Source organism: Macaca mulatta, chromosome 17 (genome assembly GCF_049350105.2).
Source record: "Macaca mulatta isolate MMU2019108-1 chromosome 17, T2T-MMU8v2.0, whole genome shotgun sequence".
NCBI lineage: Eukaryota > Metazoa > Chordata > Mammalia > Primates > Cercopithecidae > Macaca > Macaca mulatta.
In genome coordinates this window covers 1,897,615-2,141,407 of record NC_133422.1, presented here as the reverse complement: position 1 = coordinate 2,141,407, position 243,793 = coordinate 1,897,615, and the positions used below count along the sequence as shown (strand labels likewise).

The window sequence follows — 243,793 nt, the reverse complement described above, 5'->3', positions numbered from 1 at the left end:
GTGCGCAATCACACCACGAAGAGTTTGGAGTAGAGTAGCAAAAAGGAAGGGTTTGACTCTGTGGATTACGGTATAATGGGACTTGAGGCGAGGATGTTGCTTGAGAGGAGCTGGTAGAGTCGGTGGTGATATTGAAGGCGGTTGGTAGCGGGACTGCCACTAAGGGAGCTTTTCCGAGCGCAGCGCAAAGGAAGCAGTGGGAGAGGGTCCTTACTCCAGCAGCCTGGGTTAAGTTAAGTCCCTGGTGAAGAAGTGTTAGCCATGAGAATGGGTCCTCATTGTTAGGGGGGCTTGGGGGCTTAACAGCTTCTGTATTTTCTGTTCATGAGATTTTACAACTGAGGTTAAATTTTGTAAGGCCTGTACACTCTTAGGAAGATGTACTCGTTTACTCTTAGGGAGGGGTACTTGTTGCACGTATACTCTCTTTATTTGGAGGGTTGCGGTGGAATATGAGGACCAAGATGTTGCATATAGTCCACCTTTAACTCCCTGAGCCCACCGGGGGTCCCAGGGATCCTTAATATTAAGAATATATCCTCCTAATGTTCTATTTCTTACAAAAGGTCGATCATTGGGGGTGCAAATGCCATTTGCACACATTAAACCTATCTCATGCATGTTGCAATAGTTGTATGGACACCCCAGGTTGGTTTCTTGCCAGTAGTTCTTACAATTATATTCCGTTTGGTCGTACAAGAAACATATGACTGGGCGGTCGTAGTTGCCGACAGAACTCAGGTGAAAGTTGAGGAGGAGGGCAGCTTGACAGCCCTGGGGGGAGCAATCTGCAGTACCTTGCGTTTGTGAGTAAGCCTGGTTGTCAGTAGACCAGGTTTCAGTTATAGAAAATCTCCATACAAATTTAGGATTAGTGAGGCTAGCAGGAATAATTAGAGTGAACCATAACAGTGGTAACAAAGGTGTAGAGGGTAAGTTCAACATTGCTGAAATCACAAAGGGCACGCTGCCAAGCTATGTCCTCTATGAGAGTAAAAAGTCGGGAAACCTACTGGTCGGGGGAAGGGTCGGGAAGGAAGGTTTCTAGAGGGTCTATGAGGGGAAATTCAGTTAAGTTGAGATGGAGAATAGTGAGAAAGCGGGAGAATTTGAGGAGGGTGTTGATCCTTGAGTAGAACCTGGTCACCTGGAGAAAGGGAGGGGAATAGATGTTTTGAGTTAGGTTAAGATGTCTCGTCCCAAGAGGGGGGTGGGACAAGAGGGCATGATAGGAAAGAGTGGGCAAAGCATGCATAGTCCAGGTAGTAATTTAACACTGGGGTCTGGCGAGGGTTAGACGGTTTACCATCTACCCCAACTACTGAGATAGTGGATGGCTGGCTAGGACCTCCATAGGTTGACAAAACAGAATAGGTAGCCTCCGTACTGATGAGAAAAGAAATTGGCTTACCTGCTATCTGTAGAGTTACCCTAGGCTCGGCGAGGGTGACCGGGGTCTCCGACTGTGGGCACCGTCAGTCGTCGTCCAGGTGTAGGAGCTGGAAGGAGCCTTCCGGCCTTTGAGGAGAGGCACCACATTGAGGAGCAATGCCTGCCCTGCTGGCGGGGCAATCAGACTTCCAGTGTCCTTCCTGTTGGCAGGTTGGGCACGGCGTGGTAGGCGGGCAAGGATTTAGACACCTTTTTGCCCAATGCCCAGTTGTGCCACACTTAAAGCATGGACCAGACAGAGTGGCCGGCTTGGCCTGGGGACACTGGTTTGCCCAGCGTCCTGGGTCTCCACATTTATAGCAGGAGCCCTTAAGAGACTTATCTTTGGTTTTCCCTGCCGGCAAAGTGGGCAACGCGGGTTGGAGGGCAGCCACTAAAGCTCGTGCCTGAAGGGCGGCCTTCTGTTCTACTCTGGCTTCTCGAAGAGCCTCAACTCTTTCCTCTCTAGAGTTAAAAACTTTGAAAGCTAGCGTGACTAAGTCCTGAATGGGGGTTTGAGGTCCGTCCTCTGCCTTTCTTAATTTTTTCGGATTTCGGGGGCCAACTGGGAAATAAAATAAGTGGCAAGGACAGTAGCTCCTGCCGGAGAGGTGGGATCCAGTCGGGTGAATTGGACAAGTGCCTCTGTAAGGCGATTTAAAAAGGAGGCAGGATTTTCCTGAGTATTGAATAACCTCCTGTAACTTATTAAAATTTATCATTTTGTTAGAGGCTGCCTGCATGCCAGCTAAGAGGCATTGTATCATTAGGTCTCTTCTGCGATGCCTGGGTTGTTGAGGTTGGTAGTCCCACTCAGGATCTGTAGATGGGCCAGCTTGTTCGCCTACTGGGCTGGCCAGGTCAGTTAAGTGTAACTGGTCTGCATGCTGCCTGGCGGCTGCAAGAATGCGCTCTCTTTCCTCTGGGTGAAGAGTGGAAGTGGCCGGGCGCGGTGGCTCAAGCCTGTAATCCCAGCACTTTGGGAGGCCGAGGTGGGTGGATCACGAGGTCAGGAGATCGAGACCATCCTGGCTAACACGTGAAACCCCGTCTCTACTAAAAAAAATACAAAAATTAGCCAGGAGCGGTGGCGGGCGCCTGTAGTCCCAGCTACTCGGGAGGCTGAGGCAGGAGAATGGCGTGAACCCGGGAGGTGGAGCTTGCAGTGAGCTGAGATCCGGCCACTGCACTCCAGCCTGGGGGACAGAGCGAGACTCCGTCTCAAAAAAAAAAAAAAAAAAAAAAGAGCGGAAGTAAGAATGACATGTAAGTCATGCCAGGTAAGGTCATATGCCTGGCCTAGGTATCGAAACTCTTTGGAATATTGGGTGGGATTGGCTGAGAAGTCGCCGAGTCGTTCTACAATTTTGGAAAGGTCAGCCAGGGAAAAGGGGACGTGGACTCTAACCATGCCCTCAGCTCCAGCAACTTCTCGGAGGGGGGCCAACAAACTAACAGGGGAGGTTGAAACAGACTCACCAGTCGGGTAGGTTGAGACCGGCTGAATGGTAGAGGGGGTTGGGGCAGGCTGACTGGTAGAGGGCTGACTAGTGGGGGCTGCTACTGTGGTCTTGGAGCGAGTGTGGGCGGAAATGGGAGAGGTAAGAGGAGTGGCTGAGCGAGGGGCGGTGGGAGGAGCATAGGGACGGGGGTTGGAAGGTCGGGAGGGAGGTGCCCCACCGTAGGCCTCGTCTGAGATGGAAGTAGAATCTTCCTCTGCTTGTGGTGTGGGGGCCGAGGGCTGGGTTTTAGCTAACAAGACCTGGGCCATTGAACACTGGGCGCACAGGTCTGGGCGAGAGCGCAAGTCCGAAAAGCCTTGGACATAGATAATCTCTGACCACTTTCCAAGCCTTTGGCAGAAATTAGAGAGATCTAATAGAATGTTATAGTCAAGTGTGCCGTCTGGTGGCCATTGAGACTGGTTGTCTAATTTATACTGCGGCCATGCCACAGTGGAGAGGAAAATTAGCCGCTTTCGTTTTAAATCTTGAGCTAAATGTAAGGCTTCCAAGTTTTGGAGGAGACACCCTAAGGGGGTGTTCCTAGGGATTTTGGATTGTGAGGTTCCCATTGTTTAACCACCAGAAATGGAAACCGACCTCACGCAGTGGCAAAGCGTCCTTTGCCGCTGCTAGAGACCGGGGGCTCCTGGAGCCACTAACGGAGAATTGAGGAACTTCAAGACGGACGTCTCCGGGTTGAAGACCTCACTGCGCCACAGGGTGGCTACATCCTTGGGCGTACGTACGACTCTAGGCCAAGGACATGGAAACGGACGGAGATGGTTAACAAAGGGAGTACTCACCGAAGAAGAAATTCTCAGAGAGGCACGAGTGGAAAGCTGGAACACTTGTTCGGTGTTGGTGGCTGGTTGGGTTGGGAGCCGGTTCGCTGGGGAGGAGGTTCCTCAGACCCCTAGGGGGTGTTGAGGAAGGGTCTCCTCCCGGGTCGGGTTTTGGCACCAACTGTTTTGTTTAATTTAATTTAGGAGAGCTAAATAATTAAACGTGAGGCCAAAGTACAAAAGTGGCAGTCTTTTATTGCAAATATGTGCACACTCTTGGGTGAGGTTCTCTGGTCCTCAGGTGTGGGGGGCCAGGGAAGTCGCGCCAGCGCTCTCGAGTGAGGTTCCCCGGTCCACGAATGCGGGGGCTGAGGAAGTCACGCCGGCGCTTGCCGGCGGCGGACTTTTATGCCTGGGAGCTGGAAGGGGAGGAGTTTGGGGCGTGTGTGTAGGAGTGGCTTCTTGAATTTCGGTGTCCCCGGCTTGACGTCACTCTGCACATGCTCAGTTGATTTGGTTCTTCCCGGGCGCGGGAAAATCTGTGATGAAGAACCCGGAAACAACAGGGACTGCTCCATCTTGTTCACCTTCCTCCATCTTGTCCCTTCTCCCTCACCCAAACACCAGCTACTTGGGAGGCTGAGGCAGGAGAATGGCGTGAACCCGGGAGGCGGAGCTTGCAGTGAACAGACATCATGCCACTGTACTGCAGCCTGGGCAGCAGAGCAAGACTCTGTCTTTAAAAAAAAAAAAAACTCAAAACAAATATACCTCATTCACCAGTCTTTTGATGTAGGATCAAAGCCCCTTCTTTGAACATAGGCCCACCGATAGCAGTTCTAGGACACATCTTTTATATATATCACACCCATCCTCCAATATTTTCAATTTTGGTTTAAGTGGAAAAGTGGAGCAAGAATGTAAAAAAGCTTACAAAGCAATCTAAGCGTATGATCCTCCTGCATATGTATTTTTGCCTCACTCATGCCTAATTGGAAAGAAAAATTTTAAATGACCATTACTGACTCTTTCCAAAGCATTCAACTCACTTTACCATTTATGTAATAGTTAATTAAATTATAATTATAATAAAGAGCATTATGAGTCATAAACAGATCTAGGGGCTTTAAAAATTCCATTCTTGATAAGTATTTATATATGTTTGTATTATTTATTTCCATATATTGATATATAACCGTTTTGTTTCTAAAAGCAGGAGGAGGAGGAAGTACCTATTATGGGTACTGATTATCTGAATTAGCTTACTTTACCACCCGATCATACTTTCTAGAGGTATTTTTGATATAATGTAGAAACCAAGAAGTTCCATTCAACTGAGTAACTTTTTGTAGAGACAGGGTTTCACCATGTTGCCCAGGCTGGTCTCAAACTCCTAGGCTCAAGAGATCCACCCACCTCCCAAAGTGCTGGGATTATAGGCAAGAGCCACCATACCTGGCCCATAGAAATTATCTATGCTCCTTGCTAAGACACAGATTATTTCCCACCAAAGAATTCTGATTCAGCAGCTTTGTCCAGGAGACACTCGAGAATTTGCATTTCTAATAAACTCCCAGGAGATGCTAATGCTGCTGGTCAGAGGACCACATTACAGTAGCTATGTACATTACTTAATCCTGGCCGGGTGCAGTGGCTCACGCCTGTAATCCCAGCACTTTGGGAGGCCAAGGCGGGTGGATCACGAGGTCAGAAGATCGAGACCAGCCTGACTAACACGTGAAACCCCATCTCTACTAAAAATACACAAAAAAATTAGCCGGGGGTGGTGGCACATACCTGTAGTCCCAGCTACTCGGGAGGCTGAGACAAGAGAATGGTGTGGACCCGGGAGGCGGAGCTTGCAGTGAGCCGAGATGGCACCACTGCACTCCAGCCTGGGTGACAGAGCGAGACTCCATCTCAAAAAAAAAAAAAAAAAAAAAAAAGGCAACTTCGTAGATTAGGTATTAAAAATCTGAGCAAAATTCCGATTGTTTCTTTTAGAACAAATTGAGGCTGATGCTTGCACAGGGGAAGCATGGAGTGGAGAAATGTGGAAGGCTTGGGAGTGATGAGAGTTTGGAACAGCCCTTGTGAGGATAGGAGAGGAAGGGGCTCAAGGAAGACAAGACAAAGCATTAGGCCTGGGGCCAATGGCTCGAGGAGAGTACCAGGCGCCCTGCATGGTGGATTGTTCCCACGGGTTGATGGAGCACAGGGGGTTCAAAGGAACCGGTGCATGCTGTGGCTGGAGTTTACAAAAGGCTGATTCACTAAAGGTCACAGAGGGACATTTACACAAACATCCTGGCCCCAAGTCCAGTGCTCTTTCTAATCTATAACAGGGTCCTTCCTTTTTTTAAAATTATTTTATTTATTATTTATTTTTTTGAGACAGGGTCTTGCTCAGTCGCCCAGGCTGGACTGCAGTTGTTTGAACACGGCTCACTTCAGTTTCAAACTCCCAAGCTCAAGCGATCCTCCTGCCACAGTCTCCCCAGTAGGTGGGACTACAGCCGTGTGCCACCACACCAGGTTTAAAAAAAAAATTTTTTTTTTTTAATTTTCAGTAGAGACAGGCTCACTGAAACTGCCTTTGCAAAAATTATAACCGAGAAGACTATGATGGTGAAAGAGATCTGACCTAACTGACTCCATCTTGCTTCTAACCTCCAAACTGTACCTGTTCTGGGTGTAGGCGGAGCTTGGAGAGGAGCTTATAGTTTAGTTTTGAAACAAAGACGATAACAACCCTTTCCCAGAAGAAACCCCCTTCCTGCCTGGGGACTACACTGCCTTGGTAGGACTAACAAATGAGCCACAAGATTACACATTATGGTTCAGGGGTCATGCAGCTGGAGGCTGCAAGATTCCAAACCTCCCCAAATTGCTTCTTGGGATGACATCACTGTTGTGAAACCTAAGATCAGTGCTTGAGATATTTTGCAGACCCTGGACTCGATGGATTCATCAGCTGGCACTACTCAGATTCATAAATTGGCTCATCTGGTTTTGTGGCCCCTGCCGAGGAACCGGCTCAGCACAAGAGAACAGTTTAGACTCCCTGTGATTTCACTTCCAACCTGACCAATTAACACTCTTACTGGCCCCCTACCCACCAAATTATCCCTAAAAACTCCAATCCCCGAATTCTTGGGGAGATTGATTTGAGTAATAATAAAACCCTGGTCTACTGTATAGCTGGCTCTGCGTGAATTAAACTCTTTCTCTGTTGCAGTTCCACAATCTCGATAAATTGGCTCAGTCAAGGCAGCAGGCAAGAAGAACCCATTGGGCAGTTACATTACTATGTTGCCCAGGTTGAACTCGAACTCTGGGCTCAAGCAGTCCTCCTGCCTCAGCCTCCCAACATGTTGGGATTACAGGCGTGAGCCACTGCACCCAGCCAAGTCTGTCCTTAATCTGGGTTCTTTTGGATCTCATTTTTTTTTTTTTTGAGACGGAGTCTCGCTCTGTCGCCCAGGCTGGAGTGCAGTGGCCAGATCTCAGCTCACTGCAAGCACCGCCTCCCGGGTTCACGCCATTCTCCTTCCTCAGCCTCCAGAGTAGCTGGGACTACAGGCGCCTGCCACCTCGCCCGGCTAGTTTTTTGTATTTTTAGTAGAGACGGGGTTTCACCGGGTTCGCCAGGATGGTCTCGATCTCCTGACCTTGTGATCTGCCCGTCTCGGCCTCCCAAAGTGCTGGGATTACAGGCGTGAGCCACCGCGCCCGGCCCTCATTTTCTTAAAGCTGCAAAAGCCGCTGGACCAAGCGATACTGCCAGCCCCTCTAGGCTGCTGTAACTAGTTACGGCTCCTGGATCTGTTTCCAGTTCGTTATGTTCCCCATCACTTTGGACAAGTCATCCCAACTCCCTGGCTTGCTTCTGTACTCACTTATGGTCCAGAAGCTCGAGTTCTACAGTGCTGATTCTGATGAGTGCCCATTTACATGGCACTCTGATCCCGGCAAAACATCTCCTACAGCCTGGGAGGTCTATTCAGGTGTGCATTCCTGTTAAACACTAACACCAGTCAAATCACTTAAATAACATAGGTAATAATCCAACAGCGTGGCCGGGTGCAGTGGCTCACACCTGTAATCCCAGCACTTTGGGAGGCCAAGGCAGGTGGATCATCTGAGGTCAGAAGTTCAAGACCAGCCTGGCCAACATGGTGAAACCCCGTCCCTACTATAAAATACAAAATTAGCCGGGCTTGGTGGCGCATGCCTGTAATCCCAGCTACTCGGAAGGCTAAGGCAGGAGAATTGCTTGAACCCAGGAGGCAGAGGTTGCAGTGAGCTGAGGCCACACAATTTCACTCCAGCCCAGGTGACAAGAGTGAAACTCTGTCTCAAAAAAAGAAACAAGCAAAAAAAAAAAAAAAAAAGAAAAAGAAAAAAAAAAAGAATCCAACAGCACATCCAAACAAGGCTGAAAGTTATAAAAGAAAACTACACTGTGTGGACAGTTTGTGTGTGTGTGTGTTTTAGAGATGAGGTCCCTCTGTCTCCCAGGCTGGAGTGCAACGGTGCCATCATAGCTCACTGCGGCCTCCAATTCCTGGCCTCAAGCGATCCTCCCGCCTTGGCTTCCCAAGTAGCTGAGAGTAGAGGCATGTGTCGCCATACCCTGTTTTTTTTTCGTTTTTGTTCTTTTTCAGATGGAGTCTCCCTCTGTCGTCCAGGCTGGAGTGCAGTGGTGTAATCTCAGCTCATTGCAACCTCCAACTCCCGGGTTCAAGTGATTCTCCTGCCTCAGCCTCCCGAGTAGCTGGGGTTACAGGCACACGCCACCACGCTGGGCTAATTTTTGTAATTTTAGTAGAGACGAGTTTTCGCCATGTTGGCCAGGCTGACCTCAAACTCCAGACCTCAGGTGATCCGCCCACCTCAGCCTCCCACAGTGCTGGGATTACAGGCGTGAGCCACCGCGCCTGGTCCACACCCTGTTTAAGGAAGAAAATAGTGTTGAAAATGAAAATCAATACACAAAGGCTGAACCAAAGCTGTTTGTTGAGTGGCTGTCTCAAATAGACCAAGACCCTTCTGACCCTTTGCCTTAGGGCATTAAAGAAAATTACTCTGGGCAAACAACAGCTTCCTTGAATGCTTTCACTTGTTTAACAAAATGCCAGAGAACCACAGATATAACCTACAAGATCCGAGCCGACAGTGTTACAGTTTTCATCAGTGCACTTGCAGAAATCGCATCATATGGATTTCCTTGGGAGAGGGGGATTGGGAAATGGCTTTTTTTTTTTTTTCGAGATGGAGTCCCACTTTTTTGCCCAGGCTGGAGTGCAATGGTGCAATCTTGGCTCACTGCAACCTCCACCTCTCGGGTTCAAGTGATTCTCCTGCCTCAGCCTCCCAAGCAGCAGGGATTACAGGTGCCCACGACTATGCCCGGCTAATTTTCGTATTTTTAGTAGAGAAGGGGTTTCACCATGTTGGTCAGGCTCGTCTCCAATCTCTGACCTCAGGTGATCCGCCCACATCTGCCTCCCAAAGTGCTGGGATCACAGGCGTGAGCTAGCCCGCCCGGCCTGGCTTAAAAACAAAAAAAAACCGCCCCCCCCCCCAAAAAAAAACTGGTAATAAGGGAATTTACTTTCCATCACTGCAATTCCAGTTTTTTTGTTTTTTGTGGGTTTTTTTTGTTTTGTTTTTTTTTTTTTTTGAGACAGAGTCTTGCTCTGTCTCCCAGGCTGGAGTGCAGTGGTGCGACCTCAGCTCACTGCAACCTCTGCTTCCCGGGTTCCAGCAGTTCCCCTGCCTCAGCTTCCCGGGTAGCTGGGATTACAGGCGCCCACCACCACGCCCGGCTAATTTTTATATTTTTAGTAGAGACGCAGGTTCACCATGCTGGCCAGGCTGGTCCCGAACTCCTGACCTCAAGTGATCGGCCCGCCTCGGCCTCCCAAAGTGCTGGGATTACAGGCGTGAGCCACCGCGCCCGGCTAATTCCTGTATTTTCATACTCAACTGTATTTTATATTAGGGCCTTGAATCCCGAGTATAATTTTGTACTCAAATATAATTTATAAATAACGCCTTAGCCTCCCAACAAGGTCAAACTAGCTGGCAACTTAAGTCCTCCCAACCACTGACATTCCCAGCCCCCAGCCCTCATCCTCAGCCCAGGTCCGAGCTCAGAGATGATCCTGCGGAGCCCAGAGGCGGGCAAGTCCCCAGGCGCGCAGGCCCTGCCCTCCAGCTTTGCCAGGGTCGGCGGCAGCGCCACGCCAGCTCGCGGGCTGGGTTGGGCTGGGTTGGGTGGGCGCGCCGCGGCTCAGCGCCCACTTCCGCTTCCCGTGCGGGTGGCGGCGGCTCCAGGTCCAAGCCCGGGCGCGGCACTGTGCAGCCCGCTCCCCGGTCGCAGGGGCGCCCCTGAGCTTCCCGGGGCCGCCGCCAGGGCTGCCTGCGCGGAGGGCCGGCCGCGGCCGACGTGGGTGTTAACAGTGGCCGCCCCGGCCGGCGACCCGGAGCCGAGAGCAGGCGGCGGAGCCCGAGCGGGACGTGGCCACGCTGGCGCTGCAGAGAGCGCAGACCCGCCGGGCGCCTCCAGCTGTGGGGAGCGCGCGGGGCGGAGGGAGCGGGGCGCGGGGCGGGCCTCGGCGTCCGGGCGGCGTGACCTTCCCGGACCGCGGGGGAAGCGGCCGGCGCCGCCGCGCACTTGCGTCGGGACCCCTCACCGCCCCGGGGTGGCCCGCTGGGGTCGCCGGAGAATCTCGGGGTCGTCGGCCTCCTTCCCGCAGTGCCCACCTGGTGGGAACTTTGTCCTCCTTTGCCCTCAAGTCCTGTCATTTGGCCGCGGGGCTTCGCGGGGCGCCAGCGCTAGCAGCACGGAGCCGCTTCTGCGTGGAGACTTGCAGAGGCCGCCAGACAGCGGGCGGCTGGGCAGGGGCGGCAGGCGTTTGGGGCCGGGCAGAGAAAGCTGGAAGTCGTCTTGCTAACCTGTTCCTTGCGAGGCCCGGGAGGAGACGCACCTGGCCGGGTTCTTGGCGGCAAAACTGGTTTGCGGCTCTACGCTTTGCCTAAAGCCGGGGCTCTGGGGACTGGACGGCGAGCTGGTCGGCGGCTCCTACCGCTGCAGCTTTAGCCGGAAGCTGGGATCTTCCCGCAGCAGTTCGTGTTCCCTGATGGAAAATGAAGCCTCGTCTACTGACTCTCCCATCCAAAAAGTTAAATTTCCCCAAGGATCCAGAAGGATGGGTGGTCGGCGCTGTTGTTCCTCAGTCGCACCCTGGTGTAATTTGAGAGAGGGGTCACAGGCGCTGAAAAGATTATTTTTTTCTATTCCAAGTGCTACAGTAAGCTCATAAATCAATTTTAAATCATGCTGAACAGTCTTACTTCCTCCAAGCCCTGTGTCTTCTCCGAGCCAGCTACACATATGTGAATTAATTTTAGCCCGCTCCTTCTGAGTGAATCTGTTAGTACCCATCATGGTTTTCTATGTTAATAATTCTACTAGTGGCTATTTGTAGAACGAATGAATGAATGAATGTATTGAGACGGAGTTTCACTCTTGTTGTCCAGGCTGGAGTGCAATGGCATGATCTTGGCTCACCGCAACCTCCGCCTCCTGGGTTCAAACGATTCTCTTGCCTCAGCCTGCCGAGGAGGCTGGGATTACAGGCATGTGCCACCACGCCCGGCTAATTTTGTATTTTTAGTTGAGATGGGGTTTCTCCATGTTGGTCAGGCTGGTCTCGAACTCCCGACCTCAGGTGATCTGCCCGCCTTGGCCTCCCAAAGTCCTGGGATTACAGGTGTTAGCCACTGTGCCGGGCCTATTTGTAGAATTTAATGCTTTTAAGTTTGGTTCACCCACGGGGTTGAATTCACATGGACAGAGTGCAATGTGATGTGACTTCCCTACAAAGTTCAGAAGGAAGTGTCTGTGCCAAAAGAAGTAAGTGCATTGAGGTTTATCTGGGAGGCCACATTGGACTTGCCCCTGTCTGTCCAGTTGCCTCTGTTTTTTTCTTCCCCTAAAATGCTTGTTTGGGTGTTTTGTGTTGCTTTTGGCCAGGTTGAAATAGTCAGATTGAAGTGTTGGTTTGTAGGCACAGACCTGAAAGGACAGGACTTTGAAATGAATCCTCTGTCAGTGACTAGTTGTGTGGCCTTGGAGAAGACCTTGTCTTGTTCCAGGCCTTAGTTCGCCTTCTGGAAAAGGATGAGGACCCTGATAAACTTTCTTAGGAAGATACCAGATGACCACCACCTTTTCAGCCTAATAAATAGTCCTGCCTCTCCAAATCTAGCAACAGCATATAAATCAGTGTCTTGTACTTCTAACTTAGTTGCTTTATTAAGTACTGTGCCTTTGCTGCCACTGGTTTTAAATTTTTTGTACATAAAGGAAGATTATTGAAGTCTGCTCATGGGCAAAATGCTTCAAGAGGTTTAAAAAACTTCTCCGCGGCCAGTGTTTTCTGTTGACATTCAGGATGACATTGGTGTTGGGGAGGCACTTGGTGTTTGTCTCTGATCCAGGACAATGGGTCACATGGCTTCTTACTGTGATGAGGAATAAATTGTTCCTTATTCACAAACAAGTTACCGTAGGGGGTTGGTCAGGGTGGTGGGAGAAATTACAAAAATAAACTTATAGGAAATAGACACAAACCTTCTTGGCAGGCTGGGAGGTTTGCGTAGCTTCAGTGAAAGATTCAGCTTAAGGCAACTGAATTCTCTTAAAAGCTTAGGGCATAGATACATAGCAATGTAGAGGAGTTTATCTAAATGACTTGTTTACTCACGTGGTCCTAAGACCAACCTTTGGTCCTCTGTGGGTGCAGGACTGCTCTTAGCAATGTTAATTACCCTCTAGTGGTGTTTACTTGAGACCTTTGTCATTATATCTGTACTGAATAAATGCACAGGGTGCCAGCTTGTCAGGGCCCCTGGCTGCTACAGCTCTTTCTGTGAAGCTGCCTGGACCTCTAGTCTGCTCTTTCATGGGATACCTGTGCCTGAGTGCATTTCTTCGTCTGTTGCGTGGCCAGGGTCTGCAGGTCAGACCCAGTGGTCTTTGACTGATGTCAGCATTACTAGCTATGCCGTTTCCAGGGCCTGGCTACCCAGACTGTGGCCCTCAGTGTGCAAAATGTGCAGATCCCTTGATCCATTTCTTCTTACTTAGGGAAATTAGGTGTCTCAAGCAATTCTTTCATGAATCTTGCTTTTGGTGTTGCATACAAAAGCTCATAGCCGGCCGGGCGCGGTGGCTCAAGCCTGTAATCCCAGCACTTTGGGAGGCCGAGGCGGGCGGATCACGAGGTCAGGAGATCGAGACCATCCTGGCTGACACGGTGAAACCCCGTCTCTACTAAAAAATACAAAAAAAACTAGCCGGGCGAGGTGGCGGGCACCTGTAGTCCCAGCTACTGGGGAGGCTGAGGCAGGAGAATTGCGTGAACCCGGGAGGCGGAGCCTGCAGTGAGCTGAGATCCGGCCACTGCACTCCAGCCTGGGCGGCAGAGCGAGACTCCGTCTCAAAAAAAAAAAAAACAAACAAACAAAAAAAAGCTTATAGCCAAATCTAAGTTCATCTAGATTTTCTGCTGTGTTATCTTCTAGAATTTTTCTAGTTTGGCACTTTTATTTTTTTTCCAGAGACAGAGCCTCCCTCTGCCTAGGCTGGAGTGCAGTGGTACAGTCATGGCTCACCACAGTCTCAAACTCCTGGGCTCAAGTAATCCTCCTGCCTCAGCCTCCCAAGTAGAAGGGACGAGAGGCGCATGCCACCACACCCAGCTAGTTTTGCAGTTTTTACATTTCAATCTGTGATCGTTTTGATTTGTAAAAGGTGTAAGGTCACTGTGCACCTTCCTCCACACAACCACTTGCAAGCCATTCCCCCTCTACCTTGTGTAAAATCCGGTTTCTTTGACATTCCCTACCTGTTCTCATCACCGCCATTCACCAGCCACCAAGACCTCCCTCATTCCTGTGGTTCCTGCCTTCTTCTTCAGTGACTTCCAGCATCCTGAGCTATGGCCTGGCCTAATGCTCTGGCCAGTCACTACTAACATTTTTAGAAGTTCTGTTTGTAGTGATCTACATATGAGCACTGAAATTGAAAGAAAAAGTGAAGAATTTTTGCCTATATTTGGAAACTTTCCTTTCAATAGGTAATAAGCAGAAAGACAAAGCAAGAGAACTCTGCCTGGGTATTATGAAAAATAAATGCACTGAAGGAGAAGATCTTCCTATTTTAGATTAGTCATAAGGAAGAAGAAATCCAGGAAAACCTCTTCTGCCATGCTAGCTAGGGAGGAGTGGCATGACAGTTAAGGTGTCTCACGACACTTGCATCCAGACATGGCCAGGTAGACAGAGGGTGGCCCAATCAAAAGGGACACCAGCAGCCAGGTGCAGTGGCTCATGCCTGTAATCCCAGCACTTTGGGAGGCAGAGGCAGGTGGATCGCCTGAGCTTAGGAGTTCAAGACAAGCCCGGGCAACACGGCAGAAACCCCGTCTCTACAAAAATATATACAGAAATTGGCCAGGTGTGGTGGTATGTGCCTGTAATGCCAGCTACTAGGGAGTCTAAGGCATGACAATCACTTGAACCCAGGAAGCGGATGCTGCAGTGAGCCCAGACTGCACTACTGCACTCCAGCCTGGATGACAGAGCAAGATCGTCTCAGAAGAAAGGGATGCCAGCTCTAAGCAGCTGACTTGCTTATACCAGGTATCTACCAAATATCTGCCCTACAGGCTGGAACAGTATGAGAGGTCTCAGTTCTGGAAAGATATTGCTGGAGTTGGCATTGGAAGCAGAGAAGGCTAAGTGTCCTCCTGTGTCAATTCCCAGGATTGGATTCTGGCCAGCCACCCAGCTGGAGTGCACACCCTTGCATCTGGGCGTGGCCATGACACTCATTCTTAGCCAATGGGATGTGAGTAGACTTGATGATTGCAACTTCCAGGTCAGGTCCTCAAAAAGGGAAACTACTTACGGCATCCGCCCATTTTCCTTACCCATGGGCTCTGAGTCACCTCTACCCTGCAGCAGATGGCACACCCTGGCATGGCTGCAGGCCCCGAGACAAAAGGGTGTCCCTGGATGAAATGGAACAAAAACACCTACTCACCTTGAACCACCTGTCCACTTTCAGGCTGCTAAGTGAGACAGAAATATGCTTTATCTTGTTTGAGCTACTGCATATTTGGAGCATTTTTGTGACAGCAACTTAGCCAGTATTTTAGCCAGGCTAAATAAACAGTAAAGAAACAGCATTGTAACTGTCTTAAGAGAATGACACCCTAGTGGCACCAACACTACTTCTCCATTCCTCTCCAGGACTACAGGGAGATAAAGACCACACTGCAAACCCCATCAGGCCTGAGAATTAGACCTGAGGCTGGGTGAGGGAATAGGCAACTGAGCAATTGGTATCATTTCCCATCTTAAACAAATTAAAGAAAAAAAGTCATCTCTCACTCTCACTTTGTCACCTGCCCTTCAGCTGTCACTGGGTTCATTCCTAACCTTTACAAATTTGTCCAGGGTGGCTTATCTTCCTATCTCGTCCTGCAATCTACTCTCTCACTAGTATTATGCTTCCTTCTGTCTAGCACTATTCCAAAATTCTCATCCAAAGACCTTTTTTTTTTTTGTTTTGTTTTGTTTAGAGAGAGACTGGGTCTTGCTTTGTTGCCCAGGCTAGTCTTGAACCCCTGGCTTTGAGTGATCTTCCTGCCTCAGCCTCTGAAAGTGTTGGGATTACAGGTGTGAGCCACCACACCTGCCCCAAAGACCACTTTTTAGTCCTTATCTTTCTATACCTCTCAATAGCTTTTTTTTTTTTTTTTTTTTTTACTTTTAGAAACAGGTCTTGCCCTGTCACCCATGCTAGAGTGCAGCAGCATGATCATAGCTCACTGCTGAGCTCAAGTGATCCTCCCACCTCAGCCTCTCAAAGCACTGTGATTACAGGTGCACCACCATACCCGGCTATTTTTTTTTTTTTTTTATAAAGAGGGGGTCTTGCTATGTTGTCCGGGCTGGTCTTGTACTGCTAGAAATGGAAGTAGAGCCCTGGTAATTCTCTCCTGCCCAGTCTTCTGGTACCCTTTTTGTGGGTGAGCTGGGGTTAAGGGGCACTGTTGGGCTGTGCCTCCAGGTGGACTGAAGAATGCATGTGACCACAGGGCATGCTTGTGAAGCACAGCAAGAACATCTACAAAGCAGTAGGACACTACAACGTGGCTATCTCCTCTGATATCTCCCACTTCCAGTTCCACTTCTTTTTTAGCAACCCCCTGCAGATCCTCAACATCCTCCTGCTGCTGGAGGGAGCTGTCATTGTCTATCAGCTGTACTCCCTAATGTCCTCTGAAAAGTGGCACCAGACCATCTCACTGGCCCTAAACCTCTTCAGCAACTACTATGCCTTCTTCTAGCTGCTGGACCCCCTGGTATTGGGCAAGGCTTACTCATACTCGCTAGCCCCCAGAGAGACCTGGACCACCGTTTCTACTGAGCCCCGGGGTGATCTTAGGGATAGCATCCAGGCATCAGCCGGGGACTCCCTGGCAAGGGGCTGTTGGGTAGGAGTGGGATGGGGGGAGAAAAAAGACAAAAAAAAAAATCCAACGGAGCTTTGTATTTTTGTTATGTACTGTTTCTTTGATAACTGATGTGATAATGAGGAAAAAAGTCATATTTTTATACCCCCCCCCAAAAAAAATGTGTTAAGACTTGTTTTGTGGCATAGCCTATGGTCTATGCTGAAGAATATTTCTTATGTGCTTGAGAAGGTCTTTTCTGCTATTGTTGAGTGTTCTGCTTATGTTTGTTAGATCCAGTTGGTTTATAGTGGTTGTTCAAGTCCTGTTTCTTTCTGGATCTTCTGTGTGGGTGTTCTATCCATAACTGAAAGTGGAGATTTGAAGTATCCTAATATTGTGTTGGTGTCTAATTCTATTGTCAATTATCTCAATGTTTGCTTCACATATATGGGAGCTCTGATGTTAGGTTCACATACAATTGTTATATTTTCTTGGTGAGTTGACCCTTTTATCAGTGTATGATACCCTTCGTCTCTTGTGAGCATTTCTCTCTTCAGTCTATTTTGTGTAAGTATTGCTGTCTCTGCTCTTTTTTGGTTACGATTTGCATTGGAATATCTTTTTCCATTCTTTCACTTTCAACCTACATAAGTCTTTAGGTCAAAAGTGAGTCTCTTGTAGACAACATAATTGGATCTTGATTTTTTAAAAACCCATTCAGCCAATCCTGTGTCTTTGGATTGAAGTCTTTAATCCATTTTCATTGAAAGTAATTATCATAGGGAAGGCCTTACTATTGCCATCTTGTTAACTGTTTACTGTGGGTCTTATAGGTATTTTGTCCCTTTTCCTCCCTTGCTGCCTTCCTTTGTGTTTCATGAATTGGTTTCTTTTTGTGTTGACATGCTTTGATTCACTCTTTATTTCCTTTTGTGTATCTTCTTTTTTTTTTTTTTTTTGAGACGGAGTCTCGCTCTGTCGCCCAGGCTGGAGTGCAGTGGCCAGATCTCAGCTCACTACAAGCTCCGCCTCCCGGGTTTACGCCATTCTCCTGCCTCAGCCTCCCGAGTAGCTGGGACTACAGGCGCCCGCCACCTCGCCTGGCTGGTTTTTTGTACTTTTTTTTTTTTTTTTTTTTTTTTTTTTTTTTTTGAGACGGAGTCTCGCTCTGTAGCCCAGGCTGGAGTGCAGTGGCCGGATCTCAGCTCACTGCAAGCTCCGCCTCCCGGGTTCACGCCATTCTCCGGCCTCAGCCTCCCGAGTAGCTGGGACTACAGGCGCTGCCACCTCGCCCGGCTATTTTTTGTATTTCTTAGTAGAGACGGGGTTTCACCGTGTTAGCCAGGATGGTCTCGATCTCCTGACCTCGTGATCCGCCCGTCTCGGCCTCCCAAAGTGCTGGGATTACAGGCTTGAGCCACCGCGCCCGGCCGGTTTTTTGTACTTTTTAGTAGAGACGGGGTTTCACCGTGTTAGCCAGGATGGTCTCGATCTCCTGACCTCGTGATCCGCCCGTCTCGGCCTCCCAAAGTGCTGGGATTACAGGCTTGAGCCACCGCGCCCGGCCTTTTTGTGTATCTTCTATAGGTAGTTCTGTTGTTGTTACCATGGAGATTATATAAAACATTAAAATTAGAAAAATCTATTTTAAACTGATAAGAATGTAATTTTGGCCAGGCATGGTGGTTCCTGCATGTAATCCCAGTACTTTGGGAGGCCCAGACGGGTGGATCACCTGAGTTCAGGAGTTCGAGACCAGCCTGACGAAACCCCGTCTCTACTAAGAATACAAAATTAACCAGGCGTGGTGGTGCATGTCTGTAATCCCAGCTACTTGGGAGGCTGAGGCAGGAGAATTGCTTGAACCCGGGAGGCAGAGGTTGCAGTGAGCCAAGATCACACCATTGCACTCCAGCCTGGGCAACAAGAGCTAAACTCCATCTCGAAAAAATGAAAAAGAATGTAACTTTAATCAGATATAAAAATTACTCCTTTTTATATCTCCTGCTGCCACTTTATTATTGATGTCACAAATTACGTCTTTTGAAATTGTGTATTAACGTAGATTTATAGTTATATTATGCTTTTATCTTTTAAATACTATATTAGAATTAAAATTGATTTACACATAAACATTACAATACTCTGTGGTTCTAAAATTGTCTATATGTTTACCTTTACCAGGAAGCTTTATATTTTCCTATGTTCTTACATTGCTTTCTAGAATGCTTTCATTTCAACTTGAAGGACACTTCAGTATTCTTTGTAGAGTGGGTCTACTGGTAATGAGCTCCCTCAGCTTTTGTTTATCTGGGAAAGACAATTTCTCCTTCATTTTTGAATGACAGTTTTGTTCAGGTATTTTTTTGGCTGGCAAAGGGTTTTTTTTCTTTCTTTTTAAAATTACTTTGAATAGATAATCTTGCTCCCTTCTGGCCATTAAGGTTCCTGCTGAGGTATCTGCTGATCATCTTATAGGAGCTCCATTGCATATGTTCAGTCACTTTTCTTTTGTTGCTTTCAGGATGCTCTTCGCAATTTTGACAATACGTGATTATAGCATGACTCTATGTAGGGCTCGCTGGGATTATTTTTGTTGGAGTTTGTTGAGCTGCTTGAATTTGTATGGCAATTTCTTTCCTCAAATTTGGGAAATTTGGGGTCTGATATGGTTTGGCTGTGTCCTCACCCAAATCTCATCTTGAATTGTAACTTCCACAATTCCCATGTGTTGTGGGAGGAACCTGGTGGAGGTGATTGAATTATAAGGGTGAGTCTTTCCTGTGCTGTTCTCGTGATAGTGAATGAGTCTCATGAGATCTGATGATTTAAAAAAAAAAAAAAAAAAAAAGATAGTTTTCCTGCACTAGCTCCCTTCTCTTGTCTGCTACAGTGTGAGATGTGCCTTTCACCTTTTGCCATGATTGTGAGATCTCCCCAGCCCCGTGGAATTGTGAGTCCAATAAACCTCTTTCTTTTGTAAACTGCCCAGCCTCAGGTATGTCTTTATCAGCAGCATGAAAACGGACAAATACAGGCTCATTATTTCTTCAGGCAGGATCTCAACCCTTTCTCTCTTCTATGTTTGGGATTTCCATAATCCATATGTTGTTTCATTTGATGGTGTCCCATAAGCTCCTTAAGTTCCCTTCATTTTTCTTCATTTATTTTCCCTCAGACTCAATAATTTCAAATGAACTGTTTTCAAAGTTACTGACTCTTCTCTTTGGTCAAGTATGAACCCTCCAGTGAATTCTTCCATTCAGTTATTATATTCTTCAGCTCCAGAATTTGCATTTGGTTCTTTTCTATAGTTTCTGTCTCTTTGTTGATATCCTCATTTTGTACATGCATTGTTTTCCTGATTTTGTTTTGTGGGGTATGGTCTCTTTTAGCTCATTGAGCATCTTTAAGATGATTATTTTGGATTATTTGTCAGGTAATTAACAGATCTCCGTATCTTTAGGGTTGGTTTCTAGAGATTTATTTTGTTTCTTTGAGCCATGTTTCTCTGCTTTGTATGCCTTGCAATCTTTTTGTAAGCTTTGGGCATTTCAGTCTGGCTTTATACAGGGTAAGACCTTCACCAGTCAACCAGCTAGAGATTCTAGGGCTTTTTCCAACATTTTTTTGGCAATAGGTCTTCTCTGGGCTGTGTATATAATTCCTCAATTAAAGGTTTACTTGCCTCTTTTCTGCAGCCCATAATCTCTTGCTCCCCTTGGTGTCTGTCTGTGGTACTATAGTCTTATTGTTGCCGTAAGAAGCTGTGGCGCTCACCTTTGATCTCAGTGATCCCAGCCTGGCATTTAACCCGCTGTTCCCATCAGCACTGCAAGTCAGGAGAGAGAGAAATCTGCTCCTTAGGCAGACTGTCAAAAGGCCTGCGCATTGGACTCATGGTTGGTTCCTTTCTCCTTTTCTCTCTTGAGGGAGAAGAGGATTGGAAATTTTCTCCCAATTATACCACAATGTGCTAGGGATAGGGAATAGCTAGGGTGACAAATAATCTCTCCTTGACCTCACTTTAGTCAGATTCCTCTGAACCCTCTACTTAACCAGGACTTGACCTTTGAGCTCCTGTATTCATCTTTGCATCACAAAACTGTTTCTTGCAGTCTTAGCAAGAATCCTCCACTCTTGACATCTAATCAAATTCATCATCCTCCACCATCCTCCAGATGACATTCGATCACCCTGGCCTGCCTTCAGCAAGAATCCTGTCACATCAGTTTTACCAGAATGTCACCCTTCCCTTGACGTTGCCTCTTAGTAATTTTCCATCCAATGCCCGCCTCCACCCCACCCCACCACCGCCCTGCACTCTGCTCTTTGACTGTAAATCCTCGCTTGTCTTGCTGTAACTATGACAATTGTCCTTGCTTATCTTTACCAATGGCAAGTAAAATGCCACACAGTTTCCTACCTGTTGCATCTCTTGGCTTTGTGCACCTTTGGGTGCTGCAAACTCTCGACTGGTTTTTGGAGTTCTCAGAAAGGCAGTTTTGTCCATATGATGTTGTTAAGCTGATGTTTCTGTGGGAGGATGAGGGTCTGGGGTTTCCTATTCTCCATCTTGCTTATATTGCTTAGCAAACTGTTACTTCGTACGTACCTCAAAACTGGACTTTTTTGTTTTCTTTTTTGGAGATGGAGTCTCACTCTGTTGCCCAGGCTGGAGTGGAGTGGTGCGATCTCAGTTCAAGCTATTCTCCCGCCTTTGCCTCCCCAGTAGCTGGGATTACAGGTGTGCACCACCATGCCTGGGTAATTTTTGTATTTTTAGTAGAAACGGGGTTTCACCATGTTAACCAGGCTGATCTCAAACTCCTGACCTCAGGTGATCCACCTACCTGGGACCTCCCAAAGTGCTGGGATTACAGGCGTGAGCCATCACACCTGGCCCATAACTGGACTTTTTTGATCTTCCTCTCCAAAACCTGCTTTACCACCGTGTTCCTTAAACAACAAAAAGATAACACCTGCTGCCATACAGTACTTAAACTAGAAACTTAGGAATCATCCTTACCTCTGCTCTCTCCTGCCATGTCAAATTATTAACCAAGTATTCTTGATTTTGCTTCATAAATAGCTCCCGGACTGAGCTGGTCTCGGCATTTCCTGAGGCCTCCCCAGCCAAGCCGAACTGTGAGTGAATTAAACCTGTTTCCTTTTTTTTTTTTTTTTTTTTGAGACAGAGTGTCGCTCTGTAGCCCAGGCTGGAGTGCAGTGGCCGGATCTCAGCTCACTGCAAGCTCCGCCTCCCGGGTTCACGCCATTCTCCGGCCTCAGCCTCCCGAGTAGCTGGGACTACAGGCGCTGCCACCTCGCCCGGCTATTTTTTGTATTTCTTAGTAGAGACGGGGTTTCACCGTGTTAGCCAGGATGGTCTCGATCTCCTGACCTCGTGATCCGCCCATCTCGGCCTCCCAAAGTGCTGGGATTACAGGCTTGAGCCACCGCGCCCGGCCAAACCTGTTTCCTTTATAAGTTACCCAGTCTCTGGCAGTTCTTTATAGCAGTATGAAGAAGGACTAATACAGGATCTTACTCTGTGTCATCGAGGCTGGAGTGCAGTGGTGCTCAGGCAAGCCACAATCCTCCTGCCTCAGCCTCCAAATAGCTGGGACTACAGGTGCGTGCCACCACGCCCAGCTAGTTTTTTTGTTTTGTTTTTTTTATCTTTGTAGAGATGGGGTCTCACTATATTGCCCAGGCTGGTCTTGAACCCCTGGCCTCAAGGTCTCAGGTGATCCTCCACCTCAGCCTCCCAAATCACTCACTGGGATTGGGATTACAGGTATGAGTCACTGTGCCTGACAGACAGATATATATATATATATATATTTTTTTTTTTTTTTTGAGACAAGGTCACACTCTGTCCCCCAGGTTGGAGTGCAGTGCAGTGGTGCAATCTCAGGTCACTGCAACCTCTGCCTCCCAGACTCAATGGATCCTCCTACCTCAACCTCACGAGTAGCTGGGGCCACTGGCATGCACCACCACAAAAAATTGGCATGCCCAATTTTTTGTATTTTTGGTAGAGACAGTTTTGCCACATTGCTCAGCCTGGTCACGTACTCCTGAGCACAGATGATCCTCCCACCTCAGCCTCCCAAAGTTCTGGGATTACAGGTATGAGCCACCAGGCCTGGCCTTATGTATTTTTTAATTGAAAATTTTATCATGAATATATGTACTTAAATTTTATTTAAAAACACATAAAAGCAGAGAATAGTATAATAAACCCATTAAGATTTAAAATATTTTAAATGTTGCCATGTTTTTCATCTCAAATTGTTATAAATCTAGAACAATCTTCTCCTCCCTCTTTTACCTTTAATTGGAAGAAACAGTCAGTTGTCCAATAGGATATCCCACATTCTGGATTTGTCTGATTTGTTTCCTTTTCTTCTTTCCCTTTTCTTCTTTCCTGTAACTGGAAATTACACTTAAAGGCCTGAGCATATTAAGGATCAACATTTCTGTCAACAGAAAGCATACAGTCTGGTTGTTCCACTTTTAGTAATGCTAACATTGATCAGTGGACTTTCAAATGTGAAGCTAGATTTCCCCTACAACCAACAAGTAATCTGTGGATCAATAGTGCCTTGTGAATATCCAGTTCCTCATCACCCTTTCCTATAATGCTTTGTTCCCTAGATCTTGTGCACACATTATTGTGATTTTTCTAATTCCAACTTTTCTTCTATATTTATCTGGAATTCTGTAAAAATGAGCTGTCTCCCATCAACTAATTATATGGGTAATATTTTTACAGTTTTAAAATACCTAATTGTTAGTATTGGTGTGTGTCTTCCTGGGACTCCTTCCTGTGGGTCCTAGGAAGGCATACTCCGCTCTGCTGATCTTTGTATTTGTTACTAATGCCTTCTGTAGTGATGGTACATAGGATGCATTTAATAAGCTCAACAGTATATCATCAAGTACTATCCTATTAAAGCTGAGTGAAACAAAATATATCATTGAGTCAACTCGAAGATCTGGTGATTCTCTGCGAAAGGATTTGCCGGACTATAGATTATGCTTCAGTTAAAGCTCAGAGACTTGACAATGAGGCTTATCTTACAAATTAAGTCCAGTGTTCAAAGAAACAAAAACAGAGAGTTTGATGCCATAAAGATTTCAGTTGCATATCCGAAATTCAAAGTGAGAAAAACACATTATCCTTAAGTGTATCTTCCTAGCAGTTTTTCGCTAACTTTGGGTGGCGTAATTTTTGTCAACTCTTCGCAACGTGAACAAATACTTTTCATCACGTCCTTCTCCGATATTTTCAACGAAAACGCAAAGGGCGCTAGAACTTGAAAAACGGATGCTTTTTGGGCCGCTACGTTTCCTTGTCTTTAAACAACACTTATTAAAATACACGAACACTGTGAGTTATGTTTGATTGGATCATCCACACGTGCTAAACCTACCAAAATCCTATATGACTTCTGGGAGGCCGGTCCGCTCGGCTGGGGTTTCCGCAGCAGCGGGGTTCCCGTTCCTAGAAAGTCCGCGGCTCCGGCCCTCCCGGCGCCCGCACCTGAGGCTTCCTCGCCGGGGGATCAGGCACTGTCAGCTCCTCCGGGCCGCCCTCCGCCCTGGGAGCCCTCCGCCCGCACGACCCTCCTCCTCCCCAGCGTCGCCCGCCTCGCCCGCTCCCCTCCCATCCTCGACCTTTTCCGCCACAGCTACCCGCCGTCTCGACGCTCTTCCGCCCGGGGCGCCCTCCCTGCCCCGCCCACCTGCTTCCCGCGGGCTCCGCGTAGCTGCGCCGCGCCCGCCTTTCCACGACTGGCTTCTGTTCCTGTCACTCTAGGGTCCGAGCCCGCCATTGGTCGGCTTCCGTTACGCCGCCGATGTGGAGTAGGGCCGAGCGCGGAACGCGAGGGGCTGCTGGGGTGTGTGTGTCGCAGCGGGTTTTCCACGGCGGTTTGCGGAGCTGCCGGGATGGAGCCGGTTGCGGAGGGAGCGAGTGTGACCGCAGTCCCTATGACAGCTGCCGACAGCACTGAGGAGTTGGCCGAAGTCGAAGGAGTTGGAGTCGTGGGCGAGGATAATGACGCAGCCGCGAGAGGAGCGGAGGCCTTTGGCGACAGCGAGGAGGACGGCGAGGATGTGTTCGAGGTGGAGAAGATCCTGGACATGAAGACCGAGGGGGTACGTGGGGGGGCCCCGGCGCGGGATGGGCGGGGAGCTGCGGGCCCGACGGGGAGGACGCGAGCTGGAAACAGCGCGGGCGGACCCAAAACAGGGGCAGGGGAGGAATGTGAGAGTTGAGTGCAAGCACGCGAAATCGTGGGAAAAGCGAAGTGACGTTTCCGAGTGCACGCTTAGGACCGAGTCTGGGAGGGAAGCTTCAGCGAATTTTGCAGGATCGCTTTGGCCTAAGAGACGAAGCAGTCTGGGATGTGGTGTGTGGTGATCACAAGGCTGCAGGCAGCTGGTGAAGGACTTCTGTAGTCGCCAGTATTGGGGCATGTGGTTGGAGCTGCTGCCCTTTGGAGTGATGAGATAGTGAAGTAATGCTTCTCGTCATGGTCCACTGTCCTCGCCATCGCTGCAGTGGTTTCCAAAACCTTAACTGACTCCCTGGTTTAAAATCTTCCGGAATTTTCATTTGCCCTCGGAGTAAAATCTCAATCTTACCCAGAGGGTGGCATTGAAAGGCCTTCATAAGCTGATCAGCATCATCCCTCCCTCCCCTATGCGTTGTATAGATCGCAGCCACACAGACATACTTGAAATTCATCACACCATGCCTTGGTGTTTCCTGTTCTCCTGGCCTGGACAGTTCTCTGCCCTCTTCTTCTGGTGAAATCTCACTCCATCTTCCAAGGCCTCGGGGTGTAGTTCTCTGGGAAAGCGTTTTCTGACCCTAACCTCTGCAGAGGGAGGAGCTTCTCATCTCTGCCCTTTTTACTTTTTGTATTGACCTCTGTGAAGGCATGTAAGCCATTCTCGTTCTTTCTCTGTCTCTCCTGCTTTATGTGGGCTCCTTTAATCCAAGGGGAAACATGGACAATAAGAAAATAATCTGTTTCAGTAGATGGATGTGAGGTACCCAAAGGGCCCCACAGTGGTCATTCTCTATGTTGTGTTCTTTTCATTGTCTCTTATTTCCCATTGGTCATATGCTGCCTTGTGTCATTTTTTTGCCTATTCATTCAGCAGTTTTTAAATCAACTACTGTATGCCAGGTGCTGTGTTAGGTCCGGACAATATTGAGATTAATTGAAGCATACACAGTTGCTAACGGGGGAAACTTTTCCTGTCTGTGGGGAGTTATGTAATTAAGATCTGATGTCATTAATATTGTTAATTGCAATAAAGATGGAAATGTTTTATGTATAATTTCTCCAAATATATTGTAAGCACCTTGAGGTGAAAGGAGGAGCCACTGTTAGACTATTTTGTATCACTTGCATTTAACACAATACTAGGCATGCAGGAGGTATTTGAAAAACATTTGGCTAGGGCCGGGCGCAGTGGCTCATGCCTGTAATCCTAGCACTTTGGGAGGCTGAGGCGGGCAGATCACGAGGTCAGGGGTTCGAAACCAGCCTGGCCAACATGGTGAAACCCTGTCTCTACTAAAATACAAAAAAATACAAAAATTAGCTGGGCGAGGTAGCGAGCGCCAGTAATCCCAGCTACTCAGGAGGCTGAGGCAGGAGAATTGCTTGAACCCCAGAGGCGGAGGTTGCAGTAAAACGAGATTGTGCCACTGCCCTCCAGCCTGGGCGATGCCCTCCAGCCTGGGCGACAGAGGGAGACTCCATCTCAAAAAAAAAAAAAAAAAAAATTGGCTACAAGGATAAAAATCTTTAGAATTAAGATGATTCTCATTCATACAGTGTTTAATTTTGCCAGCCTCAAAGATTGTAAGCATTGTGTACCTAAAGCCTCACCAGTCTAAAGAGGGTGAAACTAAGAAACTTATATGTGTAAGGCAATTAGGCTTTAGTGCTGTGAGTTAAAATTCAAGTTCTTGCATTTTTAGGTGCTCTTGTGAAGGAGTGATTTATAAGATTAAAGGTGGTCGGGCGCGGTGGCTCAAGCCTGTAATCCCAGTACTTTGGGAGGCCGAGACGGGCGGATCACGAGGTCAGGAGATCGAGACCATCCTGGCTAACACGGTGAAACCCCGTCTCTACTAAAAAATACAAAAAAACTAGCCGGGCGAGATGGCGGGCGCCTGTAGTCCCAGCTGCTCGAGAGGCTGAGGCAGGAGAATGGCGGGAACCCGGGAGGCGGAGCTTGCAGTGAGCTGAGATCCGGCCACTGCACTCCAGCCCGGGCAACAGAGCGAGACTCCGTCTCAAAAAAAAAAAAAAAAAAAAAAAGATTGAAGGTGATATGGCTTGGCTGTGTCCCCACCCAGAGTCTCATCTTGTTGTATTCCCCATAATCCCCACGTGTCAAGGGCGGGACCAGGTGGAGGTAGGATCATGGGAATGGTTTCTCCCATGCTGTTCTTGTGATAGTGAGTCTCAATCTGGTGGTTTTATAAGCGTCTGGCATTTCCCCTGCTTGCACTCACTCGATCCTGCCACCCTGTGAAGAAGGTGCCTGCTTCTCCTTTGCCTTCCACCATGATTATAAGTTTCCTGAGGCCTCCCCGGCCATGCTGAACTGAGTCAATTAAGCCTCTTTCCTCTATAAATTACCCAGTCTCGGGTATTTCTTCGTAGCAGTATGAAAATGGACTAATACAAAAGGTGTTTAGCGGAACAGGACTATGGCAGTTTTCTCTTCACTGCTGAGTGAACCAGCCGGTTAGTTAGCCACGTAGCCATTGACAAACTTAAGGGCCCTGCTAGCGGTTTGTTAGGCCTCCTTATAGTCTAGTCTATAGTCTATAATCAGAAACACTTAGAATTGATTCACTTTTTACTAGTTCGTAATATTTCTTGATTCTAACTATATGTGTGAATAATTAACATAAGAACTGTGGAAATGCATGCATACACCACTATTCCAAATTATTATAATTTATTTGGGGTAATAGAGTAAGCAGAAAATTAAATTCTAATACTGTATATTGCTTAATTTCCTTTTTTTTTTTTTTTTTTTTTTTTTGAGACAAGTTCTCTGTTGCCCAGGCTGGAGTGCATTGGCATAATCATGGTTCTCTGCAGCCTTGACCTCCCAGGCTCAAACAGTCCTGCCACCTCAGCCTCTCAAGTAGATGGGACTATAGGTGTGCTCTACTGCGACTAATATTTTAATTTTTTGTAGAGATGGGGTCTCCCTACGTTGCCCATACTGGCCTTGAACTCCTGGGCTCAAGTGATCCTCCACCCTTGGCCTCCCAAAGTGCTGGGATTTACAGGTGTGAGCCACTGTGCCAGACCAGTTTTTTTATATTTTTAACAAACATTTTAAACTGTTGCTCTAGTGTATATGATCTGGTAGAACAGGGGCCTGCCTTTTGGTTTGGCTCACTGATTAAAGGAAACTTTGGCCACCAAGAAATAGACTACTTCTGGAATTTTGAAGTCAAATTTATAAATCCTAGGGCCATCATGCAATTTCCTAATACATAGCAAAACCCTGGACAATTTTTTGGATTTACATGACTCCATACAAGGACGTGGAATTCAGGGATTTCATCTGTATTTGTATACTGCCATGCTCCTAAAACTCAAAAGGTTCCTGAAACATAGTGGCTACGTTCAATAACTATTTGTTGAATGAGTGAATGAATGAAGCACACCAGTTGAAGTAAAGGGTAACAATTATCAGTAAATTAAATCTGGAGCTATTGAAAATTGTTCTTAATATCCTCCTTCTCATCAATTAGCTCAAATTTCATTGATAACTAGCATTAGATTAATAACTATGTTAATGTAAAAGGTAGTTTTCTAGTCTCCACTGCTTTTTAAAAATTATCAGAAATGTTGTAAGAATTAGATAGACTCTCGTGTACCTTCACCCCGATTCTCCAGTTGTTAATCATTTATCTATTTGTCTTTTTTTTCAGGTTTTTTTTTTTTTTTTTTTTTTTTTTGAGACGGAGTCTTGCTCTGTAGCCCGGGCTGGAGTGCAGTGGCCGGATCTCAGCTCACTGCAAGCTCCACCTCCCGGGTTTAGGCCATTCTCCTGCCTCAGCCTCCGGAGTAGCTGGGACTACAGGCACCCGCCACCTCGCCCTGCTAGTTTTTTGTATTTTTAGTAGAGACGGGGTTTCACGGTGTTAGCCAGGATGGTCTCGATCTCCTGACCTCGTGATCCGCCCGTCTCGGCCTCCCAAAGTGCTGGGATTACAGGCTTGAGCCACCGCGCCCGGCCTTTTTTTTCAGTTTATATACATTTTTGTCTGGCCCATTTGAAAGTGGTGTTTTTAAGGGCTATGTTGAATAATGCATTTACCACCATTTTTATGCACACACACAAATAAGGATCATTTTTGTTCCCATGACCCGTTAGCATATTCATTTGCAGTTTATAATAACTCTTCATATGATGCTTATTCTTTTTTTTTTTTTTTGAGACGGAGTTTCACTCTCTCGCCCAGGCTGGAGTGCAGTGGTGTGATCCCAGTTCATTGCAGCCTCTGCCTCCCGGGTTCAAGCAATTCTCCTACCTCAGCCTCCTGAGTAGCTGGGACTACAGGTGCGCACCCCAATGCCTGGCTAATTTTTTGTATTTTTAGTAGAGATAGGCTTTCACTGTGTTGACCAGGATGGTCTTGATCTCCTGACCTCGTCATCCACACACCTTGGCCTCCCAAAGTGCTGGGATTACAGGCGTGAGCCACCGCTCCTGGCCCTGATGTTTATTCTAAAACCAAATATATTGTTTTCTTCTAGGCAGTTCTGCGTGCTGTTGACTAAGATTTCTTTTCTTTCCCCCCATTCATGCAAGCTTAGCTGTGCTGTCTCATCTTTAATTTCTTCAGTTTTAATTATGCTTTTACAGAAGACAGAAGCTCTTACAAAGTTGTATACAATAGTTTTCCTTTTGTATATTATTTTGCCCGAAAGAATATGCATATATTCTCAATGGATAAAATCACCATCTTCCCACCCATTTAATGTAGCTGAACAATAAGACTGCATTGATGTACTCTTAACTATTATTTTAAGATTTTAAGACTTTTCAGGCTTATCTTTAAAAGTTAAGATTTTGAGGCCAGGAGTGGTGGCTCACGCCTGTAATTCCAGCACTTTGGGAGGCCAAGGCGGACAGATCATGAGGTCAGGATATCGAGACCATCCTGGCCAACATGGTGAAACCCCGTCTCTACTAAAATACAAAAAATTAGCCGGGCATGGTGGTGTGCGTCTGTAGTCCCAGCTACTCGGGAGGCTGAGGCAGGGGAATCACTTGAACCCAGGAGGCGGAGGTTGCAGTGAGCCAAGATCGCGCCACTGCACTCCAGCCTGACAGAGCAAGACTCCGTCTCAAAAAAAAAAAGTTAAGATTTTCAATCTGTTCTTTTTCTGATATTTCTTGAGTTCAGATTCTACTCAGTGCTCGTACTTGATCTTTTTACACAGATAACTGAATGATTGAAGGGCAGTATGGGTACGATTGAAGGGTAAAATGGGTGGGAGCAGTTCTTGGCACTTCGCTTGGAAAGTTTATTGCCTTGGTGGTGGTGTGAAGAAAATCGGGCAAGTGTTAAGTGTGTAGCTAGAATGGTGCTGTGCAGTTCATGTTGACAGTCAGGTTTTATATTCCTGATTCTCAGTGAGATTGGGTATTGAGCAGAAAAGATAAACCAGACATCTGAAGAAGCAAAACTTTGCAATATATATTACAAAGATTTAATTGCCTTTAAAAGTATTAGAGAGATTCTTATAGATGAGCAAGAAAATGGGTAAAAGACACAACAGGTAATTAATGTTTTATTGTGGTTATGTATATATATCGTAAAATTAGCCATTTCAGCCATTTCTTTTTTTTTGAGACGGAGTCTCAGTCTGTCGCCCAGGCTGGAGTGCAGTGGCCGGATCTCAGCTCACTGCAAGCTCCGCCTCCCGGATTCACGCCATTCTCCTGCCTCAGCCTCCCGAGTAGCTGGGAATACAGGCGCCCGCCGCCTCGCTCGGCTAGTTTTTTGTATTTTTTAGTAGAGACGGGGTTTCACTGGGTTAGCCAGGATGGTCTCGATCTCCTGACCTCGTGATCCGCCCGTCTCGGCCTCCCAAAGTGCTGGGATTACAGGCTTGAGCCACCGCGCCCGGCCTCAGCCATTTCTTAGTATGCAGTGCAGCAGCATTCACTGCATTCACCAAGTTGTGCAAGCAACACTACTATTTCTAAAACCTTTTCGTCTTTCCAGAGACTCTGTAGCCATTAAGCAGTACTGGTACTTGGTCTTTTTACACAGATGGCTGAATGACTGAAGGGCAGTGTGAGTATGATTGAAGAGTACCCATCCTGCCTACCTCAAGTCCCTGGTAGCCTCTAATGTACTTTCTGTCTCAATGAATTTGCCTATTCTAAGTACCTCATGTAAGTGGAATCATAAATATCCTTTTGTGTTTTGTAGCATAATATTTTCAAGATTCATCTGTGTTGTAGCATGTGTTGGGATCTCCATCGTTTTTGGGGCTGAATAATTTTCCACTGTGTGGGGAGACCCCGCTTTATGTGTCCGTCAGTGGACACTCGGGTCGCTTCCACCTCTTGGCTGTTGTGAACAATGCTGCAGTGAACACTGGTGTACAAATATTTGTTTCAATCCTTTTGGAATTGAAAAATAGGGACTACTTTTGGAATTGCTGTGTCACAGGATGATTCAATGTTTAATTGTTTTAGAAACTGCCTGATGATTTTTCATAGCAGCTATACCATTTTACGTTCCAAACACTAATGTAAGAAGGTTCCGATATCTCTACATCCTTACTAATGCCTGCTATTTTCTGTTTTGTTTTTTTTTTTTTGCCATCTAAAGGTGTGAAGTAGTGTCTCATTTTGTAGTTTTGACTTGCATTTCCCTAAGGACAAATGATGTTGATCATCTTTTCATGTGTTGTGTTTATATATTCTGGATATTAATTCCTTATCAGGTATATGATATGCAAATATTTTTCCCATTCTGCGTGCTATCTTTTCACCTGTTGGTAATGTCCTTTGATGCCCAACAGTTTTTAATTTTGATAAAATATAGTTTACCTATTTTTTCTTTTTGTTTGGGCTTTTGATGGCGTATCAGAGAATCTGTAGCCGAACCCAGGGTTGGCTGCTTGCCACTTGAAAACCAGACATGAGACGAGGGTTGATGAGAGAAAAGCGGATTTATCCAGAAAGCCAGCAAAACTGAGAAGATGGTGGACTGTTATCACAAAGAACATCTTAAATTTTAAAATTTGCCATAGGGGGCTGGGTGCGGTGGTTCGCACCTGTAATCCCAGCACTTTGGGAGGCCAAGGCAGGCCGATCGCTTGAGGTCAGGAGTTCAAGACCAGCCTGGCCAACATGGTGAAATCCCATCTCTACTGAAAATACAAAAATTACCCAGGCGTGGTGGTGCATGCCTGTAATCCCAGCTACTTGGGAGGCAGAGGCAGAAGAATTGCTTGAACCCAGGAGGCAGAGGTTGCCGTGAGCCGAGATTGCGCCACTGTACTCCAGCCTGGGCAACACAGCAAGACTCTGTCTCAAAAAAAAAAAAAAAAAAAGAAATTACCATAGGGTTTTTAAAGGGCAGCTTGGTATGGGAGACATGGGGGAGTGGTGCAGGGTCTGCGTGTGTGTGTTTGGATGGCTCTTTTGGGTAGTCACCCATCTGGAGGTCTGGTTGGCGCTAGTGGTAGCCTAGTTGCTTGCCACTCCTCCTGAGCAGGAGGATTCTACAGTGCCTGGTTTGTTTGAGATTAGGCTCTGGAATTTCTTCTTCTTTTTCTTTTTTTTTTTTTTTTTGAGATGGAATCTTGCTGTCGCCCAGGCTGGAATGCAGTGGTGCGATCTCGGCTCACTGCAACCTCCGCCTCCTGGGTTCAAGTGATTCTCCTGCCTCAGCCTCCTGAGGAGCCAGGATTACAAGCACCTGCCACCACACCCGGCTAATTTTTGTGTTTTTAGTAGAGACGGGGTTTCACCATGTTGGTCGTGCTGGTCTTAAACTCCTGACCTCGTGATGCACCTGCCTCGGCCTCCCAGAGTGCTAGGATTACAGACATGAGCCACTGTGCCTGGCCTAACCTCTGGAATTACTTAAGCAAGAGCATAATTAGATAAGCATGCATCGCTGGAAGAGAGTGTCTAGAGAGGGAAGGAATTAAGGGGTAAGAGAGGAGGGAAGGAAGAAAAATAAGGTGATTAAAACATATTTTAAAAACTGAGGTCCCGAGTTACGGACACATTGCCAAATCCAAAGTCATGAAAACTTATTCCTGTGTTAAGAATTTTATGGGCCGGGTGTAGAGGCTCATGCCTGTAATCTCAGCATTTTGGGAGGCCAAGGTGGACAGATCTCTGGAGCCCAGGAGTTTGAAACCAGCCTGAACATGCCGAAACCCGTCTCTACTAAAAAATACAAAACTCAGCGGAGCATGGTGGTGCCCACCTGTAATCTCAGTTACTTGGGAAGCTGAGCAATGAGAATCACTTGAACCCGGGAGGCAGAGGTTGCAGTGAGCCGAGATCGTGCCACTGCTCTCCAGCCTGGGCGACCCTGTCTCAACAAACAAACAAACAAAAGCAGGCTCTAGGGTAAGACTCTGGGTTTGAATTTCAGCTGAACTACCCATTAGCTGTGTGCTCTTTGACTACTTTATCTAGAAGCTTTAGTTTTCTCATCTGTAAAATGAGTAATACTACCTAGTTCATGGGGATGTTGTAAATATTAATGATGAACTAATAAATGTAAAGATTTAGACAGTGCATGACACATTGTGAAGCACTTGATGAATGTAATTCTCTTGATTTCCCTTTAATATTTAAAAATACAGAACGATTCTTAAGATCACAAGATGGGCAAAAACAGGAGGCAGGACCTGCTGTGGTTTGCTGACCCCTGATGTAGAGAGATGGACTCTTGTATCTGGTGTAGTGTAAATTTGAGCATTTCTTCTGGAAGGCATTTGGCAGTGCGTTTTAATCTTTACATGGCTTGCCTTTTTTTTTTTTTTTTTCTTGAGATGGGATTTCACTGTGTTGCCCAGGCTGACTTCGAACTCCTGAGCTTAAGCAATCCTCTCACTTCAGCCTGTCAAGTATCTGGGACTCTAGGTGCCTACCACCACGCCTGGCTGCCACCAACCCTGGAAATGGCTGGTTTTTTTTTTACCCCATTGATCTCCTTTCTGGGAATTTATTCTAACTACTTAATGAGAGATACACAGGGATATTACAGCTTTATTTATAAGTACAGAAAAAAAAAAAAAATGGAAATGATCTAAACCACCATGGTAACAAAGGGAGCATTTTTGTAGTATTTTTTGTTGTATTTGTATGATGGAATAATCTTAAGTCACTAAAAATCGTTTGAAAAGTTATAACAAAAAGTGCTTGATACATAAGTGAAAAAGCAATATTAAAAATTATAGTATTGGCCGGGCGCGGTGGCTCAAGCCTGTAATCCCAGCACTTTGGGAGGCCGAGGCGGGCGGATCACAAGGTCAGGAGATCGAGACCACAGCGAAACCCCGTCTCTACTAAAAATACAAAAAACTAGCCGGGCGCGGTGGTGGGCGCCTGTAGTCCCAGCTACTCAGGAGGCTGAGGCAGGAGAATGGCGGGAACCCGGGAGGCGGAGCTTGCAGTGAGCCGAGATCGCGCCACTGCACTCCAGCCTGGGCAACAGCGTGAGACTCCGTCTCAAAAAAAAAAAAAAAAAAAAAATTATAGTATTATCCTAATGTTTTAAAAACATTCTAAATATGTATTAATGTAACAGGTGAAGGAAGTAGATCAAATTATTACCAGTATCTATTTATTATTTGGTTCTTCCTATCTATTTTTCATTGCTTTTCGAGAATTACATACCGCTTTATGGAATCAGAATAGGACTTCAGTCTTTGGTTTATGAAAAACAGAACAATGACACACGGTTTTTTCTTTTCATTTCTCTCTCTTTTGTTTTCTACACCAGCCTGTTGCCCAGGCTGGAGTGCAATGGCACCATCTTGGCTCACTGCAGTCTCCATCTCCTGGGCCTAAGTAATCTGCCCACCTCTGCCTCCCAAGTAACTTGGACCACAGTTGCATGCCACCGTGCCCAGCTAATTTTTTTTTTTTTTTTTTTTTGAGATGGTATCTCGCTCTTTTGCCCAAGCGGGAGTGCAGTGGCCCAATCCCTGCTCACTGCAACCTCTGGCTCCTGGATTCAAGTGATTCTCCTGCCTCAGCCTACCAAGTAGCTGGGACTACAGGTGCGCACCACCATCATTTTTTTTTTTTTTTTTTTGAGACAGAGTTTTGCTCTTGTTGCTCAAGCTGGAGTGCAATGGCGTGATCTTGGCTCACTGCAACCTCTGCCTCCTGGGTTCAAGCGATTCTCCTGCCTCAGCTTCCCAAGTAGCTGGGATTACAGGCGCCCGCCACCACACTCAGCTAATTTTTTTGTATTTTTTAATAGAGACAAGGTTTCATCACGTTGGCCAGGCTGGTCTTCAGCTCCTGACCTCAGGTGATGCGCCTGCCTCGGCCTCCCAAAGTGCTGGGATTACAGGCGTCAGCCATTGCGCCTGGCCCATAATTTTTGTATTTTTAGTAGAGACGAGGTTTCACCATGTTGGTCAGGCTGTTCTCAAACTCCTGGGCTCAAGCAATCTGCCCACCTTGACCTCCCAGAGTGCTGGGATTACAGGCCTGAGCCACTGCGCCTGGTCGATACTTTGTTTCTTAAGCCATTTTTCTCAGGAGATGGATGTACTTTATAATGTGATAATTTCCATTTAGAAGCAATTTTCAAGTTCGTTCATGTCTTCTCAGTTTTGTTTTTTTTTTGAAATTTAATCAAGTTAGTGATCTGCTTTATTTGCCTCCTTTTATTTTCTATAACAGGGTAAAGTTCTTTACAAAGTTCGCTGGAAAGGCTATACGTCGGATGACGATACCTGGGAGCCCGAGATTCACCTGGAGGACTGTAAAGAAGTGCTTCTTGAGTTTAGGAAGAAAATTGCAGAGAACAAAGCCAAAGCAGTCAGGAAGGATATTCAGGTACTATGTTTTGTCTCATACTTGTTTTTATGTACATAAATCTATTGTAAATTTTAACTCTTTTAAGTATGTGTAGTAAGTGATTTACAAATAATGAAGTGTACAGTATTCCTTAGTGTAAATTCCATGTAGCCAATTCTCACAGACTGCTTTCAGTGATTTTTGCTGGGTTCTTCTTTCTGTATCCAACCTACAGTTGCAGTTGACAAACAAGAATAGTTTGGAGATGAATATTGATACTTTCCTTTAAGTTAAGAGTAAGGTAAAAGTGGAGAAAAAAGAGACATGCCAAACTGTCATTTGTTCGTCCATGATATGAACAACTAGATTTTGTATATTTTATTATATTTATTTTGCATTATCAACCTATGTCTTATGCCTGCTTTTTCTGCTAGTTAAAACAAATTATCTGGTGAGGACCTGGTTTAAAAAAAGAAACAAAAAAAACTTAGAACTATATAGTGAAGGCTGGGCACGGTGGCTCACGCCTGTAATCCCAGCACTTTGGGAGGCTGAGGCGAGTGGATCATGAGGTCAGGAAATTGAGACCATCCTGGCTAACACAATGAAACCCCGTCTCTACTAAAAAATACAAAAAATTAGCAAGGTGTGGTGGTGGGCGCCTATAGTCGCAGCTACTCGGGAGGCTGAGGCAGGAGAATGGCGTGAACCCGGGAGGTGGAGTTTGCAGTGAGCCGAGATGGTGCCACTGCACTCCAGCCTGGGCGACAGAGCGAGACTCCATCTCAAAAAAAAAAAGAAAAAAAAAGAACTATATATAGTGAAGATATCTCACATTAAGAGAACGATTCTCGTTATTTTATAGGCTGAACGTTGATCTTTCTCCCTACAATTTAAGTTTCACCTATGTTTTTTAAAATACATAGTCTTTTTTTAAATGACCAAAACAATATTAGTTTTAGTTTTGACTGTGTGCATTCGTTGTTAATAATAATAATAATAGCAGTAGCAGAAGTGCCTGGCATTTACTGAGCATGTGTGTTTGCTGCATGACTACCATACACTGGGCCCGCACTGGGTTAGTAAGTGGAGCAATCACTTAGTAAAGCAGGTGTCTTCATAAGGTGGCCACTGGTCTGCTGTGAGCTTTGAGTGATGTTGTGTAACACTAATGGACTTCTGCGGAACTCTTCTGTCGACATTGTAGTATTTGTAGCTTTTTTTCTTTTTTGAGTAAACATGGAATGTCTCATAGGGGTCAGACCCCTAAACAGTTCCAATTAGAGAAAGATAGGTAAAATCTGTTTTCTGTGCTTGATCTGCCTTCGGGTTATACATAGATATATTATTTTTTCTTTTCTTCTCACTTATTTATTTTTAAATACAGAGTCTTGCCTCTGTCACCCAGGCCGGAGTACAGTGGCACAATCATGACCTACTGCAGCCTCAGCCTCCTGGGCTCAAGTGACGATCCTCCCACCTCAGCCTCCCAAGCAGCTGGGACTATAGATACACGCCACTAGGCCGGCTAATTTCTTTTCTTTTTTCCAGAGACAGGGTCTCTCTCTGTTGACAGGCTGGTAGGAACTCCTGGCCTCAAGTAATCCTTGCACCTTGGCCTCCCAAAGTGTTGGTTGGGATTGCAGGTGTGAGCCACTGTGCCCGACCTGATTTTTCTTTTTTTTTTTTTTTTTTTTTTTTTTTTTTTTTTTTTGAGACGGAGTCTCGCTCTGTGGCCCAGGCTGGAGTGCAGTGGCCGGGTCTCAGCTCACTGCAAGCTCCGCCTCCCGGGTTCACGCCATTCTCCTGCCTCAGCCTCCCGAGTAGCTGGGACTACAGGCGCCCGCCACCTCGCCCGGCTAGTTTTTTTTGTATTTTTTAGTAGAGACGGGGTTTCACCGTGTTAGCCAGGATGGTCTCGATCTCCTGACCTCGTGATCCGCCCGTCTCGGCCTCCCAAAGTGCTGGGATTACAGGCTTGAGCCACCGCGCCCGGCCCTGATTTTTCTTTTAAAGATGGTACCATATACTGATAATTTTGCCTTTTGCCCTAACTTTAAAATAATCTTTTATTAATACATATTTTATTCAGAAAACAAATATGGGCATTTTTTTGGCACCAGTACATTCTTAGAGATGCTTTTATTCAACATGTTACTATTGGTGCTAAAACTGTTGCACATTTAGCTGGGAACTCCTTCATACCAGTCCCTGTGTCCTGGCGCTCCCTCTCAGGGTAGCACTGCTCTCTTTTCTGGCACAGTGGCACATCCCAGCCTCAGCAGATCCCTGCTGACCTCTGTAACTCGACCTGTCACCACACCGTCACCACAGAGACCTGTGTGTTCTCCCTTTTCCTACCAGGAGAACTCTGGTCACAACAGTATTGCATGTCCTTATTTACTAAATCTTACAATACAGAGAAATTAACCTCAGATTTGCTGTGCCCTTTCTACTATGAACGACAAACAGTATTTGTTTATCAACCTATTTGATAAAGTTCCACATTTATTTGCAGTTCTTTTTGTTCTTAGAATATATGCAGTGTTTAATGTTCAGAAGTTACTTGAATTTTTTTTTCTGTGTGGTTATCAATTTTATAAACAGGTTCATTTGTCTTTCTGTATTCAGTTTTAGGGTTCCCCCATCCTTGCCGATGCAATTTTGTTGAGTATGTAAAATACTTAACGTGGTTTGAAGGATAAAACTAGAAATTAACTGGGACCTATCTTCTCCCTGCCGTCTCTCTCCCTCTATATCTAATTTGAAATACTGTCCTTTACTCCCATTTAATAACTATAATCAGCAAGCATAATATTCCTTCAGTACGTTCTCACCACGTCTCCCTGTTATTTTCTAGATACACTGTACCTTGTTAGAACATTTAGTCACGCATACTACAGCCTCCCTTGCAACCCTCATTCAGTCTTAGTCCTAGAAGCAAATACATAATTAATGTTTTCCACCAGTCCTTATGGTGATGTTTGTCCAGTCATTTTTGGTTATCTGAAGCTCATGCTTTAGTACAGGGCTTCTCAAAGTATGGACTCTGGCAGGAGCATCAGTCCCCAGCAGGGGTGCATGCGAGAGTTTGCGACCCCCCTCTGTGGTAGGAAGGCTCTGAAGAACAGTTCACCGACTTCTTTTGTTTCCTAACAGTTTGTTGGCAGCGTTTCTATCTGAACGCCAGCTGCAGATTCCTTAGTGCACATTTTCTTTTCTCAGGTGTCTTACTGTGTTAATCCATTATCATCTGGCACAAAACATTGTTCTTGATGACCAGTTGAGTTTGTCTTGTAAGTGACTTGGGTCTTTTTGCCTGATGCTCCGAAGTTTTTGTTTGTTTTCTCTTCCATTTTATAGACATGTCTTTTTGGTATGCTTCTGTTGTTTTTAGGATAGTCAGCCTGGCTAATTAAAACAATTTTTTTTGATCTTTTGTTTCTGTCTTCTCGGCCTACTTGGTTTGGAATCTAATCCTAGCAGTTTTTCCTCCTTGTGTGGCTTGGTCCTGGAAGTCCTGAGGAGAGCTTCACTGGTCCCTTTTGCAGGGCCTGGGAGGGGCCAGCCACCTCTCCCCTTCTCCCCTGCCTTGCCCAGTGCGCATGAGGCCCCACCCCGCAGCTGCTCTCTCAGGCAGGACCCGCCTGGGCTTTTCCAGATTGTTGCCTTCGCTTCCCCTGCGTGACCATCCACACCACATGGGCCTTACCACTGTTTTAGTTTTGGTAAGGCTTGCGTGGTATGGACTTCGGACTTACCGAAACCAAAAGCTGTCTGCGGGGAGTTTTGTTTTGCTATCCTACTTGTCTTGTTTTTTATGAGGTGATTCAGGGAGATTGGAAAGGTTAAGTCAGTGCCACCATATTCCCACTCGTTAATGGTGGCATCCATTTCTTAGGCAGTGTAGGGAAGACATTTTTAAAGTATATCTGGTCAGATGCTGTGGCTCACCCCTGTAATCCCAGCACTTTGGGAGGCCAAGACAGGATCATTTGAGGTCAGGGGTTCAAGACCAGCCTGGCCAACATGGTGAAACCCTGTCTCTACTAAAAATACAAAAATTATCAGGCCATGGTGGCGCATGCCTGTAATCCCAGCTACTCATGAAGCTGAGGCAGGAGAATTGCTTGAACCCAGGACCCAGGAGGCAGGGGTTGCAGTAAGTCACTGCACTCCAGCCTGGGCGACAGAATGAGACTCTGTCTTGTAAAACAAACAAACAAACAAAAGCTATCGTTTCCATCCCTTCTCTCTACCCCCAAGTCATTTAGGATACGGTGGTTTTGGGAAATGGGAACTGAAAATACTTTGCATAGTGTTTTTGTGTCTATACAAGTACTTTATTCTTAAGTTTCTTTTTTTCAATTTTAATATAGGAAAATATTTTTTCATAAGCAATATTTCAGATAACACATGAATTTGGGAAGTAAGATTTGTGTGCAGTCTTGCTTGTTCTGTACATAACTGTCAAATGTAGGAGCAAGTTTAAGGACATTCCGGGATCCAGGGTCTTAGAAAACGTTTCGTATTTGCATTGGTAACTACTTTATTGGCAGCCAAGAAAGTCTGTAAAAATTACTTTCTTGGTGGTTTTGGAAATGTTGAAGTTCAGATCATTTACAGCCCACCATACCTGCGTCCACTCACTCCTGCTTTGGGCTGGGCACTCAGCAGCACTGTGTTTCTGTGCGCTCCTGCCTTCTAAACTCACACTTGCCCTCACTGCCAAGACCTGTTTGCTAAGTCAGAGATAGAGGCAGCGTACGATTTCAGCTTACGTAAGCGGGTTTAAGAAGTTGAGATTCTGCTTGGAACAAAATATATTCTTACCAAATTTCATTAGTACTACTTTTCAAAACCTTTAAAATCAATATGTTTATGAATATTTTAATCTTTTTTGTATTTTCTAGAGACTGTCCTTAAATAACGACATATTTGAGGCGAACTCTGATAGCGATCAGCAAAGTGAGACAAAAGAAGATACTTCACCAAAGAAGAAAAAGAAAAAATTAAGGCAGAGAGAAGAGAAGAGCCCAGATGATCTGAAAAAGAAAAAAGCAAAGGCCGGGAAGCTAAAAGACAAGTCCAAATCAGACCTGGAGAGCTCCTTGGAAAGTTTAGTTTTTGATTTAAGGACAAAGAAAAGAATTTCTGAAGCCAAAGAAGAACTAAAGGAGTCCAAAAAGCCTAAAAAAGATGAAGTAAAAGAAACAAAGGAATTAAAGAAAGTTAAAAAGGGTGAAATAAGAGATTTAAAGACGAAAACAAGAGAAGATCCCAAAGAAAATAGAAAAACAAAAAAAGAAAAATGTGTCGAATCCCAGGTGGAATCTGAATCAAGTGTACTTAATGATTCTGCCTTTCCAGAGGATGACAGTGAAGGGCTACATTCCGACAGCAGAGAAGAGAAACAAAACACTAAAACTGCAAGAGAGAGAGCAGGGCAGGACATAGGGCTGGAGCACGGCTTTGAGAAGCCGCTAGACAGCGCCATGAGTGCTGAGGAGGATACCGATGTCAGAGGCAGGAGGAAGAAGAAGACCCCGAGAAAGGCTGAGGACACTAGAGAGAGCAGGAAGCCAGAGAACAAGAACGCTTTCTTAGAGAAGAAAACTGTGCCTAAAAAGCAGAGGAATCAAGACAGAGGCAAAAGTGCTGCAGAGTCAGAGAAGCTGATGCCTGTGTCTGCCCAAACGCCAAAGGGCTGGAGGTTGAGCGGGGAAGAGAGAGGCTTCTGGTCCACTGACTCAGCCGAGGAGGTAAGGGCCACGGAAGGCAGCAGAAAACCCATGTTGAGTGGTCAAGACATTTCACAAGCAAAGAAAGGGAAACAGCCAAGCTGTAAGAAAGTGTTTATGACTGTGGGCGGTCATAAATGAAGATCCTCCAGCTTTTGGACACCGCAGCTTATCTCTTAGTCTCTGGTTTGTTTCTCTTAGAATGATTATGACTAGAAAATTAAAGGCTAATTTGTGAACAAGTAAGGATGGTTTTTAGAGGTACTCAGATGATATATGGAGCATTGTATACTCAGGTTTATAGCTTCATCAGCTTATTTTATTGGTTTTTCACATCCTACTTGGTCATTTCCCCTGTTGTCTTGAGTATACCACTATTAAATAATAGGACACAAAGTACATCAACAAGTATTTTAATTAAATTTAATTAATTAAATACGCTTATAAAAACGTATTTAATAGAGAATTTGTCCCATTATAAAAATTATTTTTATATGGCTTTGCAAAATGGATGTATTTTCCAAATTATGAGAGTATTTATATATGCAGTATTTATCAAGGGCTATAAAGAACATCATTTTTTTCATTCATTATTTCCAGTTTTGGGAATTTATTTTAAGGAAATCATTTTAAAGAAGGAAAAACTGTGCATACATAGTTATTCATGGCAGAATTATCTTCATTAGTGAAAAATGGATAGCAATCTGACTTTCTAGCCATAGGGGAAATGGTTAAGGAAACATTGATATGTCAACTTGGGGACCATTAGAACTACTGAAATATTATGAGGTCAGTGTAGCGAAATAGAACAACTTAGATAATGCAGTGGAGAAGAGGAGCCTACATAAATGTGAACACAGTCATAAAAATATGTGTGTAATGTAAACAAAAATGAATTTTAAAAAAGATTATCCATGTAAAAGTACAAGGACCAGAAGGGGGAACATGGAGAAGTAAAATAGTCATGGTTGGTTAAGACTATGGGTGGAAAACTTTCTTAGAATTTCCTTTTTTTTTTTTAAATAAAATTCCTAAAAGAGGGTGGGAAAACTGGTGTTGGGCTTTGAATTTGGTATTTTGTGAATTATCATATAGTTGACTGAGGAAGCAAAATTCTTTTGTGTGAAGAGGATTTAATGATCAGTGATCATGTACCACAGTACACAAGGGTGGTTCCCTGAAGCCACAAACCTGTATTTTCCGGTTCTCAAATAAATACACAGCGTCAACTCTTTATCCATTCTTGTTTGGATATCATGTCATTTTCAGGACAAAGAGACCAAAAAAACTGAATCCAAAGAAAAATATCAGAAAAGGCACGATTCTGACAAGGAAGAAAAAGGCAGAAAAGAGCCAAAAGGATTAAAGAGTGAGTGTAAATGTTAACGTTTTACCATTTACATTGCTGTCTGATATACAAATAATTAACCAGTTACATTTATTACATTTATTATGTAAAAATTCATGTAATTTTTTTCCGTTATTTTCACCTTGTTTTTCCTTTTTAATATGATGAGGGATCAGATTAGAATTACTGAGACAGGAAATCAGTTATGGCAGAAAAATAAATGTGTTTTTTATAGCAGATGCTAAATTTTAAAACACACCTTTTTTTTTTTTTTTTTTTTTTTTTTTTTTTTTGAGACGGAGTCTTGCTCTGTCACCCAGGCTGGAGTGAAGTGGCCGGATCTCAGCTCACTGCAAGCTCCGCCTCCCGGGTTTACGCCATTCTCCTGCCTCAGCCTCCCGAGTAGCTGGGACTACAGGCGCCCGCCACCGCGCCCGGCTAGTTTTTTGTATTTTTAGTAGAGACGGGGTTTCACCGTGTTAGCCAGGATGGTCTCGATCTCCTGACCTCGTGATCCGCCCGCCTCGGCCTCCCAAAGTGCTGGGATTACAGGCTTGAGCCACCGCGCCCGGCCTAAAACACACCTTTTAATATATTCATTATAAGTAAGTCTGTGTCATTTGTGTAAAATATAATATTGAATATGCATTTTGGATCACTTCAAGATAGACCATAATAGAAAATATATATCATAATATATATCAATATTGGAACAAATACTTTATATTTCTTAAAAACAAACAAAAAAACACCATTACAGTGTTTGAATAAACCCTAGCAGACAAATATTTAGTTTCTGTAGCAAAAGTACTTGGAACACATGTTTTGTGGCAAACAGTGGTTCTAAGAGATGAATGATTTTCCTTGGGTTTTCTTACTGAAAGCTGAATGTAACTGAAGTAATATTAAAAGTAAGTTTTTCCTAAGCCTAGGCTGGTTTTGGCAGTGGAAGCAGGTGAATGAAGTGGCAGGAGCAGTGGCTTTGTTTCAGTGGGTCACACGTAAAGTGGCTGTAAGATTGCTGTTCAAAGCAAAACAAAAATCTTAAATGCCTTCTGTTTGTCAATAACTAGAGGTTCAAAATGCTGTAAAACTGGACCTGGCCTTCTTAACCTTTTTTCCTCCTAGTATCTTGTATGTCAGTTTTAGATACATTTTTACTGTGAACATATAGCCTTAAATGGAACGACTGTTTGTCCCATTCATAAGGGTACTCACTAGAGTCCAGTTTTCAATATTCCCTGATAACAAAACCTGTCTGCTGTGTACCTAGAGTTTATAATAGAATTCATCCTAATTCTCTTCTTCTTGGGGTTATTTCTAATGTCAGGTTTAGTGTCTGCCCGTTTTCTTCCCACTTTCTTTAGTTAAAAGCTGGTAGCATCAGGTACAGTTTTACCAGGTACACGGGCAGTGCTCTGGCACCCTGCTGTTTCCCTCACTTGCCACCAGAAACCATTTTGGTGCAAGCCTCAGGATCCAGCTATAGACAGTCTGATGTCTTTAGCTGTGGGAAAGGTGCTGGTGTGACTTGGATCACTGAGACTCACCGCCTTCAGTAGGCCTTTGTCACAACTGCAGGTGAGTAGTTCAGAACATCTGCTTAACAGCCATTCACACTGCACATCCTTTCTGAATATTGAGCAGCCAGTAGAAAGACCAGCTGAAACGATTTTTTGGCTTTGACAGTAAATCAGACCAGGCTTTATAAGCTAGGTGGATGTTAGTAAAAAGAAAATATCTTGTTGCTTTAACACTAACTTAGATTTTCTTTTGAATGTAACAAATTTGTGACTCATACTTAACTATCTTTTAATTTTTTCATTAGCACTTAAGGAAATCAGAAATGCATTTGATTTATTTAAATTAACTCCAGAAGAAAAAAATGATGTTTCTGAGAATAATCGGAAAAGGGAAGAAATACCACTGGATTTTAAAACCATAGACGATCACAAAACCAAGGAAAACAAACAGTCACTTAAAGAGAGGAGGAACACCCGAGACGAAACGGACACTTGGGCATACATTGCTGCAGAAGGTGATCAAGAGGGTTCAGACAGCGTGTGCCAAGCAGATGAGAATTCAGGTGAGTCTGGAATCATTTTGCAGAATTTTTCAAGATAGTGCACCGTATTATTTTACTGTACTCTTCTCTGTCTATATTTCTGATCTCAAGATAAAAAAATAATGGAGTAAAGAGTTTATTTGGATCTCCTGAATAACATTTTATATTGAAGACGGGTCATTCTGTGACTTCTCAATGGATCAAACAATTTTTCTGAGTTCCTATAATGTTCTCAGCACGTATGGAATTAAAAGATTTCTGATTTTCTACCTTACCTACTCCTACCTGGCAGCCCCATTTTATATCTTACTATTTAATAGATTTCTTTCAGGAAATTATCAAATATAAACTTATTTGTATTTTATCCTTTTAATGTTGTAGCAAATAACACTAAATAAGATTATACTGTAAATGCTGTCCTGAGGACATTGGAACTGGTCGAGAAGAAGAATAAAGACTACAATAGTGGTGGGGAGGAGTACTAAAAAGTGTACATACATGTTTATAACTAGGATCTAATAAACCAGAGAGGTTAGTCTAATAAAACTAGATATTTTATTCTCTTTGAAGCTATTGTGAATGGGAGTTCATTCATGATTTGGCTCTCTGTCTGTTACTGGTGTATAAGAATGCTTGTGATTTTTGCACATTGATTTTGTATCCTGAGACTTTGCTGAAGTTGCTTATCAGCTTAAGGAGATTTTGGGCTGAGATGATGGGGTTTTCCTAAATATACAATCATGTCATCTGCAAACAGGGACAATTTGACTTCTTTTCCTAACTGAATACCCTTGATTTCTTTCTCTTGCCTGATTACCCTAGCCAGAACTTCCAATACTATGTTGAATAGGAGTAGTGAGAGAGGGCATCCCTGTCTTGTGCCAGATTTCAAAGGGAATGTTTCCAGTTTTTGCCCATTCAGTATGATATTGGCTGTCGGTTTGTCATAAATAGCTCTTATTATTTGGAGATACATTCCATCAATACTGAATTTATTGAGAGTTTTTAGCATGAAGGGCTGTTGAATTTTGTCAAAGGCCTTTTCTGCATCTATTGAGATAATCATGTGGATTTTGTCTTTGGTTCTGTTTATATGCCGGATTACGTTTATTGATTTGCGTATGTTGAACCAGCCTTGCATCCCAGGGATGAAGCCCACTTGATCACGCTGGTGGCTGGAGGCTGGAGCTGTTCCTATTCGGCCATCTTGGGTGCGCCCCCAGAAGTGTTAGTTTGAGTTGAGGGCTTTGGAAAAGTTCTTCTTTATTGCATATGTTTTACAGACTTTATTTCTGTGGCAAGGCCATCTGCTTAATGTCATCTATATAGTTTGAGGAATTGGTTTCAGGTGAAAATCCTTTAACTCTTACCATCAGGTATTTCTGTTTTTCACTTGTAAAACAACCATTGTGAATTACTCCCAGACGAGCTGCACTGAAGTCTGTGATTGCTGTGGTGATAAAGGCTGAACACAACGTCCTCGATGTTCCCGTGCCTGTGGGTCCTGTCGGAGAAGACTCTAGCAGTACCTCACAGGGAGTTGGGTGTGGGCCAGGGCACTGTGGGAGCAGAAGGCTTCCAGATGTAGGGGCCCGAGTGAATCTGGAAGGATCCATAAGCAGTGCCTTTGACTCACATGCTGGGGTAGCTCACACACGAGAACAGCTTTATCTGTACATGATGGGAAGCAGCGTATGTCCAAGAAGAATGGTGTAAGGGAGAAAAGTCACATTAGGATTGTATTTCCTCTTACCAGATCCCTGATCCCTCCTTCCTTTGAGCTACTTAGTCTTAAAATTCCTCCTTCGCTATTTTACAATGACAGGTTACCTATTTATCTTCATGCCTTCGGAGTACCATGGCTTCTCAGTGTGAATCGTTCACATTACTTCCCAAAGAAAGTCGGGGATTTTATCAATTAAAAGACCCCATTATACAGTGACTTGTGTGAAAAGTATACATAGAGCTTTGATTAAGACACCACAAATTTCATAACATTGTGGGTTTTTTATACTTAAGACAAATGTATGTTAACAAGGCCATTGTGTGTTCCAGATGGCAGGCAGCAGATTCTGAGTCTGGGCATGGACCTGCAGTTGGAATGGATGAAGTTAGAAGATTTCCAAAAGCACCTTGATGGGAAAGATGAGAATTTTGCTGCAGCAGATGCAATTCCAAGTAGTGAGTGGTTTTGGAAATATTGAAATCCCTTTCACAAATCTAGATTTATAAAATCTAACTTATCTTTCCTTTCATTTTAGATGTGTTAAGGGATGCTGTAAAAAATGGGGATTATATTACTGTAAAAGTTGCACTTAATTCAAATGAAGAATATAACCTGGACCAAGAGGTAATATGTCTTTGAAAAATCTCATGAAAGGAAAATGGAAAGTAACTCTTGAAAGAATTCAAATTAATTTTTCATTTACTTTAATTACAAAAGACTGGGTGTGGTGGCACACACCTATAATCCCAGCACTTTGGGAGGCCGAGGCAGGAGGATTGCTTGAGCCCAGGAATTGGAGACCAGCCTGGGCTCCATGGTGAAACCCCAACTCTACAAAAAAATGCAAAAATTAGCTGGACATGGTGGTATATGCCTTTGGTCCCAGTTACTTGGGCGGCTGAGGTGGGAGGATCACCTGAGCCTGGGAGGTCATGGCTGTGGTAAGTTGAGATCGTACCACTGCACCCCAGCCTGGGCAACAGAGCAAGACTCTGTCTCAAAAAAAAAAAAAAAAAGTAATGCACGTTCACTTTGTAAAATTAAAAAATTACAGAACCCTATAAATGTACAATTATAGTCCCTTTAATTCCAACCCCCTTACCCCCCCAAAAGTGATGGTTTGGTTTGGTTTGGTTATGGCTACCTGTTTTGTATGTGGTTTTACCCTCTGCCATTCTGAGAGCATAGAGTGAGACCATTTTCCTATGGCCATTTGTGTTTCTTTGATGGTTGCCCCATTTCCAACAACTGTCCATCTCTCTGTTGTAGCTGGCGTGTTTCATACTGATACGTATGGATTTTTTAATGGAAGTATATTGACCCTTTCTCCCTAGATTTTAGGTTTTGTGTTTTGAGTCTTGTATTGCTTGAAGATTTTTATTTTTAGGCAATTGTATCTGTCGATCTTTTACATTTATGGCTTTTGGGTATCTTGTCTTGCTTAGAAAATATTTTCATATTTTCTTCTTTAGTTTTTTAGCTCCGCTGTGGATTTTTTAGGTTTAATCCTTTGGGATTACAATTCACAAAATTATTGGGATTTTGATTAAAATTGCATGAAATAATATAGATTGAGAATTGGCATTTTTATTTACATTTTGCATCTTCTGTCCAGGAACGTGGTAATTCTAATCACTCAGCTCTTCATTTATACCCTTAAGCAAAGTTCTATGGGTTTTTCATTCATATAGACATTGCACATTTCTTCTAGATGTATGCCTGTATGTTTTATGTTTTATTATGGTCATTAGTCTTTTTTCATTTACATTTTGTTTTCTAACTGGTTGCTTGTCAATGGTAAAGCTATGGATGTCTTTGTACACATATGTATGTGTGACTCCAGTCGTTTAATGAAATTCTCTTCTAGTTTTTAAGTTACTTGTTTTGGATTTTCTTTTTTTTTTTTTGAGACGGAGTCTCGCTTTGTCGCCCAGGCTGGAGTGCAGTGGCCGGATCTCAGCTCACTGCAAGCTCCGCCTCCCGGGTTTACGCCATTCTCCTGCCTCAGCCTCCCGAGTAGCTGGGACTACAGGCGCCCACCACCTCGCCCGGCTAGTTTTTTGTATTTTTAGTAGAGACGGGGTTTCACCATATTAGCCAGGATGGTCTCGATCTCCTGACCTCGTGATCCGCCGGTCTCGGCCTCCCAAAGTGCTGGGATTACAGGCTTGAGCCACCGCGCCCGGCCTTGTTTTGGATTTTCTAGGTAGAAAATTTGATCATATGCCCCCCAGAAAGTCACTGTTCATTTTATATGGTACAAACTTTTCATGTACCTTTAGGATTTCATACACAAAACAAAATCAAAGAAGATACAAAAATGAGAGCTGGGCGTGGTGGCGTGCACCTGTAATCTCAGCTACTCGAGGCTGAGGCAGGCGCCCAGGAGTTTGAGACCAGCCTGGGCTGACATAACAACACCCTGTCTCAATAAAAAAGAAAGAAAGAAAACCACCACCAACAAAAAAAAATTCAAGCATTCCTTGGAGGTATTGTGGGTTTGGTTCCAGACTGTTGGAATAAAGCGAGTCACACAAATTTGTTGGTTTCCTCGTGCATATAAAAGTTAGGTTTCCTGTAGTAAACTACAGTAGTAGTTTACTGTAGTCTGTGAATAGCATTACATCTTTTAAAAAAACTATATATCTTAATTTACAACACTTTATTGCTAAAAATGGCTGACACAACACCACAAAATGGGCACATGCTGTGGGGGTACTGGTGTGAATAAACGTGCCTGTGGCAGGGTTGCCACAGACCTTCAATTTGTAAAAAACACAGTCCCTGTGAAGCTCGGTAAAGCAAAGCTCAGTGAAACGAGGTAGGCCTATAGAGGAAAGCGTAAAATTTTATGCAAACATTTATATGTGAAAAAATATTCTAAAAGCTACTAGTTTATGATGGTTGGGATATGTGAAAAAATATTCTAAAAGCTACTAGTTTATAATGGTTGGGATATTTTAGCGAAAATCCTAAGTAGATGCCTAAATCAATGCCCGTTAGTGATATCACATTGAAACATCTCAAGTGAGAAGACTTGGTTCTGAAATTGTTCTAAAGATTAACACGTTTTTTATTTAACAAAACCAACACAGGATTCCAGTGGAATGACACTGGTGATGCTTGCCGCCGCGGGAGGGCAGGACGACCTCCTGCGACTCCTCATAACAAAAGGCGCGAAAGTGAACGGTCGGCAGAAAAACGGGACCACCGCCCTCATTCATGCCGCAGAGAAGGTTTGTGGCTTCTCGTGCATCCGTTTCAGAGCTTTCATTCCTGCCGATGGACTGAGAGGACCTCTTTGGTAGTGAAATACAGCAATCACACGGCCACATAGCTTTTTTTTTTTTTTTAAAGACAGAGTCTTGCTCTGTCCCCCAGGCTGGAGTGCAGTGGCACGATCTCAGCTCACTACAACCTCTGCCCCCCGGGTTCCAGCAGTTCTCCTGCTTCAGCCTCCCTAGTGGCTGGGATTATAGGTGCCCACCACCACGCCCAGCTAATATTTGTATTTTTAGTAGAGACAGTGTTGCCATATTGGCCAGGCTGGTTTCGAACTCCTGACCTCAAGTGACCCACCCGCCTTGGCCTCCCAAAGTGCTAGTATTACAGGAGTGAGCCTCTGCGCCTCGTCTGCTCTAGTTCTACTTTCTAATAGTATTTTATTATTGTCATATTATATTATGAAATAACACTTTCCTTTTTTTGAGACGGAGTCTCACTCTGTGGCCCAGGCCGCGGGAGTGAGTGGCGGGATCTCGGCTCACTGCAAGCTCCGCCTCCCGGGTTCACGCCATTCTCCTGCCTCAGCCTCCTGAGTAGCTGGGACTACAGGCGCCGCCACCACACCCGGCTAATTTTTTGTATTTTTAGTAGAGACAGGGTTTCTCCATGTTAGCCAGGATAGTCTTGATTTCCTGCCCTCGCGATCCTCCTGCCTTGGCCTCCCTAAGTGCTGGGATTATAGGTGTGAGCCACCGTGCTCAGCCATCACATGGTCCCATAGCTTTTTAAAAAATTCGTTTTAGAAATAAGGTCTCCATCTGTGGCACAGAGGGGAGTGCAATGGCACCATCATAACTCACTGTGGCTGGGAACTCCTGGTCTCAAGCAGTCCTCCTGCCTCAGCCTCCCGAGTCGCTGGGCCCGTGTGTACCACCACACCTGGCTAGTTTTAGAAATGTTTGTAGAGACATGGTCTCACTGTGTTGCCCAGCCTGGGCTCAAGGAATCCTCCCGCCTCGGTTGAAGTGCTGGGATTACAGGCATGAGCCGCCGCCCCCAGCTGGAGGAACTTTTTAACTTCATGTTTCAGTTGATCTGTGACATGTAATGAATGGATTTATCATCAGTAGTGCATTGTAATCACATTTCAAAATGTGATTTATCTCGTTAGAAGTAATTTATATTAAAATACTTGATTAAAGTACTAATATTAATTTTCATCTTAAATAATTTAAAATTTTTTCGAATGGTATTAGTATTCCTTTTGGTTAATAATTTAATTGAAATGTTCCCATATATTATCTTTTTAAAGGATTTATATGTAGAGGTTCTTAGGTTGGAGCTAGCGGTTCCGTTTAGGTAGCAGTTGCTGGCAGCACAGTGAGTGGCGAAATCTGGACCTCTGTGGGGCAGGGCTCACCCCCGCGGCCCCACAGCAAGGCTGTGTGTGACCCACAACCACTTGTGATAGAACCTGCTGGGTATTTTTCCTGATGACTTAAGAATTTCAAAATATCTGAAAACTGTCTTTTAAATAATTTGGGGAATTAAATTTGCTTGTTTTTCTTTTCATAGAACTTTTTAACAACAGTGGCTATTCTTCTGGAAGCGGGAGCTTTTGTCAATGTCCAGCAGAGCAATGGTGAGACCGCACTGATGAAGGTAAATCCCTCCTGTGGGTTGTTCCTTCTTCAGTACCTTGGCAGGTGCTTGTGTTAGCATCTGCCACTGCCCGGCGCTGTGCTGGGGCCTGATAACAGAGTGGGTACCAAGACAGTCCTGGAGTCCAGCCACTTGCAGGGGAGGAGGAGAAGCGGGCTGGCAGGGCAGCAGTGAGCTCAGAGCGGGCAGTGGTGTGATCAGAACAGCACAGAGAGCCATGAGGTCACAGGGAAGTGCTCCGAGCTGGGCCTTGGGGACCCTGGCAATCTGTAGGGTGGATGAGGCAGGTGCCACACTGTATCCTAAATGGCAGTCAAGTCAGCAGGGAGGGAGCACTCTGGCTGCAGCTGGAGCAGCAGGGAGGCTGCCGGCCTGGAAGGAGCAGGCTTGGGCGTGGGACGGAGCTCCTCGTGCACTCTGTGTTCCTCATTTGATGTTGGTGAATTTGTCACCTCGGGCTTGTTCCTGTGTTCCGGAACGTGGTTTGCAGACAGGTTTTGAAAGAAAGGTCGACCGTTTGGCATTTGTCTTAGGGGACACTGCACGGTCTGGTTGGTTCCTCTGCAGCAATTGTGGGTTCCTGGCCCAGGATGCTATTAGGATATAGCAGGTCCAGACACCCAGCCAGCAGTGGCCAGCTCAGCTCCCTGTGGGCACCTGTCCTCTTTCCTCCCTGGGATGCTTGGCTCCATGTAAGCCGTTGAGCCCTGCAGGAGCCTGCCCACAGTGCCCATTCCAGCCTCTGTCCCCAGTAAGCAAAAGAGCACAGCCAGGCCCTGGGTCTGCAGGGCACCTGGCATCCAGTCTCACCGTGAACCGTCTTCTGATGGCCCGGACCACCTGTCTTTTGTCCTCCTGCCGCACGAGGCCCATAAAACAGTCTCCTCCTGTTGCCCAGGCTGGAGTACAGTGGCGCCATCATGACTCACTGCAGCCTCGGCTTCCCGAGCTCAAGTGCCTCTCACCTCAGCCTCCCGAGTAGCTAGGACTGTGGTTGTCTCATGTGGAGCAGTGGTGGCCTCTCAAAGCATCATCTTGGTGACAGATGACCCGGTGCACCCTGAACTGCAGCCATGCAGATGCATCTAGAGCATGAGAGAGGTGGGCGGGCACAGAAGCCTGCTCATGCGAAGCCTTAGGGAGTTCGTCCAGAGGGCCCTGGGGAGCCACAGCAAGGTTGAAGCTGAAGAAGGGTAGAATCAGATTAGAGGGTTTTCATTTGTGTGTTTTAATGCTTCGTAGTACAGAAGGGGCATAGATTGGGAGGAGGATAGTTTGCAGACTTGTTGTGTCTCCAGGTTATGTGAAATAACAGAAGTCTGTACCTGGGTCATGGCAGGAGGGATGGAGTGGGTGAGCTGGCCACTTGGTAAGAGGTACAATTCACAGAGCTTGGTAACTGGAGGGGACGCCTGGTCACCCCATTTCCTAAGTTGGGGGCCCAGGTGGCAAAGATGGAGGGAGTTGGGTATTGGGTCGTGTAGATGTCACCTCTGCACATTTCACTGGGGAATCTAGGCTCAGGAGAGGGTGTGGGCTGGAGATTCAGGTTTGCTGCTGTCCAGCTCTGCGACAGTGACTGTGGCCATAGGTTGAGAGTAGGGTCATCCATGGGGAAGTGGAAAGGAGAAAAGGGCCGTAGAAGGAAAGAAGCTGCGTGGGGAGAAGCAGAGGAGGAAGTGGTCCTCAGGCTGGCAGCGCCTCCCCCAGCACCAGGCAGAAGGCAAGTGGGAGCCCTGGGTCAGCACCTCAGGGCTGAAGCCGTGCTGAGGTGTCTGTGTTGAGCTGGGAGTGGGGTGCAGAGGGGAGAGGGCTCTGGAGTGGGTCGGGGAGGACGTGGCGTTTCTTCCCTGAGAGGACACGTGGCACTTACTTCACTGGGTCTGAATTCAATAGACTGCCTTTATCTGCCATGAGGTTTATTTAAGTATTTGTTCCTGAAAAGCTGTATTTTAATTGCTTTCAGGATTTAGCATGTTGAAGTTTTTTTGAGTTTTAGAATGAGAAGATATAAACATAGTGATTTTCAGAAATTAAAACCCTTTCATCGGAGGAGAAAGTGTAGAACATGGGTCCTTTACCAGAGTGGGCAGGTGCAGGGGGACTGCCCTCACCTGTCGCTGCAGGCTCTGTCGGTCCCAGCAGGGCCTCACCCTCCCCGTGGCTGCAGTGTGGGCCACTCGGTCTGTCCCGAGCCTGTCCTGGATGGTGTCCCTCACCTCTGCAGTGGACACCCGGCGTGACCCGAAAGGTCTCAGGCATTGCCCAGGCTCCGCTGATCTGACGGCAGAGCCGCCCCTGCTGGAAGCGCTGGCTGACACCGTTGTCCGGGTAGTGTGGCGGGCGGGCAGCGTGGTGGGCGGGTAGACAGGTAGCGTGGCGGACGGGCAGTGTGGTGGACGGGTAGCGTGGCGGATGGGCAGAGGGTGGACGGGCATCGTGGTGGACGGGTAGTGTGGTGGAGCGCCGCTGCTCCTGGAGGCCACTCTGTACAGTGACGCTGCTGCCCCAGCATCTGCCTCACAGGGTAGGGGGCGGCACAGGGACCCCATCCGCTTTTCACAAATGGAAACGAGAGACTCAGAATAATTACGGGACTTATCTGCAGTCACGTGGCTAGTGAGTGACAGACAAGGAAACGGTCTGTGCCACAGCTGCACCGTAGGTTTGCAAATTCAGATTCCTATCTGTGCTTGGGTCATCTCCTTTAAAGCAGCAGCTGGGGACATTTTGAGGTTATTTTGTGGTCCTGAGAGGTGTTTTTGAGATTCCCGAGACAAAGCTGTCTATAGTGAGGGCCAGGCTTGTGTATCTCGGTGCCTCTGCCGAGGGGCTGGCTCGCAGAGACAGCATAGCATGGACAGAGGGCAGCAGAGGCAGGGCCTGGTGTCTGTTCTGTCTTGGGACTGAAGCATCCTTTTTGAAGTTGCCCATTTCCTGAAAACTCACTGAAGAAATTAACCTGAACGTAGCACACAGATTTCTGTGTTGGCCCCTGAGTCAAAGATACTCCCCACTTGCATTTAAGCAACGTGGCCTGTGCCCTCTTCACAGAGCCCAGGCATGTATGGAGAAGGGACCAGCACCCATGGGGAGTTACCACAGGTTACAGCTGAGTAATTGTTCCTCCTTTTCACCTGACGCAGGCCTGTAAAAGAGGAAATTCAGACATTGTACGACTTGTGATTGAATGTGGAGCTGACTGCAACATTTTGTCAAAGCACCAGAACAGTGCCCTGCACTTCGCGAAGCAGTCTAACAACGTGCTTGTGTATGACTTGCTGAAGAGCCATTTAGAGACGTAAGTGGCAAGCGACTGTGCCGTGTTGAGTCCCATATCATACGCTGTTCGTGTGGACACATTATCATTGGAGCGGCCTCTGCGTAACTGCTCAGAAAAACATCCAGCACAAGTCCTGATGGTTTTGTTTCCAGTAAATCACAGATTTAATAAATGGCATATGAATTATTTTTCTGCAAGTTATTTAACTCAGAAAATTTCAAACTTAACACTGGCCTATCTGGGAGTATTTTCCTTAAATATTAAGTATGCTCTTAATTTGGTTAGCAAAGGTTTTCTTAAAAACATTTAAACTTGGCCGGACACAGTGGCTCACGCTTGTAATCCTAGTACTTTGGAAGGCCGAGGCGGGTGGATCACCTGAGGTCAGGAGTTTGAGACCAGCCTGGCCAACATGGTGAAACCCTGTCTCTACTAAAAAAAAAAAATTAGCCAGGCGTGGTGGCGGGCACCTGTAATCCCAGCTACTCAGGAGGCTGAGGCAGGAGAATTGCTTGAACCCGGGAGGCAGAGGTTGCAGTGAACCAAGATCACACCATTGTACTGCAGCCCGGGTGACAGAGCAAGACTCTGTACCCCCACCAAAAAAAAGAAACTTTAAACGTTCGTCTTTCTTTTTAATAGACCTTATTTTTTGCAACACTTTTAAGCACAGCAAAGTTGAGTGGAAGGTACAGATTTCCAAGCCTCCCCACCGCCATCCTCCCCAACTGTCGAGATCCCAGTCGCCCACCATGGCACATTACTACAGCCGAGGAACCTACAGGGACATCGCGTAATCCCCGGAGCGCAGCACTGACATCAGGGCTCACTCGTAGTGTGACACATTCTGTGGATCTGGACAGAGACATCATGCATCCGTCCCTCATCACAGTGTCACACAGAATAGTTTCACTGCCAGAATAAGCCTGTTTTCCACCTCTTCATCCCTCCCTCCCCCAGCCCCCGACAACCAGCAGTAATTTTACTGCCTTCATATTTTGCCCTTTCCAGAACAGTTGGAATCACACATTATTTGGCCTTTTCAGGTTGGCCTCTTTCGTTTAGCAGTAGGCATCCCAGATTCCTTCCATGTCTTGATATGGCGTTTCTGTTTAGCACTGACTAATATTCTGTTGTTGCTTGTCAATATTTACCAGTTTATTCAAGTTCATTCTTTTTCAAATAAATTCTAAATCATATTTTATTTTATTGCAAGTTCATACTTACAACACAATTTAGTATTTCTATCACTTCAGAACTCTTTTGGCAACACACATCACAAACTCGCACATACCAGACAGTAGCGAACTCAAGGCGGCGTTTATGTCACAGGTCTCGGGTGGGCCTCTGGGACTGCGCCTGTTGCACGCGGTGCTGCTGATGGCTGCAGTCCCGACTCCTCTGGTCACACGGGGTGTCTGCATAGATCCAGGAAGTAGAGTGACCCACTTTCCTGATTTGCCCAGGACTGAGGGCTTCCCCTTTCTGATTTTCCACTGATTCATTAGACAACTATGTATCAAGCATAGACTTTGTGCCAGGCACTGTTCTAAAGACTGGGGAGATGGAAACGGCAGTGGGGGAAGAGACTTGCCCTCTTAGAACTTCAGTTCCACTGAGATGGACCAGACAGACACACAGGTTGTCGGGTGCCGCCGGGTGGAAGTCGAGCTGGGAAGGAGGCAGGCAGAGCTGCAGCTCTTTTTTGGAAGGTTGGCCTGGGAAGGCCTCACTGGTTTTCGACAGGCTTGTGGTTCTTTTCTACATTAATGTTAACAACATGTACTACTCTTTTTTCTTAGACTTTCAAGAGTAGCAGAAGAGACAATAAAGGATTACTTCGAAGCTCGCCTTGCTCTGCTGGAACCAGTGTTTCCAATCGCATGTCATCGACTCTGTGAGGGGCCAGATTTTTCAACAGATTTCAATTACAAACCCCCACAGAACATACCAGAAGGTAAGCCTGTGCCTCCCTTCACACTTTCCTGTGTGAAACGTGACACGATAGTAACAGATTGTTAGACAGAATCCGTTCTTTGAACAAACTTTAAGGAAATTCCGTTATGTGTAATAATTCTGCAAACCAGTTAACAGCAGAGCTACTCTGAAGAGACACCGGCTGACACCCCATCCCTGTTTTAACCCCCGTTTAGAGCACGGAAGTTAGGGCTTCCTAATCACACTGGTGCTCAGTGAGTTTTACTAAAATTCAGTGTCTGAGTTATGAAGATTCTGAGCCTGGAATGTTTTTTCCCTGAATTGTGTTATTTGTAGTCTTTGCCCTTCTTGAAAAAGAAAAAATAGTCTTGCCCTGTAGTAAAGCCGGGTGGAAGAGATGGAGAAGCCACTTCCCTCTCTAGCCTCTGCTCCAGCCCCTCTCCAGGCAGGACTGCGGCTGGCCCTCTCTACACGCGGTGCCAGGCAAATGTGCAGGCAGCACGTCTGCCGAGGGGAGGCAGCTGGGCTCTGGCTTTTTTTGCTTAGAAACCCGTTCCCCGTTTTGTTAAGTGGCCTCTTTCATTTAGCAGTAGGCATCCCAGATTCCTTCCATGTCTTTTTTTATTTATTTATTTATTTTTTTTTTTATTCCTTTTTTTTTTTTTTTTTTTGAGACGGAGTCTCGCTGTGTCGCCCAGGCTGGAGTGCAGTGGCGTGATCTCGGCTCACTGCAAGCTCCGCCTCCCGGGTTCACGCCATTCTCCCGCCTCAGCCTCCGAGTAGCTGGGACTACAGGCGCCCGCCACCACGCCCGGCTAGTTTTTTGTATTTTTAGTAGAGACGGGGTTTCACCATGTTAGCCAGGATGGTCTCGATCTCCTGACCTCGTGATCCACCCGCCTCGGCCTCCCAAAGTGCTGGGATTACAGGCTTGAGCCACCGCGCCCGGCCTTTTATTTATTATTATTGTACTTTAAGTTGTAGGGTACATGTGTATAACGTGCAGGTTTGTTACATATGTATACTTGTGCCATGTTGGTGTGCTGCACCCATCAACTCATCATTTACATCAGGTATAACTCCCAATGCAATCCCTCCCCCCTCCCCCCTCCCCATGATAGGCCCCTGTGTGTGATGTCCCCTTCCTGAGTCCAAGTGATCTCATTGTTCAGTTCCCACCTATGAGTGAGAACCTTTCCATGTCTTGATAGTGCGTTTCTGTTTAGCACTGACTAATACTCTGTTGTTGGTTGTCGATATTTACCAGTTTATTCCAGTTCATTCTTTTTCAAATAAATTCTAAATCATACTTTATTTTATTGCAAGTTCATACTTATAACACAATTTAGTATTCATTCCTGGAAAACATATTTAAGAACATATAGCCCTGCCCCTGAAAGAGCCATTTGTAGTATCTTAGTGTTGAGAGAACTTGACATTGTGGAATCATAATTTATCAGGTTTTGTTGTTGCTGCTGTTTTGAGAGGGAGTCACCCTGTGTCACCCAGGCTGCAGTGCAGTGGCATCATCTTGGCTCATTGCAACCTCTGCCTTCTGGGTTCAAGTGATTCTTCTGCCTCAGCCTCTGGAGTAGCTGGAACTACATTCGCCCACTGCCACGCCCAGCCAATTTTTGTATTTTTAGTAGAGATGGGGTCATGTTGGCCAGGCTGGACTCAAATTCCTGACCTCAAGTGATCTGCCTGCCTCAGCCTCCCAAAGTGCTGGGATTACAGGCGTGAGCCACCGTGCCTGTTCAATAATTTATAGTTTTGATTATTTAGGTGGGCCATCTGCATTGCCAGGTGTGAGCGCCAGCGAGCGATGCCCTGAGCTGGCCCTGGTGAACCTGAGCACCCACTGACAGCTACAACTGCTGGACTTGCAGTTTTCTCAGCATTTGTATAATGTCTGCATCCACCAGCTTTTTTTTTTTTTTTGAGAAGGAATCTCACACTGTTCCCCAGGCTGGAGTGCAGTGGTGCGATCTCGGCTCACTGCAACCTCCACCTCCCGGGTTCAAGCAATTTTCCTGCCTCAACCTCTTGAGTAGATGGAATTACAGGTGCCCGCCACCACACCCAACTAATTTTTGTATTCTTAGTAGAGACGGGGGTTTCACTATGTTGGCCAGGCTGGTCTTGAACTCCTGGCCTCAAGTGATCTGCCCGCCTCTGCCTCGCAAAGTGCTGGGATTACAGACATGAGCCACCATGCCTGGCCAATTTTGGGTATGTATTAATCAGAAAAATTGGAAGGGGCAAAAGGGTATGTGGAAGAAAATGGAAAACCACTCAGACCCACACCCAAAGGAGCCCACCACAGGAATGTCCCTGGGACATGTGCACATTCAGCAGTCATGTTTAAAATACCAGTTTAATAACTTCAGTGTAGAAAATCATACTTAAGTCTTTTCCAGGAACTGTCAGTAGAGATTACTTGGGCAAAAGGTAAAAAGAGTTCTGTGGGTTGAAAAATGCCAGGTGACACAAGCTTTGAGAGGGCCAACCTCCTCTGAGCCTCCAGGCGGAGTGGGTGATGCCTGTCTGACCAGGTCCAGCTCAGGGGCCTGCTTCCATCTGGCGTTGAGTGTTCCTCTCTCTGGGGGCTGAAGGTTGCATTTGAAGTAATTCACACACATCTCCCATTTTCAGGCTCTGGCATCCTGCTGTTTATCTTCCATGCAAACTTTTTGGGTAAAGAAGTTATTGCTCGGCTCTGTGGACCATGTAGTGTACAAGCTGTAGTTCTGAATGATAAATTTCAACTTCCTGTTTTTCTGGTAAGATACTCTGTATTTCACTATTGAAAAGTAAATTCTTCTAATCAAAAGCATAGGTGACTTCATTTTAAATTCCTGTGTCTTAATATAATCATTCAGAAAATAATCCAATAATAGTGGTTGGGAATGAGGCAATATCCGTAATTATCCTAAATTTTGTCAGTAGGAATTTTTCCTGTTTGTTTTTTTGCCTTAAATTGTGCTTACCATACTGTCTTAGGGCTAGCATTGTTCTGAATGTAAATTCTTAATGATCTCAAAGATTCTTTGTATATACTTTGCCACTTTTAGAATTCTTTCCTTGGACTGAATTAAGCAAAATTCCCTAGATGTAGCCATTTTAACACTTGTACTGTATATTGCTGGGTGCATTCTAATCCAGTTTCCTGGACTGATTTTGTCATTTGTATATTTTTAATAAATCAAGGGAAAAGTAAGTCACCTTTTTTTTTGAGACAGGGTCTCACTCTGTTGACCAGGCTGGAGTGCAGTGGCGCGGATCACAGCTCACTGGGGCCTTGACTTCCCAGGCACAAGCAATCCTCCCGCCTCAGCCTCCTAACTACCTGGGACTACAGATGCACGTGCCACCACGTCTGGCTAATTTTTTGTATTTTTTGTAGAGATGGGGTTTCACCGTGTTGGTCAGGCTAGTCTCAAACTTATGGGCTCAAGCGATTGGCCTCCTCCACAGCATCTTGACTTATGAAATAAAAAACAAAACTTATTTATGATTATTTTACATCATTGCTGTTTTAATAGTTTCTGGTGTAAGTTTGAAAAAGCACTGATTTTTTTTTCTCTTTCCATTGTAGGACAGTCATTTTGTTTACTCATTCAGCCCTATTGCAGGTCCCAATAAACTCTTCATAAGGTTGACAGAAGCACCCTCTGCCAAGGTGACAATCCTTTCTTCATATGTAGTGTCAGTACTCAAGTTGTTACTCCAGATTACTTTATCAGCATTAGAAAAAAATTCCAAGAATCCTGGTGTACCTGTCCTAGAGAGACGCACTCCCTAGGGTGGTGATGCTAGGTGCACCCTCTCTCAATCTAGTGTGTTAGACATAATAATGCGGCAGGAAAAGGACTTGGTTGCAGCTGAGAAGAACGCCTCTCTAGAGGAGGGAACCATCTGAATCATGTTCTAGGCCTTGGTATGGAATTGCCAAATATATGTCTTTAGGCCGGTCCCTAACCTCTTGTATGAAAGGAAGCTGGACAAAATAGTCTCTCTAATAAAACAGTAATATAAAATTAATAGCACTTGGAATTATTTCTTGAATTAAAATGGCAATGATCTAACAATGTAAATTGATAAGCAACTTGAAAATACTGCCAAATAATAGAAGCAGATCTTGGCCATGTGTGGTTTTTTTCTTGTAAGAAAGGGGAAATCTGGGTCTGTACTGACAGCTGCATTCTTTCCTTTCAACAGGTTAAGTTGCTAATAGGTGCATACAGAGTGCAGCTGCAGTGACCGAACAGCAGGGATTGGGTGGAGTTCTCTTCAGACCCATTCCTACACTCTCTCTGACAGCAGTTTGGAATTCTCCTAGCACATCTATGTCAAGTTTTGTCTGTAAACCTCTTGCAGTTAAGCCTGTTGTCTGTTGTAGTCTGTAAGACGCGACATAGCTGTGTCTGTGCCAGTATGCTGGAATCTCAGTGCAGTGTCCAGACTGCGTATTTCAGTTTTTCCACAATGTGGATAGTACATATGAGGATTATTTAAGAAAATTAAAGACTTACTTTCTTTTTTCTGGAGACGGAGTTTTGCTCTTGTTGCCCAGGCTGGAGTGCAATGGCACGATATCAGCTCACTGCAACCTCCGCCTCCTGGGTTCAAGTGATTCTCCTTGAAATTTCTACTAGCCCTGGTGAACTTCTGTGCTTTAAAAAAAAAGAAAAAGAAAAAGTTCAGCTCTAAAGCATTTGCTTACAGCAAGGGGAGCCGTGTTATATTCAAGTTACCCAAGCACCAAATAAAGTGTGGGTTTGCTGCACCTGAAAGGGTTGGGGGGCCTGATCTTTTTCTAGTAGACAGTGGCCACACATTCTGGAGATGGCAGTCACTTGTAAATGTGCTGTAGTCACTTGTACACTATGAGGCCTAAAGAATATTACAGGCTCACACCTATAATCCCAGTGCTTTGGAGGCTGAGGCTGGAGGATTGCTTAGGCCCAGGAGTTCGAGACCAGCCTGGGTAACACGGGGTGGAACACGCCTGTGGTCCCAGATACTCAGAGACTGAGGTGAAAGGATTGCTTAAGCCGGGGAGGTCAAGGCTGCAGGGAGCCATCAAAGGCCACTGCACTCCAGCCTGGGTGACAGAATGAGACCTTGTCTCAAAAAAAAAAAAAAAAAGTTTCTTGGGAGTCTCTACGTTTTTTTTGAAAAGCCAGATCTTGTGCCCTAGTTTTGAACACCAACTGGGAAGATGGAGCTTAGGTAACAGCGAAGCCTGTCTGCTGTGTGGGAGCCGTCGTCTTGTCTGGGAAGAGTTCTGCTGCTCAAGGCAAGCATCAGTCGAGCTCAGGCTGGGTTATGGAGAAGGTGACAATTGTTTTGTTCCTCATTAGTTTATAATTGTATGAAATACGATTTTAATGAAAACTTTTCAGCATTCACGTTTGTGTAGATATTTCAGAGAACCATTTTTACTTTACCTCCTAAAACTGCATTTTCCTATGGTTTTGTCAATAAAACTCTATGATGTTGGTCTGTTTCCTTTTATGTCTCAAGTCTCAAAACTTTAAAAGACAGTAGATATTTGTGGTTTTCTAGCTAAGTGAGGGCCGAGATTGGACTTTTTCAACTAAATTGAATCATACAGTATATCTGATTTCATAGCTTTCCGGGGGAACAGGGAGATCTGAGTTCGCAGTGCAGGTCAGGAGCAGTAAAGGAGACAACAGGACTCCAGCTACAGATGTGAACAGTGTCAGGAACACGTGAGAAGGTGACCGACTGTTCATCAGGAAGGCAGGGCTGTCTAAGATACAAACCAAACAGGAATTGCCAAATAGTTCAAGTTATTGGGGAAAAAAGCCTGAGCAATGATCCCTCTGAAAAACAAAGCAGTTCTCAGGCAGCACCTTACCAAAAGGTTTATAGATGACGTTTAGAACTATAGGTCAAGGCCCAGGGCAACTTCGTGTAGGGTAAAGTGTGTGCAGCACAGCTTATGTGACCTAGTCATGTCACAGATCTCCTAGTCTTTTCCCCTGGAAAGCTATGAAGTCGGATACAGCACTAGGACATGATTCAGTTCACGGCCGAGGACAGGTGATCTCAGCACTGAGATCGCCATACATGGGATGCACGGCTGTGGCCAGACTCGCATCATGTCCTCTGCCATTGTTCCTTTCCACTGTCTACTTGGGTAAGGACAACATAATCTGGCTATTTACTAGCAACAGCACTCAGATCTAGTTTGCTGTAATGGCTGTAGTAGAAAGTACACTACACATTCTTTTGTCTGTTCTGCCAAAAATAGGGATTCTGGTAACATTGAATAACTACAATTAGACATGAGGAGTTTGGTTTCAGTCCAAAAATACACTATCCTCACAAGTCAATCCTATCTTGATTCTTAAATGTGGAGACTCTTACTCAGTAGAATGATCAGGAAAGTCTATTTGAAGCTCAGGTGCTACTTCCTGAGTTCTGCTTTGTGCTGCACTGTACATGTCGTACTGGGTAGCTTTGGAAGTGAAGCACCCTCCCAAACGAAGCAGACTGTTGGTGAGCATACACTAGTGCGGCGAGGCTTACAGGGCACTCGGCATGTGAACCAGGGGCCTGAGGAAGCACACACCGTGAAAGGCTGGATTGGATGCCCAGAATAAAAACAGTGGAAAAGCTCAAGGAGGATGATTAGCAAAACAAGGAAAAGCAGGAAACATACAACAGAGTGAAAAACCTGGGTCGCGAACTGACAAAGGCTAAAGAAGTTCAAAATGTTCAATATTTTATGCAGTTAACGTGTCAAAGCTTTAAGTCTGAAGTTTTAGACTTGTCCCAAATCCTTGCTAAGTCAAGACCACTATGGAATTCACACTGCTTTCTATAGACTTCCACCGACTTGCAGCTAATGGTCCTTACATAGCAAAGCTGGGATTTCTAGACGTCTCCTTCTAGGTTCAGAAAAGCCTCATTAGGTAAGTGGCAAGACTGTGAAGACAGTGAAGTGGTTCACAATTCAGTCAAATGGGAACAAGATCAAGGACGCATCGGTCCTCCTGGCACCACTTTAGTTTTGAAGGTGACGCCTCCACGCATCCCCACAGCACGCTCGCCTTCCTGTGCCAACTCCCGCTATTTGCTTGCCTGAGCCAGTTCATGCTTCAGTAAAAACGATTTTTCTCCCAACAATGCCAGTTTGCTTATTCCCAACTTTGAGAGTTAACCCAAAATTGTGGGCTATGAGGGATGGTTTTTAAAAACCCTCTAATGGTTCCCAGTCAGAGCACTGAAAGGAGGGATTTGCTGGCTATTCTGAATTTGAGCATTGCTGCCATACTACCTTCCAGCGTGAGCCCCAGCGTGAGCTGGCAAGACCACCACACCAAGGAGTTGGTAACATCTTGATTTAATTTACAAATAAAAAGCCAAAACCCTCGATAAAAAGGAAAACTGCAGTTTACAATTATTCCAGAGATCATTTTTAACCACAGAAAATGTGCCCCTGTAGCATGTTTTTAAATGGAAAGTGCTATGATTGCCCAGACATCCATGAACTGCTTGTATGGAGTAAGAAATTCGTAAGTGAGGTAAGATTTGTTTTCTGTCTTGTTTCTTCCAGGTCACGAACAGGATATTTCCCACAAAATGTTTTGACCTGGAAAAGAGACAGAGTCTTCACTAGTAAACAGGATCTAATCTCCATAGTATATTTTTCTAAAGAAACAAGAGCTTTCAGTCCTAAAGTAATTTGCTAGACTAGAATCACTGACCGGCAGACCTAAATAAATTCAAGGTTCAATATTAAGATTGTTGAAGGAAGAAACTGTCATGGAAATGGCAATTTCTTAACTCTTTATAATAAAAGTAGATTCACTGTCACAAGAATTAAATATTTGGCATTTTAATAATTTTACTTTCTTTACATGTTTCTGGAGTGAACCGGTTTCTTTTCACTCACTTTGTTAGAAAGTAAAATCTATAAAAGGAGTTCTTTAATTGAAGTAACAGTATTCACATTTTTTAACCAAAATTTAAAAATCCTAAAGTTCCAATGACAAATCTACTTGATAAGCTTAAAATCTCTCTCCCCTTCTCTCTCAAGGCCACAGAATGCCACAGGCTTGATCTATGCCACAGACAGCTTATGTACACATTTTTCCTTTCCCATGTATTTCCTTACCCATATATGAGATTGGTTCTTTGGATTTTCAGAGACCTACTTATACAGCAACTTGAAAGTTTAATTTCAATAAAATCTCCATAGACGATATAAAATTATTCTCTAGTTTCCATCCTCAAAATTTCTGTTGCATAGGCTGAGGGTGTGATTCAGAATGTACATTCTGAGGCTCCCAGATGACGATGCTGCTGGTCTAGGGCCCAGGCTTGAGAACCAAAGCCTGAGATTAACTTTCTAGAGCTGGGTATAGTATGCAAACAGCTGTCACATTTTTGTGCTGCATGAGGTGTCAGATACTTTGAAAAGGTAAAATTTCTCAAAACTATGGAATACATCATCTCAAACCAAGTGCGCGCAAATCCTAGAAAAGAAACATCTTCATTAGTACACATGACCTAATCTTCACAGTTAAAACGGACTTTTCGACTTGCAGGAGTCTGTGTCCTGTGTGGGAGATCCTTCATTTCCAAGAAGCTCTCAGGCAACAGTCACTCCTGTCCCCAGAACCACTTGTAGCAGCAGCAAGAATAAGACAGAATAATGTTTAGTATCACCAGACAAAAGCTAGAAAAGAAATACACTTAATACTTTCTGGATCTATTAGAATGACAATGTACCCATGGGAATTTTGTTATAAAGACTGCATTAATGTTTCAATAATATTTTATGTGTGACGTAACAAAAGAACAGAAAAATTGTGACCCTTCTCCGAAAAAGTAGAAAGCAGAGGAGGAGGAATGCATCTGATTTTCTGATGCCATTTTTAAGATTACATACTTTCCAAAGGAACACAAGTTTAAAATTCTAAATTTGGAGGTCATTAAAAATCAATAGGAAATTTTTTTACAAAGACCTTTTTTTTCTCTCTCCTCACTCCAAGACATCTGTGATATGTCATTTCCCCTCTTAGTCCAGTTTTACCTGAAGACAAATCAATATACGCATTACACCAGTAAGGAAAGAGGAGGGCAAGGCAAAGCTTCAAGTCCCCTCTCGACTTGCTGAGAAACCAGCTGTGATGCCAGGGTTTCCTACCAAGACAGGCCACGCTGGAGAGGATTCAGCTTCAGCTATTAACTGTTCATAAATATTCTACTGACTCAAAACACTGGGACCATGACTTATGTTCATTACAGTCCACAGAATCAGGAAGAACTGACTAGAAAAAAACAGGAAGAAATGAATACTCGAGGCTCTGTTAGGAAACAATGAGCAGATACGGACTGACCTGAAAGGAGGTAGGATTCCAGTACTTCTGGTCTTAACTCCTGAATTACACTGCTAGCTGCACTTCATGTAACTTCAGCCACGTTTTCTTTTATCACCCTAGAAATACAATGAAATCAGATTTAGCCTTTTTAAAAACTGATTTCAATAAACAATGAGAGAAATCAGAGTTAACTCATTTCATAAAGTTTGTAACAGTAATTGAGATTTCGATGCCATTTAGTGCTGCGTGCTCTGATTATTTCCATTCAGTAAGGATTTTTTTAAATTCAAAGTACTTTCCATTTCCTCAAAGAACATCAACTGACTTAAAATTCAGCTTCATTTTATCTTCTACAGTAAACAGTATTAAGTCCCAAATACCAAATAATTTTTTTAACCAAATAATTTTCAGATCTGCTAATAATTTATTAAGAATTTATTTTGCTAAGTCCTTCCTTATTTCCACAAGCCCTCTTGTACAGATTGTTGATACTTCAGCACAACACAGCTTGAAACCTTGTAATGCAAAATCCCACAGAGGACCCTCACTCTAGGGTATTCTAGGGAATACAAATGTGTGTGTTGTGCTCAATCAGAAAAAGACTCTTACCCTAGTAAGACCTTGATCAACGTTCTTCAAAGAGCGTGTACCCAAAATATTTCAATAGAGGACAGGTTTATGTGTACTGTTATCCTTATATATGTTTTATAATATGCCTGAACTATTCATACAGTCACACACAATTGCATTTTGGGATACACAAACATACAGCTGTGTGCTCAATTTTCAACTGTTGGGGGTCCATGATCCAAAAATATTGTAAATCATTACCCTAGATCAGTGTTGTTAAAACCCACTTGGGTCTCAATTTGCCTGAGAATTGGATGAAGCCCGAAACTGTCCCCGCAAAAAGTGTATGTGAAACACGTATGCAGAAACTGTCAAAACTGTGCCTGCAAGTAAAGGGGACCCACAGACACCCCAGTGCACTCCAGGAACCCAAGAGGACCCATGGGGTCCCTGTAATCAAATCTTTGGAGTTTTTGTTTTTGTTTTGAGAGAGGGTCTTGCTTTGTCACCCAGGCTAGAGTACCAGTGGCATGAACATGGCTCGCTGCAGCCTCATCTTCCCAGGCTCAAGCAATCCTCCTGCCTCAGCCTCCCAGGTAGCTGAGACTACAGGTGCACAACACCACACCCAGCTAGTAGTTGTATTTTTTTGTAGAGATGTGATTCTACCATGTTGTCTAGGCTCATATGGAACTCCTAAGCGCAGGCAATCCTCCAGCCTTGGCTTTCCAAAGTGCTAGGAATACAGGTGTGAGCCAACATGCCTGGCCTGTAAGAATTTTTTAAAACAAGGTATGGCATAAATGAACAAAAAATTATTTTTTATATATTTCCACCAGCACTTGGCATACTATCTACTCTTGTATGCAAGCTCTGAATTTATAGACTCTGTATTCTTATACTCAACCGTGGATTGAAAATGCAGTTAGAAGCCAGGCATGGTGGCTCACGCCTGTAATCCCAGCACTTTGGGAGGCTGAGGTGGGCAGATCACTTGAGTCCAGGAATTTGAGAACAGCCTGGACAACATGGCAAAGTCCCGTCTCTACAAAAAATACAAAAATTGGCCACACGTGGTGGTACATGCCTGTTGTCCCACATAATTGGCAGCTGAAGCAGGAGGATCGTTTGAGCCCACGATGTGGAGGTTGAAGTGAGCTGAGACCACACCACTGCACTCCAGCGTGGGCTACAGAGCAAGACCCTTTCTCGAAAAAAAAAAAAAGGAGAGAGAGAGAGAGAGAGAGAGAGAAAGAAAATGTAGTTAGGCCTCCAGTGGTTGTGTCTATACTGAACATGTATAGACTTTGTTCCTTGTCGTTATTCCCTAAACAATATAACTGCATGGCATTGACGCTGTATGGGGTATTATAAGTAACATGTAATTTAAAGCATATAGGAGGATGTGCACAGGATATGTGAAATACTACAGTATTTTATGTCAGAAACTTCAGGATCTGCAGATTTTGATATTCAGGGGGGCAGAAGCAACCTCCTAGGAAATGGAGGAACAACTGTTTATGCCTTTGGTACAGTAAAGGCTGAGAAGAAAAATAAACAGAACCATAAACCAAACCGGACAACAGGATCACTTAATCCTTCTCAGTAACATCAGGATTACTCAAAACTTCAAGCATTCTCAGCTTCTCAAATATGTGAACACTCAATTTATAAACCATTACTAAAACCTAGAAAAGTAATTTCCAGAATTTAGCCAAGTTTTTTTTTTTTTTTTTAATGAGACAGAGTCTTGCTCTATTGCCCAGGCTGGAGTGAAGTGGCGCGAGCTCGGCTCACTGCAAGCTCCGCCTCCCGGGTTCAGGCCATTCTCCTGCCTCAGCCTCCTGAGGAGCTGGGACCACAGGTGCCACCATGCCCGGCTAATTTTTTGTATTTTTAGTAGAGACGGGGTTTCACCGTGTTAACCAGGATGGTCTCGATCTCCTGACCTTCGTGATCCGCCCGCCTCAGCCTCCCAAAGAGCTGGGATTACAGGCATGAGCCACCACGCCCGGCCAGAATTTAGCCAAGTTTTAGTTGTCAATATTTAATTTCAATTTTTAAAATTTTTCCTTTTTCTTTTTTTTTTTTTGAGACGGAGTCTCGCTCCATCGCCCAGGCTGGAGTGCAGTGGCACGATCTCTGCTTACGGCAAACTCCGCCTCCCGGGTTCCCGCCATTCTCTTGCCTCAGCCTCCCGAGTAGCTGGGACTACAGGCGCCGCCACCACGCCCGGCTAGTTTTTTTGTATTTTTAGTAGAGATGGGGTTTCACCATGTTAGCCAGGATGGTCTCGATCTCCTGACCTTGTGATCCGCCTGCCTCGGCCTCCCAAAGTGCTGGGATTACAGGCGTGAGCCACCATGCCCGGCCAATTTTTAAATTTTTATTGATTTATTTATTGAAATGGAGTCTCACTCTGTCACCCAGGCTGGAGTACAGTGGGGTGTTCTCAGCTCACTGCAACTTTCACCTCCCGGGTTCAAATGATCCTCCTGCCTCAGCTGCCCACGTAGCTGGGACTATAGGTGCATGCTACTACGCTCGGCTAATTTTTGTATTTTTAGTAGAGATGGGGTTTCACCATGTTGGCTAGGCTGGTCTGGAACTCCTGACCTCAGATGATCCACCAGCCTCAGCCTCCCAAAGTGCCGGGATTATAGGTGTGAGTCACCACGCCCGGCCCAATATTTAATTTTTAAAAGGGTAATTTTTTCTTATTACTTGTATTCAAAATTTGACAAGTTATTAGAGTTCTGTTTAGTCTTACAAAAAAAGTGACAAGGCTGATGGTACACTGCATTGTAATCAACCCTAATAAAACCATCATAATGAGCTACCACACAAGTACATCTATTCAATGATACTCATGGATTTCAAAATATGTGAAGTCCTAGAAAGCTAAGACAAAGACAGCACTTAATATTTCCTCATTCTGAAGAACAGCATCTCCATCAAAGTGATACTGCCAAATAAGAAAAAAAACAACAACCAATAATCAAATTAAAAGAAAAGGTCTCCTTTAAGTGAAATCCTAAAAGTATAACTGTAACAACCATACGACGCCACCTTGAACACAGGCCTGTCTTTAATTTCAGAGTAAAATTGGGTCACTAAGAACTGCACACACATTAACGGCAGATTTTATCCTCATGCCAAAACATCTGAACAAGAGCGAGTGAAAAAAGACCCCTCTAACCACCCCGTAAGATTGAATAGACATTTTTCATATGGTCGGAAATGTAAACAGTCAATACCACACATACTTTTCTGTGACTTAAAGAATAAAACATTAAAATACAAGGCTGTGCACGGTGGCTCACGCCTGTAATCCCAGCACTTTGGGAAGTCGACACAGGAGGCCTGCTTGAGGCCAGGAGTTTGAGACCAGTGTGGGCAACACAGGGAGATGACTCTACAAAAAATGTAAAAATTAGCTGAGTGTGGTGGCACACACAGGTCGTCCTGGCTACTTGGGAGACTGAGATGGGAGAATCACTTGAGCCCAGGAGCTCAAGGCTCCAGTGAGCTATGATCATGCCACTGCACTCCAGCCTGGGTGACAGAGTGAGAATCTATCTCTAACAAAGAATAAAACAAAATGTAAAGATATTTTTAAATACAGAAGCCCCATTCTTTTGAGAATGGTAAACTATGTAATAATGGATGTAACATTCTCCCAGCCTTTGAGTAAAAGAAGATACTCTTTTCCCTGAAGACACAAGGTCTACTATTATTCATGTATTACATGTTATATGTTACGTAATATATAAATTATATATAATAGAAGTCCTAAGGAATGAATGTATAAAATACAGATAATAGATGACCTAATGAGCATCAAGGCTGAGTTGTTCAAATTACAACATATATGAATTGTAAAACTTGAAGAAACAGGATTTTAACAATGGCATGTTGAAAGATGCCCTAAAAGGCAAGTATTTCCTGTGAGGCAGACACCTGTTGTGCTGAGCCACAGGGACCAGCATTCTTTTAACCAGCATGTTCACTGTTCAAAAGCAGGGTTTCCCTTTGGAGAAAGGTATGCTCTGAAGTCTGCAGATTTTGGAGGGGTAGGGATTTCCATGTTATCTAACATAACCACCAGAGAAATCTTATACAGAGGAGTGTTTACAACTGAATATGATCCTTTGCCTTCATGACAAAGGCACAGATCACAACACTGGCTGCTAAAGCAATAAATAAACTAAATGCTATTACAAGCAATTCATAGCTGTCAAAATATACAGTGTTACCTTTCACCAAAGCTGTTCTATTCTAGTGTTAACTGGAAGATTCTCTTTAAGCAACAAAGAATGTATTTTCAACAGAGTATAAAGAAATAGAGAAGACTCAGTGAATGATATAGCAAAAGAATAAGGCAAAAAATTCAAAAGCCAACATTTTCCAAGAAAACTTGAGAAAACGCCTATGAAAGCAACAAACATGAAAGAACTTGACAACAGATCCACAAGGACATACTACTTTTTGATGTAATATAACTTCAATAGATGAACAAATTATTTAACATATTAAAATATAATTTCAGTTAATTGGACAACTAACTGGATGATGTTTTAATACAAAAGTTCCATCTTTCAGCTGATATTTTGTAAGAAGCAAAAATCTGTAATATGAACATTCAATTCTGGATTCCCAATATCATCTGGCTTCTCAGAATTCTAATAAAGCTATCTATGCTTAAACTCATATTCACATTCACAGATTACACATAGGTCAATGAGTTTTAACAGCAAACGGCAATGAAACCACAAAAGCCAGTTAAATAGCAATATGGGTGTACGGTGATCAAAGAAAAAGCAGGAATACTTTACAAAGCGGGTGGCTGAATGGCCAAAAAAAAAAAAAAAAGTAAAGTATACAAAGGGTACTCAACATCTTAAGTTATTGGAAAATGTTCACAATGTCAGGCTCACTAAAACAAGTTATGAGGAAAAGCAAATGAAAACCACAAGGAGACATATTCACCGAAATGGCTAAAATTAACATGACTGACAGTATGAAGTGTTGTCAAGGATGCAGAGGAACAGAAATCTTATACATTGCTCACGGGAAAAGAAAACAGGACAGGCCCTTTAGAAAATTACTTGGCAGTTTCTAAGAAACATATTAATAGAACCTGCCCTAGACTGACAGCGTGGCTCACAAGTGTAATCCCAGCACTCTGGGAGGCCGAGGTGGGAGAATCACTTGAGCCCAGGAGTTCAAGACCAACCTGGGTAACATAGCAAGAGACCTTGTCTCTCACTGAAAAAAAAAATTAGCCAGATGCAGTGGCACACGCCTGTATTCCCAGTTACTTGGGAGGCTGAGGCTGGAGGATGGTTTATGTCCAGAAGCTCAGGGCTGCAGTGAGCTATGATCGCACGACTGTACTCCAGCCTGGGTGACAGAGTGAGATCCTGTCTCAAAAGAGAAAGAAAGAAAGAAAGAAACTGCCCTATACTAAGAAACATAAGCTCCTCTCTACTCAGCGATACCGAACCTAGGAATTTTCCCCAAGAGAAATGAATGCATGATGACCTGTACCAGAGTGTTCACAGTAGCTTTATTCACAACAGCCCCAAAATGAAAACTGCCCCAAGAGCGTATCAACAGAAAACTAGAAAAACAAAATGTGACATATTCATTGAATGACACGTCATTGAGCAGAATGAGAACCAAGTACTGATAGATGCAGCAACACAGATGAATTTCCAAAACATTATGTGAAGTGGAAGAAGCTGGAGAGAAAAAAAGAGTGCATACTGTACCACTCCATTTCTATGAAATTCTAAAACGGATTTATCATTGGTGATCAATACACGACAGTGACATCCTCTGACATAGGACGGATTGACTACAAAGGAGCTCATAAGACCTTACGTTTCTGAAAACTGAGTCACACTGAACAAAATTCAAAAAGTCTGAATAACTGACAGGCTAACCCTAAATTTTAAAAAGCAAAATTTTACATTTTCTTAAAGAGAAAATTATTTGTAAGTTCATGTAGCAACTCAACGTTGAGAAATAAATACCTAAAATAAGGCCACGTTCAAACACAGGAATCATTTATAAATATTAAAAATAACACTGACGTTTAGATAAATATTAAAGAAAAATTAAACATTGCAGTTAGAATGTTAACCTTTTCAGGAAAAAAAAATATATGTATATATGCCATCTTTTCCTCTTAAGATTATATGGTAACGTTTCCTGTAAGTTATCAAAGAAATGTGAAGTTCAGCAAAGACTCATAGTTGAATAAAGCACAATTTGATGATTTTATCAAACATAGTTAATGACCTCAAAGGAAAAATTAACTCCATTTCAAGTGTCCAGACTTGCAAAATACCAAATTCTAGAGAAAAGATTGAAATGGATCTTAAAATACCTGTCTGCTTTATCTGCAAGGCAACTGTAGTGAGGCAAGTGCTAGTTAGGAAGTGAAACATGTCACTGAAAATTTTCAACCTTAATTTTGTCCCCAAATCCCTACAAAGGCATCTCAAAAACAAAATCCAGAATTATCTTCTTGTGATCACACGAATTTCTCAAGCATAATAGAAAAAACAAAACAAAAACAGTCAAGAGAAAAACTACCATTGATCACTGCATAATCAAGGTAAGTTTTTAAAACCATGCTGGACTATAGTAACAATAAATTGCATTTTTTAATTCAAGAAATTATTATGAACTTACCTGAACAGCCTCCACTATTTTCTTTAAAAGTTCAATATTTCAAGTAAATTACTGCCACAGCCAAGAATCCCAATGTTACTTATTTAATGTATCAATCATGTTCATATATCATGAAAAGCCGCTGGAAACAAATTGTCAAATAATATTCAATAGTTTATTTTACACCACATACGTAAAACCATTTAAAAACAGCACCTCACTGTTACTTATTTTGAAGATAACATGTATATCAAATTAGGAAAAATATTTCTTGCAGAATCCATTACATACTCATGTGCATTAAATAATGCCAAAATGTTGTGTTGGGGGTAATTACTCCAATATCACTGCAGTGTTATGTGCTGATCATCTGTTTAAATGCAGGGGAAACAGGTGCTAACCCAAATCCGTGACGAGGTCTGACGACCAGCCTCAGTCAGGATCCTTTCTTCTGCTGCCCCATCTGGCATGAACCCTCACTGGGGACCACCTGAACTCTCACTGGGGACCACTTGAACCCTCACTGGGGACCACTTGAACCCTCACTGGGGACCACTTGAACCCTCACTGGGGACCACTTGAACTCTCACTGGGGACCACTTGAACCCTCACTGGGGACCACTTGAACTCTCACTGGGGACCACTTGAACCCTCACTGGGGACCACTTGAACCCTCACTGGGGACCACTTGAACTCTCACTGGGGACCACTTGAACCCTCACTGGGGACCACTTGAACTCTCACTGGGGACCACTTGAACCCTCACTGGGGACCACTTGAACTCTCACTGGGGACCACTTGAACTCTCACTGGGGAACACTACTTGTGAATTACAAGTGTATCCAATAACTGTATTTACATGAAAATACATTAGGATCATTACATGTTTTAATGGTTTGCTTTAACATAGAATGACAATACATCTTCTAAAAAGAGACTAAAGTCTAAAAACAGAAGGCAAGTTTAAAAAGTATCTTTCACATTTTATAAATGTACAAAATTTCATTTATTGGCTGCCACAAAGTTTGAGCAATTTAGACTCTATAGACCAGATTAATAGGTAACAGAAAAACAAAGTATAAGAAAAGCCGTAACATGTAGTTGTAAATCTACCATGTCAAATTTTTCCTGCCTTCACATCATTGTAAATGCAGGCGCTTCCCCTCAGCAAAGCTGCATGGCACTGCGCCTCATCACAGCCCAGCACAGCCCTTGGCCCTTGGCAAGGCATTATTAACAGCACATCTGTAAGCGCCATGTGAACCTCAGAATTTCCTGCAGTCCCTTTGTTAGAACACAGACTATTTCCCATTTTCAGTCATAATCAGGGCTCATTAAAAGCACTCCCAATAATTTTGCAGTGATCATTTCAGGAAAAACTATGTGGTATAAAGAAATCCTATTTTGATTCTGCTAATAACTTGTTCATCTTAGACAAATGGCCTGTTCACTAATTCAACAAAAGCACAGAAAGCACCTCTAGGAGAGTATTCACACCTTAAGGAGGTCTCCCTGAACATCTCAGAAGGCCTGAAGATTGTGTATTAGATAACAGTAATTCAATCTAACAGAAAGAGCACTGGAATTTAACTCCAGATAATGTAACATAAAAATGCACAATCGCCACTAGTGTAGCAGCAAGAGCAGAGGAAGCAGGCAATAAGCAGGTTCTCCAGTCAAGAGGAGACTGGAATAAGAGGGTGAGATAAATAGGGAATTTTGACCATTTTAGTTTCCTTCTGTGGTCATCTATTTATACACCCAAATCCCTAACAAAAAAACTTACAATGACCTCAAGGTTAAAACTCAGACTTGAGTTTCTCATTTCCCAGTTTCCTTTCCTACAGCTGTGGGTTCCATAGACAACCACCCTTGACATGTCTTCGGAGGCATCGTATCCAGCAGTTTTTGTCATTAATATACACAGACATGCTTTATTTTAGGCCATTACCGCTATATGCATTTTATTCTCTCTCCCCTTACATATTTATCTGCCAACAGGGATCTTTGCAGACAAAGCCACCATCACCTCTTTCAACTCTCCTAACTGATCTAAGTGCTTTGATTCTCGCTCTCCTCCAGTCAATTATCCATTAAATAGCTAACCTAATTCCTTTCTAAAAAAATAAGCTGGCCGGGCGTGGTGGCTCACGCCTGTAATCCCAGCACTTTGGCAGGACGAGGTGGGTGGATCACCTGAGGTCAGGAGTTTGAGACCATCCTGACCAACATGGAGAAACCCCATCTCTACTAAAAACACAAAATTAGCTGGTTGTGGTGGCGCATGCCTGTAATCCCAGCTACTCGGGAGGCTGAGGCAGGAGAATCGCTTGAACCCGGGAGGCAGAGGTTGAGGTGAGCCGAGACTGCGCCACTGCACTCCAGCCTGGTGACAAAAGTGAGACTCCGTCTCGGCGCGCTACATCGTATCATAACCCGGGCCAAGTCTCTCTGCTGAATTCCCATTTTATTCAGGGAAAAAAACTCCCAGCTACTTACCATGGCATTGCTCCACATCTTGCATTTTCAACAGAGCAACCCCTCTCCCAAGGGGGAGAAAATTACTTAGGGGAGGGAGAGGACAAAACTCGTACTTTTTATGTACGCAGCACCGATTTCACAGACAGACTCATAATCATCCAGTTATCCAGGTTGTCAACATCTCAGTGGAGGGGGGTCAATTAGAAAAAAAATGTCTAAAAGGCCTTCTGTGGAGGAAGTGATCATGAAAAAAAGTTGAGACATGTGGATGTATTAAGAATATATACAAATATATCTATGACTACAGAAACTTCTGGAAGGATACGACAGAAATTAGTAACAGTGGTTGCTCCTGGATAGAGAAGTTGGATGGCTGTTAGATGATACTGAGAAATTTACTATCATTCTGCATCACTTTGTATCTTGATTTCTGTGTGCCAGGTGCACATTACTATTCAAAAAATTCAAAAATATAGTTTATGTATAAACAGTATTTGAAGGCTGTTGTTTTTTATTAGGTATTCTTCTAACGTGCGATAATGTAATAAAAATTATTTCTAGATCTCAAAGGAGGATCTGAATGATGGCTATAATGAAGGGCCTATTTAGGTAACTTTTAAGTTTGAGGAATAAGAGAATGGGGTTAGTCCACTTAGCGTTTCTGTATTTTCTCATGTTGGCCACTGACCAAGCATGAATAAACCCATCTTTAGGGCTGGGCACGGTGGCTCATGCCTGTAATCCCTGCACTTTGGGAGGCGGAGGTGGATGGATCATCTGAGGTCGGGAGTTCGAGACCAGCCTGGCCAACATCGTGAAACCCCCTCTCTACTAAAAATAGAAAAAAAAATACCTGGGCATAGTGGTGCACGCCTGTAATCCCAACTACTCGAGAAATCGAGATGGGAGAATCGTTTCAACCCGGGAGGCAGAGGTTGTGGTGAGCCGAAATCGTGCCACTGCACACCAGCCTGGGCAACAGAGTAAAACTCCAACTCAAAAAATTTAAATTAATATTAAAAAATAATGCCATCTTTAGTATATGTTACATGTACACTTCTTTGGGATGTGCGTTTCTGTAACTCATCAATGCAACTGCAGTGTTCTATGGAGCTTCAACAGTTTCCATGTATTCCAGTACAAGACTCAAAGTCACCAAGTCCTGCAGGGGACACTGAAATCACTCTCTGTGGATGTACAGAGGGCATCTCAGCCCCCTAACCTATATACATTTGACACTGGCAAATGTTTTGTGTCTCATATTTTCGTTTATCAATTGCTGCTTACTTTACTGACAATTCTCTAGCCAAGATCTTTTCCCCGAGCATCAGGATTTCCTGTGCTGAACCCACTTTCTAGATGGCACAGGGCCCCAACCTTTCCATCTGCCCTTTCTCCTCTTCTCAGCAGCACCAAAAAAACTGTCATTTGGTTGTTTCAAACTGTCATCCTTGCCTTCTTTCTTCCACATAAATCCCCTATATTAAGTTGACCACCCAGTTGTGACTATATCATAATCAACCCACGTCTTGATTTCTGCCCTTCTTCTCCATTCCACTATCCCACATCTCAACTGCTCTCGCTTCCTGCAGTTAAGGCCATTCAATGCATCCTGCTGCCAATCACTAGGTATCTGAAATAGCAATCTGACTACTGTCGTTCTCTTGCCAAAAATCTCCTGATTTTTTTAATGGGTCTTTATCACAGAGTAAAGATTCCGGATTTGTTTTACAGCCTCATTTTGGGTTCCTACCAGCTCTCTGCACATTTATAAAACTGTCAGCCTTTGCTCACAGTGGCCCACTCTGATCATATCTACTCCCCAAAACAGATAGAGCTCATTTGAAGTTGATACCTAGGTATTTCTACCTCCCCAAATCTCTGGACACACTCACCAAGATAGACACTAGTTCCCCTTTTGTTCTGAATGGTTATCTAATCCTCTCACCTCCAAACAAGAGCATTTTATGAAAATCCTTCCCAATTATTGTATCTTACATGCATTTCTCTTTGTCAAACTCCCCGTAACACATTGACATTGGGCAACAGGTTTCATGTGTAATCCGTCAAGGTACCAAAGTGTACCTAGCACTACTACTGAACTGTACACACAGCAGGTGATTCCTACAGATAATGGGATACTAGATAACCTCCTGTCACACGATGCTCTAAAAGCTGATGAAAACAAGATGAGTGCTTTATTGAGAACAAGATTCCAACACTTATTTTGTACTGTGTATTCTTGAATTTCTCCTTCCGCCTGCCTCTCAATTCATGCACATGTAAGACAAGTCTCAAGCTGACTATTAAAAGTGCTAATACCATTATTGATGTTGATCATCCTTTTCTTTCCCCCTTAGATCTTTTCTGCATTGCTTCATAATTAATGTGCTGTCTTCTAACGTTTAGCACTTGTTTGGAGTTGCTGGAAGACAGGAGCACCTCATATCTACCCGACACTGGCTGCGTTTATCTTCCATGGAGCAAATCCTTGCTGGATGGAGCTTATATTCCATGCCACCCAGACCTACTGTAGAATCAGTTATTCCTAATCTATGACTTGAGCGTCTAATAACTCAGCTCAAGCAATCCAGGCCCTTCACAAATATAACAATGACATAATCTCTTGCAATTCATTTATGGACCCTATGGATTGTTTAGAAACCATTCATTTTGTTGACCAAATACACTGTTTGCTTATTAGTTTATATGGCATCAAAGAAAGATTCACATTAAATTAGCATTTTAAAATATGTTACTTTTAATGATGCGACAGACTCTTAAAAAAAAAAAAAGAAAAAAAGAAACTCATTGTAGTATTTCCACACTAGCACCCAGGCTATTTTATGTGTCAGCGTGTGCACTAGCCAAAGGAAAATAACTATTAAAGCACAAACAGAAAACTTATAGTCAACTGTCAACATCAGCTGTCAAGTGTTCATTTAATGATAATCCAGCCAAGAGCACATTCAACCCAGAGAAGCACTGAGGTCTGAAGGGCACAGTTCTGCTCCGGCTGCTCTAGACAGCACCAGTTCAGACTGGGGCAGGAGAAGGCAGGCCTCCAGAGGGAAGCCTAGGGGGAAGACAAAAACAAAATAAACACAGGATGATAATGAGCAGGCAAAATTAAGGAACTGGGAAAGACACTGAACACGGGGAAAACACACATGAAAACTGTATGTGATCAAATGTATATTTCATACTAGATTAGCTATATAGAAAAAAAATGAGTTTGGGGAAACTAGAGTTGATTCCATTTATTTATGCTCCAAAAGTACTTAAGACTATATATACTACCACAATGTGAGTATTAACCAAAACTGTAAAATAATGTCAACTGGAACATTTAAAAACCCTTTGCATATGCTGAATTACACATAATCCCAAGTTTTCATCATCTCTTGTCAAGAAGAGAAGAAAAAACAATGCTTCTTGCAGAGGTCAGGTCCCCAGACTTGGTGGCATTCCCATTCTTCCTAACTTGTACTTACTATAAAATAGAGAGCCCAGGATGCTGAAAAGAATATAACTGACATATTTCACAAGCAGAGACTAAAATCAAAATGCAGGAACTGAGTAATGTCTACCATATAACTAAGAAAAATGTTAATCTGGTCTGGTCTTAGAAAACATTTGAAATCACCATATGTAAAAGCAATCCAAAAAAGCAATGTCGATTTTACAGGTAGTGTTTTAAATTCCTGTAACTCATCCAACTGAACATAATAAATATGAGGGCAAAGACCATGATAAAGGAAACAAGCAACTGAAAAAAGGACGGGGCAGAGGGAAACCGGTAACTCTTAAGAACTCCTCACAGTACCTGAGTAACTATCCACTCATAAACAGGAACCATTAACGTGAAATACCAAGTCTCAAACCATTAATTACATGCTTTTTCTCCTCCCAGTATTTGTAGAAGAGTTTCTCAATCTATGTTGGTACAATATATTCAATGCATCAAAACCTGAGAGGATTAGGTGTCCTCTTCATCACATACAATTCTTACTGAATTATTTCTTCTGCAAATCTTAGCCACACTGTCATCTTAAAGTTCAATTACTGGAAGAATTAACTAGACCATCAATGTCTGAAGAAGTATATATAATGATCACCTATAGAAACTATATATGGATAATCACATCAACAATGAGTTCTAGTTGTTACATTTTGCTAGAAGACCCTTCTGATCATTTCCTGATGAGCTGCTCGTAGCAGTGAACCTCTCCCATTTGTGTTGGTTGTTTTTTTCTTCAATGTATAACAAAGGAAGAAAAGGCGTGAGAGAAAAAATACAGAAACTTATAAAACCAGTAGCCTTCATTTAAACCTCAATTAGAAAAAGTCTACTTTCCTGGAGAAACCTCAGGTAGGCGTTTTAAACTTACTTCCAGGTCCTTTGGTCTTCTTACCGCTTGGGTTCCACCAAGACCAAACGCCATTGTATTTGGTATAGCCAATCAATACAAAGAACATACACCGTGATTTTAGTTCTAAATTTTATATTGATCGTTGAAAACAAGTCTTCTCCCATTCCGCCAACCTATTCCACTCTCTGGTCCCACAGTAGGATATCTTAACTCCTATCTATCCATCCCAACTTTCTTCTCTTTCCTCTCTAGGCAGGGTACATATTCTACCAATGTCTATTAAGAGCTGGACTATTTACTCGTCCTCCCTGCTGGCTATTCTTGCTCTGACCCTTTAGTATAATGGAGTTATCTAAGAATTTCTTTATGCACTTTCTTCTCCCAGTTTTTCTTTTGCCACCTGCTAGACTTCAACCTCAAAGAAGGTAGGGACAGTGTCTGTTTTCTTCACTATTATATGCACAGACTGAGACAAAAATGTTCAATAAAAATTTATTGAATGAATAAACAATCTGTGATACTCATCCAAACACTTCAATTGGTACTAAAACCTCTACTCCTAAATCCACACCATGACTCCATTTTTCCTCCTGAAAATTTTCTGAGATCAGTTCAATATCAAATGTCAAACACTGTGTGAACACTGATAAAGATGGGGGAAAAAGTAGGCATTCCCGGGCACAGTGGCTAACACGTGTAATCCCAGCACTTTGGGAGGCCAAGGCGGGAGGATTGTCTGAGGCAAGGAGTTTGAGACCCGCCTGGGCAACACAGTGAGACCCTGTCTCTATAACATTTTTTTAAAAGTAGCTAGACATGGTGGCACGCACCTGTGGGCCCTACTACTGAGGTCGGATGATCACTTGGGCCTAGGAGTTTGAGGCTGCGGTGAACTATGATTACACCACTACACTCCAGTCTGAGTGACAGAGCGAGACCTTGTCTTGAAAAAAGGCAGGGCGCGGTGGCTCAAGCCTGTAATCCCAGCACTTTGGGAGGCCGAGACGGGCGGATCACGAGGTCAGGAGATCGAGACCATCCTGGCTAACATGGTGAAACCCCGTTTCTACCAAAAAAATACAAAAAACTAGCCTGAGAAGGTGGCGGGCGCCTGTAGTCCCAGCTACTCGGGAGGCTGAGGCAGGAGAATGGCCTGAATCCGGAAGGCGGAGCTTGCAGTGAGCTGAGATGGCGCCACTGCACTCCAGCCTGGGCGACAGAGCGAGACTCCGTCTCAAAAAAAAAAAAAAAAGAAAAGAAAAAAGACAAAAGACAAAGTAGGTACAACAAGCAAATAAATATATTGATAAAACAACATGAATGCAAAGAGTTGATGTGAAACTGTTCTGAGAAAGGCACTTACAAGAGATTTACAAAGGCCAGGTGTGGTGGATCATTGCCTGTAATCCCAGCACTTTCGGAGGCCGAGGTGGGCGAATCACTTGAGGTTAGAAGTTCAAGACCAGCCTGGCCAACATGGTGAAACCTTGTCCCTACAAAAATACAAATATTAGCCAGGCATAGTGGCAGGTGCCTGTAGTCCCAGCTACTCAGGAGGCTGAGGCAGGAGAATCACTTGAACCTGGGAGGCGGATGTTGCAGTGAGCCAAGATGGCACCACTGCACCCTAGACTGAGTGACAGAGCAACACTCCATCTCAAAAAAGAAAGAGAGACCTACAAAAATATCTGCGAGACAGAGTAACCACCTTAGAGTTTACTGAGCAAGCGGGGAGGGATGGAGGTAGATGAGGTTGCAAAGGCGGACCAAATCAGATAAAGTCCTGTGATCTACCGTGCAGTTGTGATTTAATTCAGATGGGAAACTACTGTTTGGAAAAGAAAAGGAAGCAGAATCTGAGTCATGTTTTGTTTATTTATTTACTTTTGAGACAAGGTCTGACTATTGCCCAGGCTGGAGTGCAGTGGTGCGATCTCAGCTCGCTGCAATTTCCGCCTCCCAGGTTCAAGTCATTCTCCTGCCTCAGCCTCCCGAGTAGCTGGAACCACAGGCTTGCATCACCTCGCTCAGCTACCCTTTTAGTAGAGATGGGGTTTCGCCATCTTGCCCAGGCTAGTCTCAACTTGTGAGTTCAAGCAATCCACCCACCTTGACCTCCCAAAGTGCTCGGATTACAGCATGTCACTGCGCCCGCCCAGCCAAGTCTTGTTTTAGAATGATGCATTTTGTGGAGAATAAGCTGCAAGAGCAAAAGTAAAAACAGGATGAGTTAGGAAGGTATCATAGTCATCTTTTGTGACAGATGATAGGTCCTTGAGAGATAATATATTTACCAGGCAGATTTTCCACGGTTTTAAAAATCCCAACTACCTAAAAGCACTCAAAACCAAAACATTCAAAAATCAAATAGATTATGCCCTCCTCTCCCTCTAGCAGCTACATGAATCACCTCACCATCGACCCTGAACACACTTACCTTTGGCGTCTCGGTTCATAGTATCCTCAACCCATCATTCAAACCAGAAACCCTTAGGACACTTCGCATCTCCTTCCCCCGCGCTCCCAATACACTGGAAACAGCTAAATTCACTATACCTCTGAATTACTCTTATCTGGAATCTGAACCATCCTGACACCAAAGATCCTTTCAAATTCGATGTAGGGAGGCTGGGGCTGGATCCATGATCTATGTGGTCTGTTCCAGAACACTGTTTGCAGTCCAGTCACTCTTACACTTAACATAATTATTTTAAGTTGTAATAATGGGGCTTATCCTTACTCGCAGTCACCTAAAAGGTAAATAAAGGTCTAAACTCCTTAACTGTGATCAACCATAATCTTATCTCAACTTTACTTCTCTGCTACCAGTCTTAGCTCCCTCCCCTTAGACGGCTTAGTGCCTCACCAGCCTGTGACCACATCATGTTGCCACCCCACAATGCTCCAGCCTACGACTGTCAAGTATCTACTCACCTTCAGGACCTGCTCAAACGCTATCACCTCAGTGAAATCTTCCCAGGCTCCCCAAAGTGAGTGAACTATTTGTGTCTGGGTTTTCAAAGAACTTTCTATGCCCTTTATTACGACAACTTGGTCAGTTTCCTTACAACTCTATCTATACCCATTAAACTTCAAATCTTAAAGAGAAAAGGACCATATTTTGTTCATTTTGGTATCCTCATTTGTAAATACTGTGTCTGTTCTACAGTTGGTGTCATTCATTCACCAAGCAAATATCTAACAAGGACTTGCTAGGAAATTAAGATGAATTACTAAATGACAGATGGATATTCTACAAGGAATAAAATAAATATATAAACAAGATAACCTCACACAAATGTTTTAAGAGAAATCTTGTATGACCAAACTTTTTCAGGACTTAAAACATTTGCTTAAAAATGTTATGGATAGTACCAAGGTCATAGCAAACGCAAAAGGAAAGTAACAGTGAAAGGGGTGTAAAACTTAATGTGTACGATTTCTTTCCTGAGAACTTGGTGCTCAAACTCCTTCCCTGCAGGACAGCAAACACCAAGTAATTATACTCAGGAAACTAATCTCACACTGACACTTAACTATAAATATACACTTAAACTTTCAATTTCAACCTTACATTATTCATTTTAAAAGGTAACAATAAATTACATAATTATAGCCTATGTAATGGGATTCAGAGATTACAATCATTGAAAGGAAAAAATTAAAATGTGACTAAATTACTCTTCTAAGATCAAAGCCAAGAAAAATATTTCAAGCCACATATGAAGTATTAAACTTCCTAGAAGCCACATTAAAGGAGGGAAAAAAGCAACAGGTGAAATTAGCTTAATTATCTATTTTATTGAACCCAATGTAGCCAAAATATTATCACTTCGGCATATGCCACATTTAAAAGTTGAGAAATTTTACATTCTTTTCTTCGTAAGTCTGCAAATCTAATTCAGATGCAAAATTTTCCTCAAAAATACTTATCTGTATTTAGATTACATAAAATCAAAGATATAAAAGTAGATTAATATAATCAAGTCGTTCCAAGTATATTCTATCAATAACTGAATTTAAGTCAATTACAATAAAAACTTTAGTTCCTCATCTCACTAGTCCCATTCCAAGGACTCAACAGCCAAATGCCACTACTACTAGGACGGTTCAGCTTCAGGCAGAACTGTGGCCGCTTACTTCAGCACAACTCAATTCAAGGAGCACAAACTAAATCAAAATCTTTTCCCCTTTGTCTCCTAAGATAGCTATTTTCTAGGCCCTTAACTAAAAGAGTAGCTGTCATTTTCTCTACTGCCTTTATTGCTACATGGTAAGATATTATCTGTCACTCTATTACACAAATGCTATTGGGGCAAAGGACTGGTTCACTGTGTTCATGGCTGGATTCCCAGTGTTCAAACTGCAAGAAATTACAGTCTACACAGCAAACTGTAGGAAGTCAGTATGTAATTAAGAGGGTTTCAAGCACTGATAAATGATTTAACATGTGTATCTATGCTGTGTTTATGACCTACAGAAAATAAATAGAAACTGGCTGTGATAGGGTAGTCTTCTATATTATTCAAGTAATTCCAAAATAATTCAAACTATGAGATCCATATTTTCAACCAACCTACAGAATATTTCATTTATATGTCAAACAGTTCATGACATGAACCCCTATACTTCAGTTGACTTTAATACCTGTAGCACAAACAGCAGAACATAAGTTAAGCACATTATATTGCAAAGCAGAAACTAAGAATGTAAACACACCTTTTCTACATTGTACTTCCCAGCCCTAAAACTTTGAGCATGTTATTTTCCACAAACTTCCCATCTTCCATTAATTTTTTTTTTTTAATTTAATAGCTCCAGATAAAGGGCAAAGTAGCACAATACACAGCCAAGAAACAAAAAAAGTAGTTATCTTATTTTCCCAGTTAATCATCATGCATAAATGTACATATTAGCAACAGATCAAATATCATCTAAAGTTCTATGGCTGCCCAGTAAGGAAATGCTAGAGCTGTTATATATGCATGCAGGTGGGGAGGCAACCACATTCCAATCAGAAGACTTCAGTAACGTAGAAGATGACACAAAGCAAAAACTCAAAGCAGGTCCCTTTCTACATTTTTATCATTTTTTTTCTGTCTTCATGTACCACGAATAAAAGTTAAACACTGATTTTTGTAGAGATATAACTCATTTTGGTGTCACAGGAGTTAAAAATAATCATTTCTTGACTGAAGACAATTAGTAATACATAACAGGAAAAACTGTGTGAAAAAAATCTAGTATCGACATAATTTTTTTTAGAAGGGATTAAAAAAAAGTTTTACTCTCGTTAGGCTGCCTGAGAATTCCTCAGTTGGAAAATAGGTTAATAAGCCACCCTAGGGTAGAGGCAGCCTAATGTCACAGACCTGGGCCTCCATGCAGCAAGGAATCTGACTCTCAACACAAAAAATGGGGGAGGGATGGGGTTGGTGCAATGTTAAAAAATAACACTGATTGCACCTTCTCAGAGCCAAACCCATTTATGTTTACAAAAATCTCAAAATGGTTGATTAATGTGGAAAACTGAGAACATACCAAATTCTATTTTAGGGTGGTTTTTGGGAAGCAGCGTAAAAGTCCCCAGGTGATATCCAGATTACAATTAGAAACAAATCTCTATACTTAAGTATTTCCTACTTGTAGATATTCTTAACAAACACACATCAAAGTCAATGCTATAGAATCTACTTTCTGGGATATTAAAGGCTTGAAATCAGATGACTGTTTCTTTGCACTGGTACAGTCACAATTTTTTGGAACAAACAACTGTCAATACAGCAAATATATGCTCTCATTATGAACCACTTTAATTTTTTATTGCGCTGCATAATTTTGAGAGGGCCTTGATCACACACACACATCTGAAGCTACAAAGAAAATGTTTTAATATATATACTGATGGTCTTAGGAAATACACTTATCAAATCTTTTATCTTCAAGCTAGAAAAGCAAAACAAGCTTACACCAAAGAGAAAGTAAGGCCATCATCTTAATCCACCAAACTGTATCATTCTATTCATATTCACCAGGAGGGTAAGCAAAGACAGGACAGTTTTCTAGCACCTTCATCCAGCAGCCAGAAGCATGTCCAAACATACTGATACAAAAACAATTACATTATTTCATCTCATACTGGTATGCTGAGAATCTGTTAAGAGGAAACTTGTTTCACAAAATCTTCAGAGTACACGTCTCCATATATCCTCTTCATTTGAATTAACTAGGTTTTGAAATCCTAGTTTAAAAATGTATGATAAATGAATTTATGCATTAAATAACACTCACTAGCTACTATGTTTCCTAGTCAGAAATAATGGACTTTTGTAGTGCTTATCAACTGGCAATAGCTGTAAATGTCTGAGGATGTTTTGACTGTCAGGGATCTTATCCAATCTACAATGTACTGGGACAGTCAACTATAGCAACAACAAAAATCACGACCAAAAAAGCCTCTTTTGAGGCACAGTATCTGAAAACAGATGCTCAAAAGGGTTCCTACAAACATCAGCAGCGTCATCATGTAGGAATTTACTAGAAATGCACGTTCTTTGGCTCCACCAGAGACCTTCAGACCACTCTGGAATAAAGTCCAGAGATCTGTGTTGAGCCTCCCAGGTGATTCTAATGCATGCTGAAGTGTGAGAACTACTAACTTCAGAAGGATGTCTGTGGCTGCTGCCCCTTAATTTAGAGGACGAATTTGTTTCCACTGTTATATCTTAAGCCCTAGAAAACTGACCAATACACAGTAGGTCCCCTTGATACATGTTGTTACAATGAATTAATGGATATAGTGAAATTCTGAATGACATGGCACCTTATAAAATCTTGTATGACTCAGAAAAGTTTTCTAGACAATTACTCCCATTACCATTTTCAGTTACCTGGACTTTTCACTCCAAAGTTACCCTAATGTGTAAAAGCATTCAAATCTGGGAACATTATTTTCTAATCAACTCAAAGAATTAACATACACTGAGTAACCACTAAGCAAGTTCTATTATTGCCTCTAACACTAAAAAGGTCAGAAATTACTAAAAGTCATACAGAATGACTATGTAGAATTTAGTGTACTTTTTCTCAATACATAAAAACACCAGGCAACATGTTGTCTGAAACTTAATACTGATTTACATTATCTAATAATGTAAAAATATCCTGAGGAAAAATTAACCTCGAAATGTACACTAAGATGTTTTCTCAATTTTCATGTAAGAAATAATACAAATAATGTGCAAAAGTAAATTATTTAAATAAGCAAAAAGATAATAATGTAAATAATTTGTATTCCAAACATGGCAAAAGGGAATAGGCACAGGATTATATATTTACATAATTCTTCTTAACATTCACATAAGCCTGGTGGATTGACAAACATGTAACGCCCTTTTGCATAAAAGCAGCTAGAACAGGAAAGAATGTATCAGAGATCCAGTCAGAGAGAAAACACAAAACATAATGAATGAATGTGACACTAGCTTATATATGCGTAATTCGTTACATGAGATGTACAATATATAAATAAAAATGTCAAGTTGTCTTAGTGTAATAAAGAGCTAGAAAAAATTTTAGATAAAAATTTAGACAGTGAAATAGATAAAAATAAAAAGATAAAATTTAGATTAAGGTATCTATTTCAAAGTCTTCAACACCATCAACAAAACACTTATACAGAGCATTTAACAAATACAAGGTCCACTTATATTACTATCAACACAATGTACGACCTCATATTTAATGAATACTTTGTCTTATTGACTAAATTTATATTAAAATATGAAGAAAATCTAAAACGAAATGTGTTCAAAGTACACTTCCACTTAATCCTACTTAATTCTGATTCTATTCTTGAGACTGAACGTGAAATTTGAGTGATTTATATTCCACAAGACAGAACTGAAATTTTATTTATGTGTACAAGCAGAACACCATCTCTTTTAAAGTTCATCTGATTAAATGAGAAAGACAAATTTAAAAAGAACAATTCTGACAAAATTCTTTTTAAAATACAGTATCTTTTGCAGAGGAGGGAACTGATAGTGACAATGGTAACTGAAGCCATAAAATTTTCTTGAAAAAGATTTTGTTTAATGTGTATGTATAAACTCTGGCTATATATAACATTAAGAATTTCACTATCCTCAATCTGGAAATTTAATAGACTTCTGTTATTCAAAAAGAAAACAAAATGTCATAAAATAGAAAAAACACATACACTGTTATTTCATCAGGTAAAAAAAAAAAAGTGTAATCAAATAGTAAGTTTCAACAAAGAGGAACCCTTAGAGATATTTATAATCTAAACAGCTTTACAGAAAAAAAGGTCAAATAAACTCAGAAAACAACAGTTTTGGGTAAGCCTTTAAACATTGTCTTACAAGCTTCAAATTTCAATCATTAATATTGCTATTCCATAATCAAGGAAACAAAAACAAATTCAAAATGCTTTCACAACATATAGAAGACACTACTTTTGATATATATTTTTTTAATTTTTTTATTTTTTGTAGAGACAAAGTCTCACTACAACTGCCCAGGTTCATCTCAGCTTTTGATATTTAGAAAAATCCAGATTTTAAACATGAGACACTATAACTTTTTCCCGCATTTTTTGCATTATTTCCCCAGAGTAACAGTCCATAAATTAACTGATGGATACTCACTTAGGAAACGGTCGACATACTTCATTTTACACCACTAGAAAAACATGTAAAGCGAATAGAGAAAAATGATTTTAATTTTTAAAATTCAGTAATGAAAGCTGCTGGAAACAAAATGCTCTTGTAAAGTATAAGACTACTCCCTATTCATTGAATCATATGATTTGCTTAGAATGAAATATTTCCATACTGGGCTACATAACTTAAGAGGTGGACTCTTTGATTTCAGGAAATGAATCTTCATCAGTATGAAATTCACCTAAAAATGTTGTTTTTAGGAGGTATGTGTTGAAACATTTAGGGGAGAAATAACATCAAGCCTGCTACTTACTTTGAAGTAGTTTGCCATCCCCCCAAAAAGTCCATGCCTACAAATATCTACCAACACAGGAAAACACGAACAATTGTTGAATTAGAAGATACGTATATGGGTGTTTACTGTCTTATTCTTGAAAATAAGAAGTCTGACTTTTTGTATCACTGCTATCCTCTTGACACCTCAGGAATATATTTTAACACATTAGATGTTGTAACAAAACTCTGAACACCTAGAGAAAACACTTAAATACTACCTTACTCCCCAGGAAACTTCCTCCATTTTTTTCAAAATGATGTGGCCCATTTATTTTTGACTAGTACCATCTGACACTAAATCTCAACCCTTTTTTTAAAGCTTTTAACATAATGTGATCACATCCTTTCACAAAACTTACTTGATTTCAATCATGTATATGTCCTTTTTCTCATTCAGAATCTATGTTGTAATTATCAACCTAACCCCCCTTTACTAATTATTGGCTACTAATCATTCACATTGCTATTTAACAATTATTAGAGACTCTACATATAAGCACCAAGTTACTGAAATATTCTACAAGCATGTTTCTGAACAAACTGTAAAAGTATTATTTCAACTAGTGTTTGAAAAACAAGAGCCAAAGTTTCAGTAACTATCCTTGTTGATAATTCCTATTTTATTAAATGGCAATTCCAGCTAAAGCAGATATTCTTCCCCTAATATTACTGATATTTCAGGGATAAAAATATTCAATCTCTTTCACTGAGTGCTCAGCACTGATTTTACACAGAAAAATTAAAAAAAAAAAAACCTTTAGGAAAAATAGCAAATTTAATTTTGCAAAAACACAAGTGAATCAGTTTTTTAAAATCTACATCTGTCAAGAAAAAAATGCTTTTATTTACAAAATAAACAAAAATGGGGGAAATTCCAACAACATATAGTACTAGAATAAAACTATTGGGAAAACAAGTGTTCCTTTATTTTATACATACTAATTACAAGTAGCACATGAAACATTAAGTCCTGAAGACTTTAAACTCAGTACTTCAAATCATGACACAAACTACCATAACATTGTTATATATTAAAATTGTTTCATATTACTTCTTTGAAAAAAATATGATAGCATATATGACAACTTCACACTTACTTAGAAAGCTAACACTACTGAATTTCCTCTTTATTTTTGTATCTACCACTTTTAAGCAGATGATATTAAAAAATCTTCCTTGGTATACTAATTCACAAGAAAAAAAAAATTTACTGAACCAGCCACAAAGTTGAACTATACAAAAACACTAAAAGCACGGAATAACTAGGAGTTCAGAGACGCTCCACTTGACTGTCACTCAGAAGCTGACTGCTCCCAGGGTAAACTTGGTAAAGCCGGAACAAGGATTTTCTTGATGCCGGGAAAAAGTTGTGTAGGACTCTGTTCTTGGTGCCAGAGTTGAGCCTGGACACTAGGATGTTCAGGAGATTAAGACATCTTTTTGTGCACTGGCCTTCAAATGTTCTTGAATGAATCATACAGAATTTCACAGCCTTGGCCAAAGGTAGCTTGGTATAACATCAAAGGATCAAGTTTCTCCCAATCATATTTCAGCTTTGAAGTGAAATACAATGCTAAAAATTACCTGAGAATTATATGGATAAAATATAGATGACGGGAAATGTAGATTTAAGTGCAACAGATATCACTGAAAAACTGTAATCAATGTTAAAACTCCCCATATCCCAATTAATGTCACAAATTAAAGCAAATCCCATTCTCCATCACCTCATACTTATGAGAAACATGAGAATAGTCTTTGACTATTATTTTACAATCAGCATATCATGTTTTTAAAGAACTGTCAAAAACAAAAGCCTGTGAATACCGTAAATTTTAGAAAACAGTTCTAATAATAGAACATGAAAATAATAGAACATGAAAGAGTACCTACGAAAATTTTAATTAGTATAAAAGAATGCATCAATTACGCTTTACAACCAACTGCTTTTATGCAAAATTTAAATGGTTTCTTTCCAAACTATACCTTCCAGCAAAACAGACACCACTATTTACATACTGTTTATTTTAAAATAGCATACTATGTTTCAGAAAGGTGCTGAAAGCATGATATAGCAAACCATTGTGATGTTTTATGAGAAACAGCTATGCTATGATCAGTGTCTGATGAATTAGATTTGTGGTATGAGTCATATATTATTCCTTAAATGTAATTTTAAATAAACATGACCAACATACAAATTTTTAAATACAGTTACGACTTTGTTTTGCAATAAACATTATAATGTGATAAAATCAGTTTTTCCCTAGTACTGAAAATCAAATAGGTATTTGATAGTAAAGGGAGCTATTCAGATTCCAATGACTCTAGCCATTCTCAAGTAATTATCTGCTTTTTAAAATCACCTCTTGAACTGTACTCCTTTGATGTCTCAGCATTATCTTGAAAAACATGAACAAACAATTTAAAAAACAAAACAAAACACTGCCGCTCCTTGGAGACAAACGGTTCGAACCCACCAGACAAGTTTGACTGGAGAAATGTCCAAACTTTAGGGAAATATTTACAACACTGCAGAGTCAAGCCATCTTTTAATACTTCTAGAAACCTACATTCTCAAGAAATGCCTAATTCACCACAAATCACACAGCAAATCCTCACTTAACAGCCAACCCAACAGTATTGTTTTATTTTAAAGAATGTTTAACACTAACTGTATGATAATAATTGAGGTAAGGTCTAGATATTGAAACCAAATAAATAATGGCAGATATGTTTAAAACTAGATAGTATTTTTTATAAGCAAAAGAGATTTGCCTTCAAACAGTTTTTTTCAAGATGAAAAGATTTATTTGGAAAAATCAGCACAGGACAAAGATATCCTTAATAATCTGTCTCAGAATACCTGAATATTCAGAATATATATGAAATGTAGGTGGAAATTCCGATTTCACAGAACATCAGTGTTTATACAAATTAAACTCCCATACCCTCCCACCCCCACATATACTACTCTATCTACCCCTTATTAACATTAGCTTTCATTAATTAAGCTTCTATCTTCAGTGCTACTTGCACAAATTAAAAAGCAAAATCATTTTCATTTTTAACGACTAGGATTAGTTAAAGCAACCAAAGCATTACTGTTACAGCAAAGTTTAGTAAGACCATAAGAGAATACCACTAATAACAGTTTTAAATTATCCAAAATGATTTCTTTATTGAGATTAAGTAACTACATAGATTTCACAGTACTATGGAATACTTATATTTAGCTAAAGTCACAAACACATTTCAACATTCAAAATGATGAGCATCATTACCATTCTAATCTACAAAGCTCATGAATAAAGAAAATTACAAAACCTCAAGTGTTACAAAAAAAAAAAAAACTTTTAAGTCTACATACATTAACAATAAAACCATTTCTTCCAGGTAACAGGTAAAAGTATAAAGGCATACCACTGACTTTTTTTTCTAGATAGCCAGGAATGAACGAATGTTTAATATCTACGACGCTTATTAGGGCCTTCAAAGTTGCCCCCTTGACTTCCTCTACCAAAGCCACCAGGACCACCACTCACAGGACCTACACCACTCATTGGTGCTTGAGGGGTTTCAGAACCTGTTCTACTCCCCATAGGTGAACCCATCTGAGATGGCGGTCCTTGAGGAAATCTGTCATTGTGCTATGATACCACACAATAAGGAACAGAATATGAAGTCCATTTGGAACACGCCAAATATAAGTGACAAGAAAAATTGGCAAAATCCCAAGTGGTGGTGTCATGAAGTTCGGCAGAAAGTCCAGCAGAATCAGGATCACACATAGAAGGAAGAAAGGAGCAATTTAATTAGTTACTATGTTTTTTTTAAAAAAATGCAGCATCTGAAGATTTACATATTGCTAATGCTATGCCCCAATTTCAAGAACAAAGAACTGATTTCGTGACAGAAGCAAATGTAATCTTAACCCTAAACAATATTATAATACAGCTCTTATTCCTTTTTTCAAAAGTTTATCTTGCATGAAACTATGCCATGTAAGAAAAATACTTTTTCAAAAAAAAGTCAGAGAAATAAAACTGGGGAGCAGCATCACGTTGTTTTTTAAAAGTAAACATTCTAAAAAAATCTTTACATCAATTCCTTGAAGATAGAAAGCACTAATACAAACATACACAAAGAATTATGATTTCAGTATAGAAACTTCTGAGAGTGTTTTCCTTGAAATATTATCATTGGGAAAATAGTTTTAAAAATTAATGTAATAACATGCACTAATAAGCACAACTAAACATATGAATTAAGCATTTTGAAAAACTTCACAATAATCATACATATTAATCTCAAAGGTTGGACAGAACTCCCTAAAGTGTAGCAGTAAAATGTCAGTGCAAAAAACACCAAGGGTGATATTTAAATAAAATTTACAATTTCAGGGAGACAATAAAAAAATGGGACAGTTAATGTTACTTCTATGTTTCTATTGATTATATGCCACACAAAAACTTAACCAAAGTAGTGTAAGTTTTTACTAGCTTTCAAACATATTACTACAAAATAAAGCCTCTACTGAAGGAAATAAATGCAATCACTGTGTTAAGCGCCATCTGTTCATAGTAGCCGTGCACTGCCTCTTTATCTCCCTGTATAAACTATCATTTTAAAAATCCAACTGCCAGCACGTCCTATTTCTCCACATTCTTAAAAGACTACATTTGAAGCAAATAGAATAATGATAAACGCTGCATTCAAATCTAAGACATACAATGCATTGCTTTTAACATCTCTCATCACGATGGATTTACAATTGGTGACCGGTCTGAGTCTAAATGGCAGTGCTTTTTCTTTCTTAGCAGCATGGGCGCCTCAAGATTTCATATAGTAGTTTCAAAACTAAACTGTCTTTTCAAAATAGATAACCAAACAACTTCCCTTTAAAAACGTTATTCAGAACAAGCATTAACAAAACACTAACTGAGAAAACAGTTTGCCTGTATAAAGTCCCATTTATATAGTGATAGACTTTAATGGAAATGATAAAAGGTATCATTCCTGCTATCAATATATTTAAATATAATAAAAATTACAACAGAAAAACCTTGTTTTCATAGTATTTAATCCACACAAAGATATCTTCACACTCTCAGATCAAGACAAAAAACTGTCTACTTTAAATTTATTAAATGTAATTTAAAATTCTGTGAAAAGAATGCCACAATAGTGGTTTAGAAATACAGAAAAACTTTAATGTTATTTTATAACTAAATTCCTTGCAATAAATCATGACAGGTAATATTTTTAACAAAAATATTTACTGAAAACTGTGTGTTCATACATATTGGACTTTTGTCCCCATCAAACATAAAGAGTCCACACAGGAAAAGAACACCATCATAAAATACTTGAACATTAGAATGCTGGTAAATGATGGATACAAATTAAAAGCACAGAAAAAAACTGTAATTAACATATGCATTTGCTATATACTGAGGTACCACAGCATGCCACAGACAGTAATCCTAATTCTTGGACTACTTAAAAACTATCTCAGCCGGATGCGGTGCCTCACGCCTGTAATCCCAGCACGTTGGGAGGCCGAGGTGGGTGGATCACGAGGTCAAGAGTTTGAGACCAGCCTGGCCAACATAGGGAGACCCTGTCTCTACTAAAAATACAAAAATTAGCCAGGCGTGGTGGCGCATGCCTGTAGCGTCCACTACTTGGGAGGCTGAGGCAGGAGAATTGTTTGTGGGAGGCGGAGGTTGCAGCAAGCCAAGATCGTGCCACTGCACACCAGCCTGGGCAACAGTGCGAGACTCTGTCTCAAAAAAAAAGAAAAAAAAAAAAACTATCTGTAATAAATCAACATATGATGTCACAAAATTTTCTTTTTCAATGGCTGCCAAAAGAAATGATACCAAATTATATTAAGTGTGAAGCTATCCTTGATGCAGAAGTGTACATTACTGAATATAATCAAAATAATGTTTATGATACATTACCACTGATCCATTATCTGGCATCATTGGAGTTCCCATATTTGCGGCTCCTTCTGGTCCCATGGCAGGACCAGGACCCATTGGTGGGCCAGGTATAGTTGCTCTGTTGTTCATATTCATACCCATCATTGGAGGAGGACCTTGGTTACCAGCAGGTGCTGGGCTAAACGCATCTATGTAAAACAATCTATACTTAGAGCTGTCCTATCTTAGTTTAGTAAACATTAAAAATTTAACAATATTTATGCAATCTATATACCAAGACTGTTATCAAAATTATTTTCACTCCTTGAGAATGGGGTATGCATTATCTACTCTGTAATACAGCATTACCTACACTCTAGAATTAGAATTTTCATCCCCAAGCCAAATGTACATAAAATCAAGAAGGAAACTATCAATCATTTTAGGGCATTTGAGACTCTTAACAGTTTGCAAGCTTTGAGACATCAGTATTATTTGTTATAGTAGGCTTTTAAACCAAATAATCCCTAACAAAGGGGACTATATTTTACCAGTTTAAATGAGTAACAAAGGATTAGCACTTACAAAACCACTTAATTTTTTTTAACCCATGGCTAAAAATATTAGCATGTAAATTATGCTAAGTTGCTAGAGAGGAAATCATTTTCTGCAATATATAAATAAAGATCATTATAACTAGCCTCTCATCTTAGTTTTTTTTTTTCCTCCCTGAGTTGATGGAATACCTTGCTAAATTACAGGAGGTACTCTTTTTTTAATTTTTTATTTTGAAATATGGAATCTAAAGAAAAAAACTGAAATGACTTATAACAAAACGTATTTTTAAAAGCAACCGCAACCAAATACAGATAAAATATTAATATAGCTATCTGGATCTTTCTGACAAGCTTAAATTCCACAAATGGGGACAATCTGATAAAAAAAATCCACCTATCTCATATTAATTTAAACAGTGTTTGCACTCTAATACTACATATATGATGACCTCAGATACAACATATTTTTAGGCATTTTCCTTGAAAAATTTTTTCCCTTTTAAGTGTTATTGCTTGCTTATCATTAAAAATTTATAACAAAGCCATTCTAATTCGGGGTTTTCTTTAGTATTTCATTACACAGGTCAATTTTCTGACAATAAAAACTCAATTTCTCAAATATACACTATAATGAAGCTGAAATCTCCACATGGCTGAGTCCCTACCAGCCCCTGGCATCGTACTTCTGCCTTCAAATCCAATCCCCAGAAACCTAGCAAATTCATAGGAAGGAATTATTTCTTTCATCCCCAAATGCTCTTGCCAATAAACAGACTTTATCCAAGAGTATTTCCACTCCCTCACTATAGCCCTAAATAGCTATTTTTAATAATTTCTACAACTAGAAATGAAGAGAGTATAAGAACAGTATCTAAGAGGCATCTTACCTCAATTATCCCCCAGAAAACAAATTTAGTTTCTTTTTCCTCTCTTTCTCTTTAATAGAATGTAATTTTACAATGGTGGGTTCAAAAATAACTACACAACTATGGGTATAAAAAAATCAAAAATAATATTTCCAACTCACAGTAGTTAACTTAGAGTTTTACTTTTAGTACTCACATCTTCCACCACATAGCTATAAATAAATTTAAAGATCTAAGAAATGGTAGCATTATCTGGTTACTAGAAAGGTAGCATTCTAATGTATGTTTCACTTGGTTATACACACTAGTGATACACCAGAAAATCTGCTGCCACTTTCCATCAATGTAACTTGATGAGTTATGACAGTTTTAACTTCTCAACAACCCAACTGGATGATAATGATTAATAGCTCTAGAAAACCATTATGATGAAGTCTCACACTGAATGAAGACTGAAGAGAAAATTAGATAAACTGGACTTTAGGAGAGTAAGTGCTAAAATGTAAATAGGTCCTCTGGTGAATAAAATGTCACAAAAATTTTAAGTTATCTTCAATTCCTAACTAAATAAGGACTCTAAAGGCATATTCTTATATTTCTTCTGATAAAATTGCAGAGTATCTCTGTGCCATCAGAAATGGTTTTAAGTTTTATACTATTTTAAAGTTTAGCTCTGATGTTAATGTCACTCTAATAAGAACAGCCTTTTAAACTGCCATGTATAATATATAATAATCTTATTCCTAAAATCCTTAAAATTACATGGATTGTATTATATACCATCCCAGCATTTACTCTAAAAAAAAGATATGAATATTGGACCACTTGGACATCACTATACTCAATTATGCTTCTTATTTTAGAATGCAGATGCTCTCGGTTCATTAATTATTTCACGTATCCACTGCAGTAATTTCACAATTAAGTTCTTTATGGGCAAGGGCCATGTTTCTTGCTTCCTGCATATACCAGAGATATTTACTAACTACTCATTGGTAAAAAGTGACCAAGTAAACAGCAATATATGACTCTACATTATCTGATTAGTAGTACTGAAACACTGGCAATAGAAGTTTAAGAAAAAAAGCTTATCATGGAAAATGTTCATTTCACACATGACTTAAGTTTCATTTGATAGACTATATATGCTAAGAACATACTTGATTTTGTAAATGGGTGTGCATGTTAAGTATATTGTTTGCCATAGTAGTGTAATCTTTAAAACAATATGTACATTTAAGTTATATAAAGATTTTTAGTTTCATAACAGCTTTTGTGGGACAATTAAATGAGGGACAGCTTTTGCGGGACAATTCATTTCATAAAATTTAATTCCTTACCCAACTTTTAAATGTATGACATTTCAAATTTCAAATTTAGTAAGGCCTATGAAATTTAGTAAGGCACGCTTTTGTTTGTCCTTTAAGTTATTTACTTGGCATTATTTCCCTTGCAACTTGGCTATACGAGCAAATCCATACTAAAGTTGCTAATATACTTTCTTAAAAACTTGGTTAACTCTAAAACATGCATTGGCGACACACGTAATTCCCCTGATGAGTCATAGTCTACAAAGACTGAGTGCACTTCTGTGCACAACACTGTAGGTTAAAAGAAAAAACTTCAATATTCATTAGAGTGAAGGAAAACAGGTTTAAAGTTACACAAAAAGCTAGTTTAAGATAGAAATGTATATAAAACGCTCTCTAAAAGCCTAAAAACACACTCAGGACCTATCAATTTCCTGCTCAGAAACTATCCATTTCCAGTGTCCAATTAGGACAGGCCAGGTGGCTCATGCCTGTAATATCAGCACTTTGGGAAACTAACGTGGGTAAACTGCTTGAGCCCCGGAGTTCAAGACCAGCCTGGGCAACATGGTGAAATCCTGTCTCTACTAAAAACACAAAAAATAAGCCAGGCATGGTGGCGCGTGCCTGTAGTCCCAGCGACTTGGTAAGATGGAAGGACCACCTGAGCCCAGGAGGTAGAGGTTTCAGCGAGCTGAGATTGCACCACTATACTCCAGCCTGGGCAACACAGTGAGGTCCTGCCTCAAAAAACAAAACAAACAAACAAAAAGCCAATTAGAAGGAATATAATTTGATTTTAAAACTGCAAAGACAGAGCTGTATTACACAATGTAATGACTAAACTACTTTCAGGCTGTATTACAACCTGGTTTATATGTTTCTTTCATTAAGCCTATGAATGTATAACACATCTTTTAGCCTTCAAACAAAAACAAAATGAGAATTTTCTTCCCAAGCATATATTTTTAATATAATTGTATGGTATTCCAGTTTAATGGATGTAAGAGATTTCACCTTTAGAAATGTTGGTTCCGTATTTTAGTTTCTTACTGATATAAGAATATACCACAAACAGCATAAACAGTCCCCCCAAAAATGATAAGTTACAAAAGCCTTTTGCTTCAAATCCCTACCTCCCATGTTTATTGCTCCACGGGGACCCATATCACCCATTCTCATTTCCTGTTCTCTCTGTAAGTAAACATAGTTGTCACAGTCAACCTATCGATCTTATGACTTTACATTTCCCATCTAAAATCAAAAAGAAAAGAGTGAATTGGGACATCATTTTTCATTAAAAATTTTGAAAAATTTCCATCATCATATACTTAATAAGAATGCTGAAAAGAAACTTCAGTCTCCCAGGCTTAATATACTACAAACACTTAATGCACCCAGTTTATATTGCAAGATTAGATTACTAATGAATCAGATTATATAAAACATACCACAGATTAATGTTTTTATTCCAACAGATGAAAGATACATGCCTACATTCCAAGCAAAGGAAAATCTAGTAATAATAACCACCAAAGCCAATTATTTTCTCCTCCCAGGTCACTGAAGTCTTAAAATAGAAATGACTGTTACCAAGTTCATATTGAAATGTATTCAAATATATAACACAAACAGCTTTAGGGAATTATGCTAAAAATAAGGTTACAATCTTCATTGCCTAAATTATAATTCATTCATGTATTTTTACTTATCTACTCAAGCATTATTCCATCTAGGGACTACAGAAAGCCCACACAAGCAATTACTGAAAGCTCAACATATCACTGCTTTCCTTTAACTGTGCAGTAATTTTATTTGAAAACCTGAATGAAAGTATTACACAGTTAACTATAAAACAGAAATATTCAAAACATTTGAAATTTCACTACAGAAACTGCTTCCTAAAAGCTCTTCATTTACCAACAATAGTGACATAGAATTAACTTCAATGAAATCTCTAAGTGAAATTACTCAAGATAACATACGAAAATTGCAATTTTCACTTTGACTTGATGACCATTTCCAATCACAGAAAACTTTGTTAAATGTAGCAATCATGAAAAACATTCCATTATGAGACAATTGCAGAAATGTTTAAAGAAAGCATAATTACTGTACTTTCGAAAAAGCAATCTTATTAAAATCTAAATGCTCATTTAAAGTTCCATTTGATAATACAAAATACTGTTGAAAAGCACCTATAAAGCTGGAAATAAAATAAAAGCCTATGATGGAAACATAATTGCCATTAAGCCACAAGTGGCTCCTTAAAAAAACTGCCCAACTTAAACAGAGATGTCCAAAGGCAATCTTAATGAATGAAGCTACGGTACAACAAAAACACCATCATGAAGAGATAAAAATGCTTTTTCACATTATTTAGAACATTTAAATGCCAGCCTTTCTAAAACCTTCTTTTTTAATTTTTTTTTTCAGAGACCCTCGCTCTGTTGCCCTGGCTGCAATGCAGTGGCGTCATCATAGCTCACTGCAGTCTCGAACTCCTGGGCTCAAGGGATCCTCCTGCCTCGGTTTCCCTAATAGATGGGACGACAAGCATGCACCATCATGCCTGGCGAATTTTTTGATTATTTTTTTATAGAGATAGGGTCTCACTATGTCGACCAGGCTGGTATCTAACTCCTGGGCTCAAGCAATCCTCCTGCCTCACGCTCGCAACGCGCTGGGATTACAAGCGTGAATCACTACGCCCAACCCTAAAAGCCATGTTTTAACTTTCCTAAAAATAAATTTCTCATTGTAACAGTTGTGACCATTAATGGATACTATTACTGACCTGCAAAAAAAGCTAGACTGAGGTGGGGTGCAGTGGCTCACGCCTGTAATCCCAACACTCTAGGAGGCTGAGGCAGGCAGATCACCTGAGGTCAGGAGTTCAAGACCAGCCTGGTAAACATGGTGAAACCCCGTTTCTACTAAAAATACAAAAAAATTAGTCAGGCGTGGTGGCGGGTGCCTGTAGTCCCAACTATTCGGGAGGCTGAGGCAGGAGAATGGCATGAACCCAGGAGGCAGAGGTTGCAGTGAGCCGAGATCGCACCACTGCACTCCAGCCTAGGCAACAAGGTGAGACTCCGTCTCAAAAAAAAGAAAAACAGAAACCCTGTCTCTACTAATAAAACAAAAAAATTAGCTGGGCAGTAGTGGCACATGCCTATAATCCTACCTCCTCAAGAGGCTGCGGCAGAAGAATCGCTTGAACCCAGGAGGCAGGGGTTGCAGTGAACCAAACTTGCACTATTGCACTCCAGCCTGGGCAACAAGAGCAAAACTCTGTCTCAAAAAAAAAAAAAAAAAAGCTAGACTGTGATATAAAATTGGCTACTGATCAAGCATTACATTTAGAAAACTATTTTAAAATAAAGATTATGTTTATCACTACTTTCAGTAGACCAAATCAAACTGCCATTTCCTTATCACTACTTAGAAACTACTGATAGGTTCTCAGAACCTACTGATAAAGGTGAAGAATGCTTCAACACACCCAAAATCTTCTAGCTATAAAAATAGTACCTATAGGCCGGGCGCGGTGGCTCAAGCCTGTAATCCCAGCACTTTGGGAGGCCGAGACGGGCGGATCACGAGGTCAGGAGATCGAGACCATCCTGGCGAACACGGTGAAACCCCGTCTCTACTAAAAAAATACAAAAAACTAGCCGGGCGAGGTGGCGGGCGCCTGTAGTCCCAGCTACACAGGAGGCTGAGGCAGGAGAATGGCTTAAACCCGGGAGGCGGAGCTTGCAGTGAGCTGAGATCCGGGCACTGCACTCCAGCCCCGGCGACAGAGCGAGACTCCGTCTCAAAAAAAAAAAAAAAAAAAGTATCTATAGTATCTAGATACGTATCTGTAACAAGCAAATATAGTAGATCTTCTGTTGTTGAGAAGCTGGTTACACACCTGCACCATCGAGTAAAATATATGGATTTCATAATCATGACTTTCGGGGAGGACAGGACAGGAGTTCAATTTATATTTTTACTTTTGAATTTGTCTTCACTATAAAAGGTTAGGAATTCAATATCTAACCACTAATATAGGGAAATTATTTACAGTCTCACTGCTTGAGATTTCAATTACCCCTTATATACCCTAATAGCTTAACTATTGGCCTGTGATTCACTGGCAGGAAAAAAGGGCATAAACAATCTTTTTTACTGTCTCTTTATATTCTCAGCTTTATGTATCACTTTCTAGAATAACTTTCTAGAATAGTGTGAGCTTTATTATTCACAAAGTACCTTCTTTTACTATTATTGTTTGTTTGTTTGTTTTGAGACGGAGTCTTGCTCTGTCGCCCAGACTGGAGCGCAGTGGCTCAATCTCGGCTCACTGGAAACTCTGCCTCCCGGGTTCACGCCATTCTCCTGCCTCAGCCTCCTGAGTAGCTGGGACTACAGGCGCAGCCGGGCGTGGGCCCAGCTAATTTTTTTGTATTTTTAGTAGAGACGGGGTTTCACCGTGTTAGCCAGGATGGTCTCGATCTCCTGACCTCGTGATCCGCCCGTCTCAGCCTCCCAAAGTGCTGGGATTACAGGCGTGAGTCACTACGCCCGGCCCCTTCTTTTATTATTAAATCCATTGTCACTAAAAAAATTTCATGGGAAATGTATCAATGTACCGAAAATAACTATGGTTTTAAGTCAACTATTAAACACGAACATTCCCCTTCTGGTGGTATATTATAAATCGGTACAAGTTCTAAAACACTTTTCTCTAAATGAGATAATCAGAATATCTTAGAATACTCCAGGCTACTACAGCATATTACTGTATTAAAATACCAATTAAAAAATAAATAAATAAAATACCAATTCATGAGGCACATTACAGCATTTTTCACTAAATATATATATACACACTTGTATTTAGTAATGTTGACAATATCTTAAAGATGATTACTGAATACTATTTTACACAGCTTTGCTCTTTAAAAAAAAGAGTGTAATTTGATGACATCATTTTGTAACTATTTTAGAAGGGGCAAAAGAAATTTTCAGTTTCCCAGTCATGTCTTCAGGCTGTTACTTTCTAGAAACCCACCGCTACAAACTTCTAGTAAAATACAAAAGAGGTAGAGATTATATTAAGATGATTTTGTAAAATAAAATACAGCATTCTTCACTATCACTAAATCTATCAAATATTAATAAGAATCACTTGAAGAAATTCCCAAATGTGTGCCCATCCAACAAGCAATACACAAGACCCTTCCTTCCATGAATGACTTTTAATAACACTTCAAATTAGAATTTAAGTTAGAACCAGTGCGTATATGTGATATTTTTACAAATTTAAATAATGTTTTATTACATTACAAAAAGTTAAGAGTTGTGGTTTAAGCCAAAACAAATTATTTGTAACCAACATCTCAAAAGACTGCAGTGTGCTAAAATAAAGCTATGATGAAAACTCAGTTTTACATTATTGATTCAACTCTATGAAGTAGGCCTACTGTTACCTCATTTTAGACATAATGAAACTGAGGCACCAAGTTGAATAACTTAGTCAAGGTAATACGGATACTAAGTGGCTGAGCTAGCCTATACGATTCTACTAAAAAAGAGTTACAAAATTTTTGACGTTCACAAGATACTTTCATTCTTCAAAAATTCCAACATATCTCCATGTCCCAGACAGCCAAAAAAAAAATAATAATAATTCCAACAGGCGAAGCCTAGTAAAAGGCGAGATTTTAACTTATCTTTGCAGTATTTATAAGACTGTATGCCTTTCCATGAAAAAGAATTATACATATGTATTCCTGAAAGCTTGGAATGCAAGTGTACTTAAATTAACAGATGACCAAAAAGGAGGCAAAGTATGACTAATTCCCAGAACCACATGTCAAAAGAGCATTCCATCATCGCAGCGTTCTTAACGTGTAGGTCATGGAGTTCTAAGAGTCCCCAAGACTCAGGAAGTGCAGTCATAAGTATTTCATGTTTTCCTAGCACTAAGATATAGTTAGTTATAATATATCATCAGACTTTTCTCTGTGTCAACATTTACTACATTCAATGGTGCAAAAGTAATGACTGGGAAAAGTCCCAGCACTTTAGCACAAGCCAAGAGACCTGGGCCCAATTTTTACTAATAACCACTGCATTTGACACATAGATAAAATTGTATTTTCAATTTTTAAACTATGAATACCTGGAGGAAGCAGTAAAAGTTAATTTTATTAAATCTCTATCCATGGGTACATGCTTTTTTCATGTTCTTCACAATAAAACAGGATTTGTCCACAAAGTACATCTGCTGCATTCTGAAGCAGGATGGTTATTTTAAGAAAAAGCATTCATGATTGGGTTACATGCTGAATGAAATACTTTTTTCATGGAACGAGATTTTTATATGAGACACCTATAATTACTGGCTTGAGTATTTGGCCAGCATTTTCTATGAGATCAATATGAAGACATGTAACTTCTTTTTAATTTTGTAAAATAAACACATTAGCATTTGGATAATCTGCTTAGGTCAATGCATCAGTATTTTTCTTCTGATTGGTACATGACACTACAAAATCATGCATGGGTAAAAGAGCCATTCAAAATTCAAAGCAGCCCAATGGATTCCTTTTTCTTTTTTTTTTTCTTTTGAGACAGAGTCTCACTCTGCTGCCCAGGCTGGGGTGCAATGGCGTGATCTCAACTCATGCAGCCTCTGCCTCCGATTCAAGCGATCCTCCTGCTTCAGCCTCCAGAGTGCAGAACTATAGGCACATACCATCACACCCAGATAATTTTTGTGTTTTTTGTAGAAATGGGGTTTTACCATGTTGCTCAGGATGGTCTTGAACTCCTGAGCTCAACTGATCCACCTGCCTCAACCTCCCAAAGTGCTAGGATTACAGGTGTGAGCCACCATGCCCAGCCAGTCCAATTAATTTCAATGTTAAGAGTACTTTTAAGTTTTACAGTAGTATCAAAAAAATCCACAATTATCTTTAAAGGTTATTAACATACTCCTCCCTTATCACTTCTCCGTATAAAGTCAGGTCTTCTTTGACGCATTTTAATTAAAAAGCTTTCTGCAATAGATGGAATGCAAAAGCAAATGTGGGAAGCCGACCATTTCTCATAGAGCAAAACAATTTACAAAACATAAAACAATACCATTCTTCCCACTACACTGAAGGGAACATTAAAGGCATTTGCAAAAATGTACAAGAAAGTGACTCTTAATTCTGTAACATTTTCTTTAAAACGCGCTTTGGCTTATAACATGGTAAATATTGATATATTACTTCAGCAGCACTTTGGAGGCCTCAATAGTTTTTCCTAGTGATATGGAAAATTAAAGAAATATGGAAGCCAAAATGTTTGAGAAGCACTATTTTTAAAGTCCCAGTCAGTCTTCTTTCATGAAAATATAAAACAGAAAGATTGCACTGAGTAAGGTAAATTAACCTAACAAATATTTTCCAAAATGTGGTAAACATGCCACTACTGGCACATGACACTTTTTGTGCAGAACATGGATATTTTTCCTTTAATATTTAATACTTGGGCTATCAAGACACAAGGTGAGCATAACCATCCAAAACCCCAAATGCTCCAAAATCCAAAATGTTTTCAACACCAACACAATGCCCAAAGTGGAAGATTCCATACTTGACCTCATGTGATGGGTTTAAGTCAAAATGTAGGCAAAACTTTCATGCACAAAATTACTTAAAATATTCTACTGAGCCAGGTATAGTGGTTCATGCCTATAACCCCAGCACTCAGGAAGGCTGAGATGCAAGAATTGCTCGAGCCCAGGAATTCAAGACCAGCCTGTGGAACACAGTGAGACACTGTCTCTTAAAAAAAATTTTTGGGCGGACGCATAATCCCAGCACTTTGGGAGGCCGAGGCGGGCGGATCATGAGGTCAAAAGATCAAGACCATCCTGGCTAACACGGTGAAACCCCGCCTCTACTAAAAATGCAAAAAACTAGCCGGGCGTGGTGGAAGGCACCTGTGGTCCCAGCTACTCGGGAGGCTGAGGCAGGAGAATGGCGGGAACCCGGGGGGCGGAGCTTGCAGCGAGCTGAGATCGTGCCTCTGCGCTCCAGCCTGGGTGACAGGGCGAGACTCTGCTTCAAAAAAAAAAAAAAAAAAAAAATTTAAATTCTATGAAGTAACCTTCAGGCTATGTATATAAGACATATATGAAACATAAGTGAATTTCGTATTTGGATCTGGGTCTAATCCCCAAGATATCTCATTATGTAATATACAAACGTTTCAAAATCCAAAAAAATCCAAATTCCAATACACTTCTAGTCCCAAACATTTTAGATAAGGGATACTCAACATGTATATTTTGTGTGTGTATGTATATTACCAATAACCTAATTTAAAGGAATGACTTAACACAGTACTCAGGTAAAGCTAAAGTGTAGTATGACCACCTAAACCTGGGAGATACACTCACTGAACTAAATAAAAACTGCTTTAACTGCGTCAACTGGAATAACATTGATTGATCAATGACAAGAAGGTATTCATCTAACACTTTATCAATATAAACTCTTGTTTGAGAGAATGCAATCTTAATGGGCACAGTCAATATTCTGTTTTAGGTCACAGTCAAAATTCTTTATTGATAAAGACCTCTCATGTTTATCTCAAAAGAAGCTTTAAGAATGGTCTAGGAATCACCACATGCTATTTAGGTTCTATGCCTCAAAAAAAGAAAATGCTAAAATAATGTAGAACATTTAAATCCACTAAAAAATATATAATTCTAGAGAAAAATATAGTAAGTTCTGACAAGTAACAGGATTCAGCCTTTTTAATCAATTAGGAATATCTAAATATTCCTAAAAACAAATTCTCTAAAAAAAAATTATATTCAGCAATTGAAAGTATTTTAGTGTGAGCAAACTATATACTATTACCTTTTCCTTCACTAGAGAAGGTTACATAAAAGAGTAAAGTTATAACCAGTTAAATTTTCATGAGAAAGACTAAATAAGAACTGTTGGCCAAGCGCGGTGGCTCACTTCTGTAACCCCGGCACTTTCGGAGGCTGAGGCAGGCAGATCACCTGAGGTCAGGGGTTCGAGATCGGCCTGGCCAAGATGGTGAAACCCCATCTCTATGAAAAGCCTGGCGACAGAGCGAGACTCCATCTCAAAAAAAAAAAAAAAAAGTTAGGAGCCAGAAATATTACAAATTGTAGACACAAAGAATGAAGCAAAAATCACTTACATGAAATATTCATGGGTATTTTTAAAAACCTCAAGAGATTAGGCCTCTCTGCCAAGAAAGTATTAACTCATGAAAAAAGTATTAAGATATTGAAAGACGTACATCGGCAAATTAATATTTTCTAATAAAAGTAAACTGGGCCGGATGTGGTGGCTCACACCTGTAATCCCAGCACTTTCGAAGGCTGAGGCGGGCAGATCACTTGAGGTCAGGAGATCAGCCTGGCCAACATGGTGAAACCCCGCAAATACTAAAATTACAAAAACTTAAGGCCAAGCATGGTGGCTCATGACTGTAATCCCAGCACTTTGGGAGGCTGAGGCAGGCAGATTACCTGAGGTCAGCAGTTCAAGACCAGCCTGATCAACATGGTGAAATCCCATCTCTATTAAAAACACAAAAAATTAGCCAGGTGTTGTGGCGGGTGCCTGTAGTCCCAGCTCCTCAGGAGCCTCAGGCAGGAGAATCGCTTGAACCCAGAAGGTGCAGACTGCAGTGAGCCAAGATCGTGCCACTGCACTCCAGCGTGGGCGACAGAGTAAGACTCCATCTCAAAAAAAAAAAAAAATCAGTCGGGTGTGGTGGTGCACCCCTGTAGTCCCAGCTACTTGTAAGGCTGAGGCAGGAGAATCACTTGAACTCAGGAGATGGAGTCTCTGAGTTCCGCCACTGCACTCCAGCGTGTGCAACAGAGGGAGACGCCGCTTAAAAAAAAAAAAAAAAGTAAATAAGGGTCAGGCATGGTGTCCAGTGCCTATAATCTCAGGGTTTTGGGTGACCAAGGCAGGAGGATCCCCTGAGGTCAGGAATTAGAGGTACGGTGACCTATGATTGCATCACTGCACTCCAGTCTGGGTGACAGAATGAGACCTCACTCAAAAAACTTTTTAAATGTTTTAAAATGAAAAGGAAAAAATATACATTTCTATTGATACAACTCAATAGCATGTAAACTTTCCAACTTAATCAATAGTGAATGCTTGGAAAACTTAACATTTTAAATTCAGGCAATTAAACACATTAATTTCCAATACACTGAATTATTCACTGCTAGTTAGTGAGAGGTAGTTTAAAAAATATAAGACAATCTCTTTATATATATATATACCCAAAGGTGGGTTTTCTCCCCTCAATACATGCATTCCTAAATACCTTCACACATGAATATTTGGGAAAATATTCCTCAGTTATATGATTGTTTAAATGAAACTTTACATCGTATGTTACTGACAGAATTGCAAATTACATTGATGGAACTGCAAATTAAAATGAGATAGTACTACAAAACCTACTAGAATGGTGACGATCCGAAACACTGACAAAACAAATGCTGGCAAAGATGTGACACAACCAGAACTTTAACGTACTGCTGAAGGCAATACAAACAGGTGTAACCATTTTGCAAGACAGGCTGGCAGTTTCTGATAAAATTAAATATACTCTTACCATCTGATACAGCAATATCACTCTTTGCTTTTTACCCAAAGGATGTGTAAACTTATGTCTACATAAAAACCTACAAAGGAATGTTTATAGCAGCTTGATTCATAATTGCTAAAACCTGGAAGCAACCAAGATGTCTGTCCGTAGGTGAATGGGTGAACTGTGGTACAACCACAATATTATTCAGCGCTAAAAAGAAATGAGCTATCGACCCATGAAAAGACATAGAGGAAACTGAAATGCATATTGCCAGGTGACTGGAAGCCAATCTGAAGAGGCTATATACTGGATGATTCCAACTATATGACGTTCTGGAAAAAAACTAAACTATGGAGATAGAAGGATCAATGGTTGCCAAGGGGTAGGTGGAAGGGATAAAGAAGAACACAGAAGATTTTTAAGGAGGTGAAAATACTCTGTATGATACTAGAATGATAGGTTCATGTCATAGATTTGTCAAAACCCTCAGAATGGACACCCAGAGCAAATCTAAAGGTAAACTATAGACTTCGGCTGGTAAGAACGTGTCAATGTAGCTTCAGCAATTTTTATAGATATATCATTCCAGTAAAACATTTTGATAGCAGGAGATGATGTATGTGGCATGGGGTAGACAGGCAATCTCTGTACCTTCCACTCAATCTTGCTGTGGACCTAAAGCTCTTTTGAAAAAGACTACTAAAATATTGAAACTTTAAAATGAATCCTTTTGAATAATCAATTACATTAAAAATAAATAATAAATAAAGATGAGTCTCACTATGTTGCCCAGGCTGGACTTATACTCACTGGGCTCAACTGATCCTCCTGCCTCAGGCTCTCAAGTAGCTGGGACTACAATCATGCCACTGCACCCACGTAATTACATCTTAATTTATACTGCAAGGTTTAGTCACGAAACAAAAAGTAGTTGTTACTTGTTAAATACTAAATCAGAAATAGAGGCGACAAATAGAAGTAGGGAAACTTACTGTGTTCATTAACTTGACATGTGCCTCTTAAACCAAATACATTCAACAATGTATTTTGAAAGCCTCGTTCAGGTAATTGAGTGAATAGATTGCTCTGATATTACTGTCAAATTCAACTGAATGTGTAGAAAAATTAATGGCTGCTTTTTAATACATAGGGTGGCATTATAACCGAAGATCAATTAAATGTAAACACAATCTAGCATACATCAAGGGACAGAAGGAAATAAGTATTTTACATAAATTAATTGTTAAAGAAGCTTCTATTCGGCTGAGATTTTAAGAGACGGGCCTCTCACTATGTTGCCCAAGCTGGCCTCGAATTCCTAAGCTCAATTGATCCTCCCACCTCAGCCTCCCAAGTAGCTGGTGCACAACATTGCTCCTAAGAATTTTATTTATAATACATTATAATGCATTTATAATGCAAACACCTGAGAGTATTTTCAAGATTACCAGTTTCAACTGTCATTGTAAACTCTCTCTGAAGAGGCGCTTTTACAACTTAAAATTGATTAATAATATTTATTCTTCAAATTTAGTTATTTTACCCAGAACTCCTAAAAAAAAAAAAAAAAAGAGCAAGGATATCAGCTGTAAGACAAACAATACTAGAAATAAAATCTTACCAAAGCTCACTTAATGCTGGTGACTGGTTTGCATTTCTTGATCCAAAACCTCTTTCTTATCCAGTGCATTTCCTTACCAAAGTAAAACTATCATAACTGGCCAGGTCAAGGTATGAAAGGTGAAAGAAAAAAACAAATATAAACTGCGCAAGCAGCAATTCCAAACTGGTCCCATCAACAGAAAAAAGCAGAACAGAGGAAGACAAGGCACAGAAGGCCAACGTATGAGCTCAGTACACATTTTATACAGGAGAGTATCCGCTTCTGTTTGTGGTATTAGGCATTAGATAAATCATCTTAGTAATTTACCAGAGGCCTTGAAATCGTGATAAGTTAATACATATTTTCTTCTAAGTAGGTAACTCAAAGCTACAGATTCAAATACATAGTCATTTTTTACACATTTAAGTGGTACCAAAACAAAAATCAAAGTTATTTAAAATTTGCCATTATAAAATAAACTACTGTAACAATCAAATCAATTGGTTAAAACCAAATATAGAAAAAACAATAATAAACCAAATGAAGAAGTTATCTTAAGAAAACCATGGTAAACTTACAACCAGAAAAGCCAGGGTTTGACATAGTGCACAATGTAGTGTAAGATACCATTCAGAAAAGAAGTAAACTTACCCATAAACTTTCAGTTACCTTAAATTGTAAAAGTCTTTGAAAGTTTGTAATTATAATAATTATCAATCTAACTCAAATAAGCAAAACCCTTTGAAAGTTTGTAATTACAATAATTACCAATCTAACTCATATAACTGTATCTCATCAGTAGAAGATGCTTACAAACCAGAGTTCCTACAGCCTACTTCTCACTAGTTGGTACCTTAATACTGAACATAAATAGACATTATAATTTTTTAGTTTTAGTATACAGTTCTAACATTTTACATGATACTACAGATACTATCCTCAATATGAAGTACAGAAGATCTTAGATACTGACTAGCCTAAAACATAATTTATTGTCACTATATAGAACAAGCACTGTAAGGTGGCTCCAAATACATTAAACAAGTCACAAAGCAGAAGCAAAAAGTTAAATTTTTATGCCTTCCGAGGATCTTCTGTCACTAATTCAAACTAGTAATTAAAATTATCATTAGTTGTATTATATAGTAGACAATGCACAAGATATGTTTACATTAGTTAACCACATCTATTTGCCGGTCTTGACTCTCCTCTTCTCTGATTGCTCAAACAAGAGTTAACATTAGCTAAGAAATCTTACCGTTCTGAACCAAAAATTATTAGAAGAACTTACCATTTCAAATGAAAAGATATGAGGTATTCCTACAACACAGCAGGAATAATAAATAAATCACATCATTTTATAAACACACACACACACACACACACACACACAAAAGTACCACAATAGTGCCTAGACTATTTAATGACAAGCTAGACACCCTCAGTAAAGAATTTCATTTTGTAAACTCTCAGAACGTTTGAGCTGTTTCTTTTAACATTACTCCGTATAAGTAATCAGCACCTAAAATCCTCTAACATCCTTTGTATCCTCTACAGTGCTCAGCACTATGTTCTAAATACAGGAAACAGTGACCAAATTTTTCTTCCAAAATGGTAACATCCCAGTCGTCCTGTAAGTCTAATACTCTGAAGTAAAAAGTTAGGTGTGTTGAAAACCAAGCACAAAAAAAACGGTTTCTTTGGCTGCTTTTAAAAATTACTCTTCATTACTTAATCACGTATGAAGTCTATAAAAATGTTATCAGCAGTTGTACCTCAGTGCCACCTATGTTTTCCAAAGTACCAACTGTGTAATATCTGAGGCATTAATATTCAATAAATGCCATTGTCTGGTGATCCATACAAACCGAAAACCATAACTGAGCTGCACTGGCATTGGAAAAACAAGACTTCAAACAGCTCCTTAATTCTCTCAGTTTACATCTCAGTAACTATAACATGACAAACATAGAATTTGTGACCTCGAAAAATTCAGAGAACACAAAGTCAGAACAAAATTAGAATACAACTTGGGAAGTATTAAGAATAAACTATATTAAACATAAAAAGGACCGGGGTAGTGGCTCACACCTGTAATCCCAGCACTTTGGGAGGCCAAGGCAGGTGGATCACTTGAGGTAAGGAGTTCAAGATCAGCCTGGCCAACATGGTGCAACCCCGTCTCTACAAAAATACAAATATTAGCCGGATGTAGTGGCACTCACCTGTAATCTCAGCTACTTGGAAGGCTGAGGCACAAGAATCACTTGAACCCAGGAGGCAGAGGTTGGAGTGAGTCGAGATCACACCATTGCACTCCAGCCTGGGCAACAGAGCGAGACTCCGTCCTTAAAAAAAATTTTTCTTTTAAATTATTTTAATGAAAAGAATCACAGCTAGGGTGAGGAATCAGAAGAAATACATGACCTGAGTCTGAACAGATATTCTCCAAAGGGAAAAAAGAAAAACATGGTAATTTTTCTGGATTATGAACCTCTCTGAAACTCTAACGGAAGGTAAGACCAAAAAAAAGTTAATCAATACAATGAAGGGTCCTCTGACGAAGTGTGTACACAGAATAAGAGATTCAGTCACCATTTCCAAGTAGTCATTCAAAAAAGATTAACAAATATGATGATAAAACACAGAAAACCAATACTAATAATCATAGCATATGATTAGGCTAACCATACCTCCTGGTTCACCTAAGAAAGCCCATTTCATGCCTATTGTAGCAAGTATTTTAATAGTATCCATGTTCATTTGTCCCATTTTATATGAAACATTCTATGGTTTCCCACGCATCATTAGATATTATTAAAACTATTAAATAACCTTTGGAGGAGTGATCAAATAACTCAACACCTGGTTAAAATTGACACATACCTTCAACCCAAATATCCCAAATCAGCAAAATCCTACAAATCAATTCCAAGAATATGTGTAAACATTACAAACTTACATATCTTTTTGTTTTTATTTGATCACAAAAGTCTAAGTCAAGTTACAACTATGTACCATGCCAAATATTGAGAAAATTCCTTGGCTTGTAATAAATTATTTTAATGAATATGTAAAAACATCAACAACCGAAACTAGTCACAACTAGAACATTACATATGAGACCATTGCAATGTCTGTTATTATCCATTTTGATTTTCACCAACATGTCCAAACCACTGGGACTAGGCCATCATTATACCAGAAATAAACCTACCAGCCCAGCAGGTCACACTTAAATCTGACATCAAATCCTTCAGCAAACAATTCTTTAGTTATTTCCGTAAGTTAATGAAGAGGCCATCAAAATCCCTTGTAAAACGTGTCTTTTGTTTGAATGCTTCAGGAGTTTAGACTTCAAAAAACAAATCTTCTTAAGCAACATAAATAACTCATTAGAGCTTTAAAAACTGTAGAAAAAGAGGGACGGCCATGTGGAAACCACAAAACTGTAACTTCTGCTCTGGAATCTTCACAAACCATTTCAGAAAATAAAATTGTACCTATTCATTAGTAAATAACAATGGGATCACTCTTCTCTGACAGCATACATTAATGGAATTTTTTTTTTTTAACTGGATAGTTTCTGTTTTTCAGTTTTACACATGACACATCAGGGAAAGTTAGGTTCCAATTAAATCAAGAGATGATAGATAAACAAACAACAAAAATCCCATGCAGGAGGCAAGAAGAGGCTGACTGGTTAAAGAAACAGGCCAAATTCAACAATACTGATCAAGAGGGGTTAACATTTGAAAGAAGAGTGCTTTATACCTCTACTGACTAGAACTAAAGGGATTTTGGCTGGGTGTGGTGGCTCACACCTTTAATCCCAACACTCTGGGAGGCTGAGGCGGTCAGGTCACGAGGTCAGGAGTTCGAGACCAGCCCGACCAACATGGTGAAACCCCGTCTCTACTAAAAATATAAAACTTTGCCGGGCATGGGCCTGGTGTGGTGGCTCACGCATGTAATCCCAGCACTTTGGGAGGCCAAGCGGGCAAATCACCTGAGGTCAAGAGATCGAGACCATTCTGGCCAACATGGTGAAACCTCATCTCTAGGAAATATACAAAAATTACCCGGGTGTGGCAGCACGCGCCTGTAGTCCCAGCTATTTGGGAGGCTGAGGCAGGAGTATCACTTGAATCCCAGAGGCAGGGGTTGGACTGGGCCGAGATCGTGTCACTGCACTCCAGCCTAGCGAGATTCAGTCTTAAAAATAAAAAGTAAGGCCAGGCACGGTGGCTCACATCTGTAATCCCAGCACTTTGAGAGGCCGAGGTGGGTGGATCACCTGAGGTCGGGAGTTCGAGACCAGCCTGACCAACATGGAGAAACCCCGACTCTACTAAAAATACAAAATTAGCTGGGCGTGGTGGCACATGCCTATAATCCCAGCTACTAGGGAGGCTGAGGCAGGAGAATTGCTTGAACCTGAGAGGCGGAGGTTGCGGTGAGCCGAGATCATGCCATTGCACTCCAGCCTGGGCAACAAGAGTGAAACTCCACCTCAAAAAAATAAATAAATAATAATAAAAAAAAAATTAGCCAGTCGTGGTGGCGCACGCCTCTAATCCCAGATACCTGGGAGGCTGAGGCAGGAGAAACACTTGACCCTGGGAGGCAGAGGTTGCAAGTGAGCCGAGATCGCACCGCTGAAGTCCAGCCTGGGAGACAGAGCAAGACTCCGTCTCAAAAAGGAAAACAAGATTTTAAAATCCCAGGTATCAGCTGCAAGGCTGTGACTCTTTACCATTTCTTCCCATAACTTTTGCTCTGGTTTATAACCATGACTACCAATGAACCTTCTGAATATTAATTTGGATTCCTCAGGAATCCTTGGATCTGGAATATGAGGTGCTGTGCTTAGTGAGCCTTCTAAAAACACTGGAAAAGAATATATAAATGAATAGATTTGCATTATTCTTCACAAGTTCTATGAGTTTGGTTAACATGAGCCACTTTTTATAGATTCCCTTCAACTCTCAGACTGGCTCTAAATCAGAGGTCAGCAAACATTTCAGGTAAAGGGCCAGATGTAAATATTTTTTAGGCCTGGCAGGCCATGTAGTCTCAATACAGTCTCATATAGTTGAGTCACAACTACTCAAATCAGTTTTTGTAGGGCAAAGAACTCATAAACAAAACAAACAAAAACAAGTATTACAAAAATAGGCAGCATGTGAACTGAGCCTGGTCTATTCTAGGCTGTCAACTTCTGGTCTGGATGAGACAATTAAAAGTATTACAACTATGCACGAAAAATTAATGCATAGTTTGAGATAATATGTCCTGCACATACAGTCCGAAAGCCCAAATCAAGGTTGCCACACCCAAATTCTGCAGGGAACTATTCACGTAGAATGTCATATTGTTTAAACCGTGTTCTAAAGACGGATATATAACCATATGCAGTGGTAGGCAACTATTGTCTCACTATTCAGGAGGCTGAGACAGGAGGATAGCTCAAGGATGTCAAGACCAGCCTGGGTAACATAGGGAGACACAATCAAAAGAGAAAAAAACAAAGAAAGATGGGCACAGCAGCATGCCTACTCTCCCAGCTACTTGGGAGGCTGAGGCAGGAAGATTCACTTAAGCCTAGGAGTTTGAGGCTGTAGTGTGCTATAATCACGCTTGTCAATAGCCACTGCACTCCAGCCTGGGCAACACAGCAAGATATCATCAATAAATAAACAAATTTCGTCCTATATAAATCTTACGCCATGTTGAACTACATCAAGCATGCCTTCCACTAACACTCCCAGGACCCACAAAAAATTCAACTATTTTCATTTCAATACGTCTCATTTCAATACAAGGCCAGTAGTTTTGAATCTCTGCTAACAGAAAGAAATAAGCAAGGTGTAGAGTTTTCTTTAACATGTAGATCTCCTGGTACCAACCTAGACATACTGAATCAAAATACTTGGTGGACTGAATCTCAGGCATTTTTCCTTAAGTTCCACAAATATATTGCAAGGTTGAAAACTACTGGAATTAGCAAAAAAAGGTGATCAAAGATCAATGTATTACAATCTACCTGGATCAAAAAACAAATCAATTATTAGTAGTATGATCTAGGAACCCACATTTTTAAAAAGCTCCTTGAGTGTTTATTATGGACATTGCAAAAACACCGTTCTGCTGGGCACAGTGGCGTATGCTTGTTGTATCAGCCACTCAGGAAGATGAGGAAGGAGGACTGCTTGAGCCAAGCCTGGGCAACATATCAAGACCCCATCTCTAAAAGAAAAAAGAAAACATTTTTTGCCTGTCCTTGGACGAAGCACTACACTGTTAGCCTCTGCCAACATTCTCTTAATCCTTCTGGCCTCACAGTCCCTCGGGTGCTACGATGGAATGCCTCTGACAAGCAAAGAAATACAACTGAGTCCAACTGTTGCCTTAGCATATAACATACCTTTATTTTCAAGTTTATTATGTGTGTTGAATAAACTGTGTTGAAATACTTAGGGCTATTCCCAACTAGTCAAATGGGACTAATAAGCTTTAATAGCAAGTCAGGTATATATTTAGTTGAATGTAGGAAAACTGAAAAGGGTATGAGGAATTACTCTTTTCTTTATTGAAGAGGCAAGCATTAATATGTACCATACAAGAAAAAGAAACTTCTCAGCCAGGCGTGGTGGCTGATGCCTGTAATCCCAGCACTTTGGGAGGCCAAGGCAGGCGGACCACCTGAGGTCAGGAGTTCAAGACTAGCCTGGTCAACATGGTGAAAACCCATCTCTACCAAAAATACAAAAATTAGCTGGGCAAGGTGGCAGGCACCTGTAATCCCAGCTACTCGGGAGGCTGAAGCAGGAGAGTCGCTTGAACCCAGGAGGCAGGGGTTGCAGTGAGCTGAGATCATCCCATTGCACTCCAGCCTGAACAATAAGAGCGAAACTCTGTCTCAACAAATAAATTAAAAAAAAAAAAAAAAAAAAAAAAGGCCGGGCGCGGTGGCTCAAGCCTGTAATCCCAGCACTTTGGGAGGCCGAGACGGGTGGATCACGAGGTCAGGAGATCGAGACCATCCTGGCTAACACAGTGAAACCCCGCGTCTCTACTAAAAAATACAAAAAACTAGCCGGGCGAGGTGGCGGGCGCCTGTAGTCCCAGCTACTCGGGAGGCTGAGGCAGGAGAATGGCGTAAACCCGGGAGGCGGAGCTTGCAGTGAGCCGAGATCCTGCCACTGCACTCCAGCCTGGGTGACAGAGCGAGACTCCGTCTCAAAAAAAAAAAAAAAAAAAAAAAAAAAAGAAAGAAAGAAACTTCTCAGGTTTTAAAACCAAGTAACATAAAATTTAAACATCACCCCAATATTCCTAACTCAAATATTTCATAACTACATGATACAACAACTAAAGCTAAAATAAGATGGACATTTGGATATTTTCATGACATTAACATTTTCCCAAGAAGCAATGTTTACTCCAAGAAACTGCATCAACAAAATGCTAGAACTAAAATCTGTCATTTACTCCAATGCAAATTTTTCCCATAAATAAAGACTGGTAAGTACTGAAGTGTTTAAACTACTTAATCTACAGGTGGTGGAGTAACCTAATATGAAAACAATCACAAGACAATTATAAAAACCAATCTTATAAAATTTTCATTGCTTCCAGAATAATCGCTTTTAATGTGTCCAAAAATTGTGATAAGTAGAAAATTTCCACTTAGTAAATACTGCCTGGAAAAAAAATCAAATACACTCTATATTATGGTAAAGACAAACCTAAATGCAATTAAGACATATTATAAAAATGTATTAATTCTTAAGGCAGTTGAATGCTATCCTAAATGAGTAAAAAATGTCGTTTAATTTATAGTTTCAACAGCAATTATCAAAAAGTTTGTCTTCTAAGGAAAAATAAAGTATTAAATAAAAACGACAACTGATATTGATGAAGTACTGGCTTATATGCTTGAAATTCTTAAAAATATATTCCCATGTGTCATAAAATTATGGTCAAGTTGAAGGCTGACAAAGAAAAAGATGACCAGATATGACAAGTGTTTTCCCTCATTCTTTGTTACATGAAATTATTATTTCAAACATGAAATATGTAAATCAGTATTTATTTTATACTTGAAAGTCCTGTAAATCTTAGTTGTGTTGGACTATTTCTATTAGGAAGACAAGAAGAGAGAGGTGGCATCTTAAAATTAACGAAGAAAATCAACTTTACTCATTACTTGGACAAGTTGAACACTTACCATTTGATTCCTCCCTTTAAACTGAACAGTGAAATAAGAGAAAGCACATAAGAGGGCCTAATTTCAAAGCTTAAAAAAAAAAAAAAAAAAAAAAAACACACACACACACACAGCATTAAAATTGTTTAACAATTTCCTCCAAAGACAGTTTTCAAAGTAAATGAAGAACAACTGACAGAATGGCCTCAATGCATTCTTAATACAATGTTTTCCTATTAATATATTACCATTAACACAAAACATTTGAGATAGGTAGAGCTTTCACTCATATTGCTTTTAGTACTTAACTTTATAGTAATAAGAAGCATTGTGAAGCTTGGAACCAAATAAAACTGACACCAAAATAATGAAAAACTTGTGCAGATTCGTATCATTTCTAATCACAAAAAAACTAACAGAACACTAGTCAGTGTTATCCAATTATCATACCTCATTTACATACTATTTGAAACATGGATACTCCAAAAAGTTAAGAGCATAGTGACTTTGAGGTCTATCTACCATAAATACTAATTTTAAAACGAAAAAATTAATAAATAAAGATTCCAGCCCAGGTTTCCACAGATATTATAAAAAGGTCAGAAAGCAAATATTTTAAGTTACTGTGGGTCACAAGTCATTTCTAATCTTCTTTCTTTTGCAATAACCCTTTAAAAACATAAACACCATCAATATCTCTGTGGTAGAGTAATAAAAACCAGGCCGTGGTCCCAGGCTATAGCTTGCCAACTTACACTCTAGGCAAATTAATTTTATCATGATGCTTCAAGTATGCGATATACACTTTAAGAAGCTACTAGAAAAGAAGGTATATTGTCACCTAATGCTTTTCTGTGAGCATAATCTTATGAAACAACAGATGATCTATTTTAGAAATGTCAGCCAGGCGTAGCGGTTTACACCTGTAATCCCAGCACTTTTGGAGGCTGAGGTGGGTAGATCACTTGAGGTCAAGAGTTCGAGACCAGCCTGGCCAACAGAGTGAAACCCCATCTCTACTAAAAATACAAAAATTAGCCAGGTGTGGTGGCACACACCTGTAATCCCAGCTACTTGGGAGACTGAGGCAGGAGAACTACTTGAACCTGGGAGGCAGAGGTTGCAGTGAGCTGATACTGCACCACTGCACTCCAGCCTGGTTGACAGAGCAAGGTTCCAGCTCAAAAAAAAAAAAGGTAACTAAAATATTAAAGACAGAAAGAGAAAACCTAGACTAAAAGAGGCTGGATATATCAGCCAATTCAAAGAAATCAAATGTTTAAAAAAAAAAATAATTTAAGACCTGTGCAAATCTGGGCTTTAATTAGTTAAAATGAAAGAACTGACCATTTTTAAAACATGATAAAGGTTTTTTTAAAAAGTCTTCATCTTTTAGACATACTGAAAATAATAAAATTATATGAAGTCAGGTATTTCAAATAAAATAAATTGGGAAATAAAGTGGTTATACTTAAAGATGTAAAAGATCGGCCATAAGTTTATAAGTGTTATGGCTGATGATGAGTATACACTAGAATCCTTTTGTACATGTCTGAAATCTTCCAAAATAAAGATGTTTCAATATTACTATATGGTGAAAATCAGTCAAGTGGAAATGATGTATATATCAAGATTTCTAATTTAATAGCATATGTTTTTTAAAGATCAACTAAAATAATAGGAAAAAATACGACATCCACTTCATAAAACATAAACATTACCTTCAGAAACTAATTTTACTTTACCACCCATGAGAGGTTAAGAAAATCACTAATTTATCAAACATCATAAATTTAGAAAGATGAGAAAAGACCACTGTATAAACCAAAATCTAAAGAATTCTAAATATACATCATAAACCTGAAAATGTAAAATCATTTTAGTAACTAGTAGTTTACTTACATTTTCCATGTAGTTTGGCTTAAAGCCCTCTTGCTGTCGCCTCAGTTCCTCCTGTTCTCTGTGTCGGATCATTTCTTCCTCACGCCGCCGATGCTCCTCCTCATGTCTGAAAATGTTTTAAATAAAAATATCAGCATCATGACATGCAAGCTGTCATTGGACATTTTATTGCATGTAAAATAAAATCATTTATGCAATCATATTATGCCACACCTGTAATCACGACTGGTCACAGCATCCTAAACTTACCTTCCTTCTATGTCGCTCCAAGCCTTTAATAAATCAAATAAGCCAAAGACATAAAGTAACTTAGCTAAGGTAAACCAGAAAAACAAAGTAAAATCATAACTAGGATAGTTAATTGTGTATATTCAAGAAATTGAGAGTAAAAAAAAAAAGCTGAAACATGTACTCTCTTACTATAAAAAGGAAAAAATCTCAGCCAGCCATGGTGGCTCACACCTGTAATCCCGGCACTTTGAGAGGTTGGGGCGAGTAGATCACCTGAGGTCGGGAATTCAAAACCTGCCTGGCCAACATGGTGAAACCCCATCTCTATGAAAAATACAAAACTTAGCCAGGTGTGTTATAATCCCAGCTACCCAAGAGGCTGAGGCACCAGAATAGGTTAAACTCAGGAGGCAGAGGTTGCAGTGAGCGGAGATTGCCCCACTGCACTCCAGACTGGGCAACAGTGAGACCCTGTCTCAAAAAAAAAAAAGGGAAAAAGTGAGATCTACTGATCTATCACTGACATTGCACAGTTCTTAAAGGCACTCAGAACATATCCAGAGATAAGCCACCTCAAAAAACCTCAATGCCTAGACAAAAGTCCTATTTCCAAAAGGAAGCCTTACCAACTCCTCTCTCCCCATTTTCATCAACCCACTAAAAGAAATCCCCTGAAGCAGGTGTCAGCCCATAATCTGTTTTTAGAAATGAAGTGTTATAGCATAAACATTTACATTACTGTCTATAGTTACTTTGGGGCTAAAGCAGTGAGTAGCTGAGACAGAGGCAATGTAACCTACAAAGCCTGAAATAGTTAATATATAGTTTCAGAAGTTTGCTGATCCCTGCACTACAGGTGTCTTCAAAGGAAAATCACTATCTACATATAGCAGGATTACGATTAAATCAGTAATGAAGTTATAAATGATTAAGAGGAAAAACCTATATAGTAATACTGAAGTAACAGACTCACATTATATTGGCATTTAAACCAATGCAAATTCAAATATACACAGGTAGAGTTTCCCTAATCCAAAAATCTGAAAGCATTTCTGAATTTTCTAAATATGAAATGCTCCAAAATCTGGATTTTTGGCGTTTTTCTGAGACAGGGTCTTATTCTGTCACCCATGCTGGAGTGTAGTGTCCCAATCTCAGCTCGGCTCACTGCAGCCTTGACCTCCCAGGCTCAAGCAATCCTCCAACCTTAGCTTCCCAAGTAGCTGGGACTACAGGCACGCGCCACTATGCCCAGATAATTTTTTGTACTTTTCTAGAGACAGGGTCTTGCCATGTTGCCCAGACTGGTCTTAAACTCCTGGGCTCAAGTGGTCTGCCTGCCTCAACCTCCCAAAGTGCTGGGATTACAGGCGTGAACCCCCACGCCCCGGCTGGAACTTCTTTATAGCCAATATGATGTTTAACAAAATGCTCACTGGAGCATTTCAGATTTAGGATGCTCACCTGGTAAACACAATGCAAATACTGAAAATGTGAAAAAATCCAAAATACTTCTTCTGGTGTTAAACATTTCCCATAATGGATGCTCAACGTGTATGCCCACCCACCAATAAAACTGTAACAGTAATTTAAATGGTGAAGGCTGTATAAAGCTGATACCCCGTTATTAGGTCTCGTTTTCCAGTACGTTTCTCTTATAACATACTTTTCCTACATTTAGAATTGCCACTTCTCAAATTTCAAAATACCTTGTTCTTGTTTGTTGCACAACACTCCTGCTAAATCTGAGTCCACTAATTAAAAGATATGGCGATGGCCGAGCGTGGTGGCTCACGCCTGTAATCCCAGCACTTTAGGAGGCCGAGGTAGGCGGATCACGAGGTCAGGAGATCGAGACCATCCTGGCTAATACGGTGAAACCCCGTCTGTACCGAAAATACAAAAAAATTAGCCGGGCGTGGTAGTGGGCGCCTGTAGTCCCAGCTACTCCAGAGGCTGAGGCAGGAGAATGGCGTGAGCCCGGGAGGCGGAGCTTGCAGTGAGCCGAGTTCACGCCACTGAACTCCAGCCTGGGCGACAGAGCAAGACTCCGTATAAAAAAAGAAGAAAAAAAAAAAAGATACGGTGATTTCTTCTACTGCCAGACAAAAAAAGTCAGAACTTCACGTCAGGCCACATGAACAAAAATGTTCCTAAGGGATTTCAAGCAAAATCTGGACTATTTTAAGATTGTTGTCTTGCCTCTAAAATATAACTCTTAGTATAATCCTTAAAAATAATCTTTAAGTAAATTGGTGAATCCTTTTCCTGGATATTAACACATTTCATACATTTTACTGTGAAGAAAATACTTCACATTCATGGGTATGTGTGGGGATGGGAAGATCCAGTAAGGCCAAATGTGCTGAAATTCAGTTTTACTCATTTTAAAAAGGGTCAATATACTCATACTAATGCTACTTACAAAAAGGGTCACTATACTAATAATATACTAATACTACTTATATGCTTAGTGGGATGTGGGGCAGCATCCCACAATCATCCACGTTAATATTTCTGCAGTAAGATAAAACATTCACACTCTGGAGATAATAAAGGTTTTACGTAACAGGAGTTCAGATCAACCTTTGCCAACAAATGGATTCACATCAGACTGCCACTTGAATGAATAAGAATACATAGAAAAATGTTTGGTCCGGTGCGGTGGCTCACACCCGTAATCCCAGCACTTTGGGAGGCTGAGGCAGGCGGATCACCTGAGGTTAGGAGTTCAAGACTAGCCTGGCAACATGGTGAAACCCTGTTTCTACTTAAAATACAAAAATTTGCTGGGCACGGCGGCGCATGCCTGTAATCCCAGCTACTCGGGAGGCTGAGGCAGGAGAATCGCTTGAGCCCAGGAGGCGGAGGTTGCAGACAGCTGAGACTGCGCCACTGCACTCCAGCTTGCGCAACACAGCGAGACTCCATCTCAAAAAAAAGAAAAAGAAAAAGAAAAAAAAAAAAAAAACACCAAAACTTTTTAGTCTCAAAGCTTCCAAATTACAAAGACAATTACAGTAGACACAGTGACCTTGTTGGGGGCCAACTTCTACCACATAATTTTAAATGAACAAACCTATTTCCAGTAAATAGAAATGTATGCACAAATGTGCAGGGACATATGTATACAGAGATATATTCTGTGGCATTATTTATAAAAGCAAAAGGTCAAGGACACATTAATCAGTTATAAATGGGAAACAAGATTCACTGACACCTTGGGAGACAAGAAACACATCTGTTACAGAGGTAGATTACTATCTACTGGCAAGACAGAATGTCTGCGATGCAAATGTCAGGAAAAAGGGCAACGAAAAGAATGGGATTCCTATTACCGCTTTTAACAATCATTTTTATGGCTGAACTTGGTGGCTCACACCTGTAATCCCAGCACTTTCAGAGGCAGAGGCAGAAGTGAAGGTGGGAGGATCACTTGAGTGACAGCCTCTCTCCAAAAACAATAGAAAATAGTAGCCAGGGCCATGCACAGTGGCTCATGTCTGTAATCCTAGCACTCTGGGAGGCCGAGGTGGGCAGATCACTTGAGGTCAGGAGTTCAAGACCAGCCTAGCCCATGTGGTGAAACCCCATCTCTACTAAAAATACAAAAAAATTACCCAGGCGTGTTGGCACACGCCTGTAATCCCAGCTACTCAGGAGGCTGAGGTAGGAGAATCACCAGAACCTGGGAGGCGGAGGTTCCAGTGAGCTGAGATCATGCCACTGCACTCCAGCCTGGGTGACAGAGCAAGGCTCCGTTTCAAAAAAAAAAAAGTGTGTGTGTGTATATATATATATATATGACAGGCATGGTGGCACCGGTTTGTAGTCCCTGCTACTAGGGAGGCTAGGGTGGGAAGATCACTTGAGGTCCAGAAGTTGAGACTGTGGGAGCCGTGATCACACCACTGCACTCCATTCTGGGTGACAGAGTGAGATTCTGTCTAAAAAATAAGAATAATTTTTATAATCATAGAAGAGGGTATGAAAAAGATTATACCACATTGGAAATGATTGGAGGAACAGGAGCATTGACCTTGTGATTATACCACACAGATGATCTATAATCTAAATTTAATGACAGCAGATGGAAGCAATCCTGTTGTCCATATATGTTTGCTTTCAATTATTTCTACTCCACAAATGCTTTAATGACCACCTTTATAATTATATGAACTACCTCTTCAGGTCAAGGATTACTTCCTAGGTTATATTCACAAATGGAACTACTAAGGAGAGAAGAACTAATAATTATGACAAATTTTAACATCCTTCACGTTACATTTAATTGAAAACTAAAAAAAATTTCAATTTTAAAATTTGTTTTATTTTGAGGTCCATTAATTATTTACAGGTCTCAAATATTTTTGCAGGATTCTGAAAGATTCCTACTGGATAAAACCTCCTTGCTGTTATTATTTGGCACTATGGCTCCACATCCAACACAGAGCCTAAGACATAAGAAGGGCTTTATAATAATTTGCTATATGACTTAAGAAAGGAAGTAGGGGCCAGGCACGCTGGCTCACGCCTGTAATCCCAGCACTTTGGGAGGCCAAGGCAGGCGGATCACCTGAGGTGAGGAGTTCGAGACGAGCCTGGCAAACATGGTGAAACTCCGTCTCTACTAAAAATACAAAAATTAGCCTGGTGTGGTGGCAGGCACCTATAATCCCAGCTACTTGGGAGGCTAAGTCAGGAGAATCTCTTGAACCTGGGAGGCCGAGGTTACAATGAGCCAAGATTGTGCCACTGCACTCCAGCCTGGGCAACAGAGCAAGATTCCTTCTCAAAAAAAAAAATAAAATAAAATAATAATAATAATAATAATATAAAAATTAGCCAGGCGTGGTAATGTGCGCCTGTAATTCCAGCTACTCAGGAGGCTGAGGAAGGAGAATCGCTTGAACCTGGGAAGCGGAGGCTGCCGTGAGCTGAGATCGCACCACTGCACTCCAGCCTGAGCCACAGAGCGAGACTCCACCTCGAAAAAAAAAAAAAGAAAAGGAAGGAAGGAAGTGGGGCCAGATGCAGTGGCTCACGCTTGTAATCCCAGCACTTCGGGAGGACAAGGCGGGCTGATCATCATAGGTCAAGGGTTTGAGACTAGCTTGGTCAACATGGTAAAACCACGTCTCTACTAAAAATACAAAAATTAGCCAGGCGTGGTGGTGGGCGCCTGTAATCCCAGCTACTCGGGAGGCTGAGGCAGGAGAATCACTTGAACCCAAGAGACAGAGGTTGCAGTGAGCCGAGATCGCGCCAATGCACTCCAGCCTAGGCGACAAGAACAGAACTCTTGTCTCAAAAAAAAAAAAAAAGGAAGTGGGTAGGTGAGTAAATGGGTGGAGAGAGAAGGAATGAAGGAATAAGTGAATGAACAAACCAAAGGAATAACTACTAAGTGGTCAAGTCACAGGCTGAACCAGTTCATGTAAGTCCTTCATCCTGGTCTTCCTTCAGTACCTGCTACAACCTCTGAAGAATTAAGTTACCTATAAAAAACTAAATAATTTATTTATAGCATTGAAAGTAAAACCAGAAACTTGTGAACTCCAAATAAATTTCTCTCAAAATGTACTGTCTTAGGCCAATTTTTCTATCTTCCAACTAAGGTAAAACACAAAGGCAGAGCTCAGATTATTTGGCTTCTTAACAAATAAAGCTATCTTGCTTGGTAGCAGCCTCAGCCAGATAAATCTCTCCAGTTTGTGACAATTTTCTTGATTTGCTCCACCTTGCAAATATATATGAGTTCCTAGACATAATCTTTTTTTCTTTGCTTTATACATACTGCAAAACTACTCAAAAAAATTTTTTTTATTTTTGAGACGGAGTCTTCTCTGTCACCCAGGCTGGAGTGCAGTGGCGCGATCTCAGCTCACTGCAAGCTCTGCCTCCCAGGTTCATGCCATTCTCCTGCCTCAGCCTCCCGAGCAGCTGGGACTACAGGCGCCGCCACCACGTCCAGCTAATTTTTTGTATTTTTAGTAGAGACGGGGTTTCACTGTGTTAGCCAGGATGGTCTCAATCTCCTGACCTTGTGATCCGCCCGTCTCGGCCTCCCATAGTGCTGGGATTACAGGCATGAGCCACTGTACCCGGCCAAAAACTACTCAATTTTAAGGCAAGTTGTTCACACTTCTTAAATGAAGATTCTTATAGCTAATTTCAAAAGAGACTCCCCAGCCACCAGGCAAAACTAAGACTGTAACAGATTTATCACTGCCTGTATTTACTAGAATTTAGCCAAACATAAAGGTTACTCATCAAATGATCACCTCATATTATTTTCAGTTAATTGAATTTTAAATTGAATCTGATGCCCTTGTATACTGAGATAACATAACAAAAAAAACTCATGCAATAAAAAATTACCACATCTGCAACAAGCATTCCATATCTCGGCCTATGATTAAATCAGCAACCTATCCTCTATGTGCCTCACGAGCTTCCCTAATATTAACCCCTTGTATAACCACAATAAAAAATTATGAAAACCAGGAATGAATATTGGCACAATATCATAATTAACTACAGACATTATTAAAATTTCACCACTTTCCCCACTATTCTTTTTTTTTTTTTTTTTTTTTTTTTTTTTAAAGAAACAGGGCCTTACCATGTTTTTTCTTTGTTTGTGTTTATTTGTTTTACGAGACAGGGTCTTGCTATGTTTCCCAGGCTGGAGTATAGTGGCTATTCACACGCACTACCCCACTACTAATCAGCACGGGAGTTTTTACCTACTCCATTTCTGACCTGGGCCGGTTCACCCCTCCTGAGGTAACCTGGAAGTCCCCTGCTCCCAGAAGGTCACCAAATTGGTGCCAAAAGTAATACAGACATCCAATCGACACAGTGCATTGCAGCTCAGAACTCCTGGGTTCAAGCAATCCGCCCACCTCAGCCTCCTAAGGAGCTGGGACTACAGGCCCACTAACACCTTTCTTCTGTTCCAAGAACTTATCCAGAATCCCACATTGCATTTAGTTGTTATTTCTCCTTAGTCTCCACCAGTCTGTAACAGTTCAGTCTTTCTATCTTTCATGAACCTGACACTATTAAAAGAGAACTGATGATTATTTTGTAGAATGTCCTTAAATTTGGGTTTGTCTGGTATTTTCTCATGACTGGAATGATTATACATATCTGGCAAGAATATCACAGAAATAATGTTATATCCCCTTCAGTGAATCGTATCAAGGGGCTCCTGATGTCAACTGTCTTATTACAGGTGATACGAAATTTAGTGTTTGGTTATGGTGGTGTCTACTGGGTTTCTCCACTTTAATATTTTTTCCATTTGTACGTAATACAAATTTGAGGCTATGCAAAAACGCTGTTTCTCAAGTTTCCGCCCACCAACTTTGGCGTCCATCAAAAAAGTTTGTCTGTAACAATTATTATTAAAGATCAAGGCACCAGCTATGTTCATTGTTACTGAAGCTTCTAGGGCCTCTCGGTAGAAAAAGTCACAAAACACAGCACAAGGTGCAGGCATGGTGGCACATGCCTGTAGTATCAGTGCTGAGGCGGGAAGGATCACTTGAGGCCAGGAGTTTGATACCAGCCTAAGCAACACAGCATAATCCCATCTCTACAAAAAAATAAAAATTAAAAAATTAGCTGGGTGTGGTGGCGCACACCTAAAGTCCCAGCTACTTGGGAGGCTGAAGCAGGATTGTTTGAGGTCAGGAGTTTGAGGTTACAGTCAGCTATGACTGAGACACTGCACTTCAGCCTGAGTAACAGGACAAGACCTTGTCTCTTAAATAATTTTTTTTAATTAAAAATAAAATACAGTATATGTATACATATTAACCCATACATAAACACACGTCTACATTTCTGCATGTATTTGTCAATATTAAACACCACAGAGTTTATACGTCTGATTCAAATCACACTCACACAAGATTTTAATGTTAGCCGTTCATCTTTCTCTAATAATGAGAAACCTGAGTCTCATTATCCACAATATACAGCCATACCTTGGTATGTGCAGGGGATTGGTTCCAGAACCACTCCCAGATACCAGAATCCACTGATGCTTAAGTCCCTGACATACGGTGTAGTATTCACATATAACCTATGCATATCCTCCTACACACTTAAAAGCATCTCTACTTATAATACCTAATACAATGTAAAGACTATGTAAACTTTACACTGCAGCGCTATACTGCACTGTTTACAGAGAATAACAAGTAAAAAAAGTCCTCCTACACACTGAAAAGCATCTCTAGATTACTTATAATACACAATACAATGTAAAGGCTATGTAAATAGTTGTTATACTGCACTGTTTAGAGAATGATAAGTTAGCTGGGCGCAGTGGCTCACGCCTGTAATCCCAGCACTTTGGGAGGCTGAGGCGGGAGGACCATGAGGTCAGGAGTTCAAGATCATCATGGCTAAAATAGTGAAACCCCATCTCTACTAAAAATACAAAAAATTAGCCGGGTGTGGTGGCAGGCACCTATAGTCCCAGCTACTTGGGAGGCTGAGGCAGAAGAATGGTGTGAACCGGGGAGCTGGAGCTTGCAGTGAGCCGAGATTGCGCCACTGCACTCCAGCCTGGGCGACAGAGCAAGACTCCATCTCAAAAAAAAAAAAAAAAAAGAGAGAGAATGACAACTTAAAAAAGTCTGTTCATGTTAGTATATACACAATTTTTTCCCCAGATATTATCAATCCACAGTTGGCTGAATCCATAGATGTAGAACCCACAGATACAAAAGGCTGTGTGTACTAATCTGTTCATGTAAAAAGTATACACACGAAGAAGTTTCACAACTACTAGCCTATACGCCTAACTAGCTTACAGAATTTATGTATGGTTCTTATCATTAGTATTATGATATCCAGTCAAGATACTATTTTCCAGTTATTTAGGTTCCTTGTTTTCTTCCCTATCCCCTTTCCATGTGATGATGTTATTCATTTGTAAGACAATTAGGTTAATTTGTTGTATTTTTGTATTCTATTTTGGAATCCACCCCTCATATTCTGTTTGGTTTTAATGATTTATTTTTTGCTTACATGAGGGGTAGGTATAATTTCAAAAAGCTTAGCTGTCATCTCTAAGTTTTAAGAGGAAAAAGCTGGATTCAGGTGAGACTTTATGTTAGGGGAGAGGAGGTTTCCTCGTCTTTGTTAAAAGTAGAAAAGATCTGGCAAGGAGTAGCGGCTCATGCCTGTAATCCCAGCACTTTGGGAGGCCGAGGCAGGTATATCACCCGAGGTCAGGAGTTCAAGACCAGCCTGGCCAATATGGTGAAGCCCTGTCTCTACTAAAATACAAAATTAGGTGGGCATGGTGGCGCAAGCCTGTAATCTCAGCCAGGAGGCTGAGGCAGGAGAATCACTTGAACCTGGGAGGCAGAGGTTACAGTGAGCCAAGATCACGCCATTGCATTCCAGCCTGGGCAACAAGAACGAAACTCCATCTCCAAAAACAAAACAAAACAAAACAAGAAAAACGGTAGAAGAGATTTGAACATGTCTGTATAAAAAGGAGAAAAGAAGTTTTTAAAAAGATTCCTGAGGAAGGCACATTCATGATGTTGAGAGTTGTAAAAAAAAAAAAAAAAAAAAGTGGTTCTCAAGCTTTCAGATATATCTGAATACTGGAGGATTCCGGGTGGCTGGGCCTCACCACTATTGTTCCTCATTCAGCAGTTCTGCAGGGAGGCTTGAGACTACATTCCAACAGTTCCCTAGGTGAAATGTTAATGCTGTCTGTCCAGGGAAGACAATTTAAGAATGAATTGGGTAGAGTGAAAGAAATCATATAGAAATATTTATAAATTGATAAACTCAGGTACAAAGCTTGAAAAAATACATCAAAATATACAGAACATCACCTATCTGCTGACCAGAGAAACTTTAAATTTGTTCATGGTTTTTCACTTTTTTCTTTACTTTTACTTCCCCATGAACACCCTGTTTTCTTTTTTTTTGAAACGGAGTCTCGCTCTGTCACCCAGGCTGGAGTGCCATGGCATGATCTCGGCTCACTGCAAGCTCCACCTCCCGGGTTCATGCCATTCTCCTGCCTCAGCCTCCCGAGTAGCTGGGACTACAGGCGCCCACCACAATGTCCGGCTAATTTTTTGTATTTTTAGTAGAGACGGTGTTTCACTGCGTTAGCCAGGATGGTCTCAACTTCCTGACCTCGTGATCCGCCCGTCTTGGCCTCCCAAAGTGCTGGGATTACAGGCGTGAGCCACCATGCCCAGCTGAACACCTTATTTTCTTACCACAAGCAGTTTATATTTTTAAAACAAACACTATTTTCAAAAACAGATTTCTACATTTGCTTTAACTATCATAGCTTTGTTCACAGTATTTCCTAACTAGTATGATTTTTGAACCTTTGAAGAGTAATGTTTATACCATTATATTTTGCAATTAAATACCACAGGCACAAGGTGAGCTATCAATGTGGGTTTATACGTCTTGAATTAACCACTCTCCCAAACATCCTTACTTAAACCTAAAAGATTTCAAGCTAACCATCACATTTGTCTATTTTGTACTGAGATTTTAAATTCCCATAACCCTTTTTAACACAGAGTCAACTTCCGGAAATCTTTTTTTTTTTTTGAGATGGAGTCTCGCTCTGTAGCCCAGGCTGGAGTGCAATGGCAAGATCTCAGAACACCGCAACCTCCGCCTCCCGGGTTCATGCGATTCTCCTGCCTCAACCTCCCACGTAGCTGGGATTATAGGCGCGTGCCACCACAGCCAGCTAATTTTTTAGTTTTAGTAGAGACAGGGTTTCACCATGTTGGCCAGGCTGGTCTCGAACTCCTGACTTCATGTGATCTGCCCAACTCAGCCTCCCAAAGTGCTGGAATTACAAGCATAAGCTACTGCCCCTAGTCTCAGAAATCTTGTTTAAACATTATCAGAAGCACAAAGTTACATAAAGATATTCATAGTAGAGTTATACACATAACAAAATAAGAGCAATGCAAATATATCCATCTCTGGAAAAATCGATATTCACGGCATATTCTTACAAGAAATTACATATAATAATACCTAAAACCCTTGTTTAACTTCAAAGTGTTGCATTCAAAGTGCCCTTAGCCAGCTAAAAAACACAAACAATAGCAAATAATTATGCTGCATTGCAAAGTAACTCACTGTATGTGGTTAAAATGGACAATTTTTCTATTTTTCCCATGATACTCAACTTATACAACTTGTAACAGGTGGTGGGGAGTTTTTATTAGTAAGACATACAATTCATGTTTCTTACAATGATCTTCTTTTACCTTAGTTGTATTTGCTTCCGTTTTTGCAACTCTTGGTTTCTGAGTTCTTCCAAGCGTCTGAGTTCTTCTTGACGCCTCATTAGATCTACAAAATAATGACTGCACATTAATATTTTTAGTTTCCCTTTCCATATTTTTATACAAATAAGCATAGAAGTTCTCTACCACTGGCAATATATTGGTATATTACTCATTTTATAATAAATTATAAGCTGGGTAATTAATCAAATAAATATCCTTTCTGAGCACGTTTCTTCATGTATATAAAAGAGTATTTAAGTTCATTCTTGGCCAGGTGCAGTGGCCCACGTCTATAATCCCAGTACTTTGGGAGGCCAAGGCAGGTGGATTACTCGAGGCCAGGAGTTCGAGACCAGCCTGGCCAACAAAGCAAAACCCCAACTCTACCAAAACTATAAAAATTAGCTGGGCATGGTGGCACGCACCTGTAGTCCCAGCTACTCAGAAGGCTGAGGCAGGAGAATCACTTGAACCCGGGAGGTAGAGGATGTAATGAGTCGAGATTGTGCCACTGCACTCCAGCCTGAATGACAGGGGAAGACTCCATCTCAAAAACAAGTTTATTCTTGTTGGGGGAAAAAAGCTTAATAAACTCATCGTGGCTGGGCGCAGTGGCTCACACCTTTTAATCCCAACACTTTGGGAAGCCCAGGTGGGCAACAGAGTAAGATGACTCCACCTCAAAAAAAAAAAAAAAAAAAAAAAAACAAATAAAAATTCATCTTTGGCCGGGCGCGGCAATTCAAGCCTGTAATCCCAGCACTTTGGGAGGCCGAGACGGGCGGATCACAAGGTTAGGAGATCAACACCATCCTGGCTAACACGGTGAAACCCTGTCTCTACTAAAAAATACGAAAAAACTAGCTGGGCGAGGTGGCGGGCGCCTGTAGCCCCAGCTACTTGAGAGGCTGAGGCAGGAGAATGGTGTAAACCCGGGAGGCGGAGCTTGCAGTGAGCCGAGATCCGGCCACTACACTACAGCCTGGGCAACAGAGCCAGACTCCGTCTCAAAAAAAAAAAAAAAAAAAAAAAACATCTTTATGTCAATAAATTAAAATAGGTAGGCTGGCTTGTGCCTGTAATTTCAGCACTTTGGAAGGCCGAGGCAGGCGGATCACTTCGGCCAAGGAGTTCGAGACCAGCCTGAGTAACACGGTGAAACTCTGTCTACAAAAAATACAAAAATTAGGGCCAAGTGTGGTGCCTCACGACTGTAATCTCAACATTTTGGGAGGCCAAGGCAGGCGGATCACCTGAGGTTGGGAGTTCGAGACCAGCCTGGCCAACATGGCAAAACCCCATCTCTACTAAAAATACAAAAATCAGCTGGGTATGGAGGTGCACGCCTGTAAGTCCAGCTACATAGGAAGTTGAGACACAAGAATCACTTGAATATGGGAGGCGGAGGTTGCAGTGAGCCAAGATTGCGCCACTGCACTCCAGCCTGGGTTGCATAGTAGAACTGTCTCTAAAATAAAATAAAAGAACAAATTGTAATTGTTTTCAGCAGTAAATGCAAAGCCCAAACACATGCCTTCACAGACACCAGCAGAGAGCACTTAAGAACCAGACCAGAAAAACATGAATCATGACATAAAACCCAAGGAACCTCCCTCGCAACACAATTAGCATGAAATTCCTCCCTCACTAAACCAATGTCTTATGAAGAGGAGGAGTGAGGAAAGAATTCTTCAAAGAAGAAAGCAAAGATAAATGCTGATATAAACAAGACTTTTCAACAACAAAAAAGCATTTCCAACATCACCAATCCCTGCCTTATCAAGAATAGGGGGGTTCCAGAGTAAGATAATGAGAAGTACATTTGTATTGCACATCTGAGAAGCAGTGTATAAACTTTCCACGTTAAAAATCTCCAAAGCTAAAAATCTTTGCCTGTCATTTTGTACAAAATTATGTATGTATCCATGCATATATTTTAAAATAATAAAATGTTAAAATACTCTGGATGGCACAATTACTGGCTGCTTTTATTTTCCTTTTCTCTTTATATCTGAAATGTCTAAAGTGAACAAATTACCTCAATTGAATGTTTCTTAACAAATCCCTATACTCAAGAGTTGACACATAATACTACAGCTAAAGTTAATCTAAGGTACCAATAACCCAAACTTCATAACAACAGCAAGACACGCATCATAACCATAACAAGGTAAATACTGTTATCCCCATTTTACAGATTAAAAACAAACATTTATAAATTACGAAAAAAAAAAAAAAAAGGGTTCAGATAGATTACAAAGTTGCCCCAGCTATTACATGATTCGACTGGGATGCCAGGCCAAACCTCTCCTTATTCCAAAGCTCTTTCAAACAAGTCTGCCAAACCTAGTTGATCAGACTCAATTGGAAAACTTAAAAACATGCATTTGGGGATGTTGCTAAGAAAAGTCTGTTTTGGTATATGAGACAGGGCCCAGGTAGTTCTCATAATAGGCCCATAGAGAAAACACTTAATTTTTATCTTAAAAAATGTTAAACATGACTGCAATTATTTCGAATCTTTATAACGTAAGTTCTTAACTTTAAATGCTCATTAGAATTACTTAAATATCTGACGGGGTGCAGTGGCTCACACCTGTAATTCCAGCACTTTGGAAGGCTGAGGCAGGCGGATCACCTGAGGTCGGGAGTTCGAGGCCAGCCTGACCAACATGGAGAAATCCCGTCTCTACTAAAAACACAAAAATAGGCTGCGCGTGGTGGCGCACGCCTGTAATCAGAGCTACTCAGGAGGCTTAGGTGGGAGAGTCGCTTGAACCCGGAAGATGGAGGTTATAGTGAGTCAAGATCATGCCATTGCACTCCAGCCTAGGCAATAAGAGCGAAACAACTCCATCTCAAAAAAAAAATTACTTAAATACCTTTTTTTTCTCTCTCTCAGAGACAGGGTCTCACTCTGGCACCCAGGCTGGAGTAGAGTGGCATGATGGTAGCTCACTACAGCCTCAAACTCCTGGGCTCAAGCCATCTTCCCACCTCAGTCTCCCAAATAGCCAGGACTGACAGGCTATGCAATTTAACAAAGCTGCTTTTAACCTCTCAGACCTTATTACCTTAACCATTAACACTGGTATAGTTAGCTCAAAGGCTCCAACAATCAAATTCTCAAATAAGCACAATCACCTAATACTTAAAAGAACTATAAACTTAAAACTAGCATTTTATGCTTACTAAATTATATATTTTTTAAAGCTCCTAATACCCAAAGTTCCTAAATTTTCACTAAAGCTTATACATCTGTACATTGCCATGATCATATCTTTCTAGTGGAAAAAACTGTAAAAAGTACATAACTAGAGATATCTTTTTTTTTTTTTCTGAGACGGAGTCTCGCTTTGTTGCCCGGGCTGAAGTGCAATGGCGAGGTCTCAGCTCACTGCAACCTCTGCCTACCGGGTTCATGCAATTCTCCTGCCTCAGCCTCCCGAGTAGCTGGGACTACAGGCGTCCGCCACGGCACCCAGCTAATTTTTGTATTTTTAGTAGAGACGGGGTTTCACCATCTTGGCCAGGCTGGTCTTAAACTCGTAACCTTGTGATCCACCCGCCTCGGCCTCCCAAAGTGGGATTACAGGCGTGAGTCACAGTGCCTGGCCCAACTAGAGATGTCTTTATCTTTTGATCCAGGGAATTACACTCAGGAATTTTTCTTAATAAAATAAAACAAAGCCATCCACAGACATGAAGGCATCATCTACAGTATTACTTATTACTTACTAAACCCAATAACACTTTGAAATGCTTTCCTGGCTGGGCATGGTGGCTTACCAAAGTGGGAGGCTGCCTCGGCCTCTAAAAGTAATGCCAGCACTTTGGGAGGCCGGGGTGGGTAGATCACTTGAGGTCAGGAGTTTGAGACTAGCCTGGCCAACATGGAAAACACTGTCTCCACTAAAACTACAAAAATAAGCCGGGCATGGTGGCACACGCCTGTAGTCCCAGCTACTCAAGGAGGCTGAGGCAGAAGAGTCGCTTGAACCTGGGAGGCACAGGTTGCAGTGAGCAGAGATTGCACCAACGCAATCCAGCCTGGTTGACAGAGCAAAACTGTCTCAAATTAATTAATTAATTAATTAAAATGCTGTCCTAACAAATTTAATGATAAAACTACATGAAATTATATACTGTAATTTCAACGTATCATAAATACAGGTACAGAACAAAGAAATATAAACAAACTAAAATTTTGATTTGCTAGACTGTGAGAATGTTTTCTCAATTTAAAATTGCACAAGTCATGAAAACTGAATGTATAACTTCTGCTCTAACAATTCTATTTTCTAAAAATACCAGTCTCCTCTTTTTTTCTTTCAGTTTTTATTTTACCTCTGATCTGTCTGGATTTATGACACTGAATTAATTTTTTGTTTTTTTTGAGACAGAGTCTCTCTCTGTCACCCTGGCTGGAGTGCAGTGGCGTGATCTTGGCTCACTGCAAGCTCCACCTCCTGGGTTTAAGCAAGTCTCCTGCCTCAGCCTCCAGAGTAGCTCAGACTGCAGGCGCGTGCCACCAGGCCCAGCTAATTTTTTGTATTTTTAATACAGATGGGGTTTCACCGTGTTAGCCGGGATGGTCTCGATCTCCTGACTGCATTAATATTCTTTAATCATAAACCTCATGTGTATTTAAATCTTAATATCTCAAGTAGGTTCAGGCATGACTGTTCTATTCTTCGCTTATCTAAAGTTTATTCTCTCTTGATTTCTTTAAGAAGGGCTCACATAAACATATTTGCTTTATTTTGTTTGTTTTGTTTTTATGGGTTTTTTTTGAGACGGAGTCTCATTCTGTCGCCAGGATGGATGCAGTGGTGCGATCTCTGCTCACTGCAACCTCTGACTCCCTGGTTCAAGCGATTATCCCGCCTCAGCTACCCAAGTAGCTCACACCTGTAATCCTAGCACTTTGGGAGGCTCAGGCGGGTGGATCATGAGGTCAGGAGTTCAAGATCAGCCTGACCAACATGGTGAAACACCGCCTCTACTACTAATACAAAAATTGGCCGAGTGTGGTGGAACACGGCTGTAATCCCAGTTACTCAAGAGGTTGAGGGAGGAGAATCACTTGAAACACGGAGACAGAGGTTGCAGTAAGCAGACACTGCGCCACTGCACTCCAGCCTGGGCAACAGAGTGAGACTCTGTCTCTAAGCCTGGGCAACAGCGCGAGACTCCGTCTCTAAATAAATAAATAAACAAACAAATAAATAAAGTTAAAAAAAAAAAGTAATGGAGCCAGGCGCAGTGGCTCATGCCTATAATCTTGACACTTTGGGAGGCTGAGACAGGCGGATCACTTGAGGCCAAGAGTTTGAGACCAGCCTGGCCAACATGGTGAACCCCGCCTCTACTAAAAATACAAAAATTAGCCGGGTATGGTGGCTCCATGCCTGAGGGAGGAGAATCATTTGAACCTGGGAGCCGGAGGTTGTAGTGAGCTTACACTGTGCCACTGAACACCAGCCTGGGAAACAGAGTGAGACTCCATCTCAAAGAAAAAAATTTTTTAATGTAATGGGAGTTGAATCTAGAAAGGACTAAATAATTATCAGTAAAGTATAAATGGTACAACTATTATTATAAGGTACCGATGTGTTCAATAAGAATCAACATTTATAGCTCGGTGTGGTGGCTCACGCCTGTAATCCCAACACTTTGGGAGGCTGAGGAGGGTGGATCACTTGAGGTCGGGAGTTCGAGACCAGCCTGATCAACATGGAGAAACCCTGTCTCTACTAAAAATACAAAATTAGTCAGGCATGTGCCAACATGCCTATAATCCCAGCTACTCAGGAGGCTAAGGCAGGAGAATCACTTGAACTTGGGAGGTGGAGGATGCAGTGAGCTGAGATCACGCCACTGCACTCCAGCCTGGGCAACAAGAGTGAAACACCATCTCAAAAAAAAAAAAAAAAAAAAAAAACCAACATTTGCAAAAATTTTCTGATACATGCGTATATATTCTTTGCAGCACTGCTTTTAAAAACAAACTGAAAAGAGAAATTGTTACCAAAAGAGGATGAACCAAACTGTACCCATATAAAAGAATATCATACGGCCATTAAAAATATAAGGCAGGTATTTACATATATATTCATGTAGAAAGTAAAAAAGGTACAGAAAAGGTAAACAGTTTTTTCTTTTTTTTTTGAGACAAGGTCTCATTCTATCACCCAGGCTGGAGTACGGTGGCATAATTATAGCTCACTACAGCCTCAAGCTCCCAGGCTCAAGTGATTCTCCCACCTAAGCCTTCCCAGGTAGCTGTAACTACAGACACATGCCACCAGGCCCGGCTAATTTTTGTACTTTTGGTAGAGATGGGGTCTCACTATGTTGCTGAGGTTAGTCTTGAACTGCTGGACTCAAGCAATCCTCCCACCTCAGCTTCCCAAAGTGCTAGAATTACAGGCATGAGACACTGCGCCCAGCCAGTTTGTTTTGTTGTTATGATTTTTGGGTTTTTTGCTTACAAATACACAGAAACATCTAATGACATATACAGAATTTTTTCATTAAAGGACACAAAAGAGACTTAAATACAGAAGAGTGATTCCTACAAAAAAGCAGAAGGTAGTGAACAAGGGGACAGTTTTTTGTATTGTGTGAGATTTCTCCTTCCATGATATGTCATGATACATGTTTCGGCAGAACCACACAACTTAAGATTAATTACAGTCTCTCCTCAACCTGAATGCATCCTTAGAAATGCTGGATGAAATATAAAATTGTAGGCCGGGTACTGTGCCTCACGCCTGTAATCCCAGCACTGTGGGAGGCTGAAGTGGGTAGATCACTTGAGGTCGGGAGTTCGAAACCAGCTTGACCAACATGGTGAAACCCCATCTCTACTAAAAATACAAAATTAGCCGGGCGTGGTGGCATGCACCTGTAATCCTAGCTACTTGGGACGCTGAGGAAGGAGAATCGCTTAAACCCAGAAGGCAAGAGGTAGGTTACAGTGAGCTGAGGTTGCACCACTGCACTCCAGCTTGGGCAACAGAGCAAGAGTCTGTCTCAAAAAAAGGAAAAAAAAAAAAAAAGAAATACAAAATTGTAGAACAAATGGCAGGAAGTTGTAACTTTTTAAATTTTAAACAAACTAAAACTGAAATTTACCAACTGCAGACTTTTGATGAAATAAGTACAAGTACTTTGGCACAAGTGAACCCAGACGCAGGGACTAGGATGCAACAGGCAATGTGATTTTCTAATATTATAAACTAAGATATTGTTAACAGGGGCTTTAAATGAACACACAATAAACAACAAAACTTAAACTCATGGGAAATAACTGCAAAATTACTCTACTTCAAACATCAAAATACCTTCAGGCAAAGTTTTCTAAGAGCTCAAGAAAACACTGAAGTCTAAGGAAATGTTCTTTGCCATCAATATATCCTCCGTGCCTTAGACGTGTCTCCCGTAACTGACATTAAAGATGTGCTAAATTAGTGAATGTTATACCACTGTTTGTCTGTAGCATCAACACAAATCTTTAGTATAGATGCTTCCATATCTAATCAACATTATTTCCCAACTAGGGCACGACTGTAGATAGGTGGGAAACAGAATGGGAGAGAAGTGCCTAGCAGGCTAAGAGAAAACAATTCACATTGAACAGAACGGCTAGGGCAATCACAGAGCCCAGGAAATTTCCATATGATTCTAATGTGTAATAAAATTTCTAAACCACTGGACTGGACAAACTTTAAGATCTCTTGGCCAGGCATGGTGGCTCATATCTGTAATCCCAGCACTATGGGAGGCCAAGGTGGGTAGATCACTTGAGGCTAGGATTTCAAGACCGGCTTGGTCAACATGGAGAAATCCCATCTCTACCAAAAATACAAAAAAAACTGGCCAGGCACGGTGGCTCATGCCTGCAATCTCAGCACTTTGGGAGGCTGAGGCGGCAGATCACCTGAGGTCACGAGTTCAAGAGCAGCCTTGAACTCGTGGACAACATGGTAAAACCCCATCTCTACTAAAAATACAAAAAATTAGCTGAGTGTGGAAGCACACACTTGTAATCCCAGCCACTTAGGAGGCTGAGGCAGGAGGATTGCTTGAACCCAGGAAGTGGAGGTTGCAGTGAGCTAAGATCACACCAATGCATTCCAGCCTGGGCGACAAAAGTGAGACTCCATCTCAAATTCAAAAAAAGCAAAAAAAATTAGCCGGGCTTGGTGGCACGTGCCTGTAGTCCCAGATACTAGAGAGGGTGAGGCACAAGAATTGCTTCAACACGGGAGGCGGAGGTTGCAGTGTGCCAAGATCATGCCACTGCACTCCAGGCTGGGCAACAGAGTGAGATTCTGTATCCAAAAAAAAAAAAAAATCTCTCTACCAGCTCTAACAGCTAATGAATGATTCAGTACCTTTATCGCAAATAACAACTTGCAAATTTTCCACAAAATAAAAGACAGTTTATCTTGGAGTCAGTTATCCTGGAGTCTCGCTCTGTCGCCCAGGCCGGAGTAGTGGCATGATCTCGGCTCATTGCAACCTCCACCTCCTGGGTTCAAGTAATTCTCTGCCTCCCATGTAGCTTATATCACAGGCACCCATCACCACATCCGGCTAATGACAGTTTACCTTTAAATCTACTATAAGATATAAATGAACTCAATTTTGTTAGAAGAGTGAACATACAGAACTACCAAGCTTAGGGTCCAAATTAAATCAAACCACCTGACTAGTTTCTATTGTTTGCTGGGCTCGATTTTGTTTTAACATATGTGGCATCAGCACAGTTACTCAATGACTTGATCATAACTGCTCAATAAACACTTACTGAATTGTGATGTATGAAATACTAGAACACACGTGCCAGGAAAAAAAAAAAAACCTACACTTCATTCTAAAGTAAATGAGAATTTACCCAAAAGGATTTAGAGAAAAATCATCAAATTTTCACCTGCTAAAAAAAATAATGAATCTAGTATACAGAATGGTTTAAAGAAAGCCAAGATTAAATGGCAGAAACGTTCAGCAGGAATGCAGCTGCAGAAATTCAGGCAGGCAGCTGTGGTACCTTGATCTCTGGGGACAGTCAAGAGAAGGTAAATACAAAAAAATTAGATGGGCATTGTGGTGTGTGCCTGTAATCCCAGCTACTCAGAAGACTGAGGCAGGAGAATTGCTTGAACCCAGGAGGCGGAGGTTGCCGTGAGACGTTATCGTGCCATTGCACTCCAGTCTGGGCAACAGAGCAAGACTCCATCTCAAATATATATACATATATTCTTGCCAACTACTAACTTTTCCTAAATCCCCATATCCATCTGTACACACAAATCCTTTTCATCTCTACCAGATTATCCATATGTACTCTTTCAAACATGTAATAATAATCTTAAATAGCCAGCATTTGTCCAAATTCTTCTTCTTACCAAACAAAAAATCCTGTATGTGCCATGTCTACCTACCAAAATTTGCCTGCTATGTTTCTGTTTGCCAAGAGAATCATGTATTTGGTACTGGCACAATTTAATATCCTCAAATTACCTCCAACAATACTACTTGCATAAGTAAAACTAACTTTTTAATTTTTTTTCTTTTTGAGACAGAGTTTCGCTCTTGTGGCCCAGGCTGGAGTACAATGATGTGATCTCAGCTCACTGAAACCTCCGCCTCCTGGGTTCAAGCGATTCTCCTGCCTCAGCCTCCCAACTAGCTGGGATTACAGGTGCGCACAACGACAACTGGCTAATTTTGTATTTTGAGTAGAGACAGGGTTTCTCTATGTTGGTCAGGCTGGCCTCAAACTCCCGACCTCAGGTGATCCGCCCGCCTCAGCCTCCAAAGTGCTGGGATTACAGGCGTGAGCCACCGCGCCCAGCAAGTAAAACTAACTTTTAATAAGTTGTGTTTATTTTTAAGGGAAGTTATCTGGGAAAAGGGAGACTTTCACACCTAATATGTTAAGTTCCAACTTTATCTCTAAACTCCTAAATGGCACTTTACACAGTAGTACATGAACGGTACACACACTTAAGGGGAAAAAAAAAATCATACCACATCTACATGAAAATCCATGTTTACCTTGCCTCATTAGCATTAATTGGTGTTCATGCCTAGCTGCTTCCATTTCTGCCTCCAGTTTCTCTTTGGCTTCTCTGATGTTTCTATCAACCTGCTCACGCTGCTGCTTTTCCATTTCATCAAGAGCCTTCCATCGAGATGCATACTCAAATTCAAATGTCCCAGGCTGAGCAAAACGTGGCGGTTGTTCTCTTTCCCTAAATTAACATTAAAACATACAGAAATGTACGCTTAAAAGGTAAAACAACAACAAACGAGAACAACAAGTACTTACAATGTCCAAGACACCATGTGAGACACCGTGTCTACAAGAATTACCTCGTGACAATATTGTGATTACAGGCCTGAGTTTAAGAAACTGCCCAAGAATGTTCAACTAATAATGGAACAATGATTCAAACTTGCATAATCTGATGCTACAACCTGCATTATCCTAACTATTACCTGCAAAATTTCTGCTTTTGGAGGTTTCATTTTCTGGTCTTCAGTCAATGAAATATTTTACAGGCCGGGCGCAGTGGCTCACGCCTGTAATCCCAGCACTTTGGGAGGTCAAGGCTGGCAGATCACGAAGTCACGTGATCGAGACCATCCTGGCTAACATGGTGAAACCCTCTCTCTACTAAAAATACAAAAAAATTAGCCGGGCGCGGTGGCGGGCGCCTGTAGTCCCCAGCTACTTGGAAGGCTGAGGCAGGAGAATGGTGTGAACCCGGGAGGCGGAGTTTGCAGTGAGCAGAGATCGCGCCATTGCGCTCCAGCCTGGGAGACAGTGAGACTCCATCTCAAAAAAAAAAAAAAAAAAAAAAAAGAAATACTTTACAAAGGAAAGTCTGGAACATATGAATTAACTGTCTGGATCAGATGTTTTTACTAGTAAAACCAGCTAGATTTTATTGAGTGTTACGTGCCAATTAATTGGGTAGGCCCCAAAAATTAAGGCCTAACTTACTACAATTGTAGTTAATTATTTAATACTTCTTTCTCTTTATAGACTATAAACTCAATTGATGACACCAAATGTGGCTGTTAAATGCCACTTCGGCCGGGCGCGGTGGCTCACGCCTGTAATCCCAGCACTTTGGGAGGCCGAGGCAGATAGACCACGAGGTCAGGAGATTGAGACCATCCTGGCTAACATAGTAAAACCCCGTCTCTACTAAACATACAAAAAAAATTAGCCGGGCATGGTGGGCGGGTGCCTGTAGTCCCAGCTACTCAGGAGGCTGAGGCAGGAGAATGGCGTGAACCCGGGAGGCGGAGCTAGCAGTGAGCCTAGATCGTACCACTGCACTCCAGCCTGGGCAACTGAGCAAGACTCCGTTTCAAAATAAATAAATAAATAAATAAATAAATAAATAAATAAATAAATGCTGTGCCTCAAGTACCTAGAGTACAGTACATACATTTAATATACATTTCTTGAATAAATTAACAAATTACCAAATAAAGGGCTATGAATGTATTTGAAAGTCTTTATTTTTTTCATATATACATATATGTATATGTAAATATTTATTTTAGAGACATATAAAAAATATGACTGATCTCAAACTTCTGACCTCAAGTAATCCTCATTCCTCAGCCTCCAAAAGTGCCAAAATTACAGGTGCAAGACACCACACCTGGTCCCCAATTTTTTTTTCACTTTTTTTTTTTTGAGACAGAGTCCCATAGTATTGCCTGGGCTGCAGTGCAATGGTATAATCTCGGCTCACTGAAACTCCGCCTCCCAGGTTCAGGTGATTCTCCTGCTTCAGTCTCCCAAGTAGCAGGGATTACAGGCACCTGCCACCATGCTTGGCTTAGTTTTTGAATTTTTTTAGTGAGACAGGGTTTCACGTTATGTTGGCCAGGCTGGTCTTGAACTCCTGACCCTGTGATCTACCCATATCGGCCTCCCAAAGTGCTGGGATTATAGGTGTGAGCCACCATGCCCAGACTTTCTTTTCACTTTTAAGAATTGTTGTTGTTGATGGTGTTGCTTTGGGTTTTTGTGAGACAGGGTCTTGCTCAGCTTCACAGGCTGGAGTGTAGTGGCACAATTAAGACTCACTGCCGAGACCGGGAACGGTAGCTCACGCTTGTAATCCCAGCACTTTCGGAGGCTGAGGTAGGCGGATCACAACGCCAGGAGTTCAAGACCAGCCTGGCCAACATGGCGAAATCCCATCTCTACTAAAATTACAAAAATTAGCTGGGCATGGTGGCGGGCACCTGTAAATCCCAGCTACTTGCAAGGCTAAGGCAGGAGAATCGCTTGAAACCCAGGAGGCAGAGGTTGCAGTAAGCCGAAATTGTGCCACTGCACTCCAGCCTGGGCAACAAGAGCAAGACTCCATCTTTAAAAAAAAAAAAAAAAGGCTCACTGCCGAATCAACCTCCCAGGCTCAACCAATCCTCCCACCTGAGGCTGCAGAGTACCTAGGACTACAGGGGAGTGCCAACATGACCAGCTAATTTTTTCATTTTTTGTAGAGATGAGGTACCACTATGTTGCCCAGGCTGGTCTCAAACTCCTGGAAGCAATGCTTCTGCCTCCCAAAGTGCTAGGACTACAAGTGGGAGCCACCACACCCAGTCAACTTTCAAGAAATTTTTGCAGAAAAGTGTTCAACTAGTCTCGCCTATAACAGCCTCTATTAAAAAGTACTGATGGGAAAACAATTCCCACTCCATGAATAAAAGCATAGATACCTTGCTACAAATGTCTATTTTATTTTATTTTATTTTATTTTGAGACGGAGTCTTGCTCTGTCGCCCAGGCTGGAGTGCAGTGGCCAGATCTCAGCTCACTGCAAGCTCCTCCTCTCGGGTTCACGCCATTCTCCTGCCTCAGCCTACCGAGTAGGTGGGACTACAGGCACCCACCACTTAGCCCGGCTAGTTTTTTGTATTTTTCAGTAGAGACGGGGTTTCACTGTGTTAGCCAGGATGGTCTTGATCTCCTGACCTCGTGATCCGCCCGTCTCGGCCTCCCAAAGTGCTGGGATTACAGGCTTGAGCCACCGCGCCCGGCGTAAATTTTAACTTTTATTTTGGGGTAGGGAGGTGAGGAGGGGTGGGTATGACAAATCTGGGAGAGAAAGGAGAAAGCTGTCACAGAGGGAAAGATGTAATAACAAGAGAGAGAAAGATATTCAGAAGCATATGAAGAAAAATCAAAGACAGCCATGATCCTAGGGACTCCGTATCTGAAAAACCTACTTGGATTTTTTTCTTTTTAAAGCACCGACTAGAAAGTGCGAAAGAGTGGGAGGATCTACCAACCACAAATTTTTCTAAAAGAATTGTTTATTGGTCAGCAGTTCCTAAGTCAAAGATTGACTATATTTTTAAATTATTTTCTCCCACAGGAAAAAAACACTGAAATAACATGCTTTTTTGAAGTTACAAGTGAATTTGAATCTTGGCTCTTATGCTTTGTGAGCATTTTCTTTTTCTCTCTTTTTTTTTTTTTTGAAACATGTTGCCCAGGCTGGAATGCAATGGCACAATCTCAGCTCACTGCAACCTGCGCCTCCCGGGTTCAAGCGATTCTCCTGCCTCAGCCTCCCAAATAGCTGGGATTACAGGCTCCTGACACCATACCCAGCTAATTTTTTGTATTTTTAGTAGAGACGGGGTTTCACCATGTTGGCCAGGCTGGACTCCAACTCCTGATCTCAGGTGATCCACCCGCTTTGGCCTCCCAAAGTGCAGAGATTACAGGCATGTGGCACTGCGCCAGACCCTGTGAGCATTTTCTTCTGTGAATAAATCTTTAGTAAAAAAAGTGGGAACAGAACTAGCTTTTTTTTTTTTTGAGCAAGTCTCACTCCAGTCGCCCAGGCTGGAGTGCAGTGGCGCAATCTCGGCTCCACCTCCCGGATTCAAGCGATTCTCCTGCCTCAGCCTCCCAAATAGCTGGGATTACAGGTGCGTGCCACCGCATCGGACTAATTTTTGTATTTTCAGTAGAGACAGGGTTTTACCATGTTGGCCAGGTTAGTCTCGAACTCCTGACCTCAGGTGATCCACCCACCACGGCCTCCCAAAGTGCTGGGATTACAGGCGTGAGCCACTATGCCCAGCCATAACTAGCTCTTATTAAGGTTTGCTGAGATCATTAACTATATAAACAAATATTGTCTATAAAGTCTATTCTTGTAACAACCTTGTACTTCTAGTTCTCCAACTCCCAAATCGAAACGTATGCTTTATTTCAAATTTGCAATGGTGACCTATAACAAGGAAAAAGTTAAGTGAAGAGGAAATCACAGGAACCCTTTAAAAAATGGCATTGTGGCCAGGTGCAGTGCCTCACACCTGTAAATCCAACAGTTTGAGAGGCCAATGCGGGCAGATCACTTGAGCCCGGGAGTTCTAGACCACCCTGAGCAATAAGACGAAACTCTGTCTTTACAAAAAAAATTTAAAAATTAGATGGGCATGGTGGCCCACATCTGTAGTTCCAGCTACTTAGGGGATACTGAGGCGGAAAGATCACTTGAGACCAAGAGGTAAAGGCTGCACTGAGCCATGATCACACCACTACACTGCAGTCTGGACAACAGGGCCAGACCCTGTCTCAAAAAAAAAAAAAAAAAAAAAAAGAGAGAGAAATCGCATTGTAAAGGATGTAAGAATAGATATTAATTAGGCTGGGTGTGGTGGCTCTCACCTGTAATCCCAGCACTTTGGGAGGCCGATGCGGGCAGATCACAAGGTCAGGAGTTCAAGACCAACCTGGCCAACACAGTGAAACTCTGTCTCTACTAAAAACACAAAAATTAGTTGAGCATGGTGGCGTGTGCCTGTAGTCTCAGCTACTTGAGAGGCTGAAGCAGGAGAATCACTTGAACCTGGGAGGCCGAGGTTGCAGTGAGCCTAGATCGCTCCACTGCACTCCAGCCTGGGCAACAAGAGCAAAACTCCATCTCAAAAAAAAAAAAAAAAGCTGGGCGCGGTGGCTCATGCCTGTAATCCCAGCACTTTGGGAGGCCGAGGCGGGTGGATCACCTGAGGTCGGTAGTTCAAGACCAGCCTGACCAACATGGAGAAACCTCGTCTCTACTAAAAATACAAAATTAGCCAGGCGTGGTGGCACATGCCTATAATCCCAGCTACTAGGGAGGCTGAGGCAGGAGAATTGCTTGAACCTGGGAGGCGGAGGTTGCGGTGAGCCGAGATCTTGCCATTGCACTCCAGCCTGGGCAACAAGAGTGAAACTCCGTCTCCAGAAAAAAAAGAATAGATATGAATTATTATCAATGCTAATGCTAATGCTTCCTCCCTGAAATACTCTCCTCCCTTGCTTCCAGGACAGAGTCTGATGGCTCTTCCCGCCATTCCAATGAATGAATGCTCCCTTCTCAGTCGTTATTGATTTGTTCTGATCTTCCAAATCTCTACACACTAGAGAACTCCAAGGTTCAAGGTTTGGTGTTTTGACTTCAAAAATATCATGTTCATAAATCCAGGCAGGACGGTTGCTCTAAATCCTAGGTATAAATCCAACTACCTGCTTGACTTACACTGCCAACACCTAGAACAGTGGCTAACACAAAGGCACTCCAAGTTTTATTTATGGAATAAATAAGTGGGCCGGGCGCAGTGGCTTACACCTGTAATCCCAGCACCTTGGGAGGCCAAGACAGGTGATCACCTGAGGTCAGCAGTTCTGACTCCAGCCTGGCCAACATAGTGAAACCCCATCTCTACTAAAAATACAAGAATTAGCTGGGTGTGGTGGCGCAGGCCTGTAATCCCAGCTACTCAGGAGGGTGAGGGACAAGAATCACTTGAACTTGGGAGGTGGAGGTTGAAGTGAGCTGAGACTGCACCACTGCACTCCAGCCTGGGTAACAAAGTGACACTCTCAAAAAATAAATAAGCAGGCCTTTGAGTCCCTATGCTTAGGCCCGTTCCCAGACTGTGGAGTGCTACTTTCATTTTCAATAAAACCCTTCATTCCTTCCTTGCTTTGTTTGGGCATTTTGTCCAATTCTTTGTTCAAGACGCCAAGAACTTGGACACTCTCCACTGGTACCATATTTTGGTGAGCCAGCCAGAAGGAAGTCAAGCAGGTTCACTATGACCGCTCAGGGAGACAGAACCCAGAAGCCTGGCATGTTGGCAAAAGGGTAAAGAAAGCTTTTATTTTTTTGAGACGGAGTCTCGCTGTCATCCAGGCTGGAGTGTGGTGGCGCGATCTCGGCTCACCACAACCTCTGCCTCCTGGTTCAAGCAATTCTCCTGCCTCAGCCTCCTGAGTAGCTGGGATTACAGGTGCATGTCACCATGCCCGACTAATTTTTGTAATTTTAGTAGAGACAGTGTTTCACCACGTTGGTCAGGCTGGTCTCAAACTCCTGACCTTGTGATCCACCCGCCTTGGCCTCCCAAAGTGCTAGGATTACACGTATGAGCCACCACGCCCAGCCCTAAGAAAGTGTTTTATGGTTTGAATCTTCTGGAAACATCAAAGAAAGACAGTCACTGGGCATGGTGGCTCACGCCTGTAATCCCAGCACTCTGGGAAGCCAAGGAAGGCGGATCACAAGGTCAGGAGATTGAGCCCATCCTGGCTAACATGGTGAAACTCCATCTCTACTAAAAATACAAAAAAACTAGCTGGGCATGGTGGCACACGCCTATACTCCCAGCTACTTGGGATGCTGAGGCAGGAGAATCGCTTGAACCTGGGAGGCAGAGGCTGCAGTGAGCTGAGATCACGCCACTGCACTCCAGCCTGGGCAACAGAGTGAGACTCCATCTCAAAACAAAGAAAGAAAGACTGTCCTTGCCATCCACACTACAACAAAACTTTGGGACCTTGAACTTTGGGTTCATGGTCTCACAAATGAAAAGGGTCCCTCCACACTTTTGGAACTGTGCACCCACTGGAACCCTTGAGAGACCATCAAGCTTCAGATGATCATGCAACAAAGGTTCCAGCCAGTTCCAGGCGAAGACACCACCCCTAGCCATCGAGAAGCTACCCTGCCTCCACTAGATGGAGCAGGGCGCGAGTTCTGTGATCCCCAATAGGTAGAGACCACAACCCAAGTCAGCATGAAGCAGTTACAGAAAAAAAGACCATTGGTTCCTCTGCCTCCCATAAAGATTTATGAGGATCACATCTCTAAGTGGGGAGATGAGGCAAGAAAATAGAGTCTGGAAGCAGGGAACAGAAGGCCAATTCACAATTCAGCTATAACAGGAAATATCCTCTCCATAGGGCATACACCAAGTAAATGACTTTGTAACTTTACTTCATCCTCTTCATTTACACAGGGCATACCCCAAGTAGAGGGTATTTAAACTCACAAAAACTCTGTAACAGGGCCTTCGAGCCCCTATGCTCAGGCCCACACTGCAGAGTGTACTTTCATTTTCAATAAAACCCTTCATTCCTCCCCTGCAAAAAAAAAATAAGTGACTGATTTTTAAAAATATAATGCGCTCTACAAAAGTAAAGTAATTGGAGGGGAAAGGGAGGTGGGACAGGCAGAGAACAGAACTGGAGGCAGTCCATCTAGGGAATGGGACTGTGAGGCCATACTTGTGAAACATTTGGACTGCTATTCTACAACTTTTATTTGGTGTGTTCGTTGCACAGCTATTTGAAATGTTTAATAAAGCTTTATAAACTTAAAAAGAATGCACTCATATAAGCAGTTAATGTAAATATACTTGTATTATTCTAAGTGAAAGGGCAAAAGAATAAACATACAACATTTTGAAAATGAGCTATTTTTTGCAACCTCTAAAAGTTTTTCCACTGTGCCAGGTTATTAAACTAGGAATATCCTGCTCCATCCTGGCACACCAAAAGTCTCCTTTTAACCTACAATAGACTTGAAGCATAAAATAAAACTTAAGAAGTATTTTCAGCTGGGCGTGGTGGCTCACGCCTGTAATCCTAGCACTTTGGGAGGCCAAAGCGGGTAGATCACCTAAGATCAGGAGTTCAAGACCAGCCTGACCAACATGGTGAAACCCCATCTCTACTGAAAACACGAAAAAATTAGTCGGGCGTGGTGGCACACGCCTGTAATCCCAGCTACTTGGAAGGCTGAGGAGGGAGAATCGCTTGAACCCGGGAGGTGGAGGTTGCAGTGAGCCGAGTTCACGCCACTGCACTCCAGCCTGTGTGACAAGAGTAAGACTCCATCTCAAAAAAAAAAAAAAAAAAGTATTTTCACGTTATCTAGATTTCGTTGTTTTTCTGGCATAAATATTATTGACAGTGTCCTAGTACCCACCCTGCCCCAGTTATAAAAGTAGACATTTCTTTAAAAATTAGTATGTTTTACCCATATGAAAAAAGAAAACTATTAGCTAGGTATGGTGGTGCATGCCTATAATCCCAGCTACTCGGGAGTCTGAGGCACAAGAATCACTTGAATGTGGGACGTAGAGATTACAGGGAGCCAAGATCACACCACTGCACTCCAGCCTGGGCAACAGAGCAAGACAGTATCTCAAAAAAAAAACAGAAAACTAGCATTCCATGTAGACTAGACCACTCTATTACCCAGATTATATAAATAAACAGACACCTCATAATCCAACAATATTTGAAAACAAATGTAATGAACACCCTTAATAGTACATACACAAATTAACTATTAATAAAATCTTACTTATGATATTGTTGAGTTTTCTGCATCAGCTTCTCTGGCAAGCCATCTTCATCATCAAACTGCTCCATGGGTTCCACAATGACTGGACGAGGGGTCCTGGATAGGTATAAAAGCATTCATAAAAATTAACACGGTGCCAAGAATTAATACCTTCTTAAAAGAAATGTTTTATAATAATAAAGATATATACTTAGAAAATGTCTCACTTGAGAAAAATGTCTCAGAAGTATCATTTGTACTCATAAAAATCAGTCAATAGCCGAAGCAGTGGCTCACGCCTGTAATCCCAGTACTTTGGGAGGCCAAGGCGGGCAGATCACTTGAGGTCAGGAGTTCAAGACCATCCAGGCCAACATGGTGAAACTCCGTCTCTACTGAAAATACAAAAAATTAGCCGGGCATTGTGGTGTGTGCCAGCTACTCAAGAGGCTGAGGCAGGAGAATTGCTTGAACCCGGGAGGGAGAGGTTGAAGTGAGTGGAGATTGCATCACTGCACTCCAGCCTGGGCAACAGAGCAAGACTCCATTTCGAGAAAAAAAAAAAAATTCAGTCAATAAACATTTACTGAGCCAGAGAGAGATGAATGTCAAAAGCCACAAAAAGATGAGTAAATAAAGCAACAATCATGAACCAGCATAACAGCTATAGTTAACATTTAGAAAGTATGATGAAAACGAGTTTGTACCTAACTCATGTTTTATATGTGTGGTCATCATCATAGCCACTGCTTCAGCTATTGACTGATTTTTATGAGTACAAATGATACTTCTGAGACATTTTTCTCAAGTGAGACATTTTCTAAGTATGTATCTTTATCATCAACATGTCCCACCACCTCAACCCACCCACCTGTGCCCACCACCCGGTTTCCCTGTATCGATCAGTATTGTCCAGGAAGTTCTTAAAAATGTTGGCCAGGAGGCACAGTGGCTCACACCTGTAATCCCAGCACTTTGGAAGGCCAAGGCAGGCGGACCACCTGAGGTTAAGAGTTTGAGACCAGTGGGGCCAACATGGTGAAATCCCATCTCTACTAAAACTACAAAATTTAGCCAGGCGTGGTGGCACATGCCTGTAGTCCCAGCTACTCAGGATGCTGAGGTATGAGAATTGCTTGAACTCAGGAGGCAGAGGTTGCAGTGAGTGGCGATCGCACCACTGTACTCCAGCCTGGGCGGCAGAGCGAGACTCTTGTCTCAAAAAAAAATAATGTTAAAGCTGAGAATCAGATCTAAAACATGTCAGCGAAGTGGCTCACATCTGTAATTCCAGTGCTTTGGGAAGCAGAGGCGGGGAAGATGGCTGGAGCCCAGAAGTTTGAGACCAGCCTGGGAAAGATGACAAGACCCTGTCTCTATAATATATTTTAAAATTAGCCAGGTGGCATACACTACTCAGGAGGCTGAGGTGGGAGGCTCACTTGAGCCCAGGAATTTGAGGCTGCAGTGAGCTACGATAAAGCCACTGAACTCTAGCCTGGGCAATAAGGCAAGACGCTATCTCTAAATTAAAATAAAAATAAAAGATGTTAGCCAGACAAAAGGGAAAGAGGGAAGGCAGAAGACACCAGACATTCAAGGAGAAAAGTTGGGAGAAGGAAGTGACAAGAAGAGTGGGTGATGAAAGATATGACTAGAGGCCCTCCTTCTTTACTGTTTTCTTGAGTAAAACAGGAGAAAAGGAGAGTTCATGGAGGGAAGGAGGAATAAGTAGAATGGATGGCACACTGATATTAAAATTTCCTTTGAGACTGGCTCTTCACCATGCAATTAAAATCTATTTATACTACCTTCAAAATAGTGATGCTTCAGAGAGAAAAAACTAAGCTAGAAAGATGAAGGGGGTTTTTGGACTCCAAAAGTTTCTCTTACACATAATACCAGAGATTGACACAGACTTTAGATCCTAAATGTTAAGAAAAGACACAAAAACTTTTCAAAATTATTACTGAGTTAGTGAAGACATTTTAAGGAAACAGTTAAAGCAGGTATGGAACATCATGAAGTGGTGAAATGAGATTATAGAAACCTCACATAAACTGAATAGGAACCCAAAGGTAAAGAGACTTAAGACATGGTACTTCTAAAAGTACCCAAAAAGGCCCAGGGCCAAAATGAAAATGATGCATTTTATGGACCATTCATCCGCTGGAAGCTATGGCAGGGCCACAAACAAAGAACAATAACAGAACCAGACAAGAGGTACACCTAAGCAGGGGCCAACAAAGAAATAAGCAAACCCCTCCAGTAACACAAGACCACCCCCCTTCAAACAAACTTTAGAAACAGAGAATTAAGAGGGAAAAATGAACTAAGCAGATGATATGTCATTCATCAGAAATGACAAAAGTATATGAAGCCAAGGGAAACCGTAATCAGTAGTAAGAGAGAAAACTCTGACATCTCTGTACTCTCAAATATGTTAGAGATTTTAACAAATTGTACACTTTTCACATGTAAGTTTGGGCCACTAGACAACTCTTACACAGTATGGGAGAGAAGAAGTACAGATTTCTAAGAGGGAACTTAATCGATACAAACAAATTTATAGTCTCCCTCTACCACTCTCTCTCTATATTCATCTTGCTCCTACAATTCCACTTCTAGAGAGACACATAAACCAGTAAGCAAAGATCAATCACAACCACATTCATTAATTACACAACATAAAAAGACCAAGGAACATGGGTATGTATTGTGTACAAGGGAATTACTTAAGGGACTGTATCTTATTTTTATTTATTGGAACACATGCTAAAATGTTAACATCTATGGTTTCATTGTACATACACCACTCCCTATAAAAGCTCCCTTTGTCCACCTTCTGACTCATCTTGTTTATTTCACTTTCATCTTTAGGTATAACCAAAGTTTGTAAAACTCAACCTAAGGCCGGGCACGGTGGCTCACGGCTGTAATCCCAGCACTTTGGGAGGCCAAGGCAGGTGGATCACTCAGGAGTTTGAGACCAGCCTGACCAACATGTGAAATCCCGTCTCTACTAACACAAAAAATTAGCTGGGTGTGGTGGTGCATGCCTGTAGTCCCAGCTACTTGGGAGGCTGAGGCAGGATAATCACTTGAACCCAGGAAGCGGAGGTTGTAGTGAGCTAAGACTGTGCCATTGCACTCCAGCCTGGGCAACAAGGGCAAAACTATTTCAAAAAACAAACAAACAAACAAACAAAAACTCAAATTCTGTTTGCCATAGGTATAATAACTAAATTTATTTTTTTTTCTTGAGACAGTGTCTCACTCTGTTGTCCAGGCTGGAGTGCAGTGGCGCAATCACAGCTCACTGCAGCCTCAAACTCCGGGGCTCAAGATATCCTCTCGCTTCAGCCTCCCAAAGTGCTGGGATTACAGCCATGAGCGACTACGTCTGCCCAGGTTACTCTTTTTGCAAATGTAAGTACATAGTAAGTGGAAAACAGCTGGGCACGGTGGCTCATGCCTGTAACCCCAGCATTTTGGGAGGCCGAGGCAGGCGGATCACAAGGTCAGGAGTTCAAGACCAGCCTGACTAATATAGTGAAACCCCGTCTCTACTAAAAAATATAAAAATAATTAGCTGGGCGTGGTGGCACACACCTGTAATCCCAGCTACTCAGGAGGCCGAGGCAGGAGAATTGCTTGAACCCAAGAGGCAGAGCTTGCGGTGAGCTGAGATCGTGCCACTGCACTCCAGCCTGGGAGACAGAGGGAGACTCTGTCTCAAAACAAAAAAAGTAGAAAACAGATGGAAAAGAAACAAATCAAAGTCTTCAACCATAATGTTGAATCTGAAGTTACTGCTTGGATTTTTGTTTTTCTCCCCATTTTACCACCAAGTCAATCATTAGTTTGGTTATAAACGTGAAGCACTGAAAGAGAGGCGCTTCGGTACTGAGGCCCTGGGGTTTAGAGCAGGTTATGAGCTATGTATCCTTCAGCTAGGAGGTTCACCCGCGCTAGCCGAAGTTTTCTCAGCGCATCATAGGGTTGTTATGATAACGAAAGAAGAAAAGTAGGGCACTTAGCACAGTTCTTGGTAAAGAGAGTTCATTAAATGAAAGTGAAGTTGGCTGGGCGTGGTGGCTCAAGCCTGTAATCGCAACACCTTGGGAGGCCAAGGCGAGTGTATCACCTGAGGTCGGTAGTTTAAGACCAGCCTGGCCAACATGGTAAAATCCCATCTCTACTAAGAAATACAGAAAAATTGGCTGGGCGTGGTGGCGGGCGGCAGCTGTGGTCCCAGCTACTCAGGAGACTGAGGAACGAGAATTGCTTGAATCCAGGAGGTGGAAGTTGCAGTGAGCAGAGATCACACCACTGCGCTTCAGCCTGCACAGCAGACTGAAACCCTGTCTTGGGAAAAAAAAAAACTGAAGGTTTTTTTTGGGTGGTAAGAGGGGAAAAAGTATTTCAGTGTTCTTTCAGGCCTGAAAATACCAAAATTTAAAGCGTTAATTTATTTACAAAAACACTTGAAAAATGTTTCATTGTGGAAAAACTTAAATAGTAAGTTTTGTAGAAGAAAGAAGGCCCCTGAAATCCTAACATGTGGAGAGGAGCTCTGATCACATTTTTGTGAAAACCACTTAAGACTTGCCTTTCTGTTGGATATATGCATAACATTACATAAAGTGAATCACCTATACATGCTTTTTTCCAGATATCCAATGTACTCAATGTAAAATGGCACCATTTTACGCACTGCATGCATGCACAATAATTTTTTTAACCATACCAACTAGTATACATCTGGGGTTTTCATGTTTTCTGTAATGATATATAATACAAATTACGTATTTGTGACTGATCTTTCCTCATTGTGGCTGATCTTTCCTTAGAACTGTGGAAACAAGGTAGAATATACAGTACTAAAAACATGGCGACTTAAGTGCCGGGCAAGGTGGCTTCTGCCTGTAATCCCAGCACTCTGGCAGACTGAAGTGGGAGGATCATTTGAGGCCAGGAATTCCAGGTTACAATGAGCTATGATCATGCCACTGCACGCCAACCTGGGTGACAGCAGAACTTGCCTTAAAAAAAAAAAAAAAGTGACTTAAAAGATACACAATATTTTGCGTATGTAATTTCTTTTTTTTTTTTTGAGACAGGGTCTCATTCTGTTGCCCAGGCTGCCATGCAGTGGATTAACAGGATGATAATATTAATAAAATATTTTATGATGGAGAAAAAATCAAATCACTAGGATCTAACAATGATATCTTAAATTTACAAAATGACACAATAGATCTATGTGGTAATTTTAAGAAAAAGGATCTAATTTTTTTTTCTTTTTTTTTTTGAGAGAGTCTCACTACATTGCTCAAGCTAGCCTCAAACTCCTGGACTCAAGCAAACCTCAGCCTTCAGAGTAGCTGGGACTACAGGTGCCTACTACTACAATTCAGCCTGTTTTAATTTTTTTTAATTTTTCTTTTTGTTCTTTTGAAGACCTCTAAGAAATAAGGAAGTATCAATCTTTACAAATAACTACAAATAACAAATAAGGAAATATCAATCTTTACAAAAAAAGAAAGCAAAAAACTAAAATTGGATCCAATTAGCACTGATAGTATATCAAGGGTTAATGTTGCTTTCCTCAAAAGTTAAGTAGCAATTTATACTTACTAGCAGGTTTTTCTAGATAACTCATTAGTTTCAACAGGCAATGGAAATATTATGTTTTTCTTAAAGAATTTTTTTTTTGTCTAAAAGTAATCTCATTTAATGGAAAAATACGATAAAGCAAATAAAATGTTGGAAAAAGTAATCCCTTTCAAATATAAACATAAAATAGGAAAAGTACAAAATTATTTTTGTACTCTTCTGCACAGGAAAAGCGTGCAGGAAAGAGTTTAAAAGAGCAAGCCTGCAGCGGGGCGCGGTGGCTCACGCCTGTAATCCCAGGACTTTGGGAGGCCGACGCAGGTGAATCACTTGAGGTCAGGAGTTCGAGACTAGCCTGGTCAACATAGTGAAACCCCATCCCCACTAAAAATACAAAAATTAGCCAGGCATGGTGAACATCTGTAGTCCCAGCTATTCAGGCGGCTGAGGCACTGAAGCACATGAATCGCTTGAACCCAGGAGGCAGAGGTTGCAGTGAGCCAAGAACATGCCACAGAACTCCAGCCTGAGTGACAGAGCGAGATCCTGTCTCAAATAAATAGATAAATTAATTAATTAATTAAATAAATCCTACCAGCCAGGAGCGGCGGCTTGTGACTGTAATCCTAGCACTTTGGGAGGCCAAAACGGGCAGATCGCTTGAGCCCAGGAGTTCAAGGCCAGCCTGGGCCATGTGGCGAAAATACAAAAAGTACAAAAATTAGCCAGGCATGGGGTGGCTGGTGCATGCCTATAGGTGTGGTGGTGCATGCCTATAGTCCCAGCAACTTGGGAGGCTGAGGTGGAAGGATGACTTGAGCCCAGCAGGTCGAGGCTGCAATCAGCTGTGATCATGCCACTGCACTCCAGCCTGGGAGGCACACTGAGACACTGCCTCAAGAAAAAAAAAGAAAAAAAAAAAGGACAAGAACAATGGCTCACACTTGTAATCCCAGCACTCTGGGAGGCTGTGGCCGGCTGAGAGAGGTGGATTGCTTGAGCTCAGGAGTTGAAGCCCAGCCTTCAAATGGGCAAAATGACAAAATCCACCTCTACAAAAAATACAAAAATTAGGCCTGGAGCAGTGGCTCACGTCTGTAATCCCAGCACTCTAGGAGGCTGACGCAGGCAGATCACCTAAGGCCAGGAGTTCAAGGCCAGCGTAGCCAATATGGTGAAACCCCATCTCTATTAAAAATAAAAAATTAAAAAATTAAAAATTAAATTAAAATAAAATGGAAAAGCAAAATCTATGACAATGTGAAGAGCATTCTCTAAGGAAAGAGAATAAGAGCAAAGCCTCTGACAAGATTGTGTTGTAAAACAGCAGATATAGCATGAATCTCAGTTTTAGTATCAATGCTTAATAGTCAAGAATAAGTTTTAAAATGCTTACAAATCAGCAACTAAGCTCCATGGAGCCAGGAAACAAAAACTTTTAAATTCAATTCTCTAAACCCTAAAACATCTGAATGATCCCAACCAAGAGCTGACAGCACCATACAATAAGCAAATACAAAGAACCTAAATACCTAAAAAAATAAAATTGGATGATTATAACCTGATTTCAAAGCTTAGGGTAAATATGGTAATTAAGCAAGTACGATTTTGGAACTGACAAACTGGTCAATGAAACAAAAAAAGTACAGATTTTTTTCCCAGGTTTTTTTAATAAAGATGCAAGGGTAACAGGGTAACAAAGGGGAAATCATAAATCTTTTCAATTAATGGTGCCGAACAACTGGAAAGCTGCACAATAAAAAGGATTTTTACGTTACACTCAAAATGTATAAATGTAAAAGCTATAAAATTTCTCAAGAAAACATAAGAAAAGTTTTGCAATCTTAGGCAAAGATCATACAAGGACACAGAACAAACCATACAAGAAAAAAAAATTGACAAAATTTGGACTTCACAAAATATAAAAACATCTGCTCTTTGAGGGTCACTGTTAAAGTTAAAACATTTCACAGATGCAATGGCTCACACCTGTAATTCCAGCACTTTGGGAGGCTAAGACAGGAGGATAGTTTAAGCTCAGGAGTTAGGGACCAGTCTGGGCAACACAGCAAGACCTCGTGTATCTACTTTAAAAAAAAAAAATCAAAAAATTAGCCAGGCGTGGTGGCGCATGCCTGCAGTACTAGCTACTCAGCAGGCTAAGGAAGGAGAATCATTTGAGCCCAGGAGGTCAAGGCTGCAGTAAGCCGAGATCACTCCACTGCACTTCAGCCTGAGTGACAGAGCGAGACCGTGTCCCCAAAAAATAAATAAATAAATAAAAAGAAAAGAAAATTTAAAAACAAGCCACAGACTGGGAGGAAGATTTATAATACAGACATACCTAGATTTGATAATTCAGTAAGAAGACAATCTGCCCAATTAAAAATGAACAAAGAGGGGCCGGGTGCGGTGGCTCACACCTGTAATCCCAGCACTTTGGGAGGCTGAGGTGGGCGGATCAAAAGGTCAGGAGATCAAGACCATCCTGGCTAACACGGTGAAACCCCGTCTCTACTAAAAATACAAAAAAAATTAGCCAGACATGGTGACTGGTGTCTGTAGTCCCAGCTATTCGGGAGGATTAGGCAGGAGAATGGCGTGAACCCGGGAGGCAGACCTTGCAGTGAGCCGAGATCGTGCCACTGCACTCCAGCCTGGGCGACAGAGCGAGACTCTGTCTCAGAAAAAAAAAAAGAACAAGGGGGACATCTAAAAAAAATGGACAAAAATATTTTAGGTATTTCAGGAAAGATATATAATTGGCCAAAAAGCACATGAAAAGATGCTCATCATTAGTCATGAGGAAACTAAAATTTAAATCATGATGAGATTGCGCTAAACTAACTAGAATATCTAAGTCTAAAAAGCACCAAGTGCAACTGGGCACAGTGGCTCACACCTGTAACCCCAGCACTCAGGGAGACTGAAGCAGGTGGATCACTTGAGGCCAGGAGTTCCTGACCAGTCTAGCCAACACGGCAAAACCCCATCTCTACTGCAAAAAAAAAAAAACTCAGCCAGGCATAGTGGTGCACGCCTGTAGTCCCAGCTACTCAGGAGGCTGAGGCACAATTATCACTTGAACTCAGGAGGCAGAGATTATAGTGAGCCGAGATGGAATCACTGCACTCTAGCCTGGGCGACACATGGAGACTCTGTCTCAACAAACAAATTAACAAAATATTAAAGACAGGCTGGGCACAGTGGCTCATGCCTGTAATCCAAGCACTCTGGGAGGCCAAGCGGGTGGATCAGGAGGTCAGGAGTTCAAGACCAGCCTGACCGAGATGGTGAAACCCTGTCTCTACTAAAAATACAAAAATTAGCTGGGCGTGGTGGCAGGCACCTGTGATCCCAGCTACTCGGGAGGCTGAGGCAGAGAACTGCTTGAACCTGGAGGCAGAGGTTGCAGTGAGCCGAGGTCACGTCACTACACTCCAGCCTGCGCAACAGTGAGGCTCCATCTCAAAAAAAAAAAAAAAACTAAAAAAACTAAAATTAAAAAAAATTAAAAAATTAAAAATAGGCCAGGCACACTGCCTCAGACCTGTAATCCCAGCACTCTGGGAGGCCAAGATGGGCGGATCAAGAGCTCAAGAGATGGAGACCATCCTGGCCAACTTGGTGAAACCTCATCTCTACTAAAATTACAAAAATTAGCCGGGCGTGGTAGCACGCGCCTATAGTCCTAGCTACTCGGGAGGTTGAGGCAGAAGAATAACCTGAACCCGGAAGGCAGAGGCTGCAGTGAGCCGAGATCGCTCCACTGCACTCCAGCCTGGATGACAGAGCAAGACTTCGTCTCAAAATAATAATAATAATAAGGCCAGGCGTGGTGGCTCACGCCTGTAATCCCAGCACTTTGGGAGGCCAAACTGAAGTCCAGAGTTCAAGACCACCCTGACGAACATGTAGAAACCCCGTCTTACTAAAAATACAAAATTAGCCAGGCATGGTGGCACATGCCTGTAATCCCAGCTATTTGGGAGGCTGAGGCAGGAGAATTGCTTGAACCCAGGAGGCGGAGGTTGCAGTGAGCTGAGATGGCGCCATTGCACTCCAGCCTGGGCAACAAGAGCGAAAACTCCGTCTCAAAAAATAACAATAAAAAAATAAAATAAAAATAAAAAATAAAAACACCAAGTGTGGGTAAAATGTGGAGCAACTAGAAGTAACTCACTCATTGCTGGTAGGAATGTAAAATGGTACACCACTATGGAAAAGAGCTTGGCAGTTTCTTATAAAGTTAAACATACAGAATTTACCCCTAAATATTTACCTAAGTCACATGAAAGCCTAATATTTACAAGAAGCCTTGTAAACAAATACTCATAGTAGCTTTATTCACAATGGCCAGTAGTTGTAAGCAACTCAAATATCCATCCATATATCACGGACAAAACACAGTTATGTCCATACCATGGAATACGACTCAGCCATAAAAAGGAACAAAATACTATACACACGAAGATATGAATGAAATCTCATAAACACATGCTAAGCAAGAGAAGCCAGACACAGAAGAATACATACTATATGATTTCACTTAATATTAGAAAACACAAAACGTATTTATAGTAACAGAAATAGCTATCTAAGGCAGGTAGAGTACAAAATAACTGTAAAAAGGCACAGAGAACTTCTGTGGGGTAATGGAAGTGTTCTGTATTTTTATTATGGCAGTGCGTTACATGAGTACATATGTTTGTTAAAACTCATTGAGCTCAGCCGGGCGAAGTGGCTCATGCCTGTAATCCCAGCACTTGGGGAGGCCCAGGCAGGTACTTAAGGTCAGGAGTTCCAGACCAGCCTGGCCAACATGGTGAAATCCAGTCTCTACAAAAATACAGGACAGTCATGGTGGCTCATGTATGTAATCCCAGCACTTTGGGAGGCCGAGGTGGGCGGATCACCTGAGGTCAAGAGTTCCAGACCAGCCTGCCCAACATGGTGAAACCCCGTCTCTACTAAAAATATAAAAATTAGTCAGACACAGTGGCTTACGCCTGGAATCCCAGCTACTCGGGAGGCTGAGGAAGGAGAATTGCTTGAACGTGGGAGGGAGAGGTTACAGTTCGTCGAGATTGCCACTGCACTCCAGCCTAGGCAACAGAGTAAGACTCATCTCCCAAAACAAACAAACAAAAAAAAAAAAACCAAAAAAAAAAACCACTTCATTGAGCTCTACAACAGAATTTTTTTTTTAATTATTTTATTACTATTATTTTTTTAATTTTCTTTGTAAATAGAGACAGGGTCTCATTGCAACCTTGACCTCCTAGGCTCAAGTGATCCTCCCATCTCAGCCTCCTGCATAGCTGGGACAACAGGGCAAATAGCTGAGACTACTGTGCACTCCACCACGCAGCCCCCAAGATGTTTTTATGTTGTTGTTGTTTTTGTTTTTTTTAGGCAGAGTCTTGCTCTGTCGCCCAGTCTGGAGTGCAATGACACAATCTGAACTCACTGCAACCTCCGTCCCCCAGGTCCAACCAATTCTGGTGACTCACCCTCCCAAGTAGCTGTGCTTACAGGCACACACCACCAAGCCCAGCTAATTTTTCATATTTTTAATAGAGACAGGGTTTCGCCATTTGCCCAGGCTGGTCTCAAACTCCTGAGCTCAGGCAATCCACCTGCCTCGGCCTCCCAGAATGCTAGGATTACAGGCGTGAGCCACCGAGCCTGGCCCAAGGTACTATTTTTTTTGAGACAAGGTCACTCAGTCACCCAGGCTGGAGTGCAGTGGCACGATCTGGGATCACTGCAACCTCTGCCTCCAAGGTTCAAGCAATTCTCGTGCCTCAGCCTCCTGAGTAGGTGGGATTACAGGGATGTGTCACCACGCCCAATTAATTTTTGTATTTTTAGTAGAGATGAGGGTTTTTTTTGTTTTGTTTTGTTTTTGTTTTTTTTTTTTTGAGACAGTCTGTCACCCAGGCAGGAGTGCAGTGGCACCATCTCGGCTCACTGCAACCTCCGACTCCCAGAGTCAAGTGATTCTCGAGCCTCAGCCTCCCCAGTAGCTGGGACTACAGGCGCACATCACCACGCCCAGCTAATTTTTTATTTTTAGTAGAGTCGGGGTTTCGTGCCATGTTGGCCAGGCTGGTCATGAACTCCTGACCTGAGGTGATCTACCCGCTGAAAGTCTGGGGCTTGAGCCACCGCACCCCTGAGGTGCTTTTTATGAAGGTAAATTAGATGTCAATAAAGCTGATAACAGTTTCTGAAAGGATTATCTTAACTTCACAGATTTTACTTTGTATATATATGTTCAGTAAGTTAAATGAAATCATAATACAAAACACTGCTGAGATTTAAACTCTGAAGTTTGAAGAAAGTACATGACTCTTCACTCCTACAAGTACACAAAAATTTCTTATTTGTATTCACTGAATATTTACTCAACACCTACTTACCATATGCTAGTATCAACTGCAAGGAAAGACAGAATTCCAGAACAAAGAGAAGCCCATATGTAACTGGATAGAAGAAGGACAAGATATTTAAAACTTACGTTGTTAGCAAGAATGCCCCATCACCACATCTTTCCAGAGCCTTTCGTGCAGGAGGTTTTGCTGCAAATTCTACAAAACCTTTTCCCGTGGCTCTACCGCGATCATCCACAACCACAACAGCTTTCTCTACAGGACCAAACTGAGAAAATGCTTGCTCTAGCAGCTCATTGGAAACAACTGGAGAAAGGTTCTTGACAGTTAAGGCAGCTCCATGCGTAGCAAAGCGAATTCGTAGAGGTCTGCTCTTCAAAATAGTGCCATCCAGCTCTGCTTTTGCAATTTCAGCCAGTGTTCTGGATTCCTTTTTAGGAAGAAAAAACATTGTTAGAAGATGACAGTAACAGAAAAAATTTAAAACACTCTTTGGCTTCTAGGGAGAACGAGGTAGCTTTAGCAAATGGCTGACAGGGTCGATTTGATTTTTTATCTTTTAACTTTGGTATCACAGGGTTTTTAACTATTCAATCATCATTTTAAACATTTTAATTAAAAGGTCCGAACTCCGTTGTTTTGTTAAAAGTAATCATTTAAAGATTAGCTCCTCATAAAGCTAGTTACCAACTATTAAATATTCAAAGCAATGGAGTTTCAAAATCTCCTACATATATTAAAAACATACTAATAACTTGACTAGAGGCTGGGCACAGTGGCTAACCCCTGTAATCCCAGCACTTTCAGAGGCTGAAGCGGGCGGCTCACCTGAGGTCAGGAGTTTGAGACCAGCCTGGCCGACGTGGTGAAATCCCATCTCTACTAAAAATACAAAAATTACCTGGGCGTGGTGGCGGCGCCTTAATCCCAACTACCTGGGAGGCTGAGGTAAGAGATCTCTTGAATCTAGGAGGCAGAAGTTGCAGTGAGCCGAGATGGCGCCACTGCACTCCAGCCTGATCAACAGAGCAAGACTCTGTCTCAGGAAAAATAAAAATAAAAAATAACAATAACTTGGCTAGAAACTAGCATCAAAGGAATAATTCTCTCCATACCCTTATGTTTTTCATCTCTTTTCTCTTTTTTTTTTTTTTTGAGACAGAATCTGGCACCGTCTCCCGGGCTAGAGCACAATGGTGTAATCTCAGCTCACTGTAACCTCTGCCTCCCGGGTTCAAGAGATTCTCCTGCCTCAGCTTCCTGAGTAGCTGGGACTACAGGCGAACGCCAGCACGCCCAGCTAATTTTTTGTATTTTGTATTGAAACCCCAGCAGAGACGGGGTTTCACCATGTTGGCCAGGCTGGTCTCAAACTCCTGACCTCGAGATTCGCCCACCTCAGCTTCCCAAAGTGTTGGGATTACAGGCATGAGCCACCGCACTCGGCCTGTTTTTTATGTCTTAATAAAACATTTCCCCGGGTGACAGAGCGAGACTCCATCTCAAAAAAAAAAAAAAAAAAAACAAAACAAAAAAAACATTCCGCCTCTGTACAGCCAGACAAATCACCTTTTCTTTTTATTTTCATTTCTTTTCAATATTATAAGTAAAAACTATTAGTTCTTGGGTTTTTTTTTTCCAGGGGAGGGAGGTGTCCTGAGACAGGGTCTTACTCTATTGCCCAGCCTGGAGTACAGTGGCACAATCATAGCTTACTGCAGCCTCAAACTCTGGGGCTCAAGGGATCCTCCTGCCTCACCCTCCCGACTAGCTGGGATTACGAATGTATGCCACCAAGTCTGGCTAATTTTTTAATTTTTTGTAGAGATGGGGGGTCTCACTATATTGCCTATGCTGGTCTCTTGAACTCCTGGCCTCAAGCAGTCCTCTCGCCATAGCCTCCCAAAGTGTGAGATTACAGGTGTGAGCCCCCTTGCTCTAGCCAATGTCTTATTAATGACTTCTCCTGAAATACTGGCATGGGTTACACATTTCTCACCATCACATGAAGAGAAACAAAGGCAACATTCACGAGCTATAACAGTTCTCGCCATTATATAGAGAAGCAAGTGTACATATGCACTTATTATAAACTAAAAAATATGCTCACTGCTGAAACTAAAAGGTAAGAGAACTTCCTTCTACTTGGAGAATTCAAAGTTGGTGTAGAATATGGGCAGCACCTAAAACAATAAATAAGGAACTGGTAAATGTAATAGCGGTACGTCTTTTTCACTGTGTTATGGGAACTCTCCAGGGACAACTGAAGAGGCTTTACATGTATATGTAAGAAGAATACAAACATACTATCTTATGAAAAATGTCTTAAGGTCACAAGAGCTCTTTATTCAATCCCCAAAATGTTCATGACAGCTTGAAATTATTGCCCTTTATTGCAAAAATCTACCTATAGAATTATTTTTCCAAAAACAAATGAAGTTACCCTTTTTAGAGACATACTCATCCCTCTGTATCCATGGATTCAAGAGAAGTAGATCAAAAATATTTAGGACCAGGCCCAATGGCTCACACCTGTCATCCCAGCACTTTGGAAGGCTGAGGCAGGCAGATCACTTGAGGTCAGGAGTTCAAGACCTGCCTCCTGGCCAACATAGCAAAACCCAGTCTCTATCAAAAAATACGAAAATTAGCCAGGGCATGGTAGTAAGCACCTGTAGTCCCAGCTACTTGGGGGGCTGAGGTGGGAGAATCTCTTGAACCCAGAAGGCAAGAGGTTGCAGTGAGCCGAGATCACACCACTGCACTCCAGCCTGGGTGACAGGGAGAGACTCGGTGTCAAAAAAAGAAAAAAGAAAAGAAAACATTCGGGAAAGAAACAATTTAAAATAATACAGACAGGCAGGGTAAGAGGGCTCACACCTGTAATCCCAGCACTTTAAGCCAAAACAGGAAGAATCCTTGAGGCCAGGAGTTTAAGACCAGCCTAGGTAAAACAGCAAGACCTCGTCTTGATTCCTTTAAAATAAAAAATAAAATTCAAATAAAATAAAATAAAATAGGCTGGGTGCAGTGGCTCATGCCTGCAGTCCCAGCACTTTAGGAGGCCGAGGTGGGCAGATCACGAGGTCAGGAGTTCGAGACCAGCCTAGCCAGCATGGTGAAACACCGTCTCTACTAAAAATACAAAAAAAAAAAAAAAAAAATTAGCCAGGCATGTGGCATGTGGCTGTAGTCCCAGCTACTCCGGAGGCTGAGGCAGAATCGCTTGAACCCGTGAGGCAGAGAATGCAGTGAGCTGAGACAGCGCCACTACACTCAGGCCTGGGCAATAGAGCGAGAATCCATCTCAAATAGATAACTAAATAAACCAAATAATACAGTATAACAGCTATTCATATAGCATTTACATTGTACTAGGTATTATAAGTAATCTAGAGATGATTTAAAGTATACAGGAGGATTGCATGGGTAATATGGAAAAACAATGCCATTTTTACACAGTATAAGGATTTAAGCATCTACGAATTTTAGTACTGGAGGAGGTCCTAGAATCAATTCCCCCCAGATACTGAGGGATGACTGCATTCTAAACAGTCGTTTTGTTTATTGCTTTTAACTCACTAGTAATAGTAGTAGCGGTTAGTAAACACCTAAAAAGAGATGGGCACTTTCTTACCTAATACATCATATAATCCAACAACTCTTGAGAAGTAGACTTTAGAAACAGTCTTGAAAGTAAGAATAGGGCCAAGCGCAGTGGCTCACGCCTGTAATCCCAGCACTTTGGGAGGCCGAGGCAGACGGATCACGAGGTCAGGAGATCGAGACCATCCTGGCTAACATGGTGAAACCCCGTTTCTACTAAAAATACAAAAAAATTAGCCGGGCGTGGCGGTGTGCGCCTGTAGTCCCAGCCGCTGGGGAGGCTGAGGCAGGAGAATGGCGTAAACCCATGAGGCGGAGCTTGCAGTGAGCCGAGATCGCACAATTGCACTCCAGCCTGGGTGACAGAGCAAGACTCCGTCTCAAAAAAAAAAAAGAAAGAGAGAATAGGAAAAAATATGAAGACATTTTATGGGGTGATAACATGTATATTTTGATAGGGGTTTGAGTTAAACAGACGTATACATTTGTCAAAATTCACAAACGAGTGGCCAGGCATGTGGCTCACACCTGTCATCCTAACACTTTGGGAAGCTGAGGCGGAGGGATCACTTAAGCCCAGGAGTTTGAGACCTGCCTGGGCAACATGAGAGAGACCTTGTCTCTACAAAAAACAAATAAAATTAGCCAGGTGTGGTGGTGTGTGCTTGTGGTCCCTGCAACCTGAGGGGCTGAGGTGTGAGGATCACTTGAGCCCAGGAAGTCGAGGCTTGATCAAGTGAGCCATGATCATGCCACTGCACTCCAGTCTGGGCACTCTGTCTCAAAAGAAAAAAAAGAAAAAAAAAAATCACCAACCAGTACACTTAAAATTTTTGCCCTTTACCATATGTAAATTTTTTTTTTTTTTTTTTGAGACGGAGTCTCGCTCTGTCACCCAGGCTAGAGTGAGTGGCGCGATCTCGGCTCACTGCAAGCTCCGCCTCCCGGGTTCACGCCATTCTCCTGCCTCAGCCTCCTGAGTAGCTGGAACTACAGGCGCCTGCAACCACGCCCGGCTAATTTTTTTGTATTTTTAGTAGAGACGGGGTTTCACCGTGTTAGCCTGGATGGTCTCGATCTCCTGACTTTGTGATCCGCCCGCCTCAGCCTCCCAAAGTGCTGGGATTACAGGCATGAGCCACCGCGCCCGGCCAAAAAAGATAACTTTTGCATAAAAATGTTCACCAAATGGCGAGCTGTTTATCTAATGTCCAAAAAATAAAGAAATGCATTTATAATATTCAAAATGTAATGATTATTTAACCCGAATTTTAAGGAAATTTCCCTATTTCATTATTATTAGCAGTTGTGAATATTTGCCCTTCTCTTGAAGCCGCTTACATGTTGAAATGTTTGCCCTAAAAAATAGTCTCTTGGCTGGGTGCCCTGGCTCATCTTTGAAATCCCAGCACTTTGGTAGGCCGAGGCGGGTGGAGCACGAGGTCAAGAGGGCGAGACCATCCTGGCCAACATGGGTGAAACCCCGTCTCTACCAAAAATACAAAAATCAGCTGGTCGTGGTCGCATGCGCCCGTAGTCCCAGCTGGGAGGCTGAGGCAGGAGAATCGCTTGAACCCGGTAGGTGGAGGATGCAGTGAGCCAAGATCCCGCCACTGCACTCCAACCTGGTGACAGAGCAAGATTTCGTCTCAAAAAAACAGTATCTTAAAGGTTTTAGAAGTACATTAATTTTTTAAAAAAGAAAAAAAGTAATAAAAATACAGTACCACGTAACTACAATTTTCTCTACATATTAAGATTTTGTATCGTCCAGACAGAGAACCCAATTTTTAAAGTCAAAGCTCCAGGCTGGGCACAGTGGCTCACCCTGTAATTCCAGCACTTTGGGAGGCCAAGACGGGAGGATCTCTTGAGCCCAGGAATTCGAAAGCAATCTGGGCAACATGGCGAAACGCTGCCTCTACAAAAAAATCACAAAAATTAGGCGGGCTTGGGGGTGCATGACTGTAGTCCCAGCTACTCGGGAGGCTGAGGCAGGAGAACTGCTTGAGCCCAGGAGCTGAGATCACGCCACTGTACTCTACCTAGGGTGATAGCGCGAGACCCTGTCTCAAAAAAAAAAAAAAGGCGTAAACCTTCGCTATTTTTGTTTTGTTTTGTGATCTCAGCTCACTGCAGCCTCTGCCTCAGCCTCCCAAGTAACTGAGACTACAGGCGTGCACCACCACGCCCAGCTAATTTTTGTATTTTTAGTAGAGATGGAGTTTGGCCAGGCTTGTTCAAATTTTTAAAAAATATAAAGGAATCACAATTTTTGCATAAATTATTGGAAAACTTTTCAAAATTTAGATTACAAGAGAGTAAGCTATATTACTCTGATACTAGGGTATGTATCAGTAATTTATGAAGTACTACTGTGTATCATCTATTCTCCCCCTATAAAAACGTGGAACTCTCCAGGATGTTTGGTAGAGAAACACTGTATTAGACACATAAAATTAAACACCGTCCCATTACCGCAGATTAAACGGTGTTACTTGAGTACAGAGTTTGGGCACCTAAGCAGTTTGAGGTAAAAAGCAGGCTGCACTGAGGTGAGAAATCAAGAGTGGGAGTCCAAGGCAGGAGGATCGCTCGTGCCCAGGAGTTCGAGACTAGCCTGGTCAACACGGCGAGACCCCATTTCTATTAAAATAAATAAATTTAATTTAGAAATAAAGTGGTCTACCCTTAAACGCATATAGGTGTCGTTGAAACCAAGGATGGGATGTGAATAACCGTCTAAGAAGCAAGTCTCCCGGATAGACCCTCACCAGTGATTCGTCTGGTGCGACTCAAGCTTCCGTTCCAAATTGACGTTCACTTCGTTTCTATTATGGCACAATTTTTGCCTTGAAGAATTCTCATCCCAAAACGCCGCCCGCCCCTGCCCCCGGGCCCTTTCGGTACCCGGGCAACGGGGAACCCCGGAGCGCTCGCGGCCTGAGCAGAGCGCACCGTGCCCGGGCCAGCGCCGGGCAGCAGGCCCGCAGCCACCGCAAGCACGACCGGCGCGCGGCGGAAAACGGCGGCCACCGAGAGCGCAGGAAATCCCGGGACCGCGAACTCGAAACCCGAGGGGAAGCGGCCAATCCCGCCCAGGGGAATCGGCGAGGCCGAGCGGCGCCACGGTTGCCACAGCTCACGGAGACGGCGTCCTAGGACGAGGGGGGCCTCAGCCCACGGCCCCGCGGCCGCCCCGGCAGCCCTTTTGTTCCCTCGCGCGGGCGGCCTGACACTCACCAGGCGGATGAAGCCGAAGCCACGGTCCCGGTTGATGAAGACTTCGCTGGGCTCGCCATAGCGTTCGAAGAGCCTCTTGAAGTCCTCCTCCGTGATGTCGGTGGGCAGGTTCCCCACGAAGAGGCGGCAGCGCTGCGTGTACGTCTTCTCGCCCGGCTTGAGGAAACTCTTGATGTCGATAGTGAACCCCAGCTCCTCGTCCGGGTGGTCCTCCGGCGGCGCGGCCGCGGGCGGTGCCGGCTCCCCGGCAAGCGCGAGCGCCATGGCTGCCGCGGCCGCCGGCTCGCTCTCGCCCGCCGCGGACTCCAGGGCGCGAAGGCGGGCCGGGTTTTTCTCAATGCGCACTTGCTTCAGGTTTCCTCTTAACATCATCTTAGGGAGTTCGCCTCGGACGCCGGATACAGGCCTAGATTTCTATATAGCGTGTCTGTATATATGTATACGTCTCTAGATAAACCTATGGCAACAAAATATCGACAATCAAGAGACCGCTATGGAGACGAGTCGGCAACTCGTCCTCCACCGACTCACACCCGCGGCAGCCGCACATTCAAAATGGCGCTGCCACAAACTGCAGTTGGAAGAAGAGACGCCGGCGCAAGCCCCGCCCCTCCGCCAAAGCCGGCGCCGGAATGACGCGCCTGCGCATTTCCAGGGACCAAAAAGGACCGTTGACTCGGACTGCGCATGCGCACAACATTGCGCGTGCACTCGACAAACCTCCTCCCGGGACGGGGAAGAGGTCCCTTTCCATCCTGCTAAAATAGCAGACTGTTGTTGGCTGTACTCGTGGGACAAATCATGTGATGTGTGCAGCAGTGTGTGAAAATACAATGATTTGGGTAAACATCCTTACCCTTTTAGATATCAAGCTCAATTTTCTGTTTGTTTTGTTTTGTTTTTGGAGACGGAGTCTCGCTCTGTGGCCCAGGCTGGAGTGAGCGGCGCCATCTTGGCTCACTGCAAGCTCCGCCCCCCGGGTTCCCGCCATTCTCCTGCCTCAGCCTCCCGAGTAGCTGGGACCACAGGCGCCGCCACCACGCCCGGCTCTTAATTTTTTTTTTTTTTTTTTTTTTTGTATTTTTAGTAGGGACAGGGTTTCACCGTGTTAGCCAGGATGGTCTCGATCTCCCGACCTCGTGATCCGCCCGTCTCGGCCTCCCAAAGTGCTGGGATTACAGGCGTGAGCCACAGCGCCCAGCCCAAAATGTTCTTTATAAATAAAATACCTATTTATAATAAATGTGTTCCCCTGAGTTGTTTTTTTTTTTTTCAGACGGAATCTCGCTCTGTCGCCCAGGCTGGAGTGCAGTGGCGCGATCTCGGCTCACTGCACCCTCTGCCTCCCAGGTTTAAGCAAGCCTCTGCCTCAGCTTCCTGAGTAGCTGGGACTACAGGCATGCACCACCACGCTCGCCTAATTTTTGTATTTTTAGTAGAGATGGGGTTTCTCCATGTTGGTCAGGTTGGTCTCAAACTCCCTACCTCGGGTGATCTGCCTGAGATTACAGGTGTGAGCCACCGCACCTGGCCAAAAAAAAAAAAATTTTTTTTAATTAGCAGGCATCGTGGCATGTACCTGTAGTCCTAGCTACTAAAGAGGCTGAGGTGGGAGGATAGCTTGAGCCCAGGAGGTCCAGGCTGCAGTCAACGAGAATTGCAGTCAACTAGGATTGCGTGAAAGCACTCTGGCTTGAATGACAGAGACAGACTCAGGGAAAAATGTGTTTGCTTGGGGGAACTCAGCATAACCCGTTTGTCCAGATTCTTCGTGTCTCTGTGTAGCATTCCCTTCCTCTGTGTATCAGGCAGGACCCATGTCACATAAGGGTCTATGACCTACTTTCAGAAGAAGTAAGTCAGAGAGTAATCTTTCTCAATTTCATGGCTTGCTTTAGGAGAGAAATAGTGGGGTCGGGGAGTGGGGAGGTAGGCAGGTGGGAGGATAGAGAGGCAGGAGAAGGTCAGAGAGAGACCATCTTGCTTTTGAGGCACTCCTGCCTCCTTCAGCTAAAAAACCACCAGAATGCCAATGTGCCATACTTAGGGGTACTGTGTTATAAGCCCCAGTAACTGCTTTTGTCTCTAGCAAAACAAAACAAAATACTCTCTAGGGAAATGCAGCAGATTCCTTCCAAGTTTAAGATATGGATTCTGTGAAAGAAAAAATTATGACTGGCAATTAAAAAATGAAGGCAGAGGCCAGGTGCAGTGGCTCACTCCTGTAATCCCAGCACTTTGGGAAGCCAAGGCGAGCAGATCACAAGGTCAGGAGTTCGAGACCAACCTGACCAACATGGACAAACCCTACCTCTATTAAAAATACAAAATTAGCTGGGCGTGGTGGTGCGTGCCTGCAATCTCAGCTACTCCGGAGGCTGAAGCAGGAGAATCGCTTGAACCCAGGAGGTGGAGGTTGTGGTGAGCCGAGATCATGCCATTCAACGCCAGCCTGGGCAACAACAGCGAAACTCTGTCTCAAAAAAAAAAAAAAAAAAAAAAAAATAGAATGCAGAGAGACTACCCCACTGCCAGAAAAAAAAACTGTTTCAGTGGTATTTGTTAAGGTACATCAGGTGGCCAAGTGCGGTGGCTCACGCCTGGAATCGCAGCACTTTGGGAGGTCCAGGCAGGCGGATCACTTGAGGTCAGGAGTTCAAGACCAGCCTGGCCAACATGGCAAAACCCTGTCTCTACTAAAAATACAAAAAATTAGCCAGGCGTGGTGGTGGGCACCTGTAGTCCCAGCTACTCGGGAGGCTGAGGCAGGAGAATCGCGTGAACCTGGGAGTGGAGGTTGCAGTGAGCCGGATTGTGCCACTGCACTCCAGCCTGTACGACAGAGCAAGACTCTGTCAATAATAAATAAATAAATAAAAATTTAAAAAGCACATCAGGAAGACTTTACTCAGGACTATGGAGATCAGTATAGGAACTACTGCAATGGGGTCTTGCAGCTGGAAGGATTGGGCTAAATTCTGAATCCAGCACAGGCAAGTGGGAATTTATAGCCAAGGAGCAGGGCAGGAGTGAGTGAGAAGAATCACTGAGAGGAAACATCGGGATGAGGAAGATTCTGTCTAGACCAACCTACCAGAATTTTTGCGAAAAACGGGCCAGGGTGACCAGACCCTGGGAGGAGGGTGAAGGATGAGGATCCTAAGTGCGGGAAATTCTTTTTTTTTTTTTTGAGACGGAGTCTCGCTCTGTAGCCCAGGCTGGAGTGCAGTGGCCGGATCTCAGCTCACTGCAAGCTCCGCCTCCCGGGTTCACGCCATTCTCCAGCCTCAGCCTCCCGAGTAGCTGGGACTACAGGCGCCCGCCACCTCGCCCGGCTAGTTTTTTTTTTTGTATTTCTTAGTAGAGACGGGGTTTCACCGTGTTAGCCAGGATGGTCTCGATCTCCTGACCTCGTGATCCACCCGTCTCGGCCTCCCAAAGTGCTGGGATTACAGGCTTGAGTCACTGTGCCTGGCCCGGTCAACAATTTTTAACAAGGATGTCAAGATCATTCATTAGGGAAAGACCAGTTTTTTCAGCAAATGGTGCTGGCAAAACTGGAGATACATGTTCAAAAGAATGAAGTTGGGCCCTTATTATACACCACATACACAACTCAAAAGGTGTCAAATGCCTAAGTGTAAGAGCTAAAACTATAAAACTCTGAAGAAAACATAGGGCAAAATCTTCATGACTTGGATTTGGCAATGATTTGGATATGACGCCAAAAACAAGGACAACAAAAGGGAAAATAGACAATCTGGACTTCCTCAAAATTGAAACCCTGAAGTGGGTGCAGCGGTTCACTCCTGTAATCCCAGGTACTCAAGAGGTTGAAGTGGGAGAATTGCTTGAGCCTGGGAGGTCAAGGCTGCAGTGAGCTATGATGGCACCACTGCACTCCAGCTGGTGCAACAGAGTGAGGCCTTGTCTCTTACAAAATAAATAAAATTTGGTTGGGCGCAGTGGCTCATACCTGTAATCCCAGCACTTTGGGAGTCCAACGTGGGCAGATCACTTGAGGTCAGAAGTTTGAGACCAGTCTGGCCAACGTGGTGAAACCTTGTCTCTACTAAAAATACAAAAATTAGCCGGGCGTGGTGGCACATGCTTATAATCCCAGATACTCAGGAGGCTGAGGCAGGAGAATCGTGACACAGCAGGCGGAGGTTGCAGGGAGCCAATATTGTGCCGGTGCACTCCAGCCTGAGTGACAGAGGGAGACTCCCTCTCCAAAAAAAATTAAATTAAATTAATTCATTAATACAATTACATAGGATTATTTTTGCTTATTTTGCTAAAATGTACATCACACAAAATTTACCAACTTTTTTTGTTGTTGTTGAGACGGAGTCTTGCTCTGTCACCAGGCTGGAGTGCAGTGGCACGATCTCTGCTCACTGCAACTTCCGCCTCCCGGGTTCAAGCGATTCTCCTGCCTCAGCCTCCCAAGTAGCTGAAACTACAGGCAAGCACCACCATGCCCAGCTAATTTCTGTATTTTTAGTAGAGACAGGGTTTCACCATGTCGGCCAGGATGGTCTCGATCTCTTGACCTCAACCACCATCCATCTCCAGAACTTTTTAATTCAACCCAAACTAAAACTCTACCCTCTAAACAATAACTTCACAATACCCCCTCCCTCCAGCCCCTGGTAACCACTATTTTACTCTCTGTCTAGGCATTTGACTATTTGAGATACCTCATATAAGCGAAATCATATAATTGTCCTTTTGTGTGTCTTAATACGGTTACCATATTTTCAAGGTGCATCCATGTTGTAGCATGTACTTTATTTTTATTTTTATTTTTTTTTTTGTTTTTGAGACAGTATCTCACTCTGTCACGCAGGCTGTAGTGCAGTGGCGTGATAATGGCTCACTGCAGTCTTGACCTCCTGGGCTCAAGCCATCCCCCCAGCTTAGCCTCCTAAGTAGCTTTGGATTACAGGCATGAACCACTGCACCTAGCTCCATGTAATTTTAGTAAAAATACCTTTTAAATTTGTTTGCCTGATTTCTACTGAAAATCACACAACTAAGACTAATTTCAAAGACAAAACAGCATTTTACATATTTGCTATGGTTTGAATGAGGATCCTCCAAAATTGAGGTGTTGCCAACGTGATAGTATTAAGAGGTGGACCTTTGAAAAATGATTGGGACAGAAGGGTTCCTTCCTCATTAATAGGACTAGGTTCCCTTAGAAAGGGGATTGACAGTGAAGTTAGTCCTCTCTTGCCCTTCTGCCTTGTGCATGTGAAGACACAGTGTTCCTCCTCCCCACAGCATGCAGCCTTCACTAGACACTAAATGTCAGGGCCTTGATCTTGCACTTCTCAGTCTTAAGAAATATGAGAACTAGACTTCTGCTCTTTGTAAATTACCCAGTCTCAGTTATTGTGTTATAGCAGCACAAAATGGATCAAGACAATATTATTACCAATTAATCTTTAATAGACCAGGCACGGTGGCTCTCGTCTGTAATACCAATACTTTGGGAGGTCAAGGCAGGTGAATCACTTGAGGTCAGGAGAATCACTTAAACCCAGGAAGAAGAGGTTGCAGTGAGCCAGGATTGAGCCACTACACTCCAGCCTAGGTGACAGAGTGAGAGAGTCTGTCTCAAAAAACAAACAAAAAAATTTCTTTATTGAAGATATTACGGGCCGGGCATGGTGGCTCATACCTATCATCCCAGCACTTTGGGAGGCCAAGGCAGATGGATCACTTAAGGTCAGGAGTTCAAGACCAGCCTGGCCAACATGGTGAAACCCTGTCTCTCCTAAAAATATAAAAGTTAGCCAGGTGTGGAGGCTCACACCTGTAATCCCAGCTACTCAGGAGGGTGAGGCAGGAGAATCGCTTGAACCCAGAGGTGGAGGTTGCAGTGAGCCCAGATAATGCCACTGCACTCCAGCCTAGGTGACAAAGTGAGACTCCATCTCAAAAAAAACAAGAAATGATGTTGAAAACCTATTTGTAAATCATTTGTATCTTTGCAGATTATTTGTAGAGACATGTGAAATACACCAAACACTATTGTCATATAGCACCAAACTGAAATAATTCAACGTGAGGCCTATTTTGTTAGCACCAATGGAATGTTTTGACTAAATCTCAAATACATTTTTTTCTTTTTCTTTTCTTTCTTTTTTTTTTTTTTTTTTTTTTTGAGACGGAGTTTCACTCTTGGTGCCCAGGCTGGAGTGCAATGGTGCAATCTCGGCTCACTGCAACCTCCACCTCCTGGGTTCAAGCAATTTTCTTGCCTCAGCCTTGCAACTAGCTGGCTAGCTGGGATTACAGCCACCTGCCACTACATCCAGCTGATTTTTTTGTTTTTGCTTTTGTTTTTTGAGACAGAGTTTCGCTCTTTTGTCCAGGCCGGAGTAAAGTGGCACAATCTTGATTCACGGCAACCTCCGCCCCTGGCTTCAAGCAATTCTCCTGCTTCAGCCTCCTGAGTAGCTGGGATTATAGGCGTCCGCCACCATGCCTGGCTACTTTTTGTATTTTTAGTAGAGACGGGGTTTCGCCATGTTGGCCAGGTTGGTCTCGAACTCCTTACCTCAGGTGATCCACCCGCCTCGGCCTCCCAAAGTGCTAGGATTGCAGACATGCGGCCTCCCAAAGTGCTATGATTACAGGCATGAGCCACTGTACCCCACTTTTTTATTTTTTTTAGTTTTAGTAGAGATGGAGTTTCTCCATGTTGGTCAGGCTGGTCTTGAACTCCCGACCTCAGGTGATCTGCCCGCCTTGGCCTCCCAAAGTGCTGAGATTAAGACATGAGCCACCGCGCCCAGCCCCCCCACCCTTTTTTTTTTTTTTTTTTTTTTTTGAGACTGAATCTCGCTCTGTCGCCCAGGCTGGAGTGCAGTGGCCCGATCTCGGCTCTCCACAACCTCTGTCTCCCAGGTCTAAGCAATTCTCCTGCCTCAGCCTCCTGAGTAGCTGGGATTACAGGCATGTGCCACCACATCTGGCTATCTTAAATTCTTTGACCTAAATTGTTCATAATACCTTCCCATGTTTCTTTGTTTCATTTTTGTCTTCCCCCCACCCTCCAGAAATATCCATAAGTTCCTAATATGGCCCTGGCAGTCACAGCTCAATGGCATCTTCACCCAACAAACCCTAGACTCTCTGCTGCCCCGACCAGGCGACCGGCCTGAGAAGTGAGGCACCAAAGGGCGGTAGGGTGTGACAGGCTGCTACAGTTACTACTTGAGACCATCATTATGATAGTTTGTTACTACTTGAGACCGTCATTACAAGACTGAAGGAAGGAGGACAAATGTAGAAATGAAAAATTAAAAGAAACTTTTAAAGAAAGGGCCAGGGGAAGAAGACAGGTCCCTGCTTCTAGTGAGCAAAGGCAGCCGCCCGAGCCTCTACAGCCCTTCCTATTTATTGGGTAGAAAGAGCAGGGAGCAGGAGGTAATGATTGGTCAGCGGCTTAACTGAGCACAAGTTAACATGATTGCTAACAAGCTTCAGATGTGCCTAATTATAAGAAACACTTGCATCTGGGGTGTGACTGCCCTCAGCATTCCTTCTGGGTGGCAGATACAGTTTGTCAGTTTGCCAACATGCTGCTTTCATGAGAAGTTTGCCGTTTACTTACGTAGCCTACAGTGGTATACCGAGTTGATCATGACCCTCACTCTTTTGGCCTTCAACAGTAGGGAGCCAGGGGAGGAAGCATCAGGAATGGCACAAGGTCATAATGCTGGTGAGCAGGGGGCCATCAGCCCCAGGAGCAAAGGCCACTTGACAGACCTGGAGGTGGGGTGAGTGCCAGAATGCTGTGGATTACTCAGAGTGGAGGATTACTCACAGAGTGGAGGTGGAGACAGGCCACCCCCTCTGCTCCCCTTCAAGTCTTGAGGCCTGAGATGGCTCCAAGTGTCCTTAGAGTGGGGCAGAAAGGAAGCTTAGGTCCACCTGGCATGTGGCGAGGCAGGATCCCTAGAGCAAATGTTCTTGGTGGAGTGTGGTGAAGGAGGCTACTTGCCCCTCCAGGACAGAGGGCTTCTTCTTGGTCCAGTGGGAGAAGATGCCTCCTTGGTGATGAAGCGGTGGGTGATTTGGGGTAGATGTGACATTCCTGACGCCAGCTCTTCTGCAAGTCATGGTAAGGCACCGAAGGGTGGCTCCTCTCCCTGCAGCAGCTGTCACTTACCATCCTGTAGACCATGACCTCCTCACGCAGCGCCAGGGCGAGGATCACAGTGAGCCAGCAGGTGCCTGCAGTCCTGGAGCTGGTCGCAGCAGGTCATCCTGCACGCGGTGGAGGCGCCCCCTGTGGGCCGCAGCACATCCCCAGCTTCTGGACGCAGTGTGAGCGAGTGGTCACGCAGCAGCATGCTTGTGTGAAATGCCCCATGAATCTCTGTGCCCACGTCCCTGCAAAGCCCACGGCAGATGCCCGGGTGCCGGAGCACGCACTCACCCCCCACGGATCTCTGGGCCCAGGGCTCAGCCCGGCATCTGGTCGCTAAAGGTTTACAATTTTATTAATTTGTAGGCACATATTATGAAAGGCTTTTTAACGCCAACAGGAGTGAGGTGTTAGTCTTATTTCCTAGGGGTTTCTCTGGTTTATTTATCCTTAGAAGCAAACTGGATTAATATGCTCTTCACTCTGAATGTGATTTCCAGGATATTAGTTCAAAATAATCTACTGTCTACATTTAAAATTAACACCAATATATTCCCGATCTAACTTCACACCCTCTTAAAAACAAAGATTCTGTTAATTGGCTCAAAATTTGCTTTCTAGTTAAATTCTCTCTTATTTTTTATTTTTATTTATTTTCTTTTTTGAGACAGAGTCTCACTCTGTCACCCCGGCTGGAGTGCAAGGTGTGATCTCAGCTCACTGTAACCTCCACCTCCCAGGTTCAAGCGATTCTCCTGCCGCAGCCTCCAGAGTAGCTGAGATTATAGGCTGCCCGCCACCACACCTGGCTAATTTTTGTATTTTTAGTAGAGATGGAGTTTCACCATGTTGGTCAGGCTAGTCTTAAACTCCTGACCTCAAGCAATCCACCCCCCCGGCCTCCCAAAGTCCTGGGATTCCAGGCGTGAGCCACCGCGCCTGGCACTCTTTTTTTTTTTTTTAAGTGAAGTAGTCAGAGGAGGGAGAGTTCAATTTGTAACTGACTGAGAATTGAGATAACTCATTTACTCTACCGGCTCATCTTGGACCAGCGTTTTTTTTTTTTGGTTTTTTTTTTTGATACTATGTCCAGCCCAGGCTGGAGTGCAGTGGCTCCATCATGACTCATTGTAGCCTCAACCTCCAGGGCTCAAGTGATCCTCCCACCTCAGCCTCCCAAGTACATAGGATCACAGATGTGTGCCACCACACCTGGCTAATGTTCGTATATTTTGTAGAGATGGGGTTTCACCGTGTTGCTCAGGCTGATCTCAAACTCCTGGGCTCAAGGGATTCACCTGCCTTGGCCTCCCAAAGTGCTGGGATTACAGGCATGAGCCACCATGCCCAGCCCAGCCTCAAATTCTGAATTTCAGCCTTAACATGGTCACACATTGTAAGTCAACCTTACAGAGCAGTGGTCTCCAACCTTTTTGGCACAAGGGAAGACAGTTTTGTGGAAGACAATTTTTCCATGGACGAAGGGGGTGGGGGTGGTTTCAGGATGAAACTGCTCCACCTCAGATCATCAGGTATTAGATTCTCACAGGGAGCCTGCAACCTCCATTCACAATAGGGTTCCCAGTCCTATGAAAATTGAATGCTAACGCTGATCTGACAGGAGGCGGAGCTCAGCAGTAATGCTCATTCAGCAGTTGCTCATCTCCTGCTGTGTGGCCCGGTTCCTAACAGGTCCCAGTCAGGGGTTTGGGGACCGTGTTATAGAGCACTATTCCAGCTCTAAAACTTTGTGCCTTCACATTGTCTTTGTCTATGCCTTTCCCTATTCATCTGCCACTGATGATTGCAGCTGCCTATGTTAAGATCTTATGTTGTGTCAAGGAGTTGAGGAATTTTAAACTCCAAGTAATGGGGAACTTCAGAGCTTTGGAGACAAAAAGAGTGATGAGACCTAAAAAGATATAGTATTATTCTTTCCACTGAACTTGACTGAGATCTTCCATTCAATTATACTCACTTTTACTTTTTGTTTTGAGACAGAGTCTTGCTGTGTCACCCAAGCTGAAGTGCAGTGGCATGATCTTGGCTCATTGCAACCTTTGCCTCCCAGGTTTAGGCAATTCTCCCACCTCAGCCTCCTGAGTAGCTGGGATTTACAGACACATGCCACCATGCCCGGCTAATTTTTTTTTTTTGAGATGGCATTTCGCTCTTTTAGCCCTGGCTGGAGTACAATGGCATGATCTTGGGTCACTGCAACCTCTGCCTCCGGGGCTTAAGCGATTCTCGTGCCTCCAGAGTAACCAGGACTACAGGCGTGCGCCACCACGCCCGGCTAATGTTTTGTGTTTTTAGTAGAGATGGGGTTTCACCACGTTGGCCAGGCTGGTCTCGAACTCCTGACCTCAGGTGATCCGCCTGCCTCGGCCTCCCGAAGTGCTGGGATTGCAGGCGTGAGCCACTGTGCCTGGCCATACTTTTACATTACATGTAGCAAATTGTACACTGTATATATATAAAGTGGCTATTAGCAACTCTTAGTGGCTCATGACACTAAGAGAGGACCAAAGAAATCACAAGAGGAAAATAGGTCAATGTAAGAATTTTAAAGATAGCAATTTTGAAAATCAGAAGTTTATGAAAACAATCTCAGTTGTCCTCAGTGAGATGAGAAAACCAGTAAGTCAATATTAATTGGCACTGCCATTTTCTTCAAGACTATTGAGACTGTCCTTTCTAATTTTTGATATAAAATTAGTAGTAGGAGATAATTTTCTCTAATGATTTTTCCCAGTGAAGTAGCTAAAAAGATGAAAAGAAACCCTGGGTACAGTCCAGATCAGTGATGACAGTTACTGCAGCTGGGGAGGTGAGGGATGGTAAATAGGACCTTCACGTCTATGTTTTCTCCCTTCCTTCCTTATAGTGAGCACACATTAATTTTACATTAAAAAAATAAAAATCAGGCCAGGCGCGGTGGTTCACACCTGTAATCCCAGCACTGTGGGAGGACGAAGCGGGCGGATCACCTGAGGTCCGAGTTCGAGACCAGCTTGGCCAATATGGCAAAACCCATCTCTACTAAAAATACAAAAAATTAGCCAGGCATGGTGGTGGGCACCTATAATCCCAGCTACTCGGGATGCTGAGGCAGGAGAATCGCTTGAACCTGGGAGGCAAGATCGTGCCATTGCACTCCAGCCTGGGCAACAAGAGCAAAACTCTGCCTCTAAATAAATAAATGAATAAATAAATAAATAAAAATTAAAAACTAAAAACTAGAAAAGGAAAAAAATTAAATTATTCCTGTACAGCCATACTTGCATTTTTATCTTCTCTTCTTAACTTAGTTGATTTTTTTTTTTAAAGGGGTAGGGGTTTTATTATGTTGCCTCATCTGGACTCCAACTCCTGGGCTCCAGGGATCCTCCCTCAGTCTACCAAGCAGTAGGGACTACAGGTTTATGCCACTGAGCCCGTATCATCTAACACTGTATTATGAAAGGTGTCAAACATATGGAAAATTTGAAGGCTATTTACAAGGAACATAGGTCAATGAAACACCTGTCTTTTGAATTTTTTACCTTTAATTACTATGTGTGGAATTGATGGCGCCTTCTAGGTGTGCAGTATGATGATGAAATAAATGAATTTAAGGTGAGGATCTAATTTTATTTTTTAAATTGATAAATCTGATAGTTATGCCAAATTATCTCAAACAGCCACTGATTGATTTCAGTAGTTGGCTCAAATACAAAAGAGTCTAATTATACTATGAATCTGTGATTCAGTTGATTGACAAGCTTTAATGAAATAATGAGTATATTTGTTTATTTATTTTAGAGACAGGGTCTCACTCTGTCACCCAGGCTGGAGTAGCATGTTCTCGGCTCACCGCAACCTCTGCCTCCTGGGTTTAAGCTATTCTCATGCCTCAGCCTCCCAAGTAGCTGGGATTACAGGCATGCGCCACCACACTAATTTTTGTACTTTAACAGAGACGGGGTTTCACTATGTTGGCCAGGCTGGTTTTGAATCCCTGACCTCAAGTGATTTACCCCACTCAGCCTCCCAAAGTGCTGGGATTATAAGCATGAGCCACCGTGCCCAGTCTGAAATAATGAGTACGTTGATAACTTGCAAACAGCTGGGCGCAGTGGCTCATGCCTGTAATCCCAGCACTTTGGGAGGCCGAGGCGGATGGATCACAAGGTCAGGAGATCGAGACCATCCTGGCTAACACGGTGAAACCCCATCTCTACTAAAAAATACAAAAAATTAGCTGGGCGTGGTGGCGGGCACCTGTAGTCCCAGCTATTCGGGAGGCTGAGGCATGAGAATGGCATGAACCCAGGAGGCGGAGCTTGCAGTGAGCCGAGATGGCACCACTGCACTCCAGCCTGGGTGACAGAGCAAGACTCCAACTTAAAAAAAAAAAAAAAAGAAAGAAAGATAATTTGCAAACAAATTTCAAAACTTATTCTACATCTCTAGAGTATTCTCTGGGCTGCTAGAGAATCCCAAACATCCCAAAGCCACATTTAGATCCAAGTCTGAAAATACTAAATGATCTAGTTGTCAAAAATCAAAATGGTGGCCGGGCATGGTGGCTCAAGCCTGTAATTCCAGCACTTTGGGAGGCTGAGGTGGGAGGATCGCTTGAGACCAGGAGTTCAAGACTAGCTTGGACAACATAGTGAGACCCTATCTCTATTTAAAACAAACAAACAAACAAACAAACAAACATTCAAAATGGTTAGAAGTTAATGAGGATGATTCTCATGGGTATTCCAAAATACACTGGCATCGTTGAGAGTCTGCAAGTATTCCTAGTGTCATCCCATAAGAATGCACCTTGTGTTCTAGTCGCTGCTCATATGCCATTTTGTTTCACAGGAATAGTATATAAAAATTTAATATATTATAAAATTGACATCAGAAATCAGAAACAGAAGGGAGATTTACTAAATACACAGTGATGGGGCTGCTGACCATCTAAAATAACTTAGATTCCTAATTTTCATTGGTGTGTCTCAAATTTCAAGCATGCCATCTCTTTTCACAGGGAGGAAAAAGCCCATAACACTTGAAGGTTAACTTAATATATACTTATTTTAATATTTTTTATATTTTTATCAACATAAAATAGGTAAATATACTTACAGTTCACATACAATAATAAATGCTAAAACATTTACAAATTAAAACAAAAATGAAACCAATAAAATGGAAATTAACCATCATTAACATAACAAATAATGCTGTTTTGTTCAAATAAAAATATTTTGCTCAAACGAAGTAAATCACAAGTATTTGGTTTAATAGCAAAAAGCTGTAGTTTCAGATCCCATTCTGTAAACTGAGTAGTTTTACTTTAATAATAATGTTGAGAATGCTTGTTCACGTAAGTATCTTATTCAAACTAGTATTGATCAATTCAAGCCTTTCTTTCCTCTTTTAAGGTAATTAGAACACTATATATATATATATATATATATATATATTTTTTTTTTTTTTTTTTTTTTTTGAGACTGAGTCTCATTCTGTTGCTCAGGCTGGAGTGCAGTGGTGCAATCTCAGCTTACTGTAACCTCTGCCTCCTGGTTCAAGCAATTCTCCTGCCTCAGCCTCCTGAGTAGCTGGGACTACAGGCGTGTGCCACCATACCTAGCTAATTTTTGTATTTTTAACAAAGACCAGGTTTTGCCATGTTGGCCAGGCTGGTCTTGAACTTCTGACCTCCATTATCTACCCACCTGGGCCTCCCAAAGTGCTGGGATTACAGGCATTGAGTCACCGCGCCCGGCCAAGAACAGAATATTAACCAAACCCATCAAATGGCAGTCATTAAATGCCAATTTTTAAATAGGTGTAAATTGATAGATTTTGAAGATTAACAATCTTCAAAATTGTTGTTAATCTTCATTGCCTAATGATGATTGAAACTAATTAGTTTTAGATTTAGAATGGAAACATTTTTTGCTATTTATTTGCTAACATACTTATTGCTAAGGAACTGTTGCAAGTTACTCTGTAGAGGAGACTTACAACAGGATAGTACTGACTCTTGCAGCACAGATGTTTTCTGAGTAATGTAAGATTCTGATCATCATGCCAAAAAACAAATCAGGTATATTATGTGTACAACAACAGTGCACCATCATTTTTCTCATTTTCATATAATCTGCGTTCTGCAGCATCAACAGCTTTATTTTTTTTCAGATCAGATTTTAATTTTGAGTACTTAACACTATTGTTGATGTGCATTTCACTTTCTTCATGTTTACTAAGAATATGTGATAAATGTTGCCAATCTTTGCAACCATTTTCATTTTTCAGTTGATTTTTTCCTTCCCCAAAGAGTCTGCAATATAGACAAAACACAGAATCTTTTGAGGTCGAATAAAGTAACCAGGATCTAGTGGTTTTTTCACCGTTTGGAAGAATCCGTGTATAATAAGTTTCTGAAAACTTTCTCCCTGTATTATCTTTTGGAAAGTTAAAATTTCTTACTTGAGGCGGAACATTTTCAACAAGAATGTCCCGTTGTTTAATATTCAAAATTCGGGGCCACGTACCTGGATCTGCGGAAAGCACAACTGGTACAATGGAGTCTTCAAAATTTTTCTCTTCCAGTTGCTCTTGAAATGTATCAGCTATGGCTGACGCGGAAGGAGGAGGTAAATTCACATTCTCTTTGATGAGTAATGTATCCGTGCCACATTCTACCGAAAGGTGTAGCTCTGAAGTCTTTTCCTTTTTTTCTGTGATTCCATCTATTTTTTTCAAAAGTGTACTTGACGATCCACAGAATTGTTTCTCATTTTCTTCTCTAACAGCATTCCTTTTTCTATTTTCTGATGCTGTTAATTTTTTTGATTTTGTTTCCATCATCTGAGGACAAAGAGGATAGATTACAATTTTACTTTAGGTTAAACTTTAAAAAATTAATGTATATTCAAATGCTCAATAAGCACATGCTCATCATTAGGCATCAAAGAAATGCCTATCAAAAAGACAATGACGACCAGGTGTGGTGGCTCACGCCTGTAATCCCAGCACTTTGGGAGGCCAAGGCGGGTGGATCATTTGAGGTCAGGAGTTCGAAAACAAGTCTGGTCAGCATGGTGAAACCCTGTCTCTACTAAAAATACAAAAATTAGCCAGGCCATACTGGCATGTGCCTGTAATCCCAGCTACTCGGGAGCCTGAAGCAGGAAAATCGCTTGAACCCAGGAGGCAGAGGTTAAGCTGAGCTGAGATCACAGCACTGCACTCCAGTCTGGACGACAGAGTGAGACCCTGTCCCAGAAGAAGAAGAAGAAGAAGAAGAAAAAAAAAAGGTGACAATGTACCACTTCATATTGAAGAAGATGGCTATCATAAATAGAGAATGAGGCTGGGTGTGGTGACTCACGCCTATAATCCCAGGACTTTGGGAGGCTGAGGCGGGTGGATCAGCTGAAGTCTGGGGTTTGAAACCAGCCAGGGCAATATGGTGAAACCCCGTCTCTACTAAAAATACAACATTTAGCCGGGCCTGGTGGGGCAGGTACTGGTAATCGCAGCTACTCGGGAGACTGAGACACAAGAGACCTCACTTCAACCCTGGAGGCAGAGGTTGCAGTGAGCTGAGATCATGCCACTGTACTCCAGCCTGGGCAACAGAGCAAGACTGCATGCTTTAAAAAAAAAAAAAGGAGAACGAAAGTCTTGGCAAAGATGTGGAGAAACTGGAACCTCTCTAAGATCCTGGTGGGAAATGTAAAGTGGCGTAGCCACTTTTGAAAACTGTCTGGCTCAAAAAAACAAAAAACAAAAGACAAAAAATAAATTAGATGAGTGTGGTAGCAGGTGCCTGTAATCCAAGCTACTCAGGAGGCTGAGACAGAAGAATTGCTTCAACCTGGAAGGCGGAGGTTGCAGCCAGCTGAGATCATGCTACTGCACACCAGCCTGGGTGACAGTGCGAGACTTCGTCTCAAAAAACAAAAAAATGAAAACTGGAAGTTTGTCGAAGTTTAAACAGAGTTACCATATGACCCAGCAATTCCACTCCAAGGTATATACCCAAAAGAAATAAAAATATATGGACACACAGGCCAGCCACGGTGCCTCACGCCTGTAATCTCAACACTTTGGGAGGCCGAGGTGGGTGGATCACGAGGTGAGGAGTTTAAGACCAGCCTAACCAAGATGGTGAAAACCCGACTCTACTAAAAATACAAAAATTTGCTGGGTGTGGTGGCGGGCGCCTGTAATCCCAGCTACTTGGGAGGCTGAGGCAGAAAATTGCTTGAACACGGGAGGCAGAGGTTGCAGTGAGCTGAGATCTCACCACTGCACTCCAGCCTGGGTGACAGGAGCAAGACTCCGTCTCAAAAAAAAAAAAAAAAAGTATGTCCACACAAAAACTTAGACACAAACGTTCATGGTAATATTACTCATAATAGTCAAAAAGTAGAAACGACTCAAATGTCCCATCACAGATGAAAGAATAGATATAAATACAGTATTATCTATGCAATGGATAAAAACAAATGAAGTACTGATGTATGCTACAACATGGGAAAAAATTAAAAATAGTATGACACATGAAAAAACTAGTTGCGAAGTACTTGTGTGATTCTATTTATGTGAAATGTCACACAAGAGGCAAATTTATAGGCAGAAGATAGACTAACAGTTGCCTAGAACTTTAGAGGAGTTGGAGTTGAAAAGGGGACTGTTAATAGATAGGGGGTTTATTTTTGGGATGATGAAAATGTTCTAAGATTGGTGAATTTTAGGGTATGTTAACTACATCTCAATAAAGTGGTTATAAAAACTAATGTGAAAGTCACTAAAATTTAACAGCAATTAATTTTAATGGTGAAATTTCCATAAATAATCCCTTCAATACATGGGCCCAAACACACACAAATATGAAGAGAGAGCTCTAATTCAGGTATACATACTACTTTGTTCATCAATTATTAATGATAAGTGATTACTTTTTAAATAGGTCATAAATACTTAGGGATTTAAAGTGAGTACTAAGCATACTATTTTAGTTCACTAATACAAAGAACATTTTTAAAATCTGATTTTAATTGAAACAATGTGCTTAAAAAACATCTCCTTGCTCAAAAGCAGACCATTTAGATGTTGCTAGATTAACACTGTAAATTCAAAGTAGTATGTATGTGTATTAACATTGTTAAATAAGGTCACCGTATCTGTCAGAAATTTAATTTTTATTTTGTTTTTGAACATTTTACTACCATTTACTGAAATCTGTTGTAATAAAGACACATTACCTATTTTGTTGTCAATAAAATTATAATAAAAACACTAAAAAGATTTAACATAATAAAGATGTATAAAATGTGAATGGCATCCTATTAGCTATACACAACACAACTTGAGTACCATATGCAATGCAGTGAAAGAAAATAAAAATGGACTTGTTCTGTTTCATTCTGAAAGTAATGTGGCAGCTTTAAAGTAAAAAATGCAGAGGTGTGGGCCAGGTGCGGAGGCTCACGCCTGTAATCCCAGCACTTTAGGAGGCAGAGGCAGGCGGATCACCTGAGGTCAGGAGTTCAAGACCAGCCTCGCCAACATGGTAAAACCCCCATCTCTACTAAAAATACAAAAATTAGCCAGGCGTGGGGGCGCGCACCTGTAATCCCAGCTACTCGGGAGGCTGAGGCAGGAGAATTGCTTGAACCTGGGAGGCGGAGGTTGCAGTGGGCTGAGATTGTGCCATTGCACTCCAGCCTGGGAGACAGAGTGAGACTCTGCAATCAATCAATCGATGCAGAGATGTGATATGATCAGATAAATAAATGCAAAGATGTGACATGATCAAATTTGTCCTTTGGAAAGATTGCTCTAATTGTATTATGAATTCTCAACCTATGTAAGGAAGCAAGCAGCACACAGAGCAGTGAAGAAACTGTAGTAGTAATTCTGGCAAAAGATGATGTTAGCTCTGTCTAGGATTATAGCAGTAGAGATAAGAGTTGAGAAGTGCTCAGGAAGTAGAATTTGGATTAGTTGGTAATTGATTGGCTCTAGGGGCTAAGGAAGAAAGAAGAGTAAACAATGACCCTAAGTTTCCGAATGGGCATTTGGGTGGATAGTGGGTTCATTTACTGATATAGGAAACAAAGGAAACCAGTTTTCGACACAATGAGTTTGAATTTCAATGATGGATGGCATATAAGGCGGTGGTCCCGTAAGAGTATAATGGAGCTGAAAAATTCCTATCACCTAGTGATGTTGTAGCAATGCAACACACACCACTCAACCATTTGTCGTAAACAAACCTACTATGCTGACAGGCATACCAAAGTATAGCACATACAAGTAATAATACTTGATAATAAGCAATTGTTACTGGCTTATGTATTTACTTTTTTTTTTTTTTTTTTTTTTTTGAGATGGAGTCTCGCTCTGTTGCCTCGGCTGGAGTGCAGTGGCGCGATCTTGGCTCACTGCAAGCTCCGCCTCCCGGGTTCACGCCATTCTCCTGCCTCAGCCTCCCGAGTAGCTGGGACTACAGGCGCCCGCACCACGCCCGGCTAATTTTTTTTTGTATTTTTAGTACAGACGGGGTTTCACCGTGTTAGCCAGGATGGTCTCCATCTCCTGACCTCGTGATCCGCCCGCCTCGGCCTCCCAAAGTGCTGGGATTACAGGCGTGAGCCACCGCGCCCGGCCTATACTTTATTTTTTTAAAGAGACGAGGTCTCATTACATTGTCCAGGCTGGAGTGCAGTGGCTATTCACAGGCATGAACAGATACACACAGTGTACCCAGCTTATACAGAAGTATTTCAGAAGAAGGCAGTTATCAAAGGAGAGGACAGCTCCATACAAGTTACTGTCCCTGAACACTGAAACGGAACAGGGACCCCCTGTGGGCATCCCCAAGCATAAAAATAAAGGAAAACCTTGAGTTCCTTCAAGGGAAATTCCAGGCACCTAGCTAGCCTTGAAAAGTAAATGAGTAAATTAATAAGCAAAAAGGTAATAATAGCTTAAAACAACAGCTGGGAAAGTTAAAGAGTCAGATGTTTTCTTCCCTAGAGAAACTAAAGTTAACATCTTAATATATGTCCCTGAGTTGTTTTTCAAAACTCTGGACCTCTACCAAAAGTCTGCTGGCATCCACTGGCATGTGGACCCCAGATAAAGGGGAACTGAGGACTGAACTCTGACCACTATTCTTTTTTCTAAATTTCTTCCTAAGGAGCCTGGAGGAGGGCATGCCCACAGGCCAGAGCTAACATTCTTTTCTGCTGATCCCAATTTTTTTTTTTTTTTTTTGAGATGGAGTCGCTCTGACGCCCAGGCTGGAGTGCAGTGGCACGATCTTGGCTCACTGCAAGCTCCGCCTCCCAGGTAAAGGCCATTCTCCTGCCTCAGCCTCCCGAGTAGCTGGGACTACAGATGCCTGCCACCACACCCAGCTAATTTTTGTATTTTTAGTAGAGATGGGGCTTCACCATGTTGGTCAGGCTGGTCTCAAACTCCTGACCTCAGGTGATCCACCCGCCTCAGCTTCCCAAAGTGCTGAGATTACAGGCATGAGCCACCACACCTGGCCGGAGATTATTGAACTAAAGCAGATATAAATCTTGGCCTCAGGGGACTTCTTGGCTTCTTGGGTGGGGGATGAGGCACATGTGTACGTAAATATTCCTATCAGAGGCAACAGTGCACACTAATGAAGGTTTCTATTGGAGGCAATAGTGTACATGAATGATGTGGGTCAAATCTAGCAGTGTGACTGGGGTAAATGCTCTCCAAACTTCAGTATCTTTAACACTTTAAAATTACATATATAGGCCAGGTAAAGTGGCTCATGCCTGCAATTCCAGTGCTTTGGGAGGCCAAGGCGGGCAGACTGCTTGAGCCCATGAGTTAAAAACCAGCCTGGGCAATATGACAAAACCCCACAAAACCCCTGTAGGCATGCACCACCACACCCGGTTAAAACACAAAAGTTAGCAGAGTGTGGTGGCACAAGCCTGCAGTCCCAGCTGCTCCGGAGGCTGAGGTGGGAGGATCACTTGAGCCGCAGGTTGCAGTGAGCAGAGCTCAAGCCACGGCATTCCAGCCTGGCTGACAAGAGGGAGCGACCCTGTCTCAAACAAACAAAACAAAACAAAACAACAGATACATTTAGTATAAAACACCAACTAGTCATACCAGGTTAATTAAAACAAATAGGAGTTCCCTACCACCTCTACCCACTTCCCCTTTACCAGAAGCTAACCACTTACAACCTTTTAAAATAAAACAATTTTTAAAATATATACCATTTAAAAAATATATATATTTTTTTTGAGATAGTCTCGCTCTGTCCTTCAGGCTGGAGTGCAGTGATGAAATCATGGTTCACTCGCTTGCAGCCATGACCTCCCAGGCTCAAGCGATCCTCCGAGCTCAGTCTCCCAAGTAGCTGGGACCACAGGGGCATGCCATGCCACCTAATTTTTCAGTTTTTTTTTTTTTTTTTTTTGTAGAGACAGGGGTCTCACCAGGTTGCTGAGGTTGGTCTTGAACTCCTGGGCTCAAGCAATCCTCTTGCCTCAGCTTTCCAAAGTGCTGGGATTACAGATATAAGCCATTACTCCTGGCAAAAAAAATTTTTGAAGACAAGGCCTTGCTTTGTTGCCCAGGAGGAGTACAGTGGCTATTCACAGGTGTGATCCCAGTGCACTGTAGCCTCAAACGCCTGGACTCAAGTGACCCACTCACCTCAGCCTTTCTAGTAGCTAGTATTACAGGTACACGCCACCATGCCCAGCACTTACATAACTTTTCTAGCTGATTCTTTGGTTATTTATTTCCAAATCTCAAAGTTACTTGTTTGTATCACTATTTACTGAACTTTTTTTTTCCTCCCAGCTTTAAGTATTGACTTCTCGATGAGGAAGATGAAAATTTTGCTTTCCTTCCTCTTACCATGCTCACCATACACTCATCACCCATCCACTTATCTTTGGTTGCAGGATTTCTTGGACAAGATGATTATTTGTTGTGAGGGACTGTGCTGTGCACTGCAAATGTTAACCTCTGGACTCTATCCACTAGATGCCAGCAGCAACCCTCAGGTGTGACAGTCACAAATGTTTCTAGACATTGCCAAATATCCCCATGGGGACAAAAATCATCACTGATTGAGAAGCACTGGCTTAGATCAAGATTCTATCTTTACATTTTATGACGTGTATGTTATTCAGCAATAAGCTACTAAGTGCAAGATTTCAGTTTTTTCTTATGGTGTTCATATATTACTAAGGCTTTCTGTGTTGGCCTTTTCAGAAGGCTGCCACTAATCACTTGAAAATACTCACGTGGTTGGGGTGGAGTGGGGAAGCACATTTATAAAACGTAAAACATTCTGATTATACAGAAATATCATGCCTATATTTGGCAACTATTAATTCATTTATTTATTATTATTATTTGAGACAGGGTCTTACTCTGTTGCTCAGGTTGAAGTACAGTGACGTGATCTCGGCTCACTGTAACCTCTGCCTCCTGGGCTCAAGTGATCCTCCCACCTCAGCCTTCCAAGTACCTGGGACTACTGGTATGAACCACCATGCTTGGCTAATATATAATTTTCTGAGACAGTCTCACTCTGTCACCCAGGCTGGAGTGCAGTGGCGCCATCTTGGCTCACTGCAACCTCCACCTCCTGGGTTCAAGCGATTCTCCTACCTCAGCCGCCCAAGCAGCTGGGACTACAGGTGTGTGTCACCACACCTGGCTAATTTTTTGTAGAGACAGGGGCCACCATGTTGCCCAGGCTGGTCTCAAACTCCTGAGCTCAAATGATGAACTTGCCTCAGCCTCCACAGGCGTGAGACACCTCGCCTGGCCTTTGCCAACTGTTGATGAGTTACTTTTTCTTTTCTTTTTTGAGACGGAGTCTCGCTTTGTCCCCCAGGCTGGAGTGCAATGGTGTGATCTCGGCTCACTGCAAGCTCCACCTCCCGAGTTCTCGCCATTCTCCTGTCTCAGCCTCCTGAGTAGTTGGGACTACAGGTGCCCGCCACCATGCCCGGCTAATTTTTTGTATTTTCAGTAGAGACGGGGTTTCACCATGTTGGCCAGGATGGTCTTGATCTCCTGACCTCATGATTGACCTGCCTTGGCCTTCCAAAGTGCTGGGATTACAGGCGTGAGCCACCATGCCCAGCCTATTTTTCTTTTTTTTTGAGACAGGGTCTTGCTCTGTCACGAAGACTGGAGTGCAATGTTGTGATCACAGTTCACTGCAGTCCTGACCTCCCAGACTCAGGCCATCCTTTTGCCTCAGGCTCCGAAACAGCTGGGACTACAGCCATGTGCCACCATGCCTGCTAATTTTTTATTTTTTGTAGAGATGGAGTCTCACTATGTTGCCCAGGCTGCTCTCCAACTCCTGGGCTCAAGCAATCCTCTTGTCTCTGCCTCCCAAAGTGCTGGGGTTACAGGTGTGAGCCACTGTGCCCCACTGAGTTACTCTGTATTACTGAAGTACACACGGTAGAATGAGCACTTCATTCTAGGGATCAGAGTAGCAAGCAAGTGATTTAAGAAAATCTAGGCCAGGTGTGGTAGCTCACACCTATATTCCCAACACTTTGGGAGCCGAGGCAGGTAGATCACCTCAAGTCAGGAGTTCGACACCAGTCTGGCCAACATGGCAAAACTCCATCTCTATTAAAAACACAAAAATTAGCAGGGCATGGTGGTGCGCACCTGTAATCCCAGCTACTCAGAAGGCTGAGGTAGGAGAATCGCTTGAAGCTGAGAGGCAGAGGTTGTAGTGAGCTGAGATTGCGCCACTGCACTCCAGCCCGGGTGACAGAGCGAGACTCCGTCTCAAAAAAAAAAAAAAAAAAAAAATATATATATATATATATAGACAGAGAGAGAGAGAGAGAGAGAGAGAGAGAGAGAGAGAGAGAGAGAGAGGCAGGCATATGGCTGCCTAGTTTCGACTATGCATATTTCTTTTTTTTTTTTTTTTGAGACGGAGTCTTGCTCTGTCACCCAGGCTGGAGTGCAGTGGCGTGATCTTGTCTCACTGCAACCTCCGCCTCCCTGCAACCTCTGCCTCCCAGATTCAAGCGATTCTCCTGCCTCAGCCTCCTGAGTAGCTGGGATTATAGGTGTTCACCACCACGGCCTGGTTAACCTTTTGTATTTTTTGTAGAAACAGGGTTTCACCATGTTGACCAGGCTGGTCTTGAACTCCTGACCTCAGGTGATCCGCCTCCCTTGGCCTCCCAAAGTGCTGGGATTACAGGTGTAAGCCACCGCGCCCAGCTATTTTTTCTTTTTTTTAAAAAAAAAGAAGAAAAAAAATTTTTCCAAATATATTTATTTTATAAAATACATGTATCCAGAATAATACAAAGAACTCCTACAACTCAGTAACAAAAAGACAATTCAATAAAAAAAAAATGGGCTGAAGACCTGATAGACAAAACAGACACTACCACATTTTAATTTTTCTTTTTTGGAGAGACAGGGTCTGGCTATGTTGACCAGGCTGGTCTTGAACTCCTGGCCTCAGCTCATTCTCAGCACTTGGGGGCCTCCCAAAGTGCTGGGATTACAGGCGTGAAGCACCTCACCTGGCTCCAAATTTTGGTCAGAATGTAGAGCGACTAGAATTATCAAGTGCTTAGGGGGAGTGCTAAATGGTAAAGAAGAAAAATTAAGTCTTTTTTTTTTTTTTTTTTGAGACGGAGTCTCGCTCTGTCACCCAGGCTGGAGTGCAGTGGTGCGGTCTCGGCTCACTGCAAACACCACCTTCCAGGTTCAAGCAATTCTCTCGCCTCAGCCTCCCAAGTAGCTGGGATTATAGGCACCTGCCACCATGCCCGGCTGATTTTTGTATTTTTAGTAGAGACGGGGTTTCGCCACGTTGGCCAGGCTGGTCTCAAACTCCTGACTTCAGGTGATCGACCTGCCTTGCCTCCCAAAGAGCTGGGATTACAGGCGTGAGCCACCGCGCCCGGCCGAAAAATTAGTCTTTTAACTTCATCCAGGAGTAAACTTTTTCTTTTTTTTTTTTTTTGAGACAGAGTCTTGCTCTGTCACCCAGGCTGGAATGCAGTGGCATGATCTCGGCTCTGCAACCTCTGCCTACCGGGTTCAAGTGATTCCTATGCCTCAGCTTCCCACGTAGCTGGGATTATAGGCACACACCATCTTGCCTGGCTAATTTTTGTATTTTTAGAAGAGAGGGGGTTTTGTCATGTTGCCCAGGCTGGTTTTGAAATCCTGGCCCCAGGTGATCTGCCTGCCTTGGCCAAAGTGCTGGGATTTACAAGTGTGAGCCACTGTACCTGATCATTTTCTTTTTCTTTCTTTTTCTTTTTTTAGACAGGCTTTCGCTGTGTTGCCAGTTGGAGTGCAGTGGTACAATCATAGTTCACTGTAGCCTCAATCTCCCAGGTTCAAGCAATCCTCACACCTCAGCTTCCAAAGTAGCTGAGACTACAGGCACATGCCATCATGCCTGGCTAATTCTAAAACATGTTTAGTAGAGATTAGGTCTCACTGTGCTGCCCAGGATGGTCTCAAGCTCCTGAGCTCAAGCAGTCCTCCCGCCTCAGCCTCCCAAAATGATGGGATGACATGAGTGAGGCACTGCACCCAGCCCAAAGTAAACTTTTAAAACAAGCTTACAACAATCTATAGACTTGAATATTTGAGATGGGACAAACCAATGACACAATGACGGAATGGAATTAAATGAGGTTCTAAGATAAATCTGGTTCATGTAAGCTGTAAGGATGAAGCTACTATATATTTGATCATTTAAAGCTGATTAAAAAGAATTACCTGTTTATATTCGTTAATACAACTTTGGCAGCAAAATCTCTTCTGCTGACCTCCAATCACCAGGATGTTGTTTCCAGTACTCTTACTAGGCATGTACTCTCCACAGTGTTCACAGCAGTTCATTATTAGACCATTGGCCAATCTGTACTTATTAAAGCAATGGTTACTGCACAGTTTATGTGTTACATTATTTACGCTGACTTCATGGCGAATCTAAAAGAAAAACCAGAATTCGTTAACTAAGATATATGAACCAGATTAGCATAGCAAGCAATGAGATAACTAGTTTAGCACAGCAAGCAATGAGATAACTAGTTTAGCACAGCAAGCAATGAGATAACTAGTTTCTGTAACAGAAGCAAAGAATCCCTAATCATATCTCAGAGGAAGATATACCCAGGGAAAATATTTTTTCTTTTTTTCTGAGATGGAGTCTCACTCTGTCACTCAGGCTGGAGTGCAGTGGCACAATCTCGGCTCACTACAACCTCTGCCTCCCAGATTCAAGCGATTCTCCTGCCTCACCCACCCTCCCAAGTAGGTGGAATTACAGGCGCCTGCCACCATGCCCGGCTAATTTTTTTATTTTTAGTAGAGATGGGGTTTCATCATGTTGGCCAGGCTGGTATCGAACTCCTGACCTCAAGTGATCTGCCCACCTCGGCCTCCCAACATGCTGGGATTACAGGCATGAGCCACCATGCCTTGCTGGTAAAAGATTTTTTAAAAACATATTTTATTTTTTCCTTTATTTGTAAGATCACTTTGATTTTACAAAAGAGGAAAAGATTAATAGGAAAGCAATACAATCAAAAATAACTTCCCAAGGGACATTTAATAACAGATAATGAACTCTACTTTTGAGACAAGTTCTTACTATGTTACCCTGGGCTGGAATTCCTGGGCTCAAGCAAGCCCTCTACTCATGCCCCCTGAGTAGCTCACATTACAGGCTTGCAGCACCACACCTGGCTTTGGTTTAGATTTTGACGTGACCCACTTAAAAGAAATGGGTCACAATCTTTTTTTTTTTTTTTTGATAGTGTCTCTTGCTCTATCATCCTGGCTGGAAAACAGTGGTACAATCATAGCTCACTCCACCTCAAACTCCTGGACTCTGATCGTCCTGTCTCAGCCTCCTAAGCAGTAGGGATTATATGTGTGAGCCACTCATCTCCAAGGATCAACAATTTTTAGTCAGTATTTTAAGTCAAGTTCACTGCCCTACAACATTTGCGGAGGGAGCTGAGGGAATCAATATGATCTGTATTCAGGATGGGGACTGTATAACTAGAAGCAGGGTAGTTCTCACGCTGGTAACTGCGATAAAATCATGTCCTTCATATGCATGACTCAGGGTAACCAACACCAAATTTAGTTACCAAATACTTTATAAAGTGAGGACTGCCTGTATGCATGTTTCTTCTCTTCTAAGAAATGGGAAGACCACAATATCACTTAATGTTAAGCAAACAGCATACATTCACTCCACTTGTTCCATGTGTTCTTGTACCAGGAACAAGTGTTGCTTCCTAATTTTAACTTTTAGATTCAGGGGATACATGTGCAGGTTTGTTAGATGGGTATGTTGTTTTTGTTTTTGTTTTTCTTTCTTTTTTTGAGACAGAGTCTTGCTCTATTGCCCAGGCTAGAGTACAGTGGCACAATCTCGGATCGCTGCAGCCTCCGCCTCCCTGGTTCAAGTGATTCTCCTGCCTCAGCCTCCCAAGTAGCTTATGCTACCATGCCCAGCTAATTTTTGTATTTTTAGTAGAGATGGGGTTTTGCCACGTTGGCCAGGTTGGTCTCAAATTCCTGACTTCAAGATATCCACCTGCCTCGGCCTCCCAAAGTGCTGGGATTACAGACGTGAGCCGCCACGTCCGGCCCCAAGGTAGTTTTCCAGCCCTTGACCCCCAACTCCTGAGACTACAGTTTTATTGAATGTCATCAGGAAGAACAAAACCCACCATAAAACAATTGCCTTGTTTATGAGCACAACTAATTCCATAGAAACAGATGTGTACTTTCGATGCTATGCAAATGGAATTTTATTTATAAAATATCCCATAGGATAGTTCTAACATATCCTTATTCTTCCTTTCAGCTTCATGTTATACATCCAGAACATGTGCATTATGTAGATGAAAGAGTACATAATAGTACTTAAAAGTTAAAATTATCACTGTTAGCCTAAACAACTTAGATATAAAAATCCAGACCTCTGCTAATTTACTACAAATTGTACATCTTGACTTATTAAAAACTCCTTTTTTAAGATTCCGGTTGTTTTCACAGGGAGACACACAAGATGTACTACAAAATTCTTGGAAGGATCTGCTTGATTCTACTGGAAGAACAACATCAGCCTTCTTTGTAGATGCATCTCTGAAACAGAAGGTATAGACACACAATTTAAGAACACTGCATTTTAATACAAGTCAAATATACTAATAATAATTGCCATTTTTCATTTTCTTATGATTTAATACTAGAAATCAAGTATAACTTTGGATGCAGCAAATCCACTTTTGGCTTTATTGCCAAGAGTTCTTAAATGATAGAGAACGAGAAGAGTCAGAGATAAAAATCTTTCATAGCACAAGAACCTTGCCACAAGTTCTTAAGATTTTTAGATGCATTCAAAAATGCTGGACATAGGTTGGGCACAGTAGCTCACACCTGTAATTCCAGCACTTTGGGAGGCCGAAGTGGGCAGATCACTTGAGGTCAGGAGTTCAAGACCAGCCTGGCCAACGTGATGAAACCCTGTCTCTACTAAAAATACAAAAAATTAGCTGAGCGTGGTGGCGGGCACCTGTAATCACAGCTACTCAGGAGGCTGAGGCAGGAGAATCGCTTCAACCTGGGAGGTGGAGGTTGCAGTGAGTGGAAATCGTGCCACTGCACTCCAGCCTGGGCAACAGAGTGAGACTCCATCTCAAAAACAAACCAACAAACAAAAATGCTGGTAATAAATTCATAGAACTAAGGTGTAAGATGGGGAAGCAGGGGAGGCAAATGTAGTAGCAGGGAGGAGGGCAATTAATTTTCATACCTATGTTCCATTTTTCTGCCAAGAGTAAATACAGCACATACTAGTCCACGGCTTGGACATATTCTAGGAGCTCAAGCTCAATGAACTTGAAGACACTTCTGCAACAATTCTACCCATAAATCTATCCAGCTCTGCAACTATATTACTTATTTATACCATTAGTATTCGACTACATGAAGAAATGTTGAAAGGTACTGCTTACTTTTTACATATTACACTTCGTGTGTTTTGAGTACGTTTATGAGAAAAGGAAGAAAGGCAGGTGGTACAGCAAAAGAGGTGAGCTGATCCTTTTCGTTGATAAGCTGTCTGTCCCTTCTGTAAAGGTTTTTTGCAATTTGCACAAGTGATTTTAGCTGGGTTAGTAAGTTGCTGTTGGGCTGTAGGCTGGAAATTCTGCTTACGAAGTAAGGCCACTGGTGATAAAGAATCCACCCCTGGCTGTTTCTGATTACGGGGAAATGAAGCTGACTGGGAGATCCAAGAATCTTAAAAATGAAACAAGAAAAAAATCATGGAACAAATCAAAATGTACATCAGAAAAATAACTTACATTTTCATTTAAGAGTTTAAGAGACAGATGAGGCAGGCATATAAACATGTGGTTAAGGCCAAACACTCTTGATGCACAATCCCAGGGCAACTATCCACTTTGTATCTCAAGTGAATGATACTCCACTGTGCCAACAATAATAATAAATGTTGGCGTCTGGAATTGTGTAATGTGGTAGCCATCAGCTCTTAAGTCAGACTCCAGGTTCAAATATCTACTGAGCGTAATAGATTATACAAATATACTAACTGAGGACACCTAACTCATCAGAGTGCTATGAAGAACACATGAGATAAAGTAATGCCTGGCACACAGGCACACTCAAAAAATATTAGCCACTTTTTTTTTTTTTTTTTTTTTTGAGACAGAATCTCGCTCTTTCTCCCAGACTGGAGTGCAATGGCACAATCTCAGCTCACTGCAACCTCTGTCCCCCAGGATCAAGTGAATCTCCTGCCTCAGCCTCCCAAGTAGCTGGGATTACAGGTGCACACCACCATGCCCAGCTAAACTTTTTTTTTTTCTATTTTTAGTAGAGAGGGTGTTTCCCTCTCTAATGTTGGCCAGGCTGGTCACAGACTCCTGGCCTCAAGTCATCCATCTGCCTCAGCCTCCCCAAGTGTTGGCATTACAGGCGTGAGCCACCACTCCCAGCCTAATCACATCTGTCTGTCTACTTATACCACTAAACAATCAATCCCTCTCTTTCTATGTATTTCAAGTAAATTGTAGACATTAGTACATTTACTTTCAAAATACTTTAGACATGATAGTTTAATATAAATCTATTATTATTTCCCAGTCTTCTAAAACATTACTTCTCAGGCATTAATCCAGGCTGTGGATTACTTAGGAAAGACTCAGCTTTCCTAGCCTTACACAGCAGCTGCAGTATCATAAATTACTGTTAGCTTCAAAATGGTACAGTATTACTTATAGGTGAGGTGCTTCTCAAATTTTACTGTCCATATTACATCACTTGGGAATCTTGTTTAAATGCAGATTCTAAATTAGTAGGTCTGAGAAGAGATCTGATACTCTGCATTTCTAACCAACTCTCAGATGATGGTGAAGCTTTGAGAAACAAGGCCCTATAATAAAAAATTATTTTGTAATCTCTCTTCAAAAACAGCTTTTGGACAGGTGTTAGACATGATTATAGTCCATGATTATTAAAAATTATTTTGTAATCTCTCTTCAAAAACAGCTTTTGGACACGATTATAGGCTCATGCCTATAATCCCAGCACTTTGGGAGGCTAAGGTGGGAGGATCACTTGAGGCCAGAAGTTTAAGACTCAGCCTAGGCAGGGTGCAATGGCTCATGCCTGTAATTCCAGCACTTTGGGACACCTGAAGCCCGGGAGTTTGAAACCAGCCAGGTAACAAGGCAAAACCCCATCTCCACAAAAAATAAACAAAATTAGCTGGGTGTGGTGGCGCTCGCTTGTAGTCCCAGCTTCTCACTCTGTTGCCCAGTCTGAAGTGCAGTGGCATGATCACAGCTTACCGCAGCCTTGAACTCCTGGGCTCAAGCGATCCTCCCATCTCAGCTTCTTGAGTAGCTGGGACAACAGGTGCATGCCATCACATCTGGCTAATTTTTTTATCTTTTGTAGAGACAAAGTCTCACTCTGTTGCCCAGGCTGATCTTGAACTCCAGCACTCAAGCGATCTTCCTGCCTCGCTCTCCCAAAGTGCTAAAATTATAGGCGTGAGCCACCACACCTAGCCACTTTTTTTATTTTTATTTTTTGAGACAGAGTCTTGCTCTGTTGCCCAGGCTGGAGTGCAGTGGTGCGATCTCGGTTCACTGAAAGCTCCGCCTCCCAGGTTCACGCCATTCTCCTGCCTCAGCCTCCCGAGTAGCTGGGACTACAGGCGCCTGCCACCATGCCCAGCTAATTTTTCGTATTTTAGGTAGAGACGAGGTTTCACCGTATTAGCCAGAATGGTCTCGATCTCGTGACCTCGTGATCCACCCGCCTTGGCCTCCCAAAGTGCTGGGATTATAGGCGTGAACCACCGCGCCCAGCCCACCTGGCCACTTTTTACTTTTTTTTTTTTTTTTGAGACAGAGTCTTGCACTGTCACCTGGGCTGGAGTGCAGTGGCACGATCTCGGCTCACTGCAACCTCTGCCTCCCAGGTTCAAGCGATTCTCCTTGCCTCAGCCTCCCAAGGAGCTGGGATTACAGGCACACACCACCACGCCTGGCTAATTTTTGTATTTTTAGTAGAGATGGGGTTTCACCGCATTGGTCAGGCCGGTCTTGAACTCCTGACCTCGTGATCCGCCCGCCTCAGCCTCCCAAAGTGCTGGGATTATAGGCCTGAGTCACTGCGCCTGGCCTATTTTTATATGAAAAATTACAACAATCTGTGAGGCTCTGGATGATGTTAGTATTTCAATCCATAGGTCGGAAGGCGGTTTTTATCAGTACTCCTCTTAGTGAGTCCTCAGTATCTACTGAAAACTCCATTTAGCTTCTCTGCAGCCTTTTCTGGAATTGAATGCATATTCAATAGGGAAAAACAGCCCCAGTTCTTCTCTCAGATCTTGGAACCCTAATTTTTCCATTTGTTATTTGTAGCTCTTGATGTCTTTAAACAGATACTTTACACATTTTGTCATTTTTTCCCCAATTATTCTCAGCAAGAGGGATAGGACTTAGCTAGGTATCAGAAGTGCAACTCCCTAGAGTATCATGGTCAGAAATGTTTATAATGCAACAAAAATATGACAGATGTAAGAGCAAATTCAGCAAATTCTAAGTTTAAGTATTTTCTTTCATGAGCTTTTTTTTTTTTTTTGTACTGTTTATACAACAGTATGTGAGAACTGGAGAACTTTCACTGAAACATAGTATACCCTAAAAGTTAAAGAAAGAATTAAATGGTCCTTTCCAACAAATATAATCCTATTTTCTTTTTTTTTTTCTTTTTTGAGACGGAGTCTCGCTCTGTCCCCCAGGCTGGAGTACAGTGGCACGATCTCAGCTCACTGCAAGTTCTGCCTCCCGGGTTCACGCCATTCTCCTGCCTCAGCCTCCCAAGTAGCTGGGACTACAGGTGCCTGCCACCACTTTCCGGCTAATTTTTGTATTTTTAGTAGAGACGGGGTTTCACCGTGTTAGCCAGGATGGTCTCGATCTCCTGACCTCATGATCCACCCGCCTTGGCCTTCCAAAGTGCTGGGATTACAGGCACGAGCCACCGCGCCTGGCGAAACCTATTTTCATAAAACAGAATGCAGTTTTACGTGTACTTAATGAAGGGCCAGTTGTTTTGGTTTTCCTTTTGGTGCTGCCAGCTTCCGCTTGTAATCCCAGCACTTTGGGAGGCCGAGGTAGGTGGATCATTTGAGGTCAAGAGTTCAAACCAGACTGACCAACATGGTGAAACCCCATCTCTACTAAAAATACAAAAAATTAGCCTGGCGTGGTGGCACACGCCTGTCATCCCAGCTACTTGGGAGGCTGAGGCAGGAGAATCACTTGAACCCGGGAGGCAGAGGTTGCAGTGAGGTGAGACTGCGCCACTGCACTCCAGCCTGGATGGAAAAATGATACTCTGTCTCGGAAAAAAAAAAGCTTTCAACATTCACCCGTTTTTCAGCATCACCTTTAACCTGAAAGTTTTTCTAACATTCTCTCCAGAATTGTAGATTAAATCTTATTATCTAAAGGACACAGTTCTATAATTTTTGTCCCCCAAAACAGACCTTCAGAGAACTCAGGAATGTAAATTCATCCATACTTCATAAACAATAGAAACTCATTGTCCTATATCATAAGCAAAATAATTTAAATGCAGTTATCATGACCTTCTGCTCCATTTATATAAGTGTCAAACAAGTCATTCTATTAAATAGAGTAATAGTCTTTTTTTTTTTTTTGAGACGGGGTCTCGTTCTGTCACCCAGGCTGGAGTGCACTGGCCAGATCTCAGCTCACTGCAAGCTCCGCCTCCCGGGTTCACGCCATTCTCCTGCCTCGGCCTCCCAAGTAGCTGGGGCTACAGGCGCCCGCCACCTCGCCCGGCTAGTTTTTTGTATTTTTTAGTAGAGACGGGGTTTCACCATGTTAACCAGGATGGTCTCGATCTCCTGACCTCGTGATCCACCCATCTCGGCCTCCCAAAGTGCTGGGATTACAGGCTTGAGCCACCGCGCCCAGCTCATAGTCTTTCTATTAAAGTTTTTTTTTTTTTTTTTTTTTTGAGACAGAGTCTCATTCTATCAACTCAGGCTGAAGTGTGATCTCAGCTCACTGCAGCCTCCATCTCCTGGGTTCAAGCAATTCTCCTACCTCTGCCTCCCAAATAGCTGAGATTACAGGCGTACACCACCATGTCCGGCTAATTTTTGTATTTTTAGGGACAAGGTTTCACCACGTTGGCCAGGCTGGTTTGAACTCTTGACCTCAAGTGATCCACCCTCCTTGGCCTCCCAGGGTGCTGGGATTACAGGCATGAGTCACCGGGCCCAGCCTTCAGCTACTTTTTTGTATTTTAGTAGAGACAGGGTTTTACCATGTTGCCCAGGCTGGTCTCAAACTCCGGAGCTCAGGCAATCCGCCCGCCTTGGCCTTCCAAAGTGCTAAGAGGTTACAGGAGTGAGACACACCACATCCAGTCTGTTAAAATTTTTAAGTCACAAATGTATCAGGTGAAGAGAAAATATTTGAAACGGCCAGGCAGCGTTGTGGGCCTGTAATCCCAGCTACTTAGGTGGCTGAAGTGGAAGGATTGGTTGATCCCAGAAATTCAAGGCCAGTCTGAGCAACATATGGAAACCCTGTCTCCACCCCAGACCAAAAAAAAATCAAATATAGTGTTAAATTAATGAGATAAAGGGATGACAAGAATAAAAATAAATCCAAGAGTAATCAAAACCTCTTTCAAACAACGTTGATAATTCTCAATTATGCCTACAATTTAAGTGAAATGACAGTATAGTAGCTAACTACAGATTTTTTTTATTTATTTATTTTTTGAGACAGAGTCTTGCTCTATTGCCCAGGCTAGAGTGCAGTGGCGCAACCTTGGCTCACTGCAACCTCCGCCTGCTGGGTTCAAGCGATTCTCCTGCCTCAGCCTCCTGAGTAGCTGGGATTACAGGGGCTTGCCACCACGCCTGGCTAATTTTTGTATTTTTTGTAGAGACGGGGTGTTGCCATGTTGGCCAGGCTAGTCTCCAACCCTGGCCTCAAGTGATCTACCCGCCTCAGCCTCCCAAAGTGCTAGGATCATGGGTGTGAGCTACCGTACTGGAATGTTTTTGTATAGTGAAATATCAGTCTATATTATGATTCTATACTAAAAAAACATCTATTAACCCAAATATACAATGTTAATTTACTTCAGAATGTGAAAAATGGTCTTGAAGACTAAAACATAAAAGAAATATATAGCAAGGCTTATAGTTTTAAACTCCATGAAAGAGCTTTTATTTATATAAGATGGAATTCATACTTACTTACATAAACATGAATGACATCTAAAACAAACAATAAATATCTAAAATGTAAGAAATTATTTTAAAACAAAGAGTGAAAGAAATAAACAGGCATGGTTTGGTGGTTCATGCCTATAATCCCAGCACTTGGAAGGCCAAAGCAGGTGGATGGCTTGAGCTCACAAGTTCGAGACAAGCCCGGGCAACATGGAGAAACCCTACCTCTACAAAAAATACAAAAATTAGCTGGGCACAGTGGCACACGCCTGTAATCCCAGCTACTAGGGAGGCTGAGGCGGGAGAATGGCTTGAACCTGGGAGGCAGAGGTTGCACTGAACTGCACTCTGGCCTGGGTAACAGAGTGAGAGTCTGTCTCAATAAAAAAAAAAAAAAAAGAAAAAAAAAGGGCCGGGCGCAGTGGCTCATGCCTGTAATCTCAGCACTTTGGGAGGCTGAAGCGGGCAGATCACAGGGTCAGGGGATCGAAACCATCCTGGCTAACATGGTGAAACCCCATCTCTGCTAAAAAATATTTTAAAAATTAGCCGGGCATGGTGGCGGGCACCTGTAGTCCCAGCTACTCAGGAGGTTGAGGCAGGAGAATGGTGTGAAACCAGGAGGCGGAGCTTGCAATAAGCCCAGATTGCGCCACTGCACTCCAGCCTTGGAGAGAGAGTGAGACTCCATCTCAAAAAAAAAAAAAAAATTGCTAGGCATGGTGGTATGCAGACCTGTAATCCTAGCTACTTGGGATGCTGAGGTAGGTGGATGGCTTGAGCCTGAGAGGTGGAGGTTGGCAGTGAGCCAAGATTGTGCCACTGCATTCCAGCCTGAGTAAAAGAGCCAGACCTTGTTTCAAAAAATAAGTAAAAATAGACTCAAAAGGATGATTTTCAATGGACATTATTTCAAAGTCTTTGACACCTTCATTGCTTTTAACACAACCTAGAGATTGCAAGTGTTCTATGTTGTCTCAGGTTTAACTATTAATAAGACATGTACATAGTAACAAATGGGTGACAGACGTGAATTTGAGAAAATTTATTAAAAATTTCAAATATATTTGTCAATGGTAAACGATATGCAAATTATGATAATACTACCTTTCAGTTTAGCAAGCTTTAAATAGTAACACCTACTGTTAAGGAGTGTTTACAATATAGAAAAATAACTTTTTTTTTTTTTTTTTTTGAGATGGAGTTTCGCTCTTGCTGCCCAGGCTGGGGTGCAGTGGCGCAATATCGGCTCACTACGGCTCACTACAATCTCTGCCTCCGGGGTTCAAGCGACTCTCCTGCTTCAGCCTCCTGAGCAGCTGGGATTACAGGTGGCTGTCACCAGGCCCAGCTAATCTTTTGTATTTTTAGTAGAGACAGGGTTTCATCATGTTGGCCAGGCTGGTCTCGAACTCCTAACCTCAAATGATCCAGCCACTTCGGCCTCCCAAAGTGCTGGGATTATAGGCATGAGCCATCGCACCCAGCTGAAACTCTAATGCTGCAGGAAAAGTAACACAATTTGGTGGTAGGGGGAATTTTGTATTAACCATCGCATGCTTTAAAAATATGTTGACATCTTGAATGCAAATCTACTTCTAAAAACTTCTCAAGAAAATTAAGGGTGCCAAACTTAGAGATGTTTATGAGAAACAGTTTGTAATTGCAACAGTAGAAACTACCCCAAATAACAAACTACTAAATAACATATAAGCATTAACAGATAATTATATTTAATATGATCTAATAATGATATGTCCAATGTTTCCCTGAGGTCAAGAACAAAACAATGTTTTATAGTCTACTTGTATTCAGCATTGTATTAGAAAAACAAACAAAAGGTAATGTGTGAAGTCAAACTATTTCCATAGTAATACCAAGATTTATTGCTTTTTGTACTACGTGGCATTTGCATTAATGATGGAAATGCAAAACTTCTGACAATGGAACTAAACCGTACTAGCAGTTTTCACTAGTACGCATTTGTGAAAAATAAAGTGTCACCTTCACTTATGAATGTTATCTTAACACCAACTGGTATATATGGAAAACAATTCTGATGCTAATGTACTCAGAGTCAGCATCAGACCTCACAGGTTTAAAGGCCTGGTTCTCAACAAGACTGCCCTCACTTCAGATACCAGCTGCACTTCTAATCAACTGGCCACAAATCTGGGAGGGGTTCCCAAGGTTGGATAATTTGTTAGAAAGACTCACAGAACTCAGGAAAAGCTCTATACTTACATTTACAGTTGTTTGTTGTTTTTTTTAAACAAAGGATACAAATCAGAAACAGCCAAATGAAGAGGCTCATAGGTCTGGGAGGGCCCCAAATGCAGAATCTCCGGGCCAGCTTGCAGTGGAAGCAGTAGCATCACCCACCTGGCACGCCGATGTGTTCACCAACCAAAAGGCTGCACTGAACTTCAAAGTCTACCGTGTTTTATTTGGGTTTCATTACGTAGACATGACTCATTGGCCATATGACTGAACTCAGCTCCAGATCCCCTCCCCTCCCAGACTTTGGGCTGGCTCAAAGACCCAAATTTCAATCCTATCGTTCATCTTTCTAGTGTCTAGACCCCACTGTGAGTCATCTCATCTCTTCGCATAAATTCAGGTATGATCCAAGGAGCTTATGAGTATAGCAAAGATACTTGGAAATTTTAAGGATTCAGAGTCTCTCTTCCAGGAACCAGGGACAAAAATCATCTTTACTACAGATGTCTTTGGTGAAACAGTGAAAGTTATTAATAATTTCACTAAATTGTAGCCTTTGACATCTTAATTTTCTGTATGACAAACTGGGTAATATGCATAAAGCATTTCTGTTTCATACCAAACTACAAAGGTTATCTTATTGAAAAGCAGAAAAGTGCTTAAACAGTTGCTGGACTCTAAGTTGAACTAGCCATTTTTCATGGAATACCATTTTTACTTGAAAAAATGACAAACTATGACTACTGGAGATATTTTCTCAAAAATCAATCAAAAGAGTCTATCACTTCAAGAAAACAGAGTATTTGTTGCTGATGAGAAAATCTGAGCTTTCATGTGAAAAATCAGAATTTCTGAAAACTTCGGGCACATGTTCGCAGGACCTCCTGAGGGCTGTCACTGGCCAAAAAAAAAAAAAAGGCGAATTTTTGAAAACTTGTATCCACTACCATTAACTTGACAGCTTCCTAAAGTGTCAACATTTAGGAGGATCTGAGTGAACCAATATTTTCCAAATAACCAATGCACGTTATTAAGTAATACAAAGGTTAAAAATCCATTCAAAATCAATAGGTTTTAAACTAATAGACCAGTCTGTACCAAATATAGTCCCCTGTCTCTACCAAAGAAAAAAAAAAACTAGCAGGGTGTTACAGCATGCGCTTGTAGTCTCAGCTACTCAGGAGGCTGATGTGGGAGGATAACTTGAGCCCAGAAGTTTGAGGCTGTAATGAGCTATGATCATGCCACTGCACTCTAGTCCAGGAAACATAGTGGGATCCCGACACTATGAAAAAATTTTTTTTAGATAGTCTCACTCTGTTGCCCAGGCTAGAGTGCAAGGGCGTGATCTCAACTCACTGCAACCTCTGCCTCCCAGGTTCAAGTGATTCTTATGCCTCAGCCCCCCAGTAGCTAGGACTATAGGCATGCACAACCACGCCCAGCTAATGTTTGGCATTTTTAGTAGAGACGGGATTTTGTCATGTTGGCCAGGCTGGTCTCAAACTCCCAGCCTCAAGTGATCCGCCTGCATTGGCCTCGAAAAGTGCTGGGATTTCAAGGCGTGAGCCACTGCGCCTCATGATGAAAACTGAATTATATGGTTACAAATCCCACATTCTAACAACCTTGAAAACTACTAATTGTCAAGTTTTGGTGCTGCATCAAAAGAAAACTATCCACATCTAAAAAGACGTTGAAAATAGTCCTCCCTTCTCCAACCACCTATCTATGTGAGGCCAGATTTTCTTCTTATACTTCAAGCAAAACAAAATACTGCAACAGACTCAATACAGAAATACATGCGAGAAGCTAGGTATACCTGTCTTCTATTAAGCTAGATTTTAAAGAGATTTGCAAAAATGTAAGACAATGTTACTTTTCACTAAATTTCTTTGAAAATAGTTATTTTTCATTATAAATGTTATTTATGTTATATAATAGGTAATTATTGTGAAATGAATAGTTTTAATTTTTCTTAAGATTTTCCTTTTTTTTTTTTTTTTTTTTTTTGAGACGGAGTCTCGCTCTGTCACCCAGGCTGGAGTGCAGTGGCCGGATCTCAGCTCACTGCAAGCTCTGCCTCCCGGGTTTACGCCATTCTCCTACCTCAGCCTCCCGAGTAGCTGGGACTACAGGCGCCTGCCACCTCGCCCGGCTAATTTTTTGTATTTTTTAGTAGAGACGGGGTTTCACCGTGTTAGCCAGGATGGTCTCGATCTCCTGACCTCGTGATCCGCCCGTCTCGGCCTCCCAAAGTGCTGGGATTACAGGCTTGAGCCACCGCGCCCGGCTTACCTTATTTTTTGAGACAAAAAAATTTCTGTTGCCCAGGCTGGAGTGCAGTGGCATGATCTCAGCTCACTGCAACCTCAGCATCCTGGGATCAAGCAATTCTCATGTCTCAGCCTCCCAAGTAACTGTGACTACAGGAGCATGCCATCACGCCCAGCTAATTTTTTTTTTTTTTTTGTATTTTTGGAAGACACAGGGTTTCACCATGTTGGCCAGGCTGGTCTTGAATTCCTGACCTCAGGTGATCCAACCGCCTTAGCCTCTGAAAGTGCTGGGATTGCAGGTGAGAGCCACCACACCCCACCCGGGGTAATTATTATTTTTTGAGACTGCGTCTCACTCTGTTACCCAGGTTGGAGTGCAGTGTTGTGATCATAGCTCACTGTAGCCTCAAACTCCTGGGCTCAAGTGATCCTCCTGCCTCAGCCTACGAAAGTGCTGCAATTACAGATGTGAGCTACTACGTCCATCCATTATTATTATTTTTTAAAGACATTAGGTCTTGCTATGTTGCCCAGACTGGACTCAAACTCCTGGACTCAGGTAACCCTCCTACCTCGCCTCTCGCCTCTTTTTTTTTTTTTTTTTTTTTTTTGAGACAAATCTCACTTTGTTGCCCAGGCTGGAGTACAGTGCAGTGATCTGGGCTTACTGCAACCTCTGCCTCCCAGGTTCAACTGGTTTTCCTGCCTCAGCCTCCTGAGTAGCTGGGACTACAGGCACATGCCACCACGCCTGGCCACTTTTCTATTTTTTTAGTAGAGATGGGGTTTCACCATGTTGGCCAGGCTGGTTTCAAACTCCTGACTTCAAGTGATCTGCCTGCCTTGGCCTCCCAAAGTGCTGGGATTACAGGTGTGAGCCACCATGCCCAGCCCCACCTCAGTCTCTTGAATAGCTGGGACTACAGGTGCATGCTACTATACCTGGCTAAACCTTTACTTTTTAATATATCTTTTTTTTTTTTTTTTTTTGAGACGGAGTCTCGCTGTGTCTCCCAGGCTGGAGTGCAGTGGCGTGATCTCGGCTCACTGCAAGCTCCGCCTCCCGGGTTCACGCCATTCTCCCGCCTCAGCCTCCCAAGTAGCTGAGACTACAGGCGCCCGCCACCACGCCCGGCTAGTTTTTTGTATTTTTAGTAGAGACGGGGTTTCACCATGTTAGCCAGGATAGTCTCGATCTCCTGACCTCGTGATCCACCCGCCTCGGCCTCCCAAAGTGCTGGGATTACAGGCTTGAGCCACCGCGCCCGGCCACTTTTTAATATATCTAACAGTAGAAATAAAAGAAACTTTTGGGGTCTTCATTTTAAGAGTAAATCTGAGACCAAAAAAAAATTGAGAATAAGTACCCTATGGAAAAAATTAAAAATGTAAATATACGTATTTATTATAGCTTCAAAACAAAGAAAAAGCATGTAAATGATGAAAAAAATACGTAGCGGAATGAGTACTCCAGACAAATATTTTGTGGTTACTAAAACTTACATATACATATTTTTAGAGACAGAGTTCCACTCTGTCTCTCGCCTAGGCTGGAGCACAGCAGTAGGATCAAAGCGCAATGTGACCCCAAACTCCAGGTCTCAAGTGACCCATCCCAGCCTCCTTAAGCGCTGAGGTTTACAGGTGCACATCATGGTGCCTGGCTAATTTTTTTTTTTACTTTTTATAGAGATGAGGTCTTCGCTATGTTACCGAGGCTGGGTTCAAACTCCTGGCCTCAAGTAATCCTTCTTTCTTGGCCTCAAAAAGTGATGACATTACAGGGGTGTGCCACTGCACCCAGCCTATATTTTTATAATGACATAAAGTATTAGCATTTAGATTAAGCAGGATATAAAACAATATAAAAAATGCTCTAAATTATATTTTAAAAACCAAAGATTGAAAGCAAACCAAAATCTTCACAATGATCACATTATTTCTAGTTACTAGGGTAAGGAGACATATTTTCTGATTTCTATAATTTTTTTCTAAATTTTCTATAATAATCACATAGTATTTCGTAACCAGAAGGTAAGATTATTTTAAAAATAAGGAAAAAAGTTGGCCGGGTACAGTGGCTCACGCCTGTAATCCCAGCACTTTGGGAAGCTGAGGCGGGTGAATCACTTGAGGTCAGGAATTTGAGACCAGCCTGGCCAACATAGTGAAACCCCATCTCTACTAAAAATACAAAAAATTAGCTGGGCATGGTGGCACACGCCTGCAATCCCAGCTACTCAGAAGGCTGAGGCCCGAGGATCACTTGAACCCAGGAGGCAGAGATTGCAGTAAGCCGAGATTGTGCCACTGCATTCCAGCCTGGGTGACAGAGAGACTCTGTCTCCAAAAAAAAAAAAAGGGGGGGGGAAAGCACTATTTTCCATGAAAGTAACAACACGATTCGGTTCTCAGGTTCTCGTTACCTTTCAGTCCTTTCCTAAAATTCAACAGGCTATAAACATCAAAATGGTCAAAAAAAAACAATACCAACTCTCCTCCAAACCCCTCACTAGTCATACAAAAGCAACAAAAAGGTATTGCTGTTTAAAAAAAAACTTGCTATATTTTAATTATATCAGAATAGGACTATCCATGTAAGTTCTAAAAATACAGTTCCCTGATTTAAAGGCAAGAAAGTTTTCCAACTTTCAGAATTAAGCAAATAATAAAGCACCAACTTAAAAACTAAAATCAGGCCAGGTGCAGTGGCTCACACCTGTAATCCCAGCACGTGGGGAGGCTGAGGTGGACAGATCACCCAAGGTTAGGAGTTTGAGACCAGCCTGGCCAACACGGAGAAATCCTGTCTCTACTAAAAAGACAAAATTAGCCAGGTGTGGAGACGGGAGCGCCTGTAATCCCAGCTACTTGACGGGTTGAGGCAGAACAATCAGTTGAACCCAGCAGGCAGAGGCTGCAGTGAGCCGAGATGGCGCCACTGCACTCCAGCCTGGGCAAAGAGAGCGAAACTCTGTCTCAAATAAATAAACAAATAAATACAAACTAAAATCAGGGATAAAAACAGCCTAAAAATAAAAATTTAAGCAAAAATTGAAATTTTAAATAATTACAAATAAAATAAAATCCAATCATTATATATTACTTTGTTCTTTCATTTCACTGTATCTTTATCCTTTGATTTTTATACAAAGAAAGAAGGCTAAAGAAGGTAAAGTATTTCAATTGAAATACTTTAGATGTAAATCATACTGGATAAAATAGATTAAAATTTCAAAGTTTCAGAGACCAAGTAAACCATACAGTTTTATTAAGTAAAATATTCTATCTTAATATGAAAGTCAAAGGCTGGGAGCGGTGGCTCATGCCTGTAATTCCGGCACTTTGGGAGGCCAAGGCAGGTGGATCACTTGAAGTTAGGAGTTCAAGACCAGCTTGGCCAACATGGTGAAACCGTGTCTCTACCAAAAACATAAAAACTTAATCCCAGCTACTCAGGAGGCTCAGGCAGGAAAAAAAAAAATTGCTTGAACCTGGGAGGCGGAGGTTGCAGTGAGCCGAGATCGCGCCACTGTACTCCAGCCAGCCTGGGCAACAAGAGCGAAATTTGGTCTCCGAAAACAAACAAACAAACAAACAAAAACAAAGTCAGAGAATGTGAATAAAATACATATGAGCACTAAAAAGAACAGCCAAATGTTTATTTACTTGAGGTAGAAATATCACTTACTGCTTACCAGGACTATGATGAGTTGCAAATTCTCCATTCTGAAATAAGTCTCCTGCCACATTCATTCTACCAGGGTTAAAAGGTCTTACTCCAGTCTTGGTCTGTGGAGTTAAAGATGGGGTGTACGTTTGTATATTAACACCAAAATTACTTGACTGAAGTCCTTTAGCGACATCTCCCAAGTTGGTATTCTATAGTGATGTTTTATATGTAATCATTATGTTCATATCTTGCCCAGCATTCACAGAGCTTATACCTGTTTCTAAGGTTGTAACATTAGCAATAACGTATTTCAGAGTCAATTCTGTAGTGATACCACTATTACCCATTCCTGCATTTACCTTACTTCTTGAAAGACTGGAAGTGGAGAAGTCCAAATCTTTGGTTTTGTTTTTAGTTCCAGGAAGTCCCCATTCAATAAAACAGGAAGAATTTTTCTCCGCTCCTCCATTTGTTTCTATATCCTCTTCATCATCAATAACAATTGTCTCACTTATATTTCCTTTCTGAGACGCCAAATCTCTTGAAGGAGGAGGAATTACAGAATAATTTCCTTGTGGCTTTTCATTTTTTGATGACGCAAGTATGAAGTTTCTTTGATCAGCTATTGCTGGAGCAGAAACTGAAGGAGGTTGTATAGATTCAATAAATACAACATCATCATCATCTTCCACTGGTGAGTTTCTAGATCTACTAACTAAAGGACAAGCTGGATGACCAAATGAATCCCCTATGTCCATGAGACTAGTTGCCATGGCCATATTCCCTAATAAAGCAGGAGTCTGTTCAGTCAATTCTAATCCTCCCACTGAACATTTATCCATGCCAATGAACCTGTAAAGAGACAGAAAAGAAAAAGTTCTAGTATGTTATGATTTTTGCATTTTACTACAATAAAATAGCACAAGTAAATTTTTCAAATTATTTTTTGTGATACCTGATATCCACTCTGGTTTTCCTCTACTGTTAACTAATGTTTACTTCAGAGTTCGATGGACATTAATTATATAATTTCGGTAGTCCTTTAAAAAATTCTAATCAATTTATAGTACTCACTTTAGTCACTCTTTTTTTTTTTTTTTTTTTTTTTGAGACAGAGTCTCGCTTTGTCGCCCAGGCTGGAGTGCAGTGGCCGGATCTTAGCTCACTGCAAGCTCCGCCTCCCGGGTTCACGCCATTCTCCTGCCTCAGCCTCCCAAGTAGCTGGGACTACAGGCGCCCGCCACCTCGCCCGGCTAGTTTTTTTGTATTTTTTAGTAGAGACGGGGTTTCACCGTGTTAGCCAGGATGGTCTCGATCTCCTGACCTCGTGATCCGCCCGTCTCGGCCTCCCAAAGTGCTGGGATTACAGGCTTGAGCCACCGCGCCCGGCCTAGTCACTCTTTACAGTGAAAAAATGCGTTTCCTTTGAATTAGAAAATAGTAACAAAATAATTAAATTAAATACCAATAACTTAAGGTCCCAATATAATCACTTATATTCCATATGCTTTTATCTACTACAGCGTTTATGATATGGCCCTATTTCCCAAGTGTCTCCTGCCATTGTTCTCTTTCCAAAATCTCTTCTTCCAAAATAAGTATGTGATTATCTTTATGCATCTTTTTTGTCCTTGTACAGAAAGCATTAAGTCCATTTATGCCAGATGTTATGCAACAGGCTTTTTACAGAACGTAAAATTATCAAAACTCCATGATAGTAGGTATAATTTACTCTTACAGTTCAAGAAATTGAGGTCTAGGGAACTAAATTGTTCCAGATAACACTGGGACTTAAACTCAGGGCTCTAATGCTAGGCCCCAAATTCTTTTTCTTTTGAGAGAGGGTCTCACTCTGTTGCCCAGGCTGGAGTGCAGTTGCGTGATCCTGGCTCACTGCAGCCTTAAACGCCGGGGTTCAAGCAATCCTCCCACCTTAACCTCCCAAGTAGGCAGGACTACAGGCTCTTGCCATCACAGCCCAGCTAATGCTCCATAAATTTCTCGGAGAGAGGAGGTCTCACTACATTGCCTGGGCTCTTCTCAAACTCCTGGCCTCAAGCAATCCTCCTGCTTTGGCTCCCCAAAGTGCTGGGATTACAGGCATGAGCCATGGTACTTGGCCTAGCCCCAAATTCTTAACTTGTTAACACTCAACATTTGTATACTTATTATGCACTAAGCTATGATGAAGGAAAGAATCTAGCAGAGACAATAGTTGAAAAATCTGGGCCGGGCGCGGTGGCTCAAGCCTGTAATCCCAGCACTTTGGGAGGCCGAGACGGGCGGATCACGAGGTCAGGAGATCGAGACCATCCTGGCTAATATGGTGAAACCCCGTCTCTACTAAAAATACAAAAAACTAGCCGGGCGAGGTGGTGGGCACCTGTAGTCCCAGCTACTCGGGAGGCCGAGGCAGGAGAATGGCGTAAACCCGGGAGGCGGAGCTTGCAGTGAGCTGAGATCCGGCCACTGCACTCCAGCCTGGGCGACAAAGCGAGACTCCGTCTCAAAAAAAAAAAAAAAAAAAAAAAAAGAAAAATCTGGAAGTGAAAAACTGATGAAACATGGGTGGCTCTTAAGAAGGTGAGAGATAAGGACATGTGCACAGGTGGTAATGAAATTGATCATGTGTAAGAATCACCTCTATCTCAACTGAAAGAAGGCAAAAGTAAGTATAACTGGAATGCATGTAAGCATGCAGAAACAATACATGGGATTATACAAGCTGGCCTCAATTTTCAATTTTTTTTTTCTTTTGGTGTGAGGTCTATGTTACCCAGGCTGGTCTCAAACCCCCGAGCTGAAGTGATTCTCCCGCCTAGGCCTTTCAAAGTGCTGGGATTACAGGAATGAGCCACCACAACAGGCCTGGCCTCAGTCTTTTTTTTCTTTTTGTTTTGTGAGACAGAGTCTCACTCTGTCACCCAGGTGCAGTGGCACCATTTCAGTTCACTGCAAACCCCACTTCCCAGGCTCAAGTGATCTCCCCGCCTTAGCTTCCTGAGTAACATGCCTGGCTAATTTTTTGTATTTTTGCTAGAGACAGAGTTTCACCATGTTGCCCAGGCTGGTCTCAAACTTCTGAGTTCAGATGATCCGCCTGCCTCAGCCTCCCAAAGTGCTGGGATTATAGGTGTGAGCTACTAGGTCTGGCCTCTGGCCTCAATTTTCTGAGTAGAAACTTGAGAGTGAAATGGGGTGGGAATTTTACAGGTGTTGAATGATTAAGAAAACACACTTCAAAAGGCAGTCATCACTCCATTTTATTTTAAACATCTCATACTGAAATATGCTTTTTTTTTTTTTTGAGACGGAGTCTCGCTCTGTCGCCAGGCTGGAGTGCAGTGGTGACATCTCTCAGCTCACTGCAACCCCTGCCTCAGCCTCCCAAGTAGCTGGGACTACAGGCGTGCGCCACCACACCCAGCTAATTTTTGTATTTTCAGTAGATACAGGGTTTCACCATGTTGGCGAGGATGGTCTTGGTTTCTTGACCTCATGATCCGCCCACCTTGGCCTCCCAAAGTGCTGAGATAAGAGGCGTAAGCCACTGTGCCCAGCCAAAATATGGTAACATTTTTATTCTAAAAATTTCCCAGCCGGGCGTGGTAGCTCACACCTGTAATCCCAGTACTTTGGGAGGCTGAGGTGGGCGGATTACTTGAGTTCAGCAGTTTGAGAAGAGCCTGGCCAACATGGTGAAACCCCATCTCTACTAAAAATACAAAAATTAGTCGTGGTGGCAGGTGCTTGTAATCCCAGCTACTCAGGAGTCTCAGGCAAGAAAACTGCTTGAATCCAGGAGGCAGAGGAGGTTACAGTGAGCTAAGACTGTGCCACTGCACTCTAGCTTGGGCAACAGAGCAAGACTCCATCTCAAAAAAAAAAAAAAAAAAAAAAATTCCCAATTTAATCTATAATCCATATAGTCATGAAATAGGTAACATTTATTTTTAGTATGTATTATACTATTATATATATTAACTCAGATAACACTTACTTAAGTGAGCAAGGAACTATTATTTTTCCCATTTTGCCAATTAGGAAACTAAGAGCCAGGAGATAAGTAACCTGCCTAACTTACCATTACTTAAAAAGCTAGTCACCTTTGGGAGGCTGAGACGGGCGGATCACGAGGTCAGGAGATCGAGACCATCCTGGCTAACACGGTGAAACCCCGTCTCTACTAAAAAACAAACACACACACAAAAAAAAGCTGGTCAGGATTCAAATCCAAGAAATCTGACTCTAAAACCTATTTCTTAGCCACTATATTATATGCAATGAATGTGGAAAACAATTGTTAAAAATTACTTATCTTTTGTTAAGATGAGCCAATTGATTACAACAACAAAATTAACATTTAAATAAGGCTGTTTCAAAGATAAAGAAATAACAGGCCGGGCGGGCGCGGTGGCTCAAGCCTGTAATCCCAGCACTTTGGGAGGCCGAGGCGGGTGGATCACGAGGTCAGGAGATCGAGACTATCCTGGCTAACATGGTGAAACCCCGTCTCTACTAAAAATACAAAAAACTAGCCGGGCGTGGTGGCGGGCGCCTGTAGTCCCAGCTACTTGGGAGGCTGAGGCGGGAGAATGGCGTGAACCCGGGAGGCGGAGCTTGCAGTGAGCCGAGATCACGCCACTGCACTCCAGCCTGGGAGACACAGTGAGACTCCGTCTCAAAAAAAAAAAAAAAAAAAAAAAGAAATAACAAATTTAAGGAACCAGTTTAAAATAAGGGTTGTAAAAGAAACGGAAAAAAATTGGGGGCCAGGAATGTTGGCTCATGCCTGCTAATCCCAGCACTTTTGGGGGCCAACTGGGAGAACTGCTTGAGCCCAGAAGTTTGAGACCAGCCTGGGCAACATGGTAAGACTCCACCTCTACTAAAAATTTTTTAAAATAATGAAAGAAAGGAAAATAATTTCTGGAAAAGAGTAATAACTGACTCCACAGTATCTTCTTCTTCTTTTTTTTTTTTTAAGATGGAGTCTCACTCTGTGGCGCAGGCTGGAGTGCAGTGGCATGATCTAGGCTCACTGCAAGCTCCGCCTCTCAGGTTCACACCATTCTCCTGCCTCTGCCTCCCGAGTAGCTGGGACTACAGGCGCCCGTCAGCACGCCTGGCTAATTTTTTGTATTTTTAGTAGATTCGGGGTTTCACCGTGTTAGCCAGGTTGGTCTCAGTCTCCTGACTTCATGATCCGCCCGCCTGGGCCTCCCAGAGTGCTGGGATTACAGGCTTGAGCCACTGAGCCCAGCCCACAGTATCTTCTTGTGGCTGGTAGGTTCTATTTTACTTTTCTCACACAAAATAATACAGAGTACTCTTTATACTCAGTTCACTGCAGTCATCTACCTTTAAAAAAAGATAAAATATTCACCTATGCTTAAATCCCAAATTATAAATAAGTAAAAACACTACTAAAGGCTGGGTGCGGTGGCTCGCGCCTATAATCCCAGCACTTTGGGAGGCCAAGGTGGGTGGATCTTGAGGTCAGGAAATCGAGACCATCCTGGCTAACATGATGAAACCTCATCTCTACTAAAAAAAAAAAAAATACAAAAAAAAATTAGCCGGGCATGGTGGTGGGCGCCTGTAGTCCCAGCTACTCGGGAGGCTGAGGCAGGGGAGAATGGCATAAACCCGGGAAGTGGAGCTTGCAATGAGTGGAGATGGCACCATTGCACACTCCAGCCTGGGAGACAGAGCGAGACTCAGTCTTAAAAACAAAAAAACCAAAAAACAAACAAACAACAACAAAAAAATACTACTAAAAGCCATTGTGTTTATAACTTAACTGTCAGAAACTTTAATTCTATAAACACAAGACCATAAGAAAATTTTGAATATTTCTACAATATTGTCTAAAAACAGAGAAAAAGATGCTGTTTAGCCAATTAGCTATGTGGCAGCAGGCAAATTATGTCACCTCACGGAGTTTTAGTTTTCTAAACTGTGAATGGGGTTAACATATAGCTTTAAGCTTTTTAATGAGGTGAGTTGACATGCAAATCTCCAGCATATGGCCTGGTCCATATCAGAGAGTGCAAAAAATATCAAATTATGACCAGGCCCGGTGGCTTATGCCTGTAATCCCAGCACTTTGGGAGGCCGAGGCAGGTGGATCACCTGAGGTCGGGAGTTCGAGACCAGCCTGACCAACATGGAGAAACCCCACCTCTACTAAAAATACAAAATTAGCCGGGCGTGCTGATGCATGCCCGTAATCCCAGCTACTCAGGAGGCTGAGGCAGGAGAATCGCTTGAACCCAGGAGGCAGAGGTTGCGGTGACCTGAGATCATGCCATTAAACTCCAGCCTGGACAACAAGGGCGAAACTCCGTCTCAGAAGAAAAAAAAAAAATTAGCCAGGTGTGCTGGCATGTGCCTGGAGTCCCAGCCACTCAGGAGACTGAGGCAGGAGAATCGCTTGAACCCGGGAGGTAGAAGTTGCAGTGAGTTGAGATCATGCCACTGCACTCCAACCTGGGTAACAGAATGAGACTCTGCCTCAAAAACAAACAAAAAATCCTTTTCAATAAAAAGGTATTTAGGCAAATACTATGTTACATCGCTACATCCTGGGATTTCGGCAACTGTCTAATTTTAAACATTTAACCAGTCTTCTTGTGGTATCTTATTCACACACAAACTATAACACTAACAAAATCCTTAAATGTAAATTATCTCTAGAGAATGGGTAACAACCTAAATTTAACAGGATATTTAGGCGTAAAGATAAGGGTTAACATAAAACAAAGAAATGAATACATGTACTTTGACCTATTTGACCCATTTAGCTCTCTTCTTGTAAACTACTTTCAGAGACACTTCACAGTTGAGTATATAAGCACTCCTATTTAAAATGAGATATAAAGGTGTACCATGATTCTGAAGGTACTCACAAAAGAAAGAAAAAAGAAGAGTCAACTGAACTACTACCACAGATAGCAAGAGAATTACTGCAGGAACCAGGAACAAAACTACTATCCAAATTGGGCCTGGTGCCTCACACCTATAATCCTAACACTTTGGGAGACCAAGGCAGGAGGATCACTTGAGGCTAGGAGCTCAAGACCAACTTGGGCAACAAACTGAGAACTCATCTCTACAAAAAAATAAAGGCCAGGTACAGTGGCTCATGCCTATAATCTCAGCACTTTGGGAGGCTGAATGAGATGGGAGGATAGCCTGAGCCCAGGAGTTCAAGACCAGCCTGGGCAATGTAGAGACCCCTCTCTACAAAAATTTAAAAATTAGCCCAACATGGTGGCATGTGCCTGTAGTCCCCACTACTTTGGAGGCTGAGGTGGAAGGATGGCTTGAGCCCAGAAGATCAAAGTTGCAGTGAGCCATGATCACACCACTGCACTCTAGCCTGGGCAACAGAGCAAGACCCTGTCTCAAAAATAAAAAATAAATATAATAAAGTAATTAGCTGGGCAAGGTGGTACACGCCTGTAGTCCCCAGCTACTTGGGAGACTGAGGCAGGAGAATCACTTGAGCCCAGGAGTTCAGGGCTGCAGTGAGCTATGACCACCCCACAGCACTAAAGTTTGGGTGACAGAGTTAGACCCATCTCTAAAAATTAAAAAAAAAAAAAAAAAAAACAAAGACAAAAAACAAACAAAAAGAACAACTGTCTAGAAATCAGTAGCCCAGCAGAGATTAAGACAGTAAATTGGGCCAGGCGCAGTATAATGCCCCGTAATCAGCGCTTTGGGAGGTCTAGGCGGGTGGATTGCTTGAGTCCAGGAGTTCAAGACCAGCCTGGGCAACACGGCAAACCCTTGTCTCTACAAAAAATACAAAAATTAGCCCGATACAGTAGCACATGGTTGTGGTCCCAGCTACTTGGGAAACTGAGGCAGGCAGATTGTTTGAGTCTGGGAGATGGAGGCTGCAGTGAGATGGGCCACCGCACTCCAGTCTGGGCGACAGTGAGACCCTGTCTCACACACACACAAAAAAAGATGGCCATTGATCACGTATAACTGACTTCGTTCCCTTCCAAAACTCCCCTAAAACAGTACTATCACAAGGAAAGGAAGACAAGAAACAAAAGCAGTATGATTTTATAAGTAAAAGAACAGAAGGATGAATGGTTAACTAACTGCCAACCTGAGACAGCCAGAGTCTAAAACAGTGGGAAAAAAAGCCAAGAAACATTCTGATTTACGCTGTAGGCTCAGAAGTCTGCAGCACCAGGTATCCCTGGAACAGAATGGGCAGATGCTAAAAAAAAGAGGTTGAGAGATCTCTTCCCTCCCATCAAGCTGATGGTGACAGGCCTTTCCCTATCCTAGCACAGATTCTAAAAATTTTTTTCTTTGACAAGATAGAACATAAGATCTAAGACTTGGGTTCACCAAGCACTGGGGAATGTTTCAATACCAAGAAATATCCCCTCTCCACTGCTTGAACCCAGGAGGCGGAGGTTGCAGAGGGCCGACATCACGCCACTGCATTCCAGCCTGGGTAACAAGAGCAAAACTCCGTCTCAAAAAACAAAGAAATGTCCCCTCTCCTACTTGATTCCCAGAGAACTGGCATCCAGACTTCTATTTTCCAGGCAGCAAACTCTTCTCTGGAGGCTTTCTTTCTCAGCAAGACTCTTCCCTGTGAAACCAAATATCAGCAAAAAAGGAAAGTTCTAAAAATAATAACCTATGGGGTTCCCCATCAATTGGCCAGAAGATCATCCACAAGCTTCAAGTTAGAAACCCCACTCCCACTCTTCTAATTTGCTTTTTAGTTCCTAATTGTTTTTGTTGTTGTTGTTCTTGTTTTTTGGGTTTTTTTTTTTTTTTTTTGAGACGGAGTCTGGCTCTATCACGCGGGTTGGAGTGCGGTGGCGCAATCTCCGCTCACTGCAAGCTCCCCCTCCTGGGTTCACATCATTCTCCTGCCTCAGCCTCCTGACAGCTGGGACTACAGGCACCTGCTACCACCACGCCCGGCTAATTTTTTTTTTTTTTTTTTTTTGTATTTTTAGTAGAGACGAGGTTTCACTGTGTTAGCCAGGATGGTCTCAATCTCCTGACCTCGTTATCTGCCCGCCTCGGCCTCCCAAAGTGCTGGGATTACAGGTGTGAGCCACTGCGCCAGGCCTTTAGTTTCCAATTCTTAATCATAAATAAACCAGTCAAGAATTACACAATATATATAACATCTACTATGTACCCACAAAGATTTAAAATAAAATTTTTTTAAAAAGGAATTACACAGGCCAGGTGTGGCGATGGGTGCCTGTCATCCCAGCAGTTTGGGAGGCCGAGGTAGGTGGATCACTTAGGTCAGGAGTTCCAGACCAGCCTGGCCAACATGGTCAGACCCTTGTCTCTACTAAAAATACAACAATGAGCCAACGTGGTGGTATGTATCTGTAGTCCCATCTACTCGGGGGGGGTGAGGCACAAGAATCGCTTGAACCCAGGAGGCAGAGGTTGCAGAGAGCCTAGATCACTGCAAGGGCAAGACTCTGTCTCAAAAGAAAAAAGAAAAAGAAAAAGAATTATAGATGGAGTCTCGCTCTGCTGCCCAGGCTGGAGTGCAATGGTGTGATCTTGGCTCACCGTAACCTCCACCTCCCGAGTAGCTGAGATTACAGGCATGCGCCACCACATCCGGCTAATTTTGTACTTTTTTTTTTTTTTTTGGTAGAGACGGGGTTTCTCTATGTTGGTCAGGCTGGTCTTGAACTCTCGACCTCAGGTGATCTGCCCGCCTTGGCCTCCCAAAGTACTGGGATTCCAGGTGTGAGCCACGGCGCCCAGCCAATTTTTGTATTTTTAGTAGAGATGGGGTTTCACCATGTTGGCCAGGCTAGTCTCGCACTTCTGACCTCAGGTGATCCACCCACCTCAGCCTCCCAAAGTGCTGGGATTACAGGCGTGAGCCACCATGCCCAGCCAACACTTCTAATATAAAAAGAACTGCTAGAAACTAAAAGCTTAGTGGCAAAAATGAAAAATTCAGCAATAAGAATTGAAAGATAAAGCTGAGAAAATCTCAAGAATTAAAGGAAAAAATAAAGAGGACAAGGATTATATCTCGGGGGGGGGGAAGAATTATATCTCCCACTAACTATACACATGTTTGTGTGCGTGCGTGTGTGGGTGTCTCAAACCTCATGGACCAGGCTTTTTTTTTTTCTTAAGACAGGGTCTAGCTCTGTCGCCCAGCATGGAATGCTATGGCACAAACACAGTTCACTGCAGACTTGACCCCCTGGGCTCAAACAATCCTCCCACCTTGGCCTCTCAGAGGGCTGGGATTACAGGAGTGAGTCACAGTGCCCGGAGCCACTTTACTGATTTTTTTGAGACAGAGTCGCTATCTGTTGCTCAGGCTGGAGTATAGTGCTGTGATCACTGCTCACTGCAGCCTCAACCTCCTGAACTCAAGCGATCCTCCCACCTCAGCTGTCTGAGTAGCTGGGACTACAGGCGTGTGCCACCACACTAAGCTAATTTTTATATTTTTTTGTAGAGACAGAGTTTTGCCATGTTGTCCACACTCAAACTCCTGGGCTCAAGCTCTCAAGCTATCGCCCATCTCAGCCTCCCAAAGTGGTTGGAAAACAGGCATGAGCCACTGTGCCCAGCCACTTTACCTACCCACCACATCCTGACACAGTCCTAAGTTTAACTAATTAAGAGATGTGCTGTGAAATGTAAGAAAATAAGAGCAAATAAGTTAGTAGAAAGCAACAAGGGTAAAATGAAGGCAGGACTACTACTATGGGGGACAAATTAATCACACGTTTGTTTTTGATGAGCAACGGAAAACTGATCAAGGTTGAAAGGACAGAATTGGCAAGAAATGAATCCCAGATAATAAAAGTAGAAGTAAAGCTTGTTTTTTTTTTTTTTTTTTTGAGACGGAGTCTAGCTTTGTCGCCCAGGCTGGAGTGCAGTGGCCGGATCTCAGCTCACTGCAAGCTCCGCCTCCCGGGTTTACGCCATTCTCCTGCCTCAGCCTCCCGAGTAGCTGGGACTACAGGCGCCCACCACCTCGCCCGGCTAGTTTTTTGTATTTTTTAGTGGAGACGGGGTTTCACCATATTAGCCAGGATGGTCTCGATCTCCTGACCTCGTGATCCGCCCGTCTCGGCCTCCCAAAGTGCTGGGATTACAGGCTTGAGCCACCGCGCCCGGCCAAGCTTGTTAAAGAAAAAGAAAATCATTTTCACTCCTAATAAAATTATTCACACAAGGATTGGTGTTAAAAGCATTAAGTGAACAGCTGACAGAGAAAGGGCATTTGTACTGTACCAAAATGAACACATAAATCACTGTCTAGTAGCAAAGAAAACCCCGAAAAAACAAAAACAAACATTAACTTCCTAAAAGAGAGAGATTAGGCCACTCAGATTCGGTGGTCAATCTTAGAATTAGGAACAGTGTGACAACTAGTTTATGTTATCTCCTCATGTGATGCTAGCTGGAGGACTGTCAGGGTACATAAGTAACAGTCTTCCTCAAATACTAGGCAAACATCAACGTCAAAACAACAGATTATTGAGTAGTGTTTCTTTCTAATCCAACAGTAAAAAAGTTTTTCCAATCTATTGGAAAAGAAAAAATTGTAAAATGCAAGGCACTTAAAAGAGCTAACTTGTTCTCGAACTTGAGTTCCAGTGGTATAAATGCCAGCACTCCCCGTGCCTTCCCAGGGACTACCATGGCTTGGCTCTGGGGACAGGAGCACCCAAGCAATTAACTTGAAGGCCAAGGCCTTCAAGATAACACAAAGGTAAATCCCTCAGGAAGAACACCCTACTACTGCACTAATTATATTAGACAGCAAAGCGAGGTAAAAAACAAAACAAAACAAAACAAACTCACAATGGAGATATTTCCTTCTTAATTTCTGCCAAAGCCTCACGACATAGGCTTGAAGGTGATTCCTGGTCCTAGAATGAGAAATGAAAACCAATTTCTGTACAACCAACCTGTATGCACAACCAACTCAACACCGGGAGGTGGCAACAGGGTGAGAGGCCAAGGAGTTCCTGGGCTCGGCGACCCTCCCCCGCCCTAATGTGACCCAGAAATTAAGTTGAAAAAAAGAACTACAGGAACCGCAACGACGAGACAAAGCTAAAACTGCTTCGTCCACCTGCAGGACTGGGATGGAGTGGGCTGGGGACCCGAGGCCTGCTCCCACGAAGGCAGAGGGACGGGTAAACGTTGCCTCGACGACAAGGGACTTGTACTCCCTCCTAAGTTTGCCCACCCAGCGTCATCTCTGCCACTCCAAGCACCATTTCCGAGGTAACGGGCGGCGCGCGTCACCTCTGGACCCACAACTGCCTCGAGAAGTTGCCCTGGGGCCCCAGCAGTCGACGACGGGCCCCAGATCCGCCATTAAACTCACCCAGAGAAGCAGCAAAGAGTAAAAGCCGCGCAGCGCCGGGGAAAAGAAGAGCGGAGGAGGGGACCCAGCGGGGCAGAGGCAGCAGCCCTCGCCCGAAAAACCTGGGGACCTCGGCTCCGGGGGCAGCGCAGCCCCGAAAGCGGAGACCCGGCCGGGGCGCCCCTTCCCCGCTCCCCCGGCAGGAGAGAAAGGAAAATGCCCCGCGACGTCCCCGGGCGGCCGGCACCCCGCCCCGCCGCCCCGCGACCCCCGCCAGCCCCGCGACGCCCGCCGCCCCGCGACCCCCGCCGCTGGCCACCGCCTCCCCCAACACTCCCGGCCTCGCCCGCACTCTCCCAGCCCCTCGGGCCGTGAGCAAAGGCGCCGCTGACAGGAGCGCAGCCCCGAGCTGCCCCTGAGACCCCGACGCGGCAACGGCGACGGCGGCCGCGCCGCGGGATATTAACCGGGTCGGTGGGAGGCTGCGGGGGCTGCCCTCACCCATCTCCGCCTCCCCAGTCACCTCGGCCTCCGCCTCCTCCTCCTCCGGAGACTGCGCTGCTCCCAGTCACCCCCAGTCTCGGCGGCCCTGGAATGGAAAGACAGCGGGGATAAGCCTCACCCGGTTCTGGCTGCGGCTCCGCGGAACGAACCTTCCCTCTCCCGGCCCACCCCGCTTCCGCGACACGCACAACTCCGCCCAGTCCAGTCCCGGCTTTCGCGCTGGTGAGGAACAGGAGGCGGAGAAGGAGACGGCGCCGCGGCCGAGCCCGGGGAGGCCCCACCCTCCGTGCGCTCGTTGGCGGCGGGAGGCGGGCCTGGGCGCCTCGAGCACGTCTATTGGCTCCGAAGGCAGTCCTTCAAGGCCCCCCCTCCGTGGGGTGGTCCGCAGGGCTGTCCGTCAGCTGCGGGCCACACCCGCGGCCCGGCCGTTCCACTTCCGCCTCTGCCAGCCCTCAACGCCTGGCTGGGTTCTCTGCCCGTTGGACTCCCGCTCCCACCCACCGGGTCCGCCAGGCTCAGGAGCCCGAGATTCGCCGCCCGTCGCAGCGGCCGCGCTTCGGCCCCTCAGGGCCCGGGGCTCTCCGGGACCTATATAGCCCGGGAGACTCCGGCGGGGCCCCGTGCCCGGGCCCGGGCGCCCAGGCTGCGGCAGCGGATGCCAACGCCTCTGCCCGAGGAGAGCGGCGGCCTCGATGCCCCAGCGCCCTCCCTGTCCAGTTCTTGGAAGGACAGGGGCGAGGCCGGGGAGGCGCTGGAGCGGGGCCGAGTGGGCTTTCGGGGCCGCGGGTGAACTGGAGTCCGGATCCGGCCCGCTGCGGCCAGTGAAGGCCTTTCCACCCTCGCCGCGCCCCGTGGGGAATAGTCCCCCATCTCCCGCCACGGCTGCAGCAGGAGGAGACGACGTCCTCCATTTTGTCGGGACGACTGTGGGAACTTGGGACCCCCTAAAAACCAAACTCTCTGGGGCCAGGACTTGTCCCCGGGAAGCCCCGACTGGGCTCTGCCATTCGGCCAAGGGAACAGTCCCGGCTGCTGGCGTCTGCGTCCGCGGGGCCGTACGGGACGGGCACGACGGTGGAGAAACCCGGACGCCGCTCCCCGCCTCCGTCAACCAAGATGGAGGGAGCTGCGGGCTCCCCTGGAGCTGGGCTCCCGCCGGCTGGAGGGGCCGAGGCCCGCCCTGGGGCGTCCCTGGGCGCCGCCTTCCTGCCCGGGGCGCTGGCCCTGCCCAGGCCGCTCTACCGCCTGCCACCGTCTCCTGGTCCTGAACGGTTGATGGAGGCTCCCTCCACAGCCCGCTCAGTCGCGGGGAGCACCCGCTGCGGCCCCCGGGGGAGCGGCGTCAGGGACAGACGGCGCCCGGGGAGGGCGGGCCCCACAGGCCACCTCCACGAGGGGTCTTCTCTTTTGTTCCTCGTCTACACCTACGTCTTCGGCGGATCTCATGGTGCTGAAACCATTTCTCAGACCCCACGTAAAGATGGAAGCGATGCCGGCTTCGTCTCGCCCTGGCGGTTCTTAGTGGGATTACAACTGACGGTGTTAGTTTGGATAAAAGTTGATGAAACTTACCTTCTGTCTGGAAATAGATAAAGTGATTTTTGAAAAACACATTGAGCCCCGTTTTACTAATGTGGTATCGTAAAGGCACAGGTTTATTCAATGAAAGTCAGACATGAACCATCTAATGCAGGGATGGCCAATCTTTTGACTTCCCCGGACCACACTGGAAGAATTGGCTTGGGCCACACATAAAATAGGCTCACACTAACAATAGCTGATGAGCTAAAACAAACAAAACAACCAAAACGCCAAAGAAAATCATAATGTTTTAAGAAAATTTACATACATGTGTTGGGCTGCATTTAAAGCCGTCCTGGGCCACATGCATCCCCCAAGGGCTGCAGGTTGGACAAGCTTGATCTAAGACAAAAAAGTATGTTCATGGATTGATGAGAGTGCTGTGTAAGCCTTTGCATATTACATAGTGCTGTATGTCATGGACATGCCTATTACCACCTACATTTTTTAGGTCCTCAATTACTCTTTGGAAATAAATGAATTACATGTAATGTCATCATTTTAATGACTGCTGTAAATTACAAGCACTGAGTACACTGGGTTCGTGGAGAAGGGCTCCTCCATAGAGAAAAGTTAAAGGTCTGACAAACTTTAAACGGTAAGCTCAGTAGCCACATGTCATGTATTTTCTGATTATCATTTTTAACCACGTCTCTACTGAAAATACAAAAAATTAGCCGTGCGTGGTGGCGGGCACCTGTAGTCCCAGCTACTCGGGAGGCTGAGGCCGGAGAATGCTGTGAACCTGGGAGGCAGAGCTTGCAGTGAGCAAAGATCACGCCACTGCACTCCAGCCCGGGCGACAGAGCAAGACTCCATCTCAAAAAAAAAAAAAAAAAAATTGTCACACATATGACACAATTGCACCTGGCACATTAATAAAAGCTTGTAAATTTTGCCTGTCATTGTTAATTCCCAATTGCCACAGTGGTACATTAAGACAAAAAATTCTGGCCCAGCGCGGTGGCTCACGCTTGTAATCACAGCACTTTGGGACGCCGAGACGGGCGGATCACCTGAGGTCAGGAGTTTGAGACCAGCTTGACCAACATGGCGAAACCCCGGCTCTACTAAAAGTATAAAAGTAACCGGGCCTGGTGGTGCATGCCTGTAATTACAGCTACTGGAGAAGCTGAGGCAGAAGAATCGCTTGCACCCGGGAGGTGGGGGTTGCAGTGAGCCGAGATTGCGCCATTGCACCCCAGACTGGGCAACAAGAGCGAAACTCCGTCTTAATAAATAAATAGAAAATCTTCCAGCCTGGGTAACACAGTGGGACCCAGTCTCTACAAAAAAATTTAAAAATTAGCCAGAAGTGGTGCATGCCTGTAGTCCCAGCTACTCAGGAGGCGGAAGTGGGAGGATCACTTGAGCCCAGGAGGTCAAAGCTGCAATGAGCCATGATTGTGCCATTGCACTCCAGCATCTGGGTGCAGAGTGAGACCCTGTCTCAAAAACAAACAAAAGAAATGGTTTATAATAATTTAATGACTTATTAAAGTAACATCAGCACTTTCTATTGTAATACAAAAAGAAAATATTTAATTCTTGGAGTTAATATGTAAAATAAACCATGGAGGAAATGTCATTGGAACCAAAATTTATTCATTCTTTGAAAGTGGCTTAGTACAGCCAGGCGCGGTGACTCACGCCTGTAATCCCAGCACTTTGGGAAGCTGAGGCTGGTGGATCACCTGAGGTCGGGGGTTCGAGACCAACCTGACCAACATGGAGAAACCCCGTCTCTACTAAAAATACAAAAATTAGCTGGGCGTGGTGGCGCATGCCTATAATCCCAGCTACCTGGGAGGCTGAGGCAGGAGAATTGCTTGAACCTGGGAAGAGAAGGTTGCCATGAGCCGATGTCACACCATCGCACTCCAGCCTGGATGACGAGAGCGAAACTCCATCTCAAAAAAAAAAAAAAAGGGGTCTTAGTACAATATTCTTAAATTGTCATTCCAAGTAATTCATAGGGATGTTAGAAACATAGATCAAAAACAATTGGGGTGGGGAAGAGAGAAATGAGACTGAGGGAATTAATGCTTATTTTGGACAAACCAGTGAAAAGGTGTTTTAAGCAATAAAATAATGAAAATTTATTAGAAGAGAAGGAACAGAATCTAAGATTGAAAAAGCATGAGATGACTGGTTGCTATATTTTTTAAAAGATCTCTAGAATCAGTAGGATGCTTTTTTTCCCCCCTTTGAGATGGAGTCTTGCTGTTGCCCAGGCTGGAGTGAAGTGGCAATCTTGGATAACTGCAACCTCTGCCTCCCGGATTCGAATGATTCTCCCGTCTCAGACTCTGGAGTAGCCGGGATTACAGGCTTGCGCCACCACATCCAGCTAATTTTTTTGTTTTGTTTTGTTTTTGAGATGGAGTCTTGCTCTGTCGCCCAGGCTGGAGTGCAGTGGCCGGATCTCGGCTCACTGCAAGCTCCGCCTCCCGGGTTTACGCCATTCTCCTGCCTCAGCCTCCTGAGTAGCTGGGACTACAGGTGCCCGCCACCTCGCCCAGCTAGTTTTTTGTATTTTTTAGTAGAGACGGGTTTTCACCGTGTTAGCCAGGATGGTCTCGATCTCCTGACCTCATGATCCACCCGCCTCGGCCCCCCAAAGTGCTGGGATTACAGGCTTGAGCCACCGCGCCCGGCCAATTTTTGTATTTTTAGTAGAGATGGGGTTTCACCATGTTGGCCAGGCTGGTCTGGAACTCCTGACCTCTGGTGATCTGCCCGACTCGGCCTCCCAGAGTGCAGGGATTCCAGGCCTGAGACCCGCACCCGGCCTGAAACCAGTTTTATCTGAGACTGCTGAGATGACTTGCCGCAACTTCAGGACTAATGGCCACCGCCGTTGCTCACCATTTGGAGCTTGCCAGCTCCCCAGAAACTTACTAGTGCCAGATACCTTTCTCAACAAGCAATAGGTAACATTTCTCTTTTTCATAAAACCCCAACCTTCTCTGTTCCTCAGACATAAAAAAACCACCTGATCTGTGTGTATGCCCCCAGTTGCAATTCTCTCCAAATAATGTTAAGAGATTCATCTCTACATTTTTATTTTTATATCAACAGTTGTTTTACAAATACCCTTCAAAAGGATCAATTATTTTACTATGATGAGCACAGTCAGAGATGAAAGCTTATATACTAGCTTTTGCTTTTAATCTATCCTAGGCATTCTATTGATAATCATAATGTTTCAACTTTGGTCATTTCAGCTTTGCTTCTGAGCCCTTTGATCTGAGTCATCTTTCGTATTTCCCTGCTTTGTGTTATAATGAGATGTTCCATCGTTGCCTACATTTGCTGACCCACACCTGAATCTGTCACTGTTCCAAACCATTGTTTTCTTTTAGTGGGACATAGTACTTAAGGAGCAAAATCTAGAAGCTAGGAGTATTTGTTGCTCTACATGGTCATTGTTTACAGGCTTTTCAGGGAACAGAGCTAGGAGTGAATATGTTATATTAGCATTTGAATTCATACTGAACCACAGGGTTTTTTCTGAATCTCACTAATCTTACATTTGCATTTCCTTTGTCTCATGCCAAATAGTCCAGTTTTCAAAATTAGAACCAAATTTTTTTTTTTTTTTTTTTTGAGACAGAATCTTACTCTGTTGCCCAGGCTGGAGTGCAGTGGCACAATATCGGCTCACTGCAACCTCCACCTCCCGGGTTTCAACGATTTTTGGGCCTCAGCCTCTGAAGTAGCTGGGATTACAGGCGCCCGCCACCATGCCTGGCTAATTTTTGTATTTTTAGTAGAGAGGGGGTTTCACCACGTTGCCCAGGCTGGTCTTGAACTTCTGACCTCAAGTGATCCACCCTCCTCAGCCTCCCAAAGTGCTGGGATTACAGGCGTGAGCCACCGCACCTGGCCCAAAAATCTTACTTGCTTTATCCTACAGCTGCCACTATCACAGAATAAAAATACACACAAACACCACCCACAATACAATTAATAAAAATAATTTAAACTTAGTTTACAGTTACTTTTTTCCTTAGAGAAATTCCAACTTACTATGCACAGTAAACTGAAGTGTGTAAGTCAGATGGTGTTTCTTGCTACATGGTTATGCTGCCAACTGGAACTCAAGTTTTACTTGTTTCATTTTACTTTCTATTTTTATTGATTTCTTTTTTAAAATTATGTTCTATAAATATGCAGAATATTAACATGGAGTATAGGAAAAAGAAATCAGTGTTAAGATATTCTGAAGTTCTTATATTTTGTAAGAGAAGGGTGTGTAGGTAAGTAGGTATTTTTAAATCAAATATATATTAGCTATGTAAGCATAGCTACTAAAAGAATAAAAAATTGGTACTGGTCGGGCGTGGTGGCTCATGCCTATAAACCCAGCACTTTGGGAGGCCAAGACAGGTGGATCACTTGAGCCCAGGAGTTTCAGACCAGCCTGGACAATATGGCAAAATCCTGTCTCTGCAAAAAACAACAAAATTAGCTGGGCGTGGTGGTGCATGTCTGTATTCCCAGATATTCAGGAGTGAGGGGCTGAGCCCGGTGGGTTGAGGCTGCAGTGAGCCATGATTGTGCCACTGCACTCCATCCTGGGCAACAAAGGGAGATGCTGTCTCAAAAAATAATAATAATAATTAGTAGTGATGAGAAAAAGAAAACTTGAACAATCACACAGGAGGCAGGATAATAGCCTATTACTGCCTAACAAATTATCTAAAAACTTAGTGGCTTAAAATAACAAATGTTTATTATGTCTGTTATTGTAGGTCAAGAACTGGGGAGAAGCTCGCCTGGGTGGCCCTGACTCAGTGTCTCCCATGAGGTTGCAGTCCACACGTAGGCCGGGCTGCAGTCATGTGGAGGCCTGACAGGGGCTGATGGATCTGCTTATAAGCCCACTCATGGGGCTGCTAGTATGAGGCTGCAGTTCTTCGCTAGTTGTCTCCACAGTGGTACACTAACTGTCTTATTTATTTTCAAGACAGGGTCTTTCTCTGTCTCCCAGGCTGGAGGGCAGTGGTGCAGTCACAACTCACTGCAACTTCCGCCTCCTGGGCTCCAGCAATCCTCTTGCCTCAGCCTCCCGAGTAGCTGAGACTACAGGTATGTACCACCATACCCAGCCAATTTTTGTATTTTTTGTAGTTGCCCAGCCTGGTCTTGAACTCCGGAGCTCAAGCAATCCGCCTGCCTTGGCTTCCCAAAGTGCTGGGATTACAGGTGTGCACCACTGCACCTGACCATACACTGTTATTTCTCCCTCCCTCCCTCCCTCCCTCCCTTCCTTCCTTCCTCTTTTCTTTTTTTTTCTTTTTTTTTTTTTTTTTTGACAGAGTCTCACTCTATTGCCCAGGCTGGTGTGCAGTGGCGCAGTGCACAGGTCTCAGTAGTGCGATCTTGGCTCACTGCAGCCTCTGCCTCCCGGGTTCAAGCGATTCTTGTGCCTCAGCCTCCCTAGTAGCTGGGATTACAGGCATGAGCCACCACACCTGGCTAATTTTTGTAGTTTTAGTAGAGACGGGGTTTCACCGTGTTGGCCAGACTGGTCTCCAACTCCTGACCTCAGGTGATCCACCCACTTGGGCCTCCCAAAGTGCTGGGATTACAGGCTTGAGCCACTGCGCCCGGCCTTACACTGTAATTTCTATTTCAGTCATTAGAAGCAAGTCACCAAGTGCTTCCCACAGTCAAGCAGAGGGGAATTAGGCAGTAAAAATTAAATGGAAAAGTAACAGAGAATATGTGGACATATGTTAAAACTGTCACAGGCAGAAAGGAGAAAAAAAAAATAAGCAAAACAAAAATAGAAAACAAAATGCTAAAAACAAATATGAATAGACATTATGCTTGCCTACTGAAAGAGAAATACTTGAAGGCTGGATTTTTTAAAATGGTAGCAATGTACAGTTTATGATATGCTACAAATTATAGTAAGACAAAGAGATAAAAAGGGTATACTAAAGAAATATTAGGCAAAAGAAAGTGAAACAACAATAATATATAAAATAGACATTTTTGCAAAATGCATTACTAGGCAAAAGAAAGATTACTTATTGACAAAAAAGAACAATTAACTAGAAAATTCTAAGGGTTTTGTTTTTATGCATGGCGTCATGCTCTATCACCCAGGCTGGAGTGCAGTAGCCAACTCCTGGGCTCAAGCAATCTTCCCACCTCAGCCTCCTGAGTAGCTGGGACGACAAGCACATGCCACCATGCCCAGCTCAGTTTAGAAACTGTATGCACCTTACATATGGAACCATTCATAACTATATGGTGAAATTGAAAAATCCATAATTATGCTACACTTTCATAAAGTCACGCAGAAAAAAAAATCTGTTTAGCACATATATGGCTTTAATTTATACTAAATGTAAAAAATTGATCTGCACCCAATAATGAAGAAATGACTAATTTTTCAATATGTGAAACACACAAAATGAATACTAACTGGATCATAAGGGATTTCTCAACAAATATGAAAGAATGAACCATGTACACATGGCATTCCCTGACTGCAATGCGCAAAGGAAAGTTAATAATAAAAAATCAGAGAGTAATATTTGGAGAAATTTTAAAATGCTCTTGTGTAGAAAATTTTAAGCAGACTCATATGTTCATTATTATTAGTAGTATTATTTTAATCTTTTGAGATGGTCTCACTCTGTCACCCAGGCTGGGGTGCAGTGGTATAATCACAGCTCATTGCATCCTTGACCTCCTGGGTTCAGGTGATCCTCCCAACTCAGCCTCTAGAGTAACTGGGATTACAGGTGTGAGCCACCATGTCTGGCTAATTTTTTTTTTTTTTTTTAAATAAAAATGAGGTTTTGCAATGTTGCCCAGTCTGGCTGTGAACTCCTGAACTCAAGTGATCCACAGTGCCTCTGATATGTTAATTTTAAAAGTGGACTCCATGGCTAGGCACGGTGGCTCATGCCTGTAATCCCAGCACTTGGGAAGCTGAGGCAGGCGGATCAATTGAGACCAGGAGTTCAAGACCAGCCTGACCAACATGGTGAAATTCTGTCTCTGCCAAAACCACAAAAATTAGCCACGCATGGTGGCGGGTGCCTGTAATCCTAGGTACTTGGGAGGCTGAAGCAAGAGAATGGCTTGAACCCAGAAGGTGGAGGTTGCAGTGAGCAGAGATTGAGCCACTGCATTCCAACCTGGGCAACAGAGCGAGACCCTGTCTCAAAAATAAAAAATAATATTAAAAAAGTGGGCTTCAAAACAATTCAAGGTAAAAGGAGAAATTTCAAACTTACGGAGTTGTATTTAAGACAATACGAATAATTATGTCTACTCTTTCATTCATATTCTCTGATTGCTAACATTTTGTTACATCTGCTTTAAAATCCCTTTTATAGACCAGGCGCGGTTGATCATGCCCGTAATCCCAGCATTTTGGGAGGCTGAGTCGGGTAGATCACTTGAGTCCAGGAGTTTGAGACCAGCCTGATCAATATGACGAAACTCCCTCTCTACCTAAAATACAAAAATTAGCTGGGCATGGTGGTGCATACCTGTAATCCCAGCTATTTGGGAGGCTAAGGCACAAGAATCACTTGAACCCAGGAGGCCGGAGGTTGCAGTGAGCCGAGATCATGCCCTGCACTCCAGCCTGGGTGACAGAGTGAGACTCTACCTCAAAAAAAAAGTTTCAGGCATAATGTCTCTTTATCTTTAAATCCTCAGCATGTATTAAAGAACAAGAGCAGTGCAGCCATAATGACAGAGCAAATATCACTCATACTGATAGAATCTTCAGATTGCCTCAATGGTCCCAATATTTTCCACTGTGGACTGTCCTCCTCCCCTGACCGGGATCTGCTCCAGAACAGGTGTTGCATTTACTTGCCGTGTCTCTTAGGTCTCCTTCGTTCTGGAATGGCCCCTTGGCCTTTCCATCTCTCATGACACTGACAGTTTTGAGGAGCCCAGGCCAGTGGTTTCCAGACAATTTTATTTATTTATTTATTTATTTATTTATTTATTGGGGCAGAGTCTCGCTCTGTCGCCCAGGCTGAAGTGTGGTGGTGTGATTTTGGCTCACTGCAACCTCTGCCTCCCGGGTTCAAGTGATTCTCCTGCCTCAGCCTCCTGAATAGCTGTGATTACAGGCACATGCCACCACACCCAGCTAATTTTTGTATTTTTAGTAGAGACGGGGTTTTGCCATGTTGGTCAGGCTAGTCTCGAACTCCTGACCTCGTGATCCACCAACCTTGGCCTCCCAAAGTGCTGAGATTATAGCCGTGAGCCACCACGCCCACCCAGAGTGGATTTTAAACATGTTCCTCTGGTGATGATGATGTCCTCTCCAGTTTGAGAACCACCACATCAGAGGCGTCTTCCTGTCTGAACCATTCTTTCCTGTTGCTCTCAGGAAGGCAGAAAGGTACGACTGGGCTCACCCCATACCCATCTGGGCCTCCCACACCCAACCCCATGCCTGGCACCCAGTAGGTACTCAATAAAAACTTGACTTGTTATGTAGACCAGGGTGCCAGCCTCTCTGTGCCACAGAGTGCGCTGGACAAGGACTTCACCTCTCCAGGATCACTTCTCCCATCTGTAAATCTTGGTTTGGGAGTGGGGGGTGGGTGGGACCAGGTGGTCTTTAAAGGCTCTTGCAACTTTGGTTGTTGCCTCTCAAAAGAAGCTCTTTCCTCCCACTCCAGGAGCTGGATTAAGTGTCTTAGGTCTCCCAAGTCAGTAACTCATTCATCAAATACTTATGAATCACCTATGAGGCGGAACCTGGGACTTGATTTTCTTCATTTCTTTTTCTTTTTGAGACAGAGTCTTGCTCTGTCGCCGAGGCTGGCGTGCAGTAGCGTGATCACAGCTCACTGCAACCTCCAACTCCTGAACTCAAGGGATCCTCCCGCCTCAGCCTCCTAAGTGGCTGGGACTTCAGGTGTGCACCACCACACCCCGCTAATATTTATTGACGTATTTATTTATTTTTAGAGATGGTCTCATTATGTTGCCCAGGCTGATCTCTAACTCCTGGGCTCAAACAATCCTCTTGCCACTTTGGCTGGGCTAAGGGATGCCCAGATAGCTGGTGAAACTATTTCTGGATGGGTCTGTGAAGGTGTTTCCAGAAGAGATTAGCATTTGAGTCAGGAGATTGAGTAAAGATTATTGGCCCTCACTCACGTGCGTAAGCATCCTGCAATCTGTTGAGGGCCTGAATAGAACAAAAAGATGAAGGAAAGGCATATTTCCTCTCTTTCTTTTCCCTCCTGGGTCTGGGACAACCATCATCCCCCGCCCTTAAGACACTGGAGCTCTTGGTTCTTGGGCCTTTAGACTCTTGGACCAGCAGGGTACCCTCTCCAACACCTCCAGTTCACAGGACTTCCTACCACGACTGAATTACACCATCAGCTTTCTTAGCTCCCCAGCTTTCAGACAGCATATTGTGGGACTTCTTGGCCCCCATAAGCAGGTGACCTAATTCCTAATATAAAGACACTCATGTATCTATGTATGTCCTGTTGGTTCCATTTTTCTGGCTAATACAGACATCTTACAATATTAAGTCTTTCAGTTCATGAACTGAAAGTGTTTCCATTCGTGTTTTATTTCTTTCAGCAAAGTGTTTGTAGTTTTGATTGTACAAATCTTCCATTTTCTTGGTTAATTTAATTCCTATATATTTATTCTTTTCCATCCTCTTATAACTGGAATTTTTTTTTTTTTTTTTTTTTTTTTTTTGAGATGGAGTCTCACTCTGTCACCCAGGCAGCAGAAGTGCAGTGCTGCGATCTTGGCTCACCACAGCCTCCACCTCCTGGGTTCAAGCAATTTTGCCCCAGCCTCCCAAGTAACTGGGATTACAGGTGCATGCCACCACGCCCGGCTAATTTTCTGTCTTTTAATAGAGATGGGGTTTCACCCTGTTTCCCCGGCTGGTCTTGAACTCCTGAGCTCAGGCAATCCACTCACCTCGGACTCCCAAAGTCCTGGGATTACAGGCATGAGCCACTGCGCCCAGCTGTTGGAATTATTTTCTTAATTTTCTTTTCAGATTGTTCATTGTTAGTGTATAGAAATGCAACTGACTTTTGCATGTTGACTTCTTTGTCCTGCTTCTTTGCTGAATTTACTTAATAGTTCTAACAGTTTTTCAAGGAATCTTAAGTTTTTTTTGTTTTTGATTTTTTGTTTTTTTGAGATGGAGTCTTGCTCTGTCGCCCAGGCTGGAGCACAATGGCATGATCTCCGCTCACTGCAACCTCCGCCTCCTAGGTTCAAGCGATTCTCCTGCTTCAGCCTCCCTAGTAGCTGGGATTACAGGCGCGCACCACTGCACCCAGCTGATTTTTGTATTTTTAGTAGAGAGGGCATTTCACCATGTTGGTCAGGCTGGTCTCAAACTCCTGACCTCGTGATCCGCCCACCTTGGCCTCCCAAAGTGCTGGGATTACAGGCGTGAGCCACCATGCCTGGCCAGGAATCTTCAAATTTTGTACATATAAATTGTCATCTATGGAAAACGTTAATTTATATATACCTTTACAACTTGAATGCCCTTTGCTACTTTTTCTTGCTTAATTGCTCTGGAAAATTGGGGAAAGAAAAGTATCTTCAACAAATGGGGGTAGGGACCGGGTGCGGTGGCTCACATCTGTAATCCCAGCACTCTGGGAGGCTGAGGTGGGATGATCACTTGAGGTCAGAAGTTTGAGAACAGCTTAGCAAACATGGCAAAACCCCATCTCTACCAAAAATAAAAAAATTAGCTGGGTGTAGTGGCAAGCGCCTGTAATCCTAGCTACTCGGAGACTGAGGTGGCAGAATTCCTTGAACCCAGGAGGTGGAGGTTGCAGTGAGCTGAGATGTTGCCACTGCAGTCCATCCTGGACGACAGAGTAAGACTCAGTCTCAATAAAAAATAAAAAATAAAACAAATGAGAGTAGGACAATGAATATCCACATAGAAAAAAATGAAATTTGGCCAGGCGCGGTGGCTCATGCCTGTAATCCCAGCACTTTGGGTGGTCGAGGCAGGTGGATCACCTTGAGATCAGGAGTTTGAGACCACACAGGCCACCACGGTGAAACGCCGTCTCTATTCGAAATAAAAAATCAGCTGGGTGTGGTTGTGCACCTGTAATCCCAGCTACAGACTAGGCAAGAGGCTGAGGCAAGAGAATCGCTTTAACCTGGGAGGCAGCGGCTGCAGTGAGCCAAGATTGCACCACTGCACTCCAGCCTGGGCAAGAGTGAGACTCTGTCTCTAAAAAAACAAAAAGTAAAGAAATGTGTGTATTTTTATAAAAAGTATATATACAAAAATGAACTCAAAGTCGATTAAGGACTTAGATATAAGAGCTAAAATCAACTCTTAGATGAAAATATAGAGGCAAATCTTCATGACCTTGGATGTCTATGTTTTCTTAGATACAACACAAAAGCCGAGCAGTGAAATATTAATAAATCAGACTTCATCAATATTAAAAACTTTTGTACATCCCAGGGAATTACTAAGAAAGTGAAAAGACAACCTTCATAATGGGAGAATATACTTGCAAATAATGTATCTGATAAAGTTTAGTATCCGGAATGTATAAAGAACTCTTTCAACTCAGTGACAAAAAGGCAAACAACTCAATTAAAAATGGATTAAGGACTTGAATAGACATGTCTCCAAAACATGGCCAACCAGCACATGAAAAGATGTTTAACGTCATAGTTATTAGAAAAATGTGTATTAAAACCACAATTGGCTGGGCGTGGTAGCTCACACCTGTAATCCTGGCACTTTGGGAGACTGAGGTGGGTGGATCACTTAAGCCCAGGAGTTTGAGACCAGCCTGGGCAACAAGGTGAGACCCAGTCTCTATCAAAAATATAAAAATTAGCAGGGCATGGTGGCATGCGCCTGCCATCCCAAGTACTCACGATGCTGAGGCAGGAGGATCACCTGAGCCCAGTAGGACAAAACTGTAGTGAGCTGTGATTGTACCACTGCATTCCAGCCTAAGTGACACGGTAAGACCTTGTCTCAAAAACAAAAAGTACACAAAAGCCATAATGACGTGCCACTTCACATCCAAATTGCCAGTGGAAATATAAAATGGAGCAGCTACTGTGGAAAACTAGTGGTTCTTCAAAAGATATACATTAATTATCATTTGACCAAGCAATTCATTACTGGGTTTATGCTCAAAATAACTGAAAACAGGTGTTCAAATAAATACTTATACATGAATTTTCATACAGTATTATTCACAGTAGACAAAAAAAAAAAGGAAACAACCTGAATATCCATTAATGGACGAAAGGATAAACAAAATGTGGTCTATACATACAATGGAATATTATTGTTAAAAATGAATGAATTATTTATGTACGCTAGAACTTGAATGAACCTCAAAAATATGGTGAGTGAAAGAAGCCAGACACAATAGATCATACGCTGCATGGCTTCATTTATATGAAGTATCTAATATAAGTAAATCTACAGAGACAGGAACCAGATAGCTGGTTTCCAGGGGCTGGAAAAGTGAAGAATGGGTATTGACTATTTAATGGGTACCGGATTTTCTTTGGGATGATGAAAATGTTTTAGAACTTGATAAAGCTGGTGGTTGCACAAAACTGTGAATATATTGTCACTGAATTGTACACTTTAAAATGTCTAATTTTATGTGAATTTCCCCTTAACGTTTTTAAGAAAGAATGAAGCACATCTCTGACACAGAAACGTTGGGATATGTGACAATTAGAGAATTACACAACATATATAAAATAAAACGCTGAGCTTAGTACAGTCATAGCTGTGAGATGATTACTTGATTGCCCTGATAATGAATTTTGGGCATTCCTAACAAATTCTAAGCCTAGGCCATGTTCCGTTTGTTTGGGTTAAAAGCACCTTCAAAAATCTATCTTACCTTTTTGTCCTTTCAATTTCTGAGTGCTTTACTACATGCTGAAGCAGTATATTATGCCCAATGAATTAAACCTATAGACTCTTCAAAGCTACCTGTAATAGTCTGATGGTATTTTTTTTTTTTTTGAGCTGGAATCTTACTCTGTTGCCCAGGCTACAGTGCAGGCGCACTATCTCGGCTCACTGCAACCTCTGTCTCCCGGGTTCAAGTGACTCGCCTGTCTCCGCCTCCAGACTACCTGGGATTACAGGGGCCCGCCCTGACACCTGGCTAATTTTTTTATTTTTAGAAGTGACGGGGTTTCACCATGTTGGCCACACTGGTCTCCTGACCTAAAATATTCCGCCCCTGCTCGACCTCCAAAAGCGCTGAGATCACAGCCCTCAGTCCCTAGCTTGGCCAGTATACAAAATTTTTTTAAAGTTAGTTTTGGCAAAGTGATGTGGCTCAGGCCTATAATCCTAGCACTTGGAAGGCTGAGCCAGGAGGATCGCTCGACCTTAGGAGTTTGAGACCAGGCTGCAAACAATACCAAGATCCCCAGCTCAACAAAAAATTTTAAAATTAGCTAAGCACAGTGGTGGTGTGTCCAGAATTCATTCCTTCTCATGGGTTCTTGGTCTCTCTGACTTAATGAAGCCATGGCCCTCACGGTGAGGGTTACAGCTCTTAAAAGCAGCACATCCGGAAACTGTTCCTTCCGGAACGTTCATGGTCCAACAGAGAAGCCGCAGACCGCCATAGACCCTCCCGATGAATACCACAGCTGTTAAAAGTGGCGCCTATCCAAAAACAAAGCAGCAACACTTGTTCGAACAACCTAAAGAACTAACCTTACACAGCTGGAAGACGATCTGAAGACGTCGCAGGTACCTGTGCAGGCAGCCCACTTTTATTGCCTTATTGGCCCCGCCCATGTCCTGGCGATTGGTCCATTTTACAGAGTGCTGATTGGCTCATTTTACAGAGTGTTGATTGGTCCATTTTTAGAGTTTTGGTTGGTCCATTTTTACAGACTGCTGATTGGTGCATTTACAATCTTCTAGCTAGACACAGAGCACTGATTGGTGCATTTACAATCCTCTAGCTAGATAGAAGAGTTCTCCAAGTCCCCCACCCCACCCAGAAGCTCCGCTGGCTTTACTTCTCAGTGTGGTCCTGTAATCCTAGATACTCGAAAGGCTGACGTGGGAGAATCACTGCAGCCCGGGAGGTCGAGGCTGTAGTGAGCCATGATTGTGCCACTGCATTCCAACCTGGGCCACAGAGTGAGACCCTGTCTTAAAAAAAAGCTTAAAGAAACAAGTCTTTATTTGATGCCTGAAAGGTGCTTAAGCAGTGTTGCTTGTTTGGGTTTCTTAAGCTAGGATAGAAGGATCCATGCCAGAGGACTGTTCACTGTCCCATCTTTCATTACTGAAGATTGGTTGTAGTGCGCGTTATTTTTCTCGCCATTACTGAGATCGGGAACTTAGCTGCCTAATTGCCATTCAGGATTGCAACAATGTTTACAGAAAGTGGGCTTTGAGTACTGTTTTATTTATTTGTCTTAAAAATGTGTATTTTAGGCTGGGCGCAGTGGCTCACGCCTGTAATCCCAGCACTTTGGGAGGCCGAGGCGGGTGGATCAATCGAGGTCAGGAGATGGAGAGCATCCTGGTCAACTTGGTGAAACCCTATCTCTACTAAAAATACAACATTTGGCTGGGCATGGTGGGGCTTGCTTTAATCCCAGCTACTCAGGAGGCTGAGGCAGGAGAATCGCTTGAACTCGGGAGGCGGAGGTTGCAGTGAGACCAGATGGCAATACTGCACTCCAGCCTGGGCAACAAGAGTGAAACTCTGTCTCAAAAATAATAATAATAATAATTTTATATATATATATATATATATATTTTTTTTTTTTACAAATACCGGCCTGGTATTTTTAATCTATGGGAATCTCTAGGTTCTATATCCATCTTTTATCTACCTTTGCAAAAGAAGCTACATAATTTATGATCACAACTCACCGCAGTCTCGACCTCCTGAGCTCACGCAATTCTCCCATGTCAGCCCTGGAGTAGCTAGGACTACAGGTATGCACTACCATGTCGGGCTAATTTTTTAAAATTTCTGATAGAGACTGGGTCTTGTCGTGTTGCCCAGGCTGGTCTCAAATTCCTAGGCTCAAATGATCCCCCCGCCTTGGCGTCCCAAAGTGCTGGCATTATAGGCATGAGCCGCCTTGCTCAGCTGTCCTTTTATTTTTATTTATTTATTTATTTATTTTTTGAGACGGAGTCTTGCTCTGTAGCCCGGGCTGGAGTGCAGTGGCCAGATCTCAGCTCACTGCAAGCTCCGCCTCCCGGGTTTACGCCATTCTCCTGCCTCAGCCTCCGGAGTAGCTGGGACTACAGGCGCCCGCCACCTCGCCCGGCTAGTTTTTTGTATTTTTAGTAGAGACGGGGTTTCAGCGTGTTAGCCAGGATGGTCTCGATCTCCTGACCTCGTGATCCGCCCGTCTCGGCCTCCCAAAGTGCTGGGATTACAGGCTTGAGCCACCGCGCCCGGCCTCAGCTGTCCTTTTATTTTCCATAGGTAACTTATCTGTTTTTTTTAATTTTCTTTTTCCTTTTAAAAAACTATTAACTTTGTGTGAGATTTAATGTGGATCCTCTTCATTTATTTGTTTGTTTATTTATTTATTTATTTTTGAGACAGAATTTGCCTCTTGTTCCCCAGCCTGGAGTGCAATGGTGTGGTTTCGGCTCATTGCAACCTCTGCCTCCTGATTTCAAGAGATTCTCCTGCCTCGGCCTCCTGAGTCGCTGGGATTACAGGCGCATGCCACCACATTCAGCTAATTTTGCATTTTTAGTATAGATGGGGTTTCAGCATTTTGGCCAGGCTGGTCTCGAACTCCTGACCTGGAGTGATCCATCCGCCATGGCCTCCGAAAGTGGTGGGATTACAGACGTGAGCCAGTGTGCCCGGCCTATTATTTATTTTGACTTTAAATTAGCTTCTCAAACTTTGAGAAGGAAGGTGTAATTTAATATTGTCTTTCTAATTTACAGCTCTATAGTGCCACCTTCTGTTGTTTTTATGAGGCGTTTGAATATAGGGCATCCTACTTCCTGAGATGCGACCGCATCTCTGTTGGCCCCTCTGTTTTACCGGAACCCTTATCTTTCCTTTGTGTCATTTGTTCAAAAACTGCTTAAATCCTTAACACTCCTGGGAAGAGATTTAGCTGGTTAGTTTTGAGAGCTTATGGGGAGAGCTCTCCTAGCCCATTCATATCTTACTAGAGATGCCTTGTGCCAAAACCCTTGGGGTTTCCGATACTATTTTCAAACTGGCCATCTGAGTGTCCCGGTGAGTGCCTATTGGTTGTTTTGGATTTTATTTTATTTTATTTTATTTTTGGACAGAGTTTCGTTCTTGTCTCCCAGGCTGGAGTGCAGTGGCACAATCTCAGCTCACTGCAACCTCTGCCTCCCAGGTTCAAGCGAATTCTTCTGCCTTAGCCTCCCAAGTAACTGGGGTTACAGGCTCCTGCCACCACACCTGGCTAATTTTTGTATTTTTAGTAGAGACAGGGTTTAACCATGTTGACCAGGCTGGTCTCAAACTCCTGACCTCAGGAGATCCGCCCACCTCAGCCTCCCAAAGTTCTGGGATTACAGGCGTGAGCCATCGTGCCTGACCAAGAACACACCTTAAACAATCTATGGGTCAAGGAAGAAAACACAGAGATATTATAAAATATATTGGAACAAATTAAACAAAAGCACACCATACCAAAATGTATGGGATTCAGACCAGGTGTGGTGGTTGGTGCCTGTAATCCCAGAATTTGGGGAGGCCAGCGTGGGAGGACTGTTTAATCCCAGGAGTTTGAGACCAGTCTGGGCAACAAGGCAAGACCCTGTCTCTACAAAAATAAAAAAAGTTAGCCAGGTGCAATGGTGTGTAACTGTAGTCTCAGCTATTCAGGATGCTGAGGCATCAGTTTGCCTGTTCCCAGGAATTTGAGGCTAGAGACTATAGTGAGCCATGATCACTCCACTGCTCTCTAGCCTGGGTGACAGAGCAAGACCCCATTTCTTCTTTTTTTTTTTTTAGACAGAGTCTCGCTCTGTTGCCCAGGCTGGAGTGCAGTCCAGGCGCAATCCTTGCTCAGTCTCGGTTCACTGCAACCTCCGCCTCCCGGGTTTAAGCAATTCTCTTGCCTCAGTCTCCCCAGAGCTGGGATTACAGCTGGGCGCCACCACACGGGGGTAATTTTTGTATTTTTAGTAGAGACGGGTTTCATCATGTTGGCCAGGCTGGTCTCGAACTTCTGACCTCGTGATCTGCCTGCCTCGGCCTGCCAAAGTGCTGGGGATTACAGGCGTGAACCACCACGCCCAGCGCAAGACCCCACTTCTAAAATAAATAAATAAATAAATAGATAAACAATTTTGTAAAACTTATGAAATTCAGTGAAAGCAGTGCTAAAAGAGAAACTTATAGCTGTAAAAGCTCCTTTTTTACAGTTAAAGAGAAGAAAGATCTCAAACCAATAATTAAACGTTACACATTAAGGAACTAAAAAAAGAACAACTAAAACCAAAGCTAGCAAAAGGAAGGAAATAATAAGGATTAGAATAGAAATAAACAAAATAAAGAATAGAAAAACAGTAGAAGAAAGGCTTGGCGTGGTGGCTCACGACTGTGATCCCAGCACTTTGGGAGGCCGAGTTGGGCAGTCACGAGATCAGGAGTTTGAGACCAGCCTGGCCAACATGGGGAAACCCCATCTCTACTAAAAATACAAAAAATTAACTGGGCATGGTGGCAGGCACCGGTAATTCCAACTACTCAGGAGGCCGAGGCAGGAGAATCACTTGAACCTGGGAGGGAGAGGTTGCAGTGAGCCAAGATTGTGCCACTGCACTCCAGCCTGGGCAACAGAGCAGGACTCTGACTCAAAAAAAAAAAAAAAAGGAAAACAGTAGAGGAAATCAATAAAACCAAGAATGGGTTATTTGAAAAGATCAACAAAATTGATTAATCTTTAAGTACATTGACTCCGAAAAAAAAGAAGACTCAAATAACTAAGAAATAAAAGAGGACATTACAGCCAAAAATAAATGTAAGAGAATATTATTAGCAATTGTACAGGCCAGGAGAGATGGCTCATGCCTGTAATCCCAGCACTTTGGGAGGCCACGGTGGGCAGATTGCTTGAGGCCAGGAGTTCGAGACCAGCCAACATGGTGAAACCCCATCTCTACTAAAAATACAAACATTAGCCGGGTGTGGT

The 243,793-nt window shown here is 42.7% G+C and overlaps 5 protein-coding genes across 66 annotated transcripts; 1 reads left to right on the top strand and 4 right to left on the bottom strand.

Annotated features, from left to right (window-relative positions):
- Positions 1–2,332: 2,332 nt before the first annotated feature.
- Positions 2,333–23,991, bottom strand: LOC144336132 (uncharacterized). Of its 2 annotated transcripts, none has more exons than XM_077973763.1 (3): positions 23,700–23,991; positions 22,595–22,696; positions 2,333–4,257 (listed from the first exon to the last, which is right to left on the bottom strand). In XM_077973763.1, the coding sequence occupies exon 3, from the start codon at positions 3,503–3,505 to the stop codon at positions 2,441–2,443; it is 1,065 nt and encodes a 354-aa protein (XP_077829889.1). In that variant the 5' UTR covers positions 3,506–4,257; positions 22,595–22,696; positions 23,700–23,991; the 3' UTR covers positions 2,333–2,440. The 2 variants fall into 2 exon arrangements, with proteins under 2 accessions (XP_077829889.1, XP_077829888.1); XM_077973762.1 differs by having other exon boundaries at positions 23,944–23,991.
- A 122-nt stretch (positions 23,992–24,113) lies between these two features.
- MPHOSPH8 (M-phase phosphoprotein 8) lies at positions 24,114–61,838 on the top strand. Of its 4 annotated transcripts, XM_028837458.2 has the most exons (14): positions 24,114–24,426; positions 35,230–35,385; positions 40,260–41,108; positions 42,357–42,456; positions 44,264–44,521; positions 46,556–46,681; positions 46,762–46,850; positions 49,322–49,462; positions 51,027–51,113; positions 54,260–54,414; positions 56,199–56,353; positions 58,990–59,117; positions 59,933–60,016; positions 60,556–61,838. In XM_028837458.2, the coding sequence occupies exons 1-14, from the start codon at positions 24,217–24,219 to the stop codon at positions 60,595–60,597; spliced, it is 2,580 nt and encodes an 859-aa protein (XP_028693291.1). In that variant the 5' UTR covers positions 24,114–24,216; the 3' UTR covers positions 60,598–61,838. The 4 variants fall into 4 exon arrangements, with proteins under 4 accessions (XP_028693291.1, XP_077829875.1, XP_028693290.1 ...); XM_077973749.1 differs by lacking the exon at positions 35,230–35,385; XM_028837457.2 differs by lacking the exon at positions 60,556–61,838 and having other exon boundaries at positions 59,933–60,157.
- LOC144336133 (uncharacterized) lies at positions 50,967–61,493 on the bottom strand. 3 transcript variants are annotated; one of them, XM_077973767.1, is made up of 4 exons: positions 60,870–61,493; positions 55,691–55,814; positions 53,228–54,261; positions 50,967–52,296 (listed from the first exon to the last, which is right to left on the bottom strand). In XM_077973767.1, the coding sequence occupies exons 3-4, from the start codon at positions 53,663–53,665 to the stop codon at positions 52,249–52,251; spliced, it is 486 nt and encodes a 161-aa protein (XP_077829893.1). In that variant the 5' UTR covers positions 53,666–54,261; positions 55,691–55,814; positions 60,870–61,493; the 3' UTR covers positions 50,967–52,248. The 3 variants fall into 3 exon arrangements, with proteins under 3 accessions (XP_077829893.1, XP_077829890.1, XP_077829892.1); XM_077973764.1 differs by lacking the exon at positions 50,967–52,296 and having other exon boundaries at positions 53,016–54,261; positions 60,870–61,488; XM_077973766.1 differs by lacking the exons at positions 50,967–52,296; positions 55,691–55,814 and having other exon boundaries at positions 53,016–54,261; positions 60,870–61,008.
- Positions 61,839–63,696: 1,858 nt separating the features above from the next.
- PSPC1 (paraspeckle component 1) lies at positions 63,697–169,491 on the bottom strand. Of its 35 annotated transcripts, XR_013407590.1 has the most exons (14): positions 168,932–169,491; positions 162,211–162,512; positions 150,090–150,185; positions 141,460–141,656; positions 131,371–131,455; positions 119,849–119,954; positions 98,621–98,678; positions 94,791–94,960; positions 81,911–82,001; positions 81,165–81,294; positions 72,969–73,089; positions 65,715–65,812; positions 64,487–64,847; positions 63,697–63,961 (listed from the first exon to the last, which is right to left on the bottom strand). XR_013407590.1 is itself a non-coding variant. In XM_028837134.2 (11 exons), the coding sequence occupies exons 1-11, from the start codon at positions 169,301–169,303 to the stop codon at positions 65,779–65,781; spliced, it is 1,641 nt and encodes a 546-aa protein (XP_028692967.1). In that variant the 5' UTR covers positions 169,304–169,491; the 3' UTR covers positions 63,697–65,778.
- Positions 169,492–182,734: 13,243 nt separating this feature from the next.
- On the bottom strand, positions 182,735–224,305 carry ZMYM5 (zinc finger MYM-type containing 5). Of its 22 annotated transcripts, none has more exons than XM_028837464.2 (10): positions 224,200–224,301; positions 224,031–224,096; positions 222,997–223,064; positions 215,225–215,326; positions 211,500–211,992; positions 211,166–211,259; positions 197,165–197,450; positions 196,127–196,292; positions 193,905–194,117; positions 182,735–183,953 (listed from the first exon to the last, which is right to left on the bottom strand). In XM_028837464.2, the coding sequence occupies exons 5-10, from the start codon at positions 211,980–211,982 to the stop codon at positions 183,195–183,197; spliced, it is 2,001 nt and encodes a 666-aa protein (XP_028693297.1). In that variant the 5' UTR covers positions 211,983–211,992; positions 215,225–215,326; positions 222,997–223,064; positions 224,031–224,096; positions 224,200–224,301; the 3' UTR covers positions 182,735–183,194. The 22 variants fall into 22 exon arrangements, 18 of the variants coding, with proteins under 18 accessions (XP_028693297.1, XP_077829887.1, XP_077829883.1 ...); XM_077973761.1 differs by having other exon boundaries at positions 215,247–215,326; positions 224,009–224,096; positions 224,200–224,297; XM_077973757.1 differs by having other exon boundaries at positions 215,247–215,326; positions 224,200–224,297.
- Positions 224,306–243,793: the final 19,488 nt, after the last annotated feature.

Coding starts and splice junctions, on each gene's coding strand:
- LOC144336132 (XM_077973763.1), bottom strand. CDS start 3,505: ATGGGAACCTCACAATCCAAAATCCCTAGGAACACCCCCTTAGGGTGT.
- LOC144336133 (XM_077973764.1), bottom strand. CDS start 53,665: ATGGGGTCCCTGTGCCGCCCCCTACCCTGTGAGGCAGATGCTGGGGCA.
- MPHOSPH8 (XM_028837457.2), top strand. CDS start 24,217: ATGGAGCCGGTTGCGGAGGGAGCGAGTGTGACCGCAGTCCCTATGACA. Junction 46,682..46,761: donor AGCAGATGCAATTCCAAGTA/GTGAGTGGTTTT, acceptor CTTTCATTTTAG/ATGTGTTAAGGGATGCTGTA. Junction 46,851..49,321: donor AATATAACCTGGACCAAGAG/GTAATATGTCTT, acceptor AAACCAACACAG/GATTCCAGTGGAATGACACT.
- ZMYM5 (XM_028837462.2), bottom strand. CDS start 211,982: ATGGATAAATGTTCAGTGGGAGGATTAGAATTGACTGAACAGACTCCT. Junction 211,260..211,499: donor CCAGTCTTTCAAGAAGTAAG/GTAAATGCAGGA, acceptor TTAACTCCACAG/ACCAAGACTGGAGTAAGACC. Junction 194,118..196,126: donor TTTGTAGTAAATTAGCAGAG/GTCTGGATTTTT, acceptor TTTTTCTTTTAG/ATTCGCCATGAAGTCAGCGT.
- PSPC1 (XM_077973616.1), bottom strand. CDS start 169,303: ATGATGTTAAGAGGAAACCTGAAGCAAGTGCGCATTGAGAAAAACCCG. Junction 94,961..98,620: donor TGGAGCAATAAACATGGGAG/GTAGGGATTTGA, acceptor TGTTTTACATAG/ATGCGTTTAGCCCAGCACCT. Junction 78,505..81,164: donor CTGGCCTTTGTAAATCTCTT/GTAAGTGCCTTT, acceptor TCTTCCCCCTAG/GCTTCCCTCTGGAGGCCTGC.